Here is a 250849-nt window from a genome sequence, read left to right as displayed (position 1 = left end):
CTCTTTTCACCCGTGAGCATAAGAAAGTTATGTTTTGATCCTGGAATTTATTGTGCTTGTGTAACTGCATCTTACCTGGCTCAACAGGTGCCTTTCCCCTAAATATGTGGTTTCTTTGGAAAATGTCCTCTTTTGAGGACAGATGTGAGATAGGTGGTATGTTTTATCCACTATTGGCAGCTTCTGGGAGTGAATTGCTGTGCTCCTGCAAAAGTGTGGCAGTGATTCTACTTGATGCTTTTCCCATCATGGCTTGACCCCAGCTTGTTCCGCTCTTGTGTTTCTGGTTAAGCTGTGTGCTAAAGCAATAGGCTTTGCTGCGAGGCTTATTACAATATTAAAAAGAATTATCCATATGGTAAGTAATTAGATGTATTCATGTAATTTTGAACTTCTGCTCTTTAAGGGGCTATGATGGCTCAAGCAAGTATAAGACTTTCTGATACTCATTTAGTGGTGACTGAGTCATCTGTAACAAATTTTGAATTTCATGTGTCTTCACCTGGCCACCAGGAAAGCAACCCATAGACTGCTTGCTGATTTCTCTGGTTGTACAGAGGAGATGGAGTGGTAGGAGTGCGTCATCCCTGTGGCTCTGCCTGTGCCGCAGTCCAAAAGTGTGATTGCTCTTTTATGCAAACTTGCTTTAAATTAGCAAGGTCAGGAACATTACAGATGTGACAACATGGGCTTTCACTATAAGATGCTCACTGGTTGTCCTTGGAGTGCTATGTGGCTGTGGCTAGATACAGTCTTTTTCGGAGTTGGTAGCAAGGGCAGATCCAAAAAGATACTTGGATGCTTTTCTCTTTGCGCTTGTGTTAAAATCACCGGGAATTTAAAAGCTTAGGATTTAAATACTTACAATTTGGAACTATCCCAAGATCCTTGACATCAAAAAGGCGATGGCCTCATTTTATGCAGATGTCCTAGCACTCAAAGGGTGCATAAATTATTGCACCACTTACCGATTTCCCTTTAATGTAGTCCTTTCTTATATCTGGGACACTGTTAATAGAGGAAAAGGATTAAAAAGCGTAAAAATAACTTGTATGTAAGTTTCTTTGAGTTGAATTTATATCAGTCAGCCTGTCAGCACTAACATATGGGAAACATAGTTTCGCTACCATGCATAGCAGGGGCTAAAAGTGCTGTGCAGACCATGTGCTCAACTCCTACAGAAGAGGGACTTTATATCACTCGTGCAGCCTACTCACAAATTTAAGGGGTGACATCCATGGATTCTGAATATATGGTAACCCAAATATTGATCTTGTTACAGAAAATGTAAAATGGAGGGGGCAAAAAAGAGATAAAGAATATCTTCTGGGAATTCGGTACACTTTAAATACTCCATTTTTTAATAGCTTGTTTTATTGCAGCTGCTATATTGAAGTGGTAGGTGTAGATAATAGGGAATTTTCACATAGCTTTTCCATATCTTGGGCTAACTTGCAGTAACATGTAACATCTCCTTGTATCAATTACTGTAAACTAGTAAAGATCCCTACTGTTTTTGTTTTGTTTTGCTTCCTAAAGCCCCCTGCTGCTGTTGATTACACCTAGATCTGCTACTGATTGGAACTGTTAAAAGGCAAAGATAGCGTGGATGGTTTCTGAATCATTTAATTGTCAAACTAATAAGATGTTTTCATTGGGACCTAATAAAACAGATCATATTAGTAAGTGTGTATACTGTCCATGAAATTTCTAATTGCTTTTTCATAAATTTTGTTGATATGAATGTAAGACTCCTAAGCCTGGTGGGCACGTGATGTGCAAGTTTCTTTTTTGAATAGTGTTACTGGATGTGGTTTTAAGAAAGAAATGGGAGTGTAAGCTATTCAAGAGCATCATACAGTAGAGATTTTGCTTTCTGTGAGTTTTTACATTTTTAGTTGTACGTAAATGTTCTGTGAGCATGTTGAATTGAGTAGATAATTACATGAACAAGATATATTCAGTCTTATGTTAATGCTGCTTTTTTAATAGCTGTATAATACACAATGCACTTGCTGCATGTGAACCTTGAAAAATTGCTTCCTTAATACAGTAATGCTTGCCAAATAATGTCCAAAATTGGCCTAGAGCTATGTTGGCTTATCATGAAAGAACCTGTTCTCCTTCAATGGTCTGTCAGTGTCCATTCAACCTCAGCTTTGGCAAGGTTGAAAAGTAATATATGAATACATACAATAAAGAAGAATTAAAATAGATCATTATTTATGAAAGTTAAAATTTGAATTGGTGGCTTTCCTATGATCTCTGTTACATGATTTTTAATTTCTTTTGTAAACAATTTTTAAGAATAAAGATGAGATTACTATTTGGGGAGGACAGGGAGAGAAAGGAGAGAGAGGGAGGGAGTCTAAAGCTACCTTAATGCCTTGTAAATCTGCAGCAAAACTGACAATCTGATTCCAAGCATCCAGGAAATGATGCTGCAGAGCAGCTCTTATCTATCTAGGAGGGTGTTACACACAGTGGAGAAGTCTACCCATTATGGTTTGAGATTAGCTCACTATTTCTTTCCATGGCTTTGCCAGGTTTGTTCCCCTTCCTACATAGATATCATCCCCTTGTATGCTTGGGCTAAAGTAGCGGTCGGGACCAGCTGAATCTGCAGTTTCCAAATCGTTCTGCCCTTGTCAATCCCATCAGCTAGCTTTTCTTTGCCCAGTTATGTATTTCTTCTCAATCAAATCTTTGTCAATGTTACCTACATTTTAAAATAGAGTTTGCATTTTACCATTTTGTTACTTTGCCTCTGACAGTGAGAACAAATTCTGATTTCACCCATATTGGTTTTTTTGGCAGTTTATGTGTCATTTTACTTTCCAGTTATTTTGGTGTTAGCTGGATGTTGTAGGGTTTGAGTTCAGGTTATTGTTCATAACAAGTGGTTTCTGATAATTATTTTCTTCATTTGTGAAAGACTTTATGTTTTGAGAGATGAGATCTTGCAACCACTTCTCTTCTCGTTGCCCTTGTATTAAAATTGTCTTGTAGTACAAGGAGTAGCATCATTTATCCTGCAAAGGTAGTATTTTACCTGTGTAGTAATGTATGTATTACATTAACACACCCACATACACACATACATGCACATTTCTGACTACTTAAAACCTGGGAGGAAGCAAAGGTTTCAAAAGTCTAAGAACATAGTTAGATGCTGGAGAAGACCCAGTATCATGTAAAATGAAGTGCTTTTTAAAAAGTTATACATAGCCGATACATGCCGTAGATTCAGAATTGATGCTGGAAAGGGTAGAGCTAATCTCAATATTGAAAGATGAGGATTGTTCATTTCTGTAGCACACACTGTTCATGGAATATAAAGAGTTTACTAAAGTGTTAAACATTAGTTATTGAATACATGTTTCCAACAAATTTTGGCTTTAAAAATCACAAGGCAGCATGATGCACCTTCAAGAATAAAGGAGCCAATTATCCACTTTGCGATTTAGTCGACTCTTAGTTCCCTTGACCAATTATCCATATTGATTATTTGATTAAAAAAAGAATAAAATAAAATTACACTGTTGTATCTAAAAAGCTTAGTATAGAAGAGAAAAAAATCTGCTTATCTCAGACAGATAGCTTTCCTTCTGTTTTTCTCGACTTTCTACAAAGACAAATGCATTAGTGTAGTGCTCATTTAATGCACTAACAGCTCCCAGGATCTGTTTCTTTTCTTTGGTTTGGGTTATCTTAATTTTCTTCAGCTTATTTTTAGAGAGATAATTTTTGCCAGACTAACAGGGGCTGAGAATTTTTAACCATATATTGTAGATAATAGGGAAAATGGATTCAGTTTTTAAACTGAGAGAAAAGAGGTGAAAAATGGATTTCTGTAGAGTTTTCATTGACAGGTAAGATTGTGTCAGTCATTCTGTTTACAATTGGAAAAGTGTTTTTATTAACTACTTTTACTTAAAATTGTACCTGCTGGTCCCTTAAAGGCCAGCGGTTGCTTTTACAGATGATTCCTGTAACAGGATTCTGCAACTAGAATTTAGTTTCACTGGAGTAAATTATAATGTCATTGATCTCTGAACACATACCTACTGTATTGATAATGTGCAGTAGATTATTAGTAGAATTATTTTGAACTGAACCTGTGAAAAAGAACAGGCATGGCTCTTTGGCTCTTTGTGTGGGTTGGGTTTTTTTTTTTGCTCTTTTGCTCTTTTCTTCTTCCCCCATAAAAATCCAAACCAAACAACAGAAAAAAAAAGCAAAAAAAAAAAAAAACCTCACACCCCAACCAGCCTAAAGAACAACACACACCCCTCAATAAAAACAGGAAACAAAGCAAAACATCACACTGTATTTATTTCATGCTTGTTGCCATTTAAAATGTTGGAATTTTTCTTTTTCCTGGTACTTCGTTGTAGTACTTTAAAGTCTTGCAAAGGATGTATAACTGTGTTCTAAAATGAAATAGAAGTGCTAACTGGAAGCTCTCATTCCACTTCTCATAAAGCTTGCGCTTAAGCTTTACAAGCGCAAGGAAGCAACGGCAGACCCTTTGTGCTTCTGCAAAGTATTGTAGTGTTCTTTACCTTAAGCCCTGGCAGCATCACCTCCATTTCTTTGGCTTGTCATCATCATCTCTATCAGAGTAAAACTCCAATGCATGTAGCGAGAAACGAAGCGTGTAGGGGAAAAACATAAAGGCTCCTGACTGAAATAGTTCTTTAACTTATTAACAGACAAGTGTGCATGTCATAAAAACACACTTGTTTGCTGTGAGTATATGCAATAGCTGATGGGTAAAGAAACAGAAACCTTAATTGCTGCTTGCGTTTAGGTCACTGTTCATTCATTCATTCATTGCTGGAGCTATGAACTATTCATATGTTGCCACAGTATGTTACTTACACACGACTGATGGTGAAGGAAGTAAGAGCTAAGATGCTTCACAGACATCGACATCGGGGGGATTAACATGTCTGCTTCATTAATATATATGTGCATACATTAATGTTGAAGTATTGAAACTGTTTCAAATAGGATTAAAAACTATGTCTTAAGGTCTGCTGTAGTCCTTAGAAACATTTACATTTTTGGCATCAGCCTTACCAGTTTCTTAACCATTTTGCTTCTTACTTTGCCAGTGGGGATATGAGTGCAGACAGAGTGCTCATCGCTTGCCTGCTGCCTAGTTTTCTGTTGTTTTTCCTTAGCTAGGTCTGCTCTCTGTACTTGCTAGCCATCATTAAGCATATATGAATCTCTGTGGAGTGGCAGGCATGGATTCTGTGAGTGACATTTCTGGCAGCGTTTTCCTTGTATATGGCACCAGGCCTGATTTTCTGAAATTTTAAGCATCTATGATCTCCATTTGCTTCCACTAAAGCTTGTAGGTACTCTGTCCTTTTGGAAAGCATGCTGCTCTGTGCTAAATCTCAGGCAGTTAAGAGATGAGAAAGTCCTGGAAACTTACTTAACACTCATGTGACAGCCGGTTCTGTATAGCAGCAAGAATATTGCCTGTGTGAAGGCAGCGCCTCTGCTGCTGTATTAGTTACAGATCCAGTAATCTGCCCCTGTGAAACTAGGTTTGGAGATCAGTAGTGAATTGTTTAGTAATGTTTATTGGAGGTCTTTAAAATATATTTGCAATGTATAAAACACTTTGATATATCGAAGCTCACATTCTAATAAGATTACATTAAGTATCCTAATAAGATCAAGGCTTGAAATTATGTTTTTCCGGATTTGAGTGATATAAATTAATTTTAGTTTAAACCAGTGTCAGTGTTCTTAGATGTTTGTTATAAATACTCCTTTTGCTGTTTATATGGGTCTGCATTTAAATAAAAAAATTCAATTCTCCTATTAACACAATAAGCATTTTCTCTCCCTCTCCTTCCAGTGTGCTGCAGCTACAGATTATCAAGGCAACGCTGTAATTATTAAACTCAACCAGTAAATTATATAGAGAACAACAGTGGCTGATCACTGAACTCTGCTGGCACTGGCCTTTCACTTCTCATTTAAGTCTAGCCTACTATATAAAATGAATTCATTATTGTCAATTTAGATCCCTTGTGGAGGCTAATCCACATCACAAAGCCATTCTACACAAAAGTCAATTCTCTTCAGGAAGATGTTACAAGTACATGCAAACTAAAATATGCAGGAAACTTCCAGTACAGACTAAATTAATTGTTACTTATAATAACAGACTGACCGGAGTGCAATGTTGGATTAGTTTGAAAAGAACCCCACAGTCACAGTTCTGCTATGATTTCTATTGGTTTATCCGTTCTACTTTTTGTTTTATTGCTAATTCTGATTTCTCTGTAACCTATTGCACAAAAGTATGTCTCTAAAGGACGAACTCGATCTTTAGTTCTTGCGGTTTTCAGTGTTAAAATTTGGTGCATAAAGTTAGGGGAGAGCATCATGGTATTCCTTTTCTCCTTTAATGGTCTGGTTGGAGGTGTCTTTTGGACTCAGATAAATTGTCCTCCAGGTGGGCCATACTAGGTAAAAGATAGTGGCTAGTTTATGCCCAAGTACATGTACATCTGTAACTAAATTATTTGCTTATAATCACCCTTCCAGGTACACCACCTGCTGTATCAGACTGATAGCTACAATGATATTCAGGAACGGTGCATATTCCTTGCAGCTATGGCCAAGGGAGCTTTGAGTTGGGTTTTTTTCTGTATGTTAGCATTTCAGTACACTCGCATTTCTGTAAGTGTTTCTAGCAGATTTAATTATTTAAATATAAAATATGGTATTAAATTTCTTATTTAGATGTTTAATGTATTTCTTAAAATACTTAACAGTTTGGAAAACTAGGAGTAACAGGAAAGTGTAATTGGTGATGAGTGGCTGGCATTAAGCATGAACTCCCCCGTTGAGCAGCAGTCTTCACATAAGCCCTTGCAACCTATGACCTGGCCGGTTTTGTTTGTTTCATTGTTTATATAAAATATATGTATTTTGGAGAAGAAAAAATTTCAGAATTGAGTTGATTAGTTTTATTTCTTGATACCTTTTAATTCGCAGAAAGGTAAAGGTATCTCCTGTTAGCAAAATTCATCTTACTGAACCTGATGTTTCGAGTGCAGAATGCAAAAAGCATAACAACTCTAGAGAAGATCTGTTCCAGCTTTATGCTTAAATGCCAAAGTTTTATGTGCAGTATCATAGCAGGGAAGAGTTGATACATTGAATTCACCAATAACTGCCTAAGATTTCCCTCTGTCCTGTCCAAATACAACTGAGTATGTTTTTATGGATGCCTCAGCATAAGAAAAAACAGTACATTTTGCTGTCCATGTGGCATGAAGCAGTAGATACAGTATAAAATTAATTCTGTGCTTGAATTTCTCCAGAATGTCGGGCATGGATCTTGTCAAATACTTTACTACTTTGTGTGCGTGAAGACTTTATCCTGAGCTGTGGAGCAAGAATAGTAAAGGAAAACTCAATTTTTCAATATTTGACTTATACTATAAGCTAGAAAATCCACTTCAATTTTGAATCCATCTGACTCATTATCAAGTAAATAATTTCTGGTAATTTTTTTGTGAATTTATTGTTTCTTTTAAAAATTGTGTCTCTTACAGTGTGCAAGAAATAGTTTAATTCATATTTTTTCATTATAAGAGGCTAAGAATGTTAGCATTTGTGTCTCTATAAACATATTTAAAATTTCAGGGAGAGTTTAAATATTTATGAAAATATAAAAGGTAACTTAAAAATAATGTGTTTGTCTTGGAAACTTCTGGCCAGAACTTATCTGCACACAAATTACTTTTGGGAAAAGAGAGGAACATACTTCAGTTTTAATATTTTTAATGGTTTTCACTTTTTACTTTGCAGATTATATAAAGCCTTCAAATATTAATATATATTCAAGATTAGGGATTTATAGGCTTCTTTCGTTTACCATACATTGCTTGTCCGTGAAATTTTCATGGTCTTCTGATTCTTCTGAACCATAGTTATTGTGCATGCACATAGACAGCTGATGCTGCTGCTAACTTTTCATTGCATAAATAAGTGAAACTCTTGGCCCAAAGGTGGCAAAAGCCATTGATTTCTTTTAAAATAGCCTACAACTGGAAGGTGTATTATACTTCAGAAAAAAAAACGCCTTTTTTCTGATGGTTTCAAATTCATGGTTGTTGATGTTCTGGTATTGGAAGCATGCTGACTTTAAATATTTGTCCTTGTCACATATATTTATTTTTCTGAGATCTTTAGCTTCTTTTTGTAACAAGCTTAATATTCATATGCATAGTATATGTGGCTATAGATAATGTATCTGAAAAAGTCATACTGGTGGAGTTATTTCATCATTACGTAATTGGGGAGGGGTTGTTTTTAAATAATCTCTCTGGTTTATTTATGTCATTTAACTGTTTATCTAGTATTAAAGAAAGAATTGAAATTTATTCATTTCTCTCTTTTCAGAAGTGCATTGGACATGAGTGAACTGTGCTCCCCTATCCTCTAATGAGGCTTTTGTGTTATTTTGAACTGACACTTTGGAAAAGACTTAATCATTACTCTACCTTTTCTTATCTTCCAGAGTGATACAGGGCATTACAAATGGAGACCTTTCATATCAGAAACCCATCAATATAAATGGTGGATATTTTTGAAGCTACTGTTACCTTACTTTCCATATTTGGACTGTTTCTTCAGTGCTTGTAAATCAAGGCTAGTTATTCTAATACGGTGCTTCTTCCTTGAAACAGATAGATTTTTTCCTGAAGTAGATACTTAATAGTTATCCCACATGGAAAAAGAATTCAAGGGTTTCAAGGAATCGCTGTAGCAATTTCAGGAGAAGTGTATAAATTACCATCTCTTTTGTTGTTTTTTTCCCCTCTAAGTACAACTCTTACTATAATTAGCCAGCATTTAACAGCAAATGTTTGCTTTGGTTAAATTATTCAGAACATTTATTTTACTTGTCAAAGGTTAGATAAGGTTGTTGTTTGAACTGGTAATTAAATGCAGCCTAATACACTGTCATATTTATATGTGCTATCAGCCCTATTTCCTCCTTATTCTGTATAATTTTGTAATGTTCAGGGTTGAAATTTAGACTTCCAACTCTAATCCTGTTTTCTTGTAAAGAAAGCTAAGATTTTCCTTCTGTGTTTCATTGTACATGTGTACGCTTAAGAAAATAATCATTAGGGTTTTTTTGGAATATCACAGCTGTGGACTTCGTCGTCATAAAATTAGTGCACGTTTCAATAAGTCAGTACACAGTATCTAGTATATAGTAATTATTTTTCAGAGATGAAGGTGACGTGGACAAATGCAGACCTCTCCTTTACTACTCAAATACCTACAAGTCACAGTAACGTGCAGTATATTTAAATTATATTTCCAAATCTTTACTGGAAATGTGCATAACACTGAAATACAGAAAGGTTGCTAAAATAATTACATAGTGGGCTCAGGTGAGCAAACAAAATTAAAGTCTCAAGGTCGGAACTCCTCATTAATTTAGAGCAGTGGCCTTTGTACATGTACATTAGAGCACTGAGGCTGGCTATCCAGCCTGATAAAATCAAAGGGAGTTTTGGAGAAGCCAGAATTCAGTCTTCTGTAGTCTCTCGTGACAAGTTCAGAAACTGTATTTCACACACTTACCCTACACAGTCATTTAATTGAATTGTCATGTATATAATTGTTCATTTCTTTTTAATTTCAGCTATGTATGTTTATTTTCTCAGTCAAATTTGATGAAAGAATGAATTATAGGGCTTTTAGAAAAACTTTTTAGCTTATAGGCCTAATATTGTCCCGTGTCTATGAAAGGAAGAAAGTTGCTGTCCAGGTAAAAAAGAAATAAGCATGAAAGTGGCTCATCAAAACTTCAGCAGTCTTCTTTTTCCTAACATGTGTAGACAAGTATTTGTGCCTCTTTCAGTGCATTTGTTTTGCAGCTTTCTCTTCATGCGAGTAACATGGTGATGTGTATACATTTCAACCTACTTTATATTTCTCAGCATTTCTAAAACATTTTTGAAAAATTGTACCTATTGTACTTAATATGTTGAAAGTGCAGTTTGGAAAGTCTCAACAGTTCTGTCAAATCAGAACTATGCTGATTTGTAGCCTTGTTAAGAAACAATTCAGACTCGATGGTAGTGAAATCCTAATTTATCCACTGTCGTGGTCATCCCCCCAGACTGTATTACGTGGTTGCAAAAGCTGAGACAAGAATAAGGGCAAAATGTATAAGCACTCTCTTAAAAAGCCCAAATCTACACATTAGGTCCTGCACATGTGATCTCAGAGTAGCAGAATTGAATTTTTATTTTATTTTTACCTTTTCGTCCCCACAATCACGTGTGGTAATAAAACTGTCATAGGCCACCGTGGGCCACAAGGTAAAAAGATGCAGTAAAAATAGAGTTAAAAGTGAAGTGTATTCTTGATTATAATTATAGCATTCCTAGCGTGACACTAAAGAAACTTGATGTATGGTGTTCAATTTGTTGCTTTGCAGCTTGTTAAATTTTTATACTATATGGTTGTAGGAGGTAGCTAAAAACAAGAAAATATACTGCGCTCTTACAGAAATTATTTTGACCTTTAGGTAAAGTACATTTATTTGTGTATACATCATCTGAACTGTGAGCTGTTTTGATTGATGTAGTAGATTACATATACATATGTCATACAGAGGACCTAGGTTAGGGTAAAGTTCTGGGCTCCTTCATGGTGGACTATCTAAATATAAACTAGAATCAAAATGACTAAATTGATTTTAAGTTGTACAGAAGTGCTATACGGGTGTAAGTCTTGGGATGGGTATGACAGACCAGGTGTGCCTTTAATTCAGAAAATTGGTCTTAAGTTAAATAATTGCTGTATTAAAGTTTAAGAAGTGTTCACGCATTGGTTTGCACCAGGAGTACTATTGGTGGGAATGAAAATGAGTGTAGTTGTTTCAGATGGTACCTTTAAGACCATTGGTAGTATGAATCAGAAGAGTTTTGACAGCATGGCACATATCCATGAAAGTAGCCATGTGTAGGAAATAGTAAGTTTGAAAGTTTAACCTAGGGTATGGATAAGGTCTCAAGCATTTTATCCATGATCTGAGGAGCTTGATGGTCAAATGGTACTTCAGTCATGAAAGAGGCAACCCAACAAACCCAAAACCTCTGTTCATCCCTGCACATCTCTCATGATCGTTCCTACTGGCTTTGAGAAAAAGAATGCAAACAGTTTTAGTTAAAATATTCTTTAGTCACCTGTGTTACCTTTTAAAAGCCAAACAGTGTGTATATCTTTGGAAAATGAGAGCGCTTTCTGCATCTGTTTCTGGCATCAGTGCAGTGAAAGAGCTCCACTAAATAGAGAGGCGATCTTGAACTTAAAGGAGGCAAGGAAATATTCTTTCTAGCAGGCTGACTTTGTATATTTATACTAGATGACATTTTTTAGAAATAAATCTTTGTGTTAAAAATACAGTGTTCAGTTATTTGAACTGATCACATTCATGGATGAGGAGAGTCTTATGTGGGATTCTTTGGGAGAAAGAAAGGTGACATGGAGTAGCATAGTGAAGGAGTGATTTTCTGTCTTTCTAAATAATTTCGTTTGAATTATCTTTTATGTTTTGGTTTTCATTTCTGATAAGATGCCATCAAAACCTCTAAACCAAAAATGACAAATAAAATTATCTGGGTTTGTTGTATTCAGTGGTTTGCTTATAAATGTGGCTGCTAAAACAGAATAGGATTTCCCTTTTTCTTCCACGGTGAAGAACAAGAACTTCCGAAGCACAGGAGTTTGGATGAGTAGGCAGAGGATCTGGTGCCTGCCTGAGAAATCCTTAAGCCTTCCTGGCAACAGGTGGAATTGCAATCTGTGTTTGACAGAGAACAGTCAGCTCAGCTAGGCAATCTCTGTCTGTCACCTCTCCTTTGAAGAAAGATCTGTCCCCTCGGTCAACTTTTTCCTAAGTAAAAAGTAGCTAAGAACACCTGCTACTGCCGTCTTATGTCTTCCTTTTAGGAGAAAAAGAAAGATGAATAATACATGACGGACCAAAACTTCAAAAGTAACTACTAATTTTAGCTGCCCCAAGATGCACAGCCTTACTATTAAGTAAGAAAGAAAAGTGAGAACAGATCACACCTATATTCTATATGCTTGGTTTCTTTCCATTTACTTCTGGATGCAGTTCAAAATTCTAATTCATGCTTCTTAATGCAGTAAGTGGTCCATAGCCTGGCTGCTGTTAGGTCACTTCTCTACCTGAACTAGGTCACTTCTCTACCTCAACTGTTACCAGAAATGCAGAAACATAACAAAAAGAACATTTTTTTTCCTAGGGTTTTGCATGTGAACAGTTTAAGAACGAGAACATACAGTCTGCAACAGAAAAAAATATGTGGAAGCTATTTTTTGCAAATTTTATGTGTTTGCAGAGAAAGAAAATAATAAAATTGGTCAGAAGGACAGGAAAAAAATAGTTGGAAAGAACTATGTGAAAACAGCTATTTTGTCCAGGAGGATTCAGAGTGTTAATGCTATCGTGATTTGTATGTTAAATTCTTAAAAAGTCATACTGGTTCGTCTAACATAGTGAAGAAAACTGTCTGCACTTTATAAAAACAATAGGAAAAATTTAATCAAGGAGGTTTCTAACCATATCTTGTTTACATCTGTTATATTTTTTTAATAAAATGGGCTTAAAGGCTTAGCCTCAAAGGTGTTGCAAGCTTTCTGTATTGACAGCTGTTGTTCCAGTACAAGACTTCAAATCTGTTCACTGTTTTGTGGGAATTCCAATTCCTTTTTGTTGGTTGCATACAACAAAACTTAGTATTCAGACAACACTGCAAGATCCAGTCATGTCATAGTGGTTGATGAATTGGAGAGAGCACTCAACTAAGCCTAATGTATTTAGGAGCCGTCAATCTATTGTATTACTATTAAAAATATAAAAGCTTTAGAGAGTCCTGCCTGTTGTTCTGCTCTCATTCACAAGAGTGGAAAAGCATATACGATTCTCAGGGCAACTGATCCCTTAGCCTACGGCTTCTGGTCTTGTCTAAGATCTTGCCCTGCAACTTACGTGTTGTGTAATAATGTCGTGCAAAACACTTTTGCTTATTGCTGCATAGTGTGTGCTGACCCAGTTTTAAAGCAAAATAAACCCAGGACTTAGGGTAAAGAGGGTAAAACTTGTTGGTGACAAATGTTTCTGGTAAGAAAAATTTACTGCCAAACCAAAAAGTCCTTTTAACTCATAAATTGCAACTCACTTTTATTAATATTTCTCCCTTTAAACAGTGTATTTTATCCTTATTTGTGAATTGACTTGTTATGGATTCTTATTGTTACTGTAAATTTTAGGGTACAATTCTAAAGTTCTGCAGAATTAAATATTATTTTTTTTTTCATAGCCAGACTTTTGTGCCTCTATAACCTTGCAAAGTACTGCTTTCCTACTTGCTGTTTAAGGCCTGCATCTATTTCAGGTTTTGAGGCAGTACATCCAGTGTGTGTTTGATGTACCGTGCTGTTTGTACTGGTGACTTCTATGCCGGTGTTTTTTATGCTCTGGAAAGGAGCAGAGACTGCCCAGAAAATATTTTAGGAGGAATGAATGCTTCTAAGTAACAGTGCATTATAGAAATCATTATGCTACAGTGGCCTTGCCTGCCTAGCTTCTCTGTCTGAAGACTTCAGCAAGACCACTTGTTCCCTTGATAGTTTGCTGTGTATGTACAGGAAAGCATGGAGCATTCCAATCAGCTACTCAAAAAATTGAATGGAAAATATGAGAGTGGGAAGGGATAGGAAAATAAGTTTTGAAGGACAACACTGTATTAAGACATCAGATTATTAAAGGAAGAGTATTGCACTGTAATTTTCTACCATTTATAATACTACTAACCTTGGCAGGAATTAGTGCAAAGAGTTCGTGAACACCAGAAACAAAGGAGATGCAGCAGGATGTGCTGAGCAGCAGAGTTCACTGTCTGCAAAAGGAAGAACCTGCCTTGTCATCTTTTTAGTAGCATGAAATAACAGTGATACATTCCTACTAAAAAACAAACAAACGCCAAAAAAACCCAAAGTAAAATGTTACTGATAGCAGCAGTGGTGTCTTGGTATAAAGGGCTTTCATGCAGTCAACTATCCACTAAGGTTAACAGGTTTTATCTATACCTTGTGTTTCCAAGTCTTAGGAGTTTCCGTTGCTTGAGGTATTTTATTTCATTTATTTAGCTATTGTTGTTTGAAACTCACAACATCCTAAGTATAAATAAGCATTCTACAAAAATACTGAGCCCCTAGAGTGGCTTCTAAGCACTCTGCTTTTGTTACTCCTGATGTGGTGAGGCTGAAGAGCAACAATATAAGCAGGCAGTACATGACATGGATACTGTGCCTTACATAGAGTATGTCTAGAGACTGAGCATTTGGGTGTGAGAAGAAGGGGTAGCTAGCTCTACTCTGAATCTTTTTTCCTCTGTAGTATGACTTTTAGACATACTCAAGTAAGTCAGTGCTCCCATTGACAGAAAAGTCTTAGCCATTTGGATTCATTGTATTGCAGTTGAGTTAGATTTCAGATAGCGCCTTGTCTTTGCTTTCCTCTTGTACCTGGTTTTCCTCTGCAACTGTCCCCATTTGAATTCACTCATAAAGACTGGATCACATAGGTGAACATGGGTTACAATTCTTCACGTTATGTAGAAACTTCATGTAAGATACAGAACAAATTTTGTCTCTCTCTGCTCCTTTGAAAGTGTGTATGAAATTGTCTTTTTTCCTTAGCAAATTGGACTTACACTAGGTTTTTTGTACCTCAGCATGAGACCGTGGTTTGGTATCTGCCTATCTGGAAAAAAAAACTAGAAGAGAAATATTTGATGTAAATGCCTCTGTGCGTGCATGAACATGCTGGCGTTTCTATAAAAATTCTGTCAACCCCTGTAGGAAACTGTTTTCTAAAAATAGTGAAAGAATAAAGGCTGAATTCTAGATTAATTGCTTACTACTTTAAAGCTGTGATATCCTAGAAACTTATTTCATTGACTACACTTTTAGTGTCTAAGCTACTTACTATCATTTTGGGTAAGGCTGCAGGCTAAGCTGCCATTTTTTCCAGTTCACTGTTTTGATGATTTCTTTCAGTCTTGACATTCTTTGGCCCTTTGAGCTACATATGTATTACTAAAACATAAAGTGTGTAGCATAGCATGGTGCCTGTGTGTTCCTGAAAGTAAAACTCTTAAATACTTAAAAGCAGTCGTTTCCATACCATAAACAGCAGTAAACTATTTCAATCTCCTAACTATCTTTGGAAGGACAAAGCTTTAATTTAAATTATATTTAATTGTTTTGTAACCAGATAGATAAAGTATGTTCTAAAATAAAATAAACAAGGGATTTCTTTCATTTAATGTATTTCCAATTGTTTGAACTGTTTTAATATGAATAGGGTTTTCACCACCTCTACATTACCGTAAGCAAAGGGACTAGCTTCATAGTTAAATGATGTAGAGATTTGAAAACTTACTGCATTTTTTCTTTCTCTCCCATCTTCCTTTCACTAAAGTAAAACATTACGTTTCTAGGCTTTTAATAGGCCTTGTTGTTTTTCTCTGGACTGCAGCAGCTGGTTCTTGTCCTTCTGTGTGATCCGTTTAAAGATGGATAGACTAATTTAGCTCAGGCCGTACAGCATCAGATGATGGAAGGAGATTTACACATCTCATTTTTATCAACTTGTTTTGGCAACGAGGAACCTTTCTGTTTGAGTCTTCAGTTGAGAGGAAGTACAGTAACAATACAGCAACGTAACATTTTCACATCTACTGCTAAACAGCTAAATCTTGGGGGTGGGAGGAGTGTTCGGGGCACGGACTACGTTTAGTTGTTGACTTTAGATCTTTTTTGGTTTAGCTGGTATTTCTTGGTGAAATCAATGTTAGATCAAAGCTGTGTTTTCTTAACAGTCTCATTGTGGAGCTATCACATAAGCCTGCATTAAAAATAGAAGTAGTTTTGTGTTGAGGGTGTGGCGTTTGTGGGGTTTTTTTTGGAAATTCAAATTGCAAAATTTGAGACTGCCTTTGGCTATTGTCTTCTGGTTTTTTGGGGGGATGAGACAATACTGAACACAGAACTGTAGTATTGGGAATTTAAATGGTTGATGCTGTTTATACTTTTGTTGTCACTATTTTCAATGCGGAAGAAAGAACTTGTTTCACCATAAATGTCAAATGTTACTATTTATACCATTAGACCTTGGGAAACATTGTTGACAAGGTGGGAGGCTGTGGTTATTGAATACAGTGGTCAACGTTACACAAGAATTTTGATCCTCTCTATTCAAGTTTTTCTTCCTCAGTCAAACTAGCATTTCGTACAGAATCATGTAACCTCAAGAAAACGGTAAGCTAGCAACTACATGAACTTGTTCCCTGCTTGTAAGAAGTATATGGAAGATTTCCCATATTTCAAATTAACAGAATATGATGTGTTTACTTATGATAAAGTTTTGTGTTTTTTTTTTTTCTTTTTTAACTTCTAGCATAAAAACGTTTTTTAACTATCATGTGAATTACCAAGAGAATACATTGTCATGGTCCCAGGCTATTTGTGTTGTTTCTTATCCCTGACATTTTAATTCACTACTGAATTTATACTTTGCATGTTTAAGTACTGGTAAGACATGAAAGTTGTAGGGTTAAATCTGTAGACAGTGCTTTAAAGCTCCTATGATAATTGTTCTTAGGTATGTATTCCTTTACTGTAGCTCTTGAGACAACTATTTAACAGACAACATTTGAATAATACAAATGTGCGGTTGGTAAAAATGGATTAGGGTTTCAGGGTGGTACCAATGGGTGATATTTAATATTGAATGACATGTATTAAGACAAATGCTTTTATATATAATTTATTTGGCATTGTAAATGCATTTATCTTGTGAGATACAGACCCCCTGTTGCCACATGAAGTATTCTGGAAAGGTTTGGAGTAAATAAATAATAAAACCACTTTGATATACAATCTAACAATATTAAATATTAAGACTTTCACATGATTGATTTTAATACTTAATTAACTTATTTAAAGTCCAATGTAACTCTGTTTTTGTATTAAAGATCAGACAGGCAGAAGTTAAAACACAGGAAATGTTATTAAATGGGACAAAATTAATTGCATTTCATGATCATCAGACTCACTGGCTGTTAACCTGTCCATCAGTGGCATGATATTGTTTGTTTTGGTCTGGACCCCAGCTGATGTTAATGTTAATCTATTCTACCATGTCAGTCCAGTTTTACGTTTGCATCATTTTATTTTAATGATACATAATCTGATACATTTTATGAAAGAAAACAGACTTGCTTTATGCTATCCAAAGTTTGTCAAATTGTGCACTTTTCTTCTGAGTGAATAAATGTTCCTCCTATGGCATGTTTCTTCAGTGGGTGGTGACTGAGTAGAAACCTTAGCTAGGCTGGGGGGGTGTGGAGTGGGTGTTTCAGTTTGGTGGGGTTTTGGTGGGGTTTTTTTCGTTGGTTGGTTGGTTTTTTTGGAGGCACTTGAACTATTATCTTCTGTATTTGAATGGAGGTGATGGTAGTAAAGGGTTCAAGTGATTGAGAGCAGAAGAGCTCAGTGCTGTGAGATAGGTGGTCCATGTGGCTTAAAATCACTCCCAGAGCAAAGCAAAAAAGCAGTGAATATGGCAGGGTTGGAACAAAATTTTCCAAAATGCCTATTAAAGAGTGTCTTAGTAAAAAGTATCCAGCTTGAAACATACCAAATAGTCCTCATTTTCCATGCTCAGGATTGTCGCCTGCTCAGCCCTCTATTCAGAGAAAGCATGGCTTCCCCCGCCCCTAGTTCAGGAGGAGTAATTTAATGCCCAGGAGATTTGGCCAATGAAAGAAAACCTAGGGTCTGGAACTGTTTCTAGGTTATTTGCAAGTCATCTGTACTTCATTGTTTTAAATAAACACAATGCATGTTTATTCTCCTAATACTTAATTCTTTATCTACTTTAAAATGTTTTCACATTCTGGAGACTCCTCACTTCTGTGAGCTAACATGCTTGATTACTTCATAAGCTGCAAATGAGGGGCAGAGTTGTGAACCCTCATAACATGATGCTGTCAAACTTAACAAAACATGCATAGGACCATTACCACATCAGACATTTGCTTTTAGTCAGGTTGTTTTAATCAATTTGACTTCACAGGGCAGCTAATTTATCACTTAGCTAAACAAGGATTTCCTGTACTTGTCATCAATTTAAGTAATTAAAATGGTAAACTTTGCTGTATGGCATGAAATAAAGGCCCAAAGATAATTTGGAGAAGGTGGTTGATACAATCTAATAGAATAAACGCAAAGTATTATTTAAATGCTTTGGTACGCTTCAGTAGTTTTCAGAAACGTTATATTCCAATAGCTTTACTGGTACTGATATAAACTGATTTTTAATTTTAGCATATCCAAGATTGAACAGTGTTGCTCAACTTCTTCCTCAAAGTTAGTGGGTTCTCTTTTTCCTTTCTTGAAGCATAAAATGTTTTGCTTTTTTGCTTAATTGTTTTGGGGTAAGAGAATGTCAGAGAGCAAGAGTTGAGCAAGCGCTGCAATTTGTGCAGCTCCTGTGCTCTGGTCCTAAGTACCTCCTCAAGCCTGCAATTCCTCTCCCTTCATTTCACCACTGGGGGACGGGAAGAGAGGGGAAATGGATGCTGTAAAAGCTCAGAATTGCCTAATTCTTTTTCACCTTCTCAGTTACACCTTTGAAATAACCTTTGTGAGGCTGATTATATTTTCTAATTTTGCCCAAACTATATGAGTACTCTTCACATCTTAAACATGAATTTTGATATGTTTTGGTATGTCTTGTAGTTTGAATAAGTCATTTTTAAAAGTCTATATAAACATTGATGATTAAGGAAAACGTTTTAGATGAGGTGTTTTTAGGGTTTTTTTTTAATTGAAATAATTTTGTAACTATTTTTTGAAACAATGCTTTTTATCCATAAACTGCTCCTTTGAATACTGAATATTTGTATTCAGTATCTGTTGATAATGAAGAGGTAAATGAGTGTCTTATGACTTGAACTAAGGTTCAGTATTCATGTTCAACTGTGCTATGTTTTGTTTGTGAAATACTAATTCTAAATGTATCACAATTTTTGAGATTAGGGTAGTCTTGCCACTTGTTTTTGTGGTAATGAATAGTCTTACTGCTAAAAGAACTCCATAAAGTTTGATTTTATTTTGAACTTTTTGTCTTCTAACTGACCATTCATTAAAATAATTTTTATTACACATTTATTATAATCTTATTATAATCTTATTACAGTTGAGTGCTGTTCTGTACAGTTCTGATTATAGCAGTATACTTTTACGTTTGTCTAATACATGTTTTTTCTGTGTTTTGCCTAACTGACTAGTGCTTCATTGGCAGTTCAGCTAATGATAGCTAATGATTTTTGTCTTTGTCTTAGATTTCTATCTAGCTAGATATGACTTATGCATATTAATGGAAGATTAAGTGTGGCTGAGTAACGCTGTTGCCACTAACAGTCTGATGAAATTGTGGTTTTCATTTTGAATGTTTTAAATGTTATTTTTTTGAGCATTCCAAACTTACGGGTTTTTATACAGGAAGAATGGCAATGCTGATGAAGGCATGACCGTGTAAGAAAGACTAATATATGGCAAGAGGTGATAGAAATAATACCATGTATTAGAGCAGCTAATACAGAAGGCAAAAATTTTGTAAACTCTCAGGTGCACGAACGTCCTTATGTCTAAAAATTAAACAGCAGACTTCAAGGCTAAGTACTCACTAAGAACAAGAGCAGTTCTCTGAATTAGAATGGGTATGTTAAATCAAACTACCTAATGCAACGAGTAGTTGATCCCTGCTGTGTAGAAAGAGGTTGTTAGTATGGCAGATGTTAGTAAACACCAGTTAAGTTTTTCCTAATGGAAACAGGTTGATATTCTATCACCTATGGGATATGGAGGAGGTCATGAGGAGAGAGGATGATGTGCTATAAGCAAGTATCTCCATAGAGTCCCTTTAATACCCAATGGAATTCTGTGTTGCAGTCCATAAGCCTTTCTTTCGAGGAATTATTTTGTCTCCACTGAGAAACTGGGCTGACAGATCACAGATGTCCTGACAAGCTGCCGTCACTGGAGAGCAAACTGGATTCCCTCCAGATGTGTTGATCGGTGGGGAGCAGACCTGTGATGCTGTCCTTTGTGGCATCTGAGGGCTCCCCCTGCTTGTGTACTTCAGGAGAGTAGCCAGTCAAGGAGTTCATATGCCTGTCTTTTCCTTGGGCTCATGAGCGGATTAGTGTCTCTTTTCATTTCCCCACACTAGATAATGTTTCATATGCAGTCTTAATTATTTTTTCATGTATGTTAAAGAATAGTTGAACTCCCAAGGCAGGGATGGGTGCCTGGTCTTCAGGGTTTTTTACCCCTTCATCTTTGGAGGAAAGAAGAAAAAAGCAGGAGTAGATAAAAGATTGACTTTTAGCTTTGACTGAGATGTTAGGGTTTAACTAGATAGCCAGTATTGTGTCTTGTAATCTAATAACTGAATTTCAGAATTTTGTAACACTTTTATTGTTTCACATTGGGAGTGTTTTTAAATTGCATCTTGTTTAATATGAACAATATATTATAGGCCATTACAAATCAACCACAAACCTGTAAAGAATTAATCCGTCTCAGAGTAAGATCCCAAGTGTAATCATAATTGTTTAATAGTTCTCTCTGTTAGAAGAGCTGAAAAGAACTTAAGTATAAAACTGTAAAGAAAATTGCTTGGACTAAGGAGTGACAAGACTAATAGGTAGTGAAATTTTTTTAACACTAATCAAATGTTTCCGTAAACAAACACAAGTAACTGATTAAATCACTGTGCAAGTATCAAAAGTAAATCTATTCAGCTGTTTAAAACTGCTCTAACCGTCTGTAGAGTAAATTATGGCTCTTGTATGTTGTAAAGGCATGGCATTTGGGGAGTATTTAAAAAAAGAGACAGTGGATACAGAACAGAAGGATATAGAAGAATGAACTTACTAGAGCTAATTTCATACTGTGTTATGGATGTAAGACAATGTAAGTCTGAAGCATATTGTGTCTTAACTAAGTGGTGGCTGCTAAAACTACAAAGACTGACAAGGTCATTTTGTGCCTGGTTTTGGCTTTGAAAGGCACTCAGGGTTGTCACTTGGTCAGATGGTGTAGCAATGTCTGAAGGACCATAAAAATAAAAAGTTAAACTCTGGCAGCATGGTTCAAAATAAGTGTGTAATTTTTGTGAAGACAAAATCAACAGATCAGTACAAAGGTAATTGCAATGGTATAGCAAAGGGAACAAGAGCAGCAACTAAAATTCCAGCAGGAGAAAATTATAAACATCTCTTTCTGCAAAGTTGTGGTTTGGTTTGGTTTTTTTAAAGTAGATTCTTTCACATTTTTTATTTATTTATTTAAGATATCAGGTAGTTAGAAACATCTCTCTCTATTATGTAGCCATAAGACTGCAGGTAAACATTGAAATGTTTAAGTGGCTAGCAAAGTGGTAACTTTTTCTCCAAGTTGCCATTCGTGCATTTTTCAGGATTATGGTTTATAAATTACTTAGGAAAGACATGATGTATACTTGCATTCATAATCCATTTTGTTGAGCTAGTACAAAGAGTTGTTCAAGGCAATTCTGTGTTTTATCATATGATTATAAGATTGTAATAATTTAACAGAAAGGTGTACCACTGCAAAAGTGGTGGGTCCTACCTTCCCTCGGTTCCTGGCTGCTTGTTCCCAAGAGCTCCAGATGTTCTCTTCTAGCTAAAAAGCAGTGAGAGATGATGATGGAGTCATTTCAGCACCACAATAACACAGGTGCCGGGACAAAACCCCCAGGGAATACAGCTGAGAGAGTATCCTTTCAGAAATGGTCTGGACACATTGGTTTGAAGGAAATGCCTAACAGCAGCCCAACTAGCTTTCTTTATTATTTAGTTTTGGAGTTTTTTCACATAACTTAGTAGGAAAGTTAAGCAGATGGATAGTCTGTAAAACTGGAAGGGTCTTGAGAATCCCAGTCTCCTTTCATTTATTGACCATAAACTGAAGGTATAAGGCATATATGGTCAATGTCATACCTTGTAAGAACCAAAGGAAAAGCGTAATTGGTGATTTCTGAATTGATAATATACCGATCCTGAAAGTGTAGGTGCATTCTATTCTATTCAATTCTATCTTATTCTGTCGTATTCTATCACTCTTTGTGTTTGTCTTTGTATATTTCTTTTTAAATATAATTTTCTTAGAGTTAAAAAGTTGATACTTGTAAATGAAGCAGTTACAGTAAGTGATATTTAAAACTCAAATGGCAGTTGTAGGTAGCTACTTAGTGTGCTTGGGCAAGTCAAACCTATTTGGCTGGCACGGTTCTTTTGTGTACAAGTTAGCTACATCTCTTTCAAGCCGTTAATGAATTGCTGTGCAGTTACCAAAATGCATCTTGACAAACGTACCCTTGCACTGTTAATGCACTGGAAAGGTCGTTTTTCCTTCTTACTGCTCTGACCATAACACCATCTGTTTTCCACCCTTTTACTGGCATCCTCTTGTTCATTGCAACAAATATTAGCTTCCAACACTCCTCACATGAGCTTGGAACATAGTTCTTGTTCGCTTACATAGTGATTTGAATGCCATTCATCAGCCTGTGATGGTGAACCAGCTTCACCTACTTCCTGGCTTTTTGGTTTTGTGCTTTCTTCCCTTTTCCCCATCATTTTTGGAAGAACGTCTTTGTAAATATTCACTAGCTAGCTGATTATGTTTCTTCAAATGCTTCTTTAATGTATCTTTCTAGAAAGGTAATATAAATTTTGATAAAACCAAATTCAGCCATTGTACCAGTCAGTATTTTCTCATTCTCGCTTTTTGCGTGTGTTTGCGTCCCTCTCTGTGTTGCCTTATACTCGACCTATGATTTCTGAAAAAGTAATGGTTAAAAGAAAGTTTTTCTAGGCTGCCCTGAGTCCAGAAGATTGATGATGATGGGTCTCACCTCAGCTTTGCTCAATAACCTTCATCATCCCCGAGGACTAGCATCAGCTCTCCCTGGAATCTGACTAAAAGATGAGTTGAGGTAGTTAGAAAAAGGAAGGAAAGAGGCTCCTGCTCCCCTTTACGGTTTTTTGAAACCACACTTGGACTTTTACTGTCACTGTGATAGAGTTGGAGGTACTATAACAATTCTTTTGGCCTCCAAATAATACAACATTGAAACGGAAACACTGTTGTTCTGCTATTAGACATCTAATGGTGATGCTATGCCTGGAAAAAAGGAAGGATTTTAAGCATTTTTGCTATTGGCTTGCATGACTGAAAAATAGCTAAAGAAATACTGAAGTGTTTGTTTCTGGTTTTTTCCTCCAGATAAATACCCTTCAGCTGGAATTTACTGTTGCAAATATGTATCATTCTGTGTCTGAAACCAGTCACCCTTTGCAAACAGAGGAACAAGAAATAGGCATTGATCCCTTGCAGAGTTACTTGCACAAGCCAGGGGAAGGTGAGTTTTGTATTTCTGTACTTTTTTGACTTTGTACCCAGAAACCTTATTTAAGTGTGTCATGGTAACTGTACCTGTCAAAATTTGTTTAATTCTCTCAATGAAGTTGAACAGGGCAACTTAAAGAACGTTTCACAGAGTGTGTGTAGAACACTCTGACACTAATGAAAACCACAAAAAGTGAATTTTCAATTACAGACAGAAACGTTAGCCAAATGTTTAATGTGCTGTCACCTTTTTTTAATCATAAATCAAACACTGACTTCAGTATTAGAATATTGAAATGCAGCGTGGCTTTATGTTACTTTATCAAGCATGGGCTCTTACATTGCTTTGGTTTTAGGGATTTTTTTTACGTTTTCCTTTTTTTTTTTTTCAATTCTGCAGTAAAGTTCAGTGTGTTATTTTATGCAAATAAAAAGGCTGATTTTCCTTTTTTCTGTTTTGACTCAGCACCTGTATTCTTATTTGAAAAAAAAAAAAAAATCCTGGAAGTTGAGATAGGATGAACAGGCTCTGAAGGTAGAAATTACTATGTAACCTAAAGTAAATTAATTAAGTGCAGTATTTGGAAGACTCTGATGAACAGTGAGAACAAACTGCTTGCATAATGTAATGTATGTCTGTGTTGCTTGTCTTTTCTACTTATTTGCTAGTAGTGACAGTATAGTTGGTTCGAAGAAAATGATAAGCTTAACGAGAAAGCTCGTCCTTGTCATGAAAACATTCCTCAAGTACTCAGTTATACACAGTGGCACCTTAACTACCTGTAATTTTCCAGTCATTGAACACATGTACCAGGAGGGCAAAATAAAAAATTTATTTTAAATTACAGAGTTGAAACAACTTTGTCACATTTCCTAAGTCCCTCACCCAGATCAACTACTCTGTGTGGGTGTATCTGTCTATAAATCTTCTGTTTAGTAGTGCTTATTAAAAACGCTATGTCAAGGTTTGCTTAGTCAGGTTTATTAATTCAGTTTATAAGAAGCTGATGTTTTGCTGTAAAATATATTGGTAAAACTTCGTTGTCCCTTTTAGTGTGGGTTTTTTTTTTTCATTTTTTCTTCATTGGTTTGTAAAGCTTTTTCAGTGTTAGAAAAAGAGAATGAACATCTAGGGGGAAGTATTTTAAAACCTGACGATTAAATGAAATAGCTTTTCTAGGTCAGTGTTCCTCCTCTATTATATTTGACATCTTAATGACATGGAGACATTTTAGTTTGATAAACTAAATGCATTTTTGTACGAATTTTTAGAAACTTGAAAATAATCTTTTGCCATAATCTAAAATAATAACCATTTTCCAGAGGAAATATAGCTTGCTTCTAGTCTACTCCAATTAAGAAAAAGATAAGCTTTTTCCTCTAATTTTTTTCCTTAAAAAATCCTGGTAATTCTCTGAACTCTGTTTCAAGAAAAAACTAGATTTCTACCCCATTAAAAAAACACTGTAAATTAATTTTACCCTTTATTTTGCCCAGAAGTGATTAGTTACCTTGACTGAAAAGGTTTCTCATTTTTATCCCAACCTTAACATTTCTATGACATACAAAGTTATTAGTATTGAATTGGTGTTTAAAAGTGCCATTAATTCATTTACCCCAAATGTTCATTAACAATGTAAATGTATGCTGATGTTCTATGAGACAAGGAAGTGACTAATGACTCTTCGCACTAACAACACTTAAAATGAATAGAAACTTTAGATAGCTAATCTTGAAGTAATCAAGACCCTCATTCAGCTTGGCATCTCTGTATGCTCTAAAACAGCTGTCAACTGTTAAAAATATATACACAACACACACATACGCACATGCGAAGATAAAGATATGTAAATACATGGTTCCCCAAGTCATAAAGGTTACCAACTATGGTGCATTTTTTATGTTCTATCTATGTAAATATTTTATATAAAGCATCCATTTCATCTTCATAGGTTTTTTTACTGTGAAACACATACTGCATTTTAATTTGAAACTCTATATATCCAAAATAAGTCATTGAAGTTTTAGTATTTCATTTTAAATAAAGCATATGCTTGGATGTTGTTAGGTCTTTGGGCATCAAAGTATACCGTCGTTCCTGTCCATACAGTCTGTCCATCATTGCCTTCACAAAAGTATTTCAAGACAAGGTTTTTCAAATTGACCTCCATTTTCAGGCATGATACAGAATCAACTGGGTGAAAATCTGTATCTTAAAGTCTTCTATATCATTTATCACAAAAATATGAAGGAGAGGTGTTCTGTGCAATACAGTAGAGTATCAGGACATCTGATTTTTTTTATGAAGCTGTGCTGAATGCTTAAAGTATTACCCTGGAGGCAAAGTGATAATGTCTTCACTGAGATGAGGTAATAAAAATAAAGCACGTCACTGGTAAGGATGCTGAAAATAAATATTTAATCATAGATTTAGTCAGTTTTGAAAATCAATACTTCATGCCCTACAAGTATTTTTAGTATGTGCAACTGTTACCAAGACTTGATGGAGAACCAGGAGATGTCATGTCCAGCTGGAGTTTTGAAATTCTCTCACAAGGCATTTTCATAAAATGAAAGAAATCTCAGAAATACACGGATTGCTGTTGGAAGTATAGCTGGTTGGAAAACTGCATGCATAGACTACTTTTTGATCATTTGCTATCAGCTTGGAAGGATATATTGAATGGGATTCCAGAAATATGTTGATTGAGTCTATTAGTACTCAGTGCTTTTATTAAAATCTCAGTGAAGGTATAGAGAGAAAACATGGCTTGTTTTGAGACAGGGCTGTTAGCACAATGGAGGGCAGACGTACAATTAAAATATTCTTGAGATTTTGGAGAAGTGGCCTGAGAAGAGTAAGACATGGTTCACTAGGAACAGCTGCAAGGATTAGTGTTGCAAATGCTAGGCTGGAGATAATTGCCTATTTGAACAAATAAAAGTAAAGCATTACAGATGAGGTGAGTCTTATTTGGAGAAAGATCTGGGCATTCATAGCATTCCAAATTTTGTGTGACTGAGGAACTTTGGATGCTGAGTTATGATAAGTCATGAGAATGTGCTTGTTTGCAAGTTTAAAAAATTCAGGATAGGTTGTTAACTAATTGACAGTCAAGATCTTTTTTCTATCCCTTTAAAATATTCCCCAAAAAAACAGATAAGATAGTATTTCAGTCTTTCTCTGATGGTTGATTTGGCCTATGTTATTTTCCTTGCACCTGATTTTTTCTTTCCAAGATAGAAAAATGTGCATTGCATATATGCACTCATATATGCTTTTTTCAGTAGCATTTTTAATCATAGAATGGTTTGGGGCATCAAAAGAAGCATGGATAGCAGGCCCAGGATGCGATTGCCTTTCTGGGCTGTGAGTGAACACTGCTGGCTCATGTTCAGTCTTTCACCCACCAGCACTCCCAAGTCCTTCTCCTCAGGGCTGCTCTCAATCCACTCATTGCCCAGCCTGTATCTGTGCTTGGGATTGCCCTGACCCAGGTGCAGGACCTTGCACTTGGCCTTGTTGAACTTCATGAGGTTTGCACAGGCCCACCTCTCAAGGCTGTCAAGGTCCCTCTGGATGGCATCCATAACCTCCAGTGTGTTGATCGCGCTAGAGAGCTTGGTGTCATCAAACTTGCTGAGGGTGCACTCAATCCCACTGTCCATGTCGCTGACACAGATGTTAGATAGCACCAGTCCCAATACCAACCCCTGAGGAATGCCACTCGTCACTGGTCTCCAGTCGGACATCGAGCTGTTGACCACAGCTCTTTGAGTGCGACCATCCAGCCAATTCCTTATCCACCAAGTGGTCCATTCATCAAATCCATGTCCCTCCAGTTCAGAAGCAAGGATGTCATGCAAGACAGAGTGAAATGCTTTGCAGAAGTCCAGGTAGATAATATCAGTTGCCCTTCTCTTATCCACTGATGCCGTAGCCCCATTGTAGATGGCCACCAAATTTGTCGGGCATGATTTGCCCTTAGTGAAGCCATGTTGGCTGTCACCAATCATCTTCTTATTTTCCATGTGCCCTAGCATAGTTTCCCAGAGGATCCGCTCCGTGATCTTGCTGGGCACAGAGGTGAGCCTGACTGCATGTAGTTCCCTGGGTCTTCCGTTTTCCCCTTTAAAAAATGGGGGTTATGTTTCCCCTTTTCCAGTCAGTGCGAACTTCACCAGACTGCCACAACTACTCAAATATGATGGATAGTGGCTTAGCCACTTCATCCACCGGTTCCCTCAGGACCCGCAGATGCATCCAACAGGGCCCATGGACTTGTGCACCTTCAGGTTCCTTAGTTGGTTGGTAAGTTGGTAAGATAGGTAGTTTCTTTCCAACTTAGATAATTGTAAGAAATTCGTGGCAAGGATTCTCACTTTTGCAATCTAATACTTCAAATGGAAGATTTTAGTTCTTTTAAGAAATTTTAATTTTGGATTATATCCTTTGGATCTGGTTGTATTTTAATTTACATGCATGTATGTATATGTGCATTCTTATGTTAGCTTTTGACGACAATAAGTTGATCGTATCTTGCTACATTTTCTGTTCTAAGAATCTTCATGATATTGTTTGTTTTATTCTAGAATATTTTTAATTATTCCCTCTGAAATGCAGAACTTTATCAAAGAAAATGATGAATCTTATCTTTTTTTGTCTCCATCAGAGACTTTATAAACCTTAAATACTTAAAGAGAAATTTCAGAAATTTTGTTCTACGTTCTCCCTTTGTATTGCATCTGACTAACTATTCTGTTCATTTCCAAGTACTTGAGGTTTATATTACATTGAAACAGGATAACTAGGTTAACTGTTTCCAAGCTGCTGAGATTTTTACTTTGACTTATAGCATTCACCACATTCCGACACAAGTTTTGAAGAGCATAGTAGGTAGTATTCCCATTTCATTGATGTAATGAGAAAGTTGATCCTCTAAGGACAGACTGGAACAATGCATTTAATACTGTTCAATTTAATTTGCTCAATATCACAATTAATACAATTAAGGTCACTTGAAATGAGACTGTTAACAAATTTGGTAATTTAACAATGTCAGTGTGTTCTCACAATTACATTTGCTTTAATTAGTGTACAAGCTATTACTTAATAGCATACTTCACATAGAAAAATGTAATGTGTTCTTTGTTCTTAGTAGAAGAAAAGGGGAAATACTTAATAGGTCTGAGTGTTTTGGATTTAGAGTTTGGGGGTCTATATTTCATGTCTAATGGCGATAGTTGGTGGTGAGGACAGAGAACGCTGATGTAGCTGGAAGGACAAAGTCACTACTGGAGCATGTGACTAAAATTATTCCAGTTGAGTTAGATCAGTTAACCTACCTCATACTTACTTATCATTGCATCCCTCCTGATTCTCAAGGCTGCCATGAAAAAATATGAGAGATGGTAAGAGAGCATTCGTATTTCCATTTTGACCATATTCTGACCATTGCTTATCTTTGGAGAATTTTACTGTTCTGGTGTTAACATCTTAACCGTGATCACTAGAAAGTATTACCATGTAGAACTATGCCTTATGTGGAGATTATGACACATGGTTTATATCAGTGTTATACAGAAAACATGTAGGAAACAGAGGGGAGTGTAGTAAAGTAAATGCCACCTTCTCTGGACCTAACAGGACCCACATGCTATCAAATAATTGCCAAAAATCTTAAGTGTAATTCACATGGGACTGCTTTGGTCTTGGGTACATCCTTTCACATTTGTTCTAGAGTTAAGTGAATTTTTGCTGTCAGAAAATTGTATTACCTCGTAATCAGTCAGTAGTTATTCGGTGTTAGGAGTTGGGGTTTTTTGCCCTTGCAGCCCCCTTCAGTCTGGGAGATAATGCTAATGCAGTTTGCCCCATATGGCATTTATCTGTCTCTGTTTTTATAGGTCATTTCTGTGGTTACATTTAAAAGAAACAACCACAGAGGTCTAGTCCTCTCTATGTGAGAAGTACATTCCTAGGTAAAAGCAATTGAGAATGCAAATATAGTGAGTTCTTGAAGCCTTACTACTTTCTTATCAAATATTTTTCACCAGTATATTGTGTGACATCATGTGTGTCATGTGATGTGTGTTCTTTCATCTTCTCCCCAGGGAGGGACGTGTACATGAAGTATAGCATTTAAGAGTCTTTTTAAATATGCATGCTACTCTGTGTTTTCATTAGAAAGACAAGATTGGAATAGAGACCCTCTTTGCATTATATTGGAACAGAAGATGCTGAGGGTTGTGATTGTTCTTAACGCCTTTGGGATTTTGTGCTATGGTTTGCACCAGGCCCTGAAAATGCCCCGTGTCCTTCATTGGCGAGTTTTACTCTTCAAACAGAAAGCTGCACTGAGCCCCACCAGCACTGTTGCTGCTAGTGGTCCTCTTTCAGAACCCTTGCGCTGCTTCTCCTGGGCTTGGCTTTTCCATTAAAGGCACAGCTATGCTAGAGGAGAAAGAGCTGTCTTCAGTCTGGTTCGCTTGATATTGGATGAGTAAAAGCAAGAATGGTTTTTACATCTTCAAACACCATATGCTAAGATAATAAGCATTTTACTATTAATTTATTATTAATAACTACTGTTTAGGTTGCTTTTAATTGAGGAGCAAGAGGATTGTGGTCACAATGGCTAGTGGAGCAACACAGTATGTCTTGAGCTAACTCAGCCCGTCACTAGCTCCTTCCCTACAACTCTTCATTTTCTTCTCTTTTCTGCATTAGAAATACATTGTTATTAAGAGATCAGTTAATGGAGGAGCTATGCATGTTTCAAAATACATATATTTAGTATAAAGTTCACTGAAAATAACCAGCATACAGTACATTTTTTCCTTTAAAAGCTGTATTTGTATGGGTATTGACATGCCCTTAGAAATTTGCCAGTTGTGGGCCCTTTGGTTTTAGTGCCTTGTTGCAAATTTGTATTTAGGAACTGCAGGAGTATTTTAAATTACTTCAGTTGTGGGAGTGAATGTGAGTAGCTGACACAGTCTTGTGGGTTACTGGCTTCCAGAGTTGGATTTTCCTCTCTAGAATTGGTAGCTCCAGTGTTTTTGGTGGGTTTGCATTAATTGCACATGATATAATTTTAGTTGGGAGGTTATATTGTGGCGTGGGTAGCTGGCACAACCATCACACAGGGAAATTGCTTTCAATGCTTGATAAGGCAAGTATTAGAGAATACTTTTTGGACAGCAATGTCTGTAGATCTAAAAGAAATCTAAAATGTTAATTTGGAAAGTTCTACTTTAAATCTGTGTATGAAAATAAGACCATTCTCACTAATGACATTGGCACACTACGTTGGTTCAGTCATCTCAGCTGGGAGTTTCCAGTTCTTTCCAGATACAGCCCTGCCCTAAGACTAGCATAAATCACTTGTCAGCCTCATGTCATTCTTCTACTAACTCCTTGTGACCCTACTTTGGGAAAATCTGATTTCAGTGTTCCCTTTTCTTTTCCTAGCTTTTCCCAAATCCAGGTTAAAGCTCAGCTAGTTGGCTCTCATCTCGCTTCCTGCTATACCTGTAGTGTAATACATGTGGTGTAAAGCAAAATGATGCAAGTTGAATGACAAAGAAGGATTTTTTTACTAAATTTTACATGCTTAGAGGGGCTTAAAGTACCAAGCAGAATTTTTTGTTTTAACTATAGTAACCTACTGAACAACAGAATTAAAACAGAATAATCTTTTTTAATACAACCTCTGTAAATGTAATTAAGAGTATGTTAAAAATAGCTTATTATTAGAAGTTATACAGAAGCTAACGATGAGAATGGAATAATTCTTTGAACATGTTACTCAGACTTGATACAAAAATATAATATGAATGTTACTACCTGTAAACACCTCACATATTAAGTGTTTCCAGGCAATGATCAAATTATGTTAAATGGCTGTATCTCCTACATATGGAAAAGGCAGATTCCCTTAATTTAAAAAAAATTGAACTGTACAAGTTTGATTGTACTTGTGTATGTATAATAAAAGACTAGTAAATCAGAATTCTAGCTGAGGCCAGCATGATTGGTACAGGATAGTAATTAAATGTTTGAGTTCGCTTCTGTCCTGACATACAGAAGATTGTAATTTACAAAGCAGTCTGTGAATTGTGTGCAGCAAGCTGATGTTACAGACCTCTATATCTGAGATTAAATGTATTTTAAAACATTTTGAAAGAGTTTAACTGCCACAGATTTGATTGTATTAGAAATTGATTGCTCTATATAACAGAAATATGTCAGCACAGACAGGATCTTTCCTGTCTTTCATATACATGGACATTTATAAAGATCTGGAATTCCTTATTTTAAAAAGAGAAGGGTTCAACCTACTTTCACTTAAGTGCCAAGTGGTACTGCAAAGCTTCGATTTTAGGCTTCTGATTGACTAATAAGCCTTATTTTTTAGCCTCCTTGGGTACCCCTGTCCTTGTCCTCTTTGGAGGCGCAAACCTAAGAGGTGTGGAAGGCGACAGAAATGAAATACGGTCATACTTATTTTAAGTGGTAAGAAATTATCTGTTAAGATGTGTGTTATTTATTGACAATCTGGCCTTTTAACAAAGAAAAATAGGCCTATGCTTAGATTGCCACTGCTACAACCAAAACAGCTGATACTTTAATGAACAACATACTGAGGGCCATTCAGGACATAAGGCAAATTAAGCAGGTTACAAACTGCATATCTTCTGTTTAGGTATAGGAGATCTCCCCAGCTCTGACAATTAGCTCCACTGATCAGGCAAGCAGATAGACAGAAACAGAAGGAGGCCATTTGTATCAATTTGAGGAACAGAACTAGTAATGAAGTAAAATATCTGTACCAGGTAGCTTCACCTCCTCTTTGGAGCAGATATTTTTAACTGCTGGTTTCAGCTTCGCAATAGAAAATAAATAAATAAATATGTGCTGCTTAACAAAAGCTTATTTTCTGTTGTTTACAAATCGAGAGCAAAGGAATAATAATACTTCTAACCTAGAGGTTTTTTTAAAAAGGAGAAAACATTTTCTGGACACACAAGCAAATATGAATCTTGGTAACCTGACAGCTTTGTTTAAACGTTGAATTTGAGTTTCCTTTCATGAAAATCTTTTCAAAGTACAGCAATTCAGCTGTGAAAACCTGAATACATTAATGATGACAAAGAACCTCTGGAATGAGCCAACATTTGTTTTTGTTCTTTTACAACGTTTCCTGATGAATTGCACATACAAAAGTGTTGCAGGTTATTTTAATTTTCTTTTCCTACTTTGATAATAAATGTCTCCACTGTTTACCTTTTTGGTTAAGGTACCTTATTATTACTAAACAGCTTTAATTATTTATAACAGAATGACTGTGAAAGATGTTTCTTTGATGTTAAAAAAGTCAGGGACCTGATCCTGATCCTATTAAAATTAATGGCTAGGTTCCAATTGACTGTAAAGGTAACAAGCCTTAGTGCCCTTATTGTCTAAGGGAAGCAGTGATTTAGCCCAGGGTACTGGATTGTGGTTAGTTACTTGGAGTTCCTGAATTTTGGGAATATTCAGATTTCAAGCATTTGGTGTCAAAATTTGGCCAGGCAGAGGCAAAGTGCATACAACTGACTTTTGAAAGTCCTGCTCTTCATTTTACTCATAAGATACAGAATAATTGAAAAAAGGCTAAGTATACAGGGTAATGGGAGAACACCTTTATCTCTAAACAAAATTAAGTGCTAAAATGGAGGGAGTGGGAGAAATGTGCATAGCCTTTCTGCTTTTGTACATCTTTCTCCCCAGTCAACAAAATAGCAAACCAACCCAAGTCTAAACAGTATTGGATAAGGAACATCATGTTTCAAGTGCATGAGCTTATCTTCAAGTCTTGTTTTGTATAAGTGAACTGTTGCTGGGTTTCGTTTCTAAATATTTTAAACTTCAGATTTATATGGATATATAGATACACGCACACTTATGACAAGGTTGAACACTTCTATCAGATCTAGAATATCTTTTCGTAATTCGTAAGTATCCCTGCTCAACTTTTTCATCATGTCGGCTGTTTCTGTGTCAGTAATCATGTGACTATAATGTTTCAACTGCAGTACAAATTACACAAAAGACTATAACAAATTAGATTTATTTTCACTATTTGTGACAATTACACAAGCTTATGATGCAGTTTTTGCTCCATGGCTTGATCTGTTTAAAAAGGGAAGCAGGACTTGGGATGTTTGTTTTGCACCTGTGCCTTACCTCATCCTATTAGAAGTTGTCATATAACAAAGAAGCTATGAAATTAATTCTCATAACCACCACAGGAAGAATAACAAGACTGTGTATTCTCATGCAGTGGAAATTTGAAGCAGGTTGAAATGAGAAGCCTGGTTCATAAAGAAGTCTGTAGCAGGGCTTGGAAGTGGACCCAGGTAGTTCAAGGTCCAGCAGGCTGTCACGGTGACAATGCTGCCCTTCAGCTCTTGCTTTCTTCCAGCCCATTTTTGTGAGGCAGGTAGCTAATTCAATAAAAAAAGGCTAAATTTGGTACATGTCAGAACACACACACAACCTTTCCATGATTTATATAGAAACATAAAATAAATAAGCACTTGTCAACTTAGAAATTTCAACTAAAAGTATTTTTGGTAATGGAAATGAAAGATATTTTAGAAGATGCAAATCATTGTCACCTTTTCAGTATTCTGAGTAATCAAATAAAGTTAAAATGTTTTGAATATGTTAAACTATTCCATAAACTTCTGTAAACACTGACTCAGTCCAGATTTATATGGGTGTTACTATTAAAACAAGGTTTGGCCACAAGTTTAGGGAATGTTACTCCAGCCTAATGAAATAGTTATCAAAGTTGGTTTGTTTGTGCTTGTTTGTTTCACAGTTTTTGTATCTCAGCATTACTAGCCTCTGTCTTAAGAAGAGGAAATATACTAAAACTTCTTAAGAGATTTTTTTTAAAGTAAGCACTACATACTGTTTTTACTGTTTCATTAACTTATTAGGTACTGGGGGCATTAGCTGGCTTGACATATTCCTTGATGTACCTTGCCAATCAATGAATACAGTGGTACCTTCATACTTACCCTGCAGCTACTGTTGAGGTAAATGGAATACCTGTCCATTTCATGGGAAGTCGGTGGGAAGGTTAAAAATCAGATTTAATATAAGTAATCTATAATGGCCACTTAAAAAAACCCACCTGCTCTAATTTTCTTCTGTTAAATATCTTAATTCTGTACAAACAGCTGGCAGTTAAATGCTTCTGCTTGGATACTAGAGTGATAAACAATAATGCATAGACTCTGGGATAGGAAGCCTGCACTCATTTTTTAACAAATACTATTCAGTTTAGTGCAACTGGGACCAGGTAACCAAAATGTTAGCAGTAGCCCTGTATGATAAATTTCTCCGCTAAAATTTTGATATCCCATTACAAATTATTATTCTTGATCTTCCTAGAAGTTAAAAGGCACAAACTTCATCCAGATAAAGCTTTTATGGTGGTGATAATTCTTTTCTTCTGAGAAATTGGATTTGTAATGGAATCAATGATTTAACCTTAGGAAAAATGAACTGTATAGTGTTTCAGTACTAAGTGCAATTGAAGGGATAGAGTTCTCATGTAATATGTGTGAAAGTACTTTTTTCAATGATGTGAAAATGTTTGAGTTTCATTATAGTGGGGTACGTTTTCTATATGTTAGTCATAATATTTGAAGATACCATTGTTGGTTTTGTTTACTTTTCATTTGAAATATTTGCAGGGTGGAGCAATGGAACATAAATCTGTCCATTAGTGGGCTTTTCTACTTTGCACTCAGATGAATTCTCATCAAATTTGATTTGCTGACTGGTGGCCAGAACAGATGTTATCTTAATGGAAGAGAGAAGCATATTGAGCCACAGGGCCACCTCCAAACTTCTGTGACCCAATATTGGTTCATTGTTTATTGAAGTATGAAAGAAAATACTCCTTTGCAAAAGTGTACAAAGCTCCATTCTGAATTATGACAGCTAGGTGGCCACAACATTATTAGCTACACTAAGATGGAGATTTTATTGCCAGAAAAAGTGTAGCATTAATTGTTGCTATTCTTAAAAAAACCCGCACATATATACCCTGGCAGATGAGTTTGTATCTTTTGCTTATTTGAAAGAAAGAAGGGATATAAATCAGAGCTTATACTGAAGACTCTAACTCCATTTTGGGGTTCTTTTGACTATAACCAGTGAAAACATCTGTTTTGAAAGTTCTGGAATTAAAATTGACAATTTTCTGCAGGATTAAATTTAATGTATTTTATAAATTTATATTTATGAGGAACACATGACAGTTTTAGTTGTGGCATTTGCATGAGCTAAAGTTATGCCTTTGTAACTGTGCCATTAGCATAACTACTTGTTCAAGTGAAGTTATTTGATATTGTTTATTTTTTTTAAGAAGCTGATTTATAACATACTTCTATCAGAAGCAAACTTCTGGTTTGGAAAAATACCATGTAAACCTTGTATTAAATGCTCCTTGGTGCTTTAAAAAAAAAACCATATAAAGTCTATATTAAGTGATCTTTGGCTCTTTCTCATGTATTTAATTTTTGCAGGAAAAAAAGATATTTTTAAAAAAAAAAAAAAGCGGCTATAAATAAAACCCACAGATTTAATTCTGGACATGAAAATTCTGCTGCAGATTTTTCATCTTGGAATTAATATGATATTTATGATACTACAAGTGCCCTAGATATTACAAATTTAGGAAGATACTTGCGGGTTTTCTGCGATTTCAAAGACACTTACTCATATCTGTCAGATTCAATTTGAGATTCCTATGGAAAAATGAGCCTGCATTTGGTATCTGGCATTTGCATTACTTGGCTAAAGACAGTTTTATTTTTCTGCATAATTAGTCTGTTCCTTGCTAAAGCTGTAGCTCAGAGCAGCAACTTTGAAACTTTTGAACATACCAAAGTGGTTTTGGGTTTTTTTATTAATACATAAAGATGAATTTAAGTTGAACATTGTATTAACTGTGACAATCTCTTAGCTCAAATACAGAAGTCAAATACTTGTGATTTTTGTGAAGCTGAAATCAGTTGTCAACTGATAGCCCCTTTTAATATATATATATATATATATAACAAAATGATAATAATTGCATTAAAACCATACTGAATCTTAAGATAGAAAGTGGTGGCATCTGAAAATCATGTAGTAAATTATGTGTACAGTGGTAATAAGATTACCTGAGCATTGGAAGACCAGCATGGGTCTTAATGAAAGGAGCAGATTTGTACGAGGACCATGTTCAGCCGTGTGCTAGTCCCCCTTCTGGCTTGCCACCTAGATAGCCATTGGTGGCTCAGGCCAAACCACCACAATGAAATTTGTACACCTTGTGTTTATTCCTCTAGGGAATTCCACTAGGTCTTTACTTTGACCATCAAGTGATTTTCTGTTTATAAACTAACACCATTTGGCATGAGAGGTGATGAGTCAGTCTGGGGACTTTCAACTTACTTTAGTAGTTCTCATTTACCAGTTGCTCATAAGTCTGTATCTGGTTTCAATTTTGATGAAGTTAAGGCAAAGCACAATGTGAGGCCTTTGGACTGAATCTGGTTTTTTCTGTGTTTTTTTTTTTTTTTTCCACAAACCATATGTCAATGCTCCAAAGGCCTGTCGTGTGGCTGGTTAAAACGAAATAAAAACACCTGTAAAAGGTCCCACTCTGAGAAATATGTACTAATTTCAGGCAAAAATTCTTCTCATTTGGTGTTTACAAATTGCACTTTTAAAACTTTGCCTAGAGGTAGGGAGGAGTGTTTTAAAAATAAGATGTTTAAGTAAAATGACTGCAAAAGCATGTAATCTTCTATTTTGGCCTATTTCTTCTTCTGAATAAGTTATGCTTTAATAAAAATTAAAGAGCAAGTTGCATTTCGAAGATCAGGTCATCGTAATTCATTGACATTAGGCCACATAACTGAATAATGTCTTACTTCAGTGAAATACATCAAATGAGATCAACAATTATGACTCATAAACATGCCTCGCAGGCATAAAACAGCAGGGAATTAGCATGTGAGGCTGATAAATATGCATGTAAATAAGCTCCCAAAGGAATAACATGGGTTTGATTGATAGGTTTAGAATTGGAACATATGTAAACCCCTTTATTCCTCATTCTGGTGTAGCTAAGTAAAGATGCGTTTTACTTGTTAAAAGTTTCAATAACTTTGTAAATCTTAATGCCACATCTGCTTTTGTGTGTGCAGGCACGTGTGGGTGTCACTTGAGAGATTGATTGAATTGTCTACAGGGTAGATGCCCTCACACTAAGATCGTAGTGTTTGTGTATGTTTATTGAAGCAGTTGTGTATGTGCATGCACATGTATACATATTTGCACACTGTGTATTAGGTGGTGTTGAGTAAAAGATTATTTTGGGTGTTGTTTTACTCAGAATTTACAGTTTTTAAAGTTTGCTTCTTAAGTAGAAAACTGAGTTGTGAGTTTTGGTTTATGCACCAGTATATTTATTTTTGCAAATACATTCTGCATTGAAGGTAATTACTATTTATATTACAGAAAGTCCCACAAGTGCTACTCCATTAAAGAGTCTGGCAGTGATTCTTTATAAACTTCCATTTTTGTTGGCATCTTGCAGCTCGAGCTCTTATCTACAACTTCAAAGTACCTATCACAGCAGTATCTTTATGTTGATCAGCACAAGTGTTTATGCTGTGCAGAGATTTACATCCGTATTGTTAGAAAAGTACATAACGTACTTGTGTTTATAAAACATTAATACTTTACTTTGCCAAATACAGACCAATTGGTTGCCATTGTGATGTGGCCTGGTGTACATCTGTTTTATTACCATTCCCTGCTATTAGGCAATAAAAACTTTTCCAACTGATGCACACTTACTGGTGTTGCATCACACTGTAATTATGCTAAAGTGATCTTAGACCAGTGGCAGTCAAGATGCAAAAACATTTTCAATAGTATGAAGATGTGTATTGACTGTAGATTTTAGTTATGTGTGGCTTATAGCTAAAATAGTCATTCTGGGAGATTGGAGACGGGGCTGGTATCAGAGATCACAGTTGTTGACATGTGAAAACCTCAATTTTGTAATACTTGCCTCTCACTTAGAGATACCTTTCTGTGGAAATAAAGCTCAAGGAAAATGACTTCCATCTGTTTAGATTTATAGGGTAGCAGAGAATATATTTTCCAGTTAAGATCAGTAAATTCAGGAGCTACTGCTTAGTTCTGAAAGCCAGCTCTTTTTGGTGCTTAAAAATAAATTAATAAACTTGTAGCACTTAGAGCCATCAGCATGAAATCTCACATGAGTTCTCACGAAGCAATTTATAGCTACTTTGTATAATTTGTATAGAAATGTTAAGTTGATCCCTGCTCCAACAGCATCAACTGCTTAACCCAGAATGTAACAGCCTGTGACACCAAGAAAAAGCGAGCCCTGTGTACAGACTAGGGGAGGGGATTTTGCGTAAGAGAGCTGAATAAGCAGATTGCTATCAGAAACTGTGATGGACCATGTTTCTAGCTGCATAGCACTGTCCTTTTTCACAGAGGATGCCTAGATATCTCTTGAGCCAACAGAAATAGAAAATAAACCACTTCCCCCTGCCTCGCCCCCCCAGCAATGTGCCCTTTTTACAGTCAGGTCCTTGACAGGCTGTCACTCAGTTTCCACTCCCCAAAAGGAATGTCCTTGAATGGCCCAAGAGAAACCAGAAAATTTTTGCTAAGTATTTTTTTCATTCACCTCTAGAATTTTCCACATTTTCTCCCAACATGTGTGAAGCCACTGGGAAATATGGTTAAATGAGTTAAGCAGACATCACCCATCTGTGCATCTCAGGGAAAATAAAAACAGTGCTGTCCCTCCGAAGGCTTTCTTGGTACATAACCAAAATCAGAACAACAACCACACTCTAAAGCTAAACCTAGGCAAGGCTCTTGCAGGAAGAAAGGGAGGAACACTTTGAAGAAACTGCTGCTTCTGGCTTACCCCAGTCTTGCTGGTGCATGGCCTTTGCAGGACATAAGGTGGTCCTAGTACCTGTGCTCCTCCAAAATGCCTGAAGGCTACCGGACAGCCAAGAAAACCTGACTGTACATCATATCTGCTTCAGACAGTGTTAAAAACCTGGCATTCCGCCCCAGCTCTGAATTTCAGTCCCCTTGCAAGCCAGAATGATCATGTTGCAGCCTTTTCCTTGTTTGTATAAATGTTTTATAATTCTAAATAGAAGGCATCACAGGAACCCTATCTTTGCTTAAGTCTTGATTCACCCTTTAATATTGTTCATTGCTGCTCTTTCTACTACTCAAATGATTTGTAATTTGTATCTCTCAAACGGTTCCCACTTGGATTTCTCATGCACTGAGAAGTCAGATGCCTGACATTACTGTGCAAAGTTAAGTGCTTGGGGTTAATGAATGGCATTAAATTTTATGAGGTCATGTCCAGTAGATGTTAAAAGAAGCTTAAGGCAACTTTATCACTGATAGAAATTAACAGTTGGCACGAAAGAATGCCTGAGGGAGTTCAGTTCTAAGCAAAAATAAAATTGGTGGTATAAAAACTAAAATACAGAGTCATTGTGATTAATGTAAACATTTTTGTTAGGTAATTGGTTACGTGTTGCAGTAAAAGAAATGAGACCTCACAGTTTGAAAGGAAAGTATATTATTGTATTTAGAAAGCAATTAATGTTTCTAGTTAAATAAAAAAAAAATCTACATCACATACAATATTTATATTCTTTCAGTAAATATATAACCTTTGGGGCTATATTTATCAAATAGTCTCCACTTATTTACATTACTTTTTTCTTTGGGCAAAATGTGTTTTCCCTAGTGGAGTATGTTATTTTGTTTCATTAGAACTTTATTTCTACTCACATGCATTTCTTACGTTACAGACCAAATGAGGAAATTCTGTGTGCTTAAGTCATCTAAGGTTTGTGTTTTGGGGTGACTGATGGATGGCATGAAAATTCTGTTTTAGAAAGAAAATGGTTACATTAACTTATGGATAGATCTGGTTTGCATAATTATGTGGGGAACTATTCAGTAATTACGCTAGTATTCACATGCTGTAATTTTCGTCGTCTTTATTCACTGTCATTCCAATGAGAGGAAATGGAAAACTTGTTCAGATGTGTATATTCTTTCTTGCTCAGACTTATATTTTTTTTCTTGCTCTGTCTTATGACCGGCAGTCACAGCATATAGTACTTCTGCAAATAATGCCTGTGCTCAAGTAAGACAGCTATTGTCTTAAATTCCACTCCCATGGTATGTGTATAAATTTTGCACCCATACTTTAAAGTCTCTAATACCATGCTATGGATATGCCTTGTGCAGACCCTTTCCTTTCACCTCCCTTGAGGTCTGTGCTGTCTGGATGCAGTCTGGAGGTGTCAGGCCTGCTGAGAATGCAGAGCTGTAGTATGGAAGAGGTGAAGTTTCTAGATCAGAGCTTTTTTTCCTCTCCAGTTGGACAGAGAGGTACCATACCTGTCATACAGCATAGCAAATCATGGCCACATCCTGAATTTGGAAGGTGAAATCTGAAGAAAAAGTGAAAATATTTTAGAGTTTATAGTCCCCTGGGACTGTTCTGTTGCTTTCCAGGTGATTATTTTTGTGTTTTAATATGAATTGCATATGTGAAATGCCTTTTCACATTTTCCTTAGGTGGTACTTCATCAAATAATGCAAAGTCAAAAAGCTAATGCTCTCTGATGCTGGGTGACATTTTTGCCTTGCACACAGACTGTTTTCTTTATGGCTAAAAGATCCTGTGCGTTTTCTGTCTTAAAGAACTGGGGTAACTGTCTAGAAAAATTGACTACTAGTTAACATTTTTTTCCTATTATTGTGTAAGCTAAATCATGAACCTTTTGGAAAACTTCAATATAATTGTTGTGTGCAAGAAAAATCTAGTCATACTTGTCTAATTTACATTTTTGAAGTCTCGTATTTCTCACCAAGTGCTTTGTTCTTGCATCCTTAGTTCAATTCCACCTGGACGCATTCCTGTGTGACCTGCTCTAGGTGGTCCTGCTCTGGCAGGGGGGGTTGGACTAGATGATCTTTCAAGGTCCCTTCCAACCCCTACCATGCTGTGATTCTGTGAAGTGCCAGGGATTGACACTGCTTATCCTTCTCACAGGAGGGCAAGGGTGGAGAACAGAAATCTGTCCCATGATGGATTACATACTTCACAGAAATGTTTTGTGGGGAGTCTCTTTCTCAGCATCTACAACAGAGGGACCATTGTTCAACAAACTACCTTGCACTGTAGTAAATAGAAGTGTTTTGTCGTTCTGGCTGTCAATTTGATATATTTTTATATTCTGATGTAACTATGGACTTTCATCTCTTACAATATGTAGAGTTGACTGCTAATGCGTATGTACCTTTGCTCTTCAAATTTTTTTAGACCTGTCATTCACAACATGCATCTGCTTTTGCACCAGCAAAGTACTTAGTTGGTGCTCTCCAAATTAACTAAGGGTTGATTTAAAAGAATTTTGATTAAAATCTAATGTTTTCATTATGCTTTGGCATATTTTGATTTGGCAGTTTGAAAGCTCTAGCTCAATACTTCTTATACCATTTGGTGACATGTTTTTTCACCAGAGAAATGTATAGAAAATGTAGGGTACTGCCCCATTTCATATTCTCTGAAGTATGGGACCACTGGATACGCAATGTATTCTGAGAATTAGAAGCCTTAATTATAGCCTCAGATTAAGAGTCTAGGGCTTCCTAGCTTCATCTCATAAAGCCAAGCTAGGCAGCTTTAAGCTCAGGTGTTCCTTTCTGGTGCAGGTTTGCGCTGTATAGTTAATTTTATTAGGATGAGGACTGTTCCATTGGCAGCAGGAAGAACCCTTTCAGGGTTCATTATTTGAGTCTGTGTGGTCATGGTGTTTGTTTTCAGGTTATTTTCAGGTTTTGGGGTTTTTTTCAGACCATCTTGCTCAAGTTTGCCAGGTACTGATGTTGTCATAAGCTATCGGTATCCTTATGACTTTTTTTTTTTTTTTTTTTAAACCATGTACTTCTGAATTGTCTTACCTCTAGACTCTGCTACTGATGAAACATCTCCTTTATGTTTTACCAAGATAACTTTAAACTTTACCCAGAGACTAAGTTGCTTTCTTCAAAATCATTCATGTAATAGGTTTGTTAAGGAATGAAAAAATGTGCTGTTATGAATGATGGATAAAGGAAGTAAAAGTCATATGCACTTCTAAGATGTTGTGTTCATTGTTTAATAAACCATTGGTTATCTCTCTACTTTTGGGTTTTCTTGGTATGTAATGCTGCTAAAATGTAGTACATAGTTACATTATTTAAAACATGTCTTTTCAATAGATACAAGCAGGATCCTATTTCTAACTAATTTAACAGATTATTCTGCAGTTTATGTTGATATAAATCCAAAGTAGCCTGTTGGACCTACAGATCTGACTGCTTCCAGCAGTGCTAAAAGGAGTTGTGGTACGGGAAGAAGAGACTGTAGACAAGCTTCCTGGGGTGATAGGGGTGCTGTGGGTGCACAAGTGCCTCTCTCTGGCCTGAGTGTTTTAGTACTGGCTGCTTCCCACATTGCTTCACATGAGACTTTCTTCACCTCTTACTAAGTGCTTTTAAAACTGTAGCATTTGAGGAAGGTCCAGGCATTGCCCAGGTTTGCATCTCTGTGATGACTTCCTAACTTCAAGCTTCTCATTTGCTCCCTCTTCCTCAGAGCCAGCTGATAGTGCCAGCCCCTCCACAGGATGCCTTTTAGTTTCTCATGTGCCTCAATTTCTGTGTTTCCATTTTTCCATTTGCAGCAACAGTGCTGCTTCTTTTATTCTTTCTGGTTGCCTCCTAACCACAGATGCTGTCTGTTATCCCATTCCAGGTGAGCAAGTAACTAGTTATGCATGTGTCAGCACAGTAGCCACGTGGATCTTCTGATTTCAGGCTGTACTTCTCTGCATGTACGTGCTGGGCAAAGGAAGGTGGTATAGTTTTCAGTTTTCCTGAACATATTTGCACTTAAGGAAGAAGGTCCAAGAAAGTGACATTCTGCTTTCAGGAGAAGCCTTTGACATCCGTCAGTAGTGCTGTAAGTCATCAGCCTGCTGTAGTAGCTCCCTGTGATAAGAAACAGCAAAGGAACAAAGCAGAATCGCTCCTGCTTTTTTTTTTAACCTCTGGTCCTGGTTATCAGGAGACCATCTCCCCAACTTTAGGAGGTGAGGCTGTGTATCACTACCATGTGGCTTCCTGGCCAGGCTGGCCTTTCTCCTCGTTAACTTGTTATTCTGAGTTGAAGAGCAGCTAGCTTCTTGTTGAAAGGGAAATTCTGCTTCAATGAAAAAGCATTTAATCCTTTCTCATTTGTCTTCTACTATTATTTAATCTTGGCAAAACAACAGAATGTTAGAAAACTTCTGCTCAATCATTTTTGCCTCTGTTGTTTTCCTGTATCAATGGAATATGCATTACTGCTTTTGAGTATGAAAATCAAACTATACTTACATATGATTTATTATCCCAAACAGAAGGATTGCATCTATCTATAAGATAGAAATGTGGTTAAAAATAGGATGTAATTGAAATAAATTAAAGGACAATAGTAGCCTTCAAACATATAAAGAGATGGCGTGTTTTTCTTATTGTCAGTGTAAATGGTCTCTGGAGACCACCTTTTTACAGTGATTGTGCATGTCTAAGATTAAGCAAAGCTGCATGACCAGTGCTATCTCAGGAGGATGCTGAGTCATTAACTCATGTTTATTGCTTCTTGCCATCTTTAGATTATTGCAATTTATAGCTCAAAGGCCTTTTAGGCTGTTTATAAGTTAAAATTAGCTAAATTCTTCTGGATGCAAGTGATAAGTCACTCAGCATTTGTATATCATGGGACGTAAGTTCCTAGCGATGATGCCAGGCAGCTTCTAAGATTTTCTTTTCTTTCTGTGCAAAGTCTAATTGTGCTACTTGTCCCTAGTATTACTGGATTACTCTATCCTCTGATTTGCTAATTTGCTATTTTGTTAAGTGTGTATGCTCTTAAAGAATTTACTGAAGTTAGAGATGATACTATCTGTCAGGTATACAGCTTCTACTTCAATCAGACTACATTGAAGTGTTTGTATCTTATCCTGGAGTCTTTTAAGTCACATTCGGTGATGACCTAGGAACTTGCTTGGATTATACATGGCAAATGATCAGCCAGGTTAAGTAGCGGATACAGACTGTAGTACTGAGCATGTGAACAGAAGTGGTCATAATTTACTATGGACCAAAGACAGGTGCACTAGGAGAAACAGTAACTAGGAAAAAAAGTCAGAAGAATCACATTTTACCTTATCCTGTGGATTTTTTCTTATACCAGCCTTATTGCTGCTGGTAACAAATTCTGTCTGGACATTACTGGACTAAATGCTTATTGACTTCAGTGGAAGTCACATTTGCTTATCTAAGGTAGTATTGTGTGGTTCCCACTAAAAGGGAAGTCAAACTATTTATCCATGTATGTGCATTTTCTGGAGTGTTTAAATCACTGTTAGCGTCAAAGTTAAACTTGGCCTTCCCGTCATGCTCGAAGAGATTATATTAAAACACCTCTGGATGTAAATTATTTAAGATTTCTGTACCTTGCAATCACCTGAGAATTCTTCTCAAGCATTCGTATGAATTAGTTCAGTGGTATTGGAGTAAATTTCCTTATTCTATGTATTTTATTGTTTTTAGTTTAGAGTACAGCGTGTAGCTCAGCCTCTTTTGGTAAATGTAGAGGCTTTGTCAGCAAAAGAAATATTATAAATAGGTCCTTTGAATATACTTATTGTTGAATTTATTTTCAATTGAGCTGCAAGTGGCTACATTTCTTAAACACTGATGCTACATTCTAATTTCAAAATCAGTCATCTAGACTTTTGTATATCTTTTCCCATCCACACTTTTTCACACATACATTTTACATGTGGGAAAGTGGTATATTAATTTACAGGCTAATCTAATGACAGGGTTGGTGTTTAGATTTGTGAACACTCAGAAGCGGTTTCACTTAAAATGGAAACGCTCTTATTTTTATGTGTCTTGATTTAAAATGAAGTGCATAGACAGAATTATTTGAAACAGAGATTTTGCCTGGAGAATACGCAGAGTTTACTCGTATATGCATACACACATATGCAATTGTGATTTTTATATGCAGAGATCATAGAAGATGCCACTTGATTTTCATAAATCAGCAGTCCGAAAGACACCAGAATTGACTGGGTTTGAACAACGTGCAAATCAAGATATTCTTATTATCTCCAGGAGTTTTGTTCATGAAACGTGTCTGCCTATCCTATTGTTCAGCAGCTTTCTGGAGGGCTAAAACAGGCTTGGATTTTTCACCTTGGTGTCAGCATTCCTCACCTATTTTCAAATGTGACCAGCTTTCACTATTGCAAGATTAGCATATGTGCGGGAGCTGTATTGTGTTTTGCAATTGTGTTCCTTTCCTAATGCAAGTAAGCTTAAAGGGAAAAACCCACTGTTAGTGCTTAATAAATTTTTCTCATATTAATATTGAAGGATGAACAAATGAACTATTTCAGCATATGTAAGACTTTTGTAGTTCTAATGGCAAAGTCTCTCAGTTAATTATCTGCATCTATTGCTAATTACTGTAGTGTATAATTTTTTATTTCATTCATGGCAGATTATAATATTTTAGGGCACAGTTGTTGAAAGTAAAATCTGTACCGAGCAATGCATGCGTTCACAGTACGCGTCTAATGCTAAATGAACTTGAAGCAAGGGATAGAGAGTCAGGTTTGTGCTTAAAAGATTGCTCGCCAAAAAGTTGCATCATATTTATTTCAGAAAACTGAGACAACTTGCTCAGAGTGAAATGTTCTTCAACTTTCCAGCCTAATAATTATTTTATAAATATCAGAAGTGCTGTGCACTTAATTCTTTAGCTGAAGGCATTATTTTCAGTTTCTGTACACTGCTCCGAGCTTGCTCCATTTAATCATTTTAAAAGCTTATTTGGTGTAAATTGAATTTAACACTGTAGTTGCAAGGGTGTTATGTAAAAAGTCCGAAACATTGTCTGTAGCGTAGGGGCTGCTGGTTCCAACGAGGGAGCTTCAGAAGGGGAGCAGCGGCTGCATCATCTTAAACTCTGCAGCACCCTCTCTTGACACGACCCAGCAGTGCCGGGAGCTTCCCTCCCGCGCTCCTCGCCACTCTGGCAGCAGGCACCAGAGGCATCCTCGGCGCCGCTACGTTTTGCTTTCTAAAGATCTGGTTTATGTAGGAAAATCGCAATGTGCCGTATGTTTTGGGATTAGTTCTCCTTTTATTTTTATTTTTTTCTCCTCCTACTGCCAGTTTGTTCTATGAGCGGACTCAAATCAGAAAGCTTCAGTCGTCTGAGTCTTTTTGTATTTATTTTTTTTTTTATTTGCTGCAGAGATCCCGAAGACTTTCCAAACTGCATATTTGGTGCTGTAGAAATACAAATTGTCTGCTCTTTTGTAAACCTTTCGATTGTCAGACTGCTCTCTTTCAAAATAATAGAGAAGCCTGGAATCGCCCATGCTAAAATTAAGAATTTATAACTGTATGGAACAGATGTTTTCATAAACATTTGCTATAATTAATTTCAACTAGGGGATTGAAGGAACAAAGCAGTTTTTCCCTCTTCAAAACTTTATTGCCTTTTCCCCGTACAGCAAACTCAGAAATCTTTGCTTTAATATTGTTAATGAAACAAATTTACTCTTCTGTTTGGTTTTCATTGTGAAAAAGGAAAGCTTAATTTGAGCAAGATAGCGGCCTTTGGAACCATGGACAAATATGCTGAATTTCGAACATCACCTATAAAAGATTAAAATACAGAGCATAAGTCTTTAGGTGCTCATTTCTGAGACCACAGCTCTGTGATGTCAATTGTCAGCGATTCCTATGTATTAGAATAATTTTTGTCCAGATCTGTTTGATGAATAACTATCTGTGGAATAAGTAGTACAAAGGAATTTTATGTTTGAAGAGTTGTGAACCTTGGTGTTACAAAAAGCAAAGGAGTCTCGTGGCATTATATATAGTTTTAATGCATAGTAAAATGCTTATTGTATGTTGATTACCCCTTTATACTCACAATAAAGGTCTGCAATCTGTTAAGCAATTTTTTTTTTGTTTGCATTATATGAGGAACACATTTAGACTAAAATCATTCTTCCATATTTGTATTGTCACTAGTTTTTGGGAATATTGTTTGGGATGTGTATAGGGCCAGAATTTCGGTGTTACTGTGAAGGAGAAAAAATATCCATGCATTATTGTTCTGTTTTTACTAGTTACTGTATATCATATAAATATCATTTGAGGAAAAAAATGTTTAAAGTTTTTTAAAAAAGCACAGCTTAATTGTTTTACACCTGAAAGAGCCAGTGCAGCTGCAAGGATTTTTTGAGTAAACTAGAATTCCTGACTGATCTGTCATCTATAAAGTGTGCAAAGAAAAATAGGTAGCTGTCATTAAAATTACATTTCAGCTTTCAATAACCATTTAATGAGTAGCGTAATTATATAAGTATGGTACCTCAAGTACTTCACTCAATAATTAAAAATAATCTCATCTTTAAAGTGAAAGCGCTATAATTATTATTTGACTTAACCAGGACCACTGTTATGATCTCCAGTGGCACCTCGGGTTGTTCAAAGTGGTTTTGAAAGTATAAATTAAAATTGGATAAATCATTAAATTATTAAGCTTTAAATATGCTGAAAATGAATATAGCATGGAATTTGGAAGTCATGTTTTAAGAATTGACAACCTTACACTGCATGGATATATTTGTGTTAAAATTTTCTGTCTCTAATCATAAAACACTGCATTAATGATTGTTTTATATCAACCTGAACATAAATTTTCACAACTGTTAAAAAAATCTTGGGTTTTAACAACATTTTAAAGTTTGATTAGAATATAGAGAAAATATTAAGCAGAGTGCGAGCTCGTCAGCAGAGAGATCTGTTTGCGTTTTGACACTTGTAAGCAGGGGAGTGCACATTTTGATTTCCTAAGAGGGATCACTTTTATCATGAATTCCTAAACTGCCAGCCATAAACCCCTTTCATAGCTGACACAAGATTGGTAGATTGGTGAGCACTAAGTGTACACGTGTGCCCACACATAGACACGCATGTGTGTGTATGCATGCATACACAGATATGTATATATGTAAAGATATTTCTTCAGTATCAAAACATATTTTTTAAAGAAAAAAAAAAAAAAGAGTTCAAATACTTTTAAAAGTAGGAGTATATCCATAGAGTAAGGGGATGTCACTCAAGCTTCTTGTCCTTGTAGACTCGCAGCTGGTTATGATAGTTCCCACCCCTTCTCCGTGAGAAGTCCTATGCTGAATTTTTGCATTTCACAGAAAATAGGTGTATTCAGAGAGGTAATGAAGGCGATGAGTGAGCAATATCTGATCCCTACGTTGTTCTTCACAGGCTTATTCTACTGTTGATGAGGATATGCTTAAACTCAGAGTGCTCGTTGTGCCTGGTGCATACCCAGAGCATCTTCCCACTCTTGGAACTGGGTCTCTGAAATGCTACCCAGTTCCTTCTTATTGCCTGAAATGGAAACTCTGCACTACACCTTGAAAAAGTTCTTCAAGAAGATATTGTAGTATCAGTATAATAGGTTGTTAAAAAAATAAAAATACAAAAATAGTGTGTGAGTTTAAATTAGGCTTCTACTTGTTACAATTTCTACACTTGGTTTTCAGATAATCTTCAGAAAGTGTATTTGGCATCCTGCTTATTCAGGGTTCATCTATTTTATGCTATGTCTATAATCTTAAACTGTTCTTACAAGAAAACAATTACTGCAAGTGACAAGCCCATGTGTTCTAGGTGAATCTAGTACCCTAGTAAATGGACAGATCCTTCTCCATGCATCTCTGAAATCGAAAGAAGCCAGCATTTGACATGTTCTTTTTTTAACCGGTTAGTAAAACCATCGATTTCAAGTTATGCAAATTCTTTTGAAACAGCCTCCAGCTGTGTCCAGTAGTACCAGTTCCAGTAGTACCGAGTACGAGCTCCCTTTAGCACTTGGTCTTCATGTACAACATCAGCCTTTACTAAAATAGGTCAATGAAACTGAATTCTTTCAGGAAAATGTGTTCATTCCCAGGAGAGGGAGTTTCTCCAGTTAAAGCAGCGGCAAGAAAGATATCCAGATGATTTTTAGTCCCTTTGGAAGGGTACTGCCTTATTTCATTATTGTATTAAAATCAGTGACTTCTCTAGTGCTGGAAGCTGGGCACCTGAGCTGTACTTTGATACTGGTGCTAGTTATGGTACTGGTTGTTTCCCTTCTCCTTTCTCTAAAAGTGTGATGAGATTTATTTTAACTTTTTTTTTCCCCCTAGCTTTTGCATTTGAAGTTTGGACACCTTTTTGGGAGGTGTGGGTTGAGCAACCTCTGTTTCCTCAACAGAGCCCTTCTTTGCATTTTTGAGTCTCAGAAAGGATCTAAAACTTAGGCTAACACTAAATCAATTAGGATTTTTAAAGGAGACCACAGATTCTATTACCAGCATCATGAATCTTATATTCATAACTGTTAAGTATACATCCTAATTTTACCAGCAAGTTGGGTCATTATCACTGAAGAAGATAGAAGTAATCTATTCGTTCTACTGTGAGTCCACGATAGTTCTCAAAAGGAGGAATAACTGGCACTTCCCTGAGGAGAGGGGGTCCAGGACATGGATTCCCACAGCTTGTCATTAGTTAGCGAAGCACCTGTCCCATTTGTTCTGTTATTGCTGACTATGAAAACTTGCCAGGATTTGCTAGAAAGCCTTTTGGATAAAAGTAGTAAAATTTAGGGAATCTTCTTTAAGTCAATCAATACTTTGCACTTTGCTTTATCATTTTTATCACTTTCAGTGAAAGGCATGTATATCGTCTTTCAAGATGTTGTGATAGACATATCTGTCTTAAAGGGAATGGAGCAAGAAAACAACCACAGAAATGCCCACTCCACTAAATCCTGGGTTTGAGAGCTGAATGTACATAGTCCTATCCAGTTTTGGTAGCTGCTGCTAATGGTAGGATGGAGCAGCAAAATCGGCTCTCAAAAAAAACGGCAACAATAATTTATATGAATATGAGATTTATTAACAATAGGTATACATTTAAGAATGCTAAAGTATCCTGGTGGTCTTTGAAATAAAGGAAATTATTGTCTTCCAAGAGAGTGGCTCAGAATAAAGCAAGGTACACTTAGAGTACTTTGTGAAGGACAGGTCAGTGGATGTAGCAGACCAAATGTTCATTGTGGTATCCTGATGAAAGAACAACTTTTATCACCAAGATTCTGGTTTTCTTTGCAGAGTCCTGTTGACTCTTCAAGCGGGACAGATGGTTTAGTTGAAAGGTAATATAGGCCTTGCATTTTCTGAGGTATTCTTAAACCTCATTCTTCAGAAAGGAAAAAGATTGTGTTGCCATTCTTGAAAAGAGTCCCAAAAGGTATTATTCAGCATATGAAGTTAGCATTGTGAATGAGTTTTCTTTTTCAGTCTGACTAGTGCGGTAGGTGAATGCCTAAGGGTTGCCTAAGTGTAAATAAAGTGCAGTAGTGCGTTCAGGACCCAATGTGATGTGCTGTCCCTATAAACAATTGCCCAGTATTCCTGCACGTAACCATATGGCTTTAAAGGCGTCTGAACATAGTTCAGTCATTTCTCAGAATGCTCAGGATCAGATGTGGAGATGGGTAATATATGAAAAAACGTATGACTTAAAATTGTCCCAATATGGGAGACTATTTTCCAAGATACAAGAAAAAAAGGAACAGATGGTTATTAATAACGGGAGGGTCGGCTCCTGGATGAAATATCTGGTGTTGTTAATTTAGTTAAATTTAGTAAACAAAAAGCAGATTGATTAAGTAGGATTTCCATTTTAGAAATAAATTGAGAGAGCTAATTAGTGAAATCAACGGGCTGAGCGATTTTAGACTAAAATGTAGTAGAGGTTTGGGATTTATTTTAGACAAAGATGCAAAAGTTAATAAAAAAAATGCATTCCAAATTACATAAGAAAAAACGCTTGGATGGAAAGTTATATGCCAAAGTGAATGGTTAAGTATTTTTTAAGGAATGTCTGGAGTAAGCAAAGATCCTGAAAGAAACAGAAAAATAACTTGATCTGCAAAGAAGGCTGCCTGCTGGATATCAGAAGGTGTGGGGTAATAGTGACAATTTGGAAAAGTTAAGTTGAATTAGATCATAAGAAGGGAATTGAAATTAACAAGAACATATTACTTGACTAGATCAAGAAGCTTTCTGGGGAAGAAAACTAGAACCATTGTGCAGTGCGCGTGCACAAATGATATTAGATGTAACGCAGGTATGATCTAAACCAGAAAAGTTTTAATTTTCAGTAAAAACAAAATTTCAGGCAAAGGCCTGAAAAATAAATAAATAAAATTAAAGGGAGTGTTGGGTAGATATTATGAATTAACACATCTGATAAAGATTAACGCATCTGACTTGATGAGTAAATGTTTTTCAAGAATACTGACAAAACTACTGCATGGAATAATTTTTTGGTCTTTAGGTTCATAGCCGATAGCATATATTTGAAGGAGTGGAAATGTAGTACCTGTACTTAGAGTAAGAGAAAAAAAAAAAAAACATAGCAAAACAGCTATATAGGTTGACTGTTATCTGTGCAGGTCTTTAGAAAAGTTTTTAAGGAGTACATAAGAGAGAAAAGAAAAGCAAATAGCAGAACTTCTAGCGCAGATTTTTAGTTAAACGGGAGATTGTGCCCAGCTAACCTGCTAGCCTTTCAAAATATACATGAAGTCTGTCTGGACTGCAGTAAACCATCCAATGTAGTGCCACAGGAGGTGTTATAAAGTAGAAAAGATGGGGACTGGTGAAGTATAGTAATTATAAAATTAATAAATAAATGCAGATTTTAATGAAAGAATTATTTTTAGTAGAGTTTGTGGTGGAACTGATTTTACCCAATATTTTCGTTTGTTGTCTTGCCACAAAATGAGAGACTGTACTGATGGACTTTCATGAAGAAAAAATATTAGAAGATAGTATCCAGTGCAATTCAGTATTCAGGTAGGACTGGTCCTTTCTGAGGAAGAGAGAACTAGAAACTGCATGAAATAGTGTATTGTACTAGCAATAATTTTTACTGTAAACTGCAGACTTCTTTTTGTATATAAAAAAGGTGAGTAAGTGTAGGAGTGTTGGTTAAGGATGGCTGTGAAACTGCACAATGGTGTGGCTTGACTATGGGCTGTATCAAGCGAGATCTCTTTGATAGAGAAGAAAACCACTGTCCAAAGATCAGCTGATTAAACTTTTAGTATGCTGTATACAAGGAAGAGAGAATAAGGAGCCTAATTTAAGGAAAAGACTGGAAGAACTTGATTTCAGTAAGCAGAATTGAGATCACAAAAGTGCACGATGCTATCTGTAAATCGGTTAAGGATATACACAGGAATATAGAAGGATTATCAAGCTAAATGACAGGTTAGACAAGAATAAATAGTATAAAACAGGAAATGAATGAATTTGCTTTGAAAAACAGATTATTCTTTCTGGCTTTTAATAGTCCTTCAATAGAAATAGTTATTACAGAGAGGAAGGTTTCCTTGTAATCCTTGGTTTCTATGAACATCACTGTTCTATGTATAAACAACCCACAGGATGTAAAACAAGATATTTTGCAGACATATTGCTGAAGTAGTTTCAGAGAAGCTTAGAACTTGTGCTATGACAAAAAATACCTGGTATCATAGAATGAACTCGAAATTTTTCACGAAATAGATGAACTTCTACATTCTTTGACTTAATGTTAGAAAAATCAAACTCATCGATTTATATGGTATACCTCTGTAACTTTATACTTGTAAAACTGTGTTTAATAAGTTGAGAAATTTAAGTGAAGTAAAATCTCAGGTTTTCAGAACATTCAGACTCCAAATTGAACAAGTTGTCTCTCTTGCCAGCTGTAAGAACTTGGTGATGTAAAGCTGAGATTTGTCTATGTAAGTTTTGTCATAAAGTTACCATATATGGTAAAATCAACTGTGATTCTCATCGATATTGTGTTATTTATTATCAGGATTTGTCCTATAACAAAGGTGTTTGCTTTTATTTTTGTTTTAGGAGGATCAAATGAAAATGGAAGCACACACCATACCTCAGATTCTGACAGAACATTTATTTCTTACAGGTTGGTAATTTTTATATTTATTTTCTAATTTTAAGAAGTTTTAATATAATAAGCAGCATAATCTATTTGAAGCAAAAGAACAGAGTATTTTACAATCTAAATTGCAACAGTCAGTAGACTAAAGGACATGAAGGATTTAATTAAGGAATTATCTGAAAAGTTGTTTTCTGGATTATTATTTTTTTGAGAAAGCTGTTCAAAATGCTTAACTAGTGAAAGTACATGATGTTTGTAAGCCTAGATATTTTTAAGATTTTTTTTTTTATCCAAAGTATGCAGTAAAGTAGAAATTCTCATCTAAACTTGTAGCAGCTAAGCTAAATGTTGAAATATTTAACTCACCAGGGTTCACTTTTCTTTCCAAGAAACTGGATGTATGGACCACATGGAACTCTATTTGCTCATTATTTCAGGTCAAAACCTAAAGCCAGGATTTTTTAAATTTGAGGGTTTCTGACAGGAAAATAACATTTCAATTCAATTGATAGTAAACACCAGTTAAAGAAACGTGATGCTGAGCAACTTTCCAGCAATGTCACTGGACCCAAGTCTTGCATGGGTACATACCAGAGGGTGTCTTGTACTTGAAAGCACAGAAGGGTAATCAGCAGATGTGTAGTTTCATCTTTCAGCCAGCAAAATACTGCCTCTGCTACAAATGCTAAATCGCTGTCCTTGTGACTGGTGAATTAACAGTAAGATTTGTGCTAACCAGAATGTCTGCATCTGGTTTTGATGCTTAAGCATGGTGAAATAAAACAAGCTTACCGCGTGATTATTTTGGATTCATTTAGTGAACTATGATGGATGGCATGTTTTTCATTTTTTGTTTGTAGTCTGCTGGAGTCTGAACTTCAAAGAGGTGTAGGGAGGCAGGCAGGAGGAACCTGCCTGTTCGCCTTGTCCTGTTTGCAGCCGGCTAGGTGGGGAATATCACACTGTCTTGCAGGCAGTGAGCTGTGCTGGGCATGAGGAGCCTTCAGGTGCCGGGTGGCAGGGAGGGACACCACGCCTGGAGAACCTGTGGCAGGCTGGAGACTGAGGAGAGCAGGGAGCAAACAGCCTGATCTTGAGGATGTTGAAAAGAAAGACTTTTCGTACGGACCTAGAGGGAACAGCAAAGAGTTTGTTGCAATTCAAACGCCCAGAGGAAGCTTCTGGACTGAGAGCAAGGTTGGAAAAAAGGGTGTACCTGCATGGACACAGTGGGACAGGGGAGGTTTGATTTAAAAATCCTTCCAATTTTCTGTATCCTAGTAAGTCTGCTGTAATGAAACTTACTCTGTGATAATATAAAACCCTTCAAGGCTAGTTAGCATGTTCACTTTGAGAAAAATACATTAGCAGATCTGTTTCAGGGTTCTGTCTGACTCGATTTCTTGTATTTGTGTTTTCTAATGCATGCAACATACTATCTAAGTTAAAAGAAGAGCTCAAAAATACCACCCAGAAGAATCTTCATGGTTTTTTAGGGGGGAAGCATATGTAGATACAGAGACCATGAAGCAGTCTCTGAAAAATAGGCAAGATAGAATTTAGACAGATCAGCAAAAGAAAGGAGTTGAGAGCGCTCTCTGCCATTAATTCCAGGAGACTTATTCCTGAAAGTCGTTAACTCAAGAGCCCCAGCTGTTGTACCTGCTAGGGTGTGACACTTGAGAAGCAGCAGCCAGCTTCAGCTAGGCTGTGGTTCCACAAGAGTGTAAGCTGTGGGGCCGGGCTCTGACCCTTTCTTCCTTCTCCACTCATGCAGTAGCACTCATCTCTCAGTGTGCCCGTCCAGGGAGCTAGACTAGCCCAGCCTATACATTCTTTGTAGGGACAGCTTTCTGCTGACTTGGTACACAGTGTCCACCTGCCAAAGGTTCAGGTGGGTATCGGTGCCAGGGCAAAGAAAGTAGCTAGCACGGACAGCTAGGAGTAAGTGGGAGGACAGAGCATGATACCATTTTCTTAAATCAGCCTAAACCATAGTGAATCCTCAGCCTTCTTTAATGCTTCGCAAGTAAGTGGAGGTTAAAGCTGGTCTTTGTATCTCTATATTCCTTAGTCCTAAGTGCATATAATAAATATGGCATGGGCTACGACTTCCACCGAATAATCATATTCTGTCAGAGAGGATTACAGCCCAACTTACAAAGGTGAAGTTAGTTAATATTTTAAAGGCAGTCCCATATACCACTGCCAGAGTATTATTTTTATAATTAGGGGCAAGATGATAAAGCAAGATAGTACAGTATATATATATATGGGCGGCATATATATACATGTATATATATAAAAGAAACCTCTGACTTTTAATAACTGGCAAGCTAGCACTGCTATTAAGTAGTATTACAGTGTTTAAGGTGTGAAATGAATATTTTCTGCTCAGTGGCAAGTAACTCCCATCATATAATGAAACTGGCTGTGAATTTACTGGTTGTGTTGAATACTGTGTTGATAGTTATAGTTCTGGGCTGCATGTTAAGTAACAATGAGCAGCCAATACCTTATGAGACAAGAAAAGTGAGTCTTAAACTACTATGAAACGTAACTATGGTAAATGGTTGTTATTTCTTTAAGGACTCTTATTCAGAGATTTGGACTTATTTTAGCACAGTGTCAACGAATATTGTTTCAATAAGTTAGTAATTTGGTAAGACTGATGATAGTCTTGTTTACCCAATGTGTTTCAATCTATTGTGTTTAAAAGAGCCTGGCTAGTGAATTTTTGCCCTAAAAGAGGGAAAGGCAACTTTGGATCATAGTATATGTTATGCTTGCAGAAGGCTAATACATGCAAAATGCTGCTTTATGTTTTATCAGTAGCAGTCTCTTTAAAATTTGTTTAGGAGAAAGAGGCAACTCCAAATGTTTAAAAATATTTGAATGTGAATATGTTTTGCTATTAAAGTGCTCTCAGGAGCATATTGGTTTTACCACAATTAAAAAAAACACAAGGGGAGGTGGTACTTGATTCCAGCACTTTCTGTTGGACGTTTCTACACTGTCCAGTACAAGACTCCAAGTGTGTGTGTTTGTATTAATAAAGGATGTCAGATCATTATCCTTTGATATATTTATAATGCTCCAGAACTATTTGTGGGGTTTATTTTTAATATGATGGTGTCACCTTAGAGTTTGCGGCTATTGCTTCTGTTGATCGCAGCACAGATTTAATGCTGCTTATGTTCAGATAGTGAGCATTTCCCTTCAGGTCATAAAGTTTGTAAGTAATGTAAGTGAAAAGCACATGTGACTGGCACATACTTCTAAATATTCTGTGGATTTCTGAATGCATCCTGTCAGGTCACAGGGAATTTTCTAGTTGGTCTTCAGGCTCTGATGGAAGTATTCTTTGTGTTCTTGGGAAGAAGGTTTACTAATAAGAAATTATGAAAATTATTTCCTAGAACCATATAATCAAAACTTGAAGTTCTCTATTAGAAAAGTTTAAATGAGGATTTAGACATATAGTAACTGTCATCTGTAAAACATAAGAAATTTGAGGTAAATATTTGAGCTCTGCGCTACTGTGTTATTTTATTGCTAAGGTTAAAGCCTTTGCTGGATGTGCAGATTGACTGGACTTCACCAAAAGGAAAAGAAAAATAGGTGTGGGTCTCTAGTTTCAGTATCTGCAATGCAGTGCCACTGGAAAGTAGAAATACTGTCTTTCTTCTGCCTTCCCAAGGGCAGCTGACCTTCTCCTCGCCAAAGAGGTGAACCCCTTGCCAGCACATATGACTACAGACTATTACATTAATCTGTTTAGCCTCAGTACCAGCTGCTTGCATGTTTTTAATTATCTTATTAGATGGTATAACAGTGACCTATGAAATAAAATGAAGGTGAGTATTTTTTAACTTTATTTTACAGGCTATTTTTCTAAATATATTTTAATGACCTAATTATGACTTTTAGGGAGAGCCATTGATGCAGACATTCAATTTGGCTGATAGAATCTAACATCTCAAGGACACTTACTTTCTTCCAAGGTGGATTCATATATTAATACTGCTTCTAATAAATATATAGACTAAAAAAAGCTCACTTTTCCTACTTGTGTTGTTAACTTAACTTTGTGATTCAGGGGCCCATGACTACTATGCTGGATAATTTCTTAATACAACTCTACACTTGTATGTAAGTTTAATTTCTACCTCGTGTATCAAGATAAAGTTCTTTCCTGTGTGACTTAAACGCCATGACAAGTGATGATTGCTCAAAGTTGTGGGTTGTGTAGACAATGTATATTCCTCCTTATGCTGATATTTCAAATAGGCAGGAGATCTAGTATAAGAAAGACTTTCATATTACATTTTCTTCCCCTGACTTCTTAACAGATTCTGCTTACCAGATGTTTTCTTTCTTACTGCAAAAAGGCAACGTGGTCCTGCTGGCTGAGGCATGTGTCTTGTGTGCCAGCCAACAACTGCAGGACTGATAGTGCGCATACAGAAGAAAGACGGCAAGGGGTGCAAGCTGTTCCTCCCTGTCTCTACCTCCTTCCATAAGTGGATAGTCAAACTAGTTTGAATGCTCTTTGACCTGTGGCTTTTCTTGGCAGCTGAGCCAGAAATGGCTACATAGCCTCTGTCCTTATATATTAAACATAGCATGAAGCTGTAGGCAACTCATATACCTCCACCTTGTGGAAAACTCTTGTCTTAATTTATTAGGAAGCAGCCCTTTTCCCTCTACATGAGCCAGTTTAGTCTTGTTCATACACAGGTGTTGTTTCTTCATTGTTTCACTTTTAAGCCACCTCTGTGCAATTACAACCTATTTTTCCTAACTGTGTCCACTATGTCCACACATAATCAAAAGCTATAAAGAACAAGCTTGTTTCTGTTGAATTTCTCAAATATTTTGAAATGCAAAAATTGGGGAATAGAAGGTGAAGCGGTACTGCACCTCTGCTCAGTAAGGAGAATTCTCTCTCCTTCCTCTCTTTTCACAAGGAGACAGTAAAACTGGCATCCATGTTTGTTTTGTCTTCCTAGAAACATTTGCTAGACGCCATTCTGGTTGATGCCATTTACGTGCAAAGACGCCTTTTCAGTACAAGCTAATTTTATCTGAGAGCCTGTAAGCTCTCTCCTTGAATTTTGTGATTCTTCTGAAAGATTATGTTCTGAATGTGCTAATAATCTTTCTCTGGATGTGATAGACTGTGCAAGTACTCTCATTTTGTCCACGTTTATGAAGACATTGGCAATTCCATCTTGCAAATCTCATATTTCCAGCAAGAGAAAGTGGCTCTTTGCACTGATCATGGGTTTCCTCCAACAGCTTTTTTTCTCCAAATCCAAGATACTGTCGTACCGAGAGCTTAGCAGATTTCTGGTTTTCTCTGAATTCTTTCAGAATTACTTTCCTTTCTTTTCATATTCAAGGACCCGTATATAATTTCCAGGTCAATCTTGTTAAACTTCTTTTATTGACTTCTTCCTTCCACAGCTGATCTATTCTGCACTCCTTGCCTGGTGTCCTAAGGACTTTGCAATGGATGTCACAAGACAGGGAAGAATAAGTTGTCAGTAAGGAACTGAAAACCTATACGCAGTATACTTTTTCTAAGATCCAAACATTTCAACAGTTATGAATTGTGGATTTCCTATGAAAATTAGGTTACTTCCTAAAGAGGCAGAAACGGTAATATAGGCTTGCTTTCTGTTTGCATAAGGTGTGATCCCTTAGAAAATAGGGGAAAGCAAATTTAACAAATTTACTTAAAGCCTGAGATGCTTTTAACAGAGAATGAGAAAGGAAGGATTGGGTACCAGCATCTTTTACTGACAGAATGCTCTTGGACGGATTGGTAGCAAAAAGGAAAGGCTTAGTACATGAAGAGAGGCCGTGGAAGGGAGAATGGTAGTTTCTTTCTAATGTCTATAGAAAGTGGAAATTTTGGTTTACCCTTAATTTATTCTCTTGTACTTGAAAATTTGCATGAGTACCACTGGCACCATGTTCAGCTGATGCCATATTTTTCCTTACTAACGTTTAAAGTGGGTTTTATTATTTATTTTTCCACTCTCAATAATCTTTGAAATACCGTGGCGGTTGGCAGAGGTAGCAGAGGACTGAAGGGCAGCAGTCACTTCTGTCTTCAAGAAAGTTAAGAAGGAGGACCCAGGGAACCAGACCAGTCAGCCTCACCTTGATCCCTGGGAAGATAATGAAGCAGCTAATCCTGGGAACCATTTCCAGGCCCATGAAGGGCAAGAAGGTTGATCAGGAGTAATCAGCATGGATGCACCAAGAGGAAGTCATGCTTGACCAACTTGATAACCTTCTATGAAGAAATTACTAGCCTGGCAGATGGGGTGAGAGCCGTGGATGTTGTCTACCTGGACTTTAGGAAAGCCTTTCACTGTATGCCATAAGATCCACATAGAAAAGCTGTTGATGTACGGGCTGGATAAGCACAGTGAAGTGGGTTGAAAACTGGATCAAGAGCAGCCCTGCAGAAAAGGACATGGGGGTACTGGTGGATGAAAGACTGAACATGAGCCAGCAGTGTGCATTCACAGCCCAGAAAGGCAATTGCATCCTGGGCTGCATCGAAAGCAGCGTGGCCAGCAGGTCAAGCAAGGTGATTCTCCCACACTACTCTGCTCTGGTGAGACCCCACCTGCAGTGCTGTGTCCAGCTCTGGGCCCCCAGTGTAAGAAACACATGACCTGCTCGAGTGGGTCCAGAGGAGGCCATGAAGATGAGCAGGGGCCTGGAGCAGATCCCCTGTGAAGACAGGCTGAGAGAGTTGGGGTTGTTCAGCCTGGGGAAGAGAAGGCTCCGGGGACACCTTATAGTGGCCTTCCAGTACTTAAAGGGGGCCTATAGGAAAGGTGGGGAGGGACTCTTTATCAGGGAGGGTAGTGATAGGATGAGGGGTAATGGTTTCAAACTGAAAGAGGGGAGATTTAGATTAGATATTAGGAATAAATTCTTTGCTGTGAGGGTGGTGAGACCCTGGAATAGGTTGCCCAGAGAAGCTGTGGCTGCCCCCTCCCTGGCAGTGTTCAAGGCCAGGCTGGATGGGGCTTTGAGCAATCTGGTCTAGTGGAAGGTGTCCCTGCCCATGGCAGGGGGGTTGGAACGAGATGATCTTTAAAGGTCCCTTCCAACCCAAACCTTTCTATGATTCTGTGGTTTAAAACTCAGAACTCTAATTGTCTTTGCAGCAACACGACTAACACAGACAGGTGAATGGCATGGTATTTTTCTCAATGCAAAAGTGCCCTTTTTAAGATCTTAATCGTGCTGGCATTAGTTTCTAGTCCATGAGTTGCTCAGTGACATAAAAGCAAGAACATCTGCCACAGAACTGGGGGTAAGTTGGCTGAGTTTAGCAGCAAGAGAACCTGGAGAAGATCAGTTCTTTGCTGAGTACTACCTCAGTGCTCCCACTGGCTCAGTGGGATTTTAAATGGAAGAGTTGTGTACTACACTTCTGTGACAGAACTACTGAAAGTTAAACCAAGTATCTTGGTTTTCCTACACTTTGCTCAAAATACATCTGGTGAGTGATTTCTTTTCGGTTCTAAAAAAAAAAAAAGCAAACAAAAAAAACCCCACCACAACCTAGAACTGTATGTAAAATTTTAATGCAAGACACCAGGTTTGAGGAATTACAGTTTTTAATCCAAAGAATCATGAAAACAAAAGGTTTCTGAAAATAATGTGCAATTGAAATAAATCTAAAGCGCAAAGACTTGCTTTTAGTGAGACTACATGGTTTTTACTGATGGTAATAAAACCTAGTCAGTTCAAGAGATCAAAGTTACATCATGAAATCACTTACTCATTTTCATATGTCATTGCATGGAAAATGGTCAGATTTACAAAGTTAAGATGGAATTAACAATATTAACTAGAATTTTGCATTTGTCACCCTGCACATCATAAAATCATGTGAGTTTTGAAATTGGGTGCATATTTTTAAATATTGTCGTGACCATGCCAGTTCTAGACCTGCTCTAGCTAGTCAGGTGTGAGAAAGCAGAAACATTTTGGCATTTTGGGGTGTATTCCTGAAAAAAATATCTCCCCTCTCCCTATTACATCCATTTTTTAGTTTGATGATTTGTAGAGCTGTAGTTTTTAACTTCTGTTATGTACTACAGGAAGCTCTTAACTTTCCTTTTTCTTGAAGAATGCATGTCTGTCCTTATAACAAGGCTGTGTGCATGCGAACGCACAAAATTCGTAGAGCTCTGGTCAGCTGTGAGTATGAATTAGCAGAAGGGGCAAATAGCAGAAGGGAACTTTAACCAGGAGAACTAGAAAGTAAGTGTTCTACATGTACATGCAAAGGATTTCAAAGGTTTTGGGGGGGATTTAAACTAGAAAGCCTTAACTCTGCAACTGGCAAATCGGTTACAATACAAAAATGAAAATTATTGAACATAATATCTACATTTTGTTTCACTGTTCTGTAAATCTGTGCATGAAGTAATGAGTAGAGGAGAACGAGCTAATGAAATTTAGACTTTGAAATGGCTGTAACAAGAATTCCTTTACAAAAGCTAAACAATTACAGGGTTGGAAGTGAAGTGCTCTCCCAGGGCCAAACTTGGCTCTTTGGCTAAGGACCACTCAGGCAATTTGGAGTATGGAGAAAGGTTTCTCAGGGTTCTGCGTCAGATCCAGTGCTATGAGGAGATGTGCTGGCAGTGTCCCACTGCCAGTGCGGTTCCCCAGAACCGTACTCCAAACATGCCAGTAGCTTGAAGAGCATAGCTAGCTAATGATGTTAAGTTTTTGCTGGAATGTTTACCTTAAGAAAGTGATTTTACCTTTCTTCACGCAAACCTTTTTAACTGTATGTCAGCCAAAAGAAAATGAAACCTGAACTGCTTAGAAAAATCTGCCCTTGGAATGTTGAGCCTCCCAGCAGTGCAGCCATGCATATTCACACTTACGTGGCTGTTAACTCTGCCTCCTATCCTGAGGCAGGAGTTTGGGATACAGAGGAAAATACAAATGTTTTCCAAGCAGATTGATAAGCCTTCACATTAAGGCTGTCAAGTGGATTTTCAGGGTAACAAATAAAAACGCCTGTGTTTCAGTAATGATTTTGTATTAGAAACTTACTGCTTATTACTTGATACTACCTTTCAATTGTTTTTTCCCCCTGTTTTTATAGAATTAACTCTGGTTTTATTACATTCCTGGCTGTTGCCTCACTTTTTTCTCAACTGTTGGTTTTATGGCATAATAAATAATACAAACTATGCGTGTTTCTTGGATTTATGCATTATTTTTGAAAAGAACTGTTGCCTCTATTTAAATATAGATACTACATTCACTTATTGATGTTCCTATCAATAAAGACCTCATATTGCAAAACATATGAGACAATAAGTTGAGAACTTGTTTTCTTTCTGACGGCCTGTTCAGTAGCCTGGTGCTTCACTGAGTACCTCTGGGAGTTGAGTTTGGGTCTGAACATTTTAAAAAGCACATTCTGAAGATGAACAAAGAATGGTGTAAAAAATTGAAATTGGCTTTTCTGGGAGCTTGCACACCATTTTGTTTTAAAATTATTTTGCCAGTACTTGAACCACTGCCTAAGTTTTCTTTGGACCTCTATGAGACTATCCATGTTATCCTTCAATATTGGTCTAGAGGATGGAATAAGCTTGAAATTAGATTGAAATCTTATGTATGCAAATATTCACACCTTTCAATAGTACTGCAGTATTCTTCCATGAACTGAGAAATATTCTTCGTTATCTGAATGTTGTTGTAAATATTAAGTTAGTCTTGTTTCATCATGGACACAAAGAAAGGGATTTCAGAACTTGGCATAGAATATTTTAAAAATGCATGGGACAAAATAACGATACACCCTGTCTAATGACCTGATAAACACTAGTTTCTTTGTTACCCGCCGTTTCAACTGAAAGTGTAATAATTATGGACAGTAATATTTATCTGGTAGGTCCAAGCCTATGCAGTCCCAGAACTGAATCTTTGCCCTTTCTCAGTGACATAGATTGTAGTTTGATGTGGCTATTCATGTTTTTACATTTCTGTGAGTTTTAATGTCTTCCACAGAGTTTGGTGTTGTCTGAACATCATACTATAACAATGCTTATTACACTGGCTTTAACTTTGGAAGGATCTGCGTTTGTACACATCAACAGCTTTATCCTGTAAATCGGTAAATGCGGAAGTTGTCTAGCACTGATTACTGTCTGTGCTATACTACTCTTCCTCAATTGTATTTATTCCTCTTCTGAACAGAGTATTTAATTTGTAATGAGCTTAGGTGGGCTATCATTATGTTCTTCTGCGTATCTATGCTCGATGCATTGGTTTTGCCATTATGCTGCAGATCAAAATTTAGCAGCAGAGCCAGAGGCTGATGTTTCACTACTGGTTATCAGTGAAAGAAGGTCTTTGTTACCTCTCCCCAGCACTAACACAGCTTAGCATTGCCTCAATAAAACTCTGAGGAATACTGTTTGAATTCCAGAATTATTTTCCAGGCATCTTGTTAAATTATTGGTATCACTCATTCTTAAAGAGTTTACAGTTGCTTGCTCCTTTGAAGCTGAGCACTAGTGGCATTCCAGTGTCTTTTACTAGACACTGGACTAGTCTTTACTAGACTAGAGATTTAAATACCTTTTCAAAAATGGTATTTAAGTGCATGTAAAATTTTACTTAGACTTTCTGATGTAAAGTCCTGCTCATTGTGCTCCCTTCCTTACAGTGTGTTGACAGAGACAGACATTTCTCTTCCAAATCTTTGGACTTTTATTTCTGAAAATCTAATGTTTGTGATTGTTTTGACAAGCTTCAGATCCACAAAACATGTCCTGTTTGGAAGAAAGAGAATAATAAATATGCTTATATGTGGTTTGCTAGAAGATCAGCCTCATTTCTTATAAGCAAGAAAGTGTGTGTGTTAGAGCAGACGCCAGTATAAAATTCTTTTGCGGACAGATTCAGACTCTTGTAGTTATGACATAAATGCGTGTTTCAAAAGATGGAAAGGAACAGATGAGAACTAAGAACAAACCTTGCAGAACGCATCTGCACCCTTCATCCCTTCCATTGGTTTGCTTGCTTTTTCATTCATACTTATTGAGCACTTTTCCCACGTCAAAGTTGTGCAACTGTCCCTAACTCATGCCAATAAATATTTTACATTGAACGGTTACTGCATAGATACAGCATGTGAAATTAAGTTTCTTAAAGAAACATTAATCCAATTACTTTTTCCTTGTGCAGGTCTTACATTATGAAGACTTTACAGTAGTATATTAGACAGGATATTTAAATAAGATTATGAAATGAAAAATAGGTACAAAATAGCCAGAAAACATTAACATCAGCATTTGTCTTTCTTTTAATTGTACAACCTAAAGGTGGTATTAACACATGATTATACAGTTAATTTTCTAGTTTGATTAAAAACAATTGCATGTGCTTATTCATAGTTTAAGTGGTTCCAATTGGCTCTTGAAGCCTTTCACTTCAGTGAAGCAAATGGATGTGGTAGACTTGAGTTCCAATCTTCATTGCTCATTTTGCTTTGACCGATGAATTTTCTGCAAGCCTGGGTTAACAAGGTTCATAGATATTAGTTTACAGAGTAGGGCTATATAATTTTAAAAACTATCCTTTTAGAATTGATAGCTTGTTAATATTACACAGTGTTACCATTGTTGAAACAGTCTCTAGAATTGTAAGGCTTAATTTATCAGCATTCATTCAAAATATTTGAGAAATAAATTAGTGAATGCTGTTCAGAAAGGATTTTAGACATCATTCAGCTCTACTAAAACTGAGCAGATTCCAGCTCCCAAGTCTTTTTTTTTTTCGTTGCTTATAACTTTTATTTTTAGTGATCCCAGTAGCGAAGGGAGGAGATATGATCTTGCCAAATTTCTTTTGGCTGTTTTAATGGTAATTTTGTTCAAAACATGTTTGGAATTGCATTACAAATTCAAGGAAAAAAAAAAAAAACACCAAAGAAAACCCCACAAAGCATAGTATCTGCACTAATACAATTTAAGAAGTGTTGAAATTACTTTCTTACTGTGTAGCAATCACTCCCAGCAGTTGGTATAAAAAATAACCTGAAGAGCTTCTTTCCTCTCTATTCTTTCTATTCACAGTTACGGTAGTTGAAACCTTTTGTTAAGTCAGCTGACATACCGGCATTTTCAGAGACATTATGGGAATGTCATCCACTTGCAGAACAATGTGAATAGCTTCAGAGCCTGACCTGGTGTGTGTGCAGGGGAATGTGTCACTCTTGAAGCATCATTACCTTAGGTTTGAACTTTTTACTGCAGCTTGTCAGTAGTTATAATGGCCAATGATGCTACAAAATTTACAGTGGCAAATGACAAATATTATACATGATAGAAACAGGAGGGTTATTTAAATAGGCATAATATACTGTAGTTACTGAAGTCTAAATGACTGTGAAAGGCCCAGATTTTTCTCAGGCTGTGTCTGCTACATACCTTACGTTGTATTTAAAGGAGACGGAATCATGATAAAACAGTTGTAGGCAGCTTGCTGCAGACGATAAGGATGTATAGGAGACAGGGAGACAGTGAGGTGACTGGGTAGTCTTTCTGACTTGGAGAATGGCAGATGAGGCAGGCAGGAAGGAAGCTGCCCCACACCATTGGAGTTACTGATTTGTATTTTGGTCACCTGGGAATGCTGGCAGTTGGCAGAAGCTAAAGCAGCCCTTACCCCTCAGGCTAACACTGCTTTAGTCATCTTTGCTCTTACCTTCGCTTTTCAAAGTAATTAATAATCAAGGCGCAGAGGTAAACACCTTTATTATCCTACCTGAAAGGTGATTCATTCACAAATACAACACTTCTGGTCTCAGCGTGGATCATGAGCTCACTCCCGTCTCAAAAGAACAGGATCATAAGTTCCTGGCTTGCCAAATCCGTTCCCCAATTTTTTCCATCAACTGTATCATATAACTCTGTTCTCAAACTGAACACGTTTTATCTAAAACAAGGTTTAAAAAACCCTCACAACTCAGCTTAAGAGGCTGAAAACTATCTAACTTCAGCTTGGATAGATTTAGGGCAGTTTGCAAAACTAGGCTTTGTTGGTATTTAGTATAACCCACTCTGTGAACCTCCTTTGCAAAGGAAATCTGGTGAGATCTTACCCTGGAGTCACAATAGTAGTTTCCCTCTTTGGTTTCATTTGGTCTCCCAGGGAGAAATAATAGTCTCCCATGTGACAGTGGGAGAAGGAGATGTTCACCTTAAGGACATGTGTTGAAAATAAATCTGAAACACATTTCCTTGCACATCACCCAGCTCTTTACGTTGAAATTACCCTTTGGATTTTAGAGTGGTTGCAGAAAGTCTGTGAGCAAGTCTTGGGCTACTAAGACCATCGAATGGCTTGTACTGTTCTTGAGATTTGTTTCAGTAGAAGGTGCAGGAAATATAGATTTAATTCTTTTATTCAAACTCAGTAGATGGTTTGGGACAATTAATTTCCAATTGTTTCCCAGTAGAGCAGATTTACTTGTATATTAATGAGGCACAGGTGTTAGGCCCCTGGTGCCTGCATGCCTGGGAGGCATATTTAGGTTGTTTATCTAGTCAGCCATAGGTACTGCAAGGTACTCAAGCTTGCCTTTAACAGTTTATACAGTGAGGCTTTTTAATTTTTTGATGTTTTTTTAAATTTGCTAGCACCTGTTAAAATTTTAAAACTGATCATGTAGAAAGAAGTAGGAGTGATTTCAGTAGTAAATAGCACTAAATGTTAAAGAAAGTCATCTTCTATTATGCTTAACTGCCCAGCTTGACATTAAGAAGAAAAGAAGGTTCATTTAAGCAAATACGTCATGTGAGGAGCTAATACAGTCAACAGTATACTTTTCTGTTGCATATTTTTGGAATAGGTACTTCTTTGTCTACAGCTGAAACATGAATGTGCTTATATTAATATTCATTTTTCTTGTTTATTCACTGAACTGCAGTACCAACATTTTAGAGGAAATGGAATAGCCTCCATAGACATTATGAATTTCAGTAGCTGGCATAATTATAGCGATCTACATATTCATTAAATCCAAAGAAGAAATGTGTCCAAAAAGACAGCCATGCGTTTAGAAATGGTACACAACTAAATATATACATTAAAAAAAAAGTTCCTTTCCTCTGCTTATCCAAAATTGTGTAGTGTCATATAGTCCTTAAATCAGCTAAGGCTTTTTTTTATTTAAATGTTCATTCGTTTTCCTTTTGCATGTAGTAAAGAATGGGAAGAACTATTTGTAAACAACAATTACTTGGCAACTATACGGCTGAAGGGGATTAATGGGCAGCTGAGAAGCAGCAGGTTCCGTAGTGTTTGCTGGAAGGTAAGAAGAGAAAATATTTATTTACAGTTTGTGGTTGCAATATATCAACACATTACCTGATGCGCTGGAAGATTACTGATGCAAAGAATCATGAATTTTCCGAAAGACTTCATCCCAATGTTTTCCTACTCATTTTTATAATTCATAGGACATTTGCTAATCATATTGAGTTGCCTTAAAGCTGAGTTTCGGGTGATAGCAAAAGATTCCTAGTAAAGAATATCTTTGTGCTGGGTGGTGTGTTTAGAATTGAGTGCCACACAGCTATCTCTCCTCTCAGTCTCCGTGCAGTGAAGTCATGCACTGGAAATAAAAAGGAAGTTTGTTTCACAATTTATGTTTTGTGGAACTTGGAACTCCTTTAAAATCAGTCTCATGCTTCTGCTAGCAGCTTTTCCCAGTGAAATGAGAAAATGAAACCCAATCTCTCTTGTAGTGACTGGATAGAGGGGGAAGCCAGATCTTCCAATCTTAAAACACAACAGGTCCTCAGGAGTCTCTTACTGTGTTTTTTAAAGTTGCAGGGAAAGGAAGAGAGAAGGAAAGCAAAGTAATACTGAGATGCTATATAAAGTCCAAAAGAATTTTGTTGCACTGTCCTCAGGTTTTCTGTACTGCACTATGATAGCAGAGAACATTTACCCTCCTAGTAGAGCTGCTGTATGTTAGCACTGATAATTTAAATTATCTCACTTGGAATTTCTCAGGCTTCACTTTGGCACAAAGACCTGTAAAAAGAAAATGAAAATACTCTTTATACATGAATGGAAGAAATTGAAATTTGAAATGTACATAGCGTTCAACATATGTAATGAAAATACTTTCTTCAGGAGGCCAGATGAATATATGCCACAAACATTGTTTTACCAGTCTGCTTCTTCTTGAGGCTCTAAATTATAAGGCCATAACTCAAAACCCTGAACTAAAAAAAGCATCAAGTCGCTCACTGTCCACTAATTAAATCAAGGAATGGTTTTACTTTAGAAATAAGGCTGGTTTTATTTCCATGTCCCAATACCAGTTAGGGCTCAGTTTTAGACTGCCTGTTTTAAAAATATTGTCTAGTTTTGTGAAGTTCTGAAATACTGAAGTATTTTTTGTAATTTGGGAATGGTTTTTGTTTGTCAGTATTTACTGTTATTTAACACTTTATAACGTGTAAATAGAAACATTTAAAAAGCAAGAAAATACTCTGGTTTTTTCCTTATTTTATATGCAATTAGATAGTATTTTCCCATAGATGTTTCTTTCTAACCCTTTTTAAACAGAAATGTGAAAGAACTGAGATAAAGGCATTCGACTTTTTGCAAAATTGACTCTTGTAACTGTCTTGCAGAATTCTTTTCTGTAGATTAAGATTTTCCCTTTCTAAATTTCTTAGGTAGAGTATATCTCTGTGTGCTTAGTTTCTGCTCTGCATTCATGTTTGATTTTAAGCATGTTGCATTAGCTCATTGGTGTTATGTAAATAGCTTCAAGCTTTGTATATTTGTTTTCATTTCTTAGCATTTTGTTTCTGCCTTGGAAGTCTCAATCAACTTTACTGAAGTTGTGACAGTTTGCAAAGCTTGAGTTTGTGGTTTCAGTTGGTTTTAATGCTTTATTTCATACCGTAGAACTGCTATTGTTTCTAGCTTGTTATTTATTTGACTGGAAAGTACTAAATCCAGGAGGTTTTTATAGGTCTTTGCTTTCTTCTTATGTGTAGAGTACTTGTTGCTCCTTTCTGAGATGGTTTATGCTGTCTGGTAGGACTTACATGAAAAGCTATGTTAAATTGATTAAACCTAATGCATTTATTTTGTTTTGTTGATAGTTATTTCTGGAGGTTCTACCCCAAGACAGAAGTCAGTGGATTAAAACCACTTCAGACTTAAGAACTTCTTACAATATGATCAAAGAAATTGTAAGTTGGTACAAAATAAATTCTCTACTCTGATGCTTTGACATAGATATTAATACTTACAGTGTAACAGAAGAAGATTTGATTTTTGTCTGTTTTTACCCAGCACATTACAAACCCTCGGAAAGCAGGACAGCAAGATCTGATAATCAACAACCCACTCTCTCAGGACGAGGGGGTAAGTTGACCCTTGGTTCTGTCAACACATGTGCTACTAAAATTCTCATCATAGTCATAGTGACACAAGTGAGTTCTTGCTGAAGAAGGCAAAATGGCAGGTGCTAAAATCTTCCTTCTAAATTTCCAAACTGATTTGTGTTAACAGTTGGCTCACAGGCTCTTCTGAACAAACAGAAATGCTAATTTCCAGGTTAATATTCTGATTTTTCAGGGCTTATCATGAGGAAGGCTGGACTGTAAGTCCAGTTTCACAGCATCTCCTTTCTTTAATTGATATGATTTTTTATCACTGTGTGTTTTCATTTTATATGTAAAATGGCTCTGGTTGAAGGAGTGTTTAAACAGTCAATATGAAGGGAATGCTGCTAACAGCAAATACTGAAGAACCCTCCTGTGGAAGGCTGTTCAGCCTTGGAAGTTTTTCTCCAGCAAAAATAGAATTGTTCTATGTCTGAGTCGTATACGCACTGAGTTAATGTGTAAAGTACCAGGCCGCAAGATAGGCATTTCTTGCAAGGTTTTTAATTCTTTTTCTTTATAGTTAAAAGAAACAAAAGTTTCTTTTCTAATCAGAAAGCAGCCACCTGCAAAGTGAAAGATCCAGATTTTAAAGAAATACTGAAAATGTGGTAAAAATATTTGGCCTGACTATCATTAAGTGCAGAGCATCCAGCTCTCATTTAAATTAATAGGACTCCCTAGTAGCTTGATATTTGCGAAGTCACGACACTGAGGACGGTTTACATGTAAATTTAGGAGGTCTTTTTCTACTGCATTTTGTTATACCTGAAAAGCTCTTAAGTATTTTATAGCACATATCTTTCAGCTTTTCTGTTAATTGTATTACCATTTTTGAAAATTCTTTTTTTATTAGTTTTTTCAGAATGACTTAATACAATGAAAATAATTTGTTTGTCTGCATTTAAGAGATTTACACCTGGGAAGACTGTCACAGATATCTTTGGTGGTACTGCTTGTACTTCCATTTTGTTCACAAACAGAAGCCCATATTTTGTTTGTATTTAGTGTGGTACTCTGCTTCATTTTTAATGTAGGAGAGAGAGATTTGTTTGTTGAAACATGAAGGTATTGATCATAGGCACATTGGTGGCTCTGCAGCCAGTACAAAGTGTGCATGGCATTAAACCATTCTTGCATCCAGCTGGACAGAAAATTGTGTCAAATGTAAAATATTTAAAGTGTTTCTGCTGTAGTTTGTGAATATACACAGTGGCACAACCATCTTTCTGCCTGTGATGCCTTTAGGACATAGAAGACAGAGGTTAATGTGTCAGAGTGTATGGCAGGGGATTAATCTATAAAACAAGGCCACAGGCCAAATCAGGTGTAGGAATGAAGAGCGAAGTGCCTTTCAGCCTCTGCAGTGACTTAATATCTTACCCTTTCAGTGTCCTGGGTTTTGCTTCCTTTTTGAAAGGCAAATTCCATTTCCTTTGTCCTTTGCTCTGATGGACCGGGGTGGGAGCAGGGGCAGGGGAGTTTCAAAATGTGATCTAGCTGCATGAAAAGAGCTGCAAGTTTTAAAAAGATACTAGTTCTACGTAAGACGTTGTCAAGGATATACATACTTTTAAAGTTTGGGGTTTTTTTTCATAGTTTGTAACACAGTTATAGAAGTTAATTAACATTTTAATTTTTGTTATTTTACTGTCCTGCTGTTAGATAACATTTGTTTACTTTCTCTTATCTTTCTGTGGAGCCTAATCCACCATGGCAATGAATTGTTTACAGGGGAGCAAGAAATTCTGGAAGTGTTGTAGCCACTCTCTTTGTATGGTAATTCATTCACTGGTGCTGCTGCTATATGAAAACTAACCTGCATGAAAAGAGTGCTATAGATGTTGTTCCTTCTGTATTTAAATCAATATGGTCAAGCTACCATGCCTTTACAATAAAGAGTAGGCTTCACAATACTTTTTCTGGAGGATACAAAGAACAACATTTCCTTTCTTCTTTCAGGTTAGCTTTTGCAAAATTTTGGTAAACAAGGCATGGGCATCAAAGAAAGGGAATGGAAATGGTCGTAAGGACAGATATAGAAGCTAAACCTACTTCAAACTCTTGGGTTTAGTATTTTTTTAGCGTTGACAGTGAGCTTTAAATACCCTGGTTTTCCCTATCAGAACTTTTTTAGAATGGCCAGTCTTGATCTGCACTGTGTGTATGTACCATTAGAATGATGTAGTTTTCATAATAGGTATTTGGTCATCGTACATTCCTTATTTGATTTTGCCTCCACTAAGACAAACTAGCTTACTTCCAAACAATTTCTTAGTAAGGAAATTACTGCAGCTTCCAATTAGAATCTGTACATTCATGGGAGAAATGTAGTACTGTACAGTGATACAGACCTTTCTCTGAGTGAAGTACTGATTTTTTTTTCAGTTAAGAGGCTGGTGCTGGTAAGTTTAAATTTACTCTGCCTTTCTAAATTTTCTTCATAGACTCCTTACAAGTAATCATAGACCTGCAGCCATCCAGTGAACAAATGGAGTGATCCTAGAACAAGGATCCAGGAACTTGAATGTTTTCATCTCTGATCTAAACTTTCTCAGATACGTTGGGCTGGTCACCAACATTCTTTTTCACTATCAAATATTGATATACCTATCCAATAGGAAAGTTGAGGATTAATTAGTTAATATTTGTACAGTACTTTGCTGATGTAGTATGTAAGCCTTACGTATTAGTAGAAGTCTCTCATTCATACAATTATTTTTCCTTATTTCAGAGTCTTTGGAATAAATTTTTCCAGGATAAAGAGCTTCGAGCAATGATTGAACAAGATGTGACAAGAACGTATGTAGATATTCAAAGAAATTTCTATATATAAATTTAGATTCTGCGTTTTTATGTGGTATACATTATATTGTGTTTTCTTGACTTCGGTTACTGAAAATGTCAGGATTGCTGAACATGAATGTGTAGAAACATACATTAAGTGTATAAAAATACAGCTTTCTTGGAGTGAAAAATGAGAAAATTGAGTTAAACGTTAAACCCTGGAGATTTATTCGTATCATTGAAGAAAAGCTCTTCTAAATTAAGATATTAGGAAATGTATTACTATGTGAAATTTAAAGCAGTTTTCCATATGAAGCAAAGAGAAGGTAAGAGAAACTGAAAGATTTTTTAACTTAATTATCACAATAAAAGATTGAACAGATGACTTTCTTTAGTTCTTAACATTTATTCAATCAATAATAAAAAAGCAGTTTGTAATTAGTAAGGGAAATGTCACTCATCTAGAGAAGTTAAGCAATTCTATTTTTGTTTATCACTTTACTAGTGTTATTTGTCACATATGCCTTTTAAAATTTGTCCTAATATTACTGTGATTATGTTTTCATCTTCTTGGCCCTTAGGTCATTCCTGTTTAGGAACTTGTTTGAGTTAGAACACTCAGTTCCTGAAACCATTTCTTTTCAGAGTGGAAGCATTGACTGATGTGTAAATCTAATTAAATTCAATTACTGGTTTGCTGCAATGTGAAATTTTACTGTATTGCAAATATTTCTCCTTATAACTTGAAAAAAGTGGTGATAGTCATAGATTTTACAAATCCCAAGCTTACACATTTTCATTTACAGAAACAAAGTCAAGCAGAAGAAATCATTGCTGTCTAGTTTTGGGATATTTTGTACGTCTGTCCCTAGACCGATTCTTGAATGCATTTTGCCATGAGATGTATAATTAAAAGCTGAGTATGCTTTCATATGCATTCTCACAACAGATGGTATTTTTTGTTTGTTAAAGGAAACAGTTCAGGATGTTCTAAGATTAAAATATATACGTATCTAAACTATAATTGGAGAATGAAGAGTTATATGGAGGTTATGTTGGATGTAAGACTGTTATTTAAAAATATATGTATATATACAAAGTCCAGGCTCTCATTCTGGCAAATGGCAGATTCACTAATATCAGTAATAGTAACTAGAGAAATTTCCATTTATGTATTTGTACAAAATAATGTCTACTTGAAACAATAGCAGCATGCATTATGCATCATCAATATCAAATAAGTCAAACAATGAAGGGGCTAAATTTATCAAAGTAACATGAATGTATTTGATAAACTACATGCATTTATATGTACACTTGTTGTTTGCCTAACCGTGAAACATAGTGTGCATTTTATGTACACATACATATCTGTTTGTAAAGTATCATTAGTGCAGGAAACGGTAAGTTCTACGTTCCCTGGCTTTGGAATGTAAGTACCTTCACTTTAATGTTGTCCTTTGCATTTCCATTCTTTAAATAAATTCCTGGAGTTCCAATTTAAAAATTTGTCATTAATTTACAGTGCTTTTTATTAAAGGTTAAAATAATTGGGTATTTTATTCAGTTACCATAATCATTATCTTCTAGCTTCTGTTTCTTATTTAACAAATGTTTTTATATTCTTTGACATCGAATTCAGTACTCTCTTATCCAACAGCATCAAGTAAATAATGCTGTAGAGGGTGATGCTAGCTGCACACAGAGTAGCAAACCAGAGTTCCATCTATCAAAGCAGTAAAGAATTTACTCTATAGTGTTTTTATTAGAGTTCTCTGAAGTGTAGTAATAATAGATGGGAAAGTGGCTAGAAATATGCTTTTTAAATCGTTTTAAATTTCAGAATTTTGTTACCTAAAGGGAACTGTGATAAAGTTTGTTCGTGTGTGTGTTCGTATGCGTTTTGTGAATCCTTATCTCACCTAATAATTAGATTTGTAAAACACAGATGCTCACAACTAGGATAATCATCCTTTAGATCCTATGTACCTGAAGAGTTCTAGGACACAAATCATCTCTTCCTAAAGTAAACGTCTAGTATAGGTCTGATGAATCACACTATAGAGAACTATGTTTTTCTTCAGTAATTCTAAAAGGCTTCTAGCTCACCTGTACCTAAATAAACTGAGGTCACCTAAAGTCAGGTGAGAGTAATCCAAGCCATAATGTCTAAATATATTTTTTTGCCTGTTGCAGAACTTCCAATATTCACAAAGGAAGTAGGGAAGGATTTTGTTAAGTTAGTCCTAACTCATTTGTGATCAACATTTCTAAATAATCACCTGACTTATTTTTTACATTAGTTGAAAGGTTCAGTATGGATTTTCCTTCATCTGTCTAGAAATAGGTATTTTTGAGCTAGAACCAAACACCATCTCTTTCAATCTCAAGTGAGAAGCTTCTAAAAATGAGGGTGAGAAGGAGGGTAAGGGAGGTTTACTATAATGCAAGTAAAAGCCTTACTTTAAATGTAGATAGCATTACCAACCAAGTTATGACTATAATACTGCACTCTATTATTCTACTAAGAAAGGAAGGTGTGTATGAACTAGCACCATAGTAACTCATAGCAGACTTAAGAATGCAGTGATTAATTACTGTCATTCAAAAGATGTAGCAAGGAACAATGCTGATTTATTTTGTGATGATAAAGAAGGTAAGTGATAAAGAAGAATTTTTTTTCTGCAGAAATATTAGCAGATGCAAGAGCATTTAGCTACCAGTCAAATCAAAATACCAGTCTACTTGATAGCATCATCTTATACATCTGGGATTATAAATGGCTGGATTTGATTACCCTCTTTGTCTGTCCAGCGTTTTAAGAAAACAAAATGCTTAGGGGACATTCCCAGTAGACTAATCTTTTGTGGTAGTACTTTCATATATTGGCCTATCTAGTTTCTGCTTCAGGAGTAGCAATCACAGTTTAGGACAATGGAAGCTGTGTGAAGATGAGTAGTGGTGGGTGCTGCTGTTTCAAGCTCTCCATCTCCCAAATGACAAAAAAAAAAAAAGCCCACCCATAAAAAAGGTAGTGGAGAAGCCATTAGGCAGCTACGTTCTTCCTAAGTGTATATAAGAGATGGGGAGAAACAGCAATTCCTTGAGTATGAACACAGGAGACAAAATCTAGCTTCTATGTAAGAGGAGGGACTGCTGGAAGGGAGAGGTAACTTTATACACCAATTTGTTTTCAAGAAATAGTGAGCGGACACACACACACACACAGAGTTATTCTTTACTAAACCTTTGCAGCTGCAAAAGCATCTTCCATTTTTGCTGGTTTAGTAGGTTTTCCCATTCCAGCTGAGTAACAGGCTTGGGGAATGGCAGGGGATGGAATCTGTTCCTGAAATAAAAGACGGGCACTCAGTGGCTGTGGTTAAGAGACTCATTTCTGTCTGCCACCAAAATTGTTTCATGAAGTATTTGTGCATCCTTCTATTTAGTTGACAGCCAAAGTTTCTTCTGTGTCGAAGTCTGGCGGCCTCTGGTGTAGGGACCCCTGAATGGGCTAAAGGAATGTTTTAAAAAATGATAACTAACTCACACTGGTCTTCACTTTCAGGAAGCAGGGACTTCAATGCACCGTTGTTCAGTTGTAGTTGTGGTAAAAGGCTATCAAAATTCCCATGTCCTTATGCAGTCTTTCTCAGGAATGTAATTAAATGTAATATTTTAGTGTTCATGAAAAGTATTCTTTCCTTGCCTGATTTGAGGATACTTTATTTCCAAAATAGTGCTTTAATCATAAAATGACATTCTCCATAAAAATCCATCCTGAACTGATAGTTCCCTCATGATCTCTTGTATTTACATTTACCATAATTAATACTTCAGCCAGCTTATTGCTGAGTTCGTTATTATCCTTTCTGTCACAATCTCTGGTATTACTAGATCCTCACAGATATCTCTGTGTATTTTTGAGTTTTCTTTGTTAGTCTTCTCTTCCTAAACTTCATAGGACAGCTTTGAATAACAGTCCTTCAGAAATAATCTCTTCAAACCCCTAAATTATGTCGATTGCCATCTGCTGTAATGCACTTTTGGTCTCAGCTGTGTCCTTCCTTTACAGTAATATGATTAGTACAAGTGCATACAAGTTTCCAAATGTTGGTCTTCCATTACCCCCACCAGGTGCCAAGAAAACGTTACACCCCTCATCCCAATGCCTTGCTCAGGACTTCAGCATTGCTGTGTTTAAGCCACGGTGCCCTCTCTGCCTTATCTCTTGACTCAGGTCCTTCATCCAACGATTTCAAAGCACCTTTCTAGCCTTAATTAGTTATGTTTCTGTGCTTACCTGTCATTACTTCTGTGAGATGACCACAGTAATCATTAACGCTAATAGTTTTATCTGAAGTAATTTATTATAGTTCTCTATATTGTTTCTCTATGACAGGCTTTACAACAGCCTTAAGATAGCTGGTCTGAAGTTTACCATTATAGCTGACTGGCAAAGCAGGAAAAAATTTGCTTGAAGAAACCTTATCTGCAATCCACGTGATTTCATTTTAAAACTGACAATACTATAACCTTTATTTCAGCAATCTAGCTTGAGGCCTGCTTTTGTTGTCTTTTTAAGTATTCTTCTGTTTTTCTTTGTCCAACTTCACCTTTTCCCCTCTTTTTGGTATTATACCTTTCCAGATATTTTTTTTTTACTTTGTAAGTGCTCCACGTAGCTGGATGTGGATTGGGGTGGTTGCTTTACGAAATATTCTTTGCCATCTAGTTACTTCTTCAGTAAGCACGGAAACACTTTTGTTTGTGCACTTATTCATTCAAGTGCATCCTGCATAACCACTTTATTTCCTACTGGCAACAGTGAAGGAGCAGGATGCAGAGGTGAGAGTTGCTTCAGAATACTTACTGATTGTAAATATTTACATTTTCCTGGATTATACATAGATAACAGGATTTTCCCAGAAGCTTTTTTCACTTATTCTCACACTAGTTCGACTTCATTCTATTTCACTTAAAGGATATTTGCCCTGCCAGAGAATCAAATGTTTTCATAATTTTAAAGTTTGAGACAGCTACTAAAGACAGTGAAATGCCTAATTATGTTGCATCACAAAAGATGCTAGTAAGGTCTAATGCAGCTTGCTTAGAGCTCAAGAAGATTAGGGTACTGGTTTTCGTGTCAGTTATGAGATATTTTAGTAATCTTGTCATTAAAATGCTAGTAATTTTTCAAATGTTCGTGAAATATTGAACCGTTGTGTATATGCTGCTTCTTTCTTCCATTTTTTTCCAGTTTAGAACTGGAAATTTTACAAACGTCTTTAACATATTGTAGCTTTTGTACTCTTCCTTTGCCCAACTTTCATCTTAAAAAAAATGAAGAGCAGGGCTAAGCGCTATTCATGAAACTGCAGGGCAGACTGATCCAGTTACAGTTGCCAACCTAACACAGATTTTAAAAATGTGAGCATGTCATATGAAGTATGTTTTTTATCTATGGAGGTTTGATCTTCGGTACTTATTTTTCTAGTACCTGAATCAAATTAATCAATAGAAAACGATTTGCAACAGTTTTAGTTTTAACTCACTTGGGTTTTTTAGGGGAGAAGTGTCTGCTTGGTGGTTTTGATCATGCTCCTTTTCTAAGTGTTCCTAGCAGGTTTTAGATTCATTGGTGAAGGACTGATAATCAGTGGAGCAGTGTCTTCGAGCTAAGTTACTATTGGGGTGCTGTGCCACCTAGGACCAGAACAGTCTTCTGGGCTGCTAGGTTCGACAGTAAGAGTCTGTATGCAGGAGGGAGAGGGTAGATCTTTGCTTCAGTCATTGCCTCTCATTCTGTCTCCTTTCATTCGGCTTCAACTCAACTTGTTTTCATGACATGGAGGACATAAGGAACTTGATCCTTTAGGCACTTGGGAACATACTCATGTGGTACATTGTTTTATTTGGATTAAATTCTCCAAGTCATTATTTTCAATGGATTGTCTGCGTGTAAGAAGTTCGCGATTAAAACGATCTGCCATTGTATTTCATTCTTGCAGATCTCTAGTTTTCATAATGTTAAAAGGGATTACTTATTTAAGTGTAACTGGTGATATCATCATATCTATGTAGCGAACTGATGTATATTAAAGAACATGGTTCAGAATTTTGGTTGCAAATCAAATATAACAAGTCTTTAGAAGTATTCTTACTCTAGCAGCACCCACTATTCGCAGAGTGGTGGGAAAGCAGACAAGGGGGATGCTATCTTACCTAAAACCATTTCTAGAAGACCAACGACTGACATTCTGTGTGCTATATTGTTTACTTTTGCTGTATTTCTTCATTTTCAGCTTTCCTGAAATGCAGTATTTCCAGCAAGAGAATGTGAGGAAAATTCTTACAGATGTTCTGTTCTGCTATGCCAGAGAAAATGAACAGTTGCTTTATAAACAGGTAATGAAAATACTGTACAGGTGGCATTCAATTGACTCAACATCTTCTATACGGTTTGACAATAATGTAGTTCTGTTGTATCTGAAGTTGTATCATAATGCTAAAGTAATCAAAGAGCTGCTTGTCAGCTGCATAGTGAGAAAAGTAAGCTCATTGAATAACATATGCTTTTTCCTCATGAGACAGTCCTTCAAATTGTTTTCTTTAAGGTTGCTAAGTTGTCTAACTTGAAATTTCTTAATAAACATCATCTTCAGTGTTGGTTAAGAAAGAAAAAGAAAGGTTTTCTGTGCTTACGTAAAGAAAGAAAGTATGCAGCAGGATTAAAAATGGCACTGAATAAACAGAAAACAGAAATAGTGACTTCTGAAATTTAGGCAAAGCTACTATTTTAAGTTTTAGATAATATTTTAAGTTCTTCCTCAAAGTGCTAAAGCCTTAGCAAATAGATCCTTTATCTGACCTTGTAGCATCCAAATACAATGCAGCTGACAGATGCCTCTTGACTGAAGGGTAAGGGTGCTACAAATACTGCTTTTACAATGTTACCTGAAGGAGAGCCTGCTCAACCCATTTTTGATAAGATGATAAAGAAAGCCTTAAAGTTGCACTAACAATGCATCCATATGGGATGCAGGCTAAATTAATTTAACATTTGCTCTGAAGGTTTTGGAGTGTAAGCTTGATACTAAATTAATATAGCAAGACCAGTATGCAGAGTATTGACATAAGTATATTTGTATTTTTTTCTTCAGGTTATTATTAATTGTACGGTGAGTAGAGACTGACAAACTGAGGGATAAACTGTGTGCATGAACAAAGGATAGACTGTAAAGCAGCAAACTTTAGGTAGACAGAAAATTTTTCGTTACAAAAATACAGAGGTTCGGTAAATGTTAGGATTTGTATAAGACACTATGCTTTCAGGCATGGTCTGTGACCACCCAGTCCTCAAGCCAGGAAATTAGTGGTGTTTTGTGAAAAAAAGGACACATGAATTGAAGGAACGGTTACGTCTGAAGAACTGTCTTACAGATTATATCAAAAATCAAATACATAGTTATCAAACATATGAAATCTCTATCAGCTGGTTATTTCTCATGTTTGACAGGCTGTGAGCAAGGAATAGTGTTGCATGAGAAGAAAAAATATTTCTGAGCTTAATTTGAAGGACACTGCTCATGAAAACACTTCAGCAGTATTCATCCTCCCCTTTCTAGTGAATATAGGCCAGAGTACTGATGATGGGAAAATGGAAGAACACATTCCAGCTAATTTAGTCTATCACTTATTGAACAAGAAGTATTATTTTACTCTTTGATATGACTTAAAAGAACTTAATTACCCTCTGCTCATATTTAAAATCCTCTTGATTCCTTACCAAGAAATAATACCTTTCTACATAAGGATGGAATATTTAGCCAGATCAAATTTAAAAAAAAAAAAAAAAAAAAGCCCTGAGTTTCATCACAAGCTGTTAAAGCTATTATTTTCTACTAGGTGACACCCCGTTTAACATAGACCATATTGTTAATAGTTATGGGATTTTATTGAATTAATGAGACTGTTATCATGTAGTAGAATGTCTTGCTGAGTTAATTGAAACTGCAGAGATTATATAAATGGTATTAATGAACTTTGACTGCCTGATGCCTCAGCTTTAATAAAGACTGCTTGGTGGGCTAAATGAACATAGGCAGATAAAAGAACAGGTTCAATTTTGCAAGCCTACAGGCTGTTGACAAAGAAAACTTCTTTACCTCTGTTTTCAACTAGTGTGCATCAGTAGTGCAGTAGTTCCAGGAAGGGATTGTTACAGGACTAAGGGGAGAGGTGAAGGGCAGAAAATTAAATAAATTTAGATCATGGAAAACCGTTGATTTAATCTCTTTCTGAAGTGTGTTCAGTATATCGTCCGGGTCTCATGGTGCTGTGTCAAGTCTACAATATAGTGAATGATTGTAGTTTTTCTCTCTTGTCGTGGACATGTGTCGCTTTTATTAGGTGCTTTTCTTCTTTCTTAACTTTAAAAGGGTGTGTTTGTTTGTTTGTTTGTTTGTTTTTTAAACAAATGGTCCTGTTAGCTTATTAGTAACAATCCTGCTTTTTTGTATGTCTCCCTCTCTTTTTAGATAACATTTCTTTCATGTCCATCAGTACCATTCTCTGAACTGGCTAACAGGAAATACAGTTTGTGGCAGCAACACAATATGGGGTTTTTTGCTCTTTTAGCAAATACCTATGTTGCAGTCAGTCTTCCTGTCCTGCTATTTTTATTTGTTCTGGTTTTACCATTGACTCGAGCCCCACTTCCTATAATAATTTCCACTACATCAAAATCTAACTTATTTTATCAAAAATAATGGAAGTTACCATTAATTCATCAATACCAGATCACCTCCAAGATGCTCTCTCCACAGTAACCTGAATTCAAAGCCCAAATTAAGGAGTTTGTATTCATACTCAGTACCCTTCATGGGACTGGTCCTGTTCTCTATGAAAATTCCTCTCATTTATGTGACCACATACAAGAGCTACATTTGCTGTTAGAATTACAACACTTGTCCAATAAATGAAATTTTGTAATTCTGTCTAGCAGCATTTGTACAGGATCCGATGCTTCTCTTTCAAAACTATTTGGAAAAAGTTACAATTCCTTGACAATTTCCATACTTGTAAATAACATGTATCTGAAGTTCACAGCATTTTATTGAAGCTGTTACATAGCATCAGCATATAGTCTTAGAAGAAGCAATCAATAATGTTTGTTTAATATGCGTATATACATGAAAGTTGTCTTTGTAGTAGGGTTTGTGGGTTTTTGACCAGCATGAAGTGACATTTTATTTGATGAGGAAAAAGATGGTTTTGTCCCTAGTCAAATGGAGTAGAATGTTGTGAAGCTGTATTACAGATTTTAAAGACAGAATCCTCACTGGGATTGTTGAATTTTTAAACAGCAGCTGTAAATATAAGATCTAAAGAGAATAGTATATTGTACTTAAGAATATGTAAAAATTACTCTTACCATTCTTCTGTAAGACTGGTGCCAAGATTCTGGTCCTAGTTACACTGAAAAGAAATAGTGACAATTAAGTTAAATCACTAGGCTAACTATTGTTTGCTCATGATTTGATTGCCCTTAGACAAGTCAATATAATTTTGAAATGCATTGATTCAATTTTCTTTGTAGAAATGCTATATTTCTGGTTTTCTCTCTAAACTATAGACTGTATTATGAAATCAATATTTTGTTGTAGCTGGGAAGTGTCATAAAGTTATCTGAGCTCTGTCAACTTATTTATTAACACTAAAGAGTTTTAGTAAACTGCAGCATTGAAAAAATATGTGTATGCATATTACATTGGTGGCTTTTCTTGCCAGGCTAAAAATCTCTAAACATTTGAAGTACTCTTGTAACTGAAAGATCAGAGGTATCTTTTTGAAATCCTGATATTTCATCATCTGTTTGTTTTGTTTTTGTTGTATGTGGGCAGCCACATTATGATTCTACTTTATTATAAAGTTGATATATTATTATGTTGGAAGACTGTATGATGTGCTTTTATCTTTTATAACTAATTCTTATTTTATGTCCTCTTTCTTTTTCTTCAGCTTATATGTTTACATCTTAGGTGCTAGTTTTATTAGATAGTCAAGGTTTTGGCATTTCCGTTTCTCTTATTTCATGTTAGTATATCAGGGCGAATAAAAGACTAGACATGGAGCCGTTAATTAACTAAGGGCTGTTAATATGTAGGAGTGTACAACCCAGGTTATCTACAGTTTATTTAAATATTTTTGCCACTTACATTTGTTGTCTAATCCTGGACCTATCTCCCTGTCTCTCCTATTCCTTCCCCTCTTGCTATGACCATAAGAGTTTCAGAAATCTAAAGCTGTCAATTTGTAATCTAACCCATATTGTTGTGTTTGGGAATTTTACATTAGCTCCTGAAATTAAGTGCTACATTGGGTTTAATCTTTTTCTTTTTCCTAACTGAATTTCTATTTGGCGTTTATCTTTCAAAGTAGTCCATAAAGGTTCAGAAATAGGAAGAGAAAGAAAACTTCCAGACCTCAGTAGTTTTGCTGTCTTTAGCTTTGCCCAGTCAACTGACCGTTATTGCTGCAACGCTACAGTTGCATCTATAACAGTCATTTCAGTCCTGAAGAAATTAAAATTAAATTTCCTAGGATTTCAGTTGATAGCACACAGAGAAATTTCCAAACCTCTTTTTTTTTTTTTTCTTCAACACTGCTAGGTATTGGAATTTCCTCTTATGAACAGACAAAATGCACTAACATGCATCTGAGCACACTCAAAATAGATATATGTAGAGAGGGCTTCCACATCTAGCTCTGCTCAGTTTGGACCACTTAAGGAAAATCCCAATTATTTCCAATAAAAGTTAAAGGGTTTTAGTAGTTAATGGATCTGTTTGAGAGGTATGAAGCTGGTAAGCTGACTCACTGATATTGAATACTCCTCAAATGCTACATGGAGTATCATCTGATCACCATCAAAGCAGCAGAGTAGCTGCACAAGCATGTAGCTCTCATTATTCATGTCTGTCCGCCACTAAAAGGGCTGGAAAAGCAAGTGGAGAGGCTTCCTAGCTTGGAACTGCAAGCATAAAAGTAGAACAGCTCCTGTCTAGGCACCACTCATCCAACTCCCAACAGCAGCCTGAAATGCCTGTGAGCTTGATGGGCCAGCCCCAGTGCTCTTTCTGCCAGTAGTATAGACAAGATGGTCTTCCTGGCACCTCTGTCTGCCCAGAGCACTCACCTGGAGTTGGGACTGAGGCTCCAGTTAGTGAAGTAGTTGCACTTTTGAACTGGAGTACTGCTGGCAGCACACTCTTCCTCCTACACCCAGAGCGAGACCCAGCAGGGGTAGCCGGGGTGCCTGGCACCAGCTGTAGCTGGTGTTTTGGGCTGAGGTCTGGAGTTCCCTCCCCTTGGAGTGATCCGTGTGTCCAGAGGCAGCCAGACAGGTCTCAACCCTTCATCCCATATCCTGTCCATCACCGAAGGGCTCCCCTCACTTCTTTTGTATGGCTGACCCCCAACTTGTAGATCCTACCTGCCATCCTAGTGCACCACTGGGAGCCCAACTCCCCTGACATAACCAGATTCCCCAGTTATGATCCCCCAGATCTTCTTTTTCCTTGATCTAATCTGAGGGAAGGAGATGAGTGTCTACTGAAGATGAGGTTTCATTCTGCAGGCTATAGTTTTACCTGCCAGTGCTTTGCTGCTTGCCAACTGGATTGTTTGTTTCCTGAAGCTGTTGCTTCTGCTCCTGGTAACAAATTGAGAAGCACCAGGTGAATCAAGGCAAATCAAGACTCCTTTTTTGTTCCTGGTGGGCTCCAGGTAAAAGCACCAATGGCTGGCCTGGGTGGCCCAGCCATGCTTCTAATGCTGGCCCAAGTCCTCGACTATCGACCAATTTTTTCTCTTCCAATCCTGCATGTTTCTATATTTTTCCTGTATCTTAATATAGGTTGTACATATTAGTAACAGTTTGTAATGGAACAGTACTACATCTCCTATGCATTGTGTTATAAAGAGTTTATTTTTAATATTGACATAATGACTTTAAAGAAAAAAAAGTCAAAAAAACCATTTTATTTCTCATGTCCATAGGAATGTACATTTCATTTTCCGATTTCCCAAATGGCTGCCCTTGTCTCCTCTAAAGGCTACTGCTGTGCTGGTTTTGGAACATTGTCAAGTAAAAAAATAATTTTAAATTTTGTAATTTGTCCCTATTGCAGATCTTTGTACTGTGGATCATGATTGTAATTACCATAAATAAAATTCATATTTATGAACATAGATCTTGGAGTAAACTGCCAGGTGCATGGTTGACTACCATTGCCAATTTGTTGTCTGTTGTGTTAGAAAAAGGGAGAATACATTGCTTCTGTATATTATAGAAGAATAGACACTTGGATTTAATCAGAATTTAAGAGAAAAGCCATTGATTATGAAACCATTCTGTTAAGAATGTAAATGTTCCTGCTTTTAGTTAATCTGCACATAATATCGCTGACTGCCTGATGCTGTGCATTAGGAACTATTATATGACTGAAAAATCTTACTGTACTTTTGCTTCCTTTTATGTTTAGGGTATGCATGAACTTTTAGCTCCCATTGTCTTTATCCTGCATTGTGACCACCAAGCCTTTTCACATGCCAGTGAAGCCGCACAACCAAGGCAAGCATTGTGTTTTATTTGTATAGTATTAAAAATCTGCTTTCTTCAAAAAAAAAATAAGTTGGCTGGACTAGAACTTATAAATACATGTCCGTTAATTCTTTGTAATTGATAAGTTGATATCAGGAATTGTTGCATCCTCATGCTTTGGTGGGAATGTCCTTATTTCATCTTCCCTGCTACAGCTTCTGAAAGGGGGATTAACAGTGTAGACATTATCCCCTTCACATATATTAGCTGGTGAAAAAAAGGAGAGACAAGAAACCTAAGGAAAACCTTAATCAAAAAGCTTACATACCTACCTACTGTTTCACCTCATTGCCAGAAACGGTTTAGTTTTTGTCATTGCAGAGAGGAGACAGATTAGAGAACTACAGTCGTAGAACAGTTTTGTTACCAACTCTCTTTCCTCATGTCTGAAAAGAGAAAAAAATCAATGTAGACAAATTCTTGGGATGGATATTTCTTTCATCAGCCACAGTGTTGTAGCTGCAATATCTGACTTGGTAGTAACATTAAGTTTAGCTATTGATTCTCCATTTCCTTCAAACTGTGTGTGTGTGCATGTAATCATACAGGTGTATAAAATGTTACATCACACATGATTGTCTGTCAACCAAATTCAGATGCTTTTTTTCTTGCCCTATATGTAAAGCTTTTTTTTAAAAAAAAAAAAAAAGGAAAAAAGAAACTAATTGCCTTCTTGTATCACTTGTGATATTTAGATCATTTCTTTTGATTTGTCTTTTTGCACTCTCTTTTGGAGTCCAGCAGTGAATAAAAGCCAATTTAATTACACGTACTATGTAATATAACCTCTGTTATCACCCCTCAGCGTGACTGTCCAAAGGCGGTTAAGCATAAGGATGGAGATTATTTACAAGTGTGTGTTTTTATTCAATGTCTGTCCTTAGATATCCTAAAATTACCTAGAAGATGCTCTTCAGTGTTAAGTAACTTAAAATAACCATGTGTTATGCACAGCATTCTGTTCCATCCCCACTCAAAAAGTAGAGCTAAGCAGCAAAGTAGATGGAAAAGAGGTGCTGTCACTGATTAATTGCTGTTAAAGTACAATAAAAATACAGGCTATTAAAACAAAATAAATTAATGTTTTGATACTGCATATTTGACCAGTAACCGTATTTTTTTTGTTTGGGACAAACAGTGATAGATTGTGCAGCAATCAATTATTCTAGATCAAGCATATTCAAATAATACATTGTGACATTCAGTAATTTGTTATTTGGAATAATTAGATGGTTACTTCATTGTAGTGCAGACAAGGCAGCTAATTTGTTTTTGATCTTTATAAAAAGGAAAGACTTCATTTGTTCAATGGAGTTGCTCTTTTTAATTAAAAAGGCTAGTTTTCTCATTTGCACTTTAAATGAAAGTTGGCTTATAAGTACATAATAGTACATGCAGAATGCTGACCAAAAATAAACATTCACATTTGGATTGTTCACTGTTGCCTTTTTCAGCGAGGAAATGAAAGTTCTTTTGAATCCTGAATATCTGGAACATGATGCCTAGTAAGTTTTAACAACTTCCTTTACATTTAATTTGCTCTTACTTGTAATACATTATTTAACACCGAGTTTCTGGGTTTTTCCCCTTCAGTGCAATGTTCACTCGTCTTATGAAGACTGCAGAACATTGGTTTTCAACTTTTGAACATGACAGTCAGAAGGTAAATATTGCTTCAAAATGTATTTGGTGTATTTTTAAGCAAATGTGATTTTTAATATGATCGCAGTAATCTGAAGCTAGTAAGGCATCTTCTCTTAAACAACTTGGTTAATGCAGGCTCAACCAAATTTATATCCTTTAGAGGTTCTTCAGAATTTGGTCATAAGTACTCATGGAAAGACTTCCAGTTGAGAGTTCCTGGCTATTGAAATATCATTTGGTAATCAAAAGCCAAACGTGCCAGCAGATTCTCCTACATATGAGTGGTGTTCTTGCGTAGCATTCGAAAGAATGCCTGTCATAGTGACACCTTTGTGCCTAAAACCTGTGCATATGTCTTGTTAAATAAATGTCTACAGGCAGAGTTTTGAGGCTTGAATTGTTTTCGGCTGTTTACAATATAAACAATTTGCCGTGTAACCAAAAGATAATTGTAGACTGTCCATCAAAGGTCAGGGTGCATCTTTTCCTGACTTCATCACTCCATTTCATTCCTTTTTTCCTTCTTGACCTCAGGATATTGAAACAGAGGGAATGTCCATGCCCTCAGAGATCCTGTAGCTATACAGACACCACTGTATTTAGTGTGTTGCTTCTTTTCATAGAAAAGCTTTTTCTGAGTACTGAGTTTAGTTCTAAGGAACTTTTCTTTGCAGGAACCTTCTAGGGACCATCTAGTCCTTGCCTGTAACCATTTTTCATGCATGGCATGAGGGACAATTCCCTCAATCAATTGCTCAAGATTTCCTTGAAATACTTTTGTCCTGTCTGTTTCTCTGTTTACAACTCTCTTTTTAATTTTGAAAAATTATCTGTGTGATGGAGTGTATGTAGAAGGCTCTAGCAAAACACAGCAGTATTACAGGTACTGGCAAGACTTTCAGTGTATTATATCCTAAAAGAGTTGTCCTCCAGACTTAGTTCCATCTTGATTCACTTCAGCATTTTTCACATAGACCATGGGATGAGTATCTAGAGTTAAAAAAAAATTAAGAATAATTTGGTTGGTTTGGGATATCCACATGTGTGCACCAAAACCTGTATTTGCAAACTGTAGTTAGGGAATACTAGTTTGGGACGTGGTTTTGCCTGTCTGTTGAAGAAAAGACACTCACACAAGACTCATATAAAAGCTTCTATTTTCTTTAAATGTTTAAATATGTCTGTGTATATATTTTATTAGGCATGGAGCATTGGCATCTTGGCCTAAGCTATCTATTGGTTTGGGGTTTTTACATAATTCTCGGTAACTAAGGATGAAGCATATGAGATACAAATTTTATGAACTTATTACATAGTCACTTTTATTCCAACAACAAAGCTGTGAGACATGTTTCTCTGAGTGTAGCTTTTCAGAATTCATTGTATTCAAATGTATTTGTTCCAATTTCTGTGACAGAGGTGGTAAAGTCTGAGGTTGAATTTTATTCTGGGAAATAACTAGGTCTGCTTATGGATTTGCAGAGCTTGGGTAGAAGGTGAAAGTTTACATTGCCCTTTCCAGTCCTTCCGTGGCATAAAAAATTAACAATGCAAAACGCATGGATTAATATCTAGTTGTTTGTTCTTGTTCTTTGCAAACATGTGTAATCTTTAATAATCCTTTCTTGTACGTATGCCTTTTACAATCATGACTTTGAGGGTTAGCTACATAATAAAGTCTGAATCTTCACAAAGGAAGCAATGAAAGCATGTGCTCTGAGAGACATGTTACATTTTATAGCCTCTAACAGTTGGTTCCATTACTCCCAATTGCCATTAGAGGAGCTTCTCCAGCTACTCCATTCCCTAGTGGTTAATGAGAGAAATCTGTCCAAGGTTTGTACTTGTACTATGTCCTAGCCTCTCTTTACTGCTGTAGCATTTGTTTCCTAAATGCATGAATATATAAATTGTATTAGTATCGACTGCCAGCCATCCCAGTTCGTGTGGTGGTAGTTAATGTTTTGTGGCAGGATTTGGTGACTCTGTTCCTAATAAATTAAATTCCTGATTTCAATTTTTCAGCTGCATTTCACTGGTATCTATATTTAAACTGCTTTTATAGGTGAATCTGATGCTCTCTGCAAACAGTCTAGCATATCTCTGAGCCATCCCTCTTTTTGCCTTTTAGCTGTGAACCACATCCCTTTAGGATTGATCACTTATATTTCATGTTAGCAGTAGATGACTAAACCCATGCACTCATTTTTTGCCCAAGACTTACAAGCTCACAAAAAGAAAATAGTTGTTTTGTCTCATGTGGCACCTTAATATATAGTGAATATGGGCGGGGGCACAGTATCATGTTGTCCACTTGGCTTCTGTACTTTAGGCACAGCACTGTGAGTCATTTCTAGTTAAACATTTTGGTGGCTTGGTTGTATTAGTTTATTTGAGCATCTTTCTGTTTGGGCTGTTTCTTTCAGCTGATGTGATTGTATTTTGGAGCAATTTCAGCTAACTAAATGTATTGTCATTTTCTCAACCAAATCACGGAAGAGGAGACAAGAGACATGGCATATATGCACTCTAGTCATCCACTGAGCTTCTTGGTTGAGTGCATCAAATCAGGAGGCATGGACAAGTCAAGACATTGATTATTGCTTGCAACTTGATTACTGGCCCCACAGATTCTTTCATGCTTTGAAGATTTCTGTTAATGGGGTTAATTTCTGAGATGCTGATGAACTGCATTTTGATGGATACCATTTACTTATCTCATGCTTTTAAAAATGGCGAGCCAGCATATATTATTTGATACACTTAGCTATGTTGATAGACAGTCTGACAGTCAGCAATGTGTCAGTGCTGCATTATGGCAAGGTGCACAAATGCTGCCAGTGATGAATAACTACAGTTTTGGTACTCCTCCATAAGAGGAAGCTTGCATTAGTTTTGATATTTAGAAACTTCTGACACTTGAGCCAGGGTTTAAGAGTCTGTCTTCTAATTTTGTAAAGATGGCTTTAAAGCCACAGACAACTAATGATGTAAAGGCTAATCTGAGTAACTAGCTAGTCCTCTTATGTTACAAGTTCAAGCAAGTAGAAGGATTCTAATGTTGAGGTACCTATGCAAGTATCTATGCCTCTACTTGAGAAAAGATTAAACATACAGACCTTTTGAGTCATCAGAATTACGAGTGCATGCACTGGTCAAGCTGAAGTTAAACTCAACTTCAATAAACCACAATAAAGTTCATACCCCAGATGTGTGCCAGCTGATGGAACATGCACATGAATATGTAGTGTTACAGAGTTATGATTAGTTTGAAAGATAAATTGATATGTTTATGCAAAAAATTACTATAGATTGGCATTTGATGTTAAGGCAATATTATCATATCATACTTTAAGAGATTTTTTATGTATAGATTAAAAGATTAATGGATACCCTTTTTCAGTATTTTGTATTCTAGCATGTAACCAAGAAAATAATGAAATTAGTCTGAAACAACAACAGGAAATAGCCATACAATGGAGAGACAAAAATTGGGGTAAAAAGAAGGCTGCCTGATTTGGTAATAAAGAATTTAATGGAATTATTTAAAAGGGAGGTAGGAGAAACATCCTTTCTCAACGTACCTGTAGCTGTGAAGAACTTTAATATTTAAGGGAATAGCCCCTAAGATGCTAGATGTTTTAGTTTAACTTTCTGCTTGGTAGAACAGAGAAGATTTGAATGAAAGGGTGTCATTTCAGTAGGCTTTATTTGGCAGTCTGAGGGAGCTTTTGTCAAGCAATTTGCTAGGGCATCTTAAATGAATATGTCTTGGTACCACAATAGCATGGCAAAACCACCACACTGTAATTGACAGATCAGTCCCTTTGCTGCAATTCCCATAGCAAAGCAACAATTAAGCAGATTTTAAGATAAAATTTGTAATCAATCAGATCCTTAAATAGAAACATTTTACCTGAAATCGCTGCTCAGCATCATACCATGTTTTCTGCAGTACAGAAATGGAATAATTAAGAAAAATATGTCAAACAAAGGGGATCAACATAAAAAGTAGGCTTTTTGGTAGAAATTATTAAATGTTCACTGCCCACTTGAATGTTAAACCATGTTTTAAATTATTTGTGAAATATATATACTTTTCTACTTCCTCTTAAAATGCTGATACAGACAGAATGGGGTTGCAGGGGGACTATAACTATAGGAAACAACTTTGGGGATAGTTTATACAACAAAAAAAACCCTTTCTTTTTTATTGAACATTAAAAATAGTGTGCTTTTCACTATATTGAACCAAGTGAGTTTGTCTTTCAACAGCTTAAGCTGTAATGAAGTCTTCTGACCCTTTGACCTTGATAATGCTTTTCCATCAACATACTGAGCAAAAGGGTAGAAGAACAATAACTGTTTTTTAAAGTGGAGCTTCCAGGTCAGAGAGCCATGATCACAGTTTGCAACAAAGTCATTGCAAAATCTTCTCTTCTTGCTGTTCCGATTTTCCCTTTTTTATAACTTTAATATTGGGCCTGACAGCTTAATTCTTCGTTTCCCTTTCCCTAATCTTTCTTTTGATAAGTTTGACTTGTTCTTTTTTAATTCACGTCCTCCTTTTTACATGTTTCCTATTCAGGGTGGTTCATTACTTCCTGCATTTCTTTCAAGCATTCCATCTCTTTTTCAATAATACTTCACTCTTTTGCAAGAAAAAAATTTAGAGTGGTGTCAGGTTCAAGGATGCTAGTTCTCCAGTAGTTTTCTTCCTCTGTTTTCACTTGGTGTGTGTCATATTCTAGATCATGATAGTTTGCACAACCTTTAGGTCCAGCCAACTACCTTCTAACCATCAAGTTCATCTCACTGTTCTATTTCTGTTTTGTTTAAGAAGTTTTCTGATGCTTTATCGAAGTTGTGTAGATTTTGAGGTATAGCCACCAGATTTTCTGAGCAAGAGAAGCCTGTTTAGAAAGGATTGTGTAAAATAAGTTATTTCCTGTTTGGTATGCAATTTATTGTCCTCTGAGGGCATATATTCTCTACTCAGTTACCATTCATCAGCTTTACTCTGAACTGACTCAGACTGCTGATACTAAAGCTAAAATAAAGCTGTCAACACTTTGTCAGAGCATGAAAAGTAAAGCATGCACATAAAAATTGACATGCAGAACAAGGGGATGAACCTTGGCACGCCTGGGAAGGGGAATCCCACAATACCTTCCACAGAAGTGGATACTTGAGATTCCTCTTTTGCTGGGAAAGAAACAAGTTATTAATATTTTTATGTTTATTTGGAATCCAATGATTACAACAAAACAAATCTCTTGTAGACAATCCCTTTAGACAGTAAGGCTTCATGGGGTGTTCTTTTTTTTTCCTGTTTTCTGTGTCTGCAGGAGAAAGACGTGATGATTACACCTATGCCATTTGCAAGGCCACAGGACTTAGGTCCATCTATTGCTATTGTAGCAAAGGTGAACCAAATTCAGGATCATCTGCTGAAGAAACATGATATTGAGCTGTACATGCACCTGAACCGACTGGAAATTGCTCCCCAGATTTATGGGCTGTAAGTGTTGCAAAGCACTATTTGATTTACTTCCTTCTATTTTTGTTTCATTATTTTAAGACATTTTTTGCTTAAATTTAGGATTAGAGGAATGGGGCTAAAAAGAAGTACTTCTTATCTCTTAGACCTTAGTCAATTGGCAGCATTGCAGTAAATGACACCCCACTGTTGTATTTGTGAAGTGGCAATCCCAGTGCAGATAAGTTCTGTTCAGCTACATATTGGAGAACTTGACGAAGACTCCCAGTGCAGTAATGAAGTACGTACTGAATTGAGTACATATTCTACCTATGGTTTTCCTGTAAAAAGAAATGGGATAATAGGACACAAGGAGGGGAGGAAGGGGAAAATTATTAGCATTGAATAGTTTATCTACTTAATTTTATCACCATTTCAGTATCAGTGAACTTTCCCCTGTTGCAGTCATGGGGTTTTGGATAGCGGTAATACAGGGGCGGGGGTTGTTAGAAGTTAAGGTATGGAGATAATAAAGTGTCTGTATGCGGAGCCAGCCCAGGTAGCCCTTTTTGCCATTAATCTGGCTCAGACCTGTTCGGCTGCTTGTGTATTGTGCACCCCCATTCCAGGGGGGCTTATTGGGCCAGGGGCGATCTTCCATGTGGTCTTGTTCGAGTGTTTGCACAGCATTGCATCCTAACCACTTATGGCTGCTGTAGTCAGCCTGGGTCAGTACAGAGTGTTCAGCTTGGATGAACCATGAGTAACTGTGAATTGACTGTCGTTCTGAGGAAGAATTTTGCCTTCATCATCTGGAATTCTAGACATTTGATTCGTTTTGATCGTTCCTTAAAGAGATGGCATGCTGTATGTGCAGTTGCTGTGACAGAAAAATGACACTTTTTTTTTTTTTTTTGGCAATGATTTAAAATAAGTTTCACTTTGCCTTAAATGGGAAAAAAAAAAAAGGTTTCATTTATAGGTATGAATTTTCAAATGTAGTTATGAATTACATTTAACAACTCAATAGGAAATGTAGAAAGGGGGGGAAAAGGTGACTGTGTAAATGTCAGTCATAACTGCAATACTTAATATTAAGTCTAATTTGATGTTATAGTAAAATGGAAAAATGCTGAGACATAGTATACCCTCAAGAGAAGAGTTGAACTAAGAATGAAGCAGTAGTCCCAGACTTACAAATCACTTATATTAGGAAGATAAATGTAATTCTACAACACTTAATAAAATGGTTTTGTTAGGAATGGGTTACAAGGAGAGGAAGAATAAGCAAAGTAAACTCAAGATATTAAAAGTATGAAGAGGACAGATTGTGCTATTACAGTATTTTTTGCATGGTGTAGAGTTACATATTTTCTTAATATCTTCACTAGTCTGGAGAAGAAAGCAAGCATCCTTAATAAACTTCAGGGGTAGTAATGAATAAGTAGGCAGTATAAATATCAAGGAAAACAAAAAGACAGTGTTTCTTTTTTATGAAGGCTTATGAAAACACACAGAAAATAAAATAAGATGAACTTCAGAAATTTGCAAACAGATATTCTGGGGGAAAAATAATTTGTACTGTAGGCATTCACTTCAGTATAAGATTTTGCCTTTCAGTAAGAGAAATAATTGAAAGAAAAAATCAGGCTTTAGCTCAAAACGTAACATTATAATAACAGAAGAACGGTGCAGTCTGGTGTGGCATAAATAGAGCTGAATCTGAATAAAGAAATTTACAGTTAAGGGAATGAATTATGAGAGAGAGCTTCAGGCTGACTATCAGGAAAACCTTAGTAACAGAGAGCTGTTAGACTGTAAAATAGTATATCAAAATTAACAAAGGAAAAACCATCAGTATATTTTAAAGACAGGTTTTGAAAAGCTCTCAGAAATGGATAGTATCATAGAGAATGAGTTTGCACTGGCAAAAGAGGAAAGTAGGTTGCCTGTGAGGTCATATCCTTGTCTGATTTCTCATTTAATATAGAGGACAGGAGAAAAAGAAAGGAGAAGGAACATGACTGTGTTGTATTATTCTAACCTTTAATAATGTCTGAACTCTTCAGAATAGTAATTTCCAGTAGTAAGCCACCTGACAGTCTCAGATGCTGGATCTTTTCCTGTATTTAACATTTCTTGAACTAGAAACAGCATTTCTTAAACATAATAGGTTATTAATAATTTCTAAACCTAACCCAAGTGCAGAATTCATGTGAGCTTTTTGTTGAAGTTTATTGTTTTGCTAAAGTTCGTTGGATTTGCCAACAATAAATATTCATCTGTCAGCCTTGATAGCACTCAAAAAATATACAAATGGTAGAAGGAAGACTGGGAACTTCCCTCAAAAGCTATTATGGCATTCCTGGTGAAAAGTATCAACACGAAAGGCTTGCATGTAGTGGCAGTCTCCCCTAGCCTAAACAAGTTACACAGTTACTTATTTAAAAATACAGTATTTTATATTTTATACTTTGCATCCTTCTATAACCTTCTGGGCCAAGGTAGAAACAATTCTTATTTACTTTTTGTTTTTTCATACAGTTGATTTCAACCTTTGATGTTTGCAAATAGTCCTTATATTTTTCAAACACTAGGGAGACTTGTTCTGCTGGGAGGTCAGGTACCCTAGTCTGTTGTACATTTCCATGTTCAGAAACTATCCTTTAAAATAAAATGTGATTACACACTTCTTGAAATTATGCTTAGCTGCTTACAAGACCAACTTTAACAGGCATTTCAGTACATGTGGTTTGGCTCGTTAATTTTGGTACCTGTCCAATAGTGCAAAGGTTGTATGCTGGTTTTGTGCAAAAGTATATCATTATAGTATTTATCATGTCAGTGTGAAAAATGTTTATTTTTTCTTCATGAGTTAGTCCTCTGCAAACCATAGTATCATTAGCTTCAGCCTGGTAGGTGCTGCCACTTTAGAAGAAACCTTTTCTCTGGGTTCTTTGCATTTCATGAAGTTTTAGCTGAAGGAAGTGGATTTCTTTGTCTTCTGGAGGGCAGCAGTGAACAAACTTCACGTTACCTGGCTATCTCGTTTCAATGCTGATCGGAAAGAGAGCTAGGTAGGCTAGGGTCCTGGCTATGCCATACTTCTGTGCTCTGGTCATTCAAGTTGGTGTCATATACAGTAGCAACCTTACCCAGGAATTTCTGTAGCTGGAAATTTTGTGAGACCACACATTCATTCACTTGCAGTCAGCTTCTGCGTATCCCTGTAATAATTATTCAGCTGCTATTAATATCAGCTTAAATGGAACCAGCAATGCAGAGATAAAGGCTTTGTGCCTTCTCATTCTTCAGTCTTCTTTATTTGCCGTGACCCTAGCTTGTTATTAGACCCTAAGATAATGTTTTGCAGAATAATGTTGTTTCACATTCCTGGTAGCACTGCGAATTGCGTACAATCTAACCAAACTGTAATAATTATCTAATCATATCTAATTATGTACTTTGTAAAGCAAAACACAAGAATGGTTTGAAAATAAAATGGAATTGATTACGTGAACAGTTCAGTGACATGCTTCCTGATAATAAACTTTTCTCTAAATAAAAACAAAAAAATGCTAAGACTGAACAAAAAGATTGGATACTCTAAAGGGTTGACAGATTGAATATTCAGTAAAATTAGATGAGTTAACAATGATTAATGTCTGAGATTAAATGATATTCTAGTGTTAATTTCTTTGACCCTTACCTCTAATTCATGTTAAAGTACAAAATAATTATTGCAAAACCATTCTGCAGTTTCTGCAGTGGCCAGTGTTTGCAGTGGCAAGTTAAGCAGGTTGTCCTCTCAGCTTGAGAAAGGACAAGGTTTGAGGAAAGTCTCCATTTATCTGTATTTTAGGACTTTTTCTTCCATTTATACTAATTTGTGTAGAGGACTTCTTTCACATTTCATTGAAAAGCTGTCTCAATTGGAAAAGTCCCGTATACCATTATTACCACTTCATTTTATGTGCTGAGGGTTTCAAAGTGAATTGTGTTGCGTCAAATGAAATTCTCATAAAACCGAATGCAATAAGTACAGACAGATCATGTAAATATATATGATACGGTTGTATAGAAATAATGCACCCAAAGATAATGATGAGGTGTAAGTGTAAAAAGCTTTATTTAAGAACAAAAATTAACTCTTGGCACAAACTCACTAGCTTCTGCATTGTAACACTGATGGCAGTATTATGTTGGTTAAGCAAACTCTTTCTAAGCACATATCCAACAGACAATAAAGCGCATGCAGAAGTGAGCGTAAATATTTCATGATAGCTTAATCTCAGTACAGAAAAGGCCTTCTTAGAACATTCAGTGCCGATGACTTTGCCTCCCGCTGCCACTCTGCTTTATGATGATCAATCAGATAGACACACTGCCTACTGCAGTTTGAGATGCAGTTTCAGCCCTTTAGGCTGATACCACAATTATAGTTCAGGAAGAAGCCTATCTCATGAAGCAAAGAAAAAAGAAAAAAAAAAAAAGAGAAGGATGCAGACTAAGTTACAGGGTAACTAGGCACGAGTGTAGATTTGAAGATAGCATTAGAAAGGTTATGTTACAGCAAAGTCAACAGCAGATGTGCTGCTTTGCTATTACTATTCTTAGTTGCTTTGCTATGAGCACTGCTGTGGGGCATCCACCTGTTTCAGTTTCTCTCCCATGCCATTATGATACCAGGCAATATTCTTTTCTGTAACCATATTGGTCTCTGGAGGGGGAATTTAAAGGATTTTACCTGTGCAGTAAATGAACATAAATCATATTCGGTGCATCCAGAAAAAAAAAAAAAAAAAAATCCCACTAGTCATCAGAATAGAGAATCTTCGTGATGTCCAGAAAAAGTAGATCAAAGATCAGTCTTGCTAAGGAGGACTTTACAGATCATCCAGGATGCCTGGGTTTATTTTGAATTCTCACACTGCACCAAAAAAAGGAGAGAATATATGGCATGGTCCAAACCAATTACAGTTCCTCTGTAGTTTTTAATCAAGCGTCATCAATTAATTGGACAGCAATTACAATGAAAGCACCTTTGAACTATTGTGCATGTAGTGGAGGAACCACCAAAAGCTGGTCTTGCTATTTAAAATAAATTAGTATCTAGCAATGGCTAAGACTAAGCAAATACGCAGTCTTTCTGAACAAAGTAATAATTCTCATTTGAATGTCCAGGAACAAATTAATCCTGAACTTAGTAACTGGTATTGCTGTTGATTTCCAGTAATTATTTTCTGTTTGACTTATACAAAGTGTTACATATAAAGCAGATTTTAATGGAATATAAATCCTAACTTTTCTGTCAGTAGAGGGCTTGTTAGGGATTTAATGCAAGGTGGACAGGCCTTTCTAAGAAAGGTTACCATCCACTGTTAGTCCCACAGTTAAGAAGAGATACAGCCTACTGGATTTTTAAATAAAGATTTTGGGTGCTGACTCAGACGTCTGAAGACTTTACTACGAATTCTGTCTTGCATAGTGAAAAAAGTATTGTAAGAAGAAACCTGTAAGTTCAAAGTTAGCTGACAGGAGAAAACACATCTGAAGCTAATTTAGAACATACCATATATTTTGATGGAGAGAGGGATTGCCTACCGTTACATACCAGTTGTATTGCAATGGTTTACTAACTCAAAGGATTTGCTCTGTGCAAATAAATGTGGACAATTCTTGAAGCGTCAGGGTAGGTATCTTACTTTCAGACAGCATGCAAATCGTACTTAACTCTAGAAGCTAATTTTCTTCTGTTTTGAAGTGAGGCTACTCACCCTTTCATATTCTTAAATGATGGATATCTGTTGGTCGTTGCTGAGTTTCACCAAAAAGCTTTCTGGTTCGTTGATTGAAAAAATGTACGTTTCATTTTGCACCACTACTTGTTGTATATATTAGGTTGAAAATTATAGTATGATGAACTTTCAATTTTATCCTTTTTCCCAACTATCACAAATAGTATTTTAGTATTACCTTGGACTTAAGATTTTAACATATACATAATGTAAAAGCCCACTCTATAAACAGAATGAAGGATTGGTTGAGGTGTCAAAAGTGTTCATCTGAGTTTTACTCTCCTGCTGCATAATTATGTGCTGAGATGATAATGAGTAGTACTGGATGGCTGTGAGGATGGAATGCAGATTTGTCATTATGTTGCTCCTTGACGCGGGTGATGTGCTTCCCATGTGAAGTACAGGGAATTATCTTTATCTGGGAAAGAAACAAGCAAGAAAGCTTCCATTTTTACTTTTGTCACATACCCTTAAAAAAACCCAAAACACATCTGGTGGCATTAAACATAAGTAGGCTTGGAGACCAGTGCATTTGAATAGAAAAAATATCTTCTGAAACCTGTAATTAATTTGGTAGGAATATATAGAGGTGTTTGAAAGGCTGGCTTTGTCTTTTCTTTTTTTTTTTTTCTTTTGACTTTTGTAGTCAATACCTATTGACTGTAAAAGCTGAACAGTGAATGGAGTTCTGCTCTAGTAAGGAATTTAAAGTACCATATATCAAGTATTTACTTCTCCTTTGCTTTCTTTGTATTTAAATCACATCAGCTGTTTAGGTTGACCGGAATTGTTTAATCTAATGCATCATTTTGTTTCTTTCAATGGCACAGAACTTAGTCGAGAAAACTCGTGTTGGAAATTGGTACAGCAAAGGCAGTGGGTAGGTCAAGTAACTGTTGCAGAAAGCAATTATTTGAGCATGTGCCTAAAAAATGAAACTGTGCTAACATGCCCGTGTTAACATGATGTTAGGGGGCAAAGTACAGCACTTTGGACTTAAGCACTTGCCAGCAACCAAAGCATTTCCTGTGGAATCCAGGCCTGTGGATAATTCATGTTTTGGTTAACCAGTGCTTCATCCTCACTGCTTATTCTTGCCTGGTCTGTCTGAATCAAGTTAGGATGGGCATGCAAACATGTTACTAGCACACCCTTTTTTTTTCTGTGAAGACAGACCCATAGGGATGATAATAAAGTGAGGAAGAGAACCATGTGCACCATCCAGCAGGAAAAGATCATCCTGTCACGAGTCCTTATGATAAAAGCCAGTACCTAAAGATAGTCTGAAGACTAATGCAGACAGAAGGTCCCCCTGAGAATCTTTTGGTTCTTTTGCATCATCCTGATGCACATGAAAAAAGAGCCACCCAAAGAGGAGCCTCTGCTAGAATACAAAGAGGAGCCTCAACAAGAGCAATGGCAAGAGATAGTAAACACAGTTTAGTGATTAAATTGTAAAATTTAAAGGTTATACAGTCATCTTTAAACATAACTGGGATCAAGCGGGTAGTGCAGATGAGAGAATTTTGTCTGAAATCTTTAAACCTTGTTTGAAGTAACTTAAGTGCATAGTGAAGGCCTGTTGGAGGCACAGGGGTTAGATTTTGTAAAAAAAACTAGAAGTTTTTAATATTTTGTTTTTATTCATAACAAACTGAGCCATTTTGGATTTTCGTGGGTGGGAGAAAAATGTCAGGGAATTGTGTTTGAGGAAAAAAAATATAGTTAGTGAACTGCCTTAAGGGGTGGGATGTCAGCTTCAGGGATAGCATGGTCTTCAGTCTGAGTCTCCCCTGCCCTAGGAGGACACATTAATCATGGAATCATAGAACAGTTTCGGTTGGAAGAGACCTTCAAGATCATCGAGTCCAAGCTTTGTCCTAGCTCTGTCAACACCACTAAACCATGTCCCTAAGTACAACATCTACCCGTCTCTTAAACACCTCCAGCGATCTAGCTCTTAGGAGTCCTTTTCATCTGCGTCCTTAGTTTAGCAAAAAAATTATAGATGGAAACCACAATTCTTCCCTAACGAAAATGTTGTTGAAAATTAGTGAAATAGTAATGCTGTAGGAGTATGGCCAGTTTGCATTTCCTCTAGAGGTGTCTGGTTGCCCAGTGGAATGCAGTTCATCTGGAAAAGGAAAGGTGGTATAGTGTCGGCATTGGGAAGAATGCTTCCTTTTCGCTCTTTCTCCCCACAAAAGTAATAGTTCACCAGGTAGTCAGGTCTGTCGCTTGTTTCTGCTTCAGACACCAAGCACAGTTCTTGAATAGCTATTTCTACCCCTATAGACAGTGCTCTCTCCCCCACCAGTGTGACTAAATGTTACAAACTGAGGTGATGGGTTGGGAAGGGGGAGCAAGAAGAGGTCAGGAATTCTGCAAACAACCTGTATAATTCAGGTTATGTATTCTGAGTCTTCTCTGACAGTTGTTTTATTGGGAGTTCTTGACTTGGATAAATACATGGCAGTGTTGGAAGTGCGTGCAACAGGAACAGATTCTGCCCTGAAAATATTACAACTGACTGTCCTAACTTTTAAAATGGGCGAGCTGGGTAGTAGTTCTCTCTGACCTTGTGAACCTCTTTCCAACATCTTGCTAGAGTTGTAGAAGCTTCAGTAATAAAAAAAAAAAAAAAATCCTGTTCCAAATAGATGCATGCCTTGAATATCTTTTCTGCTTCTGATGTGGTTTTGAGCAAGAATTTTTAAAAGTATTCTATGAAATATTAAAGCAAGCCAGCCATATCCACAGAATAAAATCCATTAACACAGGTCACAAGAATAGGTTGCTCAAGAGTAATGCTGTTAATTAGGGTGTACAATTTTGTGTAACTTTTGCATATTGTATGAATTCGCAATATTTTAGTCTAGGTAAAGAATGAGAAATGATGTTTGAGAAACATTTCTAAAAATAGAGTTATTTTACCAAACTAATACTGTAAAAATAATGAGAAAATTTCTTCACCACTTGTACTGAATGTAGTAGCACGAGACCCTAAAGGGTTAAGTTATATAACTTAGCATGAAGGCCCCACACGTTTTGGCAAGAAGAGAAAATCTGTGCACAACACTGCAAAGTAGAATTGCCTAGTGAAAAAGAACAAAAGCAGACAAGAGCAGGAGCTGGTTTCAAATACATCTTTTGAAATCAGTGAATGATGAGTCACACTTGAATTTTTACAGAAAGCCATGGATGCTGCTCTTCTATTTTCTTCCTCTGAAAACACTCTTAACATACCATTTGCAGCTTGATGTCGACTGCTGTTGATGACTGCCTTGAATTTCCAGCTAGCAATATTTGTAAGGAAAGAAGGCAGTGGATGCACCTAGACCTTGTTATTCAGTATTGAATGTGTTGACAACATGACAATAATTCTTCCCAAGTTTCAGAGAAGCAAAATGCGTCACCCAATATAACATCAGTTTAGGAAGTCCATGAGAGTGCATCTTTTTTCATAGACTTTTACATTGTCATCTGTAATTTACGACAGTCTGCTTTTATTTCCTTCTTACCACCTGATTTGAAATTAGGACCATGTTAGCATGCTTTCTTTGATTACCTTTATATATATTTTTTTTTTTGTCCTTGAAGTCTGAAAAAGTATCCAATGAAGTGATCTCTGAATGCCACACAAGCAATATATTTTATTTTTCTCTTGGTATTGAGAAAGGGAGAGAGAAAAGTTTCATATTTTCTGTCCTTTAAGTTCATAGTATAATATAATGTAGTAAAATATAATAGAATGAAACTCCCCCTGCTTCTGATTGCAGTTACTCCTACCAATGATGCTACCAGGCTTTTATTAGCAGAGGTGGAGAGGTTTGTAAAAAATATTTTGATACTTTGGATAAATCTATACACATACTCATGTGTGCAATACAGCAGCAGCAGAACTGTGTGATATGTTGTATGTTGTTAAATACCATTACAGTGCTTAAATCAAAATTCCAAACAACATCTAAACACAGTCCTTAGTTGTTTACAGCTCAACATCAATAAACGTTGTGTGAGCTGTTGGAGATTAAGCTTGTGTCTTGTGGTCTACTCCATTTCTCCTGACAAGTAGATGCAATAATGACATGCAAAATCAGCAATGTCAGGTTTTGGGTTTTTTTAATAATGCAGATACAGTTAACTAGAAGTATATGGGACATCTTGAATTAAAGAATTCTCCTTATTGTCTTACTTATGTATGAGAGAAATCACAGAAGAGTAATCAGGCAATAGAAGAAAAGCAGTAATTCCCACAGAAAGTTTGCAACATGCCAGTGTGCTTAGTATCTAGAAACATTAATGATGACACATTTATATTCATATAGACTGAACAGTAGAAAAGATAATGGCATCTTTGACCTTAGCAATTCATATATTAGTATTAATGGTTTGGCATGTTATGTATATTGAAAAATTGTTTGAAAGAATTGAAATAGCTTTAATTCTCCTTTTTCTTATTTCAATAACTGTAATCAGAAAAACCTTTTTAATGGCATAATCCCATATCCAACCAAAGTACTTAGTTATACATCCTGCTTTATTGTACATCTGAGCTCTGGGACTCTCCCGCCGAAACACATCCCCTGTTTTATCTTCTGTCTAAACTATTTCTTACATTATGACTCTGTGCTGCAGCCTTTGATATTCTCTGTGACATCATGAGACAGCTGTGTTACATTGTGTTTAAGCAGTACTAAACCTTTAAACTTTAAACGAATATTTTTCTTCTTGGAGGTATAAATAGAATATGTAATAAGCATCTGTGGGATATGCAATTAATGTCACTTGTGACGAAAGACCTTCATGATGCACTTGGGTTTTGGCACTCTTAAATTATGAGCTCTTTACTACACTCATGGGATAAATTCCATATCCCCCAGACGCTTATTATGTATCTTCCATCTCCCTTAATTCCTATTAGCTGGATTAGTAGTTGTTGTGATGTTGAGGTTTATGGTAATTTAACTGGGGTGGTTCTCAGTGATCAATAAATAAACTTCAAAAGTTTACTATTTTTTTTATTTTCTAGCAATTCCGGTGTGTGTAGCTGTAACAATTTATATTAAATTCTAGTTGGGTGTACCAAAAACTTGGGTCAGCTGTGCATGCTGGTGTATCCATTACCTAAATTTCAAAAAACAAGCAAATATATAAAAGCAAAAGATTTCAATAGCAAAGAATGAGCTGAATTACAAAATTTGGGAGTGACTAAGAGGGGCATATTTCCTTTAGGATCCGCAGGTGTTAAAAAAAACTAATTCACATATAGAATAAATATTTTGTTGTTAAATTATGGTATTATTAATGGTCTAGTCACAGTCATTATCTGGAGAGTTTGTCAAACTGGTACAGAATGGCCTAGATTAGTTATCAACTCAGGAGCAAATAAGATTTTTTAAAAGACTCAATAAAGTCCAGTGATTAATTGTTATATATTCTGATTCATGCCTATCCCATTTTATCTAATTTAATAAAAGTCTGAAATGATGATTAATCCTTTCACACCAGCAGTTGCTGGTACATCCATTACATGTCCAATCTGAATTCCTCTGCCAAGGAGTTAAGTACTATTTTGAACTTGGTGTGAAAAATATCATTATAAATTTCATTAACCTGATCATCAAATTTAAAAAAGTCAACTCGTAAAATCCATTACTACATATCATGCATCGAAGATTAAAAACTGGTCCTCAGTGGGCAGGAATAGCCAGGATTTAATTCCCACAGCATATGTTTAAAGTGCTCATATGACATTATTGTATCTGTAATTATCAGAATTTTATGTTTATTAACCCAAGTGAATTAAGAATCTTGTTTTGCGTAAAATTTAGCATGCATGTTAAATTGACCATTAATTCAGAGCATATCAATGTATATGTATTTACTACAAATGCAAAGATATTTGTTTAGCATATTGTAATAATTTTAGCATTTAGTGAATTGCCTTCCTTTCATTTTTCCTTCTCGGATAAAATAATTTACTTCTTCATGCTTCCAGTTGGCTATCTTTGTGTGAATCCCCAGGGGTGGCGTTGATTTAAATCTCACTTCAAGTAGTCTTTCTGCGGGAAACTTGGGTAGTTCACATTTGCCCGGCATCTCAGCTATAACTGAGTCTTCCCCTTCAGCAGGATGTTTTTCCAGCTCCAGCACTGTTTGTTCTTCAGGGCTGCTCGGCCCATCCCCTGTTAGGTCCAAGAGAGACGCCTCTCGATGCTGTTCGCTAGACGTGCCCCAGCGTAGAAATAGGCACAAAACCTGTTCCAGATGGGTTCAGTGCTTTTTCTTATGAGGGTTGCTTAAGATGGAAGTTCAGTAACCGCCTGAAAATGTCCTGCCGGAGGGGGCGGGTGTGGAGTGGGGCGCCTTTTCCCCGTCCCTCTGGGGGATTTGAACCCGCGTCCCGCTGCCGCTGCGGCGGCCGCCGCCTGAAACCCGGCCGGGGCGGGGCGGGGCCGGGCTCGCCCCGCCCCCTCCCAGCCCCGCCCCCGCGCGGCGTGCCGGCGGTTTCCCGGGAAACGGCGGCCCCGCCGCAGGGGCAGCCCCGGGGCAGCGCCGCGGCCTGCGGGCCGGCTCCTGCGGCGGCGGGCGGCTCCGAGGGCCGGCCGGGCGCGAGGGGTGCGCGTGGCGCTGGTGGCGGGCGGGCTAGCGGGGAGCTGTGCGGCTCCGCGGCCTGGTGGAGTTTCCCCTTGGCCCGCCCCAGCGGCCTTGCCCGCGTCCCTCGCCCCTGCTCAGGTGTTCTCGGGAAGGAAGCGGTGGGCTCGGGAGGAGGGGAAAGGCCCGTGTGTCCCCAGCGCCCCTCCCCGGTGAAGCACGCTTTTCTCCTTCCTTGTGCAGGCAACTGGCCTCATCTCAAGGGTTCGTCCTGGCGGTGCGGAGGCGTTCCAGCAGAGCCGGGCGGTTCATCAGGGATGTGTGTGACGTGTTCGGGTTGTCAGGTGCTGCGGTGGGAAACGCACGTGTGTGCCATAAGGCAGCCTAGGTTCTCCTGGTGTGAGGAAAGGAGGAGAGCGCCTAGGCAACTTGACGCTTGGCTGGACCAAAACTTTGCTTCTAAGACTCACCTTTAAATCAAAAAAGTTTGTCCATTGTAAACTCCTTGCCTTTAACAGCCTTGTTGATTAAATTATCCTTGATCTATTATATGCCAGGCTTAGAGCAGCTTTTTCTTCTAACAAATGGTTTAAATGATCTGTCTGCAGTACTTTGCATAAACTCCACCAACCTCAGTAAAAAATTCCCCGTAGAGGTTGCAGGTGAATGTATATGATGTAGTAGCATCGCCCAGAAATTCAGCTCTAGGCTTTATGGGCTGGAATAATACACAGCCATATTTCATAAGGTCCTGTAAAATTCTGTAACTTGTTTCAGTTTTTGACATTATAGATAATTATTTTCTAAACTTTGTTAATATTTATTGTCTCATCTGGGAAAAGATGAGCAATGCTAAGTATTCTTAAGAGAGATTTGAGAGGTTGAAGTTGAGGTTACCGATAAAGACCTTTTTTTTATTTTACTTTGCTTTTACATTTCAGCGGTTCCACTGAAAAATCTCAGATATCATTAGTTGGCTTTTGGTGTGTGTCCCTTCCTGAAAAAATTGCAGTATTTTTTCTTCGGATGCTTTCAGCAAATGGCATTTGGGCAGAGGTAACTGGCTTGGCTGCTGGATCACCTCACAAGAGAAGTCACCTGTAATAAAATGTTTCATGGATATATCTGAATCTTCCAAGTGCCCAGTCTTTCTTTTTTTTTTTCCTAAATCTCAAAAACTGGTACAGTTACATGATTTCATGATTACCACAGTAAGTTTGGGAGCAAACCAGACTACCATCAGGAAACAAGACTATGGTAAATATGTGGTTATTAAGAGGGAACAAAAAGTTTGAGAGGCTGTTAAAGGATGTGGTGTGTGAGGGTTTGGGGCCGGAAGGGGAGGAGAATGTGGGAGAGAGGAGATGGAGACACCAGTCGTAAGACCTCACTGCTTGAATTGCTGAACCTGGAGAATATAAGGTGTGTTTGCAGTGTAGTTCAGTCATTAAATAATGCACAAGGGTTTATCTCGCATGGCCAGTTGCTGCGCTTGCCTGGTACTCAAAGGATGAAATAAACACCCGATGTGTAAACCTAAACATATGTAACATAGATAAATACAGAGTAGCCTCAAACATAGAGTTTCTCATTCCTTGTGTATGTGCAGGTGTGAATAAAGTCTTACATATGTAGAAACTATTAAAACCCAAATTGTCTAGCTAACTCCTAAGTAACAGACTGGTGGGAAAGAAAGAAAAAAAGAGATCTGGTTTAACTGATTTCGGTATGAGTAAGGGGGAAAGAAGGTTCTTCTTTTTTTCCTGTTTCCTCTAGTTATAAAAATTACAGTGATTACACATCATAAAGCCTATCTGTAATAAAACGCATCAGCTGGCCAAGGTTTTCATCGCTCACTCAATAATCCATTAATACAGCAACGGTGCCCAGGCATCTTTATAATACCAACTCGGAGGTAATTTTAATCAGCTAGACCAGCTGGTATTTAACAGCAGCTGCTGGAGACGCCACAAATATACTCAATAGCTGACATCTTTATTTGCAGTTTTTCAAGGGGAGAAGGGATCCTCCTGTGGTTACTTATATTAAGCTTTTTTTATATATGTAAGTATTGGAACCAGAGGGTAATACCTGAATGAAAGAGGAAATAGAGTTAACACAGAAAATAAAAAATGTATTCTTGGAGTCAAAGGGTTTTTCATGAAGTCCTTTTCATAAATGAACAAAAAAATAAAGCATAGATGCCGGCTTTGTTGGAGTTTAGAACCTTTTCCTGGTACATTTACACTAATCTCAGACATGGCTTGCAGCATAAAATGTACTCTGCAGTGCTGCATCGCCCTGTCTTACTAAAGCTTTCCTGTCTCTCCACGATATAAATATGTGATAAATAGTGCTCTTGGTAGAAAAAAGTGATGCTTGCTCACATGTGTTCAATTTTAACTGACATGTACTTCTTTTGTCCTCAGTTTTGGCTTAGAGCGTCTGCATGCAGGAGTGTATATGTATATATCCGTGCTTAAAGACACGGGTGTTTGTGTATAAATAATACACAATATGTTTGTTTGTACTTCTCATCTCTTATAAGGCTAGAGATGAATTCGGCAACTGAATAAAGCGCCGCTCTCTGCAGCAGTAAATGTGGAATACTGTTTCGCATTGGGTTTGCAGGGGGAACAAGCAGAGGCAACACGAAGTTAACAGTCACAAACACATTATAAATAAAAATTTAATTACACTTGGGGGAGCTTGGCTTACAAAGCTCACAAATCCATAATGGAGCTTGCTGGTAATAAAGGCCTGATCTGTTTGTTAAACTCCAATATTCCTGTCCTTCTGTAACTCTTCTTTTATATAAAACTTCACTTTCTGCATCGATTACCAATTGCAAAAAAGACTGACTTCACTGGTAAACAGGTTTTTTTGTCAGATACCAAATGCCGTATTTCTTTATTAAGAAAATAGTTACGACTCTTAGGTAGGGCAGGGGAGGTGCCGTGAGAAGTGTAAGTATGTCTATTTTCGTTGACTGTTTATAATATGTCACCGTGGAGGAGATCTGTGTTTAATACGAATATGACTTGCTGGAGATAGGTTTTTGTTAATGTATGAACAAGTTCTAAGGTAGCAGCTTCTTTCTAATGAAGATCTTAAAAAAAATGCTAGTAATAGTTTAAACGGTTATGAACGTGGAAGAAATACAGTATTATTAAACTTGTTAAGAGGTGTAAGTGTTCCTAGGACAGTAATGGAGAAAAATAGTACATTGTTTTAACTTTTCTTCTTCATTTTAAATTCAAAATCTCGTAGTTGAAAGAAGTTGATGGTGTAAAGGAGCAAACCTGAGTACATAGATATAAATCCTTAAACAAATTTGGTGCTACAGTAGTCATTTGCAGGTACTCATTTGTTAGTCCCAGTGAGTTACCTCTCTGTAGTCAAATATGGATCTGAGACTGTGATTGACTACTTCAAATTAAAATCCAGTGACAGAATGGATTACTGAGGTTGCAATTTGACTAAAAAAATACTTAGCAAGCATGTTTTCTCGTATTTGTAGCGAAAACAAGTCTGTTGAAGTTTGTTTAGCGTGTTTGACAACAGACAGTTTGATATATTGCTGGGCACAGCAGTAGGTTGGACTTGAGTGGTATTAGCTTTCACTGTTTTGATTAATGGTAATTGTTTCGATGAAAAGGCATGTTTTACGTACAACTCATAGTTCTGGAAAACAGAAGTCAACTTGCAAGATCTGTAATTACTGCTCTGAGTTAGCATATAAAAAAAGCTGGAGAACATGCAGGCAAGTCGCAGTAGGGTTTTTTTGTGTGTCTGTTTATTTTGTATGGGATTGCATTTTGGATCTTGTAGCTTTTATACATTGCTTCTTGTCTGAGGAAATAAATCTTCGGTTTTATCTCCTCTTGAATGCTGCAGTGTGCTTCAAGATATATTTCTGAATTCACATTGTAGTTTCAGTCTTGGCATGGTGAAATTTTTTCTATGTTTTCAATCATCAATAACAACAAAAGGTCAACCTGGAGACTCCCCTGTCTCCTCACATCCCCACACCGTCCTGAAGGGAAGGAAAAGGTATCTGTTCGTCTGTAAAGTCTGTTTTCTCTCGTTAGAAAAACACTGCCTTCTCCCACCCTCAGAATGAATTTTGTAGTTTTCCTAAGATGCTGGTTCTTTTTTTAAAAAAAATAAATATTTTATTTTCAGCATGTTGTCAGGAAAAGGGAAATAGCTGATTATTTTTGTATTTAGGTAAATGAAAGATTGCAGTGATGTGTTTAGATGTAAGCCAATACCAGCATAGTAAAGGATGTCAACTATTATTACTAATACCATCTTTCATTTATATAGTGCTTTCATCCTAAAAGATTCTGGTTTCTAGAAAATGTAGATTTAAGCCAAAAACACAATTAAAAATATATCTCCGTGTCCCTGCATGTTAGCTTCGAAGTATTGTTTGTCAGTTTAACAGACAGTACCAAAATATCTTTCTTCTGCTTTGCAGATGCAAAAATGTACCATGAAATGAATATGCTGAAAGTACTGTTAAACCATCTCTAGAAGAAGAGAAAATTGGTTTTATAGGTTCCTCATTTTATGACATGCTTTCTTCTCAGATTTTAATATTTTGCAACACGTTCTGAAAGAAGAAATGAATAGATAGTGGTTTTCTATATCTGAAACATGTAAGGGCATCACAACCTACCTGAATTGTTCCCTAGACAGTATTAAAAAGAAAGCAGTAATATCTAAATTGTAGAGGGAGGCAACTAGATTTCTAAGTGTGGTGCCAATGTTTGTAGTCAACAATGAGACATAAAAAAAATTGTAGCCCATGTTGATAACAGCAGGGTTTGAGGTTTGTATTATTAGAGCTTGCCTAAAAGTATTAACACACAACTCATGTATAGCCTTTATATAAGCTGTGTTCTATTATATATTTGGGGGGAAAATAAAAATCTGCAAAGCATGAAATTGTGGTGTTACAAAACGATTATTTCTAAAAGTGAATTATCTCGTCTCGTAGTAGTACTAGCTTGGATTGCTATGTTAGATGTCAGGTGGTTTATTTCTGAGCAAAATACAAATTAATAAGTGTATGTTTTAATACTTTGCCTAAACCAGTGACAAGAAAATAAATACTACTTTTTATTTACCTTGCAGTTAACAACCATGTGTCATTGTGGCATCTTTTATTGAAAGGAACTTTATTTAAGTAGCATAAACTTGTTGGATGGGCTTCAATTAAATGATGATTTGTTAATGCAAATGTGTAGCGAATGACTGGTAGTACATCTGTCTCTTCATCCATAGGCCATTACTGTGCAGCATTAGCACATGATTGTAAAAAACTGGAAATCATTATATGCAGGTAGTACATATTCAATCAATTCTGACCTTATGTCTCCGACGAAATAAAAAAAAAGGATGCAATGTAAATGATATTTAATCTGAAAAAAAAAAAAAAAGAGAGAGAATCTTTGAATATCTGCGATTCAAGCTGTTAGATGATGTGAGGTGACTGCTGTTTGGGATTGATTGTTATTGGTGGCCCCAGTGGGGAACAGCCAGCACATTAATCCTCTCTTACTCCTCCCTCATGCTCCTCCAATCCAAATAGTATTTTTGTTTATATTAGGAAATAAATACTGTTCTGTTTATTTTAAAATTCCTTTTTTTATACCTCTCTTTTGGAGATTGAAAGGAAAAAGCTCTGTATTGATGACCAGTGTTAGTCAGTTAAGCAGGCAGTGACAATTAATACAACAAAAAATCGTACAATTAGCTTCAGCTCCATAAGTGTCTAATGAGCCATTTGTCAGTCTTTTGGTGAAATAAACTACTCTATCTTAATTCTCCACTCTTGCAGCAAATAAATAGAAGTTATGAAACACCCGGGCACCAATAAAATATAATTTATTTTGCAGGGTATGGCAGAACTCCTTACATATCTAAAATGAGCGTGTTATTTACAAACGACTTGTGATACTAATATAAAAAAGGATTTCAATGTTAACTGCTTTCATTCTGCAGTAGATATGTTTTCTTCCTGATTTGTTTAATCATTTAAATGTATAATTACTCCTAAAGGCATGTGAGTTAAAATGGCTTCTCCTGACATGATTAACCCATAAAGCCAAAACGAACCTCAGAGAGGACCCCGAGAAACGCCAGCAATCAGCAGGCTGTTGCCGAAACCACCGCCAACGTCAGGAACGGCAACGTACGCGTTTCCAGTGTTGAACACGTCCTTGCTGCTGTTCCCTCCCTGACCCTGCTGGCCTTGGCAGTGGTACAACCACCTTTTCACAAAAAACACCACAGTGGCAATTGCCGTTCAGGTGCCACTGTTGGAGGTGGAGCCCACACAACTGGGCTGACAGAAGCTCCTCATCCAGGCCTTTGTGACCAACCTGTGGTAGCCCCCAGAGCTCCTAGTGCCTTGCCACTGCCAGACCTCACCAGAGGTGGGCAGGGGAAGTGGTGGGACGTCTGGTCTGAGTGACCTAAGGAAGGCTGTCTGCAGAACCTTTTATTGTGGAGAAAGGGCTATTCTGCTTTCCTTCCCCATTCAAGTAGACTCTTTATAGCGTAAACTGGTGAAAACATTTCGAACCAACTGAGTTCTTCCTCACTCATCATTTTAACGAAATTTTGAATTTGCCTCTTGTTCAGTTTTGTGATGCCTTTCTGGCCATCTGTCTTCCCAGGCTGGTTTTAAGGCTGTCAGTAACTAATTATTTTTTTTTTAAAAAAAAGACAGAAAGAAGAGGACAGGACAGAGCATGATGTGTGGACAGAGATGAGTTACTAGGTCTTAGAGAGCAAGAGAGTATTCCATACGGCAGAAGCCACAGAAGAGACAACTTTTACTGAAGAGACAAGGGTAGAGGGATGTGATAACTGCTTGTAGGTAGATATATGAGGAGTGAGGAGGGAGTATCAGTGTGAATGGAGAAGGGGCTACCTTCACTGAACTAGGCTTGAAGAAAGCCTGAGATTTTTTTGGCAGGTTGAAATATATGATTAGATGAGTGCCCAGCCAATTCCATTGCTTCCAGGTGCAGAGGTGTTGCATAGGGAAAAGCAACTACGTTTGGGCATCCATAAAACTGATTTGGGAAACCCATACAGTGGGTTTCAAAGCTAGATACAGCGTTGCATTATAATGATCATTTCAAGATGGTAGTTTTTTATGCTCGGCTGCTTCTACAAAGATGAGCCAGGTCCAGAGAAATGTTGAATGAAAAGAATCATGACTAAAATAAAGTATTTCCAAAATATTGAAATTGTTTTCAATTCAGACAGACTCTAAATTGTTAATAGACAACCCTCTATATAAAGCTGGCACAAACCATTCAAGAATTTGCTGTAAGTAGAAAGTCAACATTTGTGGGTGATCAGATGAAATAATTGAAGAGGTTATTGTAGAAGAGGAGTGGGAGAAAAGTGATCTTGGGGAAAAGAAAAATATTTAAGTTGTAGTTTATAGAGGAGATTCCATATATCTTTTGTATCCTCACCCAGTTTTGAGCTAATATAAGACATTTGTTCTGATCATGCTCTCAGAACTTGTTGCATTTTGCTGGTTTTAATCATACTGTTTTGAAGCCCTTTGGGGAAGATACTTCTAGTTTCCTCGTGGAAAAAATCCTCTGAAAAAATTATTTCAATTCTAGTGCATATGTTAGCGATTTTTCAGAGCGGTCAATGTTGTAAAGTCAACCATCAGTCTATGGTCTAGTGTGTTTGCTTGGCAACCAGGTTGTCGGACTGCGCTTTGTGTTTGCACACACAGAAAGTGGTTTCAAGTTCTTGATTAGGGAGCTGGAGCATCTCTCCTATGAGGAGAGGCTGAGAGACCTGCGGCTCTTTAGCCTGGAGAAGAGAAAACTGAGAGGGGACCTTATCAACACTTATAAATATCTAAAGGGTGGGTGTCAAGAGGATGGGGCCAGACTCTTTTCAGTGGTGCCCAGTGACAGGACAAGGGGCAACAGGCACAAACTGGAGCACAGGAAGTTCCACCTGAACATGAGGAAAAATTCCTTTGCTCTGAGAGAGACAGAGCTCTGGAACAGGCTGCCCAGGGAGGGTGTGGAGTCTCCTTCTCTGGAGATACTCAAAACCCATCTGGAAGCGTTCCTGTGTGACCTACTCTAGGTGGTCCTGCTCTGGCAGGGAAGTTGAACCAGATGATCTCCAGAGGCCCCTTCCAACTCCTGCCATTCTGTGATTCTGTGATTCTTTTTTTCCTTTACTTTTCAGTTGTCTTTTGGGGTAGTATTTTCAGAGCATGGACCTTCAGTCTTGAAAGAATGTAGTATATCCTCCTAAGCAACACGGATATGTTAAGGATAATATACTTACTGTACTGAGGTTTTATTTAAAATTGGTTCTGTTACAATATTTTTTCCTTTGCCTGATTCCCTCAGTATATAGTTTACTGTTGTAACATTTGCAAATGGCAACTGGAAAGATTTTTCATTATGCCTGCTGTACGTGTTATAATATTTGCCGTAGCCAATAATGTAATTGAGGTAAAAATTCAACTTCTGTTACAAACAACTATTTTCATTGGTCCTTCGCTCCAGATCATCTCCTTTGGACTCTTTGAAGTTGGACAATGTTGTCAAAAGCAAAATTATGCAAAATCGCCTGAAATTTATATATTGACTATCTGAAGGTTGTAAGGGGGCTGTAATTCTCACTACGTGCTACAGGAGTGAGGTGCTGGAGCCGTGTGGTGACAAGAGTAGGAAGAACAAGAAAACTCTGTAGAAGATGAATCTTAATAAAAAGCATACCGGTAATACATGAACACACAATCACAGGGAAGTGACTTAAATGGCATGGGTCTCTTTCAGTCCTGAAAGAATCCTCTGTGGGTCTTATAATGTCTCCTGACCACGGGATGTCCAGTGTTAGTCCAGATGTAGCATTTTCAAAGGATCTTAATGTTTATACCTGTAAACAGTAGCGTTTGCTTAATGATGAGTCATTCTTAAAGACAAAATCAAACTTCATCAGTTGTAAAATTTTCTGTTAGTCTTAAAGATGTTATTGCTGGGCTTTTCCCCAGGAAAACTCCTTCAGCTGCACATGATTTCTTTGAGGAAAACTGCAGTTTTTCCACTCTAAATGATAGGATTACATTTATTATTTACACTTAATTCAGAAATAGGCATTGTGTGAAGTGCTTGTTTTTAGAATCCCTGCAGTATTTGGGAGCTTTTTGTGTTTTCCTTTCCATAAGCAATAAAGTTATAATGGGGTTACAGGATCACACTGAATCTGTGCTAAGGCATCTGCTAAAACTTTCTAGCAGAGCCTAATAATGCCCTGCCCCATTTGTGACATACCAAATCACATTCTCCTTGCCTGGTCTGACAACCACAGCTCTTAAACAGCTGCTGGGGTAATTTGCATAAAGGAGATTGTAAATGTCTCATCAGAACGCATGCAGCGCAATCCACCCCAAAACCACTGCCTGAACACCAGGAAAAGAAGATTGTAGTCATAAAAATTGTGGCTCTCATGATTTTAGATTATGGTCTCCACAGTCTTACAGCTTTTGCAAATACCAAGCTTTTGTTTAAAAATAAAAAAAGGAAAGTTTCATTTACCGATACAGAACAATACAAACAGATGCGGTGTTGCTCTCTTGACTCAGTCTAGCAGAAAATTGACTTCAGCAGCTAAGGTACATGCTGACCCCTCCTCAGTTCTTCGCCCCAATGATAAGTGAATTGATCCAATTGAAACTATTTAGAATAACATTAGTAAAACCAAATTATGTTTATGGTAGTGAAAGGAAAACAAAGAAAATATAAAATAAAGTTAATGTGATACAGAGGATTCAATAAAGAATAAAAAATGCAGAAGTTAATACAATATGTTAATTGTCTGCATACATCTGCTATGTTTTATGATGCATATTTTAATAGAAATTAGTATTTACATTATGCATATTTTGTTAAAAATCAGAACTGAGGGAGATGTACGTGCAGAACTAGGGATTTCACAATGTGACAGGAATTAGGTGTATGCTTTTCCTGACTTTAACTGTATAACTTTAAAATTCCACTTTGAAGCATCATTCTTCTTTGCCTTGAATGAACTATAATGGAGCAGTTTGGCATGGTAATGAAACTCAGTGTTGTATCTGTACAATAGAAAAGTCGTTAAGCTCCACAAAGTTAGTATCTACATCAGTTAAAGCCACTAGCTCATACATTCTGTATTCTGCCCAATTTGTAGTGCAGGCTGAGGCTTTTTTGAATGATACCTACTTGATTAAAACACCTCCTCTGGCCTCAGTTACTGGAAACATATGTCATGCTTGCATCTACCAGTCTCAGTTGCATCATCATCAATAAGTACCAAATTGCTAATAGTAATAGTTTCACTCCGGTTTTTGATCATCCAGGGTGCACAAGTTTACTTGCACCCAAGTCACCTATATCCTTGCCATTAAGAGTTTACTTACTATCTCAGTAAATCTGGGTTTATCATAATTAATAATTTTGCATATATCTGTGCAATAGCACAACTGACAGCAATTGGTTCAGTGTCTTTGAGTTTTAATACTCATTATCAACATTAAATTGAAAGGGATTTGTATGCACATACAAGAGGCATAACCTTAAAAAACTCAGAAGTGAAGCATTTTGCCTTCTGGTTTAGAAAGCCAGCCAACTGGTTTATCAAATCACTAAAGGTTTGTTTTGTCCCTTTGTGTAGCAAGATGTCTAGTTTTAAGGCAATGATGGTCAGTCAGTAGTTACAGTGCAAGTTTAGCATCAGTAGGGCCCTTATCTGGCTGAGACAATAAAGAGATATTGTTAAAATAAATGCATCGTTAGACATTGAAAAGATTCGCCGTCAGTTCTTCAGGAAGTTTTCTGAGACACTGGGGAAAAAAGGCTTCTATATCTTCATCTCTTGGCTAGTATTGCTGACCAAATACAAGAAATCTGTACCTGAAGTTATATGCTTCATTTACTCATACCAGTCATTAAACAGTTCTTAGTGACGTGGTTGGCTAATAATGTAACAAGATAAGGTGCATCAGTAGTAATAAAATCTTTCATTAAAGCAGCCGTTACGGTTGAAAAAGTACACAGGCTTTCATGCACACAAGCTTTTCTTCAACACTGAAGTAGACCTACCAAAGTGAAAACGTAAGTTTGAGTTAAGGTTATTGCTCTGAGTCTAATTAGTAAGTTACCAGCCAGTGAATCTGAAAAGTATCTGGTACTTGTGGAGTAGAGGTTTGTTAGTAGAGGAGTGAAGTGGTAAGGTGGTTTTTAACTAGGGGTAGGAGCGAAGTAATTTACAGATTTTAAAACACAAGGTTGAGAGAAAGTACAGTGTGCCATAAAACTGGTGTCTTTTAGGTGTTTTATTATTATTTATTTGTTATTTCTGAACTTATTAATGTCTCTAAAATAACATCACTACATTTGACTGATCAGCCCTCAAAGGGCCTCTTTGTCAGTAGAAGAATTGTGTCTTATACTATGCACCATCCTTGCTTCAGATACACAGCTTCTTCCTTTCTTGATGTGTGTATGTAAAATTTGTATTTCTGAAGGACACATTCAGAATCAGAACTTGTGACCTTTTGTGGTTTTCTAATACCGGTAGGTTAACTGAGAAATACTACCCTCGCTCACCTTAGGCAGTACTAAGAAAAGAATATCCTTTTCATGTATGAATTTCAGCCTCTGAGTTTGGAATGTGAAAACCCCATCATTTTATACATCGTGGTATTCATTAAAAGATTATTCATAATTGTTTTATCACAATATTAAAATACTGCTTTTTAATTTAAGGATTTATCTGATAAAGATTTTAATACAGGGTACTTGAAAGTTACTATGCTTATCTTCCATAAAGAAAGGAAAAATATATGAGACAATAATTTGCCAATGGCTATGTCTCCCAGTTCCTAAATTGATGCCTCATCCTGTGGGTTACATTTACTTTCCAAAGATGGATGCGCTTTCACTTACTTCTTTTGTTCTCCATACTATAGTTCTTACTGTCCTCACCATGTGCTTTCATAAACTTGATGCTAGATTTAAAAAGTCATATTTGTTACTAATGGTTGACAGAATCAAAATGAACTCCCAAGAGTCCACAAATTCTCACAAAGCCAAGGTGAAGTCTGAGGTGATGTGCATTTTCTGAAGACAATTTCAGCAGACAATTGAATAGGAAATTTGAATGTGAATGACCCAATCATTTTTGTAGTACAAGTTGTTTCCCTCAAGTGTAAGTGGGGTCTTAGGGTATAAACCTCTTTGAACCTTTGAGTATAAGCCTCAGACCTGGAGCTTCTAACAGGGAAAGAAAAAAGTTAGATAATGCTGCAGAGATAGCCCACATTTTCAAATTCACTGATCCAAATCATAGCTGTGGCTGAGGCTGCCTGTTCTGTACATCAAAAGCTTGCTAAACTCTCTGTGAACAGATCCTTTGGAGACCACGTAAGTTCTGTATGAAGGTGAAATCCATAAATGATTGGTATCCTGAACAGTGACCTTTTAAAAGCAGGCATGGGATCACATATCTAAGATTGCGGAATACCACCTAAGGCAGTAAGAATGTTTGTAATAATTGTTGCCAAGTGTTTTCACAGCGTGGTTCAACTGACAGAGATAGATGCCACCTCCTCAAAGTATGCATTCTACCTGTCACAGCCAACTAAATACTCAATAGCATCATTTCCTTCAAATAAAATACCACCTACATCCCAGACAACCATAAGCAAGAACTGAGTTGAGAAGATGTGCCTCAAGGAATTGTTCAGGTTATCACGAAGCAGTACGATTTGTTTTAGAGTGCTACGCTGTTCCCACAAACTGAAGGGGATATTTCAATCTGTCTGGAGAGTGGTTTCCACTGCTAGGTGCTGTGCTGCCTGGGATGATCTGTTGGTTTAACAGACAAATGCGTTTGGCTCCACTAGACCAGATGCAACACCAGACACGTTTGCCTTCTTACCTTTCAGGTACAATGTGGCATCATTATGCTGGAGTGTGGAAGAATATGGTCAGATAAATTAACCTCTAAACACGACTAGCCTCCAGCCGTACCTTTTCATACCTCCCCTTAGGGATCATTTCTGCTGTATCTGCTCACATCGCTCCTCATATCTCTATTTCTGTAAAAGCTAGGGAGCAGCCTGCAGAAGAGCCTGCCTGCATTTATGGAAACGCCTCTGATGAAACAGGCATTCACCTCTACCCCATCTGACTGACACTTTCCCCATCTGCGTTTGCCAGTCGTAGGAAATGCCAGAGGATTAGGTTGTCAGGTCCATTTTCAAGCTGCCTAAAAACAATCCTAAAAATATCCCTTGTGCACCTCTCTCAGTAGCACTGGAAAGTGGTACGTTCAGAAAAAAAGATGTTTCTCTTCAGAAATAAGTTAAAATACATTTTTAAGGAAACAGATCGAAGTATAAAGAGGACAATAGAATCCAAATTAGTGTAATTTTGTTGATATCTGTTATTTCAAATGTGTAAATGTGCAACATGTTTTCTGCCAGCGGCGCGGACAGGAATTTTTAATGACCCTTTTCTACCCTGAAATTTCTGAGAAGCATACAGAAAATTGGAACTTTAATTCTTTGCTGGAGGAATACTTCTGGTTGGTAAGAAACAATAAAAAAATAATATTTTTGAGTTCTGAAATGGAGCACCTGTTTGACGTAGAAAACACTGTAAAACCTGGCATATTTTTCATTGTGGCTGGTTGTGGTCCATACATAACAATAATTTAATATAAAATGGTGAATTAGCGGGTAACAGTAGGTCTAGAAGTTACAGCCAAGTTTGCAGTGCCACAGGTAATCAGAAACCCACATATACATAGGAGAAGCTTCCTGAAATTACTTAATCCTATATAAATAAGGTAGAAATGGAGAATAAAGAGCCCCCACTGTCTCTTTACAACATTGTCTGGAGTTGCGACACGAGTTGTTTAAAGCATGGCTTGCTCTAAGACTGGTATTTTTGGTGCCCGTATGACCGGTCCCAAATGTGAATGTTAATGAATGTGTGCTCAACTCTCAGGACAACCCAAACTCTCACATTTCCTATATAGCCTTGCTGCACGTGCCAAAATCTCTTCCTAGGACAGAGCTTCTTCCTAGCATAGAGATTTAGCAGACGACTACTTTGGCCAAGGAGGAATGATTATGGTCTCATCTGATCTGTCGAAATTTCAGGCATGTGTATGATTTGACCTTGGATGTGGATAGCATGGTTTTTATCTCCTCTTTCATCCTCCTAGTTTGCTCTAAATATTGAGCTTAAAATACAGCATATATTCAACTATACCATGTCCAAAATTTGTGGTTGGATAACAAGTAGAAAACCATCAGACCATATAGCCTGCAGTTTTATTAGTCATTTCATTGTAATCACAACTGTATTCTTGCGATGGCCTGCAAAGTGTGAAGCAGATTTCCAGCACAGCAAAGAGCAGAAAATGGCAGTTCTGCTCCCTCTGCAGGGTTACGTCTCCAGCTGCAGGGCCTTCTCCCTATCTCAGAAGCCAAGTTGTGGGCAGGGGGAGGGTCCTGCAGACTTCTTTGGAGAGAACAGTCAGAGCAAGGCCGTGTGCTGCTGGTTTTGCCTCCTACCAGCACCTGCTACGGATAAGGAGAAAGCTGAATCCAGTGCACAGGCTTAGGGCTGAGCCCAGCGCTCACATTGCACGCAAAATACCCCTTTGGTCACCAGTCTTATTCTCCACAGCTGCTATGAAAAAAATCCTCATTGGTTCTTCCCTTCCAGCTAAATCTCCTGTTCCCTCTTGTCTATCCTTCATCTCTTCCTTCTTTCCTGCATAATATTTATTTCTCTTGTTTCCCTCTGCATTATTTACTTCCTTTACACCCATTCCCCCTCCGCATATGAATGTGTGTGTGCACAAATGGAATTTATAGGACAGTCAGTATATAATTTTCCACAAACACTGTTATTTAAAAACAAACTTGATCATCTCAATCAAAAGGTCATAAATGGAAAAAAGGTTTTAGTGATTTCTTTCAGCCTTAGAACTAGCTCTCCATTAAAAGTTGGTATGTCTGATGGGGAGCAGATCCAGTCCCTCCCTTTTGCCAATAACTATTTTGCTGTTATATCCCTATTAGTAGTGAGCTGTGTGAGGTGTGCACATCGTTCTTGTTTTCTTACATGGACATTTGTGAGTAAGTTTATGCCCAGATGTCTTGTCGACTAGAATTCTTGTAATTAAATAATGAATTAAATTTAGTTTAAAATATTACACCTGCTCAGAGCCCTGTCTATTTTTATTTCTTTATAATTATTTTTATGGTTTCAAATGATGTATCTGTCTCCTCACAATGTGTGAAAGATCTATACAGATGGAAAATAGTGACTACAAAAGAAAAGCTACCGTTAGGGTAGAGGTAGATGTATGTCTTGGTTTGAAAGACAGGTGTCTGCTGAGGAAGGCAGGAGCCTCCCTTGAAATGGAAAATGCAACCCCCTTCCCTCCAAATTATAATTTTGAAATTAACAGGCCTTCAGGCAAAGATATGGGGAACAGGAATAACAATTCTTTACTTATATATATATAACACAAGGCAGGAAAAAAAAAAAACAACCCACTGGTTTACACTGGCAGAGTCAGAAATACAACCTGACGCCCTGTTAGGGTGGCAGTAGCAGTCCGATAAGATGGTGGCTGCAGTCCTCCTGAAGCGATGGATGTAGTTCTGGTGAAGCAGCGATCAGGTAAAAGGGTCTGGTCTTCCTGCGAAGGTCCAGTGGTAGGTAGGTAGCTCTTGTCCTCTGGAACTCCAGTGAGGGGGGAAAAACTCCTCTGGGAATCCAGTGGAAGAAGGCTGCTAGGGTGTTTGAGATCTCAGTTTTTATTTAGCATGGACTGCTTGGCTCCTTCCCCCCGGGCGGAGCATCTCACAATGGGATGGGGAGTCGTGAGGCAGTTCCTTGATGGGCCATTAACAGGAGATAGTCCAGGAGCGAGTTATCGATGGGTCAGGCGATAAGGCGTTGTTGTGCCCCTTAACAGGAGATAGTCCAGAGGGGGGAGGCAGGGAGCACCGCCCCACCTGGTCTCAACAGCTCCTGAGGATGGTAATAGAATACTTTTTTTTTTCTTTTGGCACATTTTACACTGTAACCTAGGACAACGTATTGGAAAAATAGATGAAAAATAGCAGTTCTTTTTTGTTCTTTTTAATAGCAGTCAGTGAATTTCTACAGTACTGGGTTTTCTTAAGGTTCTGTGCTTCTTAAAAACTTCTTTCATACTGTCATTTCCACAAACTGGGATTATGGCTTCCTCCTCTCATGTCCAAAATAGGTAAGCACACTTTCATCAGTTGTACATATGGCATCCCTGTGCAGCAACATCCTAATTCTTTAGTGCTTCCTACTCCTTTTAATAGGGACTAACTTGCTGATTCCTAACGGTGGACAAGTAGTCAAGTCTGGAGTTGTATTTGATTGCAAACATTTTGATTTTGAGTGATGTGCCAATATAAACACATTGGCATTAGCTGATTTGCAAGAAATGTTAGAGAAGTGCTAAGACTACTGCTATGCTTTCAGGAGGAAAAAAAAAAAAAGACAGCCTTCATTATTAATTATTTTATTAAAGCTTTTACTTGTGTCTTAGAGATGAGCAGTCTTTCTGACCACAAAATTAAAGGAAAGGACAATTAAAATAAACATTGTTTTTTAACATATACTTTGTGTTTTAAAAAGATAGCTCATGAAAATTATCAGCTCATCTAGCTAGCTGTCAGTTCAGCTGACCAGCCTGACAGTAGTGCTGCCCCATGGTCCCTCTGCTTAGAGATATACATTTCAAGCACACGGTAATATGTAACTCATAGGTGTATAAAATCATAATAGAGCATTTCATCATGTGTAAATAAGGGTAGGTGCATGCTGTCTGAACAGTTAACCATTGAAAACATTGAATACAAGACATTTGACACTAATTTTACTGGTCAAATCCTCCCCTGAAAGAAGTCTGCCTTGACAAGCCATTCATGAGGTACATTTTGCAGAGAGAGCCTGGCTTGATGGGTCGTCGCGTAAGCTACTTGACATTTGTCCCCAGTCAGACCGGATGCCACATGAAAAATTTACTCAGGCGCGGGGCTCCCAGGAATAAACATTTCTCTGGTGTTGCTCACCGGGGACTCGGCAAGGTGAGCGGAACTCCAACTTGTCACGGATGCTCTGTTCTGACAAACATAAGTAGATGCTAATGGCTAAATCGTGACAGAATAAAGTCCCACAACCATATGGCTAATTGCCACAACAATATCTTCAGTGTTATTAATCAAGTTTTCATAGTGTGCCATGATAATTGGAATAATTAGAAACGGCATAGGCATTGCTTGCCTCTGCCGCACATACTGCAGACAGGGACCTGGAACAACTGCAATTGCATTTTCTGTGCAGCGTTGTTTAGTGCTTTCCTTTCCAGCAAATACTGTGGCTAATTAATGAATTAGCTGTTTGCCACCAGAGTATTTTATTGCTAGCAGGGCTTCTGCAGGAGCACATAGGTAGCTAAAGGAGACCACTAAGCCCTTGTGCGTCTCCAAAAAGATGCAGTATTCCCGTAAGGCTGCCGGTACACAACCCACAACTTCACAGGTGGTAGGTACTTTGTTTCACAAAAGTTGAAGCTCCTGTTCTTGTAACTGATATGTAAAACAACTTTTTATAAGTGTATAGAGGAAAGATAAAACAACTTCAAAGTATGCATTTTTTTGCTTAACACTTTAAATGAAGGCCAGGCTCTGGGTAACAATGTTGCGATTAACTTACCCATTAAAAGAAGTTAACTCTTACTTGCGTTACCCTAGAACTGGGCTCCAAACTTATATTCTGCCTTTGAACTAAGATAATAAATAAAGTGGTGATTCTAACACTGTTGTTTACACTAAGCAGCTAAATTATCATTTTCTGTGCTACCTATTGGAACAGCCTCACTTGATTCTTACGTTTAGGAGTATGACAGCAGGGAGGAAACACTTGTCTTTCCTCAGTGCATGCATCAACATGTAGTTGACTGGTCACTAAAACTGGCAGATTGATGATGATGACTCCCTTCACTGGATGTATGAAGGCATTTAGACAGACTAATAGATTGAAATGGACTGCTGCATGTATGGCCTCTGAACAGCTTCTTAATTTAGTTTTAGAGCGTACAATAGATGTAATATTGAATTCAGTGATGATATAAATCTTCTCTCCTCATTTTAAAAAATAAATAAATTTCTTCTCTGGACTGGAGAGCCACAGAGAGATTTTTAAATGTTATATACTTAATTATAAACAGGTTTGCAGAAATAAGCCCCTAGTTCAAGTGGTAGGTAGGAATTCTGTCCATTTTATGTTTATTGCTGTTTAATTTTGACTCTCAAAAGGTAAGCATCTCTGAAATAAGTCTGTTATACTGCGATGAAAAGGAGTATAGAAAGCCAGGATTCTCTCCCCACTGAGGGCTGCAGTGGAGGTAGTTTGGCAGCTCCAAACAGGGAATTTCCAATATAGTTCATTTCTCTAGAGAGTTGCTATGAGGTTAGGTGCTCCAGTCGTTCATGGAAGATACCCAAACAAAATCCTGGATGCATAGAAAGTGGTACTTTAAATAAATATCTAGTGGTTTTTTGCATCTGTTTTGTTGTCCTGTTATCTCTACACATTTTTCTTACCAGTTCATTGGCAAGGAATTTATTTATCTGTGGTGGTCTAGTTTTACCTGTGTTCATGTTCATCATAATTAGCAGAAATTTTCCAAACACTAAAATAAGGCTTCTGCAAAAGGTATGTATAGTAAGATTTTGTGGATGTTGATAAAGTCTTCTTAACTGGTGCCAAATAATAAGGCTTTTTTGTTTTCTTCATATCAAAGTATCATGATTTCAATTTCTTGTGCTTTAAGCCCAACTGAAAGATTATCACATTGTAAAGGCCATGTCCTTTTACTTCAGATATGTTTGACGTATATTTCTGCAGTTTTATGACATAAAGGAGGCAATCTGATATATAATTTAATTAGCTTAAAGTTACATTTTACTTTATTTAATTGTGATAGGGAAGTGTCCAAGATACAGAATATAAACATCATAATATTTTATCAGTACTTACTTGTTTATTTTTGAGCTAATAACAAAAATATCTCTCTTCCTTTTATTTTAAAATTCATGTCTTTTTGATCATATCTTGTCCAAGTGGATTCTACAGAAAAATGTAGTAACTCTACAGAAGATTTAACAATATGGGACAGTAAAATCTTATAGATTTCTCTTTTAAAGAGAGATTGTACAAAAGCATCATATCTTTTAAACCTACTGCATGCATCTTGAGTCAATGGATAAAGCTATTAGCAGTTTTATTTTATCATCTTAAGAACTGTGCTTTAATTGCAACACTGAGAGTTGTTTTTTCTAATATAATTTCTCCACTTTAAAACCAAATTTAATCATTGCTGTTTAAAGATGGAAAAGTTGGGGGGGGTGGAGTTCCTAATTGCTAATAGCTGATATCAGTAGGAACTTCACTAATTTAGAAGTGCCTCTTTTGTTTCAATAGGTTTACTGCAGCAAACAGTGTTTAAAATCATTCACCTGTAATTATTTTTCTTAAAAAAAGAAAATGTTTTTGCTAATCTGCAGTGATTTTCAAAACAAAATGCACATGCATCATCAGTGTTTAGGACTGTAGTTTTTAATTGCATAGAGGCAAAGAGCAGTAAGAATTCAGTAGGCACACCTTCAAGTTCTTACATTTTTCTCTTACGAGCGCAGATACTGGTCATTCAGTTAGGGTTTTAGATACGTATCAGAGATGAAGTCCCATACTCCTTGCACTTCGGGAGTGTCTATCACTGACTTCAGAGGGTTTTTTTCTCATAGAGTGTAGCAGCCCGCTCTGGTCCTTCTGGTTTGTCACCATAATTTTATCACACTGATCCTTGCTTTTTAAATCTGAGTGTTGCCTGAGCTGTTTAAATTTACTGGTTTTGCAGAAACACAGCAGTATTCTTCAGTCTTTTTCCTTTGAATAAAAGTACAGTTTAGCCCAGGTAATTTCTAAATGAGCATGGTATAACAGCTGGACCCTTCATGTTGTTACCTCTGTATTTTGGCCAACATTTAAAAAAATGATTGTGATACTTGGGGTCAACTTGAAGCACATTTATAAAAAACCTTGACATATGTCTAGAACTTCTGTCCTTTAAAAAATTCAGCAGTGGCTGAAACTATGTTAGATATTTCATTATGGTCATTCTTTCTATAGGTAACTATTGAAGGTACAACTTCAATAGTAGGTAGCTATAGGGGTACAACAGTTTTATCCACTCTTCACAGTAATGAATGGTCAGTAAATTGGTGTAGTCCAGTAACTGGATGTCATATTTACTTCAAACACAGGCTAGCAATGTCAATACAATGCTTGTAGTAGCTGTTGGTTACCGAGCCTTTATAAAGTGTTGTGTATGTGAAATACTAAAATTGAAATATTTTAACTTAAGTTAAATTACTATTTAAGAGGAATGGAAAAAAACCTGAACATTGTACATTTCTCCCACTGCAGAGAGTGTCTTTAAATTAAATGCTACATTCAGTGCAAGTCTCTGATCACTTAAGTTACATCCACAATATAAATTTCCACCTAAAGGTCCAGTTCTTCCCACCTTTCCTGCTAAAAAAATGGGAAACTTGCTTCTGTTTTCTCTTCTAAACACATTCAAGTTCTTAGCTCTGTTTTTCAAGTTTTTACTGTTATGGAAAAGCCAGTTGCAGACTTCTCTCTGATACTAATCAAATCCATTTTCAAATCAGTTGAACAGACTAATGAGGGTTCTTTTTACTCTTTCCTATTCCGCAAGCTTATAGTCTTGTAGTATCTAAAAACAAAAATAGCCTCTGAAAATGTTAGAGGGATGAAATGGAAAGGGGAAGTGTCTGTAATCTAACCAACCCAGTACAGAAAGCTAAAATTGATGGAGATCAGCACTGATCATGAAAACAGTCATTGTGTCTTACAGTGTGTTAGTCCATAATTACTGTTACAAATAAATTTAGATTCAAGCTTTTCCAGAAATGGACTATTGCAGATTTGGTGTGAGAACCATTTGCAAAGCCTGAAAATAAATTACTACTTTAAAAAACATTTGAATATGCAGAGAAACTAGAATGCTGTCAGAGAAAAAAAGTCAAAAGCAAGTTGACCCATTAGATAAAGGAGAGGTGAGCCTGTTACATGCATATTAAGATCTTATTTCAGCCAGTCATATTGTTGGAGTTTTACATTAAGAAGATCAGTCAGATAAATTGCAAAATCAGAATAGTAACCCAAGATTATACAGGTTTGTAAGTTTAAGTATTCTGAATTCCTGCTTTTATAAGACTTTATCAAATAATCTCTGAATCAGATCCAATCTTACATGATATCACTCCAGAATTTTGTAATTACATCTGATCAGATTTCAAAGACGTAAGGAAAACCACCACATCTTTAGGCAAGTTTCTTCAATGTTCTACTTGTCATTGCAGGGGTTGTATTTGTTTATGAGGTTATTGTGGAAGGGGAGAACAGCTTGTGGTGATCCTTTAGTGTATATTTTACATGCCAGTTTGTTGCTATGAATTCACGTATCATTTGTCTTCCCCTTGGTGAAGCCATGCTGATTACCTCTGATGATTTTCTTGTCCTTCATGTGCCTGAAATGGTTTCCAGGATTAGCTGCTCCATCATCTTCCCAAGGATCAAGGTGAGGCTGATTGGCCTGTAGTTCCCTGGGTCCTCCTTCTTAACCTTCTTGAAGACAGGAGTGGCATTTGCTTTACTTCAGTCTTTGGACATTCTCCCAGTTGCCATGATTGATCAAAGGTTATTGACAGTGGCCTTGCAATGCCTCCCTCAGCATTCATGGATGCGTCCCATTCAGGGCCCATCGACTTATGTATGTCCGGTCTGCTGAAGTATTCCCTGACCCTATCCTCTTCCACCAAGGGTACATCTTCCTCGCTCCTCTGTCTCTGGGACCTGAGATTCCTGAAAGCCAGTTCTGCTAGTGAAGACTGAGGTGAAGAAGGCTTTCAGTACTGCAGCCTTTTCCATGTCCTGTGAACCAGATGCCCTGGTTATAGAGTAGAAAATGTTGAGCAGAGTTTTAAAATCAGGAATAGATTTTAGTGAGTATGGTTACAAGTAATCCTCTTTGTAAAAGTTTTTTTAAGGAAAATTATCGTTGGGGCGTATACTATAGCAGGGTGAAGTGGCAGGCGAAGTGTACACTTTGCAATGGCTGCATGAAGGAGCAAAATACATCACTCCTGACAGTATTAAGTGGATTCCCATAAACTCACATGAAAAAACTTCCAAAACAAACTCAGAACATGAAAGTACAACTATCAACACTTAAAACAGTACAGCAAGGTAGAACTACATTGCCGACCAAAACCGTAGCAATAACATGATGGAAAATTATATTCCCTCCAGGAAGGGCACCACTACTTCTTGTGGACGTGTCCAAGGCACCCAGCGGTAGTTGCTGGTATCACCCAAGAAGTTGGCTGTAGGTGGGGAGCAGCAGTAGGTCACAGTGGCAGCCATGGAAAATCTGAAGCGAAGGGCAGCTCCAGTGCCAAAACAGGTGCTAAAGTTAGTTAAGAACTGGAACAGAAACCTACCCAAAGCAGGCTAACAGGCTCAATAGTTTTATTGTAGAACATTTCTAAAAATATTAAATACTAGTGCTTTGAAGGTGCAATGGCACCTTTTTCATTAAGCACATTCCTGCAAGTGATTATATTACAATTGTTCTGGTTTAAGACAGTGTCATGGTTTAAGCCCACCCAGTGTAGTTTCATTTTTATTTGAATTGTTTTCAAACACCGTACTTTTTATCTTTGCATGACACCCCAGTTTCTAAGCTGTGGAACAGAAAGCCTGTGGATTTTATCATAGTTTTTAAAGTTGAGGGTTTTTTAATGTAACAGTGTCAGACTTAAAAGATGAATGGATGTGAGCACAAACCAAAGAGAATTTGAGACAGAAAAAAAAAAAAAAAAAATAACCTAGCTTGTATCCACCCAGCAGTAGAGCCATGGTTAGTGCATTTGGTGCAGTGGTCCACCAAATCTTCATGCAGCCAGTACAGGAGCAGCTGGATGAAATGAACACCCCACATGGGAATGCAGAACAAGACAGTTCCACCTAGATCACGGTCACACCAAAGCGTGTGTGTTGTTCTCTGGCAGAATAGCAATCCTATAATACAAGCCTAAAATTACTTAAACAGATAAGGCAGGTGTATGCGCACACATAAGAAGAATCTTTTTTATATTACCTCTAAGTCTAAGAAGAAGCTGAATGATTTGTTAGATACTGGCACACACTTTTCACTCCTTATCACACACACTTCTGTACAATCAGCCTACGCTGCTGGAGACGATGTGGTAGAAATCTATAATATTTAAATGTTTTACAGCCTAAGGAAAATCTGATCATCTTGTCTGCCTTCTCAAATGACAAAGGCCACATAATTTTATCTAATAAATCCAGAATTAACATTTGAATTTATGGCTGAAGTAAACACATCTTCTAGCAAGATGTCTGTTTTCATTCCCTTCACAAGTTAAGTAGATTAAGGCAAAAAACTGAACATATGCTGTAACAATATCTCACTGTACATCCTTTATGGGTGATGTGCATATGAGGGTATGCTGTGTGTAAAATTCTCAACATTTAGATCAAATACATCATAAGTTACTGTAAATCCCTGAAAGTCTGGTGAGCTTCCCACATAACTTCTTGTACCAGATTTTTTTTACTTTAATGGGATTTCATGTGCTTCTCTCTGTTCTGACAAAATATTGGATTTTAATAAAACTTTGGTTATTTTAGAAATGTCATTTTGTTAATTGTTACACTTAGCTTTTCTGCCTGTCTTCTCACCTGTGATCATTAAGGGTTTCTCATGCACCAGGAACAGTACTGCCCTTCCACAAGATCCTTGTAGAAGAGTAGGTGAAAGACCAAGTTGTGATTATATTTCGGGCATCTTTCCTTCGCTGTTGTGTATTGTTTCAAGGTTTTATTAATCTCTTTAGGACATTCCATAAAAAAATCCCTGAAGTGTATAAAGCTACAGGAGTCTTAATAAAACAAGATTTATTAAGAAAGGAGACGGAACACTGGAGAAATGGACTGTATAACAAGTCTAGTCTGAAATGTTCCTAAAGCTTGGTACACAGTCTTCTTCAACGGCAGCCCCGTGTCCATAGGTTAGCAACATAGACTTGTGAAATGGTAGTGCAGGAATCAGGTCTGCCCAGAGTAGTGCTTGCTGACTGGCATTGGACTATTTAATTCTTTATCTGCTGTACAGCTTTAAGTTCTTTTGAAAGTGTTATACAAATGTCGCTCCTCATCCTTTTTCCATATCTTATTTTTGAACAAGCAGATCACAGCTCAAGTCTGTCTACCCTTTCTCCTAAATTATTGACCATGACTTTACATAGTAAATTGCACTGGCTACAAATGTTTGCTTGAACATAATTCATGACAGAGTTTAAAGAGACAGAGCTTACATATCATTTTCTCAGCCAGTAAACAACTGATGTTAATTTTGGCATTTCTCAGCTTCCGAGTGCTTAGTTTTGATAAGATGGTGTTCTTTTCAATAGTTACAGTCCATTTAAATAATTTTCTTATTTTATAAAAAAGCAGCAAAACTTGCACTGAAAATGAAATTACATCCTGCAAAATCCTACTGACCCTTCCTTTCTCTGGAAGGCTCGCACTGGTGAGTCTTGCAAGCATTGGAAACAGCATCCTCCACCATCACATTTGCTGAATAGCACTTGCCATTGCAGTGGCTGATATGCACCTTTGCCTTCACCCGGGGTAAAGGACAGGGTGGCAGATGCACTGTTGGGTTAGTGGCAAGAGATAAGAAAAAAAACTGAAAATACTCTGTGGAAATCTGCACTCTGCTGTGTTTAGGTCAACCAAGGAATTATCAAATTTGGGCTTTTTTTTTTTAATATACACAACAAAAAGGAAATACCAGGGATGATGATGGTTTGATTCTAAACCTTCTTAATGAAAAGCTTGGGGAAAAAATAAGTTAAGCATGAGCAGAATTTTTTTAACCTGGTTCTAATGAATAGTATCAATGAATAAAAAAAAAAAAATCAAGCCTTGAGCAGATGCTTGGAGTGGAAGATATACTGAAGACTTCAGTTTAGCAAAAGTATAAATGGCTGAAAACAGGCTCCTAAAAAGTAGAATTTTTAAGCAACTTGTTGACAAGTTGTAGGTCCTAGATTTAGTCACTTAGAAATAGCTTCAGAGTCAGGCTTTCCCTTTCCTGGTGTTACTTTTTTTTTTATTCTTTCTGATTCATTCTGTTGTATTGTCCTCATAAGCACTCCTAAACTATTTGTATCACCTCATCTGTAACCGTTTCTGAGGCTTATCTAATTTCTTTAAAGGAATCCTCTGCCTTCCAAGAAGACAAGAGAAGATAACCGGCTAAATATATGTAATTCGTATCATAAGTTAATTTTATTGATGCTTGGAGAAGTGTCCTGTAAATCTCAGTCAAAATGTGGTTTTAGTTAAAACTGGTAAGGCTGGATCATTGCCTTCTTTAATGGCTTTACCAGAGCACAGTTTTGTCCTGCTTTCCCTGTATTGTAAGGTCATTAGTGAATCATTATCTATTGCTAGTAATTACTGATCTCTTGAGAATATTGGTTTAATTATATAGGAATCGTAAGTGGAAGATACAGTTACATATTCTACAATGTAGGTCGCAGTACCTTGGTGTATTATAGCTTTAAAGAATCTGTTGGGTTTGGGGTTTTTTTGTAAATTGTAATTGCTAAGTGTGCCTGGTAAAATATGAGTTACTGTATTATTGCATGTGATAAAAGGTATACTATTGTGAGCCTTGCTGTCTGCAGGTGTAACAGATGTAAGGCGAGATTAACAGGACAGAACAATAATTAAACCACAGACAGCCATCTCAAAAAAAAAAAAAAAAAAAAAAGAGGTTTATCATGTCCAGTGCAATTATTAAGTGTGTCTTAAATTCTCTGCAAATATTTGTGAAAGCAATAAAAAACATGTTACGTTGAAAGACAGCTTTTCAGTGTGGACACTGACTTTAAAGAATTAAGATCCCTTTTTATGAATATAAAAGCTGAGTGAAGTCCTGCCATATGGCAGTGTGGTTCTTAGGCAGTAGGGTCCTTGGTTTATAGATGCTATGAGCTAAATGCTGCCGAAGAAAATAAGAGAGCAGTTACTATATATGCATTTACAACAGTATGAATTGCTTACTCCCTTTAAGACAGCGAGGTTCAAATAATTAACGGTAATATTATGGTTGCAAAAGGAAGTCCAGTTGTTCTTCAGCAGTCTGCATCTGTGAAACATGATACCTCTGGGGACTGAGATTTAATTTCCCCAGGAGAAAATATAAAAGCTGGAGAAAAAAGGAATGACTTCTGCTTGAGGAGAATAAACCTGCATCTACAAACGATTAACACTGCATAATGAAGTAGTAAAGAAGCAAAAGAGATTTCTAATAAAAGACTAATAACAAATCCCATTACACCATGGTGTATTTTTTCCCTTGAAGTGTATTAGACTTTTAGCAAGGCTTCTGAATGAGATTTGAGTAGTTGCAAGCAAAGTCAGCTGAAACGTTTCAAGCATAGCTGAAATTTCTTGCCTAACAGTTTGGTAAGTTGAAAGTTGCAGTTTTACAGGTGGGAGGGGTTGTTAATGCAAGTAATAGGCTTCACGCAGAGTTTGGGTAACGTTTGAGTCAGTGTAGGATAATAGTCTCCTGTAGGCTAGGCACTGTAGGGAAATGTGCCACTGTATGGTGAAACCCCTCAGAACAGATGTATTAAATGGACTAGCTAAGCCTTGCTTTTGTGTTAACAGTTCTTCTGACTTCTCTTTCTGAGGTCTGAAAATAAGTCCTCATAGGAAAGGGGTTTGATCAGAGAGGGAACTACACAGAGAGTTTGTGCTTTGCCATAGCTAACGTTGTGACTTTTATAATTACTACACTAACATATAAAGTTACGAGACCTTAGAACATAATGTTTGATATAAGGATGTGATGATGCTGTCTTTTGAAAGCGTGTATTTTCACTTTTAAAGGGGAACATGCAAGGGAAAAAATTCTGTGTATTGGTCTCTAAATCCGTAACATGGATGTTTTTGCAGGTTATGCTTATGGTTCCAGTGGCGGCGGAATAAAAGTTTAGTGAACAAAACCTTGATTTACAAAACAGTCCCTTTGAATTTCTTTTGTAAGAGAGAGTCTTTTTGTACAGATTTTTGCTATCTTAAAAGCTTGTGCTCGACTGATGTGTTGGCGTTTGTTTGTCTAGAAATGAACTTTTATTACTGGAATCAGGAATAAAAAACAACACGTGCCTTACATCAGCAATGAGTTCTGGGACAAAAATGGTTAAACATGAATTCTTACAAGTGAAACTCATCTTGCTGAAATTTCTAGTTGCCTTTTTAGAAATTTTTGTGAGTTTTAAGAATGACTTAATTTGCTTAACAGAAATTTGCAATCCATCTTTTCTTGCCACTGAATAAACAGATTCCACATGTGTAGTAATTTGCGTATCCCAGCTAAAAGTGTAATTCATTATTTTTAAGTCCATTTCTTAATAACTATTTGAGGATTAATGTTACTAGCTATTCTTTAGCTCTTTCAAATGTAGCCTTAGATAATCCTAACTGAAAAGGTACAAAGCTAGCAGGTTTGTTCTGGAGTAGGAAGGGGAAGTGCCTTTCCTGAGGTCAGCAAGTCAGTTTAAGAGCCAGAACTGGAAATAAGAAATCTTGAGAAATCATTTTCTTCTACTGCATCTCCATCTTCGAGCCTCATGCAAATACTGCATTTAATGACAGGTTTTCACATTCTGCTATGTATGAAAACAGCACAGATATGAACAGGAATTAACGATACAGTTTACATGTAGATTATCACTAAACCTAGTAAAGACTTAAATCAGATCTAATCAAAATAGCATCCATAGCACGTTTTACGTGGCTCTGCAAACGCTGTCATCAATAACAGGGAGGAAGCCGCTTCAAAGTAAGTGTGACCCGGTCCATTTTAACTGCTGTTTGGCATCTGCCTCTGAACTGGCTTTCACTTGACTGAGGTTTTCAGGGCTTCTCATAAACCACTGGCTTCACCCTCCTGTTTTTGCTATTCCAAGCTATTCTTGCATAACATTTTCTCCCTTTCATCTTAGATCACCATCACATTAAATGCTTTAAAATATGATATATAGGGTTGATATATTTTGTCCTTCGAGGTTCACCCATGTAATAATATTAGTCAGTTAAGCTTCCACAGTCTGTAATGTATCGCTTTAATGTAGATGCAGTAACATTTCTACAAATACAATTAGCTAAGTGGTTATCACAGATCTTCACACTTGGCAAAATTTTCTGGTAAAATGTTTTGGATTGTAGCTGATATATGTATTCTGACTTTACCATACTTGGCAAAACGGAGAAATACAAATCACATATTTTCCTTTTTTTCAGGCGATGGGTAAGGCTCCTGTTTGGACGTGAATTCCCACTCCAGGACCTTCTGGTTGTCTGGGATGCTCTATTTGCTGACAGTATCACCCTGAATTTAGTTGACTACATTTTTGTAGCCATGTTGTTGTATATTAGAGATGCCTGTAAGTACCAACTATCTTACAATCTTTTAAAAAGAATGCAGACCTATTTTTCAAAGAAAAAGAGGACTTAAGAAATGCTAAATATCATTGTGACTTTTTTAACATACTGAAACATGTTCCAAATGGTAGGAGGGGAGCCATTTATTATCTGACGCGGTCTGCTGTATTTATGAAACAAATAATGTCTTGGAGTTAAATGCAGTTTGTTTTCTGAGTAGTTCTGTGGTTTTATATGAAGTTGCAGGTTTTATGTGCAGTAAGTGATACAGGTATGTATAGAGCTCCACCTTCTGACCAAGCTGATGAATTGAGTAAAGCTGCCTTTTGACACTGGAAATATTTTTATACTGTTCTGCTATGAGAAATGTGAAAATGCACAAGACAATGACTCATAATTTTCAAAGATATATCTTGAAGGAAATGTAAATGCAGAGATGAGTAACAATTGAAAAATATGTTTATTCTATGCAAGAGTGGCATCTTTAAAAATTATTATTTCATTTTATTTTATTTTAGTACACCAGAAATATGTGCAAAGGCGAATTCTTATGGGTTAGTGATGACCAATAAATACATTACGTTGGGACAAATAAGAAATCACAAAAATATTGTTAGCTTATATAATTGTGAATGGGAGGAGGAAGATATGTAACGATTGAGACATTTATTTCTGTCTCATCGTATTTTGGAAAAAATTCCGTATGCAACTTTGCCGCAAGAAAGTATGTGTTGTGCAGCAAGATGCATGTCTGTCATTAAATATATGAATTCCATAGCATGCTGTTCAGAGTTAATTATATACAATCTGTAAGCTTTAGGTTATAACAAGGTCGCATATTTGACACAATTTTGTATTCTGGGACACATGAAGTTTTCAACATCTGTGGTTCCTATTTTAGGGCCCAATCTTGAAAATATAATGTGCATGTACTTTGCACGTACTGTCGTTCCACTGCCTGCCTTCATGTGGTTTTTTTAATTACTTTTTTAATAAACATGCAGCATATAGAGCTACCTTACATTCTTCTCGAAGAAATGGACATTTAATTCAGTTTAGAGGTTTCAAAATTAATGCTGCTGTTTCAGGATGATCTGATTCCAGGTCATAATGTTCTGCAATCTAAATCTGGCTTGTTTACGTGCAGTAAACTGAAATAATCTTAAATTTTTTTGTATAGATATGTAGTACAGATACATGTAAAACTGTGTCTTAACATCAGTATTTTATTTTGTGTCATCATTTCCCTTTAAAAAAAAAAATAGAGATGTATTTGTAAGCACCCTCTCTTCTTGGGGAGGGAAGTTTGTTCTGGGTTTATTTTCTTTTGCTTTGTGGTGCTCATGTACAGGTATTGGTATAAGGTAAATAAAAACTTGAGCTAAAAATGTGTTCTAGGCATCTGTATGAAATCAGTCTCCCTCTTTTCTCTGAAATCCCCAGGCTTCGTAAAAAGAGTAGTAAACAGCTTTAGAGTGGAGTACATTTGCCCAAGTGAGATGCAAAGTCATGTCATCAGGACAGCTAATACTCCGTACATTTACTGTTTTTATAATAAGTAACTTTTTGTTCTATAGTTGGAACTAGTTATTTACTCTAAGCCTAATAGAATGGTGAAACAAAATACCCAGTCATAAATAATGTAGACTTGGATGTATCTTCAAAGTCAAGCTCAAACTGTAGCAATTTCCACCATTCTGGGTTTGATGAAAGAAAGCTTTTCTTACATATCTGTAATAGAAAAGTTTTCCATTTTTCCTTGTGTTTTATTGCTGATGATATTTGAGCTTTGAATGGAGTTCAAAGTTCTGTTGTAATATTTTTAAAAACATTTTCAAATAAAATAAGTTTCTAAAAGGTTCTCTTTATTTGGTGAAAGGAAATGTTAGCTCGAAAAGTCTGATGTTGTTAATCATTATAAATAAACCATCTGGAAAGTTTCAGTTAAAAAACATTGAAACAATAGGAATAATAATAGAGCTTCTAAGATACTATGTTATAAAAACGTCAAACGTAACCAATGATAACAACACAGTACTGAAGGCATTTGAAAGTTTAAAAATTATGCAGATTCTTTTATACCAACACTTTTGGGGATTGAGGAGAAGTTGCTGGTTTGGGAATTGATGGATTTTTTCCTGTATTTTATTATGATGTTCTCAAGGACATGATTTTAGGAAAGTATTATTTCTGCTATATTTTTCATTTTATTTTAGTTTTGAAATCCTCTATTACTCAAACTATATATTATTAATGGAGAAAGGAGCATTTAGATTATTAGATTATTGTTTATGCATTTTAGGGATTACAGATACATAATTATGTACACAGCCATTCTGTAAACTGCTCTGTTCAGTTTTACATCTGTATCCAAGCAGAGCTTTATCTGTGGAGTAGATAATCCTCACAAGCCAAGTGCAGGGTTGTGTACCGAAGTATCTGTGAGTATTAATACATTTTTTTCTGGGTTTCTTTGGAAAAATTCAGACAAAACAACCTTTTTCTAAAAAAAAATCTGTCAAATCAGAAGCACGATTGTTACTTCTTTTTCACCAATAGGGATGTATATGCAATTATTGATGAAATCAGAATTGAGAGGAGGATGTGGTGCAAAAATATATGTATTTTAAACAGTTTCCTTCAGGAAGGAGAAAAATGAACAAACCTGGAAGACCCATCTATATTTTGTATAGTAAACTAATGTCATTATTGCACCAGGAGCTAATTTTGACTATTCAGTGTTAGAATAAGTATCTTTTTGTCACGTTCCCACTTGAAGTCTAGCTACGGCCATTGTTAGGATATACTTTTTCTTCTCTAAAACCGTTCTGAATATTTAGAGGGAAATAAAGGAGCCACAGCCTCTTCTTAGAGGAGCTGATTTGTTATTTTTGTTATAGTGCAAGATGTTCGTATTATTTATGTTTAACTCAATTTAATTTTTTACTAAAGAGAACATAGCCATGCATAAAGCAGGAGGGGGAAGTAGTCCCACCTTTCCTAGGTTACGAAGTCATCTGGATACAGGATGAGTGACATCAAACATTGAACTCTGAAGAAATGACATGTGGCAGAAAATTAGGACTTTGTTGAGGTCAGGTACAGTTAGTTTACATGTTTTCCGCCACTATTACTGCTGCTTGCATCCAGGAATTATTGTTGGACCAAGAGAGAAAAGCCAGTCTTATCTAAAGCAGAAGGGAGAAAGGAAGTTGATGTTCCTCTGGGCACTGCATAACAAATATTAATCAAAAGGCAGTAAGATTGGTTTCTCTACGTAGAGGAGTTTCTCTACTCCCTTCGCTAGAAATACCAATAGTACTCTCCTTTGGAGAAGTGAGAACTTGTTGTTCACAATAAAAGTTGGCTCCAAATGTGACTCTTGCAAAGACAATTAGTGAAGAAAAAGCACAGGTACAGAAACACCAAGCTTATTACAGTGCATCTGGCCACAGTGTAAGATATTTCACCATTGAATTTCAGCACCATCCAACTACTGCTGAGACTGGATAAATTTGTATTGCACAGAATCTCCTTCCAGAAATTTTATCCTATGGTTGATTCTTAGAAATCCTTTTAACTCTGATATGCATGTTCAGAGAAGGGGTGTTCATTTTGTTTTACTATTATTTTCTCTATCATTTTTTAGAAAACTGCCACTCTGTTGGATGATATTATACATTCTGTCCTGAAGAGACAAGAATCATAGACTGGTTTGGATTGGAAGGGACCTTCCAGGATCTTCTAGTCCAACCCCTGCCATGGACAGGGACACCTTCCACTAGACCAGGCTGCTCAAAGCCCCATCCAACCTGGCCTTGAACACTGCCAGGGAGGGAGCATCTGCAGCCTCTCTGAGCAACCTGGTCCAGTGCCTCATCACCCTCACAGTAAAGAATTTCTTCCTTATGTCCAATCTAAGTCTATCCTCATTCAGTTTAAAACCGTTGTCCTTTTTCCTGTTACTACAGGCCCTGGTAAGAAGTCTCTGTCATTCTTATAGCCCCTTAATATATTGAAAGGCCACTCTAAGGTCTCCCTGGAGCCTTCTCTTCTCCAGGCTGAACAAACCTGACTCTCAGCCTGTCCTCACAGGGGAGGTGCTCCAGCCCCCTGATCGTTTTTGTGGCCCTCCTCTGGACCTGCTCCAACAGGTCCATGTCCTTCTTTTGCTGAGGACTTCAGAGATGGACACAGCACTGCAGGTGGGGCCTCACCAGAGCAGAGTACAGGGGGAGAATCCCCTCCCTTGACCTGCTGGCTACACTGCTTTTGATACAGCCCAGGATGCGATTGGCCTTTTGGGCTGCAAGCGCACATTCCCCGCTCATGGAGAGCATTACAGATCGCCCTGAAACAGAGGGTACCAAGAGGTGTTTCAGGAAAGTAATCCCTTTAACCCAAGGTTCCCCAGCAAATAGGGCACTGGCAACAATGTTCTTTTCTGTAAAGATTTTTGCATTGAAAGGGGACAGCTAAATATGTGGGGAAAACCCTAAAGATAAAGTAATTATGAAAGTTAGCAGGCCTTCCACATTGAAGTGATGGAGACTTTTATCTTCTTTGGATGGCAGGGTTTCATTTTAAAATTTAACTTTTAGGGATCAGAGGGGACACAGGTCATTGCCCAACAGTTTGATTTTTTTTCCATTTTTCAATAGCTTCAGTATTATACTTTTCAAAAAAATTATAATTAGAGTAAATGTCTTGTGGTTGAAAATATTTTTTTTTGTCGGGGGTCAAGTCAGCACCATTAAAATAAATTACCTTTTTAATATTTACTTTTCTCTGTGCCTGTACAGCAGCAAAGAACTCTTCCAGGAAAAAATAAATAAAGGATAATTTTAATCTATTTTACGTTGCAGAATAGGGCACATACTGATCTGTTCAGAAGATGAATGCATTGGTCTTACTGCCTATCGTTTATGAAAGTATTTAGAATTTACTGTCAATTGTCGATATTTTCATTTGCTTTGGTAAAAAGGCATCATGGTCATAACTGCAGTACAGTATCTTAAATTTGATTTACATATGAGTTTGATTGGGTATCTACTATGTGGTGCTGGTATTATACTCCTCTGAAAGAACTCTGACGGAGACCATTGTATTGTGTTCATTATGCCAGCTTTGTGACTTTGAGAAGAAAAAACAGGTACCTGAATATGAACAAGAAAAACAAAGGGTAGGAAAAAGAACAGGCAGAACAGATAAAGAATGAGTAGGATAAGTGAGTGCTTTACAAATGAAAGCAGATGTATGAAATTACAAGCTGTCGGATCAGCAACGGAAATGAAGATGATAAAGTGGTTCCCTACACAGATTATAATTATTCATTTTGCCCAGTCCTGCATGTTTTCCCCATAATCCTCTTGTTGAGGGAGGAAAGGTACAGGAGGATATGAGGCTTATTCACATGAAAGAAAAAAAGTAAAACATTCAAAATCTTTCTGTCCACAAACAGTCCTTTATTTTGCCTTTTATTGATTCAAAGTAATGTTGTATTTGCAATCATCCTTTCTGGTGTAGAGGCCTGATTAATTAAAAGTATTTGTTACTACAGCTAAAGTTCTCAGAATAGTAAAGTTTGTTAAAAATTTATTTACAATTACTGTTGTTGGAGGCTGTCTTTATGTTGCAGAGTGCAAGCATCATTAACAGGCATTACTTTGACAGCTGTGGCAGATGGATTGCCTGGATTTAGTTGGTGCAAAAGAAATGAAGTAGTTTACATAGACCTGCCTGAAAAGATGTCTTTAATAATTGCACTCATAATTAGATTGATTCGGGGGAAAAAAAAGAAAAAAAAAAAAAAAAACAGATGACAATGACAAGCAAAGAAACATAGAGTATACTTACATAGAGTCAGATAAAATCAAGCACAATTATAACAAAATTATAAACTTTAGCAAAGCATGCTGAAAATTTCCTGAATAAGTAAAAAATTCTAATAAATTTATTGGTATAATTTTAAGTATTTAAGAAATTAAAATCTAGCTTTTTCTCTTTTTCCTGAACATTTTGTGAATAGTTTCTGATTTATGAGAAAACAAGGAGTTGTTGACGTTTTATGTATGTGTATATTTATGTGTATGGGCTTCTCTATGTATATGTACGTAAGAACAACGTTTCAGCAAAGAATTGTCGGAGTCAGGGAAAGTTATCACAAAAGCAGGACCGAAGGTAAAACTTCTCTCACAAATTGTCATACTTAAATTTAGGTGAATGCAGATGAGCATCTGAAAAGTCAGTGTCCATTTTGGAGAGTAGGACTAGGTCTTCAGGCTCCACTGACTGTATTGCCCTTACCTCCACTGACTCAGGCAGGCTTTAGGTGCACAGCTGCAGAGATCTAAATTTAGGCATCTAGATCTGGAGCTAACACAAATGTCTATGACATAAAGTCAGAGGTAGGTTTAGCATTGTCCTTAATGATATTGGACCAAGTGTAGTCATGAAGCTTGATTATGCAATATCTTCTTTTACTCTGAGCACTGCTTGAGTTCTGAGAGACTTAATGTGGGAAAAGACAGCTGAATCTGAACTGTCATGAATCTACTGGAAAAGGTACTGCTTTGGAATATCAAAATAGATAGTAATATTTCACACTTTTTTCACTCTTTTTTTTTTCCTTACATTTTCATTGCAGTGATTTCAAGTAACTATCAGACCTGTTTGGGACTTCTGATGCATTATCCACCTATCGGAGATGTGCACTCCCTTATCCTAAGAGCTCTTTTTCTCCGAGATCCAAAGGTGAGATGCTTGCTTTGTAAATACAAAGAATTTCTATAATAAAATGTTCTAAATACTGTGAAGTTCATAACAACCTACATTTTGGGGTCTAAACTGTAGTTACAAGTTTCTTCTTACCTGACAAGAAAGCTGAAGGAAAGAATTGGTAAGCAAGAGTAGAAACAAGTTCATTTACTCTTTAAAGGATGGTAACTGCAGATGTTTATGCTCTTAGAATACCTTTGCTTGGTATTCTGCACAAACATCTTTCACGATAAAGTATTCTTTTGAGGGAAACAGTAATATTTTATATAATAACATAGTAAGCTGTGTAGAAACTGTCATGCAATTTCATCTGTAAGACCTTTTTCATGGGATTTCTGCAGATTAATCACTGTTAATCCTTAAAGCACTACCCCCACCCAATATATAATAGTTATGTGATGGTTTTCAATTAAAAAGAGAGTCTGCTGTTACAGTCTGAAAAGATTCACGAGTAAAATGTATACATTCATAAATTTTATGTTACAGTATACAGTTTTTTATATCTATACTAAAAAAAAGGTGAACCTCTTGCTGTTTTAGATTTGGTATATGTATATTTGTGGATATAATATACAGCAGATATCCACAGTATAGTGGATAAAGCGTTTGAGATGAAGCTGTACACAGTAATCTTTGCAGTACTCAGATCTTTGGCAGATATCAGAATTTGTGCTGCTGGTTTTGAACTGTCTTTGTGCATGTCCCATTAGTAGGCTGCCAGTGTAAAGTCTGATTTCCCTCATCTTCATGATGCATGTCACCTTTGAAAGTGAAAAATTCATCGCTTCTGCACTCTGACTGCCTTCTGCAAAATTTCATTCAGTACCAATGTTTACACTTTTAGGGATTAAGAAAAAAATTGTCTCTTTGTTTCTATATCAGTTTTTTGCAGAAATCTGCATCCTTACAGCTGCTTTCTTCATTCCTCTCGGGCACAAAGATTTCTTTCATGACGAGAAGTAAAGTATATCGCCTTTTCAGTGTGTAAGAAAGTTTGTAATGTTAGATCTCAGGAATCTTTCTTCAGATTTCAGCACCAGTCTGTGAAATCAGACTGCCCAGCATTTATTTATGTACTCTCTTAGCAAAGCAAGATAGAAGTATTCTTTAGAGGGAAGATACAGAGGAGGAAAAATTGTGCTAATATATCAAACAATCCAATATGTAATCTGTCATTTATTGAAGGTATATGTTAAAAGATAGAATAATGACTAATTATTCAGATGTCCTCTGAAGCACCCTAGGCAGAATGCAAGATATCCTACAAGCTGAAGGAAACAAAAATAAACTACCAACTTCCCGTGAAAGAAGCTTGATCACTATTCCGCTCCTTATGCTCTTGTCTCCAACAGAATGAAGTTATCAGGCTCATAAGGCCTCAGTGTCCTATTAATTAACATTCTCAGATGTTCCTCGAACACCTTTCAGAAAAATACTGGGTGTAGTTCCTACCATGTCTTTCAGGTATTTCTCCCTTCACTCAGGTGAATGAGTACTTAAAGCTCTTTCATGCAAAGACTGCTAGCTGTTTTGTCGATTTAAATGTGATTAATTACAATTGTTCCTCATTTCTGAGCCGTACTTACCTGCATGGGAAATACTCTGAAGGTTAGGAAGCTGTGATTTCCAGAGAATGAAGAGCCCTAAGGGACTTCCAGCCACGTCTGGTTTTACATTGGGTCTTTGGGTTGAGACCGCATAAGCAGATCTGGACTTCTTACAGTTAAGTGTTCTGAAGGATCACTCTAAAAGAAAAAAATAGCTTCTGGTCTGAGAAAGAAAATTTTCAATGCTATGACTTGAGTACCTCTTTCTTATCTTTCCGTAGGTATGATTTTAAGTTTCACTTATGTGTCTTTAAGCATATGTTGGTTCAATCCAACATATTTCTGAAATGGAAGTCTTATTATTCTATAAGACCTATACATAAAAATTTTCAAGTCTGTCAAAATTTTTCATTACACAGAATGAAAGGGAAGACTCAGCAAGACATCATGGGTGCTGTAGGAATCTAAAGTCAGTACACGGATTATATACCAATATAAGTGGGAAAATTATGATACCTTTTTTTTGCTACCTGCATAAAGATAATTCAGTTTGCCTTTATTCCCTGAGCAGATAAAAGGAGATTGGAAGAAAAGACAAGGAGATTTTAGTAGTTTAACTTGTAAATGATGATTAGCAAATTCAGTGCTTAATGATTTTTCTTCCTCCTTTGATGTTTTCCTGTGCGTTTCTCCGTCACCAGCTTCTGGTTTCTAATGGGAAATTACATATGGTTCAGTGCAATTTAAATCTCCTGAGCCAGGGCTGAGTTGTTCTGTGTGGCATTTCTTCCAAGACTGTTCTTGGGTTTTAATATGTGATGTTGGGGAACTCTTCTATGGGAGACTGTTGCATGGTCCAGTGGCTTATTTCATTATTTGTTGAACACAGCAAGAATCTTTAGTGCTGTTCCAAATATCTGAGAGAGGCTTGCTCTCTGCCCCGTAGAACTTTAAATCTCAGCTGGACAAGAAATGCAGTTTAGAAGTCATGGGCAGGAGCAAACAGGAATCTGCCTCTTGCAGATTTGTTAATATATATTGTCTTTGGGATTATTTTTGCAGCTAGATAAATACCAAATAATCTCACTAAGAGGAAGTTGTGGGGTATTTGGACTAAGAAAGGTGGGTGGTATGTATGTAAAACTGAAAGGTTCTTAAGGACCAATCCTGTCGTAAATGGTGAAGCAGTTAAAATGGACATGATGCAGCCTTTCCATTGGAAACTTCAATTCTGGAGGTACTCTGGGTTTGCATGTCTAATACCATCCATTATTTCTTCTGTTTCCTTGGTCTGATGTAACAGATATCTCCTCCTTACTTACTTGTCTTGTAGACTATCAGGAGAGCTAAACTTTGGCTTGATGAACCTGTCAAGTTTTGTTTGCTTCTTTTCACTGCAGGCATCACCAGGAGAAGAACTTAAATGTTAAAAGAAAGCTATACTTAAAAGAAGGGCAGCATTTTTTTTCTTAGAGATGGACAAATACAATTTCCTGACCTTTTGTGGAATCAAACCTTAGCAGAAGCCTTAGCATTATCCAGTAATAACAATGGTATGAAAAGTAATTAGTGCTTGTCATTGATCTAATGCATACAGCAGCTCTCTTTTTCACTTTGTGAACCCAGTTGGCAGTTGGGATGAGACGATGTTTTAGATACCACATCCCTGATATATTCCAGTGCCATAGAAGAGAAATACACGTCTCCGTAATAGCCGAAAACAAGTTAGTGCACCTGCGTCTGAAGGGGGGCCTGAGAGATAATAATTTTACAGGCATGAGCATGGATCAGTGCAGAATAACTGAATTGCAGCCTATTTCACATTTGGCTAGCTCCAGTTCTTAGGAAAACATGGAATGAAAAGCTCAAATCACTGTCGTTGCCTTTGCATACGTTGATAAAGTTAACCTGATTAGCAGAGTATTTGTTTCACATTTCTAATCTCTGAGCAGATAATTACCTCAATTATTTGTATTAAAGTAGCTTATATGCACTTATAGTCCTTCTGAATGTAAAGGTAGAGCTTCTTATGGAAGAATGGGCTATTAAAAGTATGTATATGAGAAATGAGAAAATAAGGGAGGGGTTTTTTGTGTATATACAAAAGCATTTACTGAAGGTGTGTCTTGGTGTATTTAATATCCCACGAGTGACCGATTTTCTTCATTTTTTTCCTTATCAAAACCATTGAGTTAATTTTCAAAGCAAAGTCTGCAAAATTAAGAAGTAGAGGTACGGAGATAGGGCAGTGGAAAAATATAAAGTGATTAAAAAACATAGTTCTAACTAGAGTTGTTCAAATAAAAAAAAAAAATTAAAAAACCCAATTAGAAACAAAAGTCATAGAAAATGTGAACATATTGTGTTCCTTAAATAACCAGATGTTCTTTCCTTCCTGAAGGCAGCCAGGGCTAGGAATAAAAGGTTTAAAACTATTGTTTTAAGTTAACTGTGAATTTTGCAAATCTGTTTTCACCCTTTAGCAAATAAAATTCTAATACAGCAACATAAGCAAAGTAATTTTCGTCTTTGGGTGTTCTTATTTGTATGTTGTTCTGTGTTGAAGTGTTAACCTTATCACAGTGACTTATTAGAAAACTGAAGCACTGCGTAGAATACTAGTTTTACATTGCATACTAAGAACCTGACAACCATCCTTTGTCTGAAAGCTTACTGTATTTATTCTTAATATTTTTGTAAAATAAGTTTGCTTTCAGGTATTTTAACATGGTGAGTTACTCCATTCATTGAGCAAACTAGTTAGGCGCTTAATTCAGTGGAGACACCTTTTATCATAAGCCATCAATTCAAAAAAAGAAAAAAGAAAGTGGTTGTGCTTGGTCGATGGGAATTAATTTGTTAGTTATGCTAATAATATTCTAGTTACTGCTGCTGATATTTTCTCAACATTGTATTTTAAGCTATTTGCTGACATTGAAAGTGGCCGTATAATAATATTAAATTCTAACTAAATCCGTGATGAAGCATACATGACATTTCAAAGAAGTCATATTAGTTCATCATGACTGAAATTACAGGTACTGCCAGAAAACTTAAGCAATAATATATGGTCATGATCACTCATATAACGATTAGTCAGAGAAATCTGCATTCCAGCTTTTAACACTTTTCACAATCCGAGCAGTAAGTGACAAGGGGAAAAGACATTACTGAAATTTTGAACTGAACTCTTTGTACATTTATTTTCAGCTGAATTTTCTTCTTAAGTAGCTGCCACCATCTCAGAGTTTTCTCCAAGCTAGTTTCATGTTCCTGAAAGGCTGTTGAGTTTCACTTTCTTCTTCTTCAGATAAATTCTTTTCTATATGCTCATTAACTGAGGTGCCGCTGCAGAGCTGCAACTGTCCTTTGAAAGCTGCCGTTATGTCAGTATTGTTTGTTTTGCTGTTTGTGGCAGGAGAAAAGCAGGTTTGGGGTGGTTTTGTTTGTCTGTTTGTTAGCATTGTGTGTGCAATCTGGCATTAATTACCACTCTTTAATGACCAGATTGCAGCCAATCAGAAGTTGGGATCTAGTAGTGTTTGGGCATTAGCAACTCATTAATTTGTACGTACACACAGAGGTACTACTGGGGTGCGGAGTCCATTTTGTTGGAGAGGTACCAGCAAGGGGGCGGCGGGCTCCGAATAAAAGTTTGCTTTTGGCTTTTTTCCTTTTTTTTTCCATCATGGAGAATGTGACTGATATTTCAGGAGATTCGCAGTAATACATTAGGGGCTTTGGGTGTATCAGGAAGCTGGGATAATGGATATCCCAATGCAGTATGAGCTGGCGGTACAAATAAAGTCACCTGCACTTTAAAGGAGAGTTGCCTTGACAGGGGATATGACTGATAAAGGAAACAAGATTTTCCAAAAAAGCAAAGTACATGTCTCTTCGTCTGGGAGGAAAGGAATTAAGAGAAACAAAAAATAAATGCATTTACTTTCGGTGATTCACAGAGAAATTCTATCTGCCTTAATTTCTGAAAGTTTGGGATCTTGGATGTTTAATGCAACACAGATAGATTTTTATGGACAAAAATGTGTCAGGATCTTCAAATTGACCTCTGGTTTTATAACCGCATTCAATTACTTGTAGCAAACCCTAGCATTTTGGTGGTCTAACTTCCCCATTTGCAAACACAGTAAGGTTAGATGTAATCTAAACACCTCACTTTGAATAAATCGATGGTTTTCCTGTAACTACATGCTAAGCTTTTTAACGTGGGCCTATACAACTAAGAATCGCATATATTTTACATGTAAAAGCCATGCTGTTAACTTGTTCTTTGTGTTCATGTTCTTAAAATCGGAAACTTTTGCTTTCGAAGGAGATAGACATTGCTTTGTTTTAAGAATTATTGTTTTAAATATTCAGTTATTGTGTTTCATTAATAGAATAAGGTATGACAGGCAGCTATGAGTTTAATGATAAATTACTTGGAATAACCATGTTGCCATAGTACCACATAAAAATAGTAAGTGTACCATGAATTAAAAATCCTCTTCGGTTTTGTACATTTGTTTCAAAACCTTAATTCCCAGTGCACCTATGCATTTTAAAATATAAAAAGGCTATGGGGTCAATACTCATAATACAATAACTTTCTCATCTTTCTCGAAGTTTGTTGCAATCTCCCTTGTTATGTTAACCATTTAATTGACCCACTATAAAATAGTCATCTTCAAAGTATCCTGTACATCACAAGTAGTATTTTCAGGAAAAAAGCCTTTGAAAGTAGTTCGTTAGTCATCCCGTCAAGACTTTTCAAATGAAAAATCTCTCAAAGTGCTTCTTATTCCTCAGTATCATAACACAGTAGTCATCACTTGAAGGAGAAAGCCGATCTCTTAGATTGCCAACAACAATGCAGTTTCCAATATGGCTCTCTCTTTAGTGTTGTATGCACAGGCCAGTTGTTTGGTTAAGAACCCACAAATACTGTATCAACCTGGGTTAAGCAGCCATTGCGTTTAACTGAATAGGAAAATGGTGGGAAATAATACAGAATAAAGCAAAGCTTCCTAACACTCTCATAGTTAAGACAAAGCTGTGGCACAGGTAAGATGGTGCAGGAATAAAGGGCTTGTCCCAGTTCTGTGTAGGGCTGAGCAAGGTGGTGCTGCAGTCCACTCCTGGCAGGGAGCGGAGCCCAGCAAGGAGGGCAAGTTGACTTCATTGCCAGTCTTGTGTGACCCAGCAGGAGAGCTGCTGGCCTTGAGGGCGGTGAGGAGCTGGTGGTGTGGCTGGTGATTTCTGGGCAGGTGGAGAGGTGCAGAGTCTTTCAGAGGAGAAAGCCAAAGAGGAGTTAGGAACCATTGTTTCTACTTTTGGCTAATATTAAAACAAGTATATAACAGTGTGGTATAGATCAGCAAGTAACATATGCATTATTTAATAAATAGTCAAGGCAACTACTTGCAGATCGGTCATTGGGCTAATTCCAAACACCAGGGGAAAAAAAAGTGTTTGCATTTTTGATCTTCTCTGAAGATTTCATAATTGTGCTTTTTATCGAGGTGTCTTCCCTATTAATCAGAAAGCATGAGATGTGGCAATATCGTGTTCAGGCCAGAGGGGTGATCGGGGAAAATGTATATTTCAAAATTTATATTTGGAAAAATATAATTTTGTTTATGTTTGGAAATAGGGAAGGAATTATTCTGCTGTGCTGATCAGCATTCCCATTGATATTGGCTGGGAATTCATAAGGTCTGTGATATTAAGGGCAAGTACTTTAGAGAGGCAAGATGGAAGAGAAAGTTCTCTTTGGAAGCCAAAATTTTAAACTGTTCTTTCTCTTTAAGCAAGTCGATATCCTTAGTAGCAAAGTAAAAGCAATTCTGATTCTACTTGATGCTAAAGCAAGAAGCTGAAGCACTTTAAGCTCTTAATTACTTTAGCTACCAATAAAACTTATTGCTTGTGAATTTCTTGGGGCTGTTTCTTTCAAATGATTGGTTTACTTCTCTTTAAAAAGTCATCTAAAGCTGCTGACCCTCTCCTAAAGAGTAATGATGTTATTTATAAAATTACACTAATAAAATGTATTTAACAGTGTTAGAGTGAGGTGATTATGGTTCTTCTTATGTGCAACCTGACAATTCAATTAATCACTTCTAGTTTGCAAGGTAGTTCATCAGAAGGAAGCACTTAAAGCACTTTGATTCTGCCTAATCAAAAGTTCTCTGTATCATTATTTATTTATTTGACTAAAATTTGCAAAACACAAACTGGGAGTTATATAAAATAGATTCATAACTTTTCAATAATGTATGAAAGACAAGCTACTGAATCATATCCAGTCTATTATGATGGAATTTAAGTTCTGTCTGTTCTGATATAAATGTAGATATACTGCTGGTGTATTGACATATTTTATAGTAAATATTAATGTATTAATTGTTGTCCACAAAGTTATTTGAGTACATTTGTATTGGGAAACACTTCTCCGAAAGAGCAAAATACTCCCAAGTGGGAATGGTACATTTTAGCCTTTGCTGTTAACATTTTAGAGAAAATTAGGTTTGGAGATGTGAAGTCTTTGTCCTTTATCTTTTTAAGGAGCAGTAGTGATCAAAATGGGTCTGCAGTATCCTCATTATTGGAATCCCAAAATGAAAGGAGTTCAGAAGCGCGAGGAGGACCTTAGCTTCTCCCTGCAGTTTAGAGAAGACTTGAACATCATATTCCTTTTGCTGTGCTGTGTGCATGGGGTGCTATGAAAGAAGTCCGCTAGGGACATTTTTCATGTGTTTTACATAGCACATCACACATGGAACATAAATTAGTCTGTTTCTTTTCTACATAGAAGAAATAACCAAGTAGCACCTTAAAATGTTCTTGTTTTTCCCTGATATGTGAGATTTGTGTACAAGCATGTATCTGGAGAAGATAAATGCTGCAAGTGTGGTTATAAGGTTTTTATCAATATAAGCTTTGGATAACTGCATTACTCACAAACCCATCAGTGAGTTATGCAGGTTGTCCAAAATGAGTGCCAATAAAACCATAATGTGGTAGCTTTTCTGTACATAAAGATGTCATATTTTAAATCTTATAATTTGGAGCATTCCAGGGTTTAAAGCAAGGCTTGCTGTGTGTTCCCTTCAAAAGCCTGGATCTTTCCTCCTCAATGTTGTAAAACTCCTGTTCCTAACCGTGCAGGGCTGCAAGATGCCAGAGCATAAATCTGTCACATGATAGGGCTGAACACTGTCAGATTTATACCTCAGTATTTAGTTAATTTACTTCTTAAAACCAAGGGTTCAGCTGAAAAATAGGCGGCTACATTAAGAGGCAGATTTAAAAGGTACTTAAGTGATTCTGTTGATGCAAGATGGGGATTTTACACAGATTATGAACTTGAACATTGGCAGGTTGGAGTTTTTTTGTCTGGAATATCCATAAAAGCTGATTTGATAGGATTTGATCTACCTGTTAAAACACAATATGCTGTAAAACTAGAAATGGGGGCGGGGAAAGGGCTTCACAATCAATTTGGACAACAAGCCGAAATATACAACTAGAAATTTCTTTCAGTCAAGTCACTGAAGTATTTTTAAATCTCACTTGTCATTTTTTTCAGTCCTTTATCTCTTGTCATAGAATGCCCATGTGAGAGATAGCATGTGTGTGTGAAGTTAAAAACAGACCATAATGCACAGTATTTAAAATATCTTCCTGGTCTCTGAAATTTCTAGTTGCCAGGGGAATGGAGGGTTGTCACATAACAAAACTGAAGGTAATTTATTTCAGCTTGATCGGAGTTCAGGGGGTTTTTCCTGCCTTGACCCAATTAACTGAATTTCTTTCCTTTTCAGTTCTTTCTGGGAATTTTTGTTGTTTCAGGGAAAAAAAAAAAAAAAAAAAAAAAAAAAAAAAGGCACTCCCTAGTTTTCTTTAGAAACAATTAAATATGATAATTCTTCATGCTGTTATTGCATTGTAAATAATGAGTTCTGCGATTGAGACCTACAGCATTTTTCTGGAAAACGTGAACAGGAAGCATTATTCCCAGTCTGAGAATTATGGTGTTCTTTGCCAACACCAGTATTAGTGCACAGATCTCCTGACTCCTGTGATTAGAGGAAGTTCTTTATTAGTTCTGTGCAGGATACTTTTCATGTTGTGCTGCTTTCATACGTAGGGTTGATAGATGTGGACAGTCAACCTACGTTTTGAAAAACATTTTGCCATTGGCCTTGAACCGCTTTAAAATTGGCAATAGCACATTATGTCTTCTAATGTCTCACTGGGTTATTTTTCTTTTCAGTAAGCGTTTAACTCTGGTTCTTAGGTGGATGGAGTGACTACCTTTTGTGCTCCAGCAGATTGTGTGTTGTGCAGCAGGTATAACTAGGGAGGAGGAAACTAGAAGGTGAAAGGAAAGTTTTGTTTGGGGAGTGGCATCTGCTTGGGTGCTCTGGAGTTTCATGTTGGTTGTTTACTATACACAAACATACCAAAACGTTTTGTAATGTTAAGCCATTGCTTATACTGTGTAAGTCTAGTCATGGAGTGGAGACAGCTGCTTGGATACCTGACAAAAGAGTAAGAAGAGGAAAGGTGACATCCTCTGTGTGACTAGGATATTAGGTAATCATTAGCATGCACTTCATATTAATTATTTGTGCCTAATAGAAAAATTGCTGCCGAACTGAACAAACTGTATCCCTTATCCACATCTCAGCTGCTGTATTTCAGCTCTGTTCCCAGTCCAAATTTTTGCCATGTTTGCGTCATCTTTATAGGTGATCTAGAAAGGAAAGGTAAACCTTTGCTGACCTCCCAGTCATTACTGGATATAGGGCCATATGCCTCTCCAGCTTTCATTAGAAACAAATGAAAGGGAAAAAAATAGCATTTTAATACAAAAGTGTTATAGGCTGTATGAGAATTATGAAAAAAAAATCAACTGTTGCCCTGTCAGCTAAAGAGGGGGGAAAGGAGGAAACTGGCTCCTTAAAAAATATTTAAATCAAGAGAACAGCACTGCATCCTTATCTTTCTCTTTTTTAATATATGCTTAGTTCAGTCTGTTCTTTGGTTTAGGCTTAAAATATTATTAGTTTAGAAAAAAAGATATATATTTGGCAGCACGTGTTTAATATATTGAAAAAAACTAGTTAAACAAAATCCCCTTTGGCTCTAGTGAGATGATTGTTTTGGTGAGCCTATAGCTGCATGTATGTATAAGCCACTGCTGCTGTTTTGTTTGTGGTTTCTCTGTTGCATTTAGGTTATCTAGTTTCAGATACAATCTATTAAGTGGAGTATTTTTCAGTAGCTGAGGTTTTCCCACCTGTCTACCCTAAAACACCTGCAACATATGTTTGCTTAACCCTGCAATGCTTTGTGGTTTGGGCCTTGAGAAATTCCCCCAGAGCTTTTTGCTTATAAACAGCTGAGCAATTCGTTTCTCTAATGACGAATGCTTTTCCCTTGACATTGAGGCAATAGCATGTTTGCTAAAATAAGTCTCATTTTTCATCAAACATATTGAAAATCTTCTTTTCATTGTTGTGTCTTATTCTGAACCTTCAGATTTTGTGCAAAATTATATTTGATTTTTCTTCCGTTAGTAATAATAAAGAGGGAGGAAAGGAAATACCTTGACAAAGGAAAAGAGTGTTATAGAGATTCCTCTGTTTGCACCTGCATCTAAACTTTTACAAATAACGTGTATTCAGATGGTGAAACGTTACATTGCAGCAGCAACCTGGTTTTGCTGGTATGCTGTAGAACAGTCTGCCTGTGACTTCTGTCACGCACAAGTGTGCTTTGCTATATCATATCTACTCTGTGGGTAATGTGATGTGATATGTCTCCAGAGCCCAGGGAGGAGAAGGGCTATACTAGGGAATTCGAGCATATGGAGCACAATCCTTAGCCGGTGGGAATTGCTTTTCAGCCATTTAGGCAAGTTTAGGGAATCTCTGCTGTATTCGGTGTGATTGTGACCACAGCCTCAGCCCCCCACCTAGGAAAAGAGCAGGCGTGGGTGTAACTTTACTCAGTCCCGTGTCCCTGGAAGAGAATAAAGCCAAATAGAAAGTTCCCAAAAACCTCCTGCTGACCACAGGAACTGCAGTGAGTCAGTGGAGTGGTGGCTGGGAACAGAAGCAGGAGGACGAGGGTCAGGACTTCAGCAGGCAAATGAAGGAGGGCATCTTTTAGGCAGGGAAGGTCTCAGAGACAGTGCCTCAGAGGTACCTAAAACTTTTTAAAGCATCTCTTCCCTTTGAGCTGTGGCTTACACATTTTGAAGAGACAAAGTCCAAAATCACATCAGTTTCTATGTGTGCTTCTATATCTGAGTTTCATGTATTGTCTTTTTAAAAGTATAAATTGGACATTTTCTACCAGTTGAAACTAAACTCATTCTAGCTAGAAATTAAGATTAGAAGAATTATAAAACCAGCAGACTGCTCCTACAAAATGGGTGTGGGGAAGAGGGATTTCAAGTATTGAGCTATCTTTTGCTGTAAATAAATTTGTTTACTCTTCAGTGTGAGTACCTGGAATATAATATAGGGGGCAGCTCAAATTGGATGCTTAGGGAGGGCAATTAGTTTAAAATTCGTAAGGAAGAGACATTGTAGGTTTTCCTTTCTGCTTCTTGTATTTAACTTTCTGAAATGGTTAAAAAGAATACAAAATTTAAAGGACAATCACAGTGACATAAAGATCATAATCTTCATAAACCCTTATTTTTTGCTGCCTAAATTTCAGTTTCTGGAAGTATTTAAAATTTCTGTGGTGATCCTTCACAGATACTTGTCTGCTAACATACATGTCAGGTTGGGTTTTTTTAAGCAATGAAATATTGCGAAAGGGTATCTCTATAGTGTTACAAAAGGCATTGCACCAGTAACCCTTGGTATTTACTGCTTTGCATTTCTAATGTTTTTTCAACAGCATTTTTTCTGAGGGCTTTTTTTTTTCACTGCATGTAACAGTACTTTAAACTGCTTCTTCCTTTGATACCTTTAAACCTCATAGGAATTTAAATAGGCCCCTGTGAAAGTAATGCTTGAGCCTCATTCATATGTTCGAGTTAGATCATTATTCCTATTAATGGCTTTGAGTACTTAGATAGTGGATCAGCCTTTCGTGTCTCGAATTGCTTGTCATTTCTGCATAAATATATTTCAAGATACTGTTCCACATATCTTTTCCTCTTTTTTTTTTTTTTCATTCAGAAGCAGTGTGTAGTAATCTTTTTTATTATTATTTATTGCATGGTGGAAAAGAAATTTATTTTTGTTGTTGTTAAGTTTAAAATGTATGCTGAGTTATTTGGAACAAACTGCAAAACTGGTTAGCATCTGGTAATGTGAATTTTTCAAAGGGCTGTCTTATGACTTAGAAGTGCCTGTTATTTTAACCATCTCTTACTCTTCCACCTTGTTGAAATTGTCATCAAGGCACTTAAACAAAAAAGTTAATTCATGGGAGAAAAGTTGCAGTTTGATTACTTGCATAGTAGTCACAGAACCATCAGTTATCCTCATCACGTCAGTTTGGATTTGATTATCATAGAAATGCATTGAATTGCCAAACTAGAGCAATAGTAACTAAAGCTGATTCATTGTTACTGCTGTCAGTTGCTGCGGACTGACTTACAAGCCATATGAATGGGTAGAGTTATGCAAATATTGTTTTTATAACAGAAGAAGAAAAACATAGGCCATTTACAACGTGGGTGGTAGGATAGATGAGGATTTTTTTAATGCTTGTCTAATAGCTTTTAGTTGTTTCATTTTTTAATGAACTTTACAGACAGGATATATTTTTAAAATGTTTAATGTGTTTCCAAAGAAAGAAAATGAGACATTTCACACAAGATTAAGTTCTGACTGCAGGAAACGATCTGGAAGTTCCTAGCCTTAAATTTGACCCCAGAAGTCACCCTGACCAAGATACTTTGTGCATATACTGTGGTCTACGCTTGATCAGTGTTCAGTGGATTATTAGATCCGAAAAGGACGATTTCAGAACTACTGAAGGCAACGTGCTGTGGTGAAATAGTTTCATTGTGGCAGAGGTGGAGACTAACAAGTGGCTTCTGGTTTCAATGTTAATTATATACATTGTTTTATAGGAGACCAGTTCTTTAATCGTGGCCTCTGTTTCGAGTAGGGTGAAATTTGGAGAGAAAAAAGTCTCCGTGTGCCATCTAGTGGCGGTGTTCAGGTTGTCTCGCTAAATTTCATTCTTGGCTTACCCGAGGCACTGCTAGTGATGCATTCAATTCAAAATGTTAGCTGTAGTTTCTTTAAAAACCTATTACTTCAGCTTAGAGGTGGTAAAATTCTGTACGTCAGCTAAAGGAAGAAGTCAGATCAGTATCTGAACTTGTCCAAGAATTGTTGATTTAATTAGAAATGTTACCGCTACAGCCTCCAGCCTCATCACTGTGTGGAAGAACACTGATTTCTGTGAGCATGGAGTGGGATTACCGGTAACACTTATCATTAGGTATTGTAAGACTTCACTTTTATGTAACTGGCATTACTGCCTTGAGAAACCAAGATCCTGGGAAAATAAATTATTCTTTAAATTTCTGGTCTTCATTAATAAGCATATTTCTTGTCTCTGCTTTAAATCTTGCAGAAAATTCCGATAAGGTATTCTGTTTAAAAATATTTTTATTATCTCTTTTTTTTATTTTTTTTTTAGAGAAATCCAAGACCAGTGACTCACCAATTCCAACAAAATTTAGATTACTACAAAGCGCGTGGAGCAGACTTGATGAACAAAACCCGGTAAGCTATTTCTGACTGAACTAAGTTCACTGAACTAAGACCCTACATAAATAAAGTGTTTCAGAAGTCACTTTTATCCCAAACAAGAATACAGAAGCAGTTTAGAAGCATCTGGGTTTGTTTTATTACATTTATTTTGAATCTTTACCTTGACTATTCATATGCCGTGAAAAATGGAAGTTTTACGTATAGCGTTGCAGTCAGCTCGCTGGCATTTTTTAAGGCTAAGGGCATTCATATGCAGTGACGTATATACTAAAAGCAGGAGGTAAAACGTTGCCAATGTGAGTTCTGTAGCTGAACTACTTCCGATAACGCATCTAATCGCAATCTGGAGTATCCGCGTACCAGCAGCTGTGTAAGTTAAATTGAATTAATGTAAATCCAGTTTGAAGTCATTTTTTCTAAACCTTTTTGCAGCATTCCTCCCTTCTTTTAGAAATGGTTTTTATCAATACTGCTTAAATTCCTTGTCAAGGCCATTTTTTTTTTTGGTGGTCATGAGTGCAGAGGTGCCTGTGCCCCAGCTGGGTGGCCACAACATGGGTGTTGATTGCTGGTGCGTGGTGGCTGCGGGGCAGGCCAGCGCCAGACACAATGCCTTGCTTCTACAAACTGTCACAGGCAGTTTCTTGGATTGCACATGGCCCCAGCCATATACTGTGCCTGCTGATTCACAGGAACTTGTTGGCTTTTAGACCTTTGCACCACTGTCAAATTCAGTTTAAATCAGTTACATTACAAGTTGGCTAGAATTAAAGTAGAGTGGATTAAAAAGCTTTTTAAAAAGGAGAAGGGAGCAGGAATTAAAGCTGAGTGCCTGCAAAAGCTTTTTTTTTTTTTTTTTTTTTTTTTTTTTAATCCAGGCTTTAAAATTTGGGAAGGGTGTCAAAAATTATTGCATATTTAATGTTTTTACTTATTTATTCTTTTAAAAAGTGGTCTCAAGAGTTGCCTAAACTTGAAAAATAAGTTATTCGAAAATTCCAAAAGAAAGATTTCAAGGATTTTGAAAAAATAAGTAAGTCATAAAGCCCAAACAAGAATGAAACCTGTTGGAAACCTAAATTCTAAGGAAACAAAAGTCTATTAAATCTTTGTAGGAATATAAATTAATTGCACATAGATATACAGGATACACACCAAAGGAGAGGAGAAATTGTTTAAAATAGTTCAGATAGATGAATAACTGGGATAAATTTTTCTAAACACAGGTACATTTAGGGTAGGTCTAATGAGGTAAATCAGTTTAAGAACGGACTAAAGAAAGAACTGGAAAATGTAACATAAGGAAATGTTTCTGCAGTGAACTGAGGGATGGATTAGATCAACTAGCAGGTCTTTTTTGTCATTAATTCCACAGGCTCAATGATATATGTAAAATGTCTTGGTAAATCTTCAATATATATTGCTTATTTTCTTATAGATAAAACTTTTTAATCCATCATATTCATATATCTGTCTCTCATCTCTCATAATGGCTACTTAGTGAAGAGAGAAATGCTTTTGAATAAGGCTTGCTTAAAACAAAACGTTTTCATCTTAGAAAACTGCAGAGATTGAATCATCTTCCTACTGCTAGTTTAAAAATATACCATTCACAGTCAAGGTCAATGATGCTTATTGTGATGAAACAATATTGTTTGCTTCACAGATGGAATTCACGTCTCCTTGATACTCGTATTTTTAAACTGATGCCTTACTTTTAAATGCATCTGCTGATAACTACAACATAATCAATCAGCATTTTTCTTGTAATTGTTGTGCGTGTCTGGTACATTTAGATGGCTAAAATGTAGACATTGATCTGTGTTTAATGGCTGTAATCATCCTTTGCATTAATATATCAGACATTTAAATGGTAAGAAATAGATACATTGTTCTTATTTTCCTGAACTTCAACTCAGTTTTAACGTGCCTCCTCCAGAGATCTAGCACCTCGCTATTGTTCATTTTCTGAAGCTGTGACTCAGAGAAATTGCACAATAAATTTTACTTCAGAATACTTTGATTAAGACCACCTCTTGACAAGAAACTTAGGTAGCATCATTATTTATTTTTCATGTATGTGTTCTGAGCTGATCATTACCAGTGTCAGTTCATAGCAGAGCCAAATCACACATAGGTATTAGGAGCTGCGATAACCATCCTTTTGAGTTCTCAAATAATTCTAAAGCATTGTTGGACGTTATTGTTGAAAGCTTTTTTTTAAATCGTATTTCAGACATAACAGCTTAGCGAAGATTTTTGGTGGTTATTGTTCCTGTAAAATGAAGTTTCTCAAAATGTCTCTTTCCAACCATCTGAAAAATGTAAATAAGCTGACTTCTCTTGGTTTACCTGTATGTCAAATCAGGAAATTAAACAGATACTTTTTATTACACAAAATATAGCTGAAAAAATGAAACAAGAAAGAAACAAGCTGGCAAACACAAATACACAAGTCTATAAACTTTGTCTCCTGCGTCTGTGGACCATTATGATTCCCATGATGCGATTAGCTCAAAGCGTCCAGTGGCTTTGTCAGGTAGCCTGTCAGAGAAAGAGATTTACTTCAAGTAAATATCATTTTTTGTGCAAAGTCCAGGGGTTTTTTTACTGATTGTCAAAGCTCTAGACCTAGAGACAACACAAACCTAGGACCCAATGTGCAAGCCATTATTTCCTTTCTAAGATGATGTTTCAGATAAGTGAGTGATATATACCACCCCAATCTTGGTGATTAGTTTCAGTAGACGGAGGGTGAAAAAATACGCCAAATACACTGAAGTTTGGATTCTGAACCTCAACCCAGTTATTACTGTTGTGACTGAAATCAGTGATGTAATTAGATTCATTGCAAACTGTTGAGAACTGGTTGACATCTGCTAAGCCAGCATTTGGCATTTCTTCTTCCACCTTTGAAAGCAACAATCTTTGTTTCCTTTCTGGAACGGAGAAGGCATTGAACAAAAGGCCCTGCATTGACTCTTCTGATGCCACGTATATGTGATGGAATAGGGAAAAAATCCCTTTTTTTTCCTCAAGTGTGTCTGCAATACCTTGGGAAACTGATTAGACAATCAATCTGTTAGGTAGTAGCAGAGTAAAATTGATTAGTAATAAACGTTTTACCATGTCCTCTTCTTTAAAATCACTGGGACCTATTCGGTTTGCTTTTGAAACCATTTGGGACTCCTGCAAGAGTATTTTATAGTTCTGAAGATTCTATCTTTGTCAAGCATCCTCAGGTGGCTACAGAAAGACTTTTTGTAGTATCGGCAGCAAACAGAAAAACTGGGAGACACGGAAACACGCTGTAATCATTATTCAGCAATCATTCCTTATCAGCTTCCATAAATTGGGAAGCAGCACTTTGTCCCAGTCTCTGCGCTGCTGCTCATCCTAAAACATGCTATGTGCTGTCTTTCTTCATCACCAGTGTATGGCAGAAGGGCCCCATACAGCTTGGGGCTGTGTCTCATGAATGTGCAGGCTCACATACTTTCTTCTGCTGTCTCTCATTTTAACCGTATCTATTCTGAGTCTAAACAGCTCAGCTGTTCTTACTTTCTGTGTATGTTCTATATGTGTGCATGCGTTTATATTGTGTATTCTAAAAAAAACATATCTGGAGACAAATAGGGAAATGATATGAAAAGCAAAATCAAAATTACTTTTCTAGGTGCCTGCGCAAGTTACAAGTCACCCATATTAATTCATTTGTAGTTTATTTTTAGTTAAACTTCCCCAAAACATTGCAAAACTATTTTTTCCCCCAGTACAAGATTATATTGGTTTTGATGACATGTATTTCTTCAAATTCTTTGAAGACAGCTATTTATATCACTGAAGTACAGATCAGTAAAATAAAACCTGAGGAGTGGAAAGGTCTCTGTGATTGTGTTATATTTCTGTGAAGGGTAATTCAAGCATTAATTATATAAAACAGGAAAATATTGCATGAAGAAATAGGAATGGTTTTGCTGATCCCTGGGTTATGTGAACACTTGTGCTGGGAATTAAAGCTTCTTTGCCTCTTTATTTTAGAGAGATTAAATGGTTCGACAGTTTCCTCATTCTTAATGTTGCGTATAACTGAAGTGAATTAAATAGCCACCGTAGTTAAAAATAAAAAGTAGCAATGATAAGGATCATGATCCAGTATATGTGTTATATCCTGAAGCCATTTTTCAGACAAAATCACTTAAGAAATCAGGATTCCCGTTAAAAAGTACATGGCTTGAAATGGCTGTGCTGGGCAGAAGGTGAAGTAAGAGCAAGAGACATCTAGCTCTGCCAACCTAAAATTACAGTCTAGTGTTAGTTTTGCTTGTTGAAAGAAATGTTTGGGTTTGAGTTACTTTAAACATTTAAGAGAATTTAATCTAGCAGAAGTAAAGATTAAAGCAGTCTTTGAATAAGAAGTGCAAAAAGTCCATTTTATAAAATTTTTGACACTTTAGCACCTGGATTGCTTTTTGTCACTCTTTCATTTTTCTTGATTTAAAAAGGCCAATTAAAAAAATTGGTGCTGACTTGCTTTGTTTCGGATTAGTCTGCGTTTTGTAGGAAGAAAGGGCCAAAACAGTTTGTCCATTACTGGTTGGGAAAAACTCGCACCACACGCAGTCCTTGTGGTTGCCACATGTATTCCAGAGCGACTGTGGTAAAACACCCTCCTTCTAATGTTCAAATCTTGGGGGATTTTCCACCATTTTTAGAGCGCAATGCATGCATTGCTGTGCCTATCCAAACTGTTGGCAAGGATGGGATGACTTCTCCTCTTCTTTTTTTTCAGGGCGAGTGCTAAGGCTGCCCCACTGAACATCAATAAAGTCTCCAACAGCTTACTGAATTTTGGCCGAAAGCTCATTGCTCCGGCTATGGCTTCAGGCGGGGCTGTGGGCGCTCCTGCGGGCGGGAGCAGCTTTCCTCCCGCTGCCATGCCCATCAGAAGCGCAGTGGAAGCCCCCCAGCAGCACCACCACCGCCAGCACCACCAGGCACAGCAGCAGAGGATGATGAAGTCCGAAAGCATGCCAGTTCAGCTGGGCAAAGGTAAAGGGGGAACGTGCAGAGGGAAGCTTTGCTGTATGTCTTAAGAACTGACAAAAGTCCTTTTACTGATTTTAGATCTATGGGTACATATTTGGAGGAAACAGAAAAAAACACCATTTTGTTAAGCAGGACGTCTGTGCTAAGTACAACAGCACATTTGCAATGTAGTACAGAATTAGATGTATGTCAAGAACGTACATATACTGTAGGAAGTTCTGAACATTTAAAAAAATAGTAACCAGACATGATATCAGACATACCAACAAACTACATTGTTGCCGTAAACATTAGCCAATTAATTTTTCAGTCTTTTAAATGCAACGTATTTTTAACTGTAGGACTAATTTCATATAGTTTTTCTCAGGTTATTGGCACAAATCCCATGCATAACAATATTAGCTAAATATGAGTGAAGGAAGTTAGATCAATTACAGAGCAATTCTCAATAAACAAAATCTTACTCCCTTTAGAATGTGTGGAGCTTATTTGAGAAGTTATGTGAACAATAACACATATTTGCCTTTTAATAATTTGTGATGGCCCTCTGCACTTTCTCTGTTTAGTAAATACTGCTTCTTTTCCTTGAGCCTTTTTTTTGTATTTCTAGTGGGCAGTTTATTCAAACAACAAAGTCACAAGCTCATCTTCAGTAGTTGTTTCCTATACTCTGCCATGCTCAAGGTATGTTGCTGCGTTTCATCTTCAGACAGCCTATGGCAGTATTTTCTGTGCAAGGAGTATGGGGAGTGATACGGTATCTGCTGCTTCTGGCAATTCATCCTAAGTAATGCTACAAGTTTGAGGGCTGGTGCTGGCTGCCCTGAACCTTTAAGTAAGATTGCATTGTATTTTTCACCAGATTTGAAAGTGTAAGAGAAGGGAAATAACACTTGGTAGCTGAAGTTGATGTTCTTTCTCTTTCCTGTGGCACCCATATGGTCCAAAGAGTCCTTTCATGATGTGTTGCATCACCAGTAGAGACTGAGGAAGCAGAATTGAAAGGTACAAAAATTCTCTTGAAGCAGAGAGATACAGGCACTTCTGTAAGGGCCACCGCAGCCGCCTGGCAAAATCCAGATACGCGGCTTCTCTCAGAATAGCCTCAGAAATTGCTCCAGCAAGGATTTTACAGTGCAAATGTGAAACTGAAACACATTGAAGCCTTGATGCAAATCCTGTTCATGACAATGGAAGTAAAATTAGGCATGGAATGAAATAATTTCAACAATTTTGGAGAGGCTTTTTGTTTGCTTTTTTAAAAAAGTTTTCCATCGTTCCCTTATCACATTATTCTATTTTTACCTTTGGGTTGAAAAGTGGTCCTCAGGTTGTTATTTTTTTTCCCTGCTTGATATAAAAAGCAGTGTACAATTAGAAGCAACCTCTGTAGGTGGAATCGATTGTAGCTGGTCAGGGACGACCCTGTTTGCACTTGTATGTGCCAGCTAACACGTTGCATCATCCAGAAATGCACCTGACACTTCCCATACAAGGATCAGAATAAAAAGTTGTGGTTATGTTTGGTAGTTGTCATGTAAAAGCTGTATCAATAGGAATATTGAGATTTGGTAAAGTTATCAAGAAATTATGCAAATCTATGATGTAGGGCACAAAGCATTTTCATAGTAAGAGGAAATAAAACATACTGCAACACTTTGGTACCTGCAGCTTCCTCTCACCCTATTCTGATTATTTATATTTTGTACAACACTTGCAGAAGTAATTTAAAGGCAACAAAATGTAAATATAATTTTTTTAATCAATTAAGATGACAGTGAGTTTTGTTTTACATGTGCCATGCTTGTTGTTCCAGACCTATACAGTTATCAGTATATTGCCTGTAGTTGGATATAAATGTTTAATGACAGCAGCTAACTACATCTGCCAAGTGCCATAATTTCTGTTTTTAAAGAGAAACCCAAAATGGTAAAGGAAATATAAACTCTCTTAGACGCTGCCCAGTGAATTCTCTCTGAAGTAAGTTTAAAAGTAGGAATAGCTTAGCAAAAAATGAAAATCCCTATTTGCAATGGCATTGTGGTGAACAGGCTAAAAACACCCTTTTGGAGCATGATGCAGATACCTTTGTACACAACTCAGCATCATGTCCATCGCACCTTAAAAGTGAGAATAAGTCTTTTCAGTTCTATGCAGAAGGCCACTCAAGAAGGTGCTGTACAGCGTCGCCAGGGAATGAGGGCACTCCCCACAGCTCTGAGAAGTTGCAGGTAATTCTATCCCAGACATTACACGTTAGGATTTAGGATATATCCATACTCTGAGAAGCTCTCATTCCACTCCTGTTTGTGCTGAACTTTTTACATGCCTTCTTGCCTTCTGCACTCGCTTTTTTCAAACTCTGGATTCTGCTCTAGCTTGTCTTATGTTCCTGTTCTTCACTGTGTTTTCAGCTCACCTCAACCTCCTGGAGCTTGGTTACTTAGCTGAGGTAGGGAGAGGCACAGATTTAGGATTTAAATTGATAGACAATTACGTCCGGTTGATCTAATACTCATAGGTGCTCAGCTGGACAGTATAACAGACCAAAGTGCTGTAAATCTTGACAGGCATCAAGTCATAAAATAAATCATCAATTTTTCTTATATTGTATTAGTCCTTTCAGGTTTTGAAAGCTCAAGAAGTACTGATAATTTAAATCAATATGTAGAGGATTATAAGTTTGAGGATATTAAATTAATTGCCTGATCTAATTTTTTTTTATTAAATGTGAGGAAGTCCTTGATAACAAAATATCTTGCAGGACTGGCAAAATAATCCTATCCCAGCTTTAACAGCTCTGTTTAGATGGAGTTACCGCTCACAAACCAGCAGTAGTGACAGGTGCCATTCGTGCTGCCACCTCCAGGGGTAGCTTGCGCTGTGCTCTAGATGAGGGATGGTTGGTTTATGTAATCGATAGTAATTATTTCCCACTCCACAGTTTTGGTACTTGCTGAATTTCTTCAAGAAAAAACACGTATTATTTAGATAATGTAAATGGAAAACCAGCAGTCTAATACTAAAAGAAAAATAAAAAGCCATAATTGTAAGCCTGTAATTCCAGATGAGTCTTCAACATTACAAATCACAGTTGAACGAAGTATCCAGACACCTAACTGGAAATCCAGTTCCTCCTTATAATGTATTAATTCCATTCAGCCTGTCCTCAGCACAGAAGATTGGGTGTCATTACTGATTGCTTATGTGAGGTAGCTTGCTAATAGAAAAGGGCTTAAAATATTCTCTTGTTCCTACACGATGAAGAAATTTATTGGCACAAAGGGTAAATTCAGATCTTGAGTTCATTGGATTGTCAGTTGAGTTTGTTGTCTTGAAAGACAAAAATACTGATAATGAAAAAATATGGGAAAAAAGCCAAATCGTTGCCCTTTATGTTCCACTGGATTCTTGAGCATTTAGAAACTGGATACTCTTTGATTACCAAATGGCAGTGTGTTGCCAGAAAGAAGCATTTCTCTTTCACTTCTTCCGTGATAGTGCCAGATACAATTTTTCTTCTAAGTCCTTTCACGGTGAAACCCAAAAGGCTTTTGATTTGAATGCCACTTCATCACAAGGACACATTAGAGGACCAGTTTGAAGATGAAGTTCTGCCAAAACTGTGATCAGCTATTTAAAGAGTTTCCAGACTACTGTTTGTTTTTATGAGTTGATACTTCTGCGGTGTTTGTTGTAACATGAACAGAATTTCCACAGTCCCCAAATATGCCCTAAAGAAATGATCTCCATCTTTAGAATTATTTATGAACTGCATCTAGAAAATGAGTATGCTTTTTCAGAAGGAAAAAGAAGTTGTCTTTATTGATAGCAGAAGTAAATGAAAATTAAAGTAATAAAACACTAATTAACAAGTGATTTTTTTCCTGTTTTAAAAAACATACAAATACATATATTCTTAGGCAATTGCAAAATTTTGTTGACAGTAACAATATGATGCTTCCAAAGTAGCAGAATGGCACTGTCAGTGTAAAGTACCAGAAACAAACTGGGTTTGATTGTTTTACTTCAGATTTTGCTATAAATCAGTCACTTAAAAACACTGCTTTTTTGCACGTGTCTGAGTGCAGCGTATAATTCTCTGATTATTAAAACTTCCCATTTCTTTTTGCCTGCTCTTACACCACTCTCTTACAGTGTCATTTGTGTTCCAAGCAGGCTCTTTCAGCTAAAATCCCCAAAGTTGCGGCTCTTCGTTTCAGTGAATTGCATGTGCTGGGGAAAACTTCTCACGCTGTTGTTTGTTTCCCAGGCGAGGCAGGCGCAGGCGGTGAGGCTGGGCTGCCGGGCCCTGCGCAGCATCCCCCTGCCCTCCCAGGTATGGCTGCTGCAGGGGCTGCGGGGCTCTCTGTGCCCCTCTGGCTCCACAGCCGCCCCCGCGGGCTTCCCCACGCATGGTGTCTCCGTTCCCTGCCATTGTCCCTCCGCCGAGCGGCACTGTTGTGTCGAGAGAAAAAAGCAGCTTCGCTTCATCGCTCCCCGACTGTGCTGTGCGTGGCCCTTCTGTCACATTCTCTGTAGCCAGCATCCGTCTGCGTTAAAAATGTGTGTTTGCCTTGTACTTCGTAGTCCATCTCACACTGTCACGTGGGGCAATTCGACCATCAATGTCTGTTCCAGTTGCATTACTTCCCCCATGTTATATTTGAGGCAGGTATTTTGTGCTGAACATCTACTTCTAATGTATTTGACTGAAGAGGAGCTTCCCTGCCTTGGCCTGAAATAATAAGCATGCAAATTTGTGTGATGAGATGGTTTAAATAAATTTTAAAAGTGCTGGAAGCCTTTGTTCCATTTTCAGTGTAGGAGAAAAAGGGAAACTAATTTATCTGAAAAGTTTTATAAAACTCCTATCATTCTTTTTGCAAATTTTAATACTCTACCTCCTGACTATGGCAAATACAGAGTAATAGATGAGCAGATCTGAATGGTTTTGAATTATATATCGTGCCTTACTTCTGTTCTCCTTGGTATCTTTGTCCTTGCTCTTCTTATAACTATGAAAGCTATTCTTTTCCCCTGTAGGGGCCAAACAGAAGGAGCCATCAGTTTTGTATGCCTTTTGTGCGTCTTCCTCTGATTTTTTCATACATTTTAGTAGAGAACTCCAAACTTCGTGGTTATCTCCCCTATAACTTAACTCAAACTTGGTAAGATCAGAGGCTTTCTTTCATTGTAAGTCCTCTCCACTCCTCTCACCGTCATCTTTACTTTATTGTAAGTCCTTATTATAGATCACATTACATTTAAACTTGCCTTCTTTTCAAGACATGGCATGTCTCCACCCTCTGCCCTGCCAGCAATACTAGCAGTTCAGTCCCTTTTCCCACTACCATATCCGTGTATTTTCCGAATGGCTTTGAGGCAGAGCATTTGTAACCCTGGGTCAGCCCCAGTATCGTTAGCAACAGGCAAGTAGGGAGCCAGGTAGAAAGCAGCACATGGAGGTAACACTGCTCCTTTTTGCCTCAGAAGTGGATGTATTTTTAGTGCATGAAATCCTGTGCATCATTGCTGTGAACTGTTTATGCATTTTAGTGTGCATATATATTTTTTTGAGATATCCTACACAGTAATGTGTTATGACTACTGCTTACGTCAGGATCCTTAGCTATTTGTTCTGTGTGCCTCATAAGCGTTTATTTGATTTCTGTGCTTGGGGTTTCTTCAGCCTGTTTCATACAGGCTTTAGGACCTTCTGGTGTATGCTTAGTTGGTCAGAGATTAGATGTCTCTAATCTTCTTTTAGGGGGGCATAATGTATTTATCTGAGATTAATAGAATGAACAGAGGAAAATGAGAGTTTTGATTCAGTAATGTTCTCAGGTTGCTGATTAAACTGCTAAAGATGAAGATGAGTTTGGGTAGTTATTAACTGTAGTTTATTGCATCACTTTATACATTTGGATTCTACATGGAGGGTAAGAGTTCTGTTCTTTTTTTTTTTTTTTTCTGCCTTTTTTTTTCCTGAGGAATAATCCAAAGTTAGAAACATTCTCAAATTACTTTCTTGTTAAGCTATTGAGGGAGTAGAATGTACCATGTGCTTATTAAGAAAGATGTGGAATCAGTAAGACTCACGATAGAGAAGATACAAATGGCATTTTCTGCAATCCTCCTGAGACCCTGAAATCTCCGCATTGGTGCTACAGTGTTATTTCCAAAGATACATGAGGGTTGTTAATGCCTCAGAAATCGGTGTACACATGATACACCTGAAAGACTTCAAAAGCATCACCATGACTTCAGTTAAATGTCCTTGCAGCAGCTCCACTAAATTCTGTGTTGGGAAAATGATAGGTGGCTTTTTTGTTACGTTAGGGAAAACATGTGTGATTGATGTGACTTGTCTTCCAGCTTTCTTATTTACGGTTGTAAAAATGATGACTCCTCTGGAAATTAGAAAAGCCTATTACAATCCAAGAACTCTGCTTTATGGCTTGCAACACACTATAATTATTCATAATTGCTATTCTTTCTGTCTTGCTTAATTCTTAATCACATCCCCAAATAATCCATGCCACAGTGTTGTTCGCAGGTTTGGTGTCAGAATAGAAATTTAGTGTTTCCTGATGATAGTTTTGTCGGATTTGTTTATTCATTCGGGTGCATCCTAAGCTTTCTTCTTACCTCGGCATAAAACATACAGAAATAGTGTTTTTATCCCTTCTGTTTTACTGCATCTCTATCTTAGTTTCATTGCATCTTGTATTGTTTTTATTTGTCATCTTTATTATATTTTATAGTCTATAAGCACCACATTAGTCAAAGCTCTTGGTGTTATTTGAGCAAATTCCCCTTTAGGACAGTTGTATTTTTCTGTCCACAAAACCTCAGCTATACATATTTCTTCTCTTGATTGGCTATGCAAGGAGTTACATATTCCATTCCTCTAAACTGTGATCCATCTTTTGAAGTGTAGCTGTTTAGCAAGCAGAGCGGTAGCCATAAGGATAGTTCTCTGTCTTTTCAATTTCCTATTGTATTTTGGACTTCTTTTCCTTAGAGCTGAAAGACAGAATATGGAAAAAAAAATTCCTTAGAAAACCTTTTGCATTATTTTACCAAGCTGCATTATTTCATGTGCATGGGTTGTTTAAATAGATTTAAAGTGTCCCTCTCTCAGTATTATCTATGACATTTTACCACATAGTCTTCTTATTTGCTGGTGAAGTGCAGGCCATGCAGTTGAGGAGTATGTGAAAAACATACATTGTTCCTTGTTTAATATTGTGTTTGTTTGTTTGTTTTAATCTTGATCTTATGCGGAAGATACCTTCTTATTACTAGGATGGGAAAGAAAGCCCATTTAGCCTGATTTATACATAATAAGATGTTTTTTCTTTGTACTTTATTCTTTCCACCAAATAGATTTTTTTATGTTTAGCATTTATATTGGCCACTCTGGCTTAGCTGTGTGAATTTCTTTTATAAATGCTTTATTTGCTAAAATATGTAATTTCATCTGTTCCACAACTATTTTTAAGTTTTACCTACTGTAAAAACACATTTCCGTTGTAAATTGTCACTATGAAATGCATAATAAGTCTCCTTCTTACATAAAGGCAACTGTAAGGATAATGGTGTTGCCAAGTGATTTATCCTAAAATTAGAAATCTTCTAAAAACTTCCTTGTGACGGAATTATTTCTGCTCTTTGCCATGCCATGTTTTCTCCTTTTCCACCTGCAGAATTATTTACAGAATTGGAGACTCATGTTCACACAATTAGTGCATATCTCATTTCTCTATAAAACGTGAAGGCAAAAGTTGTGAGATCTACAGGCTTCATCTCCTGCACTTTAAGGAAGATGTTCAGATAAGTGGTAGGTAGTGAGTGACTAGAGGAGGGCTGGGAAGAAACAGAACAGTGCAGTTGAAGAAGTTGATGGGAAAGAAAGAATGTATAAAGGAAAGAGCTAGAGTAAGGAAGTTGCAGAAGAGGCAATGTGGAGGGGTCTGAAGAAGAGGAGGAGGCAGACAGAGGAAGGTCCACAGGAGTATGAGAAGCAGGACATGAAATATAGGAGGGTTATAGGAGGGATGAGCAAAATAAGGCAGGAGAGAACGAGGGAGAAGGTGGGAAGCAGTTTATATGCCAATTTGCTTCCAGAAAACACTGAGAATATTAAACCCAGATCCTTTCTTGGGTTTTGTCCTTTTTGGTCTGTTTTGTCACATGTGATGTTTTATTCTTTGCTGCTTCAGTCTTTGCATTTAACAGTCTTCTTGCTAAGAGGACATTTTAAATAGATCTGTGTTTATTCCCTTAAGACAACGTGAATTGCTGGTTTCATGTGGCTGAGGCTGTGCAATATATGCTGTGTAGGACAAACACTGCAGAGAACTTGGCTCAGGCCAAGTCTCCACCCAGCAGGTGGCCAAGCACGGCACCACTGACTTCCACACCACTTCGAGGACAGTTACCATTCTACATCTTAAATGACTGAATTAAGTTGTTTCTGTATGAGTAGGTTTTGCTAGTTTCATTTTGTTTAAAACGTTTTGAACTCCACAAAGCTGCTCTCCTTTTGTATCTAAATCTGAATTTTTTTCTGTGTTTTCTGCAGCCTTTTCTGCCTCTATTTTCTTTCATTTCTTTGTCTTTTAGTTTTCTTTTCTTTCTATAGAAACCTGTATCATGGGAGAAGACTGCAGTGTGTAATGAAGGGGAGACTAACCCATTCTGGAAAAGGAGATAGTTTTGTATTTTCAGAATTGGTAGTGCATACACAATGACAAAACACTAAATACATTGTAAGGTTTGTGCAATAATATGTGGCATATCTGTGAGTAAAACTAGTGTAGAGGGTGGGAACAGCTCAGAGCAAAGGAGAATGAACCACTGGCGTCGGCAAGGGAGGTGGTTTTGAATTCGATCACAACCTTGCAAAGGGGATGAAGCTGTATCTGTGACATCTGACTGGTTTTGTTTCAGAGGATCATTCTTGATGCTGTAGATGGTTGCATGAAAAGCACAACAAAAACAGAGGAAAGGAAGAGAGGGAGAACATAAACAGACTCATCAGCATAGCCAGCAAAACAAGAAAAGGGAAGAGTTCTAGAGCTAGTTTTACGGTCTATTTTACTTCATTTCACAACGGAAACTTCTAGAATTGCACTGGGTCACTCTGGATTGACTTCCTCATACACATAATAAAAGGTTTTTTAAAACTAGCATCTCTCCTAATGCAACCTTTTCTTAATGAAACTTAATGAAAACTGACATATCAATTGGTTTAGTTTTTTTCTTCTGGAGCTAATCAAAATAAATTTTAAGTTAAGTATTTCAAATCACTTGTGGGCCTCAACTGGAAGAAATGGTCCTTATCAAAGACTGACTGCATACAGTGTCACAGTGAAACAGCTCAGGCATCTACCGAGTTGTCTTCGCTATGACAGTGGACAACACTAGATTCTTCTGAAAAGCTGCATGAAATGACAATAAGTGACTATTGAGTAGACTTCATCGAAATGTCTGTCAGGTGGAGATGGCCTTAAAATTGGAAGCATGAGAACTTACATTCTTCCCAAACTTAACTTACTTTTTTCTTTTGTAAGTCTAGATATTGTCATCTAGATGTTCAGTGTCCAACCCATTCTTGGAATCTTTCTTGTTCTTAGCTTTCTTTACCAAGTTTTATAGTTTATTTGTTGAGAGAAGGATTTCCTTTGCAGTGTTGATGACATCACTTTTTTTTTTTTTTATTACGAGGTGAAACTTTTGCTCATTAAGCTACATAGGGAAGAGAAGGTCCTCAGTCTGTGGATATGATAGGGCATATATACTGAGATGGTATTATCATATAGATAGATATATATATATTGTTTAGCATATATATATATGTAAACTAGATAGTGTGTGTTTGTGTATCTATATATACTCTAAGATCTTGTATTTTTCTCTCATACAAAAATTAAGTTCCATGTATGTCAGAATAGTCCCTCACAGTGCATGCTGACACACTTCAACATTTCATTCTGTGTTGAGCTATCTGTGAATCTCAGTGAATGCCAGTTAAGACAAGGAATTATTTACGGGGAAAAGAAACTGCCCATTGATTAATTCTTCTGTTACTTTATACTTGCTTTGCAGGCCAAAGTTCAAAAAACATCAGTTCATCTCCAAGCATAGAGAGCTTATCTGGAGGACGTGAATTTACAGGATCTCCACCTTTGTCTGCATCAAAAAAGGATTCCTTTTTCAGTACGATCTCCCGCTCCCGTTCCCAAAGCAAAACTATGAGCAGAAAAGAATCGGTGAGTTCCTTAAATTTTTAAGTTATTTTAATGTCACACTGCATTACTTGTTAGAGGCAATGATTTCTCCCATTCATTAAGCACTTGCACTTGGAAATGTTTCCCTAAGCACACATTAATGGCAAAAGCAGAAATAAGCTATTTCAACCGTTTCTGTTGAGTAACATATCCATTATGACTTCAGTCCCGTAATCCTACCTGAAATGAAATTGTGAAAATGCCTGTTGCCTCTGAGAAAGAGGAAAGAAGTCCTGTAAGTTTATTTGCTTTATAAGACTGTTGGTGTAGCCCTGAAGTTAATAAACAGTTCAGTGGGAAACACGAATGCTCAGCAGATCCCAACATGCCCATCTGTTGTCCCTGAAATTCCTTAATACATCAGAGGTTTCCCAGTGTCTGTAGCATCTGTAGTCTGCAGTCACAGTTCTATTTCTTGCACAGCTCCAACCTTCCATTTGGCCACAAGAAACTATTATTTAAACACATTGTTCTCGTCCAGGAAAATTGGCTTTTATCATAGGCATATTCCAAAGATTATTCTCATCCCATCAAAGATATTTTAGGAGCAGTGCTTTGATAAACCTCACATGCTATGGAGCAGAAGGATTCTTGTTTATTTTATATACACGTTTCCCATTGTCTTTCTGCCAATTAGAAACCAGTTACATAGTAGCAGGGAAAAGTTGTGATTTTTGTTAGGTGAAGGCGTAGTGGTTTTCTCCATTCCATTTTCACAAATGTATGCTCATATAACTTCCTATTGATATCAATAAATAGAAATTGTAATAGCAGTATTCTGTATTTCAGCATTCTTCAGCTGTTCAGAGGTAAATATTGTGCAGAAATTTAGTCTGAATATCTCAGCATTTTTGTCTTTAAACAGCAGAATCTTTATTAATAATCACATCATACTTTCAATTTGATATTTGGAATGTTCTACTGAAATGCACAGCTTTGTTTAGTTTTTGTTCACTGAAAGAGAAGGTTTATATCTTGTTTCACATGCTTTGATATTGTCTAAAGAAAAGCTGTGTTTTGTGGTTAGTCAACAAGAAGTTACAATTTTGGTTTGTGTCCATTTAAGACATACTGAATTGAACTTAAAGCTAAAACAACAACTTAATATCTCCCTGCTTGTCCTCATGAGTTGAAGAAAAATAAATATACCGATATTGAAGTTTTCTTTTTATGTGGTTTAACAAGATCTAAATCCAGCTTTCATTTGCAACTTTTGTCCAGACCAGAACTTGTTTTTTTGCACTAGTAGAATTTAAGAATAATTCTTCCATAGTTCTCTAATAAAAGACATTGAAGAATTTGCCATTGTAGTATTCATACTCAACTAGGATTCATTAATGACTAACATGTTTTCACGTAAATGATTGCCCAAATTCATGGTATTTTATTAAATTTTTTCAAGGATTTTGGACAAAGAAGTATTCATTGGAAAAGATTTAGAGTCCTTATGATAATTTTCAGTAGATTGGTAATCATGATAAACTAAGCAGATCGTAAATTTTCAAAAGAATTCTTTGCACTGTGGTATGTAACTTATATTGTATGGTATGTAACTTGTATTGTAGCATTTTATGATTAAGCAGCTAAAAAAAGTTTTAGGCTACAAAAATCTATTCCCTTATGTTCAGTTTTTGACTGACCTTTAATATAAGAAAAAGGAATTTGTAGCAGCTCCAAGAGGAAAAGGTTTGTTTAAATATGTTCTTTACTGCTAAAGATGATGTTTGGTTTTTGTTTTCCTGTAAATTTCATGATACCTCGTTTTTCACGTAGAGAAGAAAACCCCAAAGAGTTCATCCTGAGGGCTCGAAATAGTTGTATCAGAATTCTCCAGTCTTACAGTTGCTTCACTTACATCTGTTTTCTGGAGGCAAAAGAAGGCTTGAAAACATAATGTGTTCACATCTTTGTTTTATTTATAAAACTGAACTGCTTTACATTTTTACTCTAATAATTATACAGATTATGTTCTTAAGTGTCGGGGAAGTTTGCTGGAACATGGCCATGCATCAGTCACTTTATAAAAGGGTGGGTTTAAAATCAGTCATTCTTGGTGTAACAGATGAAAGAGAATCCATTTCTCCTTCATCTTTGAACTTCTAATTAATGTGCTTCCCAAGCAAAGCAGAAATAGAATACATACATAAAAATGCATCCTTCAACATCGAGTTAAAAAAAGGTATTTTCACAGACCAGAAGACATTGCTGAAACATTGTCATGCGATGAATAGGAATGTCATCACTGCAGGTTGCACCTGGAGTACTGTGTCCAGTTCTGGGCTCCCCAATACAAGACAGGCATGGACGTGCTGGAGAGAGTCCAGTGGAGGGCTACAAAGGTGATGAAGGGACTGTGGCACCTCTCCTATGAGGAAAGGCTGAGTGAGCTGTTCAGCCTGTAGAAGAGAAGTCTCAGGGGGATATTATCAATATGTATAAATACCTGAAGGGAGGGTGCAAAGAAGATGGAGCCAAGCTCTTTTCAGTGGTGACAGGACCAGAGGCCATGGTCACAAAAATTAAACACAGGAGACTCTGTCCAAACATCAGTAAACACTTTTTCAGTGTGAGAGTGACTGAGCACTGGCACAGATTGCCCAAGGAGGTTGTGGAGTCTCCACCCTTCCAGATATTCAGAAGCCATCTGGACACAGTCCTGGGCAGCCTGCTCTGGGAGGCCCTGCTTGAGCAAGGATTTGGACAAGATGAGCTTCAGAGGTCCCTTACAACCTCAGCTATTCTGGGGTTCTGTGACAGGATAAACCGGAATGAGATTTGTCTAAATTCTTTCTTTCCTAAAGACAGTCCAACAAATTGGACTTTCTCTGGGAGAGTTGTGATCAAAATTGATACTTAACTTGATTAATTATCCTCCAGGAATAGGATGTGTCCGTTTCTCATCTTGGGGACTTCTTAAGGTAGTAACATTTGCATTATATTTAGTCTTCTAGATCTTTTTTTCCTCTCAAAAGCAAAGATCAATGGAATGACTTTTTTACTGCTGTTGTCAGAAGCAGATGTGCCCTGTTTTATTTAGTTAAGGAAGTGAATCTACAGCCTCAGGGCTGAATGCACAATATCAGATCATGTTTTGGCAACCCGTGGCAGCCTGATGTTTTTCATGTTACTATTGAGTGGCACTCAGCTGTATGTTAACGTGAGGCCCACCAAATGTGTTTGAAAGTCTGTCTCGTGCTCAGCAGTGAGATGGTTCCTTACTGCTTTATGTAGTTTGTGGCTTTCTGACAGGAATAACTTAGGTTGCAGTTTCTGGAGCTGTCTTCCCATAGACAAGATTGGAACTTTTAATCTGTGATGCACTCCAGTGCCCGTTATCTTCTTGCTGGGTCAGTTTTGCCGAAATAAAGTCCTAGAAAATTTCCTCTCATAGACTGCCTACTGCCCTCTCTTTTTTTGGCGGAGTTGGGAAATTGGGTGCATTTGTGGACCATTTATTCCTCATTATGTTTCATTTACTTATCCAGCAACCATTAAGGACAGTCTACCCCTCTTTTTGGCAAATAGCAAAGCTGCTTAGATGTTGATTCTGGCAAATAATTTTGGCTGGTCTCAGTTTCTGGCAGAATATTCTGTAAATTGCTTTCAGCTATAGAGATGTGCCAGAGAGGGAACTTTTGAGTCAAACAATATGAACATTTTAGAAACTCATTAAAAAAAACGCATCAGAAAGATGGTTTTGACTGAAAACAAAGTTTTGATTGGGAGAAACTCTATATTTTAATGAGTAAATGTCTACATAAAAGGTTTCAAGTTAAGAAAAATCAAATTATCCATTTGGAAAATATGTTAGTTTAAAAATTCCCAAGAAGGAAACATTTCTAAGGAAAATCTGGAGCAGTTCATTTTCTTTACTAAAGTAGTTTATAAACATGGTCAATCAGAATCCTCATTTCTTAGCAAAAAAATCCTGAACAAAAGTGTCATCCATCATGCTGGTTTTGATTGCATAGACTTTTTAATTAAACCAAATTTGACAACATATGCTATTGTCCCCACAAGCAGGTATAAACAACTGTTACTGTCTGTGATTTATACAGCTAGTCTGACTGATTTGAAGTTAGTTATGAGTACCCCTACAGGGTAGAAAATTAATGTGTACCATTATTTTCAATTAAATAGGCATCTGCTCCACTGATTTAGGAACCTGATTCTAAGCATGCAAACTTGACAGTTTTGCTCAAGTAGAAGTGGTATACAAAAATCAAAGAGAGAATAAAATAAGTACTAGACAACCACACTAAAAATTTATGCATGCAAAAATTCCTTTGAAGGAGAGCGTGCCTTTTGTGCAGGGTACACATCTTGGAGACATTTTTAATTCCCATATTATTTTTAAATTAATATTATCTTTTTAACTATTTTTTTTAAAGTCTCTTTAAAAGGTTTTACGCAAAATACTTGTCAGTCCATACTTACCGATGCCAAACATTTATTTGGAAATACAAATGCTGTGATGAGATGTCCTTTTTTAGTTAAGCATCATAAAATGTGCCTGGAATAAGTTAGTGTCCATGTACAACAGTCAATTCCTTGATCGGTACGTTGGATTTGTTAGGTCTAAAGTTAAAGATGTGATGATTGTTCTTAGTGCCATTAAGTTTAATGAATGTCTGTGCCTTAAATTTTAACTGCAATTAATACTGGAGGGCATTTCTATTCCTTATTCTGATACGATAGACCAATTCAGACACCTGGAAAATGCAATTTATGAAGTACTTCAGTGCTTGTCTAATTTTAGGGGTAGATGAAAAGAATATTAAATTTGAGATGATGCCAGGTCATGTGAACAGAATTCGAAGAAAAACCTCTGAGATGTTTTGGAAGTGTGAGTCTTCTCTGTTGCCTTCTTCAGGCTCCCACAACATGCTGTAACTCAAATGAAAGAGCTGAAAGCAGTACAAGGAAAAGTAAGCTGCCTTTTAAAGTTTTTTATTAGAAATACTTGCAAGTTTCATATAATTTAGTAAAACGACAGCTGTATGCATGAGTGGCAGCTTTGAGTCCTAATGCTCTTTATCTTTTTTGGAGTGATTCATTTCAGAGAAAAGAAACTGTACTGTGATAAAAACAGGAAGTTAATTGCTTAGAATAAAAGATGAATAAAAACTCAAGTGGGTCTGCAGTGCTTTTTCTGTCATATTGTGAGCAATAAACATGTATACAGAACAGATCTGTGGGGCCATTTGGAAGATTTTTAAAATGTCAATGTAAACTGTTGTCTTTCTGTGGTACAAGAGAGTCAGATGCGTGCAGCTGAGTTGTACTTGTCAGTAACTTCTGCACAAAAGCAAATTAGAGTGATATCATTTGAAAGAAGGCAGTAAGAACTTTTAAAATTATTGGGCAGCCCTTTAAAACTGTCAGGAAGAATTTAAAAAATACCAAAATCATGAATGAATGAGACTATCAGCAATGTTTGCGAAAGGATCAAAGTGACTTAGGAGCCAAGAAGTGTGATCCTTCACTCCACAGTGATGACGTTACCAGCTGCAGATACAGGACTTGCTCTTAGGTGTCCTCTTTCCATACATTAATCATGAAATTAATGTTTCGGCATCCCAGTGGCAAAGGAAAATAAATCTGAGGATCTGAGGATTGGTGGTTTGAGCTGCCCTGTCTTTCTTTTCAGTGGAAATCTCATCCCTTCATCCTGCTCTTTTAAGATAACACCACAAAATTACTGTCCATTTATGTGGAGCTCAGAGGTCTGCACTGAACTCTCAGCAAAAACATCGACATAGATGAGAAACATTTCTCTAAATCTGGCTATTGTTTTAGTTGGGGTTTTTTTGAGCGGAAAGGGTTTCTGTGTTTGGAAGATTTTTTTTTCCCACTGAAATGAATTGTAGGTATGTGTTTAATAGCTTGCTTCTTATTTTTGTCTGTGTTTGGTTAAATCAAAGCATTCCCTGTAAAAACAAAGCTTGTACTTCTGTTCTTTTAACAATGTAGTATAAATGGTGTATATTTGCTGTCCCTTCATAATCACTATACTTAACTTTTACCCAGAGTTTAAGAACTCTGAACAATGTAATCAGAGGTTCTGAAAGCCTTAAATAATGAGATCCTGCTCTGGTCTGCATACTCAGTCGTGTTAGGAATCATATCAAAGGTCAAATACATCCAGCCTGAACAGAGAAGGCGTTAGTCAAACTTTTTTTGCAAGAGATGCTTAAAAAAAATTAACTGAGTATGGGTTTAACAAAGGCTATACTTTGAGAGTCCTTCATAAAGGACTGTGTGTATGTTGAACTGTGTGTATATTAAATTGCTTATTCAGGCAGCAAAATTAAGAATCATAATTACGTAAGTACATCACACCGAATCCACCATTTCAATAAAATTCAACCAGATACTTTAGTAATATAATATTGAAGCATGGAGCATGAACTTTATTCATTGCAGAATAGCCACATATTAACCATGCCATACCCATATTCATATGCATTCAAGAATACTTACCACATTGTTTCAGAGAGCTCAAAAATCATAAAATGGTGAGGGGTTTTCCACTGCTCACATTTCTCTTACTTTTGCCACAGGGGGTTTAGGCTGTCTTAAAGGCCAGCAACGTGTGTACCACATAGGCCGAAAGCCTGTCAGATGTGATACTGAAACATAATGGAGGAAATGGAATTCTCATTCAGCTATGCATTTATTTATAGCTGTTTCCAAAATACTTACAGTCATACCGTCTAAATTAATATCTCAGTTTTATTATTTATGAAGAAATATTCCAATATGATTAAGTCAACAATGTTCAAAGCAGCACTGAAAGAAACCTTTTATCAGCATTTCTGTTCAAAGGGATAATTTCTATTACCATACAGCTCTTTCTGTGCTTGTCTGTTCCCTTACCAAGTGAAATATTACTGGTTTGCTCAGTTGTTCGGTGCCTACCCATCCGCAATCAGTTATGCACATTTTTTGCACGCCATAGATCTTCCAGCTTTTTATGGGTTTTATTTTTTACACTGTCTCTCGGCAGTCCCATAGGGCAGTGCCAGCAGGTGGAGTTGTGCAGGCAGCAGATATATAAGTCTCGCATGACTTGTGTCTGCTTAAAAAAGAGGTTTCTTTCCATTCCTGCTTTCTTCATCCCTAGGCAAAAGCTTCTTCCATTGTTCGTGTTTATCCTTCTTCATCTTCCTGCTAAGGAGAAATTATCTGATCATAGAGATGGAGTATTTTTAAGAGGAATATACACCCAGGTTGTATGAAAACAAGTCCTGCTTGTGCTTCAGTAGTACAGTTGCTGGTTTCTGGTTCTGCAACAGTGAGGGTGGTGCACCTGGAAGTTGCTCCAATAATAGATTCGACAGTGGGAGCTGCTTTGGCAAACGTCAAAGCCTTTGCCACTAACATCTCCAAGCAAGGTAGGATGTGGCAAACTAAGCTGACTCCAACAGCGCGACACTGGCAAATTGACTTTGAACTGTTTAAGATGGAAATTCAACAGCAGGACCTAGTGTTTAGAAGCTGTGAGCCAATGTTTCAGCTATTTTCAGGTTTTAATTTAAATTAAATGGATCTGAAATTAAATGGGGCGAGATCCTCTGAGGCTCCATCTTTCACTTTCTTCGAAATGTCACTGTATGTGAATATTTTTAGCTTTGTTTTAAGAGACAATAAATCAGGTAAGTACATAATTATACATCAACACAGTGAATTAGATATTTTGCCTCAAAGTGACTAATCATTGTAGTAGAGATTATAAATAAATAATCATTATAAAGAAATATTTTTTAGCTTGCTGACCTCATAAACTAGAGAGCAAGGGAGAGGGATAGGAAGTTATTCTGGTTCGGAAGAAGAGGAGAAATGGCTGAGCACAGATTCTTGTATCTTATAATGCAGAAAAGCTGCAGATACATGCATTAAAATACACATGTATATATGTTTCACCCATCTTCAAATTTAAAAAGAGTGAGAAAAGCCTAATGTTTCTTGCATTTAAAAAGTGTAAATCTCCTTGAACAATGCTAACTCTAGAGTGTTAGAAATTTGAATGTTGGAAGAAAGGGTTCCTGGATCATTGGCTGTTCTGAATCAGAGTGGCAACCCTGTCGATTTTGTTGGGTTTTGTTCACTGTTTTTTTTTGGGGGGGGCAGATTGTTAAGTAGAGAAAGGCTGAAATTTTTATTTATTCATTTAATCCTTTACCAATCATCTGTTGGTTCTGTTTACATGTGCATAGCTTGGGAAAGCATTGTGCAGTGCCATCCCTTTCTGTGTTGTTACTGAAAGCACACAGAGGAAGTCAGGATTGTACTATTGCCCAAAACTATGTGCCTTTAAAGGTGAATGCCTTCTAGCATTTTAATTTTATTGGTACATCTGTCTTAGACTCATCCTAGTTGAACATTTTTACCTGTATTATAAAATTCCTTTCTTGGTTTTGACACTTGTTTTATAGAATCATAGAATCATTTTGTTTGGAAAAGACCTTTAATGTTTTCAAGCTAAGCCTTCCAAACCAAATAACTTAATTACTTTTTGGCAGTGTTGGTACATAACGTGGTATTGTTTGGCTTCTAGGAGTCACATATTTTGTTAGCCTTTCTTTCATCCTTTGTTTCATTTTCTAATTTTTCTCAGTCCCATTCCCCCACCCTTTTCAGAGTGTTGTCACGACATATGTTCACTAAAGATTACGCAGCAGCAGTTCTGTTTCAGGTTTTAGAATAGGTAATTATTCTTCTGGATTTACGTCTTTGAGCAGAAGAGGATGCATTATGCCCTGAACTGTTTTAACTTTGACAGCTCTGCATTTTGAACCTAGACTTCTAGGATTGCTTTTTACCTAATTCATTTGTGCTTACTCTGATGTCCCCTGATGTAGTTGAGACATAGAGTACTACCAGAGAACAAAATTTCGGTGTTGGAAAGCAACAGGTCAAAGTAATGATAAGGCAGGGGAGAAAAGAGAGAACAAGAAAAGTATGCATCCATAGCTTTTGTATTCCCCTTATCCTTCTTTAAGGTGGATAGGTACACCACCATTTCCTTTATTAATGTGACAGAGAACCTGTTTGTGCTTTTAGGGTTCTGATCTAGGAAAGCACTGAAATAAGTCTGTAACTGTCAGCAAGTATAAAGTCGTATTTGCTACTCTGAGCAACTCTGCATACTAGCACTACACAGTGAAACTAAGAGAGGGTTTAAAGGAAAGAAAGAAAAAAGGAAAGAAGGATGTTCCCGCTTAAGCTACATCATACTCTCCTGGGATTGTAGAAGCAGTCTGAGTTAAAATGGTGTAAAACAAAAACGTAAGCAGGAGTTAAAATGGTGTGAAATAAAAACATGACTCAGGTTCACTGTGCATGCAGTCCAAAGGAACAAAATATACGTTTGTAGAATTTATCTGAAAATACTGTGCTTAAAATGTTTAACATTGCTGAAAGTTTATATTCAAAGTAATAAAAAAAATGGCAGTTGTGAAGAACACAAAACGTGAGTAAGGTGTATTTGGAAATATATTAAGTGTGGGGGTACTTCAATTAGCACAGGGAGACTGAAATATCAGCAGGTAATGATTTGGCACGGGAAATCAGTAGATAACCTCTACTTCTGCAGGATTTAATACCCAAAGGCAGTATCTGAACTTCTTTGTGTCCTCCCAGGGTAATATATAAATACCTGAAATAATTCCAATTTGTGCAAGCATTTCACAAGTAGGAAAATTCTCAATGTAAAAGTGACAATATATATTCCATCCCTGACTCTGATATGCTTGGTGAACTTGCGTCTAATTCTTTCATAGCCCCTTCGACATAGAAGAAACTTTCTCTAAACATCTGCAAAGCAAATGCTTCCGAAAAATTCCACCTTTCCATTGACAATAGTTTGATTGCTGACATGCTGAAGCCATGTCTATAAGACTGGCTAATATAGCCATATTGTTTCCATGTCCTCCCCATATGTGTGTCTGCAGCCATCTGCTGTCTCTTGGCTTACACTGTTAAGTCCTTTAAAGAAGCGGGTTTTTTCTTTATGTTTGTACGGCACCCAGCAGAGCAAGGTCTTGGTCCTGATGGGGGCCCATGAGTGATACAATTAAATAATGGATAAGTTAAATTAGTAAATTAAATAAATTAAAATTTTGTTTTAAATTCCACTGTATGTAATTCATTGTTTGAAAACAGTGGTTTCTGGTTTAAATGTCAGCATATGCTGTAGACTGTTCTGTGGCTGGCATAGATCATAAAAAAATTATGGGGATGTCAACCAACATTCAGCTGTCAGGGATTCAAGATTAAAAGGTTAAATCTTTTATTTAATTATTAAATTCAAAAATTAAATCTAAATAAACTCTCACAAAATAGAAACAGTAATCACTGCATTATACTCCAGGGAAATTTACATAAAAATAGATGAGAAAGAAATTTATGCCATGCATCTGAATCTTGTTCGACATGCAGAATGTCGGATATCCAAAAAGTATACTCTGTGTTATGTTTTATGACTAAGCACTTAAGTACTGGCAAGACTCTTAGCAAGTCCCTGGCTTCAGGATTTCCTCATATCAGTCTTATTTTTCCCATTATTTTCCTGCAAATGTTTCAATACCTCATCAGAGTTATTTTCTAATTTGCCCTGCCAGTTTGCTGAGAACTCAGGGGATGTTTCCTTCATGCACTTACTATGAATACTGAAACAAATGAAAATGTGACTGGGCAAATTAATATAGAAAAAGTAACTATTAACTACCAAAAAAACCCCGCCTCTAGTTAAAGAAATCCCTGATCTGCAAATCTGTGTAGCCTGGGAGAGTATTCTGGGCAGTACCATTACATGTTTATATCGTGACATACTCTTTTCATTACACTTTACCCTACCCATCATCGACCAGCATCAAACAAGACACCAGGAAGACTGGGCCATACCTCTGACACAGTTCTGTCACTTGTTGTGTTACAGTTTTAATTGCAGTGTTATTGCTTAAACACCTTAAAAACTTTTAAATACTCTTCTCTTTGAAGATAATTTCTTTTCCGCTGCACTTAACACCTGGCAGTGCTGCCAAGTTAATTCATATTCAGAAGGATTCAGCTTTAAGATGAATGGAGTTTTGCTGTTCTGAGTGTTCATGAATGAAGTACTTGGATGTATATTGTTGTAAGGCTTTGACAACAGACTTTACTTTTCCTTGAGTTTCTACATGAGTAAAACAGAAAAAAAACCAATTTTTCTTTCATTTCCTGAACAGTAAGACTGAAAACTAAATGGTATTATGAAAGAAAGACATTACAGTCCTGATTTTGTTAGTTTGTATTCCCTGTATTCCAGCCTGTATACTTCTGTGTCAAGCTACTTGTCATGTATTTGGGAGAAAGGTTGTTTAAACTCATAAAAACAAGGTTGGGAAAGAATGGCTTCTGCCAAAACGGTATTTCTTCAGACCTTGGCTTGTGTAGGATGCTCAGTTCCAGTCAGTGCCCTCACCCATGTCCACAAACCTTATTGCAGCTTGTAAAGCAATGAGCTGTAAAAGGAGAGGATAACAGTGTCAAAACTGTAAAACCTTCTATAATCTGTTCTTGAAGGTGCTGACCACTTTCAGTTAGTCACAGCTGTTTTTCTGAAGCAGTAAAATTTGATGAAAAACAGGGTATGGAAGAGGCATCACTGATCTCATTATGATTTCAGGAGAGAAGAAAGAATATAAAAAATTTATTTCCATAGCTGTCTTTGTAAAGGTGAGAAGATAGATGAAAGGAAAGGTGATAAAATGGGAAGGATGAGCTTTGGACAAATGGAGAGCACAAGAACTGTATAGATTGGGGAAAAAAGTAGCAAAGAAATGGCAAATAATTAATCATAAAGGAATTAGTTGTCCTGGCAAAAGAAAAAAAGGAAATGTAGCAATGTAAGCAAAGTTCTGGATGTGGATAAGAAGAAAGACAAATATGAGAAACATAAATATAAGTCAAGTTTTTTTGCAGATTCAGTCTTGCCACAACAAGGAAAATAGTTGGAGATGTCTGTATGGAGGTGCTCAAATAGAGTCTTTCTTTGACTGGAGACATAAATACTAGCCTGCTTTATATTGTTAGTGAAATGTAAATCAATGTGGCAGCACAAATAATCTACTTCCTTTTCATTCTTGTATTCAATTCAAGATGTTACTGATTATCTGTAAGGCTCTACATCATCTGAAATGGTGAAGGTGTGGAAAAGTTTTTTGAGGACCCTGGGACTAAATTTCCAGAAAGTATTATTAAGCTGTTTTTATGCAAGATTGCATCACTAAATTTGCACATCTTGTTCTCCCATGTCTAACGCAGTGATTCCTTTGTTTGGTTTGCCGCTTGGTTTGTTTTTCTTCCCTATAATGCAGCTCACAATATTAGAAAATATTGAGCTTATGTGCTTTATAGGACATGTTGTTCGGAAATCTGGCATTGATTTCTTCTTTTGGTTAGTTATTTAAATGATTGATTTTTATTTTGTAGTCAACTGGTTAACCTTTGAGAGCTGTGGCTGAATGAGCTTGCATCACTGTTCACATGTTTCTGATGCTATGTGTGCCAGATCAGGTGAAAGGTCGGTTTCTCAAGAAAGCATGGACCATAATGTTTTTCTCTTGGCTTACATTTGGTCTGTTCAAAGAATTTATAAGTCTCTGTTTATGCATAAGAGAAATCAAGTCAGCACTCCTATTTGTACACAAAATAAAAATGATATCCAGGGTACTCACTTTCTCAGCACAGTGAAACACAAATGTTGGCACTTAGAGAAAAGAGCAGTGAATACTGTCTGGAAAGAATCGAGAGCATCTGCACAATGCTGGCTATAAATCGGTTGTTTCATCTAATAATGCTAAAGAATTTGACTTCAGAATACTGAAAAAAATTGTCCTTTTTTCTGAGGGGCTTTGTGATTTTGATGCTTACCTTTACAAAAACATTAAAACATTAATTTGCAGGACAATTTTAGAAAGATACTGTGAAAAGCATTTTCTTAGAAATGTTGATTAGAAGAGACCTCAGCTAAGGCTGATGCTTAGAGCAGGACAATCACTAACATTGGATCAGGTCAGTGACTTTGAATAGAAACTCTACCACTTCTTTGGGTAGCCTCTTCCAGTGCTGCAATGCTTTTCTAATGAATATTTTCCTAATGACAAATTTGAACCTTCTGAGGGGCAATTTTGGGCCATGGTCCCTTCTATGTCATCTGCCACTGCTGGGGAGAGTTTCATTACATCACCTTTGTAGCTCCATGTAGTTGCAGGCAGGCTCCCAGCAGATGCCCCTTAGGCTCCTCTTTACCAAAATAAACAAGCCCAACTTCCTTAGCCTGTCCTCTAGACCTGTAACCATCATAGTGGCCCTGCACTGGATGTTTCTCAACTTCCTTCCTGAACTGGAGGTCCAAAACATTATTCAAGGTAAGGCCCCACAAGCACTGCGTAGGGGGCGGGTAATGACTTTCCTGAAACTGCTGACCACATTCCTCCTAATGTAGCCCAGTGCACTGTTTACATTATTCATGATAAGAGATCTTTATTAGTTTATAAACAACTCTGCAGCCACTGTAGCCTCCCAATCCTTTTCAGCAGACCTGAAACACAGCAAGTTCCTCTGCACTGATGCATTGAGGTTTTCTCCTCAGGTGCAGAGTTTTGCACTTACTGAAGTTTCTAAAACACAAACCTCAAAAAGGTTTCTTTTGCCTAGGCTTCCAGTGTCCCATGGTGTTTCTGAATTAAAGTTCTACCAATCTGCATGTCAGCCATACCTCCTGATTTTACATCATCTGAAAATCTACTGAGTGTGCATTCTATCTCCTCATATGAGCTGTTGATGAAGATACTGAACAGTATCTTCATAGCAGTCCATTAGTTACTGTGCTCATTTCCAACCACTAACCAGACATCAAGCCATTGACTACTCTTTGAGCTTGGGGGTCTGACCAATTTTCAGCCCACCTACAGTCCTTTCATTCAGCCCATACTTCGTCATATTGTAAATTATGATGCTTTTGGAAATAAGTCTCAAAAGCCTAACTAAAGTAAAATTACATTGTGTTCACTCCTCTCCCTTCATCTGCATGGCCAGTCATTTCATCATAGTGGGCAACCAAGTCGGTCAAGTATGATTTGTTCTTGATAAGTCCTTGTTGACTTTTCTTGATTATCACTTTGTCCTCTACATGTTGGAAATCGATTCCAAGAGGACATGTCCACGATTTTTCCAAGGACTAAAGTGAGGCCAACCATTGTACAGTTTCTTAGATCCTCCTTCTCACTTTTCTTTAATACAGATGCAAAATTAACCTTTCTCCAGTCATCAAGGATGTCCTGTAATAGCAGTGATTTCTCACGGATGATAGCCAGTGGTGTTGCAATCACATTGTCAGCTTTTTCAGTACCAGTGGGTGTATCCGATGTGGCCCCATGTGTTTGAACGCATAATACTTCTTCAGGTGTTCACCAGCATATTCCCACACACACTCTTAGCCATCCCTCTCCTTCCCAAACTGTACATGAAGAGGTCTGGGAGCAGACTTGTCCTAAAAAGTGAGCAGCAAAAATGGTATTGAGTGCTTCATCCTTTCCTGTATCATCTATCATTATCTTATCTCCCCTAGTAAGCAATAGACATACATTTTCTTTGAACCTCCTTTTGCTGGTCTCTACTCGTAAAATTCCTTCTTGTTACCCTTCAATGTCCCCCATTAATTTTAGCTGCAGCTGGGTTTTTGTCCTTCCTAGTTTTGTTCCTGTGCCCAAACAGTGATTGTGTGCTTGTCCTTTGTTTCCTGACATTGTTTCCACATATGTGCTCTCCATTTCCACCATTTCCATCTCCATATGTGCTTTTCCCATTATAGTTCGTTAAGAAGCTACTTACTCAGCCAAGCAGACCTTCTGCATACCTTGTCTGTATGTGCTGCTTCCTCATGTATTAAGTTAGGTCCCTGTTCTGTGACAGAGTCTTCCTCACTAGATTCGTAAGTCTGTTCACAAAGACGTTCTTCCCTCTCTTTGCTAGGTAGACCTATTCTGTAAGTTGTCTTTCCTCATCAAATTGGGTGCCACAAGCAAAATGGTTGAAGCCTAGCTCATCCCACCAAATATGTAGCCATATATGGTCTACTGCTATCCAGGCTTTTCCCTTTTGCCATAGATTAAAGAGAAACACCACCAGAATTCCTGTCCCCTTCACCCTTGCTCAAGAGTCCTGCAGTCACTTTTGACCTGAAATGGTTTCACATCACCATGTCATTGGTGTAGTCATGAATATCCAGAAAAAATGTTCACCTGATGTTCTCCTTAGGTGACCTCAAACAGTCTTTCAGGAACGCCACAAACTGAGGCTCCATGCAAGCAAAAAACCTCCCTAGTTGATGAGTCTGGCTGGAAGAGAGTCACCAGCCACTCACTGTCACTCATCACTTTCTCTTGGTGGTTCTCTGATATGGTGTCCAACCTGGATACTTCCTCTAAGGGAGCTTGTTCTTCCCCTCTGCTGCCTGGGATCTGCACCCCTGGGCAGCCCTCCTGCTGTCAGAAGTCACAAGATTCCTGTTTCCACCCTCTTAGGAGCGCATGTCTTCTTCCCACTGCGTCTTGTCTGGGTTACACCTTCTCTGTCTGATGCAGTGAAACACACTTGCCTCTTCTTGCAGCTCCTCACCTGCTGCTGCGGCAACTGCAACAGAGCAAACCTCCCTCCAGGGAGGTCACCCTCGGGGGTCCGTCTGCACAGAGGTTGCCACAGCACGGCCAGTGACAGCAGGGGCAGGGGTTATGTCTTGTAGCAAGTTGTCACCATTTGGGTGTTGTCTTCTTATGCAAACAGCATATCTGAGTCTCTCATGTCAAGTGCCCTTGCTGAGGGTGCCAGGTAAGTCAGAAACTCCCAAGTGCGTTGTGCAAGATTTCCCACTTGGCAGGAAACCCCTTGCACCGTCTGTGAGTTCCCAGCCACAGTACCCTCCTTCGTGAGTGCTGGGTCTGCTGAACATCTCTGCTCCCCATGCTGCCTCCTAACATGCTGAAAGAACGGTGGATGTAGTTTACTCAGCACCAGTCTCACTTGCCAAATGAAGAGGTACTCTTGTACAGTTGAAAAGGTTTGTTTCAGAACCTGCCCAAGTGGATAGAGCTGTCCAAAAGCATTTTAAAATCAATTTCCTACAGTTCTGATCCATGAATAAGAAAAAATAGTGTTGGAAACATGGAAATATTTATTATCAGAAGTTAAATTTGCTTATTACCTTGCAGGAAAGAAACTGGGTTTCAATTACTAACTAATGATTCTAGAATTTGATTATGTTATTTTATAATAAAATACTCAAATATTGTCACGTTTCCCTATCTTAGGGCTGCATTTGCAGTGCACTGGCAATTTAAAATTTATGGTAGATTATTTTTTGCAATCACTGGCTGTATGTACTAGAAAAAAGTCTTCTGCAGGGACATTGCTTGAATAGAAATAGCAATGCATAGGCTGCAGACTTTTAAAGAGGTTAGTTTTTCAGCAACTATGAATTGGCAGTATAAAATCAATCCCTTTGAGGCTTAAGTGGTCAAGGCTGAGTAAAATAAGGTGAGGGTATATTAATTTAAGGAAATAGCAAAGAAAAAATGTTTAATGTCTGTAGATTGTTAGTGTGAGGAAAAGGTGTGTAGGGAAAAGTGATTTTGGTACATCTTGCAAATTGCTGCTGTTAAGTTTCTTTTTATTTATCAATTGCTTTTGGATATATGCTATATTAGTGCAATGTCTCTTTTCCTTGTGTCTTGGTTTGAAAGACAGGTGTCTGCTGAGGAAGGCAGGAGCCTCCCTTGAAATGGAAAATGCAACCCCCTTCCCTCCAAATTATTATAATTTTGAAATTAAGGGGCCTTCAGGCAAAGATATGGAGAATAGGAATAACAATTCTTTACTAATATATATATATATATATATAACACAAGGCAGGAAAAAAAACCAACCCACTGGTTTACACTGGCAGAGTCAGAAATACAACCTGCCACCCTGTTAGGGTGGCAGTAGCAGTCCGATAAGATGGTGGCTGCAGTCCTCCTGAAGTGATGGATGTAGTTCTGGTGAAGCAGCGATCAGGTAAAAGGGTCTGGTCTTCCTGCGAAGGTCCAGTGGTAGGTAGGTAGCTCTTGTCCTCTGGAACTCCAGTGAGGGGGGAAAAACTCCTCCGGGAATCCAGTGGAAGAAGGCTGCTAGGGTGTTCGAGACCTCAGTTTTTATTTGGCATGGACTGCTTGGCTCCTTCCCCCCGGGCGGAGCATCTCACAATGGGATGGGGAGTCGTGAGGCAGTTCCTTGATGGGCCATTAACAGGAGATAGCCCAGGAGCGAGTTATCGATGGGTCAGGCGATAAGGCATTGTTGTGCCCAGTAACAGAAGATAGTCCAGAGGGGGGAGGCAGGGAGCACCGCCCCACCTGGTCTCAACAGCTCCTGAAGGTGGTAATAGAATACTTTTTTTGGGCACATTTTACACTGTAACCTAGGACACCTTGGCTCTGACTCAATTTCTGGCAGAGATTAAGATCACTTGTACCTTTAAATCGTGATTATTTCATTCTCTTTATTTTTCTGATCAGTTTCAGGTTTTTTCATTTGAAATGTAATTCATACTGTAATGTTCAGTAATCTCCATCAATATCTGTAAAAGAAATATGAATCATTGGATAATGTAGACAGATTTTTATTAGACTCTTTAGAAGGTAAAAGGGCAGTATTAATAAACACTGAAAAATTAAAACCAAACCCTATTTCCATGAGATGACAGAATAATTTAAAGATCTTTTGATAAATACAGTTGGAAGGTGATTATTTTTTCCAAAATTTTCTCAAGAACAGAGGAAGAGGAAAAATTAGAAGATGCCTAAATGTGTCAGAGGTTAGCTTACCAATTTTATTGTGTATCATAAAAAGGTGAGTTTTAATGCTAATAACCTCTTAATTTCAGGAGGAGGAATTGGAGGCCCAGATTTCATTTCTACAAGGACAACTAAATGACTTGGAAGCCATGTGCAAATATTGCGCAAAGATGATGAACACACATCTTGGTAAGTGCAGTACCCCGTATTAACCTGTAAATCTTTGCAAAGGCTCTTCTCGTGTTTGTATTAGACCTAAAATAATATTTATGTAGTACAGTGCATATTAATTTATAAGCCAAGAAGAAGATTGAATTGATGTACCCAGTTCTGTCAGATGCTGCCAACCACTGTCGTACTTGTAAACTTCATAGTATGATAGTCACTGATGATGCTGAAAAAAGAGCAGAGCCTCTTTAGCACATATGCCCTTTGTCTGTTCCTAAGATTTCTTGTATTGAAATGACATGCTGGAGCTCACAGCGTGTGAGCTTACACTTTTTAAGCCCATTTGCAGTTCAACAGTCCCAGAACAATACTTGATGCGTGCAGTGGTAGTTGTATAAAATTTAGATGCTTTCATTAAATGTAGCATCACAATCTATGCTGATCACCTTCAGTATGTAAAAATGTGTTGGTATAGGCTGGCTAGTTTGTAATATTTTGCTCAGACAGGCAGAAATATAGTAAGATAGAAGTCAGTAAATTTGGAACAGAATCAGCAAAGACTCCAGTCTAAAATTCAGCTTACATATTGCTGAGACAAATCAGAGAAAGTAACAGAAAGCTGCAATCAATTCAAGTGCAAATATGCTTAGCTATGCTGTGATAAAAGCAGCATTTTTAAACTGTGTTGAACTGAACTCCAAGGTTAGTATACTTAGCTATGTGAAAAAGCACTGTTGTTAAGAAAACAGGGCACAACTGCAATAATTTTAAGGTTTATTTATAGCCTGCAACATCTAAGCAAAATAAATTAAAGTTGAGTATTTCAGTGGGTGGATCTAAGTATGACACCTAAGTTTGCCAGGTCAAAAGGATCAGATTTGAAAGCCATACTATACTTGTATTTTCATTTTCTTTTATGTGAGTGTTTTAGTAGCCACTGTTACGAGCCTAGGAAAAGCTATAAATATTGTGTTATTTGTAAGTTTGGAATCACAGCCTTCAGAAGCCAAGTGTAAACCTCTAACCCCAACAGCTTTAGTCTGATGTATTGTATTGCTTCTGTGAGGGTACATGAGCAATGATGAGACTAGAAGCAAGCAAAAGGGATAAATTATTGGCTACTGAAATGATGGGGGAAAGATTACTGTGTCAAGAAGAGCTGAAGTTTCTTTCCTTTGGGAAAGAAGACGAGGAGTGTTTAGCAGGGTTACCAGTTGAAGCTCAAGCATAAGCATTTCACCAGCTACGGCTCTGGACTAGAGATCAGAATAAACCCAGACAAAGATACTTTAAGTAGTCTTTTGGCACTGGATCATGAAATGAACACAAAAGATTTTTGGTAATATCTAGGTGTTAAATTCCTCTTCCCAAATATATTATAAACAAAAACATTCAGGGCCAGTAGTCTCCCGAGAGCATCGTGGAGCAGTTTGTTACCCTCTCAGGACAGGGAAAGCCATCCCTTACACAGCCTTGGCTGCAGGAGTGCACTGGGTGGATTGTGGCACCCTGCAGTGCTCTCAGAGCCTTCCAGCCTAGTTTCTTCTAAGTCCCACTCTCTGTACTTCTTCACAATATTCCTGCATGACTTGTCAACATCATGGGCTATTAACTTTGTAAATTTGGGTTACACTGATGCGTTTAAATCCTATAGAGATTAGCAGTTAGGCACAGACTGAGATACCACCAACCTTCTGTGCTTGTAGCGAACTGATGAAGTTAGGTATCCCCGAATCAGCCAGCAGATGATCCACGGCAAGGCAGGAAAAAAACAGCAGGATTCTTGCTGATCTGACCTGTGCACATTCCCTTCTGACCTGAAATCTGTCCATCATGTTCATCCTGGTGATCTGAGCGGCACATACCAGCAGGCTGTCCAAGAAAACAGATTCTCTATAGTATCACAGAACACCCCCTGAGGATTGTCACCACTGTTCAGCCACTGCTCAGGGCTTCAGGGAATGGCAGCAAAATAAAACTCAGAGCATGTCTGGTCATTTCCGGGTTAAGGGAAAAGTTAGTAGGGGCTGCTACTGCACCTGGTCTGGTTCCCCCCAGGTATCTCTTGCCCATGAAAATTGCTTCATTTGAGAGACCACAGAGCAGATAATGATGAGTTGTATCACCCCTCCTGTTATCTGTCAGGACACTTAACTTCAAGGATATTACTTCTTCCTGTGAGGCTGAGTTTTTCTGACTTCATCATCCAGCTTCTGGCTCTTGTAACATTCTTGATAGCAAGGTTGAAAATCCTCATTTAACTTACCTATACGCAGTGAGCAAGTAATCTCTCAACACTGTCTTTGTTAGGTTGGACACTTGAAGATTCATTTTATATGGGTTGCTTTTTTAGACCTGTTAATTATTATGGTTTTCCTTTGAATTCTTCAGGGTTTTCATACGCCTTTTGAAGTGGGTTAATCAGATCAGGATATGCTGTACCAGCACTTGGCTCAGCAAAGTGGTTACTCAGCGAAGGGAAGGTCATCCCGCTACTCTTATGTGGCGTTCCTCTTTTTAAACATTTTAAATGCAGCATCACATTGGTGCTCTTTGATAGTGGTGGGTTGAGGTGATAATCCTTTATGACCTTTACAATTTGGTGAATCACAGCTTTCTAAACAGAGGATTTTATCCTGTAGGTAAGATCAGGAAATGTTTATTTCCATACGTGTTCCTTGCATTCAATTATGTTAAAATTCACTTCTTGTCATTTGGCTTTTTAGCTGAATAATTCAGGTAACTCTGCATCTACCACTCTACCTGCAGATTCAGCCATCATACATTTAATAGTTGTCTAAATTATTGCTAAAAACATACGGATATATAAAATTTCAGAAGCCTTCCAGAACTAATTCCTTTAACAAAGAGTTAGGCAACATTTTTAAGAATTATCAATAAGTCAGTTTTTTAGTTTAAGGCCTACCTTTTAAATTTAATAAAGTTTAAAGTTCTTATTTTTAAAAACTGACATTAAATATTGACATTTTAACCACTTTTTCCAGACTTTATTACTCAACTGATACTCTTTTTCCTGTATTGACTGCATTATATTTGGAGGTCACTTACTAACAAAACAATATTCATTCAAGCTTGTAAAAATACATTTCCAGTGACAATTCACCACAGATTTATTTAATTGCACTATAAATCAGAATGTCAAACAATTATAGAATGTTCTTTTCGCAGTTTCCAGTGAGATAATTCAGAATTTTTGGGCCATCGTTTTCAGATTCTTTCCCTTGCAAAGGGAGATCCTGATGACTGTCTGGTGTGATTACTTCATGACAGAAATGAGGTGTTGTAGCTGAAAAATTATCAAAATTACAACAATGCCAACTATTCTGTTTTGAATGACTAGTGATTTATTTATAAATTAAAATCTATTTATATCAAATCCAATTATACCAAGAATATTTTTATATGATGGCTTTTTAGAAAATAATTTCATTTAATTAAAAAATTATCCTTTTTGTCCTATAATGACATTACATTTCTTTACCAAGAGCATTGTATTTTATATATGTTTCAGCAGATATCTGCCAATACTGCATTTTCTATGCACAGAGCATGAGGAAAGACCATAGGGATAGAACAGCAGTTTTTATTTTGTTCATATATTCAAAGATGCTTTCATTAAATGTTTATCTCCTTCCGTAAATGAACCACACAATGTACCACATAGCAACGACATGATTAACTGCTTGTAATATCAGGAGATGTTACCATGGGAATGAATGATGGTTCTGAACTATTAGTACTTAGCACTATGTGTAGAAATTAGAAATAAGTTTTTGATTATGAAAACAGAGGAAAGTCATTCTGTGATCTTTTTCTCCTTCTTAGGGCCATGCATTAGGAAGAGCTTTACTTTTCTGCCCCCACTCCCCTAACCACTGAAGAACTGCTAGGGTGGAATGCCTTTTAATGCCTCCAAGGACAAATGTTGAAATTTTTGTATGTAAAATGGCCAGACAGGAAAACAGATTTTGCTTCTGTTCCCACCCTTTTTCACAAGCTTGTGATAGCTTTCAAATAATAATAATAATAATAATATGTTCAATTTTTCCACTAAAGAAATGAAGATACATCCAATCTTGTAAGCCTGTCCTGCGACTTTGTTCGCAATATAAATGCAGAATATTACTGAGCTGATAGTGAAAAAGTGTTGTTGCCATAGCTATTACTGCTCCAGCATCATCACAGATACATTTTCTTGATGTAACTTTTTCACATACACTGGCCTTTTTCGGGAAATAATACTCTCCCTGGTGCATTCAGTAATATGGTAATGTTCTTCAGCGTTTTTCTTTCTGTGAGGTAGTTTTCTGTTATTGCACATAAATACCTCAAGGCTCAATGATTCAGAAAGCCATAATATACAGTTAAGTATTACAATATTATAACCTGTCATGTTATTTACTTTTTGAAGAATTTTGATTGTTTCCTCCTTTCTTTCACTATGTGGAAAGAAAACCATCAGGCTGGCAAGAGTATTCAGAACATTTTCCCTGGTAGATGTGACCTCTGTTTAGTGTCTTAGAGGAAATCATGAATAATTTCTCTAAGAGCCATGCACCCAAACACCACTCAAAAGTCCCCATGGTATCTGCTGGAAAGCTTCTCGCTTGTCCTTCGTATTTGACATGGAATGAGTTTGAGCTGTTAGTTCAACATGAAGTCAGTCTGGAGGTCTCGAAGAGCAAAGCTTCATTACATCCCAGGCTCAAGCCAACACAGGGCTGTTAAACAGCAGTTCAAGTGACACCAGTTAATGACACTGCCATCTGACACCATCTGCTAATCTAGTATCTTTAGGGTTTGGACCATATCATCATTAACCCAGGATTAAAGCATAGCCTCTTAACAAAAAGTGAATTAAAACCCTGGAGAAGTATCAGTCCTCCACAGGCAAGTACTAATATGAGAGATTGTGAAGGATGTTATGAGCTTGCCAGTTTTGTTCCACAGAAAAATGTCATCTCTTTGTAAGGGACAGGAACTAATCCATCACTGTTCTCTAAGACAGAAGAACCTACCATTTGCTTCTGACAGAGACATAGTTTCAGACCTCCAAGTGTGTGAAAGTTTACCAAATAATTAACACATGTAGTACAGGAAGTCCTTTTCATGAGAAGCAATTTAAAGGAACATTGGTTCGGTATTAACTTGGATATGGGGATCTTTATATAGAAACTATTCTTTTTTGATGGGCAATTTGTCAGGTTATGAAAGTAGAGAAACTAAGGTCATTCCACACTTGCTTTTGCTTAAGGGCAGCACTATGTAAATGCAGAAGGTTGCTTCCCCAGCTAGCTGAGATTCAGAAGCAATTTAGCTGCTTTCTCACAGCTAATAAGCCCTGCAGACTCATACCAGCTCTGCAAAGAATTAGCTCACAGCGTTCTGCACAACACCCTAGAAATATGTGCAGAGGTACCCAATTATACAGAAGAAACATGAGTCTGCCTGGTTTTATTAATTTCATCTTCATAATGGTGCTGCTAAAATTGAGCCAGCTGCTAGAGAGACATTCAGGTGGGTGTCAGAAATACGTTGCTCGATATCCAGGTTTTTAAATCACTTCTTATCTTGGAGGCAACATCACAAAAACCTCTCGGCTCTGACCCACCTCTAGTGAGTTTATGCTTAAGCATGCTGACTCTGCTAAGCCAAAGCAAATAAATCTTCTCTGAGCTGTACAGGACTGGTTGGGTTGTCCTTATGGTGCATTTTCTAACATGACTTCTGCTATCTGTAATATGTTGCTATGTCCTTCACCGGTATTCCAGTACATCTCTGCCACTCCAGTGTGGATTAAGGAAGGGATATGGAAAAGTGAAGTTTTCGTCCCCTCTTCTTCCAAACACCACCAGCATTCTGCCACTGGAATGACAAGTCAGCTCTCAGCTATCATAGGTAGCCTGTAGAGAACTGTACAGATTTACAAAATGCCGAGAAGTTACAGCATCACAGTAACAAAAAAATGAAAGCAGTGTTTTGAGAGCTCTTCGGATGGGATTGCAGGACGTGTCCCTGCCGCAGCCATCAGGCCATGCTGGCAGTTATAAAATTCCATGCTCATGGCAGGGGGGGATGGACTAGATGACCTTTAAAGGTCCCTTCCAACCCAAACTATTCTATGATTCACTTACATTTACGCTGCCTGACATCTCGCAGACAAGTATTATTTGGAAGACTTATTAAACACAGTTCAAAGCTGGCTTTTCACTGATTATTGCAAGCACCATGAGCAAGGAAGGAAAAATATAAAAACAGAGTAATGAAAACTTACAGGATATAGTTGCTAGTATAATTTTAGTTACTGTGTGAAACAGCACCTTTAAAGGCTTAATTAGACTGACATAATCCGTCCCTCTTTTAACAGTCAATGCAATTGTTACAAGGATGCATTTTATTATAGGGATCTCCTTCCAGTTGTGGAAGGAGAGGAGAAAATTTGCTTAATTGCCCATTATTTAGGAGCTGTTATATTGCCCAATATAGATCTGGATGCAGTACTTGTTACACATATGCAAGATACTACTGAATTCTTGTTTTATGTATCATGTGATGAGATGAAGCGTAATGACATTTTTGTAAGGATAAAATGAAATGGAAATTATTCTGCTGCCCTGGGTTGAAATGAAATACTTTAGCATTTGTGGAGGAAGTAAGTGCATTAAATGTGTTCTGTTTTGCTTGGGACATAAATAAAATAATCCATAGTTTATAAACCCAGTGTGATTAGGAATGCTATAAGTAAAAAAAGGCCACATCAAACACAACCCATGAGTCTAAGGGGATTGTTCCCTTGGTTAAGAATAAGGATGTAAAATAGCCTACAAAACCAGCTTATAAATAACATCAACAAATTTATTAAACCAAATACAGGAATGGTTACTGGGAAACAAATATTTGTTGTGTAGCATGACTTTCAGAATGTCACTGCTGGTCATGCTCTATATATATATGTAGGAAGAATAAAAGTGTAATTCTTCATGCCCCATGAATTTTAGCCACACTTTTGTTCCTTGAGCATAACTTTTAAGGTCAAAAAGACACAGTTCAACTGATAGAGAGCTACTTTCTACAATAACTGTGCCAATTCTGAAAGTCCAACTATGGTCGGCACCTACAGATCCTTTCATCCCAGTAGTCTGGATGAAAAGGAGAAGATTAAAATAATGAAGCTTACACACCCTATCATTACCTAATTACAGCTTTCCCTGGAATTTTCAGTGAATTCCTGTCACAATGTTTACTTCCATTGGCCTCTTGCTTCTTTCCATTTGTTTGGTGAACATCTCCCTGCTGTTAACAGCCACTGACAATCCACCCTTTCCTTCCCAGCATTTCCTAGGCATTGGTTTCTCTTCTGATGTCAGAGGAATAAAACTTTGGCATAAGCTAAATTCTGGCATGACTGAATTGTTAATTTCCCCGTTATTGCCATAAAGATCTTTGGCATTATTGTTGCTGAACCTTGCCATAGTCACTAGTTGCTTATTTTCGTATTCTTCAGGATCCTCCTTTAATTTAAATCATTACAGGTATGTTGTAACCAGCCAGGTTAGCAGAAGCATGTATGATACATTTCACTCTTCACACTTTGTTTAGCCTTTCAGGGTCACCCATCATGTTCAGAATACATGGCACCGTTAGAGGAAGGGCATAGAGCTACTTGGGTGGCATAGAGCTACTTGAGTAGCTCTTGAGACAGCAACTGTTTTCACTGAAGAAGACTGCAGTATGTAGACTCCATCTTCAGAGCAGAGGAGCAGCATCGCTCAGGACTGTACAGAGGTAGCAGACAGAAAGTCAGTACATTTGTCAACTCTGCACAAGAGATTCGAAAGAATGGGGAACAAAATTAAGACAAACAGAGGAAAATGGCTTTCCTTTAACATGCATTTCTAATTATTTTTATTAATGTGAATGTAACCACACTTCACAGCTTGGGTTGACTTGCTTTTCAGTTATAATCCGGGCACAAATCCAGCACTGCTGTCAGTAATCCACTCCTAAGGACTTCTGAAGAAGTGATACAAGTATGTCTCAGGGCTTGCAGCATCTTTTTTATTTTTTTAAACCAGTTTAAGTCAAAGTCTAAGAGACAAAACAGTTTCATGTGCCACTCCAGACACTACTGAATGGACGTACTGTACAATTCATTCATTGCTGACATCCAGCTTCTCAGGCAATGAAAGAGAAATTGCAGTTGTCTTACCCAAAACCCAAATACACTCCATGGACACTTAAAAAGTCTTTGATAGCATAACACTGATTTTAGGAGTATTGCCCAATCTCCTCATGGCACGTCTGACCCTAATATGTTCTCCTATTGCAGAAATGCCATAGGTTAGAAGCAAAAGTTGGTAATGAACAGAGAATATAGTTAATAGACTGAGATTTCTTCAATGGAGGAAAAACCACAGGATAATCATAAAAGTCTCCAAAATTTTTTTAAAAAAAAAGGTATACAATATGTGTGAGTAATTAACACAAAATAGTTGGAATGATACAGTGAGGTTTATAGATCAGCCCCATTCCTTCTTCCCTGCCTCCTGGAGATCGCAATTCAAGTGTTTTTGCTTATCAACCTCTTATCTTTAAAGAGAACTGAAAAGTCCTGTAGTTGTAGTCAGGATCCATAATTTCTTTGTGTACACTACTTGAAAATTGAAAGCACCTGTTTCAAACTGCGTATTCCTTCCTAATAAATAGTAGTCTTCAGTTTTGATGCTTTAACTTTTCTTCCAGGTTAGCATAGCTGTAGGAAACATACTATATACTGAGCAGCAGCCACAATAATTATGTCAGTAACATGTACCGGATGTATGTATTATCTCCTGTGTCAGTATCAATTGTCTTCATTGATGTTCAGTTCACCTCAGAAGAAACAACTATCCAAGACTTAAATCATGGGCACTCTGTAGATTTTAACCTGAAATACGTTGCAACATCCTTTTTTTTTTCCTGAATGTCTGCACAATTTCACCAGCTTCATAGCGCAGAAAACTGTGGATGTTTTTTAATTGAGAAATGTAAACTAACCTTTTGCATGCAATGTTTTAACTAGTAATTGTCCAGTATATTAGACAAAACTTGCACAGACTAAAATCAACACACACCCTCAATACAAGTTATTTAGTTATGGTTCTTAAATATCAGTTAATTAGGTAAATATTTAAACAGTTTGTTGGTGATGTACCTGATCCAAAATGTAGAAGCTGTCTGAAGAGTCAATGTACATTGTTTGACCCTTAGTCTTTCAAGAATAAAGTATGCAAAGCTAGCCTTTTATAATAGTCTTTACAGTGGAAAAGAGCATAAAATGGAACAGGGTATACTTCCCTTACACACAGAAGTAACCAGATACAGCATGCTTTAACTTCATATGGGTTTCTCCACACAGGTCAAACTGGAGCTAACTGGAATGAAATCATTTGTATGCCTCATCGTTTCCATAAGTCCTCACTTTAAGCAATTATGTTGGGAGAACAGTAGAAACTAATAACTGCAACAGTGTTTTTCTTACAGATAATGAAAACTCTAAACAATGATCAGTTAAAGGAAAATACATGGTCATATATTCAGAAGTACTTATTAACACAGGTTGTTAATTCTATACTGGAGAAAATTATCTCATAGAGAACTTTTAGAACGACTTTCACAGTTTGTTGTCAGTTATTATATATGTGACGTGCATTGTAGAAAATCCCTTAAGAATGTTTGAAATGGAATTTCAGGCATTTGTGGATGTTTACTTTCAAAACTCTCCATCTATCCAGGTTTTTATGTAGCATTTGCCACAATGGTATTTGAGTAAATCATTCTGCTTGTAAAATCAGAAATGGTTTTAATGAGTTCAACCATACAACAAGTAGAAAACGTTATATTTTCAAAATCTCTATATGTTCTACAATAACTGTCTTTTACACAACCATGGCAATTTTAGGATGTAATGTCTACAATCTCTTGCAGTGTGAAGGAAATGTTTAGATCATAAGGAAGGGAAAATGTGTAGTTTCCCCTTAGGAAAGGTTTCGATTTCTTACGGCTATTAAGTTTGTCACTTACGCAGAACGAATTCTCATTTGCTTGTCACTTCACACCAGAGTAACTTTGCTATTTCTAGTGAATGTAAACAGCAACAGGAAGAGAGGAATTTTGCAAAAGGAGAGGGAGAAAAAAAGTTGTTTTGAACTCTAAGAAAACTATGTTGCTTAGAAGTGCTTAGAGGCTGGTGGTCCTAGTAGGTGTTTGCAGTCATGGGTAAAGAGTTTCAGTGAGCAGAATGGAGATGGAGAAACATGGAGCGCACAAAACAATAGCTACTACATAGATGTCATTTGTCTTAACAGTAGTCAGCATGGTACGTTCATGTAAGGAGTGTGGGATGGTACAGCCTGTCATCACCATCAGGGCCAAAACTTCATCAAAAAAGTTAGCCCTTCATAGGAAGAGCACACTGTCACCTGCCATGGGAGACACAGTGCCTGTGCTCTTTTGTATTCTCTTTGAAAGCACAGGTTCTCTGGGAATACACTCTTGTCCTGGTGCACCTTGGCACAGACACAAGGTGTATGCTAAGCATAAATTGCTTATCATGTGTAAATTAGAGTTCATAATTAAGAGTTGAGCTTGCCTTTCAACAAGGGGTGGGCAAAATGACTTCACGACCCTGCCAACCTCATTTTCTGTACATCTGTGATTCTGTGCATTGCTGTGAGTCCATGGCTGGTGACTTTTTACCACATATTTCTCTGATGTCACAAGCATTACCACACATTAAATATTGATAAAAAGTGTTGGTGCTCCACATATGACACATGAATCGGAAGTATATACTGTATAAATACATAATTTATGTTACAATAAATATTTTTAAAAATGCAATACTTCATGAAGAATTTAATACTTCAGATTTTTAAGATCCTTAAATTCTTTAACACTCAAATGTTGGTAAGTGATGCTTTTGATATAATGCAGAATTGTTACAATGAGAGTTGACATTCACAATGAGATAGATAAATGAAAGTTAGGCTACTTAGTGGTGTTGCATTCATCAGCAATTAGATCACAGACTCTATTGTATGAGAAGGAAATGTGACTCTTCTCATTTGTATTTTGGTCAAATATGTTTCGGTATATTTGGTTGGACTTGATGATCTCAGAGGTCTATTCCAACCTAATGATTCTATGATTCTATTTTTAATGCTGGAAAGAAAATGCAGTATTTGGAAACATCACAGAATGGTGGGGATTGGAAAGGACCTCTGGAGATCATCTAGTCCAACCCCCTGCTAAAGCAGGTTCACCTACAGCAGGTCGCACAGGATCACGTCCAGGTGGGTTTTGAATATCTCCAGGGAAGGAGACTCCATGCCCTCCCTGGGCAGCCTGTTCCAGTGCTCTGCCACCCTCAAAATAAAGAAGTTTTTCCTCATGTTCAGGCGGAACTTCCTGTGCTCCAGTTTGTGCCCGTTGCCACTTGTCCTGTCACTGGGCACCACTGAAAAGAGTCTGGTCCCATCCTCTTGACACCCACCCTTTCGATATTTATAAGCATTGATAAGGTCCCCTCTCAGTCTTCTCTTCTCCAGGCTAAAAAGCCCCAGGTCTCTCAGTCTTTTCTCGTAGGAGAGATGTTCCAATCCCCTCATCATCTTCGTGGCCCTCTGCTGGACTCTCCAGTAGTTCCCTGCTTCTCTTGAACTGTGGAGCCCAGAACTGGACACAGTACTGCAGATGTGGCCTCACCAGGGCAGAGTAGAGGGGGAGGAGAACCTCCCTCAACCTGCTGGCCACACTCTTCTCAATGCACCCCAGGAGACCATTGGCCTTCTTGGCCACAAGGGCACATTTCTGGCTCATGGTTAACCTGTCTACCAGGTCCTTCTCCACAGCGCTGGTCTCCAGCCGGTAACCCACAGCCTATACTGGTGTGTAGGATTATTCCTCCCCAGGTGCAGAACCCTACCCTTGTCCTTGTTGAACCTCATCGTGTTCCTCTCTGCCCAACTCTCCAGCCTGTCCAGGTCTCACTGAATGGCAGCACAACCTTCTGGTGTGTCATCCGCTCCTCCCAGTTTAGTACCATCAGCAAACTTGCTGAGGGTGCCCTCCGTCCGTCCCTTCATCCAGGACATTGATGAATATATTGAACATGACCAGCCCCAGTACTGACCCCTGGGGAACACCACTAGTCATAAGCCTCCAACTAGACTCAGCACCACTGATCACAACTCTGAGCTCTATCTTTCAGTTAGTTGTTGATCCACCTCACTGTCCGCTCATTTATCCCACACTTCCTCAGCTCACCTGTGAGGACGTTGCGGGAGACAGAGACAAAAGCCTTGCTGAAGTCGAGGTAGACCAGCCAGTCATGCCATCATAGAAGGCAATCAGGTTGGTTAGGCATGATTTCCCCTGCATCCTGAGCTGCATTACTAAACAGCAGTATCACTATGTCATACAGAATAGTCTTTCTGGAAAGGCTACAAACCACTGTTAAGTTCTAGATTTTCTGTTCAATTTTAAGGAGAGAGCACATTTCCTGTTCACAGTCAGACCGAGTTCAGGTAGGAAAGAAGTATTCATTGTGAAGAGAGAGAAAAATTGATGATTAGAAGCTAAATTCCTAGTCCATTCTTCCATCCCTCTAAGGACAGTGAAAAAGCAGTCTTGCTATTGCTAGTATACTCTGCAGGAAATGTTGGAAACCTTTTCTGTTGCCTACATTTAGCACATACCTGGGGCTAAACTGTAACAGTCGCTCTGTCGCCCTACAACCCCTCACCAGCCAGGGAGGGGAATTGGGAAAAGGAGAGCAGACCCAGGGGTTGCAATGAAAACAGATTTAATGAAACAGCACTGATACCAACCAAGGTGTACAAAGTTATGCTCAGCCAAATGAACATGCAGCAGTCACAATCAACAGTAGCAGCCCTCAGGAGCAGGGAGAAACCTCAACGAGAACCTCACAGGAGCGCTCTCTCCTCAGCAAACCTTCCCCCTCTATAATGACCATGACATGACAGTGTGGGCTGCCCCTGTATCTCACTCAGGTCAGCTGCCCTGGCTGACTCAAATTGCTAACAGCCTGCCTGGCATGGCTGGGCTGGGGTTCTGTCCCAGTCAAACCAGGACATCTGTAAACCCTGATTTTACAAAAATGATCATACAAAAGGACTGGAATATGAGTCCAGAGAGTTGACTATGCCTTGACAGCAATGGGAATCTTGTGATTTTTTGCTTTGGTTTTTTTGAAAAATAAGGAGGTGAAGTAGTATGTTCATTTCTCCCCTTACTGCTGCCTGCCTTGGCAATCGGAAGGTACTTTTGCATTCTGAATTTGAGCTGTCTTTTCAGTAGTGGAAAGCAAGGGTGAAAAAATTCGATTTAACATGATTCTGGCACTGTTGATTGTTCACAATTCATCGATCAGGAACTAGTAGTAGAAAGACAGCATTCATAATAAAGCTTGCAGCTATTTCAAGTTCGCCTCTCTCAGCAGGAGTCATCTTCCTGGAAAGGCCCCACTGAGACCAGCTTAAAATAGAAATCATTAGGAGAGAGATGCACTGCAAAGAGGCAGCAGTACAGGAGAAAACAACCTGAGAGAACAAGGATGTTAAAGTTATTCCTGGATTCAGTTTTCTCCACATCCATCTGATTTTGTATCAGTATAAAGTTAAATCCATGTCGTGCCTTCATCCCGCAGGGCTGTAGCTCTGCCTATCTCCCACTTCTCTGGTGGAAGGAAAGAGTTGCAAGTCTGTCTTCCAGACAGACAGGCATGAAGAGATGCCTGAGAGGACCTTGTCTACAGCAGACTAGTTTCCTACTCGTTTTACCCAGCTCTGGGTGCGTTTCTTGCAGAATCTGTATTGAATACATGCAAAATTTTCAGTGAAAGTTAGTTTGCTTTAATAAGCCTCTAAAATAATTAGGCCAAGCCTAACATTTTTTCCACATTCAGAGAGGAATGTTTTGAAGAGCCCCTTTCCCTGGCTAGGGAGCTCAGCATGACTGCACACACCATCATGCAATATGTAGCAGTTCAATCATCAAAGAGCATAAGCCTTCTCTAATTTTCCTGCTAGGAGCTACTGTGGATTATTTTCCTCTTTCATCTCTGTACAGAGGATGATAGCATGTCTTCAGTTTAAATTTTAGAAATTAAGTTAAGGAGAGGAAATAGAAATCTTGATTTTTTAAAAAATACTTCCACAGTGAGTTTGCCTGTGAACTTAAAATTTGGGATAACTGTAAGAGCGAGAAATGAAAAATACATTTCATCTTCATTTTTAGCTGTTTCAACTATTGCTACCAAGTATGTGATACATTGTTTTTCTATATTATGTAGAAAAGAAGAACATGAATGTGATCATTTGCATGTTACTCCTCTGTAGTTATAGTTGGCTTTAAAGTATATCAAGTCAGCTGATCATAGTCTCGCTGAGGAGGTTGTTATTGATTTGCTGGTCTAGTATATATCAAACTTAAATGAATCTGCTCATTTGTCAATAAGTACCCAAAATAAAGTCTAACAATTATATAAAAGGCATCCCTTGGGTCATGAGTCTTGTTCGAGGGCAACCATAATAGTGGGTAACATTGCTGACTTCTGAAGAACACAACCTGTTTTACAGCTCCAGTATTTCTGAGGCTTAGTCAAGAGTACAGTTTGGGTACGACAGTTCATCTTGTGAAACATAGAGGTTTGTTAGTACTATGGGAAACAAATCTAGAATCATGTAAAGTCTGTCTGAGATCTGCTGCATCTCACAGGAGTGCTCTGACCACCAGGTGACAGATTGCAAAATTCACCTTTTGTCTTCCTCTGGCAAGAACTTCACTGAAACAGAAATATTTTCTTTTTCTGCAGAAAGCATTTAGCATCAGCTAAATGAAATCTTGATGAAAGGAAGAAAAAAAAGGTAGTCAGAAATATCTGACCTTACCTTAGTCTTCTGAGTACTATAGGATTTTGATTACTTTTGAATGACAACAGCTATCCCAATAAGACATATTTATAGCATAGAATCAAACTCAACTTGGTTTTGAATAATCTAGAAATCACATAATCAATTTGTTTGATTCATTGTATCAGTATTTGGTTTATAGGTAGGAAGGTGTTTTCAGTTCCTAATTGACATTTGCTGGGTTTTTTTTTTTAAAGATAGTTATTAATTTATGAGAAAAAAAAAAAAACATTTAAGCTGTGAGGTACTGATATAGAACATCAGATAAGGAAAAAAATCAGTATATGGCCAATTCATTTATATATATAAAGCACTTCTCTCAAAATACAGTAACATCTCCTGTGAAGGAAGAGTAATTAAATAATACACCTCAGCTTAGTGTAAAAGTCCTTCAGCTGAGCAATATCATATCAAATATGCTTCCTAGCACTCTTAACAGAGCTAGTGTTTTTAAAAGTATTTATAGTTACAAGGGTATCTTTTGAGATACGGAAGGGTAAAATAGGAAGCTTTTGTCTGCACTTGAGAGCTTACTTTCCCAGTTCATCTCAACAACAGACTGCCCTGTGAGTCCCCCCCAGCAGTGCAAAGAGGCTTGGGTGAAAGTCCCTCAGGTGAGGACTGCTGATCCCTGGCACAGCCGTTCACAGGGGTGCAGCTGCAGATGTACATACCCAGTTGCTTGCCATCGCTCCTCTTCTTCCCATCTCTGCTTCCAGACCACATAGATTGCCAAGGTGGCAAGGTGGGCCCAGCAAGAGCACGTGATCAAGGAGGCACTCATGCAAAATCACATTGCCTGTGTGCTTCTTTTCTAAGGACTTTTTTTTTTAATTCCTCTCTGCTCATTAGCCAGGGAAAAAGAATGAGCATTGAGAAATTTGGCTTCCATACTTATCACTTACTTGGTAGACAATAAGCTTTGCATTCAAAAGAGATGAGGGCGGTAGATTAGAAGCCATGTGCAGTTGAAGGGCATATTTAAGAAGAAGAAAGATCCATTGCCAATTCCACTGGGAAACCTTCATTCTGTTTCATTGTACTAGAGGAAGACATCCCAATTTATAACCTTATGTCACAACTGTTACTTACTAGGGGGGAGAGTGGTTGATTACAGTGACTTGCATCTTGGGGCATTTTTCTGGGTTAAGTGGAAGTGTCCTCTCTGAGTCCAAAATTGTGTCTTAGAGCAAACTCCAAGTGGAAATTTTTCCAAAATGTATTTTAGTGATTTTAACTGATTAAAAATAATAGACCCTATATATCCAAGACATATGTCATACTGTACTTAAAGATACTGCAAATCAAAGGAAGAATGTGAGAGATTCAGCAGTTCAGTATTAGAAAATTTTTGCTGTATATCCAACCTTTTCTCTCTTAAACTTTTTTCCTCTGAAACTAATATTAAAATCTGGCATTAATCTTGCTAAAGTAAATATGGGATGATACAAACATTTTTATTAATTTTTACTGCTGGCTATCATAGTTCTATTCATAATTTCTCAGAAATTTCTCAATGTACTGGCTCTTCAAACACAGTTGCAGCTGGTTTTTGTAGTGATGATAGATTATTTTCCATTTTTTTGAAATATTGACTTATAAAACATTTCTAAAGAACTGAAATAATAGGATATTATTTCCACATCATGTGGAATGCCTTTCGGGTTTTGTTCTCTCGCTCTTACTTTCCTGATTTTTGAGATTTCCCTCATTTAGTCTTCAGCAGGTTGGAGGTTTGCTTTAAATTGTTTTCTTGGTCCATATGCTTAGTCAGTATGCATACCTTAGTTTTTTAATGTACGATTTTAATTTATGTGGGTATCTTGGTTTGGCTGGGGCAGAATCCCAGCCCAGCCATGCCAGGCAGGCCGTTAGCAGTTTGAATCAGCCAGGGCAGCTGACCTGAGTGAGCTACAGGGGTAGCCCACACCATCATGTCATGGCCGTTATAGAGGGGCAAGGTTTGCTCAGGAGAGAGGGTTTCTGTGGGGATCTAGCTGAGGTTCTTCCTGTTCCTCTTCTGGCTTCTCCTGAGGACTGCTCTCCTGTCAACTGTGATGACTGGATATTAATTTGACTAAGGATAACTCTGTATATCTCTGTTGGTATTGGTGGTGTTTTTGTTAAATCTGTTTCACTTCTACCCATGGGTCTGCTCTCCTTTTTTCTAATTCCTTCCTCCTGGGAGGTGATACGAGTGACTGTTACAGTTTAGCCCTGGGTGCAGGCTAAATGTAGACAGTGGGGATCAAATGCTATAGAAATGTTTTTCTTTCTAATGCTGAGAAATGGAATAGACAGTTGAGTTCCATGATTCAGGCTTTGAATTCATAATTCAGTGATTAGGCATTACTTTCTTGCCTATGAAGACTCTGGACTTCTGATGTTTCTCAAGTTCTGAACCTTTTAAAAGTAGGAAATCATGCATTGTTTGTTAAACAGTGGAAATCAGGATCTAAAGTATTATTTTATAAGTAAATGTTAATATCTTTTTATTTACCAAATTGAAAGAAAATTTAGATGTAAAGTTTAAAAAAATAAGTAAAATGTGAGTTAATCTTGTTTGCTCTCAGTTCATGGTGCTGTGTATTTGGGAAAGATGTAGTCTTATATTATTTCTAGCCTTCAAAATGCAGTGTCTTAATGATGTGAAATTTATACTAGAAATTGTTCAATTGTACTATGTTTGACTTCATTGCAGCAGGACACTGCCACTGTAATGCGGTAAATAATGAATGCTAAATAATGCAAACATAGATCTCCTTGTTCAGATAGGCTGCTTATGCAAAGCTGAGTTATCCTATCTCCACTGTTGACCTCGATCACACAGTCTTTCATGGACTTCTGTTATCTACTGCCTTTCATGGCTCTAGCCTCTTTTATTCCTTCTACTTTTCAGGTTGTTTCTTTAGTGGTTCGTTTAGCGTTCAGGCTTGGATCTATTCTCCTCTTTACCCTTTCCATTCTTCACGTACACTCATGATTGATTTCTGGTCCCAAATCAATTTCAAACTTCTGTGTTTATATGTGGGTTTTAAATCCACCTCTCTGCTTCTAATCTTTCTTCTTGTCCAGTCTCCCACATCTCATTCTTTTGGTATTTATTCTATAAACACAAAACTTGCCAAATTGCTCAATGCTTTAACTTGAAACTTTACGTTGTGTCAAAGTTGGCAGTGTCATCATATTAATCCTTGTCAGCATAATCTGTGACAACCGTTTGGACTTTTCACTGGTTTGGGCCCTGAACATGTAAGATGTTATTAAAAACAAACAAATGCAAGGCAGGTGTGGATCAATGGTACAAAGCTCTGATTGTGAAGCACCTGGGATACAGATGTTCATGATCAGCAAAGTGTTGTTCTTGATTGCCTTCAGACTTTTTGTTGCAATGTCATCGCTTCCTACCTAAAAAATCAACAATGGATAGTAATCTGAGGGCCGCACCAGGGTGGGAAGCCTCCTCTTCATGTCTTTAACCCTGGCCCCAGGGAGGCAGCAGACTTCCCTCAGGAGTGGGTCTGGCCTGTGTATAGGGCCTTCTGTTCCCTTCAGAAGGGAGTCTCTCGTGACAATGACCTGTCTCTCTTTTTCTTTAACAAAGCAGTTTTGACACATGCTATCGGCTGATTTAAGCTTGGTGACACCTCCAAGCTAGGTGACCTGTTGTCTTCCTCATGATTACTTACCTCCACTTGCAGAGCCTTGTACCTATTATGCAAGGGAGGGTGAGGTAGTCACTGAGATGGGTCTGCTGTGCTGGGCAGGGACTTGCTGCCATTGCCCCCTATCCCTTGAGCCGCTGTGTCAGGCAGGCAGACAGATGATAGGGAATCTTCTGTATCATGTGTCTTTGTCTGCCTGTTGGGCCTGTCTCGGGGAAGGTAGGGTTTGGTTCCAGTATTCTCTTTCTCGCACTCCCTGATACTCATCAACCTGCTCACCTCCTCTCAGAGCTCTGTCACTGAGTGGAGGAGTTCCTCTCCCTGGGCACACCTCCCACGGGGGTGCTCGCTGCTGCTGCCCTTCACACCGCTGGGAGAGCAGGGCAGACCCTGCGGCCAGACACCTGAGTGGCAGCATGTTCCTGACGGGGCTCTGTCTGGGCAGCTGCATCAGTCACGGTGGTGCAGAGATTAGAGAGGCCGTGGCCTTCTGCCAGGTGGATACCATGACTCCCTGGTCGAAAGGGCAGGGCTGCTGTGCCATGCCCTAGTCACTGGGGCTCCCCAGGGCCATTTAAATCTCCCACGGTTGCTCCTGCAATGCCCAGGCTGCATCAGCTGCACTCATGAGAGCTGCTAGATCCCTCAGCTCTTCCTCAGGTTTCTCTGCCTCCGAGGATGCCCCTGTCTGCCCCCATCCAGCACTCAGCCCCAGCAGACCCGCCGCTGAAGAGCTCACTGTTGCTTACCGTTGCTGTGTTCCATGCTGATTCATGAACTGTGGCCACACTCTTACCCTAACCCGTTCTGTGAGCTGCAGCAGGTTCCTGTAAGTAAGTGTTCTTGAGTGCTTTCCAAAGCGTTTGCAGGTTCAAAGATGTACATAACTCAGTTAGGCACAGAGGCCGATGTTTTCTTCTAGGGGCCAGCAGTAGCCCAAGTCCATTGGTACACTGGGGCAGTAGAAGTCCTGCAGCAGCACAGCATTGCTGGAGGCCTCCTGGCAGCAGTGCCAGGCTTGGGCTGGCCCCCCCTCCACAGCTAATAAGGGTGTCAGCCTCTAGGTCTGTATGCAAAATCATGTTTGCGGGTCACAGGATTTTGTTTTGAGAGCGTAAGTTGGCAACATGTTAGAAATTATTTAGGGAATTTTCTCTCTTTACTGTTTTTCTTTTGATGTTGCAGGAAATATTCAGGAAGTCATATTAGAAGAACGATTGGAAAAAGAAGATGAAATTCTGGTTTCCTTGGCTGGTTTGAAGCAGGTATGACTATCGCTTAGCTTAACCTTCTTGTACCCTTCAGTGCTATTAATCCTTTTTTTTTTTTTTTTCCTCCTTTTTGTATTCTTTTTGTATACGGATGATTTGTTTTGTAGCTGTTTTACTAATACTAATGCATCAACCAGAACTGAGGCAGTGCAACACCGTCATTCTTCTTAATGCAAAATGTACATGCTAGGCAGTAATCATGCCTGTGTCCCCATTATTTAAATGTGAAGACACTTGAATGTCATTGAATTAAAAGAAAAAATACTATGTACATAAAATGAGAGTGCTGCTGAGCATCTGTAGCTCTGATTATACTGCCCTCTGCTCCCTCAAAATACATTTTATGAGGAACAACGTGACATATGTTAGATGTATAACGAGGCAGGGGATAAGCTTAACAGTTTCATTCTCTTTAGATTTCTTGGATAGTTGTTTTCCAGACTCTGATGCAATCACATTTCACTGATATTTGTATCTTTAACCAATATAGATATGAATATTGACTTGCTTCCTATCTCTCCAAAACAAATATTTTGAGGAAATAGAATATGAAAGTATGCTGCACAGAGCTTTAGAAAATTTACAGTTCCTCCAAATTTCTTACTTGTGTCCTTTCCCCTGCCATTTAACAACAGATCAAGGATATCCTGAAAGGTTCGTTGCGTTTCAACCAGAGCCAGCTGGAAGCTGAAGAAAACGAGCAAATCACTATAGCTGATGATCATTATTGTTCTAACAGTCAGAACAAGGGGACAGGTGATGTCCTAAAAGGACCTGTTATGACAAAGCAACAGTTCATCTCAGGACAAGAGGTAAGATAAAAACATCTCAAACAGGCCATTGAGGGAATTAGTCTTATATTTTTTGGAGACTTCCTTCAGCATGTCCAGACATTTCAAGGGAACACACCACCAGCATTCCTAGTACATATGGAGCCATGGTTAAAGAGTCCCTTTAGCTAGTGTCCTACTGCCATCAATTATTTTTATTGTAACCTTATGTTTCACACACAGATATTTAAGTCTAAGTGTTACACAGTATTTGGGAGGGGCGTTCATTCAGATTGTTGAATCACAGATTAATTTTCTACCAAAAGTACGTAAAAACTGGAGGTAAATGTTCCCATATCAAAAGTTCCCATATGATTATTCTCGTTGTCCTTGTCCTCCAAAATCCCATTATGTAAGAGCTGATTGTCTGCATTGCAGTGTATTCATGGCCAGTGCCAAAAAGGAAATAGCGAGGAGGTTGCTTTTACCTTCTACTCCATTGTATTGACTTTCTCCTTGAATCAGTAAACAGTGTTTTCACATGCAAAGCATACAGTCACAGGCCAAGTTCATACACAGAGGTATTTTCCTTTCATGTTAAAGGATCTCTCTCTGTCTAAGACTCAGTCTGACTCAAATGTGCTCTTAAAAACAAGTACTTTTGTATATGCACATTTCTAAATTGAAATTCTGTTAAGTCTGCCACCCCAGTACTGATACTCACACTTATAAATCAATGGCAGCACTATCACTTCTGAGACTGCAATCAGTTTACTTCTGAGACTGCAATCAGTTTACTTCTGAGAAGCTGACTTTAGAACTACAGGAAATATTTGTTATTTTGAAATAGCGACACAGGCTTTTATTGACTTACTACACACAATCCCCCTGAGTTAAAACACTCCGTGTTAAAAATTATATTTTAATTGTATTTCAGTATTAGAAGAAATACTAATTTATTTTTTTTTTTTTTTTACTTAGTAATGGCAGGTCAAAGGAGCAAAGCTTTACTCAAAAGCTTTCATTGCTTGTTTAACCGTTGTCATTACAATCACTACTTTCTGCCCTAATAAAGGTATAGATTAAACTGATGTAGCATATTGGAGTGTTCATAATGACCTCCTATTTTTGCCCTTTGTCTCCTAGTAGTTTATACAAAGCAGCTTTTGATTTCTTGACAAAATGGCAAATAGTACTCTTTTGATGATTTTTACTTGAAACTGGAAGGTAGAATGCCATGCCGTGTAAAATGACAAAATGCTGTATGAGTAGGCACAGACTGTACTCATGCTGGAGGAGCCTTTATTCAGATGCTGGTCTGAACTGTTTGTCACTGAGCAGAGACACTTGGGCTTTGCACCTTGAGCATTGAGTGACACGAGTGAAGCCTTGTCTGTGTAGGTTTCTTTCCAATGAAAACTTCTGGGGCAATGTGTAATGAGATCTGGTCTTATCCCAGTGTGTAAACAGGGTATATACATCCAGCTCCAGGATCCCACGATTCCAGAGGGTGCTAGTAAGCCAACTATGAGCAACATGAGTAGAGGTTGTACAAGCTTAGCTCCTGCAGAGTGTTAATGAGGCTTCAGCACTGCATGGTTTACATTTGGAGATGCAGTAAATTCATACAGATTAGCCTCCTCTCCTCTTATCATCTGGAAGTTCCAATTATGAAAATGACCAACAGCCCCTTTGGCAGAAAGAAAGAGAAAAGATTAGGGTGGGAAGACTGGAGGACTGTTAGTATCCTGATGGTCTGTGCTGTTTCCAAGCCCGCCGTCTTTAAGGGCTATGTCTAAAATTAAACAAAAAGAGGAGAGCTTTGGACCCCTTCTATTAGGGGGGGGGGGGGGGGGGGGGGGGGGGAGGGGGAACCCTGCTGAATTTAGTGGGCTGTGACATTTGACTGTTAATTGATGGAGTCAGTTGTTGGCCCAAACTGGGCCATGGCTCAGGCTTTTAGCACTGCTGAAGAAGTTTCCCCAACATTGGACACTCTTAAGATTCAGATGGACAGAGTGCTGGGCCATCTTGTCTAGACTGTGCTTTTGCCAAGAAAGGTTGGACCAGATGATCCTTGAGGTCCCTTTCAACCCGGTATTCTACGAAAATGGGCTACACTGATGCCCTAGGTCAAGCCAGGAATACTTGCTGAGAGCTGCAGGGAGATTAAAAATTCCAACCGCTTCTAGACCATTTAATGCATTTCTTGCTCAATAACTTTTACTGTGTTTATGTTTTCTTAAACTTTGATAATGCATGCAATTCTGTTTGTGACTTCTATTGTAGAGACTTTTCCCTGGTGGAATTATAGGGATATTTTCTAGGACGGCTGGAAGAGTTACAGGTGTAGCTATTGTGTGATTGAGATTAAAATCTGGTCATTTGTGCTTGGTTGTTACATAACTATAAATTATTTACCCTCTTTACTTATTTTTAAAAATGCTTTTCCTTTTTTTGCCTCAAAATCCCTTTCTGGAAGGTGAGGATAAGGATACAGCCCCTCTTCAGAAAGGAAAGCTGCAAAATTAAAAATGCAAAAAAAAATAAGATAAAGGCTCAAAGAAACAGAGAATTTTTTTGAATGTTTGGCTTTGGTAGCAGCATGCAGTTGACAAACAGAAGGCTTCTGTTGCTAAATAATGAATGATAATTAACACATTATCTTGCCTTTATGTCTGTTCAAAGAAGGAGGCAAAATGAGCTGCTGTTCTTCTAAGCTTTCTTGAATTGTATCCTTAGAGTTAGTTTTAACTCGTTCACAGTATGAAGGCAATTGAAATAAGCCTGGTCCTAGTAGCTGATATTCATCAGGAAAAAATGTTTGGAGAAGCCATATGGCAATGGGCGTAAGGTTGTTAACTTTCAAAGCTACTGGAAGTATAATTCTGTCATTTTTCATTTATTCAGTAGTGGCAGCAGATGGGAGAAAACATGGTTCACGTCAGCATGAGTTTCCTGAAACAGAAACAGGCAGAAGAAGGGAGGAGGTATTTTACCTCTGCAAATATCAGTACCAAAATACCAATGTATGCCAGGGATAGGCAAACATTTATGGCAGGCCCTTTTATAGCATTTTGGAGTCAATATCTATGCTATGCTGCTTCTCTGATACTTCAGTGAGCTATAGGTCTCTCTAACTGAACCAAAACATGTGGGTAGAATGAAACGTAGTGTTGCAAAGCACAACACTAACGACAAGAAATTGGCCTGAGTATTCTTTCCTTTCCCTTTATTAAAGGGCAGGATGCTTTTTTTTTTTTTTTTTTTTTTTTTTTTTACTGCACAAGGGCACACTTTTGGAAGCAGAATTTAGGGAATTGCAACACCAGTGCAAAGTGCTTGTGACAGAGGACCCTTGCTGGGGCTCACTGCCAAAAGGAAGACAGACACTCGGTTAGCATCCTTGGGGGTGCCAGCAAGGAAAATGCTGATCTTGCTAGGCTAGTGTGTCACTAGGTAACATCTGTGTCACCCTACGCAAGGTGGAGCCATCTCAGATGTGAGAGTTGCAAGGACTGAAATAGCATGATCTTAATAGCTTGGAATAATAAAGTGCATAATTTTGCAAAATGAGACTGTACTGTGTTCCCTGAGGGCTTTTAAATAGAACTGTGGAAACAAGCCAGGTGCATTATGCAGCAGTGGTTGTTTAAAGGAATGTTTCTGTGGACAGGATGGGAACAAAGTGCTGAAACTTTGAATATGAATTTGGAGCTCCCAAAAAAGCTTCACCTGGCCCTGTCTTGTGGCTTCACTGAGTGCCTACAAAATCAGGGAACCACTGATATGTGAACCTCATGAGGTTCAACAAGGCCAAGTACAAGGCCTCCTGAACTTGGGTCAGGGCAATCCCCAGTATCATACAGGCTGGGCGCTGAAGGGATTGAGAGCAGCCCTGCCGAGAACGACTTGGGGGTACTGGTGGATAAAAAACCGAACATGAGCCAGCAATGTTTGCTTACAGCCCAGAAGGCCAGCCATGTCCTGGGCTGCATGAAAAGCAGCGTGGCCAGCAGGTCGAGGGAGGGGATTCTGCCCCTCTGCTCCGCTCCGGTGAGACCCCACCTGCAGTGCTGCGTCCAGCTCTGGAGTCCTCAGCACAGGAAAGACATGGACCTGTTGGAGTGGGTCGCGGGGAGCACCATGAAAATGATCAGAGGGCTGGAGCACCTCCCCTGTGAGGAAAGGCTGAGAGATTTGGGGTTGTTCAGCCTGGAGAAGAGAAGGCTCTGGGGACACCTTATAGTGGCCTTTCAATACTTAGAGGGTGCTTATAAGAAAGATGGGGACAGACGTTTTTAGCAGGGCCTGTTGCAATAGGACAAGGGGTAATGGTTTTAAACTAAAAGAGGGCAGATTTAGGCAAGATAGAAGGAAGAAATGTTTTACAATGAGGGTGATGAAGCACTGCAACAGGCTGCCCAGAGAGGTGGTAGAAGCCCCATCCCTGGAAACATTCAAGGCCAGGCTGGGTGGGGCTCTGAGCAACCTGATCCAGCTAAAGATGTCCCTGCTCCCTGCAGGGGGGTTGGACTAGATGAGCTTTAAAGGTCCCTTCCGACCCAAATTATTCTATGATTCTGTGTTGGTGGAGCAGAGACACTGTTGTGTGCTGCCTGTGTCCTCAGCCCCCTGGAGATGGCAGGCAATTGACTGACAGCTCATGAAGACAGCATTTTGAACAGACCAGATGAAAGCAAAAGGCTAATTAATAACAAATAATGTCTCAGCTCAGAAGTGCTTAAGTAGTGAAGTATCTCTCCTTGTAGGATAGATCTGTTTGTTTTTAACTTCGGGAAACTGCTTGAAGTTGTTGACACTTGAACTACCCTGGTTCTGCACAGATCAGGAAGTTTGAGATCAATTTTGATAGCGCTCAGTGCAGGATAATTGTTGGTATTTCTAAAAGCAAACTGCTCAGTTTGGTATGAATTTTATTAAGTCATGTGGGGAAAATTAATTACTATCAAAAAATAATAGATGTACACGTCTATCAGTTTGACAACTATCTTATATTGGGACCTTTAAAATTGTAACCAATACTCTGGATTTAAGATAATTCAGTTCAAATTATAAAGTAATAAAATGGATTAATTACGAAACAAAATATATATATTATTATACCTAGATAAGAATATAATATTATTATACCTAGGCACTATGTAGATAACGAATGAAAATTATAAATTATAAAAACAGGATGTCTTAAAAATGTACATGAAGGGGGATATTTGAATCCTTGGTCATATAAATTTTGGGAGGGAATAAGTCACAATTCTGTATTTGAATATATTTTCATGTTCAGTTGATGTTTATCTTGTTTGTGACTTTTAACAATTTGTAATGACTATATAGATAACAACCAAAGACTTCTAGTTCCCTCGTTTCTTATTACAGTCATTCTTAATCACTGGTGGGTTTTGCTCCCTGAGCTACTCTGCAGTTCCCTTTCCAGAACATTCTAATCTATAACCTGTAAGCAAAGCAATGGAAATTTGTTTTCAGCTGTAATAATAAATTTGACAAAATAAGTTTTGCTGGAGGCCATGGATACCATAACTCCAAGTTGTGGCTTGCTGATACTTGTGATGGCCTCTGTACTCCAATGTTATATACTGTGCTGAGAGTCTAATTTTATCTCATTCAGATTATTCCTGTTCTTTTTTGCAACTGCTTTCTTTTTTTCTCTAATATCTACAATTTCTCTTTTAACCCAAAGTGAATTTACAATTTTTTGTTTGGTGAAAGAGTCACAGCTCAAGGGCTTGTAGTTGACACACATGTTGACATACACATTTCCCCAGCTGCCCCTCTACTTCTTTTTCTCAGTCTCATATTAGTGTAATCAAATGTATTGGTTTCAATATCACACCACTTCAGGATGCTTGTCCCCAAAGGCTGCTTGGCAGCTTGCATTATTGCTCTGAAAAAATTTGCGTGACAACAACTAAGAAAGCAGTCATATTCTTCGTAGAGGAACATAGTGCTAGGTAAGAGTTGAATGCCTCTCTTGCAGAAGAAAACAGTGTTGTCCATTTGAGTTGCAACCAAGCGAACAGGCTGACAGTTGTCAACAAGTGAGAAATCCTACTCAGCTATATATGGTGGTCTTCCCTTCTAATTATTTATAGCTCTGTCTTTTGAAAAGCTGGATTTCTCCTGAACATGGCTAGTTGGAATACAAGGTTGCAAGTTTGTAGAGTTTTCTGGTACACTGATGTGTAGTCTTGATACACTGCCCGAGCGCTCAGGGACACACATTTCCTAAGGTCGAACCAGATAAAAGAGGGATTCCCAGACCCTCATTTTCTGTTAGAGTTAGGAAATACTCAACGACACTAAGTATGGGAGCCCTGGTGCACACTAAACCAGATCTATATATGACTCAGATTCCACAGGTCAGGGGTTTACTAGGAAATTTTGTATCAAACCATTCTTCTGACAAGCTCAAAAATGCTGTTGTACATGTAAACTGGCAAAAAAATCCACAATACTACAGAAAACTAACAGCAGTGAGAATGTAATTACTGCAAATCTTCACAACTGTGATGTGCGTGTTGGATGCCTAGCTGCTGTGATCGCTACATGGATGCACTATGATAATGAAGCATGTAAGACTGCTATACCAGATAACATGTTTTGAGAGTGATAGGTTTTATTCTTTTGTAATTAACAAATTATTTCATCCGAAGTTAATACCCACTTTATTTTTTACTTCTTGATTTGAGCATTCCTACTTTTGGATAATGATTATTCCTTTATCCCATTCCCATATCACTGACATGCATCATAAACCTCATTAAGTGGTAAAACTGGTACTAACTTTAAGTTCTTTTGGTGCTATTGTCTCACAGACTACGGCTGATTCAAGCACTAGTGAGAGCAAGAGTGCTGATGACTATATTATGGTTTCCAAAGAAGAGGAAGGAAGTAGAAGTGCTGCCCCAGAGCCAGCACAGTCCCTTCAGGCACACAAGGAGGCAGCGGTGAAGCCAGAAGCTCCGTCTCGTTCTTCTTTGATGTTCTCTGACCCGCTGATGGGCTCCATTTCAGCCTCCTCCAGCAACCTGAGCTCCAGCCCTGATGACAACAGTAGTAATAACAGCAAAGATTCCGACTTTGCTATTGTCAGCCCACTGGACATCTAAAGAAACAGGTTGGGAGAGTTTGGGAGGTCGGTCATTACAACTTGGTTCAAATTCCTGTGATTCCACGAGCTGGATAGTTCTTTTGATTAGAAGGACAGAAAATAGACAAAGGTAACCCATTTCAACTGCCAAAAGCCTAAATTAAAAAAAAAAAAAAAAACCACCCCACACAAATGTGCAACTTTCGAAAAGATTAGACACCTTTTAATAACTGCCTTAAGACCCAGTAAAACCCAGTTCTTATATACAGTTATTCTTAGTTATACCATTATATTACTTAGGAGCTTTGTTACTATAGAACTGTTGCTTTCCGAAAACATAGAATAGTATGTGCTAGGTACCATAATGGATTAGGAAATGTGTAGATGCTTGGCGTCAGACCTGAAGCAGCAAAACCAAACTAGATCTAATATTGTCCTTTTACAAAATATGCTCAACTGGGTTTTCTGAGTAGGAAAGAGTACTGTTTCTTCAGAGACTGTGATAGAGAAGTAGGGAATGTATATCAGAAAGATTAAAAGCATCATCCTGGCGGTAAGCTTGTTCTCAGTTGAGGAATCTTAGTTTCTTCATTTTCATCTGGCAGTAGCCTGAGGTGTGTTCAAGGCAGAGGTTTGTGTAGATGTTCCTCAGTGCTGTCTTGCAGGAGAATGTGTAACAAATTACTTGAGAACAGGGACCTATACAACAAAGCCTTATTTCCCTTTGCCTACTTTTTTTTCCTCTTGAGAGTTCCCAGTTCACCTCTTTCCCGTCTTATATCTGTCTGTTTTGGCTCCCCCTGGCATGAATTATTTTTTTTGCTGAGACTACCATGGTTAAAACAGTAGGTGCAAGGGAAATTATAGTATTTCATAGTGTAGACCAGAGCCAGTTGAACTGAAACTAGCTTGAGTATGATAACTTACCAGGGAAGGGTGCAAAGTGAAATGAAATGTTCATAATTAAAAGCACTTTATGTCTCATTACTATTATATTCTATAGACTCTGTTTACATATATTCTTATACAATTTCCACATTTCTAGTCAAGAAAAACATAATGATGCAGCAGCATTAACCAACAGAAAGTCTGTAATGAACTCTAGAACTTGCTTTTCTATGGAAAAGTGTATTTCTTTCCCATCAAGTACGTAGTACATCTAATAACAGGTTTTTTTCAAGTAGATAAAGTAGATGTTGTGCTGTCTGATCCCTTTAAACTCTGTTGGAATTCACAAAAAGAAACCAGTGGTGAGTGGATGCCTCCTCTTGCAGGACCTACGCAGAGCTAGCTTGAGGAAGAAATGCTAGAAAGTCAGTCTATTACAGCAGCAAAAAAAAAAAATTGTGTTATTTACTTTTAACATAGGTATACATTATACCATGCAACAACTTCATAATTGCATGGCGAAGCTTGTGATTGTATGGAGTTAAGAAATGGTAGTTATTTGCTGCTTAGTCTGTAATTGTAAATGGAGTTAAGTACCGTATCCCAAAGATGAGGTGACATGTATTTTGCTGGTCTTAGATTTTACAAGGTCTGTGTCAGTGACTGAATTGAAGAGGTAATTGTCGTGTAATTACGTGGAGCTGCCATATCCTTACACGTTCGAAAGCTGCAGTTTGAGATTATTTGTGCCTTGTAAAATGATAGAATACTAGAATGTTATGAGCAGGCAGGGCATCATACTTTTCTGCAGCAGAGTGACGTGAACAGTCAGATGGCTGTTTAGATGAAGAATCTTAAATGCGCAGCATTTCAGAGAGGTGTTTATTTTGGTTTAATTTTAATCTTCATAGAAAATCACTTTGGAATTCAGCATGCGTGCCTGTCGTCAGGTTTATTTTATTTACCTGAGTTTGCATGAATGCCAGGGGATTAGGTGGCTGTTGATTTATTTAGGTCTTTCAAGCTTTTCTAGCCTTAATCCATCCAGCAAGGCTTCTGCCACACAACCAACAAAGGGGAATCTGTTCAAGAAGTACCTGTGGAAAGAGGAAAGAAATATTCTGGAGGCAGAGAGAAAAGTTTTATATTCTGTGATACATAAACCTTCAAAGATTCCAGTACTTTGGCAGGGGAAAATGTTTTTACTTCTTTTTTTATTTTTTTAAGCATCAGTCTTGATTTCTGTTCTGACTGTTTCTTTCAGGGATCACATTGCTATTCTCTTGAACAGTCTCATTGCCAATGGAAGAGTGTAATTTGTACAGTTCTTTTATTTTTGTAAGTTAGTTGCATATTTTAAAACAGCGCTAAAGGTATATAGATATTTTGGGTTTCTAACAGGTTTTCACTAATCAGTGGATACTGATGAGCTGAATGCCTGTCATGCCATGGGATATGATAAAAATCTTCAGAAGCAGAGAGGTGATTATACAAATAAGATCAGAGCTAATTCCAGTAAATTCATCTGCTTTGGTTATGCCATGTCTTTCCACATCTCAAATACGTTCTCTGATACTTGATCATAGTGCGGAGATAGTTAGAATTTTGTATATTCGTGAAGTTTGAAACTTGTAAGTTAGACAAAATGTCAAGTCATAAACCTGTCTTGTGTTATGTTAAGAATATCCCAAGAAAGAAACTGTCATTTAAGACACAAGATTATTCTTTTTCTCTGAAGATGAGCTGCTCATAATGTTCATGGATAACAATAATCAGACAGAAAAATTATATGCATTGCAAATTACTGATGAAAACTAATATGGGATTAAGATACGTATCTGAGACTGTTGTACTGTATCTCACATCTGTAATTTATGACTGTTTAAAGTCTCTTGCATGTCCTGTCAGTTGTATGTACTGCAGAAAGGGAGTATCATATTTTGACTGAGGATTCATTTAATCATGAAACTTTGTATCTTTACTCTGGAAGAACATCTAGCCCGCTTTATTAAAGAAAGAATTAACAAATTTTCTGGGCTGTGTCGTGCTGTTTTCTCAAAAAGAAGGGAAAGCTTGTTGACTAGAATACTGGAAGTATGATTTCTGAGAACAAAGGTGATGAAAAACTTTAAAACTATCCGTTATCTATAGAAGCACAAATATTATTAATATTTTAATCAGATTTTATATATATGATCCAGGGAATAAAACTCCTTGTCATTTATCTCACCCAGACAACATAGAATATTTCGTATTTTATTATACTTATTGTATTTGAAAGTAACAAACCAGAATTTAACGTCGTTTAACTTTGCAATTTCATGAAACTTGGTATAGTACGTTGCTGTGTCTCAGTCACAGTGCCAGTGTCTGTACAGCACTCTTCTAAATCTCAGGATTTTATTTCGCATTCTTAAATGTTTCCTGTGATCCTCCAGTATGTTCTCCTCATTAGATGGCACTGAGGCACCTCTTTAAAAGGTTACATTTCCGATTTAAGGTGTACTTGTGCCCAGCAGTTACAGAGTCATCTGTTCAAACACGGACACAGCAATCCGAACATGTACAAATTTCCGAGTTCTGGCTGTCAGCTCTTACATAATACTTCTGATTTTGTGCTGCATGTGTTGGTCTTGAGTGAATGTCTGTAATGGTTTATTAGACTTGAAAAGGTGCAGTTTCATAAAATAAACTTCATTTGGCTATGGAATAGTAATTATACTGTCTCATAATCCGTGCTGTTCTTTTAAGAGTGATTATATACAGTCTCTGCATTAGCTTTTCCTGTGTCACTGAATCTGCTAGGCTCCCACTTTAGTAGCTAGCTAAATTTAGAGATGAAAGAGCATGAAAGAAGGTCATCAGAGAAACAGCAACTTGAAACATGCACATAAGCAACTTGTTTGCCTGCTGCTCGCAATATATTCAACTGCTAAAATGGTAAGGGAGTTTTTAGATACGTGGGAGGATCCTGCAAGAGGCAAAGTGCATAACCCTAGAAACAGATGATGAGCCAGAAGGGGTGGCAGCATGAGGATCTGTTAAACTACAGATTCTTTAGGGCAGAAACCAGTTTTTTCCCTGAGTTTGTATAGAGCTTCTAGCATAGTTTGCTATGATCACAGACGCTGTCAAAATCGGGATGATAATAATAATATTATTTCACCAGGTTTTGCTCTTTCGAACAGTGAGCTAGATGTGATCCAGTCATAATCACTCGGCTGATAGCAGTAGTACTGTATCAGAGGAATTCAGTCCCACACTGCTGAAATAAATGCAGCTGAAAAGCAGTAGCTTAAATAGATAAATTAAAACCAAAAAAAAAACCCCACGCCACAAACAGAACAATGTTTGCCAGATGCAAAAAATGCTGTGTTTCTCTCCAGACACATGTGAATTATAAGAAGTATTTTCTAAAATAGCACTTGTGTACCTTGTTTGATGACACTAGGTAGATTTGTGCAAACCTTTCTTTGTTTTTGATTTGCAAAAGCCTAGCTGATGCTGAGATGCAGGAAGCATTAAACACTATCAACTGCAGAGGGAAGATCCTGCAGTTCCGTTTCCTATGAATGGTAAGAATTTAATCCTTCAAATCCCACTGATTTAACACTTTCACTGTCTTCTACAGTGACAACATGAAAAACCCTGTAAGCATTTCCAGAGACGTGATGGGAACTCTGGTGCTTCAGTCATCACGTGCAGTCACAGAGCTTTGAGCTGAGAAAGTTTTCACAGCTTTGCCTTTCACTGTGAGCTTCAGGGACTGTGGTGAGATTAGGTTTGTCTGAATTTTCAGTACAAAGCAGCATTCAAAGATGCTATAAATTATCATGTCAGTATTTGAGACCTTTTGGAATATAAATTGCTATGTAGTTTTTAGATGGAAGAATAGTTGTCACAATATCTTGATTTCCCACCTGCTGTGTTAAAAGAATCCAGAGGATGGGGAATATAGTAGCATTTTTAGATCAGCATTAAATTCCCCTCTAAAATGAGAGAAAACATCAAGCAAACAGATACTAAAAGACAGATTGTCAGAGGTGTCATATAGTTTGCTGGATAGTATGTACCTCGGGAACATACATCATTTTTATCCAGCGGGACTTGCGACAGCCTGGAACACATAGCAGAAAATGTACATGAATGTGAGCCTGTTCTTAAAAACATTTTTAAAGCTCCAAAGATTAGATTACGTCAAAATGTTAAGAAAACATTTAAATACACACAAAGCTTACTTAGGCTTGCAAAGATTATCAGGTCTCAATAAAGTTTCACCTGGTTTAGAGAAGTGTTAAATTCTCTTATTGAAATCTGATTATTGTATTGCTTGTTCCACCGTGCAGATTGCCATTTACTTCTGACACTGCTGTCCGGATTGCCGCAGTATTTGCAGCCATGGTCAATGTAATACCCATTCCAGCAGCAACCCAGGGGTCAAACAGTGTTAGGGTAGGTTTTGGTATGAGCACACTGAATGTTACTTTCTCCAGTTATTGTCTTCCTTACTTATTATTGCCTCACAAGCCCCTACCTGTGCTTTATCCACGTGTCTCGTCTTACTGATCTTTGATTGTAGGGTCTGCAAGTCTTTTGGCATCACATGCACATTGCACGTGCAGCAAGGAAACTCCAGCCTCCAGGTGATACCACAGTGTGACTTACAAAGGCACCAAAAGGTAGGAGTTTGGGACCACAATGAACTTCTTGTGTTTCAGAATTGTGCTTCAGACCAATAACTTTCAAAATCTGGAGAAAATTACTTCTAGTATATGAATGAATTGCATATGTTACTAAATTGTGAAGAAGTTGTGATGGGGGAGCTCCCCAACAGACCCTCTTTCAAATTTCTTTTGTTCTCATTTCCCACAGCCAAGCCCATCTGGCAGTTTTGTGATACCGGACATAACCCATAAAAACTTCAGCTGTTTAATCTTCTTGAATAAATGAATTCTCGGTCATGGTGATCAAAGTTAGCTGTTCATCATCCAAGACTCCAGTACCCTATGCATGCAGCCTGGCCACCAGCCCAACTAGTGTGCTCCTTGTTCTCCTGTAAAATCTGAAACCTTATGAAAATCTCACAATAATTATACAGCAGGTGGTATCCATATTCAGTCCTCACAACTTCCCTGTGGTAAGCTTTATTGTGAGTTTTACTGCCTAGTATTTTCTCTTATCCACACTTTCTTTGTAATTCTTATAATCAGGTAAAAAATAGAAGAAAAATATTGGCTTGGCTTAAAAATGCTTTTCTTTTACTTTCCTCCCTTCTTCCTCTCCTGGTAAAGTATCATTGCTGAAGGTATTTGGTTCTTTTACTTGTAAACAGCCTATGTGTATTTGAACTGGTTATGAGGTAGAGTGTGATATGTTTCATCTTTAAAATGCTGAAACAAAATATTGATTTCTCCAAAACTCTTCCCGTACTGACTAAGTGGAACTTGATTTAACCATCAACTTTACAAAAATATAAATGGAATAGTGTGTATTTTCAGTTTCTAAAAATTGGCACATTTTGGTAAACACGCTGAACTACAACTGGGCAAATAATACACTTACCAAGCTATACCATTTTCTTTAAAAAAGCATTTAAAAATTCACCATTCCCCCTGGTGAGACCACAGAGAGGGAGAACAGCCTCAGGCCCAGGAGGCAGATGTAGTGTGGCACCAGAACTTGCCCATGTTCCTCAGGAGGGGCCATGGCTGTATTTGGGGCAGGGTGCTCCTAGGCACAGGGGAGCCCACAGATGTGCTTGGAGGAAACGCGGGAGACCCGAGGCCACACCACACCGGTGTGTGCCCCTGTTCTGTGGGGCACGGGAGGGCTCATCCTTGTGCAAGGGCCATGGGCTGCAGTGTTGCCAGAAAGGTGGAGGATCAACAGATGAAAATCAGCGTTTGCTGTCTTCTGTGGATCTTTAAGCTTTAGCATAAACAAGAATAGGAAAGCAATTGCCAAGCCTCATTAACTGTGCTGGTATTGCAGGTGCTGCAATGTGCTTTCCTCAGTGTTTTCTTCCTGTGGGATACAAATTTTACATTGTAGAGTGGCTTATAAACAAAGAAAGAAAAATCTCTTTCTGGCATTTTTGCTGTATGTGAATACTATTTTTTTTTAAGAAATTTTATTATTGGTGTAAGTCTACAGGGAGACTGACAATTTCCTTCCTCCTCTGTCCCCCATGTGTCAGGCATTTTGAAGTAAACAAAAGAGAAGAGAGAGAAATAGCAAATTTAAATTTCTTGTAATCCAAGTCTTGTTTTTTTTACATCATGAGATTAGTACGTTTGGTAGCTTGCACTGAGTAGAAGGCTGATGTATTAAGACATGTTGGAAAGAGGCAAAATGTCTATAATTCTTCATCTATGTGAGCACAGGACTGTGTGTTTTCCCAGTGCTTATTAAGATACATCTGGCCTTGCCAGAGAAAGTTGTATGATGACTATGGCTTCTGCAGAATTTTTTTAAAGAAAAGAAATTCTGTACATGCTTTTGCTTGTAAAAAAGTCCTATTGTTTTCTAAAAATCTTTGGTTCTCTGTAAATACCTTTTTGTGGTGCTTCTCTAAGGCATGGCAAGAGTTTATTTTCCCTCCTCATCATCCTCTGTCTTCCCGTCTGCACCCTGGCATGTGCACAGCATGCACAACCATCTTATCTCCCACCGCCACCTTCCCCAGGTCAGGATTCATGAGAGGTCCAGTTGCAAATCACTTTGGGGAAAACGCCACAAAGGACGTGAGAGTATGATACGAATTGCAGCCCAACCCAAATTATTAAGTCACACCTTCCCAAAAAACTCAGTGGTTCTCCTCCATGCAAAGTCACAAGCATACCAGGAGTCATGGACTGTTGAGGAGCCTGGCTGTTTGTGAAGGGTAAGCATTCATAGGAAGCAGTCTGCATGATAGGGCTATGTACCACTATTTGAGAATAACTATATCCTTTGCCATCAAAATCAGAAAACATGAATCTAATTTCCAGCAAGATTGTAAAGTGCACAGCAAAGACCTCATAAGCACAGAGAAGCGTCCCCAAAGCCTCTCATTTTGTAAGCGCTTGTCATCAGTGCACACTGTGGATGCTGAAATGATCAAGATGAATACAGGCACTGTGAGCTGATGATAAAAATACAAACTCCAATTTCTACGACAAAACGCTGATGAGATCAAGTAGAAACATCAGGTAGGAAACAGATGAGTTCAGCAAATTGTGAAATACCACTCCATTCCTTCAGAAAGAAACTTTAAAAGTTTCAAATATTTTTACATTCTTTAAGAGAAAGCCACCTTCTGGAAATTTTGCATATCCTTTACAGAAATTAAAAAAAGTGAAATATATACAAAACATTTCAAATCTGTCAGTATATTTCAATTCATGACATTTTAAAATTCATTTATCAAATCACTCATTTTTGGATAGAGGGGAGTTTAACTTTAGTAAGAAATAAAATCTACATCAGGAGGCTGTGGCTGTGCTGTGGGATGCCCTGTGGGAACAGAGCTGGGCAAGTTTAAAATTGAGTGATACTTAAAATTGGGAGTGGGGCTTTGCAGCTTACACACTCACAGCCAAGACTGGCATTTTATGGTGCTGGCTGCTGGGTGTAGAAGGTTTCTGGCCTGAAAACCTCACTCCTCTAGGAAAGCCAGTGAGCAGCACAGTCAGGGATGGTTCATACACTGAGGCAAACGGAGGTGCCTGTCTGTTGGTTGGCCTTTGTACATGCTCAGCCGTCTGTCTGTATGGCAGAGGATGCCGCACTAAATCAAAACCATTAGCTGTGTGGTTGGCATTCACCGTATTTTGGATGAAAGAACGTTAGTTTAACCCAAGGGTTTTAGCAGTGTGCTGGGCACTCTCCTCTCTAACCTTATGCGGAGCCACTGTGGAGAGCCCCGTTTTCGGAGCCTGCAGTGCAGACCTGTCTGCTCAACACAGACCCAGCCTGCTTGGGTCAGATCTGTCCTCGGTGCAAATCAGCACCCTTCTACTGACCCCTGTGGTCACAGCAGGTTATTCAGACCAAGGTCTGTTTCCTTTGCATCCAGCATCTGCTGGCCTAGATAACCATGTGCATTGATGGTTCATCACCAGGCTTGGGGTGGCAGTGCAAGCCAGCAAGTCAAGGTAATGCAAATGCTCTTCAGAAACAATTCCCCACCGCAGCCAATGAGGAGGTTTATTTTATTATTTATTTTTGATAAGAGGATCTGTTAAAATTTGAGAGTTTTAGAAAGATTGACAGAGGATTAAGCTTATTAAGAGCATTTTGCATATCAACTACACTGCTTCACCAGTGACTTAGGTAACCTGGATGTTGGGAAAAGCCTGCTCACCCCTCCTGCTCAACCAAAATAGCTCTGTGCTAGAACCTGTTCATCTCTGCTGACGGCAAGTGTGACCTTCTGATTTAGGACACTCATAAGAAAAGATGGGTTCTTGTCCTATCCACAGTCCCTGGAAGTGCTCCCTGCAGACACAGCCCCTAAGCACCCCTCAGTCTTCAAAGACATTGGGCACTGGCCATGCTTTTGACTTTTAGGTCCAGACACTTACATGTAAAACAATTGTGCTAAAAGTGTTTTTGCACCTCTGGTGCGAGCAGTTTACCACAGATCCTCCCCGTCGGCTCCTGCCACAGCTGCTAACGTCACTAAATCACGTAGCAAAACCCAGCGAGGGCGGCAGCGGCAGTGGTGGTCGCTTCTTGGAAATCATTGCCTCGGTTCACGGAAAGTCTAGAAGAGGAATCACAAGCCACCAGGTGCCCCCATGCTGGAGCAGGGACAGGACATTCACCAGCAATCCCGTACCATGACCTTGGGTGCAGCCTCACCGAGACCACTAGCGGCGTACAAGCAGCATGCACCTGCATTGCAACCTCTGCATTGATTTTGGGGAGGGCCATGGTACCCGCCCCACAGTGTACTCGCTGCCAGGCTGCCTCCCCATGCTCTGCCACCCAGCCTCTCAGTTCTCAATCACTATTTCAGGGCTGCTGTGACGGGAGTGGCAATGGCTTTCAGTGTGAACGGGCACCGAGCCTCATGCAGGCTGATGTATTTTAATTTTCAGGCATCCATGCGTCCTCCAGTTATGCTACATCTGGGGAGAAAGGTTTCCGTTTTGGTTGTACACAACTTCTTGCTGAAAATCTTCACAGACTTCTTGGGATTTGAACATTTGTGCCCTGGGGGGGGATGTTGTTCTTCACTCTTTCAAAGCCAGGAAAGTGCTGGGGATTTTTTCTTCTTTTAAATGTGCAGAGACCCACCTCCTGGTGACAGACCACTGCCTCTCAGCTGCTGCTCTGCACTGTGGGCAGTAGTCACAGGTCACCAACGTGCCACCAAACTGAGCTGCAGTGGGGACAGTGGTGATGGTGGGAAAGGTCTGCATCTGAGCAGGTAGAGCAGCAGCCCTCGCCTGTCCCATCCACGCCCTGAAACCCAGCCTTTGCCACAGGCCATGTTGGCACTGAGCTGGGGAGCACAGCCTCCAAATTTTTCCCAGAACCAGGCTCTTCGGTAAGCAGAGCATGAAGAACCCTGTTACCAAAGGCCCTCTGCAGAGTGATGCATGGGCCAGGCACTGCCCTGCAGCCCGCAAATGCCCAACAGCAGAATGAATCTGCACTGACCTGAATCAGCATTAAAAATAGATCTCGAGTACAAGATTGGGGAGAGGGGAAAGGCTGAGCATAAGCTCATAGCCACTGCTGGCTTTTGTATTTGAATAGATTTCTTTTTTTTAAACAGTAAACAAGAAGCTAATATCTGGTTAGACTTGTTAAACCTGAGCCCACATTGTAGCACTGTAAGTACTGTTGCATTCAGGGTTTTCCTGAATTTCCTTATTTTACATTTCATATCACTTAACGAAAGCGGCTAAGAGATTTCACTGAAAATGCTTGTGCACTGTTGATTAGGAGGAAATACTAGGAATGTTTGGTAACTAGAACACATTCTCTGTTTCACAAAAAATACTTTTTTTTCTAAAAATGTTATATAGTTGCTTGTGATTTTGTGGCATGCTTTCTCAGCTAAAGACTGAAGACAAGTTTTTCAAAGTAAAGGCATGGGAGGGAAAAAGAAAGTAACTGTACCATGATAATAAGGGGAGAGCATGAATGCAATGTGAAGACTGTTGACTCTAGTTGCCTTGAAACAGATTTACAAACAACTCAAAGAATAAATTTAAATACACATGAATAACAAATGCATTAGTCACATTAGGTTTTAACAAAGTGTTTATGAAAAAGCAGCTTTGTAGCTCTGTCCCTTAAGGAGTAATTCACTAAGATGGATCTGATAGCACATTCTTGTTTTTCTTTGTCCACTGCAGGAAGAGAGATGAGGATAGGGTACACATCATTGCTTCAAGATTAAAAATAAATCGGAGAAAGAAAGTTAGAAATTCTCCTGTAGTATCTGTGCTTTGCCAGATGCTACTTCACCTGCAGTAAAGTTACTATCAATACATTATTAGTGTCACATATTTGTTTGTATAAATACAAAAAAAAAAAAAAACCCCAAAACTGAAACGTCTCGTGTGCTGAGAGCGTACCTGCTACTCTCCACTTTGATTTAAGATTAAGGCCCTGTTTGAAGAGTAGCCTAGATCAAATGGGTGCATGCAACAAAAGTAATGGGATGAGACTATTTGCTATATTTAAATAAAGTTACTGCCCCGACAAACCATTCTGTGACTGCAGTAACTCTCTGGGCATGGAAATATTGACTGATAGATGCATGACTTCTTCTGAATTATCACTTGCCTACATGACTAATGCAGAGAATATAGACAATGCCTATTCTTTGCCAATGACTGGAAAAGTAATCCATGCTCTAGGTTACCTTTATGTTTTTAACAATAAATGCCGGACTAGCTTTATGCTTTCATTAAGGAGTAAATCCAGCACAGATAAAAAAAAGGGTGTTGGATACGTCAGCCTCTGCGCTATTACGTGCCAATTTAGTGAGTATCATGTAGTGCAATCTCTCTGCAGCATGAGAGAATGAAAGAATTTAGAGCATGTTCTTTTCCTCAGAGTTTTTCACACAGTACAGCTCTAGATCTTTGCAATTTAACCTATTCTGCAAGCAGGAAGAAGTAATTCTGTGTGTATGCGTGGTTTGTTATTTTGAGGTGTTTATTATTTTTACATAAAAGTATTGAACTTGATTTGAATTCATTAGTCCATTTATTTTGTGGGAGAGGAAGCTTCCTGCAGAAAAAAAAAAAAAAAAAATAGAGTTGTAGATGTCTGTGCAGAACAAATATGGTATGCTTTGGTGTTTGAATCTGGAAACCAAGATTTCTGCTTTTAGAAAGTCTGAGAAAGAATACCAATGAACTCTTACACATGGGTTGACTTTAAATAATCTTCCTTAGGCTGAAAAGCTCTAACATTAACAGAGGCCCTAGTATCTTTGGGGAGCATAAGCAAGGCTTTATGCAAGGATGAAGGGGTTTTGGACAAGGATGACCTGTCTGAGATCAAAAACCAACATACTCCCTATTGGTTTGAAACATTTTGGCAGTTGCTATATTTTAAATTGTTTCCTTTGTATGTAATGAAAACCCTCACTAAAACAACAAATAGCTAGCTTGCAATGTTTATCTGGCCTTAAATGAAATGTCATCATAATCACAGAGAGGGCTGCTCCTTTGGCTATTAACTACCTCTAAAAAGCAAATCCCTCAGTGTGCATACAGTAAGTTTTCAGGGTGCAAAGAACTTACTGCCAAATGGTTGGCATTGGCAAACTCGTCTTCTACAATGATCTTCACCTGCCAATTGCTATGTTAAAACCAGCTGCCCAGTCCTCCGTATCTGAGCATATTAGGTAGCGGCATCCCGAACAGACCTCCCATTCTCCATCTTACCCACCTTCTTACAGGAAAAGGCAGAACTCAGCACAGGGCACAGATACTACTTTGTTGGGACTGATATTCCCTTCTTTCGGGGAGGGAAGGAATGGGACGACTCACTTTATGATGGAGCAGAATCTTACCAACATTTCTAGAGTTGTTCTTGGAGAAGAGAGCTGTGTCCAAGAGCATCACTAGAAAGCATTCCCTAAAGATCAGAGCTGGAGTTTACCTCACCCCTGGAAATCTGTTTTGGAGCTAAAAACTATAAAATGGAATGACAACATACTGTTTTCCCCCATTATTTTTTTCCTACTTTTTTATTGTTACTGTTGTTATTATTGTGTTTCTTACAAAATACACAATTTCATTACTAAGATTATGAAGCCCTTGCCTTTCAAAGTATGTAGTATGTTAAATTTCAAAGTAGTACGATAAATAACATAGACCAGGGTGCTTTTAGTGGAGAAAAAAATCGTCTACTAAGAGTGTCCTTGATGATACACTAAAAAGTATGTCCCTCAGGAAGTGGGGAGACGCTCTTGCATGTTATCTTTCTGTATTTCCTGTAAGGCTCAGCATGTTGGTTGGAGTAAACAAGGGTACACCCCAACTGTTGCTGCAGGTTATTTTGAGTTGAAATAGCAGGTAGTTCATGGTATTTGTGTACAAAGTTTCAGTTCCGTAATGGAGTACCAAATCTTGAAACTAGGCTTGTGCACCTCTGTGGTACTTGGGAACAATGCATGTTTCTCTAGGAAAGATTTCTTAAGCAAATACAGATCTTTATGCTTTGATTATAAATGCTGTGCATTGAATAATTTATGTTGACCAGGATTCTCAAATAAAACCAGTGAAAATGCAAATAATGCTTGTTTCTGTTAATGAGAAAGCTTCTAAGAGCATACAAATATTTTGTTAGAAGCTCCATTTCAGCTAACAGACCTCCAGAAATTAGGGCACTGAGCTGTAAACTTCACATCCTGTTTTTTTCCTTAATACCATCTGGGGAAAATAATAGAGTCGAGGCTTTACTGTCTTTCCACAGATCATCCGCAAGATAATGGTGCAGGCAAAAAGGCTATCACTTGCTTTGTTGTGTTGAGGCTGTCACAGTTCACGTGAAGCCTAAACCTTGTATTAATCTCTGAACCACGCTAGCTTTATTTTCAAAGTAGCAGTCTTGATTTAAAAGCTATATGTAACTTGAGTTTCTGGCTGCCTGAGGCTGCTGCGGTCTATGGGTCTTCTCACAGTGGCCATATCTCACCCGGCCCCTCACTAAAAGATACCGCCCTGGCAGGAGAAACATAGACAAAAAACTTTGACTCTGGGTGTTCTTCTTGCCAAATACTGCAGACATATTGATACCACTGAATTTTTTTAGATCCTTTGTAAATCTTGTGTCTTACGTTGACAAATAAGGATATTTCCTCTAGATTCACCTCAAATTGCTAACACACACAAGCCAAGGAACTGCATGTTTCACAGCCGCTGCGATGCAGTCGTCACAGCGTTGTTACAGGAAGAGGAGACCTATTGAGGCTCTTTTTGCAACAAAGGATTCAGATGTTGCACAGAGGAAACAGCAAACCTGTCAGTATTGTTATCTAATTCTCCACTTTTCTGAAAATAAAAACTTCTGGGTCTTTTCAAAGATGCATCAATGGGATAGTTCATGATTTTCATCTTAGTCTGTGTTTTCAGAAGACAACTCCCAAGCAGTTACTGCTAAGGACTTGAGTTTTCTTTTTTACATTTAATGTAACAGGAACAATATTAATGGGGTTTGAGTCTTTGTTTGCTCATTAAGCAGTCAGCAGGAGCTCACTTAATGGAGCACAAATTCACAGTTATTACATTATCACTTAATTATTCGGCACTGACATCACTGCATCTTCACAGCAGGCATCCTCACAACTCAGAAAAGGGTGGTTTCACTTCAGCTTTCTACGTCTTGATGAAAATAGGATAACAGGAGTGGCTGGAGACAGTGCTGGGGCAGATTGGTCCTGCCTTACTGCGTACAGGCTTTTATGCAAACCAGGCCCTCAGCACAGAGCGTGAGCCACGGGAAGTTATTGTGAAATAGGGCAGCTACAGGGAAGAGTAATCAGGGGAAAGGAGCTGACAGTGAAAATGTCACATTGCTGTATAACTGCACTCACCAAGATATTTTTAGGTTATTTAATAGAAAAAAAGGAAGGGAGGGATGGGTGTTCTTGCAGTGGTAAAAAAGGTGTTCAGGTGAATTTCCTGAAGTCTCAATTCTTCTGTCGATCCACAGGTAGAACACATTTAAACACCATGAAGCTGCTGGTTTTCCATTAGTTAGTTTTTAGTAGAGCCTTCTATAGGTTCGGGGGGGGTGGGGGGGTGTTAGCTGTTTCTGGAGCCTTGTCCAAACAAAAAAAACCCTGTCAAATGGCCAGACAATACAAGCCAGATTAGCCCTTCTCTCCACAAAGCAGTGGTACAGGGAGGATGATGTTTCTGACAAAAATCTTTGAGGTTTTGTTTTCGTGATGGAGTTTTAATCACTCTTCTTTGAAACGTGTGGTATAGCAAAGGCCAGTTGCCATGCAGAGTAAGATCTTAACATATCTCTGAATGACAACTACAGTGCCAAAGTCTATTGTTCAGGTGGCAAAACTGAGGTCCTCATGAATTAGGGATTGAGTCAATGGTGTTCAGCTTTGCAAGGCCATGCTCCACCTTGCTACAGAAAATGTGGAAGAGCAGCAAGGAAAAGAGGCAGGAATACTCTGCTCAAGGTGGGTTTTTGTTGTTGTTGTTCTGTGCAGAACATGTTCTCTTAGTGCTTTCTCATGGGAAAAGAAAAATCTCTTTAGGCAGAAATGTCTTTTGTGGAAGTAGTTGGCAGATTTACTCAGCAGCACATGCCTGCAGATAAGTGGTTTCTTGTACTACAGAGGAACAGCTTTCACAGAAAGTCCTGAACACACAACTTTCAAGGATCTTATATTCAGTATTAAGAGCACATCTTGACACAGGAATTTGTACTCACCATAGTGAGACGGAAACCTGTGAATTTTCTGTCTGTGACTTTACAGACTACGTTTGTTGCTGTGACACTCTGAGATTTCAAGATTTTAAAGGGTGATGTGCAAAGGCAGAATTTGTTTTGTTCCATTGATGTTATCAAGGTGCCCACCTTTATGTTGAGTCTTTGGATCTGGGTTTGCAGCCACAGAGGGATCTGTTCACCCCATTCCCTTCTTATTGACATTTGTGTCCATCATTTTCTGATTGCAGTTAACAATTACAGAGGTCATTACAGTTGCTACAATTCAAAGAAGTTGGTTTGTTTAGCAGATATTGCTTGTTTTCCATTGCCAGAAAATTGTCAGAGAAGAGAGCTAGGAATGTGGAGAGGAAATACAAACTACTAGTAACACAAAAGGCTTGAGCAAATGGCTCTGATGACTGCTGGAATGTTAAGTACCACAGAAGAGTCATCCCATATCTGTAGCTATGGTTTGAACCCCACCTACTTAAGAGATTACTGCCTGGTATGATTTCACTAACTGATTTTTTTGATCTTTTGGGTGGTTTGAGTGGTCTTTAGAAATCTTCGAGTGTCTTATTACAGAGCAGGAACACATAGGAGGTGCATCAGATCTCTGATATATTAGTGTATAGTCTGCATATTACTTCTATGGACTCTGTACTAAAACTCATGAGGAAAGTGTCCCCTGTATGCAGTGCAGGTGAGGCAGCAGGTCTGGCAGAAGCTGAGCAGCAACAGGAGCAGCAGAGCCCTACAGTCTGGTGCATTCAGATACAGGGGTTATGAAACCCCACATGGGCTTTCTTTAAAGACAAGACTTCATTGCAAGTTTAATCCAGATGGCTGGCATTTGGGTATAAGCACCTGGAATAGCTAAATTCAGGTGTAAGGAACTGCACTGTAAAACTAGAGTTCACACTGGCATCATATTTGGTCTTTCGGGGCCACAGTATCTTCTTCTTAACATCGCATGACTCAAAGTCATCCTATGGCTTCTTTCCCTCTTCTGCAATGTTAGGGTTTTGGGGTTTTTTTTTGACAAAATTGTCCAGCCACGTAGGAAGGCATGATCTTAATTCAATTATTTATCCATTAAGCAGTTTCTGTCCATAGCTTTGTTCCGGTGGAAAAAAGCTATACACAGCCAAGGATGGTGACAACCTGTACTAGCAGCTGGCATAGATGCAAATATATTTCTGAGAAAAGGATAAGGTGCCTGATAAACCCAAGACATACTTGGGCATCCCTGTGGCCAGCCACACATTACCTTCTGGAGAAGACTGAGTAGCTACAGCAGTAGGTGGGCTTTGATAGCGACACACTTCTGCTCCAAGGAGGGCAGCTTTTTCTCGAATGGCATATGTTAACTATGCCGCAGCAGGACACACAGAGACAGAGGTCATGCCTGCTTGGAGGAGGATAGGAACATGCCAGTTCTGAGCTGTTTACCTCCTCGGGTACTAGGGCTGATCAACTCAGTTCTTAAGTGCCACTTGTGGAAATTTGCCCTGCAGCTGTCCCTGTGGCTGGTCCGTGGGTGGTGAGGATTGCTGAGGTCTATGTAAAGGGGCAGTAGATATTCCAGACTCCACAGCCATCGGGGGAACCGAGCCAATAGATCTTCTGCTGCTTCTCCAAGTGTACCTACTTACCCCATGGAGACATTGCTATTCACCTGTCGTGGCAGCCTACACAGGAGGGGAGGAGGTTTGTTACATGGAATATATGAGAACAGTCCCAAAGCATAAAGCATGCCCGAGATGCGTCTTTAGGATTTTAACTTTTTTTTTTTTTTTTGCACCTGCTGCTGTTGAGGAGTTAGTATGTGTTACCAGGGCCTTGGGAAAACAACTGCATGGAGAGCAGTGTTTAATAATGAAAGCGCAGAAGTGACACCAGGAGTTTCTCACAATGAGCAGAACCCCCCTATGTTTTATGCTTTATATTTTGTAACATCACTGTACTTCCCCCCCTAAAACTGAATTTTTGTGCTCCCTCAGTTCATTCTGCTCTGCTGTCAGTCAGAACTGTGACCTGTGACCTTCTAGGGCTGTGACCAGTGTTTTCTGACCGTGCATTAGCCCAAGTTATTTTATGCATTATTTGACAGCATTCAGATGAAAAAAACCCCAGCAAGTTAACTACAAAGGTAACAACTCTGCCTTGCAAGTTCTCTACCTTGGGAATTAATCTGCTGCTATAACTTGATACAGGAAAAGCCTTGTCTTCATTGCTTACACGTGTGCCAAGAGATGGCTAATTGAGCTCTTGTCATCTTTTTGTTGCAAATGAGACTTCTGCATTCTGGAGCTGTAGTCTCAAGAGCATCATTAATCATCTTAAAGTGTCCCTTTTACCGCAGGCCCAGAGTAACAGAGATTGATCAAGAAACTAGGGAGGGGGTGAAAACAATCCTTCTGACAGATGTGCCTACGGTCAATGGATAAAAGAGGAAGGAAAACTTGCTTTCTCTGGTTTTTTATTTAGCATTACTAAATGCTTAAAGAAAATTGACATAGCTACCTAAAATGTTGAAATATTAATACTTTCCCTCGTATAGATGCAGTTGCCTCTAAAATCAACCAGTGAATTGAAGCAGGGACTGCCAGGAAGGTGGCCCTTCCCTCCTGTAGCATGAGGATGTGCAGCCTCACTCTGATCTTCTCACAAGTCCTCCATACTTTGTCCCTCTGATTTACTCCTGAGAGGCTGAGGCTAACAAGGGAGTGATAATTATGTGCTGACTGCCTTTATTAACCTTTAGTGACCTTCTCCTGTCACTGTGCTGGCAGGAGCACCCCTCCCCACATTGCAGAGAAGTGACAGAGGTGCTGCTGGTGCCTCAGTGGGTGTCTGCTGTCTCACACGTGAGTGCAGCCATCTGTGCTCCCTGTTGATCTAACACGTGTAAAATATAAAATTAACATGATGAAAGCAGTCGGGGGCAGGTTAATGTGAAGCTGGAGACAGGCTTTTTCTTCCCCTGTTTTTTAATTCTACTGTTCTTTTACCATGATGCTTTTAAAGGTTTTTGTCTGCTCTATGGTATAACTTCTGAACAGTGCTGCTGCTGTTCTTGCAGAAAACTCTTACATACTTCTTCAGGGTATTTAATTTTGGTGCAGGAATCTCATGTATGGCAAGTTACAGAGCTATTACTAGCAGGAGTTAGTGCACTGTGGTTCACATCCTCTGTGCTTCAAGAAAGTCTGTGCTGAATCCCACAGGAAATTTATGAGCTACTTTCCAAACAGGCACAGCTAGAATGGAGAAGCAAGGACCTACCAGCACAGCTGGTACTGCACCCTCCAGCAGAGAGTGGGCAGGCAAATGTAAACCTCTTCTTTCCCCTCTCTCCACCAAAGGATGCCCTTCCCAATCCATTGGCAAAGGGGTGGTACCGTTTTTTGCCCTGAGGAGGAGCAATACAGTTCGGATGACCTGCTAGGCAGAGCAGGTAGGTGCTGCAGTCTGTTCCCCAGCCCTTGTCCTGCCTTTGTGGCATCTGTGAGGAAAGCAAGGACGTTGTTTCCCTCTCCTTCCTGCACTTCCAAGAATTGCTGTCACTGCCAGTCAGAAGAAGAACATCCTTGAGACTGCAAGCTGAGCAACAGCAAGCAGTCATGTTCACACTCCTAGAGCGATGCAGATGTGCAGTAACACGGCTTAACTTAACTTACATGTCCCTGGCTGTGCTGCTCAGGACCCACAGTGGTACTTTGTAGGTCCTGCACAGGACTGCAGTAGGCAATGTGGCAGCTCACATTAGAGGTGTCTTAGCTAGCTGGAGACCTGCACTGGACCTGCCCTTTGGCTCTGGTGAAAGTAATCCTTGTGGCCTTTTGAAAAAGTTACACCGTGCACCAATCACGTTTTTAGTAAGCCATGTTTTTCCCCTCTACTCTGACAGATAATCTTGTTAATACTAAATTATACAGATTTCTTGATCACCCTTGAAGAGCATAAATAAATATGCAGGTTTGAAAGTGAACAGGCATATTGACTGAATTAACCCTAATTCACCAATCTTGTCCACACCAACACATCTTTCTTTGCTCCAAAGCAGCACCTGAATAAGACTCTGAGCAAACTCTAAGTATCTAAGCAAAGGATGCTAAATTAATTTTATATATTGACACAGAAAAAGAATAGTTTTATCTTCAAGTAGGACCTCACTTCCAGGAGGGTTAGTGAATGAGTGCATGATAATTGATTTTTATTTTCATAAATGCAGGGATGCACATAGTCAACTTGGCTATCTTTTCATGGAATAGATTTCTTCTGAAAAGGAAAAAAAAAAAAAAAAAAGGTGAGGATGCATAGAAATGTAGTCTGAAGCTGCTTTCATAACACAGCCTCTTTGACCCCATCCCAAAATCCCAAATTACTAATTTTACCCAGCCATGAGGCACAGAGAAAAAAAGAAAGATCAAGGTATTTTAGGTAGGGAACTTGAAGCAAACAGAGACTAAAAAAGGAATGAATAACTCAGTTAACTCTTATTTAAGCAACATTGGTAGAAGTCCTTTGAGTGACCTCCACAAAGCTCTCCTGAGGCATCCTTTTTATACTCTTCTATAAGATTAAAGCTAACTTCCATAGCTTTAAATCTCCTCTTTCATAGATGCCATATGCTATCATTCTTGATACGTACAAAAGAGAGCTGATTAGAGAGCCACCTTGAAGACATGACTTTACTGAGTCATCCAATTTTGGAGATAGATACATAAAATTGTTGCTGGTTTCTGGGCATTTCTCCTGAAAGGGTGAATGAACTGATTAGGCTGAAACTGTCATTGGCTCTTCATTGCCTGTAGAACCAACCCATCACCTCTGGCAAGAAGATAAAGAAATATGCTGTGGGCAGCTATTTTAACAGTACTTTACCAAAGAGATTATGTGGGATTTGTCTGGCATTGAACCACTGGCTTGCGTAAACACCAGATGTAAGTGAAATGCAGTGTCTTAGCTAAAACGCTGTGTTTTGGCCATTAAAATCAATATATTAAAGATACTGCTAGTTACCTATATTTGGGTTATGTACCTGTGGCTTCCTCCCTGTCTCCCCCACCTATGCCGGGGGCTGCTCTCATACCCAGACACTTCTGGTCCAGTGCTGTGAAAGGGTGCTGCTGAGGCCCCTGCATGTGCCTTCCTCTTGGGGTGGGCTCAGAGGCAATGTTTCTTGAAGTCTGTAGAGATCAAGTCTTGCTGTTTGATGCCCTGAAGTGGGCCTGGGCACCAGCAGCCTCCCTCTTCTCACCCTAGTGCTGGTGCAGCTGTCCTTGGTGGGTATCCTGGCTTGAAGCTTCCCAGGGAGAGGCACACATAAGGCCTTATTCTGGCCAGAGGGAAAATGTGGCTGTGGCCTGCTGGCATGGCTGAGGAGGAAGAGGGGCATCCTGCAAGCATTTAAACTGCAGGAACACAGCTCATGGGGTCAGTGCCTGTCGTTCTGTTCTCCAATAGCTGCCAAGAAAATCTGCAAACAGATGCAGGGAACAGGCAGAAATCTGTAGTCACTGAGCTCATGCCTTCCCAACCCAGCCTGCTCCCCGCCACTGCTGTCCCCAGTCTCAGGGAGGGCCACATATCAAATGCCCAGGTGAGTGCAGGACATGCATCCATGCAGGAAAGCTCTTGCAGGGTGACCAAAGGAGCTGGAGGTAGGTGTCCCTCCTGAAGGTGTTGCCTGGGACACCTTCCCACAGCCCTCCACAAGCCTGTGTCTAATGGAGAAGCGTGTGAGCAGACATACTGGTTTAAGGTGCTGAACCCTGAAACAGCAAAACTTTTAGGTGCTGGGTGACAAACGTGGAGGCAACAGGGCTTTGTAGGTGTTTGTGGTAAACATAGTCCTGAGGTATGAAGAGGAGATATAGATAGATATAGATATAGATTATGTAGATATATATAGATATACATACATATACAAGTGCACATATACATACACAGGCAGATACAGATATACACACACAGTATACGTGCCATGAAACTCTTCATAGTCTCACAGCAAGCACGTGCCTCAACCTAGACCAGGGCCTGCTTTTGCAAGATTTTGCCTTGGATTTTGTTCCTTAAAAGGCAACAAAACATTTTATTTCCTTCCTTCCAGTTCTTGGAAGAACTGCATTATAAAACACTCCTTATGGGTCTGCAGAAGAGGATGGTGAAAGTCACGCGCAAAAGGGTGACTGGTGACTGTAACACACTGCAGATCTCCTGTGATGAGGGGATCCAAGATTGTCAAGAATCTTGCTGGTGTATCTGCATGGGGTGGCCAACTGTCTAACAGCAGAATAAACTGTGCTACAAAGTCTGCACCAGTAGCAATCATTTTACAAACGAACAAAAATATAAATACCTCGGGTGTATTCAATTATAAAGGCTGGTGCTACAAGGCTTAAGTGGTGCAGAGACTGAACTGGAAGGGAATTAGTGATACGTGGTAGTCTTACAGATTGAGTCACAGGCTCAAAGTGAGAGACTTCTGAAACTTGAGCTACCTCTGCATTTGATGTACTGCCTAGCCAGAGTGGAGTACCTTGTCCCCTCCAGCCTGTCTGCTTTATCTGCTCTGCAGATATCACAGCCAGCAATGCAGTGGCGGGGGGGGGGATCACTTGGTCTCCCCTTGCAGCAGCCAGACGAGGCTCCTCATCTGGTAGAGGAGGAGGAAGAGCAGCGCTTCGTGCTCAGTGTGATGCCTGCTTCATCCACAAAGTGCTGCAGCGATTGATAGGGTCTGAGGCTTTCCAAAGCTGTTCTGCTAGGACAAAAATAATTCAATTACCTGACGAAAAAATGTGACTTAGAGGTATGCAGTGCTAAAATATGTTCCTTCTCAGCTAAGGTACATAGTTATGGAAAGTCATTAACCCTGCTGCAGAAGAGCTGTAAGTATCTTGATGCTTTATTAATCCAGTGACGGAATGCAAGGTACCTGTTTAAGTTCCCACTTTACTTAAGCCATCTGGGATCCACACAAGCCATCTGATAACAGGTTTGCACCACTGGTCTGTTAAATGAACTTCATTAACCTCCCACTCTGTAACAGTGAGTAGCTTTATGCAGCTTTCTCCTTCTATCATGCAGCTCACTGAATTACCAAATATCCAAGAAAACCAGTGTTCTCTGAGGCTGGAAATGACTGTAGAGTATAGTTTTGATCACAGTGATCTTGAGTCTGAACTCTTTAAACTAATCCCCTGTTCCTTGTGGCTTCTTTAAGAGGGGAAGGCTTGCAACTTTCTTCTTTATTACTGTGGCACCACATAGCGAGGAATGAACTGGCTTTTCCATTACAAAGCACTTTTTCATTTCTCAGCACGCTGAAGCCTGGCACACAATGCTCACCCAAGATGCAGGAAGTTTTTTTAGCAGCTTAAAGCAAATTAAGATTTCTTTGGGTTTTGGGAGCAAACAGGGTTGTTTGTTTCTCAGGGGAAAAACTGGGTGGTTTTAGCTGAAGCCTGGCAAAATAGTGTGCATAGAGAGCCAGGAAAGCCAGGTTGTTTTGCTGGGTCTAAATATACTCTTTCCCCTTACTCTGACTAAGATTTTATTTTTAAAACAGACAAGATTCCAGCAATCTCTTAGTTCTTGCTTTGAGTAAGTTCCCTCTTTTTTGCTCATGTACCGTGTTTGCCACTTGCGTTTTTTCTTATTTTGCTTTGCCAGTTCAATGCTCAATACAGCCATCCCATGTCCCAGATTTATCAGCGCAGGAAGGGATCACTCCTCTTCCCACTGCAAGCAGCTTCTTTGGGCCACCCTTAGCACAATACCCATCACATGATGAGATGGCAAACAACATACATCTAACCCCTCATGATTTCATGGAGAATACATAGAAGGCTCATACTGGTATTGCAGCAACTTTACCAAAACATATTCCTGTCCTCTGAAACAGTGTCAACATGATGAGGATCCAGGGCAATTGCTTCCAAGCTCACTTTCCTTCTCAGATCCCCCTGAGAGGTAGGTCTCATTTCCCAAAGAGGGAGTGGGCTTTTCTCTCCTCTACCACTTCTGCAGAGAAAATGTTAATAACACTGTTGGTAATATCATATGCTTTATGGTCAGTTGCCTCTATTTTATTTGTAAAGTATTCCAAGATGCCTGAATAAGTCCAAAATACCCTCCAGCCATAAGCCGTGCTTGAGAAAAATTGATTGAGTGAACTGAAGTCATTAGAGAAAGTAAACAGTGTTAAGGAAGATATATGAATGTATAAACCTATACTGCTTCTTTGTCCATTTGGAGATCACAATGTAACATAGATCTATGATCTCTAGGTTAATTTTTACTTAAATTAGTTGCTGACTGGGTATCAAATGTTGTTTTCTTACAAAAATTGTATATTATATAGAACTGGGTTTTTGAAATCAATGTACATCTATTTTCCCTTAAATCACATACAGGATCAGCAAAAGCATGGGGGTTTTTGCTTTTATAACACCAATACAACAGCAGAATTTGCCCAGTGTGTGCTGCCATTTACGTGCTGCCTCCTCCTAAAGGCAGAATTGTCTGTATGCCTATCTGTGCAGTGAGCATAATGAACATTGTATTAATTTAGATCCACCCTCAAAAACTAAATTAAGACAAAATCCAAATGGAAAAATTATTAAAAATAAATGTCCCTTCTCTTTCAAACCAGAACATGGAAAAAAGTCACTCCTTTATAAGGTTAACCCTTTGTGTTCCTTGGAGACTGTAAACCTCAAAGCAATCTGCCAGGGGAGTTTTCACCAATGCATGCTTCATCCTCATTTAACAGTGGGAGGAAGCTGATACAGCCCATCTGTTTCATTTTTGAGGTACAGAGCTTAGGAAGCTGATTTGCCACGTGTAATTTGACATGCTGAATGACAATGTCAGGAAGAGAGCTCAGGTCTTGTGTGTGCACTGCTCTGCTCTCACTGGCTAAGATCAAAGCGGCCCCTTTCCTTTGGTGCATCTGTTACAGACAAGTAGCTACATAAATAGCCATGCAGCAGTGCTTGTGCTCTGACTAGCACATTATTCAATCCTTCAAAAGAAAGTAATGTGGAGTATGGTTACATTTTTAGTTAGTGTGAATGTCCCATAGGAGAAATAATGTCTAGTGCACAACTTGCAGTCCCAAAGACTTTAGTCTTCAGTCTAATTCATTTGCCTAAGGGTACCACGTTTGCTACATGAAAAGCCTCTTGCAACATCACTTCGTAGCCCTGTCATTAGTTCTGCCACTAAAACCATGCTGAACACACAACAGCAACAGAAAAGTAAGGGGATTTTCCCCTAATTTTTCTGAGCAGACTTTTTGTTTGATGCAAGCAGAATGCTCTCGGTTGTGGCCTAGATGTCTCATTGTGCAAATGCCTCTCTTGATGGCACAATCAGCTTTGCTGGGACACTTTCTCTATGAGCATCCTGCTGTGTGCATCTATAGGAGAACTTTGACTGAATAGTGCAGAGATGGTAGAAGTAAAGACTTGAATAAAACCTTCAAAACCCCTATAAAGCTGGTTTCTCATTTTAATAAAAACTGTAATTCTCTTCCTTCATTACACAAAGTAACTTTCTAGATCTAAGGGCTGAGGACAGAAAGCAAATGAAGTAAAAAATGCTGTAATTGTGTGACACGGGGAATGGAATACATTTATTGTCCATAGCAGTGGCAAATTCCCATTTAAGAAATGAACAAGAAGCCACGGTGTGTTCTTGTGGTTCTGTCTCACCTATTGTAGTGTTAAAGGCTGCAGCCAGAGCAGAAAAAGCCCTGTCTTTTGAGTCAAGGCACCTGCTAGAAATTAGTTCAATGGATCCAGGCAGGAGGATTCAAGTGGAAAAACCTCTGAATTCATATTGAAAATTCTCTAAATTAATTTTGCCCAAATATTCCCTGCCCAATGGGATCCCTGACCACCAGTTTAGTACTGACCTGGAATTCTATTTAACCTTTCTTTATCAGTACTGGCAGCCTGTGCTTTTGTAGCGAAAGGTGCACCACATGTCATATTGCCGGGGTTTTCAATGAACAGTATTAAGTGAAGACACACTAACTGCCTCAAACAAGCTGAGGGCGATCCATAGCATCGTACAAAGTCTTAAAATGCACTAAAACCAAAGGCTGCTGAGATATTTCAGGCTTGCTTCTTGTTGAAGCCTGGGTTTACATATTACCTCATGAGAGTTTTGTTTCCCATGTGCTTCCCCAAACTGGCCAGATCCTTGTGCAACAGAGCTGGCGCCCATCCACCAAGGAGAACAGGCTCTGCAGCGGATGTTGCTCCAGCGCCTGCCAGCCTGCAAACTGGCGTGGTTAAAGGATCAGGGCTGAGAAATAAAGGAAAGGCAGAAAGGAGCCATCTTTGCTACAAACAAGGAGCTATTTCACACAAAACCAGGAGCTAACAAAGACAAGCTTTTTACCCACAAGGTCAGGCTATGCAGGAAGGGAGACAGAGGCATCTCTATGGCCATGTCCTCAGGATGCCATGAGCTGGCAGAGTGAAGAAGTCAAGCTAAGGGAAAGAGTTGAGACCCAGCCACAGCGAGCTGCTACATGCCCTTTTTTTCAGAGAGAGCAACCAGGCATCTGAAGCAAAACTAAGCACTAGAAAATCTCCCACCAGCTGCTGCAGAATTTGCAGAGTGCCCCAGAACCATTGGGAAGACCCACGCAGGTTTGGCTGCTCCACGGGCAGAGCTCTGCCCTGACTGCATGCAGTCACCACTGAGCTCATCCTATGGTTGCTTAGACCAGGGACGTCCGTGTCTCGTGTCTGGTCACCACCGAGGACTGAGGGGCTCCCTCCAGCGGGGACATGGGCACACAGCCCTCCAGGGCTGCAGAGCCCACTGAGTTTTCTGCAGGCAAAACAATGGCGTTTGGGAACGGTGTCAAAAAAGCCAAAAATATCCCTCCAAGTCTGGCTTATTAAAACTTTAAGGCTGGTAAAAGTCATCATGATGAGCTTTCCCTACCTCTTCCTCCAGTTATACTTGTCTTCTTGTCAGGTCTTCTTGTATCTGACTAACAAATATGAGAGCAGTTTAAAGCTCATTTCCCCAGCCTACCTAGGAACGACTCCAAGTCCTGTCATTTACCCAGTCCAGATACTGTGTTACTTTGCCAAAGTTTCTCCAGATCCCACTTGACACCTTCAAAACCCCTACTTCTCAATGTGTATCATAGCTAGACAGTAGTTGTTATTCTTAAATGCAAGTTTGTCAAAGCTGAGCACAGCAGGTATGTAATAACCAGCTGCTGCTTTTCTTCTCAAGTAAAGCAATGAGAAGCTGCTGAAGATCTGTTTATGTGACTCTTAAAATGCAAAGTTCTTCCTTCTCCCCAGAAGCATTATTGATTTAATTGAAGAACTCCCTTGGGGGAGGGGGTTGCTTGCAGAAAGGTTGAGCCTGTTAAGAAAAAATTATCTCCATCAATTGTCAGCTCTTTAACCTAATGATGACAATCTCCAATAGCTTGCTCTACTCTGCAAAATTACATACAGTACTTAATTAGATTAATTAGCAAAATAAAGTTATCATAAAGAGTCTGGCTCTATATTTCTGTGCCAGAAAGGAAGGTGCCAAAAAAAAAAAAAAAAAAAAGGAAGAAAAAAGAGTGCAAGCTAGTCTGAATGAGACCTGTCAATCATTAAAAAGTAACTGGTAACTGCTATGTTTTGATTGTTGAAAACTTGGTTTCATGCCTATTCCAAAATCTGAAAAATGAGCTCAAAAACCTCTCTTTTTTGATGGATACTTGCAATGAATACAACTTACAGCTTGTTGCTGTCCTTCCAGAGGGGAGTGTTTCAGTATAATTAATCTATCCTTAAAGTAGAGAGGTGCTGTAAAGTGAGGTAGCCAAGGCAATGAGGTGGCTATGTCAGGTTTTCTCAGCGTCCTAGTACTGTGCTACCACAAGCTTTACCTTCAGAAAAAACCCTACTTTAAAAAAAAAAAAAAAAAAAAAAGTGCATGAATCCATGGTCTTTGCCAAGCCTGAGACTTGTGAGACTCAAAGAATGATGTTTTGTGGGTTTGAAGTAGACACCAAAGTGAGTCAATGTTGTGTTTTGTATTTCCTGTTGGGGAGCATCAACACTCACATGATATTCGGCAGCAAAGCCTAAGCCCTGGTCTGTGCTTTGTTTACTGAGCACAAACCCCTGTTTCACATCAAAGACGACATTGCTGTTGCTGTGACCATCAGATGTTTCAGAGTTGTAACAACATTACTTCAACCAAACGTTTCTAACTAAAGTAGTGGTACCCTTAAGTAAAAAGGATGGATTTGTATCCTTCTTTTAATGCAGGAATATTAAAACAATTGTTCAGGAACTTTCTGAACCTTTGACTTTGTTCCTAATTAAGTGTGGTAAACTGAGACAGTTCCCAGGACAGAAAAGTCATAAGACCGGTAGTATTCTAAAGGATTAAAGACAGAGACTGAATGATTTGTGAAGTGCTGGAAAAGAAAGCACTAGTGAAAACTGAGGGTGGGGCAGAAATCAAAGGTGATCACTTAAAAAAAATCAGTAAAAAATATTTTACTAAGCAAAACGTCAAGTAAGCTTAACTTCTTATTCGATGAGATTATAATTTGTTAATTTTGTACTGATATTCCATGTCATGCCTGATATCTTCAATTTAAAATAATTAAAACTACCTAAAATTAGTATAATGATATTAATATGTAACTAATTTTTAATCGGAAGACATCACCCCAAAGAAACGTTTCTAGTGGAGTGCCATGTAATGCCTGACAGTTGCTTTCAACTTCTTTATATTGATCTAAAAAAAATCTATAATTAAGGATACAATTTACAGAGGACACATAATACTGAAGTATAGACAAAAGTGAGCTGAAGTGATTTGTACAGATAGATTTGCATCATTCAACTACATGACTGCATTAAACACATTTAGGAAAGAAGAAATGTGTGACTAGCAACGGGAGCCCATGTGATGTATCACTAGCAGGGATCATGTCTCTGTTATTCCTGAAATGCTATATGTTTTTTTCATAATGTCAATACCAGAACTTATACTGAGAGATCAAAAAGGATTATCAAGGAAGGCAAAAGAGTGACTTGAGGCCTTGACAATGCACTTCAGTGAGATACTTCAATCTGATGCATAGTATAATTTATGTTTCAGCATGATTAGACCATAAGAAAGATTTCTTATGATAGTGGGATCTGTTATCTGGTGAATGAGTGAAAGTTCAAGGCAGACAAACTCAAACTAGAATTGAAGTTCAAGTTTTACCATGAGAAAAAGTAGCCTTTGAAAAACATAACCTACAAAAAATGTTTCATTTTTAATTTTCATGATTTTATAGCTCTTAGAAAGGAAGGAAGGTGGATTTAAAGACCTGCTGTAGATGAAGGATCTAGGCAGGAGACACTAGGTGAACTGGCAGACTAAACTATCCGAAATGTTTCCATCTAAATCTCTGAATACCTCTTTTTCTCCTGTGTTGAAAGGGTATTTGCCAGAAATTTTCAGTAAAGCAGATCTGAGACCCACTTGAGCCTGCACAGTGGCATCCCTCATGCCAAGGAGATGGAGCTGTGATGTTTCCTTTAATTTTCTGCAGAGGTACAGAATAGACAGTGGCTGGTGAGATCATAAATTTAGCTGCATGGCAATCTTCAGGAAAGATGGTGGGAGTGTTATAAATAGGGGCAAGCAAACCAACTGAGACAAAATTAGAAACAATCTCAGCCTGGACCACAAACTAATATTTACTCAAAAATGTGTGGAGAAATTGGAATATAAATAGCTGTTAGTGACTAAAGTCAGGATGTTTTACATGAGTAAAGTACCCCAGAGAAGACATCTGATCCTTATTTGCATCATGACTGACATTTTCAAAGAGAGGTCCCAGAAGCATAGCCCAACAAACCTTAACTTTTAGTGGTGGGGCTCTATTTTGGGAATTTTGTCTACCTATAGCCATTCCCAGCAGCAGTGATGACCTCCATTGGCCCAGCTTTTGCTCACCTGGAGCTGAATCCCCTCTAAATAGTGCATGAGATCTGTCAGTGACAGTGGCAGTAGTTTAGTTTCACTGAAGTATCCTCAGAGAGAAAATCCATAGCTCTGCCACAGGGTAGCCAGAAATAGACTGTGCTATACGCCAAGTAACAGGTTACACATAAAAAATACAGAGCCTTCCTGCTAGATCCCAGGCTACCAGCACACCTATACTCAGTCCCACAGACACTTAGTCATACGTTCAGCTGGGTTCAAGAGCACAGTATGGTTTGAGGTCTATAAAGATATATTTCTCTCTCAAAATATTCCAGGCCAGGCCAGCCTCAGCTCGGTCTCCAAACACCCCTGAGATCTCATTTCTCTTCTGGATTACAAGGCACCGAACAACTCTTCCTCTACTTGCAGTTTTCTTCCTCAGGGAAGCTATTTGGAGGCTGAGCTCAGTTCTCCTAAAGGCGTGCACATCTTTCGACTGCCAGGACAGAGATCCCCTCTATACAAATTGGATTTGTCTCCCTTAAAACTTGGCAAGCATGAATTTTATGCTACTTGGATGAGGAAATATAGATTAAACTGTATTTCTTAGAATGATCTTGGCCACTCTTCACAAGACAAAGTCATTCAATTTCAGAGAGTTTTCCTGTCAGTAAAAGAAGGAGCAGTAAAGCCACCTCTGGTGTGAGCATTTGATAAGGGTCTCTGGACACAGCCAGCTCTGCAATAAGCTGACTTAGACATTGAAATTAGGAAAAGCCTGTGCTGGATTTCACCTCAGAATGCCTCTGATGCACCTGATACATGCCAGATCCATGCACAAGGTCTGCTCATACCTGTATGATGCTGTTATGTCCTTGCACAGATTTATATATTAGAAGCTCCTTTTGTAAGGGCAGCCCTCCCCATCTAATACTCCAGCAAGACTCAGCGTCCTCTTTCTTCATCAGTGCTGTGCCTCAGCATCCCCTTGGCAGAGCAAGCCCAAGGAAAGCACACAAGCAATAAAGACAACCATTGCTGCCACTCTTATGGATTTATCTATTATCAGCTCCTCAGCTGCTCAGTCCTCTCTGTCTGTTTGCGTGGTCAGTCTGTGGCAGAGGGTGAATGCAGTCACGGTTGGTCACATATTTACCCAAGAGCATAAAAGGCCTGGTGGAAGACAGTTAGGCTACACGTATGTGTCAGCTGCTGTCAACATTAAGCCAAAAGTGGTTGCGTTGGTGGGGAGTGCGTTCGCACCTTATGTGGAGTGCAGGAGAGAATAACAACTTGCAAAGCGCCTCATCCCCTTAGTGCATTACCAAAAGGGAAAGACCTGATCACCCTCCTGCCCTGCTCTCCGCTTGCTCGATCCATGTTTGTGTTGCACGTGGGACAGCGGCTGTGTTGGGGGTGGGTTTGGGCTCCTTGCCTGCCTGCCCACTGCTGTGACATTAGGGTTTGAAGCGCTGCAGGGGAAACGGTTAATGAAATAAGCACGCTCCGTTTCTTAGTCATTTAAACTATTTTCACTTGTGTCAAGTTTCATTTTACAAACCCCTCATGTTGTGTCTGAAACCAGTTGGCAGTTTGAAGCTTTTGAGAACAGTTTCACAATGGGTCATCCAGTATGTGGTAATATGTCTTTACAATACCAGACCAGTGTGTCGTACTTCTTCCCTTTAGACCTTCCAGCTGAATTTGAATTTAACTTTGTTTACGGCACAAGTGTCCTTCCAACTCCAGATCACCTCAGCATGCTACAAACCACTGGAAAAGTCTGAGCTTTCAGCTTGTGTTTGCAATTCAGCTGGCTACAACAATTTACTTGAGAAATAGTTGGCAATCCAGCCCATTTTGTCACCTTCCCTGCTTCTTCTGCAACGTTAGCACTCTTTCAGTCTCAGAAAGGCTGTCTGCATGAGGAGAAGAACAAAGTCCTACTGCTGAGACATTTAAATGCCATAAAATGTCACAACATCAGATAAGCTTCAAGATCTTAAAAAAGGATTAAAAGTGCAGACAGTTTATTGGATGCTGACATGCAGTTAATAGCACTTTTGCATGCAATGACTTCATACAGTGTTTCTGTGCAGTTTTAAATGTCATGTAAGTATATAAATTCCATTCAAACATAACCTTTGTTATGAGAGCACAATAACAGAAAAAAATCTAATTAAAGGATAAAAGGCTTGGTGGAAACACAACCTTTTTCATATCAAATTGGTAATGAATTAATAGAATTCTATGAAGGATATTATTTCAGAGGAGTACTGACAAGCCCAGAGAAAACCCTGCCTTCCACTAAACAGTTTAGTGGAAGGTCCTCCTCCCTCTTCGGCAACCCATCCTCTCCCTTTGTAATTCCGAGAGAATTATTATTCCACGTGGCTGCATCAAAATGCATGAAAACAGCAGCTGGACCTTTGAAATCCCCCCATTTTGTTCAGCTCGAATCATCTACACTGGGACACTTGCCACCTTGCCACAGTCTATTACACCCAAGCCCGTGGTTGATGAATTACAGCTCCGTCAATCGTCCTGTCTAGCAAATTGCCAGCGAGGAGAAGGAACCCAGTATCATTATCAGCGTTACAGAACACCATGGACAAAGTAATAGCAGGCTACGTTTCCCTCGTTCAGTGCTTACCCCAGAAAACTAGGCCATGGTGTCCTTCAAACCATAATGAGAATTACTATCGAGAGGACTGTCAATCTACATAACAGAAGAAATGAGGCTTGACAGTTCAGAAAACTGGGGATAAGTACAGTAGCAAAACCAATTACTGAAAAAGGATTCATTTTTTTATCCATACTCAGCCTGAAACAACTAGAAATGACCCAGGCCAAAGCTGTTGTCTAATTTTGACAATATATGCTTATCTCTATGTAGCTGTTGATTTTGGCTGGGAAGGCTTAGAATGTGATAAAGTTCCATTTAGGGTTTGTCTTTCCCTAAGCCATAGTTAAGTCCAAGGTATGAACATGCCACAACACAGTGCAGACGGACGGTTAGGATAGCTCTCATCCCTTTCTGTTTCTTCTATTACATCCCTACAGAATCACTCTATTTGTTATCTTGTTCTTTGCATTTCCAAACATCACTTTCTTTTCTTCTACGCTGATTATTCCAGAACGATTACTCTTCCTTCCGGTCTAATTGAAGATATTACAAGTCATTTGACACACACTGTAGACTGAGAGTCCTCACGGACAGAACAAAGGCTCAGAAGAACATCTGAACAGCACCAGTTTTTCAAGTGCCTTTCTCTGTGACCCTTTGCTCTCTAATACTGCAGGATTCCCTCACTCCTGTTCCAGAACTGCCTTCCCTGTCAGCCTCCAGCCCCTTTCTTTCTCAGATCTTGCAGAACAGTCCTTCCTACAGCTGATAATGCTGCATTTGCTGGGTCCTGCAGTTCAGCAGCAGCTCATCAAAGCTGTAGGTCATCTCTGCGACTCTCACTCTGCCCTGAAACTGGTCTGCGGAGCAGCTTGAGACCTGCTGCAGCCTCCACCAGGTTGGTGGTTGTTGTGGGAGGAGAGGACAGTAACTGTGATGGCAGCAGCAGGTTTGGAAGCTGTCAGCACCAGGAAAAAGGACTGTGACAAAACCAGGTTTCTGGGTTTCCTGAGAAGAGTCTGTCAGAGCATCACAAGTAAAGGTGTGATTGCTGCCTTCTTGGTATGTGAAAGGAAAGGACCTTTGTGCCACAGGTAGCCAGCAGCAAACAGCAGAAATATCACAGGCCTAAGCAAGAAAAATGGATTCAAAGATTATTTTTTTCTGAGCATCATCACATGAGCTGACAAATACAATGAGGACATTGAAAGCAGGCCAGGATGCCCCAGCTGGGTGTCTTTCACTGCTGTTGTCCTCTTTCCTTTGCCTTTCAAATTGGCTCTCCAGCTTTACGTAGCAGCCATCATCAGCCCTGCTAAGCCAAAGGCGTCTCTTGATGTCAGGTATTCCATGGACATTTTACTACACCACTGGGAAACTCATTTAGATACACAGCCTGGTTTCTGCATTGCAGTTTACAGTCAGGGGCTTGTGGGACTTGGTGTGATTGCGTGGTTCTGAATAGGTCTGAAATCTGTGTCTAGTCCTTCATAGTGTGAGTAACGCTGGGGGGGAGGGAGGCTTTTTTTTAACATTTTTGTGGTAAGATAACACTAATTGCAAGTCATGTGCCCTAAACATATAACAGAAATATTTTTAAATTTACTCAAAACCACAGGAATTATCATGTGGCTTTAAATGAATGATCTACAGTAGCAGCTAGTGTTGGCCATTGACCTGGACCAGCTGTTTCAGTAGATAGCTCGAAGCCCTCTCAATCATTATGAAATAGAGATTATTTTAGGCCATGATGTATGACATTTAATCATCCCTTGTTTAGTGCAACACGCTGTAACTCTGAGATTCTGTATAAATTGCAAGGCATCCTTCTTGAGCTCGCTGAGTAAGTCGGCCTCAATGAAATCCTGTGGCTATGACTACCAGCTATGATAGAGAAAGCATTGGCCTTTACGGTTTTCTGTATTTTGCAGCCTTTTATTTTATTAAACAGTTTCACCATTTACCTACCTTACCTGTATTTGAAACATATCAGTAGAACCTAGAA

The 250849-nt window shown here is 38.0% G+C and overlaps 1 protein-coding gene across 4 annotated transcripts; it reads left to right on the top strand.

The window, feature by feature from the left end:
- Nucleotides 1-23517: 23517 nt before the first annotated feature.
- TBC1D5 (TBC1 domain family member 5) lies at nucleotides 23518-216459 on the top strand. Of its 4 annotated transcripts, none has more exons than XM_086467911.1 (21): nucleotides 23518-23617; nucleotides 53872-53935; nucleotides 68189-68297; nucleotides 70114-70203; nucleotides 70307-70378; nucleotides 73133-73200; nucleotides 79491-79593; nucleotides 85734-85822; nucleotides 87307-87357; nucleotides 87446-87515; nucleotides 92845-93017; nucleotides 133990-134132; nucleotides 140777-140883; nucleotides 155142-155227; nucleotides 160008-160267; nucleotides 170381-170544; nucleotides 188531-188630; nucleotides 208453-208532; nucleotides 209174-209299; nucleotides 209587-209603; nucleotides 216141-216459. In XM_086467911.1, the coding sequence occupies exons 1-21, from the start codon at nucleotides 23518-23520 to the stop codon at nucleotides 216457-216459; spliced, it is 2391 nt and encodes a 796-aa protein (XP_086324037.1). The 4 variants fall into 4 exon arrangements, with proteins under 4 accessions (XP_086324037.1, XP_086324035.1, XP_086324034.1 ...); XM_086467909.1 differs by lacking the exon at nucleotides 209587-209603 and adding an exon at nucleotides 184763-184794 and having other exon boundaries at nucleotides 53869-53935; nucleotides 170381-170548; nucleotides 209174-209350; nucleotides 216166-216459; XM_086467908.1 differs by lacking the exon at nucleotides 209587-209603 and adding an exon at nucleotides 164538-164603 and having other exon boundaries at nucleotides 53869-53935; nucleotides 209174-209350; nucleotides 216166-216459.
- Nucleotides 216460-250849: the final 34390 nt, after the last annotated feature.

Source organism: Leptosomus discolor, chromosome 7, assembly GCF_034619465.1.
Source record: "Leptosomus discolor isolate bLepDis1 chromosome 7, bLepDis1.hap2, whole genome shotgun sequence".
Taxonomy (NCBI): domain Eukaryota; kingdom Metazoa; phylum Chordata; class Aves; order Leptosomiformes; family Leptosomidae; genus Leptosomus; species Leptosomus discolor.
Note: the sequence above shows the minus strand (reverse complement) of the source record. Positions and strands in the feature narration are given on the sequence as shown.

What these genes read in the sequence shown, in the direction of transcription:
- TBC1D5 (XM_086467908.1), top strand. Translation starts at nt 23,518, where the DNA reads ATGTATCATTCTGTGTCTGAAACCAGTCACCCTTTGCAAACAGAGGAA. An exon ending in GATGATGAACACACATCTTG is followed by an intron (nt 188,631 to 208,452) that starts GTAAGTGCAGTA and finishes TTGATGTTGCAG; the next exon opens with GAAATATTCAGGAAGTCATA. An exon ending in CCTTGGCTGGTTTGAAGCAG is followed by an intron (nt 208,533 to 209,173) that starts GTATGACTATCG and finishes ATTTAACAACAG; the next exon opens with ATCAAGGATATCCTGAAAGG.